At 41.4% G+C, this 243,793-nt stretch overlaps 1 protein-coding gene and 1 non-coding gene across 6 annotated transcripts; one reads left to right on the top strand and one right to left on the bottom strand.

The window, feature by feature from the left end:
- Window positions 1-277: 277 nt before the first annotated feature.
- On the bottom strand, window positions 278-137,959 carry ANO1 (anoctamin 1). Of its 5 annotated transcripts, none has more exons than XM_019477055.2 (28): window positions 137,405-137,959; window positions 85,248-85,426; window positions 80,216-80,542; window positions 75,989-76,087; window positions 74,174-74,325; window positions 72,016-72,070; window positions 67,256-67,307; window positions 63,805-63,870; window positions 63,227-63,282; window positions 59,647-59,688; window positions 50,170-50,234; window positions 47,698-47,832; window positions 42,038-42,198; window positions 31,032-31,114; window positions 27,734-27,745; window positions 26,781-26,852; window positions 24,510-24,587; window positions 22,262-22,336; window positions 17,844-18,045; window positions 16,249-16,360; window positions 15,636-15,693; window positions 15,432-15,532; window positions 14,766-14,911; window positions 12,923-13,075; window positions 8,367-8,419; window positions 6,212-6,396; window positions 5,038-5,143; window positions 278-3,146 (listed from the first exon to the last, which is right to left on the bottom strand). In XM_019477055.2, exons 1-28 carry the CDS (start codon window positions 137,460-137,462, stop codon window positions 2,886-2,888), a joined length of 3,144 nt encoding a protein of 1,047 aa, XP_019332600.1. In that variant the 5' UTR covers window positions 137,463-137,959; the 3' UTR covers window positions 278-2,885. The 5 variants fall into 5 exon arrangements, with proteins under 5 accessions (XP_019332600.1, XP_059578719.1, XP_006270569.2 ...); XM_059722736.1 differs by having other exon boundaries at window positions 137,715-137,959; XM_006270507.4 differs by lacking the exon at window positions 63,805-63,870 and having other exon boundaries at window positions 137,405-137,958.
- LOC132248957 (U1 spliceosomal RNA) lies at window positions 71,108-71,271 on the top strand. Its single transcript, XR_009460427.1, has one exon. It is a non-coding gene; the product is annotated as a U1 spliceosomal RNA (small nuclear RNA).
- Window positions 137,960-243,793: the final 105,834 nt, after the last annotated feature.

The raw sequence follows: 243,793 nt of genomic DNA, 5'->3' as shown, positions 1-243,793 counted from the left end.
CAGGTGCTGAGCACCCGATAATCTGACTATATAGTCAGTGGCAGAAAAGCATACTACCTTCTACACAAGCCTTTTCAGATTATGTCCGTACCAACTGAATGCACAAGAGCAGAAAAATCCTCTCAGCCCTTGATACTGCTGACTATGTGGATAAGTAGCAATGTAGAGAGTAATGAACCTAACAATAGTGCAATTTTCCATATTTCCTAAATCCAACAGTACTCAGATATGCCAGGCCATGATGTAGATGGGGAATGGAACCTGTCCACAGGAGAAAAACTCTTGCATATTTAAATTTATTGTAAATAAATGTTCCAAAAAAGAAAGAAAGAAAAAGAAAATAAAAGGAAAAAAAACAAACAAAAAAAAAGTGGAATTATACGCATTTACTTTTCTTTAAAAAAATGGTTTCCACTAAAGGGTTTCTATATAATTATCTAAGTACTAATACAGTATTTATATACAAAAATCTCATTTGAAAGAATTTACTGTACAAAAGAAAGTATAAGCATTACTTACTATTTTATGATTTCAGCAAATAGTGAAAACTTATGACAACTATGCACCTAAGCATACAGTCTTACTATTTACAGGAATGTCAGTATTAAGCCAAGAACATTTTTAGATTAATATTTACATTTGAAATTTCTATAGAGAAAGTTCCCTAACATTTTTCTTCATAATAGTTGATTTTCTTCTCAAATTTTTAGGTTATCAATAAGTGAAGTTATCAATGAATGAAAGGGGAAAAATCTGTCTTTTATAAAGGACAAAATTCCACCACTTATATTCACACTAGTAGTTGTATTGCAGTCAGTGGGTCTGCTTGTGGAAGTACTTTCTACAAGCTATAGTGCTTACTTTGTGTGAGTACATCAACTGGAATTTGGCCTTGTTTAATACAAGATATCTAATTAGAATAAAAAATATTGACATTCCTGCAGTCAAAATACAAGAGAAACAGCTATTAACAAAATATAAGCCCTTTATTAATAACAATCTTTGGTTGGATCAATATTTTAAATTAATTTTCACAATACTTGGTTAATTTAATCACTTCCTTCCACATAATTCCTCGTCTGGTACCTTTTTTGGACAAACTATAGAAAAAATTACCAAGTTCATTACATACTTTATATTAAAACCAATAAATATTACAAAACTAGGTGTGGCATTTTTAAAGTTCTATTTAAAATCTATAAATTAATTTGGCAAAGAAGAAAGAAAAGAAAAAGAGAAAATTTTTTTTGGTTGTTGAAATATAACAGGCTTTTTGACGTTTGGTTTTGTAACAAACCATACAGTAGTTAGAGTTAAAACAAACTTCTGTTTTTATTTTATTCTTTAGTTTGATATTTGCAATGTGTGCCCCATGGATAAGACAAAGTGATAAAAACATGTGGTTAATTGCACCATTATTTTGGGGAAAAATTGAGTTTATCACTTGACCCTTTAAACTCAAAGTGACTAACATGAAAAAAGTTGCACTGATAGGGTCTATACATGTTTCACAGGTAACAATTCTAGACTGTTACTTTAAAGAAATGCCTTATATGTAAGAAAATATATTTTAAGACAAAATGAAAAGTCCTATAACTGAAAATCTGGTCCTGTAGTCCCAGTTAAGGCAAAACTTCCATTGAAGACAACAGGTCATATTTATTTAAGGCCTAGTCTTGCCTTTTCTGGTGTAGATGCCCTTACTAGCAGAAAGGAAAAACTATAGCTAAATAAAGTCAGTGCAACATCCTCCGCTCCACCATAGCAGAGGGGAGACTGCTGTAGAGAAGAACCCAGTGGCTTTGACTGAGGAGGGGATGTGGCCAAGCTGGTAGGGAGAGTTATATCCCCATATTAGATGCTAGATGGGGCAGTATAAATGACTGTGACTCTACATGTCCTCACTAAGTCAGGGCCCCTTTAGAATACCCTACAGTGCTCAACCTGCTGAAAAGTTCTATGAAATTGTGCTGCTGCTGAGCTGTCACTGGCTTGGTGTCCCAAATGCATCGTGTACAAGTACATGATACACTTTGGGCACTGATGTAGTTGCATGCACATAAATTTCACCCATCAGAAGAACTTTTCTAGAAAACTAATAGCTTTCACAGATGCACAGAATTGGGATGACAGTGAATGCATCTAGTCTGATTTCACTTTCTCATTTTTCTAAATGTAGTTGTGCCCCAATGGAGATCGCTAGGATATAACACATTCTGTCAGGATCAAAAAAAGAAAACAACTCCCCCATACCTGTTCAAGATGAAAATCCCCACCCATCTTTTTTTTTAAACCTGAACTTGCTTCAGTCATATAGTCTACTAATCTCAATGGGAGTTTTGTTTGTCTAGGATCTGCAGGTTTAAATCCAGATTTTATCTGACAGGGAGCTGAGCTGCATCTTTGAAAATGAATGTGTCTTGTTAGGTTGATATGGTTTATCTCCTCCTGCTGAAGGAAACTAGAACACACTGTAAAATTGATTTCTGCATATCCTTTATAAAGCAACCTCCCAAATTGTTTAGGCTTTGGGTGCCAAAAAGATTTTAAGCTATTATCATCATTACTTGAAATGTACCTTTCATTATTTAAATTCTCAGGGAACATTTCTACTAGTACATACTAAATACTTGCATTTTACTAATGCACACCAACATCAATATGAAATATAAAAATTCCCTGCATTACTGATTGTGCAAACAAATCCTATCAGAAATAGAATGTGGTCCTCCATATTTGTAAGAATTTCTCACAAAGATGGGAGCAAAATGGCTGCACATACTTAAACATGCACCAGGTTGTCCATAAATCAAGTCTCGCCGTTAAGTGATGGCTTGTTTATCTATGGAATGCCCCAACATAGCAAACTGCTGCTGCGTCTTCTTCTATACATCCACATGATAAGAATGGCAAGAGGACAAACTCCCACTGTGACTTCTTGAGAGCCTGGGGCTGTGATTGTTCCAGTTTTCAACTTTTTTCTTCTCCTTGTCTTTCCAGGTTTCCAGCATTTGTACTTTCCCCTGCTCTTCTTTCATAAAAACCTCTACCATGAGAACTTTCTCTTTATGAATCTGCTGACTAATGTCCTTGGGAATGTCTGGGATAATCCAGTCAACAAAGTCACTCATGAACATGACCAAGTTCTGAAAAACAGATTTTGAGAAAAATGTGAGCAAATTTAATTGAAATGAAGAATTTTTTGGTAGGAATTTTGTTGTAGTTTCTTTGGAACAAAGCAGAAAGAATACTATTTCAACGTGGCCTTTCTTTGTCCTATAAGCCTGGTATTGAGTTGAATGTGGGCAGTTCTATGTATCAGCTACTTAGCCATACCATCACCTTACATCAAGGGAATAACAGGCCTTTTTCCTTCACTTCCCTTACTGCCGACGAACTTGAAATGTTTTGTGGGAATTGTGACAGGGAGCCAAGGGCTCCCATTACTTCAAGGGAGAAACAGCAGCAGCGTGATCCCCAGGTTGGGGAAAAACTGCCCATCATGGGCTGGTTGCAGGGGAATAGGCAACCTGGGACCCATTGTTTACAAGTGCCTATTACTGAGCTAGCTACCCAACCATAGGTCGATAGGACAGAGCCCGCTTGAGTGGCAAGAGCCCTGCTATTGCAGCAGCCATAGCTGTTCATTAGAATTACAAAGGAACAGCTGTGCCAGGGTTAGAGAGTCACTTGATCCAACAGGGGCCACACTGCAAATCTTAAAAGCCAGCACCTGGGGAAAGGCAAGAGAAAGGCTGGCACTCTGCAGAGAGGAGAGCTCTTCGCAGGGAGGAGCTGTATGCGCAAGACCCAGGCAGACATGAAATGCCCTGGAAATGGAGGTGAGAGCTCTGTGGGAGGATGGCTGAACAAATAGTTGGTTAACCCCGAGTGAGCGGGAGGTTTAATTAAGTGGCTGCTTGTAATTTTTTTGTTTGTTCAAGTTTACACTGGCAGACCGGATGTGGCTAAACAGGTTGACTAGGAGCCAAAGGGGTGCCTGAGGACATGTGAGTGTTTTGAGCCCTGCCAGCAGTCAGGGCTTAAGATGCTGACAGGAGGAAACCATGAAGATTAAAGTCTGAGCCAGGAAAGACAACAGAGGTGGCCTGAAGCCAGAAAGGCTAGAGCCAGAGCCTGAGAGGGGTAAAAACTAGGGCCAGGGGCCTGGAGACAGAGGGGAGAGGCAGGAGCCAATTCCCAGAAACCATGAATAGCCCTTAAGCCAACTGGTGCAGTAGAGCATGTATGGACCAAGAGGGCCCCATCTAGCACCTGAGGGGAAGGATGGGGATCTGCTGGGTTCAGGAGGGACCAATAATTGACAAGGGCTTCCTCTGGGACCCTGGGGCAGCCTCCCTTTTCATAATCAAATTATTCCAATACAGGTGAGAGAAAAGGGGGGTACCCTAGGAGCCAGAGCAAGGCAGGAGTTGCATGAACAACAGGGAGCATCACAGCTGCCCCAGGGGCCCAATCCTGTCAAAGGAATAAATTTATTTTGTCAGAATTTTTCTACAGGAAATTATCACAACATTTTGATTTTGTTCCATCTTAGTAGAAATCCTATTTCTGAAATCCTGAAAGCCTTAGTGGAAATCCTATTTCTGAAATCTTAATTTCCTGGATCAAAAATCCATTTTTGGTTAGCTGTTTTTGGCTTTAATTAAAATCATCCTTGTGCAGAGGACCAGTCTATTAGTCTGTGTTCTACTTCAGTCTCACTTAATCCTTTTCAGATAGTTAAAAGGGTACTAACTAGTCTATTCATCTTGTGACTCACTTCTGCACTAAAGTCTAGTCTCTACCTATCCCAAAAGGTGGTTCAGACAGCTGCAAAATTATTTTACAAGCAGAACTAAGAGCTCTGAGTTTCTGCATGATACATGACAAGTCTGTGAGGATCAGAGTCCTCTAGAAGTAGTTTGACTGGTAATATCCTATTGAAACCTATATCATTTATGTACAAATGTTATACTCATGCATGTGATGTCTCTTTTCCTTCTATGGTCTAGAAAGTTTTAGATCAAACAATACCTGGAAAACTATCACAAATGCTAATCTTGCTGCTAGCACAGCCCAAAAATCCTTTGAAATGTCATATTTGTTTTCAGACCATGGGGGTTCTCGGTAATCTTTGTATCTGTAAAACAGGACATGTTAAATCAAGCACACTGCTTTAAAATGTTAACACAATTAGAATTTAGCACTAAATATGCCTTAAACACTCCTTCACATTCCCTAAAAACAATTATTTTGTACAGTATTGCTTTATGTAAACCCAGGTAAAGAAGTCACACCTGTGATAATTTTGAAATATTTTGTTGATCTCAGATAATTATGCTTTGTCACCACTACAAACAGCATCAAGTTAGACTAAAGATAGGGTACACCACACACTTTAGATCACAGTCTCAACATCCTCCAAGTTTGGGAACTATTTGTGCTCAGGTTAATTTCTAGGAACAAAAAACTGATGTCAAAGCCATGTGGTAGAGCATAACTCTAATCTGTGCATATTTAGAAAGAACAGAGGACTAGATTCAGATTTCACTGGGTAGATATGAAAATAAATTTCATTATAAGCACGTTTTGGAAGAACTCGAATTACTTATTCTGAAAATGAGAAGACTGAGAAGAGACTTGATAACAGCTTTCAAATACAGCTGTCAGCTCTGAAGGGTGGTTATAAAGATTATCACAAAAGGCTAGTCTGTCACTAAAGGGGACAGAAGGAGTAACATTCTTAAATTGTAACGAGAAATTTAGGTTGGCTATTAGGAAAAACTTTGTAGGTATGAGGGAGGTTAAAAACTAGAATCAATTACCTAGAAATGTTGTTGGAAACTCTAACTACCAAACATACTTGATCCTAAGAGTGGAGAGAGGGTTCCTATGCAATATGGAGATTTTGTTGCCCCTCCTCTAACACAAAATATGCACAGTCAGAAAGAAAAATCTTTGCAAGTGCTCTGACAAGTACTTGTTTTTGTTGTAACCTCTGTTTCTCAAGCTAAGCAATGCATATACAACAAATATTTGGCAGCTCTGAGATTCTACTCTATATGGTATAAACAAGACAGAGCTACGAACAGGATATTACAAAAAAACCACTATTTCAATCTGCTACAGCTAGTCTGTACAGACGACACAACCATATTACTATTCAACAGGGAAAATCATTTTAAATGGTGATCATTCAAGAAAGTACCTGCATATCTGGACCTTGTAGCCAAGCTCCAAAGGATCATTTGGAGCTGTTCCTTCTTGAAAATCGCTGACATTAAAAGAAGATAGCGTATGGTTCACGAAGCCATGCATGGTGCCATTTTCACTGTACATATACAGGTACACGAGGCGTGGAATGAAGTCAGATGTGAATGAGATCACAAATGCCTAAGCCATAAGAGTAAAGAATGAGCACAGTATTCAGAGGTCATGCTATGCTGACAATAGACCCAAGCGCATCTTCCCCAAGTAATTCTCATGAGTCTAAGGAATGTTATGCAGGGGCTAATACAGTGGTGAGACTGTCTGCAACCCAGGGTCCTCTCAAGATATGAGAACTATATCAATGCATCTACAAAATGTTTACTCATCCAGCTCCTAAGCATTATACTGTTGCATAGGAGTAGTTTCATGGTGGCTGGCATCTAAGAACTTGAACTACTTTGGCAACCAATATATCGCCCACTATTTTCACAGCTGTCCCTGCCATCCATATTTAACAGAAAAACACTTTCCACACTGGTTCTCAATTTCTCTCAAAAATGCATGTACGACTCTGGAACCCTTCACTTACTTTACTGAACTTCAGCCCCTTTCCTGATCTCAACCCTAACCTTTGCATGTATAGGACAGGTAAAGGAAGAAAGTCACAGATTGAGTTTGAGGGCTTGCAACTATAATAGGTTCCAAAAAAAAATTTTTTTTTTAAATTCCCTAACACTGCCAAGGGCTCCCCCAGAATACTTTCAACTGGCCCAGCATATCAGTAGTATCTGACTGAAACAAAGGGAGAACATAAACTCTTTGTATCACAATGGAGATGTTAAGTAACCTGAGTGCAATTTTAGCTTTTGCTATTTTTTCCCCAGTCTTGATTTTTTTCAATATATAATTAGAAAAAAATTATAACAACTATCAGTAACCAGAGGTTTTAATTTATGTTAAGGGGGAACGACAACTTCAGGACTGAAAAAAAACAGAAGCTCCAGGGGTATACCCATCCACATGTTCAGCGTTGTCTCCCCTTATTGACCTTAGATCCACTGTTTGCCTTGTCAGTAACTTAGATACTACTGTCTGCCTACATTGTCCTGGGTCTCTGAGGACTACATGGTGAGACAAGCTAATTTCACACAATATAGGAGGCTAAGAACAAAAGTGAGAAATAATCTTTTCTTTTGATTTCAGTATAAGAATCTTCAGAAGAATCAAAATGACCCAAAGCATGCCGGTCTTAAAACACTGAAATTAGCCTTGCGTGTCTTCTATGGGGCCTGAGTTTGCCCTCCCATTGGTTTCTGTAGTGCAGTATTGAATCTTCAAATCATAGACCACGGGTGGGCAACATTTTCCAGTGGTGGGCCAGAATCACTCAGCTCAGGTCAAAGGCCAGCTGGGGCTATGATATAGCTGCCACCTCTTCTCCCAGACACCACTTCTCTGTACCACCCAGCTGCATTGTGACATGGATGAAGCACTAGGCTGCAATGCAGTGCAGCACAGAATGGGTAAAATCTCCTGCTTCTGCACATCCCCAAAGCCCCAAGTCCATGAGCTGGATGTAATGGCTCTGCAGGCCAGATCAGAGCCATAGGCTGTAGGTTGCTGACCCCTGACAAATAACAACTCACATCATGAAAACAGAATCAAATTGAGAGCCACAATCTTAGCTAGCAATAATTGAATTCTATGGAGCTAAACTGATTTACATGATTTGAGGATCTGGCCCAAAAAAGCTTACAGGGAAAACTTGATTTTATAACAAGAATTAAAAAAAAGTGGTCAAAGAGAGTGAGTTTCAAAATGTCAAGAAATCAGGAAGAAAGAAATTTAAGATCAGCAGTATTTTTTTATTTGTCTGAATGGCAGAAGTATGCAGTCAAACTTATTCTTTATTGTTATCCTTGGCATTACTACTGGCTGTTATACCTTTGTTTAATTCTGTATTTTTTTTATAATGTATAAGCAATATGTGATACACTGTAACAAAACCAAACCAAATGGTGGACTTAATTCTCTTCTCCCTGTGATAGTTGGTAAATTAGGTAACTCCACTGACTTCATTAGGTTTAAGTTAGAATAAAACCAGTGTAACAGAATGGGGAATTAGCCACTATTTTTTGCATGGAACTACTTACATTTATTATTACAGCAAGCTTTCCTATACCTCTGAGGATATTATACCAGATTCCTGAGGGAAAGACAAACATGGTATTAAACATTTTCAGGCTGTTAAAGAAAGCACTGGTAATTGAAAATGTAGCATCTCTCACCAGTCTCATGATTCTAGAAAACTATGCTTGCATTTGCATTTTTTTCAAAAGTTCAGTTTGTAATAAGCCTTATTTCAAACAGTTAGGGGCAAAAAGAGCCTAAAGTTTGATTCCAACATCCATATTGGACATGTGCCTCATTTAAAAAAGTTCTGAGCCAACAGCTCCTGTGGGGGAAAGGTGAAGTGAGGGTATAGTAAGATGGAAAGCAGTGGGACTGGGCACATAAAGGAAAGTTGATAACATCTTATCTATTTGATCCAAATCATTCTCTATGGGAAGGAGAAAACTCACCAAGAGGAACTGGAATTCCCACAGAAATCCCTTTATAGAATTGATCAAGTGACCAAACCTTATTGCATCTGCCAAAAGCCAGAGCTGCCCACAAAGCATTCTTACTTCTTCAGGGGCCTTAGTATCCAAGCTCCAAAGGATCCAGTCTGAGTGCATCTACAGTGCTCTTTACTGCAGTTAACTAATTAGCTCTGCAGTAAAGCGATACACTCTACATGTGTGCCAGTATTAGGGTGCAGCAAACTAAATAACTCTGCCATAAGATAGTATCATTGGGGACAGAGTCACTTATGGCAGAGTCATTAAGTGGGCTCAAACGCCTGTCTAGATGACTGTCGGGTGCAAATTACTTCTGGTCATCCCAGCCAACCAGGGGAAAGACCCCTGGCTCCTGCCAGCCTCTGTGCTGCCTGGTGCCACCAACTGGAGCCTGGGACTGACCCCCTGTGCCCCCTGCTAGCCCAGAACTGCTCTGCCCTAGCTCAAATTGCTGCTACCCCAGGTGCATGGGTAGATGCTGTGCCTGGGAGCAATGTACTCTGGCTCAGCCAGCTCCAGTGTTTATTGCATTGTGTTAATTGCATGTGTAGATGCACCCTCTGTTCCTTTTTTTTTTTTCTTTTGTCCTGTTTTCTCCTTCTGTGTGGCCTACTATATCCAGAAACTCCCAATGGTTTTGAAGCATGGAGTCTGGCATGCAAAAAGATAATACTGATTGTATGTTAATTCCATAGCTGCCCCTAACTAGTTTGCTGGGAGACTGGATGATCTTTTTTCACCTGTCTCATGGCTGCTTTCTACATCCTGTTTCCTAACTTAGCAAAGGGATTTTTGCAGTGTCTAAAGCACACACCGGTTTAGTATATGTGATCATCCATTTTACCAGTGTTCAGCCCTGTGACTGGTACAGACTACAGCCTAACTGTTCATAGAATCATAGATGTAGGATCAGAAGGGACCTTGTAGATCTTCAAGTCTGACCCCCTGCCTGGGCAGGAGGAAAACTGGGCTCAAATGACCCCAGCCAGGTAGGCGTCAAGCCTCTTCTTAAAGACCCCCAGGGTAGGAACCAGCACCACTTCCCTTGGAAGTTGGTTCCAGATCCTAGCTGCCCGAACTGTTACTAATGACAGGTTAAAAAAATTCTCTAGCACAAGCAACTAAAGGTCCTGTATACATTCTGTGTTGATAAGTGATATGATTGCGATATGAATTGGTATATGAGCTCCTTTGGCTTTTCATTAAACTCATCTTTGGCATTCTATAGGGGGTGTATATACTGGCTCATAGTGAACTTACTGCATATACAATTGTCTTGGGACTAAATACTGTGAGCCTGATCCATCTAGTCCACCTATTAGGCATGTAAAGGGATTTGTATGGGCCCATTCCACCCTGTTTGAGATTCTAAGACACAGTTAATAAAAAACTGTATATGTCTTCCTCCTGCTCACTGTTTTTTGCGACTTAATCTTACTGGTACAATGATGGTGAGTTACAAAAATAAACCTCTTAATGTTTTTTCGGAGACTTATGCAGGGTGGAATAGGATCCCATTTAGGCACCTAATAAAGAGGATGTGGCTCTCTGTGACTTGGATAAATCTTACTGAGACCTAACAAGTGCAAGGTCAACTCTAGCTTTCCCAGCACTTGTTCTGAATTCAGCCTTCGTTAGTAATAGTATAGCTCAGCAGTGACTTGCATCATATTATGACTAAGCAAATGCATGTTTCTCACAGAACTGCAAGCAACTCAGACACAAGTGGCCTTATTCTCCATCAGTCTAAAGGCCAAATCCCAGGCTGCTTGCGCTGTGCTTGGTTAAGGGCTTAACATGTACAAAACTGGCTTTGCAACCTCAGATTCTCAGGCTGGTTGCTGTTACATATATCTGGTTACATCTGACCCCGAGGAGCCATCTCAGCAGTTAGAGATACACAGAACAACACAGAAATTTTATATAAGCCTATCTCTCTCAAGGGTTTCCCCAGGCTGAGAGAGTCCTTTGCTTGCCAAGTAAATTATTTTTAAATTTGCTTTCAATCTTATTTATTTATTTATGTGCTGTCCTTCCCAATAAAGGCAGCTTACTGAAAAGAGTAAAATAACAAAAAACAAGGGAACAAGAAAACAAAAGAAGAGAAACAAAACTTATAAAAGCCATTGGAGTATTAAAATAGCCTATAGATAGGGAACTACTGAATCTGTGGTTTTGTGGATTTCACGGAAACTGCAAAATTTGGCATTATTCACAAAATCAACAACAACAACAACAAACTTAATTAAAGTAAAATGCTGGCTCCCCAGCAGAAGCCAACAGTCCTCACTGCTAGGAGGGAAAGATGCCGACTGGTGGAGTGGCACGAAGGGCAACAGACAAGATGGCAGCTGCCCCCTCATCCCTCCTCCCCCCTGGGGCCTCTCCGCCAATCAGCGCCAAGGGATGGGGCTGCATGAAGGGCATCCAGCCATCAAGATGGCAGCTGCCCCCTTGTCCTTCCTTCCCTTCAGGCCTCTCTGATAATCAGTGCTGAGGGGTGGGATCACCATAAGATACCTGCAAAATCAGCTCTGCGTGCTGCACGTGGTCTGCGAAAAACCCTTTGGGCACATTGCACACAAGCATGCGACGTAGCGCCAGGCACTTTTAAAAGAGCCTGGTGCTGCGTTGCGTGCATTTGTATTAATGACGAAATGCATATCAGCGCTGAGAAAATGGTGGTGGGGAGTTTCAAAGCTGAGGGGTGACTACCAAGAATGACCTCCCATGTGTCCTCACCAAACAAACTTGGTGCATTAATGGTACTTGCAGGAGGCTGCTCTTGGGTGACGTTGGGGATCACAGTGAGGCATAAGGGAAAACACAGTCCCTTAGGTATGTAGGGGCAGGCATTTAGGGCTTTATAGGTGAAAAATCAGCAAATTTATCATGCCAGAAAACTACTGAGAAGCTGTGCACACTCTGGAGCACTGGAATTATATGCTTCTGGTGACCACTGCTTCTATACTACTCAGAACGCACAGCATAATTCAAATTGACTAGGCCTGGGATTTTGACCCTAATCCAACAGGAAATTTGTTATGAATTTCATAAAAAAGAGAGCCAAATCAAGCCCTTGATCATTGCCAGTAACTGAGCATGACCTCTGTTGGCTAGGACATCTAGTCTGATGATTCCAGTCTGATACTTGGTGGTCGACTGCATCCGGACTTCTCCTAAAGTATCCCAGTAAAATTGGGCCAGGGACTCACAAAAAACAAACTAAAAAGACATGAGGTAATGGCAGAAAGAAAAAGAGAAAGTATGACAATTGTCCCTTAATACCTAAGCACAATGGGGAACATGCAGAAATCACCTGCCTGCCATGCCCCAATACTGGACAACACGCTGGATAATAATTAACAGTAGATTTCTTTGCTCACAATCACTGCCACCATAATCTGAACACCTCCATTTATGAGCTTTTTACTTATATGTTTCTGATATTCTAATTAACTGGCAGCCAGGGAAAGCAGCTTCATGAATACATTCATTCTTAAAAGCAAAGCCAGCTCCTAGCTCTTCTGCAATGCCAGAGGTTTTTCTGGCAAGAGAACCAGTATGGGGCTACTGGTCAATGACAGGGAATGGTTCCAGCCAGTGGAGCACTGCTGTTTCTAATTTTAAGTGTCCCAGTATTCATGCTGGCTAGGAAGGAACTGGCTAAAGCTACATTCAGAGAATGTTTCAGCAGCCACTCACTCCCCCTTTTCTTGCCTTGTGTTACTCTCTGGCCCACAGTTTGAGGAACTATATTTAATGTAGAACTTTTGCTTCCACAAGAAACTTGCATTATCAGAAATTATTGATATGGAATGTCATACTGGGTATCTTACCATTGCATTGATCATTCTTGATTTGTAAAGTAATGCTTTTATACTAAAATATTTGTTTCCATCTGAAACCTCTTATCTTAAAAATAAATGATAATTCACAGCTGGGTTATATTAAAATATTTTCTACTATTCTATAAAAGCCTTCCTGATAATGAAGCCAGTTCAACATAAAATAATGTCATCAATTAAGAGAAAAATAAATGAGGAGTTAAAGTATCTCACAATTAAGCTATTTGGTAATGCACTTACCTATATCTTTTGCTCGAACTGCAACTGGTCTCCTAAGTTCTGTGACAAATTTCTTTGCATCTAGCCGTATTTCAATAATGTTGTTCAACAATGCAAACAAAGGGGCCAGTGGGAAGGATGCAACAAACAAGGTTACAAACCCAAACTGGATAACTGAAAAGAGAGACAATGTCATTGGTAGTGACTTGTATTTATGAACTGTGCTTTGGTGTGTTACAGTATAATAGGGCCATTCCCCAAAGAGTTCCACGTTCCCAAACAACAAGGAGGTTGAGCTGTTCCTCACAGATCACAAACACATTTCTATATGGGAGTTGATTAATTGATAATTCACCTGTGAATAAAAATGAATTATTCCCTGCTCTGACAATTTCTGCTTCCTGGGCTGGGCAAGGTAGTCAGAAAGTTGCTTGAAAGCCTGAGGATTTTTCTGACATGGTGTGATTCTCTGGTGATGAAGAATGGGCAGAGCCAGCTCCAAGCCTGCTCCCCTGTGAATAGGAGGCATGGCAGAACCAGAAGTCAGTCATGTTGAGATCCAGCTTGGGGTGCACAATACTTCATTTGATCCATGACATGTGGAGTGGTCCAAAGAACAAAGGACTGCAAAGGACCCCTTGGATTCAGAGTCCAGATCCCTGCAATCTCCTGCAACCAGGTCATACTTTCTATTACACAGACTGATCAAGTTCTATCTTGAAACTGTTTTTTGCTCTTCCGTCTTCTCTTGGAAAACTGTTCCAGAACTTTAATCTCCTCAGTTGGTTTGATGAAATAGCTCTTCTTTCTCCTCAGTATTTACCCACCTTAGGCATTTATAGAAACCAGCCATGTCTCATCTCAGCCTTCATTCTACTACCCTAAAGAAGATGAGTTCTTTAGTCTCCTTCATAAAAAAGACTCTCCATTCCCACAATTATCTTCATAGCCTTTTTTTTGCACGTATTCCATTTTGCATTCTTCTTTCAAAATAGTACATAATATTTCAGATGGTTTTGCCAGTGCCCTTGAATAAGAACATCAGTGCTTTTCTATCACTGCTTGAAATACTTTGCTTGATATACTCTAAGATCACATATTGAGATAGATACCAGGGCCATCAGCTGTTACCACAAACATATGGTATAGGACAGAGGTGTAATACATATGTTCTGTGGGCTGGATCCAACCTACACAGCCATTCCATCTAGTTTACCAGGCTACCAGTGGGCTACCTGAAGTTGAGAGTGTGGCTAGGCCGGGGAGTGGCATGTAGCAGTATTCAAGGGTCCCAGGCTGTTGGGCATAGCTGCTGGCAGTAAGGGGACAAGTGACCACTGGCTGACAAAGCCCTGTTTGCCGTGAGGCCATTTGGCTCACTCCTCTGCCCTTCCCAACACTGCCCGACCCCCAGACTCCTGCCATCATCATTGCTTTATCCCCCAGGTCTCCAATGCTGCTGCTGCTGCTATTGCAGTCACTGGCCTCGCAAATTGAGCCCAGGAAGAACCCTGCAGTCTGAATCTGGCCCAGGGTTCATGGTTTGGGATGAGTTTGACACTCCTGGTATAAGAAATACAATCCAGCTCTCTTCTGCTGTAGCTGATTTGGAGAAGTTTCTTAGCTTCTCAGGCTGATTGCTGTGAGGCAGTTGTGTGCATATGTACAGGTACTATGTTATATGTGGAAAATCATTTTAGCTCCTTATAATAGCCAACAATGCCTCAATCAAATCTACTGCTCTGGAGGACATTTTTATGAAATGGGTTAACATGACTTATGTCCCTATCAAAGAACATGGTTCACCATCCTTTTTAATTATACCCACTGCAGTTTAGATTTAATTACTTTACACCTCACTCACTCATTTCCATGTATTCTGGAGTAAGTCCAGCAAAAGGCTCCAAGTTGTGGTCCACTTCATAGCGCTGTTTTTTTTTCATGTGCTCCTCATGATCTAAAGAACTCTGACGTTTTGATTTCACATATCTTATAAATTTCTTCATTTTTCTGGGGGAAACAAAATGATCACTTGAGTGGGGTTTTTTTGTTGTTTTCCATTTAAGAGGCCTATAATTTGGATGGCTTAGGAGTTACAGCTAACTTTATGCTAATGGACACAAAAAACTTTACATCATTAGTTTTCATAGCTTTGTAAAAAAAGTGTTTAAAAGCTAATTGTAAATACAAACTTCAAGCTAATAGCAAACACAGAAACAATGGCGATCAGCTATAGCCAAATCCACGTACTCGGCAATAAATAGTAGAAAACGAATAGATCCTTTAATACTTTTCAGAGAACTGTGGGTGTTAAAAAAAAAAAAAAAAGGATTGGTTGTTATGAGGACTCTGAAAGTGCTATAGAGGATAAAAGATGCAGTGTATTTACACAAGAACAGGAATGGTCTTGCTATAAAATTTTCTTGCATGCAAGCTACAAACTGAAATAAACCAGATATTTGCATCAAGAAGACTTGATATATCTTTTACATATGGTTCAAAATGAATGTAAAACCACTGTCTTACTTACGGGATGCCAATCTCAAACAGATTGTTCTGAATGAGCTGTTTGCCCAACATAATAATGCTTAGCTGAATACATAACTCCATTAAGCAACCGCCAGGGGCACACTAAAACAGAGAAAGGAAAATGAGTCAGCACTTTTGCTAAACCCCCTGCTTGAGAATTTGCTGGTCATTTTTGATTAGCTGTCAGCATGCAACATGCAATTACCTCTTCCATTCGAAAAGAATGAAAAATGTAGACATAGTCTCCAGGACGTCCAACAAATCTAGGACAGTTTGGAAACACTAGTAAGAATTTATTTATTTACCCCCTTGATACACTTGGCATGCAGTCTTTTACATGAAATTGCTAAACTTTTGAACAGGAATTACAAATATATGGAATTGTTAATAATCTATCATGACACACAAAAATGCATAAGAAAATTTTACTTAGTTATGTTTGGAGAAACTTTTTCTTTTCATTTTAAATTTAAATGCTGACTTTGTTGAGGCGGTAAAGATTTTTTACTGAGTCTTCTTTATACATCCTAAATATTGCAAATACATACCAAACTGCTGTTAAGGCACATCTTCCAAAGTAGAAACAAACTTTAGCTAACCTGAGGCCAACTGTCATGTACAAGAGTGAGGAAGAAGTCAATTAGATGGAACAAGGTTAGAAGAAAGGCATAGATAAATTCTATGGTTCATAAACTAGCTTTGGATGTCTGTAGAACTCCACTGGTAGCTGTGGACTCAGAAACAACCATAATCTGGACTGCTGCAAATAAGCTCAAATAAACTGTTGAGATTTTTAAATAACTTTCTAAATAACTCACCGGCCCTTGAAGAAAGCGACATAGAAAATGGGAGTGTAAGCATTGACAAATTTCAGAAGGAAGGCTTTGAAGATCAGTCGCTCTTCAAAATTTTTGTCAGTTTTTGGGACCTCTGGAGCAAATAAGACACATGTAAAATGGTAAGCTACCTTCCACGTCATGAAGTATTCTAAAGTATTCATAAAGTGCTAATTATTTTTGAACTTTTAGAAAATGTGTTGTCATGCAATTCACTATCCTTTAAGGAAATATGTTGACACAAAGGCTCATAAACCTGGTTCAGCTGAAGCCAATGAAAAAAAAGCCACAGAGATCTTATTTCTGATCTCATTAATATTTACAAGATTTCTTTTTAATGTAAAAGAGTACAATACAGGCAGCCCTCGATTTACAGTGTTTTGAGTTACAATGTTTCACACTTACAACGTTTATAAATTGACACCCTGTTTCAACTTTCTGACATCAGTTTCAACTCTACAACGCTTGATCTGATGCCAAGCCACGCCAGCGAACAAGTTTGCTGCATCACTCATCTCCCTGGAGAACATCTGTTCAAACTTCCTTGGACACTTTCTTTAAGAAAGCAGACAAGACTCCAGAAAAACCTGCAGCCAAGACTCCAGAGAAGACTCCAGTCAAGAACCCTTCAAAAAGTCCAACCAAGAGCCCTTCAAAAAGTCCATCAAAGTCTCCTCAAAGAAGTCCTTTCAAATCAATATGATTGCTATTTACAATATAAATACATTAATGTAGCTATATTACTCATCTATAATTGATTGAGTACAAAATTCTGGGTTATTTTTGGTGAAAATAGGATATCGGGCCTTGGTTCAGGAACCAATCCCCCATTTATAGCATTGTTTCCTATGGAAAAATTGGTTCTGAGTTATGTTTTGACTTAAGACGTGGTTTTCAGGAACCAATTGTTGTAAGTCTGAGGAGTGCCTGTAGTTGAGGATTGCCTTTAAATGATGTCAATGGGAATAGCTTCCATGTTTTTGAGGCCAGAACTACACACTCATTCAAGAAAATCAGTGAAAGGAATTCATTAAGGAAATTTGAAAAGGATAAAAATGATTTGAGGACTCTACTTTAAAATTGTATCGAGTCAAAAGGCCCAGTTTGATAATTCTGTGCCTGGGATTTTCAGGAACCTTGTTTGCAATGACAATATCCAAAACATTTCTGTCCATGAAATTAGTCTGGACCTGGTACAAGATTGCATCTGACAAGATTTCTTGTCTTCCGAACCTAATCTTCCCTGAAAATACCATACAATTTTTTTTCTACTGTGTTCTGATCCTTCATACCTGTGGTGGTGGCGGCTATTTTTGCACTTCCTTACTCCCAAAGGTGGTTGTGGGGACTGCTGCCCCAGTCTCTCCCCACTCAGTTATGCTACTGCCCAAATAATTGAAAAGTGGAGATTATTTTATCCTGAACTGCTTTGTCATCTGTGATTAAAGAAAAACTATTTTGCATGTTCTCCTTTTACTCACCTGTCTGAAGTTGAACAACAATACCAGGTAAATAGGTAGTTTTTATACCTATATAAAAACTGCTCTAACAAAAATGACTTAAAGATTTCTACTTACCAATCTGAGTTAGCCATCTTGCTATGCAGCCATATACTTCATCCAGGATGATGATCACCACCAAATTAATAATTACTGCAGTTGCAGTCACAGTTACTCTAACGTTAGACCGGCCAGAAGGAGTTGAGCTAATGGCTAAGGCTGCTGCAGTGGAGATTCTATATATAATGACTCCAAATACGATAGCAAATGTCAGTCCAATCTGAAATTAAGTGATGGCATTACCATTTATAAAATATCCAACTCTAATTCATTTATATGAAATGTCCCTCATGGGCTCTCTGGGCCAGATCCCAGGGCACTGTAGTCAATATAAATGGAACAAAACCTTCCTTCTCACTAGTTTAATCATAAAAGCAATATGATTTTGTGGAGCTAATGCTACAAAACAGGAATGCTCAGGTCATCTAGTCCCATCAGCTGAATGAGTGATATGGCACTAGTCTGCAGGCTGGATCCAGAGCACAGGGCTTGTCTGTGGGTTGGATCTGGAGCATGGAGCTGTATTATTTGGCCTGCTAAGTTGGAATTTCACAGCAACAATTTACTGTGGCTCCTAGAACCATGACAGCTGCCACTCTTCCCATCACCACATTTCCAGCTTTATCAGCAGCCCTGCATGCCAGATAGAATCGTAGAACCATTGGACCAGAAGAGACCTGTAGGATCATCAAGTCCGGTCCCCTGTTGTGGGCAGGAAGTTATTGGACTTGGACAAGTTCGACAAGGTGCCTATGCAGCCTCATCTTGAATACCTCCCAGGAGGGTGACTGGGCCACCTCAGCTGGGAGTGTGTTTTAGGTCCTGATGAGAAACTACAGAGAAAGTTTTTTGTTATGTCTAGCCTGAATTTACCCTCTGTTAGTTTATGCCCATTAGTCCTCATCCTCCCATGAGGTGCCTCCCTGAAGATTTGCTCCCCTGGTTCTTGGTGCTCACCCCTGATGTACTTGCATGCAGCTATCAAGTTGTCTCTCAGCCTTCTCTTACTCAGGCTGAACAGGCCCAGTTCCCAGAGTCTTTCCTCATAGGGCTTACTCTCCATGTCCTTGACCATACATGTGGTCGTTCTTTGTACCCTCTCGAGATTTGTACCCTCTTGAGATAATGCAGCTCTGCACTCTAGATCTGACTGCAGGGTTCCCCACTAGGCAGCAGGACAAGCAAGGGCAGTGTTAATTGCTATGGCTTCAGGAGCTGCAGCAATTACTGTATGTACCTGAATACAAGATTAAGTTTTTCCCCCCAGCCACCATGGGGGGGGGGGGTGAGGGGGAAGAAGCTTCTCATTTTACATTCACATACAAGGAAACCTCATTAAATACACTGGCTTTAAACTGATGCCAAAAATAGCTTATGTTCAGTAACAAAAAACAACCATGAAATTGATTAAATGAAGCTAACACCAAACATGATTATAAAATACCTGGCCCATATTGGGCAAACATGCTGATGGGAACTTCCTTTTTTTTTGGTCCTTAAAAGAAACCCCCAAAACAGGTGAGTGTTTCCCCCCACAGGAAACTGGCACTGGTCCTGGAGGCACTGCAGTATGAGGTCAGCACTAGAAGGGCCAGAGCCAACCATGACACCCTCCCTTTGGTGCTAAAAATGTTAAATTTGATCATAGCCAAAAAAACCCAAGATGCTGATGGGAACCTAAAATAAGAATAGATTAGTGCAGCCCATTGGAAGAAGACACATGGTAGTGCCCACTGCACTCAGCCCCCCTCACCACCAACTCTTTTTCAAGTCATGGTGAGCCACTATATGGCATTTTTACTTCCTCTTCACTCCACATCTGAGCTGTGCCTTTATTTCCTGTTTTCAAAGATTCCTATTTCTTCACCAGCCTTAAATGTCTAGCAAACATCATCAAATAAGGTCTCAACATATGATTAGTGTGGTCTCACCCTCTATGAGGTGGAGCCAGACCAGGTTGCCTTGCGCCTTATCTGCATATAGACTTTAGGAGGATCTCAGGATTTGTGACAAGAACACTCAGTTCCAGTCATGAGTGTGGGCACTGACTCACACATGGGTCCTTTTGTGGGTACACATACTGAGCAATGCTGAGCTGTGGGGTTACCATGGCTAAAACACTGTTGACTGTTGGGGTCCAGCCCAATGAGCTATATGGTAAATCATAAGCCTTCTGACTTTGGACTAATATGATGCACAGTTTGTACTATATATAATAAGTAGGTATAAAAGTACTGCTTAAAAGTGTGTTTATGGGGTGCATTTACATGTGCAATTAATGCACACAAATAAACTCTGGAACTTATCGCTCCCAGGTGAACCTTTGAACATGTGACCAAGAGCAAAAAACTCCAGAGCAATTAGCAGGGGACCCAGCGGGTAGGGAGTCAGCCTGCCAGCCCAGGGCTGTTCTGACCAGGCTCCATGTGCTGTGGATAGGCTGGCTGGGGCACAAATGTGCTTCAGCATGGGGAAAAGCCCCTAGCCAGCTATTCCACAGCATGTTAGCCTAGAGTTGTTCTGATGGGGCTCCACAGGTTATGGAGTGGCTGGCTATGGCATAAGGGTGCTTCAGTGTGGGGCTGCCCACTGGCTAGCCCAGCACTGAAGCAGCCTCATGCCCCAGCCAGCCCCATCACTGTCTACATATGTAAGTGCATTAATTTACTGAGCCGTCAGAAACTACTTGTGTCTGACAGGACTATTCGACAACACACTAAGTTAGTTTAAACTGGCCTAATTGCTGTGCACTTGTAGATGTGATGTTTTACTGAGCAGTAAATTAGTCTACTGAGCAGTAAGCCACATATGTAGATGTGCCTATGGAATACCTGTACTAACACTTGTAGTAGTTTCAAAAAATGTAAAATGCATCAATTCTGAATGAATTAAGTCTATGGGTACCCATACATTTATTTCAAGGTCAGTATTTTCAAATTTGCCCCTCACTTCTGTGTGCTCAGGGAGAGCAGGGTCTGACAGTAAGGAAGAGGGGAGTACCTGCATGTGGAATTTGTTTTCTCTACTGCAGCAGTGGGAGGGGGATTTATTTTCTCTATTGTAGCAGTGGGAGGGGGACAAACTCAAGGTAAACTTCTAATAATTAGATTCTATACCTGGACATTTTATTTTTTTTAAAGATAATTTTTCCATATATAGAATCTAATTATTGCAGAGGGGGAGGGTCATCTTATAGTCAGGATCATCTCATATTCAAGAAATACGGTAAAGCTACTGCCATTCAGATCTGGCTGGCGTGTCATTACTTGGTTACCCCTATTATAGAACTAAAATCTGTATGAAAAGAAATCTAGATGAAAATGCCTTATCTTTTAAACATAAACCATTAAGGAATATGTGGTAACTGCCTAACTATAAAGAAAAAGGTAGAAATGAAACTGTCTTATAGAAATGGAGAAGAATGTTACAGGGATTAACCTGGCCTTTCTCTGTGACTTCCTAATATCTTTCTCAGACATTCAGCCTTGTGAAAATGTGAAGGATAAACTAAATCTAGGGCTCCTGCAGTTAAACTACATATTAGTTGGAATTTCTAAAGAGTACCAATTGCAATACAAAAACATATATCTAACTTCCTAAAGACCTGGGAAAAATACTTTTATGCTGTTTAAATGGATGAATATATTAAGAACTGGAAGAATATTTTAAGATCAAAAGAGGCTTAAGAAATTCTTCAGGTTTATGACTTAGGAAAGGTATAGGATCATGATATTTCTAGTGTTTGATCCTACACAGCACATTTCCTTCATCTAAAAACATAAATTCTCTTTTTAAAGATGTCTAGTTAGATTGGCCTGTTCTACCTTTGGGATGAAATGCAATATGGGCCTAACATTTTTTATTCACTTCTATGTCTTTGGAACAAGTTTTGAAGGAACAATAATTATTAGAGCCTAGCATGCAATTGACTTAAGGACTAGAGAGAGCATCAATCACCATTTTTTTCCTTTCATAAATGTGGGCACTATATTTGCAGCCATATGGTACTACCCTCATTTGAAAGATTCTTTAACAATACTTACTACTAGATTTAGGATTATGTATCAGTTTTTTCTGTGTTCTGGGATAATGATTATCTGGTTCCCCAGATTTGAGCAATTTAAGCACATTTGAGTTCTGCTTTCATCTAGAATATGGTAATTTCAGATTCCATACTTCATTATCATTAACCACCCCGCATTTGTCTCTCTGGTTTTACATGCTTATTGAAAAATAAAGCCGAAGTATTCATTCAAATATTACAATGTGACTGAAAACTTAAAGTGAATAAACAGTTTTCCTTTTCTAGAAAAAAAGAAGTCTGTTGTAAAATATATCTTTTAAAGTGACTGTAATTATTTCACTGGTGTTTGTTTTAATTCTGCTTCAGATGACTCAATAATGTGAATCTTAAGTATCTACCATATAATACTTACCATGAAGATAATGCCAACGAAGTTGGTAAAATATGCTGGAAAACGATCTTTCCATGTCAGTTTCTCTTTATCAGTCTAAAATATGAAAAAACCCTGTAGTTTATTAAAGATACAGAGCATCTAAAAAAACCTCTCTCCTGCTGGGCTTCTAACAAAAAACATCAATGCACAAGAAACAAATCATACAGACACAACAAGTTAAAAGGTGCAAAGAAACAGTGTTTAAAGTTACAGCAGGGGGGTCTGCAACATTTTTGGGCAGAGTGCCAAAAACACCTGCAACCTTGACTCATAAGATGTTTGCGTACCAGGAACGGACAAAGGGGGAGCCACAAGGGGCCTGATCCTTGGTGTGGCAGTGTAGCCCTAGCCCCCTTCCCCACCATCCACTCTAAGTGCGTGTCAAGCAAAATGCCCTTGAGTGCCATGCTCTGACACGTGTGCCAGGGGCTGCCTACCCGTGAGTTAGTTTTATACATGTAAACTATTTACATTACATTTAGCTTTACACTAGTGCTTGCATTATGGGTATTATAAAGATAAATAATTTTTATTAAAGACTTATTTTAAAGAAACACATGGATAAACTTTTCACATTATTTTTCTAGTGTAATAAATATTTTATTATCCTTTCTCAGAAAAGATTAAAAAACTTTGTATGCTGATATATTTGCAAGAAGGCAGGCACCATTAGAATTGTTTCTGCAAGCCTTACTTCACAAGTAATACTTATTCATATAAGTAGTCTCACTAAAACGTGGATTACTTACATGAGCAAGCAGCTTCAGGATCATTTTATACACATGAATATTCCTATTGGCATCAATAGGACTATTCAAGAGTTCAGTTACTTATATCCTTAACTCTTGCCAGGATAACACTCTATTATCTGAACAACTATCTACTGATTTCTTTCAGACAATTTGGGAATAAAAATCTCATTTCGAATGTCACAAATGAAGTCAGATTACAGATGGAGGATAGAACTGTCAAGGTTAAATAGAGAAGATGATGCCACACTGAATAAGAAATTGAAATTCGGTACAAAATGACACATTTCATGCATGATGTCTGACAGAACAGCAGGCTACTTGGTCCGGCACGTGGCACATGCTCCATTGCAACAATGCAACATCCATCCAACATGGTAATGCAAAGATTAGCCATGCAGTGCCATTCCCACTACTTACAAACCTACTGACATTTGGGAGGTTATGGGGAAGGTGAGATCAAGTAAAAAATGGCTACCTGATCCAAGGTAAATTGGGATGAAGGGCCTAGTGGGGTGGGATGCGGTGGGCAGGCTGGAGCAGAGTCCATGCTGGGTACTGGGAGTTAAGCAGGGTCTGTGGAGGGTCCTGGGAGAATCAGGGGGATTTTGGGGGGCCAGAAGTGTCTGTGGAGGGGCTCTGGGGGATCAGAGGGGAAGCAGGGTCTGCAGGAGGATTGCGGGCAAGCAGGGTCCAGGAGTGTGTGCGAGGGTTTGGCAGGACTAGATGGGCTAGTGGGGTCTGTGGACTCTCTCCTCTACCCTGGAACCAGAGGTTATATTTAGCCCCCCTGATCCTCTACCTCCAGATGAACAGCCCACCCCTCCCCCATCCCAACTTACTTTCCTGGCTCCAGTGAACACTGGTTAAACCAGTACTGGAAATGCCTTGTGGGATGAGGGGTTTGGTGGGCGCAGGGAGGCTGGGTGGTCTGCAGCAAGGAGGGGTTGTCCATCTGGGGGTGGAGCAAGGGGATGAGGTGGGTATGAAAAGTGCAGCCCCAGAGCTGCAGCCAGCAGCTGGGCTTTCCCATCTCCAGGGCTGCGTTGGGAACTGTGCAGAAGTTCAGTTACATTGGTCTCACCAGACCCAATCTAAGTTAGATTACCTCAGAGGTAGACAACTTAGATTAGGTTGGCCATTGTTAGATCAGTCTGCCTTCCTGAACTTCTATATAGTATGCACTTAGAGCATCTTAACTAGCAATCTAAGTATAAGGGTCTGCACCATGGTGGACTAAGTTAGATTGGGTCGCCATTTTTAACATGATCTAACCTCCCCCAAGCCTCCCCAGATGCCTGTATATACCCACAAATACAGTCTCTATCAGAGTCCTGAACAAGAACAAAAAGAACAGCAGAATGTGAATATTAAACAAAGGTTCAACAGCCAAAGTTTGTTGAAAAAACAATTAATTTGTGTCTTCCATAATTACTCAAAATTTGAGGGTTTTTTCCATAAATTTGAATGAAATGTACCAATTTCACCCCAGCCATGACTGTCTTAACTCTTTGTCTCCATTTGTTTGTTGTCTCTTCTGGCAAATGTCGACGCTTCTGATGGCAATCAAAGGAAACAAAAGAAGGACCGTGCAATACATTACAAAGCACTGATTAACAACATTAAATTAATCCCCAGACTCTCTTACCCACTGCAAGTTAGCAATAAGCACTCCATTAGTTTGTTCAATGCTTTGTGTTCCAGCTTCAGATTAATTAAGGAAAAAAAACCCAACGCCCCCCCCCCAAAAAAAACCCCAAAACAAAACAAAACAACTCCCCAGAATTAGAAGAAATTTCACTTCTAAAGGCGATCTGTAAAGGACATCTAAAAAATAGTTATGTGCCCTCCTTATCTCTTTATGATGTATAAAGAAAGCCTGAAAAGCTTTTCTTTTAAAAGCTTATTTTATTTTTGCCTTAGTTTTTTGTCTTAGTTTCTGTTCTCATAGTTTTACATAGTTTTCCTGAAGGACCTCTAAGCTGTGAGGAATGTTACTGTGAGCCAAACTTTAGGTTCAAATTTTCAAGTGTCCTACTTAATTCTTTGTAAGAGTAATATGTCCAACTCCCAGTATTGATAAGTTGAGCCTTATTTGAAGGACTTTTTTCTCCCATACCATTTTTGTTTATTAAAATCAAAATGGTATTGTCCAAAGCATGCGCAAACTAAAGTTTTAAACAGCATCACTAAATGATTCTTTTGCTCTTGACTGCTTAGCTTTCACTTTTCTGGTAACTTAGATGTCTTCACTCACTACCGGTACAAGTCATTTGATCTAAATGAGACTTGAATTTCTTGAGTAAAAGAGAGTAGAAAGCGCTCTACATTTTTCTTGGGAAAGACAAAAACCTACTTTTCAGGCCTTACTTATTCATCATGAAAAGGGCAGAAGCCCAAATTCTTTTTCTTTTGCAGAGGTAGTTTAAACAATGTTGCAAGTAAGGTATTCCACACTAAAATGTTTTTTATTTGTTTGCTTGTTTAATATTAAAGAGGCTAAGTTTAAACAGTTTATGTTATAGCCTTCTTAGAATGCATCAAAACTAGCTGAGTATCAACCTTTAAGAATAGTCAAGGCACACCTAAATATATGTACCTGAGAAAATTAAACAGAAAATGTAATCTAATTTTAAACTATTTTATTAAGGTGCTTGTTACTTGGGTGTCTATATGGCATGCATGGCATCTGTTACTAATATATCTTATATTTACATAGTTTCTTTTATTTTGATGGATCCCAACATGTCTTCAACTCTAAACTGATGTTGATTTTCTGTAAAAACGACTCAAAAGAATTGAATCATTCATCCTTAAAATGTAGCTACCTCTGGGGTGACATACAGATTTGTCAAAACAACACAAAATAAGTTAGGATCAGAAGTGAGGGATACCTTATTGCAAGGGGAATATATTGAAAAAGGCAGAAAGTTTTACTGAAGCTGGAATCTGCCAAAGAATTTGGAGTTAGTATTATTAATATTAATTATTATCCTAGTAACAATAAAAGTGCAATGGGATATTTAATAGCCACAAATGTCTTAAGATCTAAGCATAGAAAGCCAGATTCCAATCCAATGGCTGAATATTTGCCTTTTAGAGGCATTTAATAGTGCATTCCAACTCATCTGTGGTGCCAGGAAAGAAATCTTTACTCCCACTGAAAAAGCAGGGAGGAAACTCCAAGAAGGTCTCTCAAAGAATTTTTCTCTTTTAGATTCCTCTCATGCAGGAAAATCTGCAGGAAGGCATGAATTACTGTTCAGTTTTGCTCAGTCCTTATTCAGCCAGACACTGATTGGAACGTATAAAGCACCTCACAGTTTGGCTCAAATGATTAGCATGTTGTCATGATGATAGCTCAGGGGGAGAGAAAGGATTATTGAGACATTTTAATTACTTATAATACCACAAGACTCAAGATTCACTTAAGATTTCTTAAATGTTACCTAACAGCCTAATTCAAATTTGTATTTTAATAGAGTTATTCACCTGTCATTCAACTTTATCTAAATATTGAACACAGTTCTGTACTTGCACAGATCTAACATGCATGAAGTGTACACACTGACGTACATAATTCATGGGTTCAGAAGTATTCGGAAACTTAAATGTGAAAGCATTATATTTTTTTCTGTTTTGTTTTATTTTTTTTTGTTTTTTCCAAAATCTTGGTCAGCCCACCACTGGAAATAGATTAGGTTTCAAAGGATTTTACCTGGTTAAATAAATTCATATAGTTACCATACCTCTTTATGTCTGTATTCTTTCCTCAGTGATTTTTCTAATACTTTTGCTTCATATTCTGCTCTTGGATGATCCTGTGAAATAACTCATACTTAATTGCAAGCAATAATATTGATTTCCTACTTCAGATTTGTGTGAAAAATGCTAATCAATGTCCTTCTTACTTCCAGTTGTTATTATTGGATTCTAATTTACTAGACATATCATTGTCAGATGATTGCCTGTTGTAACTAAAACCTTTAAAGTTTGCATTCTTCTCAATTCTGTGCTATGGAAGAAAGGTTGATCAGAGCCAAAAAGGTTTACAGAGCTTTTCAAAGATGGCAAATGTAGCTCCATGTAGGTCAAACATAACTCACAGAAGTCTATAGTGAGAAACTACTGTTCACAGTATGTGATGCTTTATCTGGATTGAAAAGATCATCTTATACGGATAAAAAAGAGACTTTACATGCTGTTAACTGTAATAATCTCTGTGAATCTCACCTAATGGAGGGCAGCTATTATCTGTTATAATTTAGGTTAAACGTGTGTAGCACTTGAGGTCTTAGCGAGTTGACAATGAAAGTCTCAGACAGATTAAGTTTGGACACTCACAAACATGAATGAATTGTGGCAACAGCCATAGGAAAGTATATTTTCAGTGAAAAAGATATTGCATATCAGACTAGCCACATACACTTAAAAGAGGAGATGTAGGAAATAATCAGAAATACAGAGAGACAGCCAAAAGATTCAGAAAGTACACGCAACAACGTACTAGATGGAAAACAGAATGCATTAAAAAAAAAGTTCCAACTAATGGGAAAAAAGCAAGAAAGAATCATTGTAGTGGTAGTTCTAAAGGAAATCAGATGCTGGAAAAAAAAGAAATAGGTGACACCAAAAGATACCTTTCACCAGTTGATAGGTAATAAAAAAGGTAGAGCAATTACAAAAAAAAATGTTTCCAAACCTTGACTGCCTCCTTCAGGGAACCAGAAAACAAAACAAAACAAAAAACAAAACAAAACAAAAATATGATTACTTAACTGTTGCAAATTATACTGGCTTCATATTTTTTTTAAAGAATCACACAAAAGTAAATAGTAGGTACTGTGGATTCACTAGACATAATCAGGTGAAAGCAGTCTGCTCCTGTGTTCACACTGAAGATGTACTGATAGTACTGAATATCTCCTGTATAAATAAACCTTACTGAGTTTACTAAATAAATGTCCCCCAAAAACACCACCAGCTTAGATATTTCAGTATTTTTGCTTGCCACTTGTGACCCTAATTCAGCAAAATGCTTAGCCACCTGCTTATTTTCCATTGGCTTTTCTTAAGTGGATGCTTGAATGCTTTATTGAACTGAGGGCTGTGTTTACTAGAGTTGAGTGCATTGAAGGAAAAGTAAAATACACTGTATTAGCAGCTGCTTTCTCTGGTAACACATTGCTCTTGCTGCAGAGAACTCTGAATGCAGCTATGAATGGAACAGCCATTGGAAAGATACAGTTAATCCTTTTCACTGTCATGTGTGCTAATAAGATACCAAAAATAAAAGAGCAGTTGCCTCATGGTTTCTAGCAAAGATATCCTCATATTCTCATCCAATATGATAGGTGCTGATCCTGCAAATGGTATGGGTACAGACTGCTTGCACCTAATAGGACTGTGGTCTTAGGGTGTTGTTAGACAATACCTTTCCAACACGTTAAATGTTCTTGAGATAGGAGTGTCTGCACATTAAAGAAGGAAAAAGCTAAGTGTTCTGTGAGCACCTCAAAGTTATGCATCTTTGGGCAAGGACTATCTCTAGCTGGTGTTAGGCAGCTCATGTTGCAGTGAAGTCAATGTGCTCCACAGGGCAAATGCCAGCAATTTATGGTCCTCCAGTATCCAAGGATGCACCCCTCCAAACCCCACCAACCCCATGTGGACAATCTATTAACCAGAACACTATTGTCCTGGACTGAGAGAGCCAGGGATTGCTGAGTAGCTGTTAATGACTAGGGAGACATGGTGTAGATGGTCAGTGGGGGTTGATGAGTGGGGAGCTTGCTGGGGAACTGCAGGAGGAGGGAGGTGGCGGGTGAGCAGGGACCCACTGGAGAGCTGCACAGCTATGGGGCAGACTTGGCAGCTCCTAGCCATACCCCTGCTTACCATGTCTCTCACCACAAATAGAGCTATGCAGATTAGAGAAGGTATTAACCCTTAACGTGTGACTGCTCACAGCACATACTAATTTTAAGACTGCCTGAAATTTGTTAGAGTTAGCATGCGTGAACTGTAACATGTAACAACACCCTTAGAAACCAAAGTTTCTATGAAGAATTCAATTAATAAAAGAAAATGAGTATACAATAATTATATCCAGCCTAACAGGTAATATGACACATGATTTAATAGAAGGTCTATGGAAAACATGTTCACATGATTTAATGAATGCATGTTTGTTGCATATGTTTCAAGTATATTCAGATTTCATGGGCAGCTATAATTTTAATACAGTGCCCAAAAACACAAAACTAAGAAATACATTTCTGACCAAGGATAAAGGGTCTAGATTTTATGGAAGCTAGTGGGGCTTTTAAAATGTTATGGAATGGCACAAATGAATTGCACAGCTAAGTCCGATCTCAAGCTTGTTGAAGTCAGTGGTAAGAGCATCACTGTCTTCACTAGACTCTCAATCGGGCCCTTAGTGATAATCAGGGATCTGAGTTTTTCGTTTCCTGCAGAAAAACGGCAAAAACAGCAGATATTCCCTTTTAACCGAGAAAAATGTGGATTTTTTGTTTTAACGGAAAAACCTGTAAATTTTCCAGTTTTGCAAAGAGCTCTCTGCAGGCTGGCAGAGTTCCAGCCTGCAAGGGGCTGGGGGGGAGTAGAAGGAGGGCAATAAGGCAGAGGTGGCCATGTGCATGTGTGCGCTCACACATGCACGTCTTCCAGGCAGCCTGGAGAGCAGCTCCCACAGGTACGTCTGGTGGGGAGGAGTGGGGATTGAGGCCCCCATAGGGAAGGATGGAGGGAGCTGAGCATGGCTAGGGCTGCTGCTGTGCATGGGGCCTGGGGTTGGGATGCGTGGCCACAAGGCCCCGGCAGGGAGAGAGACAGAGCCATGGGCAGCTCATCTGGGGGTGGTGGGGGGTGGGCCTGGCTCCCCAGCATTATGAGCACTCCCAGTGGTGCATGGGGGGGGAGCATGTGCCCCTCAGATGTGTGCGTGGCAGGGGCAGAGAGGGCTGCCTGCTGAGGGCTTGGGCTCTCCACCCTGCTGCCTTCCCCCCCAGGGCCTCTACAGCACAGTGGGTGGGACCCAGTGCAGCAGGGCAGAGCAGGGAGGGGCAGGGAAGCTTCTTGACACTGCAAGTCTCACACCACCATGGTGAGTTGCCCCCTGCCCGCCCATGAAATGCTGTTTCATTTTAATCACGGATTTGGGGGGGTTTTAATCAGAGAATTTGCATTTTTTATCACAGAATTTGCAATTTTTAAGCAGAGGAAACCAGGATCCCTTGTGATAATGTCAGAATGTTAAAAAAAAAAAAAAAGAAGAAGAAAATCAGTTCTAATGGATGAAGTTTCCTCCCCTACCCATTCTCATAGCTGCATATACATATTCATTTGAATATAAATTTAGCAATCTTTTGCTTGAATTTCTCAATCCTTCCACTCTCAAACATGTTTATTATAAAGCTTGCCTAAAAGTTTCTGGCACATGTACAAACATTACCCCCACATTTGCATTCCACTATTCCTGTGAAGTGTTCCATACATTTAAGCAATATTTTCCAAAAGATTTGCCAAATTAGGGCTTGATCCTGCATCATTAAAGTTAATGGAAGCTTTGGTGGTTTTTATGATAATATAACTTCATCAGCTTTGGTAGAGTCATTCCTTATTCATAGCAATTTAATGCAAGAAGAATGAGTGTCTTAGCTTTTAGCACTCTTTTTAGAGCCAGCTACACATATGAGCTATATATTCCATGTCTGCTCAAGTAGGTGTGACTTAGTAACATTGTTTTGTGGCTATACACTTATATTTCTATGGAAACAATATGTGCTAGTAATACACTTGTATAATAAACTCAAAAAATATTCACAACAAGGATTTTCTTCTTTTGGATCAAAGAAGTACTGCAAAAATCTCTCTCAGTATTCCTTCTAGTGATATCTAGAAGGAATCACTTAGATCTAATTATGGAAACTAAACAAAATCATAAAATGACATCAGTTCAAAATGACTTTAAAACTAACCTCCTCCTCTTCAAACCCAGTCAGATCCCATCTATAGTTGAGACGCATCTGTCTTCTCTTCCAGTGTTCCATAAATGTGGCAGCTGGAAATGCAAAGAAAAGAAAGAGGGTTGGGTTTTTTTAAGCATAATTATTTGGACCATTTACAAAGCCTTTAAAATCAAATTGTTCTTAAGGATTGCCTCAATATGTAAACCTCACTGCTTTGGCACGTTAGGCCAAATTTATTATTGTTCACCCTTATGTAAATCCAGAGGCCTTCCACCGAGCAGAGCCAGTCTGATACTTTCAGGCTCTTAACTGTACTCATCATACAGAGTCTGATCAATAACATTTATCTGGGAAATAGTAAGGCCTAACTCTCTAAGCTAACTCATTAGCTATAAAAACCAGAAGAGTCGCATTCTCTCATACACTCACAGATCTTGTGCTTTTACCTGCTAGTGGGTAGACAGATGGTTAATTAAGGATCTTGAGGGAATTTGGTGACCAAACACTAGGGAGGGAGGTAGGTAGACAGACAAATATTACATATTTTGTCAGGAACAATACTTCTAAGCTTCATCTGTATGTGGCTGCCAAGCAATCCGAACGGAACTGTGCTGTGTTCACAGACAAAAGCCATATTTTAACTTGGGGTGGGCAAAATATGGCCTACGGGCCACATCCAGCCCACTGAGCTCTTTCATCCAGCCCATGGCACCCACCAATTAATTGTACCCTGCTCAGCCCTCCCACCTATGAGGGTGGGAGTGAGGCACCCACATATACGCAAGCCCCCAAAATACCCTATTGAGCCTCGCTCCCACTCTTGCGGGTGGAAGGGCCTGACCTGGCCAACAGCCAGCTTTTGGGTGGGGCTGCTGCCACCACTGCTGCAACTGCTGAGGACCTGCTTGGCTTCCCCAGCATCCTGCTCGCTCCAGACAGCAAGTAGAGAAGCAGTGATGGTGGGGGCAGAGCTGCAGCTGGGTGGGAGCACAGAGCATGGGGCTGGTGGCAGTGTGGAGCCTGCACCCAGGGGGTGCGCAGCAGTGTGGGCCTCAGGTGGGCAGAGTGTGGGTGAGGGAGGGTGGGGGGTGTGGGGACCCCCCTCCCACACTCCTCCCATGGTGTGCAGCCCTGGCAGGCAGCAGCAGCAGCAGCAGGTGGGGGTGCTCATGCCCAGCAGCAAGCAGCTCTGGCCAGTGCTCCACGCCAACCAAGCGCAGCCCCCACACTTACGCAGCAGGGGAGGGAAACCCCATTCACTAGAGCTGGCTGCCTTCTCTGCTCCTTGCACGGCAGAGAGCAGCAAAGGCAGCCAGCTCCAGCATAGGGGGCTTCTCTCTGGCACGGCATGAGTGTGGGGGCTCCATGTGCGTGACAGGGAGCACCAATGAAAAAAACAGCCTGGCAGGGGCTGTGCTTCTCACTGTGATGTGCAGCACTGGCTGGAGCTGTGCAATGCCGGACACCAGTGCCTGTGCCAGGCAAAATCACCCTAAGCACCTCCACCTGCTGCTGCACCATGGGGGGAATGTTGGGGGAGTCCCCACAACCCCCACCCTCCTTCAGAAGCCACAAATGCCGTACACCCACACACTGCTCCCACAACCCCCCACATATACACAACCCCCCAAATACCCTATGCCCCCCCCACACACAGCCACACCCTTCACAAACTCGGCTGCAGCAGGAAGTGCCAGCGGTGGGAAGGGGAGGGGCTGCTTTTGCCCTGTGCTGAGCAGCAGTTTCTCTCCCCATCACTGCTGCTCAGCCCAGATGGGCAAGCCTGGCATGGGCGTGGGGCAAAAGGGACCCCTCCCTCTCCAGCTGCTAGTGCTTCCTGCTGCAGCTACCTGGAGCCAGCACTGCTGCCCTGTGTCTGCTCTGCTGCCACTGCCTGTCCCATGGGGCAGCCCAGAAGTGGTGGTGACACAGAGGATACACAGGGCAGCCCCGCACAGGCTCTGGGTGGATGCACCTGGAAGCGCTGGGAGAGGGACAGGGAGGAGCTGCTTTCCCCCTCCACTGAGTAGCAGTGTCTCTCCCACCTCTGCTGCTCAGCCTGAATGGGTGAACCTAGACCTGGCATGGGGTGTGCGGGGTTGGGGCTGTGTGCATTGGTCCCTGCCTGTACCATGGGGCTCGGACCAGTGGCAGCAGCAAAGGAGCTGCTGTGGCTGGGCTGCTGAGAAAGGCAGTCCCACCACAGAGCAGCCCCAGCCTTGCTGCATGCCCAGGGAGTGGCACCTTGGCCTGATGGGACTGAGGGACCTGCTGGGGCCAGACAAAGCCCCTCTGCAGGCCAGATCTGACCAGCCCGTGGTGTCTGGCCGTGCCCCTGCCTAGCCGCTGGAGTGGCAAGGGGGGAGCAACCGTGATGGGACAGGGCTCTGGCCAGGAAGGGGCTCGCACTGCCAGACATTATGACGGACTGCTGTCCCCACCAAGGGTCCTGCCCCCTCCCACTGCAGTGGCCCATCGGGGGCACAGCCAGCCTGTAGGGCCCCTTGGTGGGGGCAGGAATGAAGTTATTATCCCTCCCTCTGTCGTTCCACAAAGGGGACAGCAGGGGCCTATTCCACCACGGGGAGTGAGCGCAGCAGTGACAGGGGAGGGCAGACCCAGCTGCCAGAAGTGGTAAAGGGGAGACTAACCTCCCTCCCTGCCCATTCTGCCTCAGGAGCCATGGTGCCCAGTACTGCAGCAACGGGCAGACATGGCTCGGGTTCCTGCTGGTCAGACAGGGAGGAAGGAATTAAACCCCACTCTGGCCAGTTCAGCCAAAACTGGCCATGCCACCCCCAGCACAGCTTCCCTGCAGCTGAGGGTGCCCTCTAGCACCCCTGGCTTCTGGCCTGAGCAACTGCAGGCATGTCCCCCCATGTCTATTCTGTTACAAATTGGTTAACTCTCTGCAGGTTATACTAACCTGCAAAGGTTGAGTCAATTCATGCTTTGGCTTTTTGAATGTCTGCTCCTAGCCTAAATGGGTATGCTGCTTTAACTGGCAGCATTGAAACTGTTATACTGGTTCACAGGTGCCTGTGCTGGTAATTTAACCCCTCATCTAATGTAGTATTAGACAAGGGCGCTCTAGGGCACAGAGCCTTAGGGAACCTGCATCCCATGTGGCTTTGCAGGGCTCAGCAAAGCCTCTGAAAACCTGTCTCCTCCCTGCACAGCCAGGCATGGGGGGAAGGGACTCCCCCTATCCCATCTCCATCATGCGTGCCCCAGCTACCCATGTTGAAGTCTTACTGGGAGCTGGGCTGGGTCCATGCAACAGGGTCCTCCCTTCCTCCTGCCCCCTGCACGAGCATCCTGACAGTAGCAGAGACTGCTGTGCCTGAAGCTGGGGGGTGGTTGGGAAATGGAGCCCCCCTGCCTTGCGGACCTGGCATAGCTACCCCTGCTGAGGTGTTAGGGGGAGCTGGACTGGGCTTGTGCAGTAGGAGGAGGGAGGTGGTCTCCCTTTCCCCTGCCCCCTGCTCAAGTATCTTGACAGCAGCAGAGGCTTGCTGCACTCAGACCTGGGTGGAGAGTGGGGGGTGGAAATGGAGCCTCCCTTCCTGGTGGGCCCAGTCCGGCTGCTCCTACTGGGGTTTTGAGGGGAGGCTGCTGGAGTGCCTCCACCTCTGGCTTCAGCCAGTGCAAGCAGTCTCTGAGCCTCCCCCACCCAAAAGGCAAACTCCGGTTGGGTTCAATAGCTTGCTAACTCTTGGCATTTTGCGTAAGGCACCATAGTTAGAGTGCCTCCCTGACAGGCTGCTGGAACTTCGGTACATACCCTCAGTAACTAATGGCATCACAACTGAGACAGTTATACCAGTACAAAAATGATGTGTAGAAAGAAGTATGTTAATCTGTATTGGAAAGATGGTTAAAGATGGAGTCTTTTAGTGGCTGTTGTAAAGCAAGCCATGATGTAGCATTAATTTTAATTTAAACTCAGTAGACTTACAGAAAAGAAACACTGTGAAAGCAACTCCTCAAGTTATAACAAAGTTCCACTATTTATCATTCTATCTGCCTTTTGTGGTTAAGGCAACCCTCAAAGGACATATTTTCATGTTGGGAATAATTTAGACCTGTGCAATAAATAAGTAATTATGAAAGAGGCAAATCTACTGAGAATGGCAAACCCCATGAGAGTTTCTCTGTAGTGAATAGTAACAGATGTTCTCAGCAAGATTTGCCATGATATTCAGTACAACACTGCAGGTAAGAGAAACTAATACAAAGGAAAAGACACTAGTATGATTGGAATCAGATTAAGCTGAAGACATTCATCAGTCCTCCATGTGAAAATCTTATGTACAAAGCCTAAAACTGAACTCCAATTACAATTCTTGTGCTTCTTGTAAGTTGGGACCATTATAATTATACTATTAAACAGACTATGTCATAATCCTGGAATTCTCTCCCTTTCCCTGTAGCTTTGGGAGTTCTTACATTGCGGTCTCTTTTTACATACAGCAAAAAAAAACGGAAAATGAAACACATTGTTTCTTGCTCCTACTAGAAGTCATTTTATAGGACTGACTTACAAAAATGTAAAATGAAAATATTACATCTGAAACACAGCCAGCTCTTAGCTCAGATGAAAAGCAGCAAGTGAATGTGCAAAGTACAAAGCAGTAGCAAGGGGCTATTTTTTGCCAAACATACATGCATTTTCAGGTTTTTTGTGTCCACCAATGCAAATATAACTCAGAGGTTCTGGAAGATGGCTTTCTAGATTACTTACAATCATCTGGATTCTGAGTGGTTCTGGAATAGATTTCATACCAAAAGAAAAAACAGGATTTATTCCTTTGGAAAAAGTTCAATATTACTTTATTTCAGTCTTGGCAGCAAGCAAGAGAGAGAGCATGCAGTAGCCTATTGTTCTGGCATTCCTGGCTACTGAGTCTTGCTGCCACGACTCTATCTACATTTTATATTCGGCAATTATTGGTTACAAATAGAAATAACCTTAGGAGCAGGAACCAGAAGCCAGACCCTCTTCTCTGAGGTGTGCTATAAGTATAGGCCATAGAGCCACACATCCTTTTTGTTTGTCTCATTCTAGCTCTGTAACTCTTGCCTTCTTGGCCGCTCAGAGGCCCAGATTCAACAGGAGGGGTTGAGGATGCACTCACCTAAGATATTCTATAAGCTGACAGTTACAACACACTCCTGGGCTAAGTACAGATAGCCAAAAAGCCTGAGATTGAATTGATTCAATCTTTGCAGGTTAGTCTAAGCTGCATAGATTGAACCAACAAGCAAGTGAACAGACATTCACTTTTGATTTCAGAAATTCAGCCACATACTTGCAGTGGCCCAGGCCAGAAGCTGGGGGGTGCTAGAGCACATGTCTCTGCTTGGCTGGAGTGGACAGCTTGGGCCAAAGCTAGCCTGTCCACCCTGTGGTGGGGGCAAGGGGATGGGGAAGATTTGTGGAGGAGGTGCAAAGCATCCTGGAATGCTAGAGGACTTTAAGTTAACCTGAATCTGGAGGGGAGCCGGGACAGAAGTTCACAAAATTGATTTAACCTAAATTAGGTAAGTCTGATACTACATCCATCCAGGTTTATCTTAAACCAGTTTTGGCTATTTTGAAAGTGGTTTAAGTGCACCAAACTTCTTCTGTGTTGCATATTTGAACCAGTTTCCTATCACTTATAATGGTTTATGTGGAATTTCTGTCCCTAGCCCTGGGGACTAATACATGCTACTTTAAACTTTCTCAGGGTGAGGAGGGTCTGGAAGCCAGGTCTCCCAACACTTGGGTACTTTGAACACTACGTAAAAAGTGGGCATCATTATTACCACAAATGCATTTAATGCTGTGGATGTGAATTAGCAATGCTTTGAGAACACCTCATAGCTTGGATTCCCCTGGGGACTTAAGCATCTCCCTAGCACCAAACAGGATTACAATAAAGTTGAGGAATCAGGGAAGATCAAACTGGATTACTTCTATGAATGCTCAGAAGTCCACATCCGGGTGCCTAGGGAGCATAGCAGTCCAAATTAGAGGAACTGCCTGAGTTTAGATACCTGTTGAGTTTGGTGTCTTGTGGAGCAGAGCCAATTTGGGTTCAAGTTTTGACACTTAGGTGCCTAAATTCCACATAAGTACTATTAGGTACCTCTGAGACCAAGTTTGTTTCGGCCCTTAGGCCTTACTTTAAAATAGAGAATTTCAAAGTCAAGACAGAGAACTGGATTGAATTTAAGTAACTCAAAGCATATAAGTAGTGCTATCAAAGTCAATGTCACTATTTGTACAATTAAAGTTGGTATGTGCTTACCTTATTTTATTTATTTATTTTTGTATTAGCATACGAGTGGGCAAAACATGGCCTGTGGGCTAGATCTGGCCCACCCAGTGATTTTTTCTGGCCCACAGTGGGTCCCTTGGCCCCTGTAGCCCAGGTTCAGAGTGCAGCCTGGCCCATGGTGCATGTGGCCAGTCCTGCTGCTCTCAGATGTGCAGAGAGGCTGGGGGGCGTGCAGCAGCCAGATTCACTCCCCAGCAGCCCTGGAAATGGCAGCTCCTTCTAGCTGCTGCTGCTAACTTCTGCCACTACTGTCAGACCCAGTCCTACTACCTTGGTACCCCAGCCCATCCAGCCCACGCCAACTGCTGGGGACACTGGACAAAGTAGGTGGGTGGAGTCTCCATGGAGACCATCCCGGGACCCACACAGGCAGGGCAGATGGGATGGGACTATGGCATCTAGGAATGGGATGGGCAAGTGAGGCCTGGGATCAGGATTGGGAATGTGATTGCGGGGTGGTGACAGCACGAGGATGGGGCCCGGGGCAAAGACACAATCTGCTGCCCTTATGCCCCTGCGATGAATGCTGGTTCCATGGACAGGAGCATATAGGTAGCCTACCTTGGGCCCCAGCCCTGTGCTGTCACTGCCTTGTGATCCTGATCCCAGCCCCGTTCACCTGCCCTGCTCCCAGACGCCCACTTGCAGCCCGATCCTAAGGCTGAGTGTGGGGCAAACCACTTAGGGAGTTTTGGTGAGCTGTTGGTGGGGGGCAGTGAGGGTGCAACAGCTCACCAAAACTCCCTAAATGGCCCTCCAGCCCAAATATTTGCCCACCCCTGTATTAGGGCCTTTACTTTTCTGTACCTCAGTTCTACAGGTCTAAAAATTTTCCCTGATCCATACAGGTGTGAAGGTTAAATTAAAAAACATCTTTCATACAATGGAGATAGAAGGTATATTGCATGCATTAACCCTAAAATGGATGAGAACAGTATTCTATTAACTTGTGGAACACAAGTTCCACAAGGGTGGGCGGATGAGAACAGGATGGGTTTCAACACTGAAAAGTGCAGGGTACTGCACCTGGGGAGGAAGAACCAGCAGCACACCTACAGGCTGGGGAACTCCCTTCTCATCAGTACAGAGGCAGAAAAGGATCTTGGAGTCATTATTGATGCCAAAACGAACATGGGCTGACAATGTCGGGAAGCAGTCAGGAAGCCCAACTGTACCTTGTCATGCATCCACAGATGCATCTCAAACAGGTCCAAGGAGGTGATCCTCCCCCTCTATGTGATACTGGTCAGGCCACAGTTGGAGTACTGCGTCCAGTTCTGGGCGCCGCACTTCAGGAGGGATGTAGACAACATGGAGAGGGTCCAGAGGAGGGCCACCTGCTTGATCAGGGGCAGCAGGGCAGGCCCTATGAGGAGAGGCTAAGGGACCTGAACCTGTTCAGCCTCCACAAGAGAAGGCTGAGGGGGGGATCTAGTGGCCATTTACAAACTAGTCAGAGGGGACCAGCAGGCATTGGGGGAGTCCCTGTTCCCCCGAGCACTCCCAGGAGTGACAAGAAATAATGGTCACAAGCTGGCAGAGGGTAGATTCAGGCTAGATATCAGGAGGCGCTACTTGACTGTCAGGGTGGCTAGGATCTGGAACCAAATTCCAAGAGAAGTGATACTGGCTCCTACCCTGGGGGGCTTTAAGAAGAGGCTGGATGAACAACTTGCTGGGGTCATTTGACCCCAGTACTCTTTCCTGCCATGGCAGAAGGTCAGACTTGATGATCTGCTCAGGTCACTTCCGACCCTACCAACTATGAAACTATGAAACAAACAACCTTATTGACTTGGAACAGAATATTCCATGTCATGACATATTTGACTAGTATTCAACTAAGATACCTGTCATTTTACATTGAGAGTGAGCATAGGCAAGAGAGGGCAGATATTTGATTACTCACTTGAGAGTCAGACTATTTAAAGTCTCTGACGTGGCATACTGTTTTGAGTTATATCCTATTTCCTAATATGAGTAACATGACAAGATGCTGTTCAAGATAGCAGATCACTCATCAACGCTGCATAGTTAGTTTAGGTAGGTTTGCTTTCCTCCACAGCTTTCTTGCTGATTATCCTATTACGTCTTTCACCAAGTCCGCTTCAAAGCTAACTCTCAAAAGGACACATATTAAATAGCCATTCCTCTCCCCCATATCACCATATATTGAACTAAAAAAGTCAGTCAGTCCTGTTGGCCTTGCAGCTTCTATAAAATAATCGCTTTGGTCAGGAAGATAAGGTATTTTAAAGGATCCACTTAACTCAGTCCAAATTGATATCTCAGCAAATAGGAACCGGTTCTGCATTTCCAGTAGAGTAAATATGCTAGTTTATCATCTAAAATGGAGAACACTACTCAAACATAAAGGTCTGGTTTATAGTTTGGGCAACAATCTTTTCATGGTGCTTATAATGCTGTACTAGTCTAATGTGGCTATTCAGTGTGGAGATTAGAGGTAGCAAAATAAATTTCCCTATTTTAGATGCATGTTTTGGGCTGCAGTATGACCACTAGGCTGGAATACAACCACGGTTCTTTCGTGGTTCCTATATACAGGATTCTCATTTACCAGTTCCACAAATATATAGGTTCCTTGATGGTGCTCAGTTATATTTCTTAGGGAATAAGCCATTCTGCATGTGTCAAATGTAGAAATATGGCAGAAATTTGGTCACTCTATAAAACCAGTCATGGAGGGTCACCTCTAGGGTGTTGTCACCACCCCAAGTCTGGAACAGATGCACAGGGAGCAGGAGTGGGTAGGTGGAGCTTATTTCCTTGGTGGTGTGAGTTTGGACCCTGGCACTAACGTGTAGATATTGTCAATACAAAAAACTTCTGGCATAGAGAGTGTGTGTAGCCACTTAGGATCATAGGAAAGTAGGGCTGGAAGGGACCTCACAAGGTCATCTAGTCCAGCCCACTGCTTAAGTCAGGATCTTCCCTGGCTAAACCATGTCAGCCAAGTGTCTGTCTAACCTTCTCTTGAACACTTCCAAGGATGGAGGTTCTATATTTTCTCTATGTAGCCTGTTCCAGTGTTTGACAACCCACATAGTCAGAGAGTTCCTCCTAATCTCCAACCTAAATTTATACTGCTGAAGCTTGAGGCCATTACTCTTATTCCTGTCCCCTACAGCCACAGAGAAAATCCCATCTTCATCCTCTCTGTAAGGATGAGATATTTGAAGACTGTTATCAAATCTCCCCTCAGTCTTTGTTTCTCCAGACTAAATACTTATAGTTCTTTCAGCCTTTCCTTATAAGTCTTGTCTCCTAAGCCCCTAATCATTTTGTTGCTCTGTGCTGGACTCTTTCCAAATTATCTACATCTTTCTGGAAGTGTGGGTCCCAAAACTGGACATAGTACTCCAACTGAGGCCTTACCAATGCTGAACAGAACAAAAGAATCAGTTCCCTTGATTTGCAAGTGACATTCCTGTTAATACAACCCAATATACTATTGGCTTTTTTAAAAACTAAAGCATGCTCTTGGCTCATTTTCAGCTTATGGTTTACTGTAACCACCAAGTCCTTCTCTGCAGTACTGCAGCCTACTCAGTCATTCCCTAGTCTATATTTGTGTGCGCAATTATTCTGTCCCACATACAGGACTTTGTACTTGTCCTTGCTGAAGCTCATCTGACTGAGAGCAGGCCATTTTCCAGCCTATCCTTAATCTATAACTTAATCAGGTTTCTTCTTCATTCAAGACCACTGTGAGGCTTCCAAAGCAAGGTAGGACTCACTTGCGCCCTCTCCCAGCAAGTAGATATCATGCACAAAGATGATTTTAGAACTTGGATTTCAATCTCATCACCAAACTAGTTAAAAGTATACATCTCCCTTATGCCAGTTCTCAGGGGAAATGATCTTGATTAACTAGGTTTCTACAGAGTTCTATATTTCAAGGAAAGATTTTTTGTGCTAGTCGGGCAATAAATCTCTCTAGAACAGAACTATGGTATGTAATGGTTTTCTGGTACTGTCTGGGCTACTGTCCGCATAGGGAGCCCAGCTGAAATGACTGTAATAACACGAAATTCTTATGAAACACTTCCCAGACTTTATCTAATAAGTTCTCACAACACTTCTCCAAAGAGCTGATATTAATAAGTTAATCTTAAAGGTGGGAACTAAAGCAGAAATTTTAAGAGGCAAGCTCAGAAGCTTATGGGGGAATGGTCAGGAACAGACAAATAATTAGACAACGTAGGAGTTCTGGGTTTGTGTTGCTATGTGCATGCATGCTTCTGGATAAACTGAAATACACTGAGGAGCAAAAATCAAGAATCAATCATGGTTTGTTCTTTTCAAATCCCCCTTCCAAAAAGTATGCTATACATCTTGCTGGTAATGTACTAATTTGAAAGCTGGCTCTGCAAATAGATTTTGTTGGCAAGCTGTGCAATCCCCTTAATGAAATTTAGACATACCACACTGCAGTTTTTCTGACAGAAGCTTACCAATTTCATTTCATATTCATCTGAGCAACTTTCTGAATTTTAGCTTTTAGTCTACAATGTAAATTTAGGGGTGGCACTTCAATGGGAAAAGGATTTTAAAAGGATTTGACATAATCAACTCTCCAAGCTTAAACATATTACATTACCTTTTGGTGATTTTCCTGCTATATTTAAGAGAATTAAAAACCCGCATCAAAACCACATATGTTCTTACCCCATAGAGCCATAAAGACAGAGAAGAAGACAGTTGCTGGGTTATCAAAGAGGTGACTTGCTCGAGCAGTGGCACAGGCAGAGCTCATTTTCCAGTAACTGCATGTTTTGTCACATAAAGGACACATGGTGATATTGTTCCTCTGGTCACACATCTCCATGCTGCAATAAAACAAATGCAAAGGTTGAGGTCAAGTCATTTTCCATTCTCCAATTGTCTCTTTTCATCAGTCATCTCATCTCTCCTCTACACGTTATATGTCACTGATGGATGTTCATTCTGAAATACTGATGAATACCCATCTCTCTCCCTTTGATTACTTTACTTCTTAAATTACAGGAGGACCTAGAAGTCCCAGTCAAAATCAAGTCCTCGCTATGGCCCCAGGTCCAACTTCCATTCAGGTCAAGTGTTAGGAGCAAATAATTGCCTATGTTAAATATAATGAATGAGTTAGTGCCTATCCTGAAATACTTATAATGTATATAGAGAAGTCATACAAGGGATAGGAGAAAGGAAATATCCCCATTTTACATGTGGGACATTCAGGCACAGAGGGATTAAGTATATAACAGCTAAGAATTGCTCCCAGATCTCCTGAGATCCAATTTAGTGCCTCAATAGAACTGTTTCTCCTCTTTACTGTGCTCCAGACTATCTTCTAACTTTTCTTTTTTCTGGCACTGTGATATAAGAGATGTATGACCTTAGAGCAAGGCATTTGATGATAATTTTAGAAGCATGTTAAATGAAATTGGTTCAGTGTTTTTGGCTTTGTCCTGCACTCCAGTTAATGGGAAAGAGAGACCATCTATTAGTCTAGCCCTAAATTGCTGAATAGTATAAGAAAGTACCTGGGATCTATCATTATTATCACAATATATGTGCATCACAGCTCAATATTTTTAAAGGGACCTTAACCAAAATGCTAATTTTGTTCTTACAGTTATTTGTAGAGGTAATCACTAGCATGTGAAACTGACAGATTCAAGGGCTAATTCTCTAGTCCTACTTAACGCAGCTGGACACAATTGGTGGGGGTACGTGCAAAATTTGCTTAACTTGTGCCAGCATACAGCATATATTGTAGCAGCCCCTTAGTTGCTCTGTGTAATTTATGACTGGCTGTCTTTGGTTCCCAGCAGCATTCTAGCACCTAGAGCAAAGAGACAGTGTCCCCTCAGAAAATCCTTATGTTGGGGGCTAGTTAGGGTTAGCAAAAGAACAGGTTTGCTGGCTTTCTACCACCAGAAGTTCTCTCCATTAGAGATGTCTTTTAGGCTAGGGACAGAAATTACACATGAAGTGATCAGAAACTGGTTCAAATCTGTAACACAACAGAAGTTCAGTGCAGGAAAACCACTTTCAAAATGGCCAGTACTGGTTTAAGTTAAACCTGGATGGATGTCTTATCAGACTTAACTGATTTCAGTTAATTGGTTTATTGAACTTCTGTCCAAGATCCCCTACCAATTCAAGTAAAGTCACAGGGCTCAGACAGAAGTGTAGCTCCCCGCTGTAACTGAGAATGCATTGCAGGAAGCGTTCTGAGTTACAATCCCCTGGAACAAACAGAAGTTCACCATTGGTTCTAGGGTTCTAGTGGGGAGGGGAATCTAGCAACAGCCCCTGCTCCCTGCTAGGCTGCAAAGTTTTCAGAACAGGATGGGGGAAAGGGAGTGGAGGGAGCTCATTCTAGTGGTTCCCCAGTCAGCACTGGAGGGTTGGGTAGGTGAATTGGAGCCCTCCACCTCAGGGGGGTTCCAATATATCTGCCCCACCTTCCAGTGGAGGCTGAAAACCTCCCAGACCGAACTCCCTCCATTGTCTTTCCCCACTCCCGTTCTGAAAACAGTGATAGGCTGGGAGGCAGCAGAGACGCAAGTTACAGAAGATGCTCTGTTCTGAAATGTCTTCATCTGACCCCTCAATGACAGGTCAGATTTTCACCTGATCAGCTATTTTTGAAGCTGTCTGCAGCTGTGCACTTTTGTTTGGTCATGGCTATAAACTGCTTTCTGTGGCCAGATTGGGGGAAAATTGTTACTTCTGTCAGTGCCCATGGACTCCCAGCATTCCAAGAGGTTTTGCACCTCCCCTGCAATCCCCCTCTTGCAGAGTGGATGAGCTAGCCTTGGCCCAAGCTGTCTGCTCTAGCCAAGCAGGGAGGTGTGCTCTAGTGCCCCCCCCAGCTTCTGGCCTGGGCCACTGCAGACACGTGGCTGCATTTTTGGAATCAAAAGTGTATGTCTGTTCACTTGCTTATCAGTTCAAGCTATACAGCTTAGACTAACCTATGAAGATTGAATTGATTCAGTCTCAGGCTTTTTGACTGTCTGTACTTAGCCCTACTGGTCAAGCTGTCTAAACCTTGTCAGTTACCGAACTGATACAAAGCCACCTGAGCAGACCAGTCTTTAGATATACAATTACTTAACCTGCAGTGTAGGTATCTTTATTTCTTGCCCATATCTAAATTCTACAGTTGATTATGTACTTGATCATAGAAGAAAAACTGGAGATGCAAAATGAGAGGTCTTTTTGAAAATTTATAATGAATAAATTATTACATTATTTAGTAACAATATAGTAGGGCCCTGTATTTTAGTGATTTGGCCACACTGTCTATTTTAGACCTATACATTCTTGTTTTGTCTCCATGTACACAGTAGTTATGTATTATTTCAACAGGCAGTGTTAACATCCACCATTTGTGGAGTGATCTTGCTACACCAATGCAGTTTTGCTAGGGTTTTTTTACATTATTAAATAAATTGCTCTACAATTATGAAAAAAGACACCTACAACAAATCAGCCTGAATCATTATTTCAGAACAGTTCCTAGCAAGAGTTTGCTGATGGTTCTTAATTTTTTTTTATCACATCTAAACATTTTAGGTTTAAATTAACTAACAGAAACAGAAGTAATTGCAGGAGTAAATATGAGGAAAGTACTAACAACATGCTAAACCATGCCCTCTTTTTTGTCTACAGGCTATTTTGGGTAATCTCTTTTTAACATATCTGTTTTCCAGGTTCTACTTTCTACATGCCATTTGTTTTGTACATATTTCAGCTTCCCATATTGGAAAATAACTCTTAGATGAATGTTTTGCCATGAATATTGTGAATATTTATGCCATATCAGGTAGACTGATAGCCCTGTACAACTAATCTTATTAATTATATATTGCAGTGATTCTCAACCAGGGTGCCATGAGATTCTTTGAAGGTTGAGGAGATGGCTCAGATATGTAGGCAGGAAGCAGGTAGATGTAGGTTCAGGCTTGCCCCTGCCTGGCTGTTCCCCTGCCTGGCCCCTTTGCAAAAAAGGTAAGCACTGTAATAAATAAATTAGTTTTTGAAATGGGATGTGGTTGAATTCGTAAGGTTAAGGAAAGGTGCCTTGAGTCTAAAAAGGTTGAGAACCACTAATATATTGTATTGTAAAATAATAATTGGGTGTTAAAATGTTAGTATAGGTGAACACTGGTAACTCAAAACAATTTTCCTTCCTATATTCTGGACTTTGAGAGCTCAAGTCTGAAACCTGCAGAACTCCAGTATTTAAGAGAAACAGAAAGCAGCCATATCTTCCCTGTTAGTGACTTCCTTGTTGTGAAGGAATCCTCATCACATTTACAGTACTCCTAGTAAAAGAACTAGGCTGGGGAAGGGGTGGAAGTGTGGCCAGAACACTATGTTCTGGCAGTTGTGAACCAGCAGATAGACCCTAGCCAGACAGAGTAGATTAATGAAGTCTATGAGACTGAGGCTGGCATAGAATGAGTCTCGGGATTGAGAAGCTGCAGGCAGCTTCCTGGCAACTTGGCTTGTGTTTTACCCAGTCCTGGACTGTAAAGGCAAAACACTTTTACATGTCTGTAGCATTTTATTTGGGGTCTCTAGCTGCTTCAATCATAATGCAGAAGGAAAATCCACCATTCCATATAAGATTCTATAATAACCTTTATTTTTGTACTGTAAACTAATCATATTTATTAAGAAACATGTCATTTTGGATGACAAATAAAACAAACCCCAGGAAACTAAACGCCTCTCATCATTCATCCCTAGATTGATATGACCTATTTCTGATCAAATGTATGGAAGTTTTTTGATGCAGCCGAAATTATAACAGTTTGAGACTCATGAGCGAGGCTTTCTTAATTCTCCAAATGTTGAGAGAGGCATTTCAGACCTAATTTATACAAGATTTTTTGAAGGTTTAAGATCAATCATACCTTTATTACACTAGCTAAGAAAATTAACTGCTGCAAAACCTTTGCCAAATTATCAGATATGAGCACATTTATTCATTAAAGACCAGATTCTGAAAACATGCACACATTTAGGTTTACACATCTGAGTAATCACATTAGGTCAGATCCATATAGCTCCCACTTTTGCCTTGGCTTTGATGCCTAAAACTTAGCTGCCCCACTCCAGAAAGACGATAAAAAAATTGGTAAAATTATGTACCTAGGATCCTTGTGAAATCCAGTTAGGTAGGAGACAGGTGCATTCAGAGTGCCCAAGCACTGAACAGAAAGGCACTTGCTGCAGGTGAATAGGGAACAACAGGTGCAGCAGCATGTCTGAACCTCTACTCCTTCTTAGAGATAAGGTTTCTATTTTAATTGTTCAGATTTGGTTCCTTTGTCATTTTGAGATTCAACTCAGCACCCAGTCTTTACTTTTGCATGAAGGGGTGAGCTAAATCTGGTGTCTCCCTGTGGCTCAGTAGCATAGTTCTTAGTGTGCTTGCCACTGATGTGGGTATGGCCAAGGATATTTCCAATTATTCTAGGCTTGTACTCTAACCACAAAGCTAGTAAGAGATCGATTGCATATCTTGTCCTGCCTCTTCCATTCTGTAATTAACTGCGTAGTTGCTGTCAGTATCAAAATGTCAGCAGATTTGCTCTCTAGCTATCTCAAGAACTGTAACTTAAACTACTTCATAGAACCCACCTAGCTTGCAACAGAGTTTAGGCAGCAGCTAGGCACCAAAGCTGCTAACTCAGATTACTTTTGGGACCTAAATGGAGGTGCCTAATAAATTAGATTGCCTAAGTGATTAAGCAGGACCACCCCCAACTAGATCATTCCAGTCAAGACTTTATTGATCCAGGCCTTACAAACCTCCAAGGATAGAGACTCCACCACCTCTCTAGGTAAACCCATTCCAGTGCTTCACCACCCTCCTAGGCAGGAAGTTTTTCTTAATACCCAACCTATTCAGTGAGAGTAACTACATGCATAAAGTTAAGTGACATGTGCAACTATATCATGGTCACCTGTGTGTGGAATTCTCTAACACAGAGGAACAAGGCTTGTATTAGAATTGTGTAAAAAAGATCATGTGACTGACACACAGAAATAAGGAAAACCATGGAAGACAACAGTGGAGATAGAACAGGGTTTGGATGCAACTTTGGGATGAAGGTCCATTGATTCTGTCACACTGTGCAAGTGAAGCAAAATGGTTATTACCTGTGTAAGCTAGGGAGTAGAAGATTTTACTGTCTGAATCCCATATATCATCAACAAAAACTCAAACTATTGATGTAATGATTTTAGTTACTTTCATATACACATATATCATTTTTTAAGGAAATCAGTGTGTATGCATGTGTATATGTGAACATTTTTGTTACCTTGGTATGTTCTCATCCACAGTTGCACAGCCATACAGGAATACAATAATCCCTACAATAGAAGCTGGAATGAGCATTTGTGTGTAAACTCCCAGCCAGGCAAAATACAGTCCAATCTTCTCTCCAAAATATTTTCTGAAATACATTGAGGAAAGAAGTGTGATACGTCTGCTATTTCTTAGAATATATCATAGCTAAAATTATAAATAACAGCCTGGTTGAACTTAAAAGTAAGGTCTGTCAACATCCTCAGTAGAACCAAACTTTTGCCTTTCTGTTGCATACACCAATACCTTCAAATTTTCTCTGAACAAATCACTCTAAACTTGTATTTTGCTCTCATCTTCTCTAAAGCATTTACTCCATAGACTTTCAAATCTGAACAGCAACAGTGTTAATCAATGGTGATTAAGAATATGAAAAGTATGCATTCTTTTCTGAATCCAAATTTCTCACTGAATTGTGTTTTGAACATACTGGGAAGATATGGCCAACACTAGAAAAGTTAAGTAGTTTTAAAAAAAAAAAATCTTTGCCTTCTCTTGTTGATCATACTAAACTGGTAACTCAGGGTATGGAGATTATATATATATATATATATATATATATATAAAAAATCAAGTTATCATGAGGTAAACTAAGATCTGAATTTAGTGTTAACTATTATTCCAGCATGCCCTCCCTTAACTGCATGTTAAGCCTTCCTTAGAGCTTAGAACTGCAGTAAACGCAAGGTAGACTGCAACCCAACTTCACTGCACCTTTTCCATAGGGCAGAAATGGACACATGGGCTGCTAGGGGATGCAAACAAGCATTTACCACACCCAGTCTAGGTCTAGGTGTCTTACTTTAAGTTGCCTATACCTATACCGAGAGTGACACATGCAGCAGTTTTCTGCTGCCAGGAGTAGTGTAGGCAGCTGTTTGCTGCTCCTAGGAGCAGTGTGGGGAGCCTGATGCAAGTAACTCAGGGCGGGAGGAGGGGTAGGTGGGATGGAGGGGGCTGGCAGGTCTACAGGGGAAAGGGGATTGGTGTGTCCACATAGTGGAGCGTCAGGAGGATAAGAATAGCTCAGTCAGGGACAACAGGGTGTGAACAGCACAGCCCCAGGGCAGATAGGCTTTCCTAGGACTGCTCTGCAAATATGTACAGGCATTTGTGAGATCAAGTTAAGCCTTTCTTAGATTAACCCAATTTCACTTTAAGTTAGTGCACCTATTCATAAGGACTAATTTAGATCAGGTGCACCATTTTTGGGTGATTTAAGCTCTCTGCGTGCCTGTACAATTGGATCAATTAGATCAATTTAACTCTGGTTAGGGTGATGAAAATGTAACACCTGTACATACCCATAGTGTACAGGCCTTGCTGGAATACTGATTAATATAAACATTTGTTCAGTACTTATACAACTCATATAAAAGCTCTGGTACAGCACTGACCAAAGCAGGCTTGAAGATTGACCTTGTGTGCATCAGGGTTTAAATTGGAAGATTAGGTTTAGATTAGCCCCCCAAAACAGTCAACTGATAAAACTGATTCTTAAGGCTGGTGCCAATGTCCAGGACACACAAGAAAATGACAGGACATACAAGAAGTAGGGAGATCTGGTAGAGATGTTGATGTTAGTTATATAGATGTCCAATACAAAGAGTTGTTTTGATCATGTTAAAAAAAGGCCTGGAAACCTTTGGAATTTTGAATAAGGGATCACACTATACAAGGTGGGTCTGTGGCTTACCAACAGCATCCAAGGCTAGCTTTGCAACCTGCTGGACATGAATGTTAATGAAGAGATGCTTTGCAATGAATAAACCAGAATGAACTTTTGCCACCAAACCAAGTCTATAGTCCTTCTTTGTATAACACTGGTGTCTCCAAGGGAACACATGACCTGCAGCAGCACAGACAACACTGACAAAGCACTCATATTCAGAAAGTTACACTGACCAAGAGAATGGAGGGCTACATAGTGCAGCAATTCACCCCCCTTACACTGCAATCATTCATTCACATAGCTGCACTTGTAAATGCATCTTCCAGAAGAAATTACTTAAATGAGATGCTGTGATCATATAATTCACTAAAAATCTGCTTATCACATGAATTGGCCCTCTATCTAGTAGTCTAAGGCACCTGCCTATAATATTTTCAGGTAAGTATACAGGAACACTTTCCAAGCCTCTCAGTGTTCCGCTTCATGTTGTTCTTAGATAATCAGCACATCTGGTGAGAGACCTAGTAGTGTCCCCTCCCTAGCCGGTCCTGCTCACTCTCTGGGAGCATTGACTGTCTCTAGGAATAAGGGTTTTGCCTTTGTTCACCACCTTGCCACAGATAACTTTCCACTATCACAGTCCCATGGCACAGGAAGCCAAGTAGACCCTGTGGATATGATCAGGTCCTTTATCTGTACAAATAAGCAATTTATGTTCATGGACACGAGATGTCCTTCATGGAATGCTCTTACCTCACCAGGTCAATTGGCTGATATTTATAAAAGACTCCATAGCTTGCCCATTCCTCAAACAGGAGCTGCAAAACAAATGAAAATGGAAGTTAACACTAAGGCCCCATATAAATGCTCAGTTTCTACCTTTGCTGATTTCCCATTTTTATCTGGTTTTGCCATTTTGTGGTTTCACATACCTCAATCCACCCGTATATACAGTCTGCATTAAGTATAAAAAACAAGCTTGAAGGTCTAGCACGCTGTGTACTACAATGATGAATGCTAGTGCATTAAAAGGCTTTTCAACAACAGGATTGATGGATAGATGTAAACGGGAGATGATGGGGAGAGTAGCTCCAATTGTATGATTTGTAGCAAACCTTTAGCAGAATGGATGCGGATGTAAAGTATGACCATTCTTTGAGTTATTAGGGAGAACAAACTAGAATAAACTGGCTTGCTGTTGCTGCACTAATATTTTGCTTCCGTAGAGGGGAAGTAGACGGAAGTGTCCAAGCAAATTGCATGTGAGAGCTTCTAACTTAAAACAGAATATAATGATCTTTGCTCACTATCTTTGGTCAGGATTTGGGCCAAAGACAATAAAAGGTCACCATTAGTGACTCACAGAATCAAATACTCACAAAATATATTCATCCAAGACCTTCATTTTACTACATTATTTACTTCATAAACAAGATAAATAGCACTTTTCAGCTTTGATTCTTCCTGATCCAGTCCAACTAATGGAGTGAACAAAGATGTATGTTCTGGGCAATAAATTTATAGATACAATAAACTATGCTTATTAGCTACTTGGCATACTTCTTTCCTCAAAATAACAGCTCTGATACAAAATTGCTATTGATTTCTGTAAAAGTTCTTTGCCAGAACAGGGAAGACCAAACCCGGTTTCAAAGATGTATTTGTGAATTTAGATATCCATTTTTGTTATTTCTCATTAGCTTGACATGGATATAAAACTAGATAGGAGCAATTCACCAAAGCATGTAGTAGCAATAAATGGAGTTGTTTAAACTGTTATTTATAAAATCCTTGCTGATTCTGCTGTTCTGTCATTTTTAAAAGCACAGGATAACTCTTGTCAAGAGATTTCTGTAAAGGCAACTTTTGGCAAGAAAAACCTAGAGTCTAGAACTGAATTAATTTAACCTGTGAGAAGTTTCAAATTCTGAAAAAAGCAAGATTATTCTTTAAGTTGGCCATTAACTAGAACTTTTCTCCCCTCTGTCTTTAGTTTAAAATACCATCCACTGCTGCATATACATATTGTAACTGCTGTCAGTAATAAAGGGAAAAGTATTTGATTTGCAGTAACAACAACCTCTAATATTTAAAACTACACTCCATTTAGAAGGATGTGTTTTTAGTGTTAATTGTGGAAAAGTAATCTGCTTAATAAGGTTGGGAGGCTTCCCAGCTGTATGAATTATGTTTGTGCCAACAACTTTTAAACTACTGTAGACTCACGTTCATAGCAAAGAAAACCAGACATGTGCAAATGTAGTACTTGTAGCCCAATTTATATACGGTTTAACTGAACAAACTTCCGTTATATTCGGAAGCACTTTATTCAGATACAGAGTGGATCAATTTAAGTCAACGTTATTTAAATTAGCAATTTTAATCATGAAATAAATCACTAAACAGAAAGCCTCCTTTTACATGACTGGATTTTCAATAACTTTTCTATTTCTCTTTAGTTATTTTCTAAAGACAGGTGTATTTTCACTGGTTGATAGAATCCATTATTATATATATATTTGCAACCAGAGATTTTCCATCATTTTTGGTACATCTTTTTACTACTTAGGAAAGAACACTATAACTATATACCATTTAAGCAATTACATAGTATAATATTTATTTTCAGAATCTTATTATTGTTATATTTGTCTACGTTAATGAAATGGTGAATGATATGCAGCTTACAAGGCACTACAGGATTGAACCTCTAATACAGTAAATGGTCTCAAAAATAAACATCCCCTTGCTCCCTCCACTTCAATTATTTCTTTATCTAGAAAAGCATAAGTCCTGTAACACAGAATTTTGATAGAGGCTCCTTTATTCAGGATATTTATATTTACTGAAATGTTTTATGAAATTATTAATTTAAACCTTAATATATTTGCATTTAATTCATACTTTAAACAAGTTTATCTTTTGAAAATGAAAAATGATTAGAACTTAAACAACACAAAAAATCAGATTAAAACAAATAATAGATGTTTATAAACCCTGTTGAGATAACTACTCCTACTCTAACCCAGTGGTGCTTCTCGTAATGGACTCCAATGTAGAAAGTGCAACTTAAAGCACTAGCTTTTGAATAAAGGCAGCTTTCTGTTTGCTAAGAGTATGTATAAACATACTCACTTTAGCATTGGTAGAAGATTTCCACCTCATCCTTATTAGAGAATATTTCAACTTTTTGTTGAAGAGGAAAGGATATTTGCTCTCAAGCAAAAATATTTTAGTTTACCTTTTTTTGGCTAAATTTTCACTTTTTGTTCAGAGTACACATGTGTTTTATGATTTTTTCATTCACTGAAAATCTAGTTTTCCACTAGAAAAAAGAAGTTTTAATGGATTTTTTCCCCCCAACCCTACAGTATGCAAAGTTCTACAGGGCCAGATTCTGCTCTCTTTCATCATCTGCAATTTCCATTGAAGTCAATTGTAATTTTATATGAAAATGAATTAAATAATGCAGCTCTGAGAAATTGTAAAATATAGCCCCAGGATGAGGTTTCAAAAAGTGCTTAAGAGACTTAAGAGCATAAATCCTATTGATTTCTTAATGAGATTCATGCTCCCAAATTGCTTGACTTATTTAGAAATCCCACCCATGAAAAAACCCCCCAAAAAATCAAAAGCTGAGAGGGAACTAAGTGAACTAACTGGAAAAAAAAAAGTGTCAGAGAAAAAAGCAACAGTGATAGACATTATGCTTCTACAAAGGAAAAGATCATACTTTACAGTATTTCCCTGCTAACACTACTTGGACCTGGGGTCTAAGCAGCTGGGAGGGAGAACAAGCTGCGTACTCACTTACTGTATTATTCTGATTATAAATTGACCTTTTTCACCCCTCACAGAGAACAATTAAAAAATAAACCTTGATTTATACTTGATGTTGACCTATAATTGCAATGATATACTATTTTGCCTTACCATGGAATACAGGGAAAAAATGGGCATGACCCCGAATTCCTGGCTGATAAGACAATACTGGCCAATAGCAAACTACTATCCTGATCTTGAGTAAGGAATATACAAGGAAGATGCGACTTAGATGTGTGTCTCCATATACCAATGCCATCCTTCCTCCCACAGGATTCTATACCTATACAGTGCAATTTACACATCAACTTTACCAAAAGCAGGTCTTAAAGTCAACACCTCACTCTGAAGTAATAACTATACAAATTATGCAAAGCATTAACTTACACTGGTTCATAGAAGGCGAAGAAGAATTAAATCAGGAAATTTAATGCCCTTTTAACTATTAACTAATTCATTCAACAATAGACTTTTAACCTTGTATAGCTTTAAGACACAAGAAGAGCTCTAAAACTAATTACCCTCAGGTATAGATAAACCAAATTCATTAAATTTGGCCAAGTAAGAATAAATCACAACAGGGTGGTATTTCATAAAGTCATTATGAATCACTTAATGAATGAGTCATAATGAGTCATCATTTGTATTACTTTATGATGAAAGTTAGCATGTCTCAGTCTCCTACATTCCTCCAATGAAATCCAAAAAACAAACAAACCCTGGAAGGCACATGGGCAAACTGATGGCACAATAATGTTCACAAACACTCCTGCTTTTAGCACCCTATCACAGAAGATTACACAATGGAGACTGTTCTTTAAAGAGTTTAGCAGTTCTCTCAGGGAATTATTACTAAAGCCCTTCAAAATCTAAATGCTAGGATACACCTTCATGCAAATAAATTCAAACCATTTATAATAAATATATATTTTATTTTGATAAAAACACCTAGGTAGAAAATACTAAATTGACTGCAGATTCTCCTCTGTGTAAGCCAAATCAATCAATATTTTAAACATTTGAATACAACAGTCATAACACATCTGTTTTAGATACTGAAAACTGAAAGTCAGTCATTCTTCAGTGTCATTCTTACAAATTTACTCTTTAGATCTTGTTTTTTAATTTATTTGTAGCATTTTTTAGCCAAAAGTTTTATTAATTTGTCTTTGTGAACTATGGGTCAAATTATCAAAAGTGATCAGTAATTTTGGGCACCTCCATTTTTAGATGCAGAAGTGGAGACTTAATAAACAGACTTTATTTTAATTAAGCAAGTGATATGTACTTTTTGAAAACTAGTCCTTTTTAGGTCACCTATGCTGAGCACCAAAAAATCCAATGTATCCAAATTACTTGACACTTTTGGAAATAAACTAATTTAAATTTATATTAAGATACTTAATAGGGTCTTCATACAATTTAGCAGGTAGATACTCAATTTAAAAGATTTTGTAGATATTTTTTTTTTAGTTTTGGAAAATACTCCAAACTTTAAGATGGATTTATCAACATTTGCAGTTAGTACCCACAGAAACTATTTCATGTTTCCTCTGTTTATCAGCCTGGCATTCAAATTGTAGCTTCAAAAAATGTTCATGAAAAATAAGTGCACTGCCTCTAAATATTTACCTTCATTGCTTTTTTTCAAATCTCCTTTACTTTGTGGTAAACAAAGACAGAAGGACTGGGCCAGTATTAAATTTGATTTGCGAAAGATTCAAGAGTATAAAGGCTTGCCAAAAAAACTATTTGGAGAAACAAGAATCAGACAAGGTAAATATTTCAGAATATATACAGTGAACTTGAGAAATAAATGAACCTTGGAAAGATATTAATAAAGAAGCTAATCTGAAGGCTTTGAGGAAATTTAATCTTTCCTTCTGCTTTTGTTTGACGAACCTGTTCTTCAGTAACAAAGAAACACATATATACTATTTTAACTATGAGTATCTGGTGACAGGAAAACAATATAGAAAGGTGTTCATGGGAATGGAAATCAGGAACTTGAGCCTGAATCCTGATCCTGCCACTAACAATCGTATGCAGCCTTGTTAAATCACTTATATCTAACTTTCCAAAAATGCCCTTTGAGGTTGTGTTTCTCAGAAATAGACAGATATACCGTAATACAAGTAGGGTCTACCTTGCTTGCTTGCTCCTTTTCTCAGACTCCCTGTACCTCCCATGTCTCACCTGCCATGACTTTCTTATTTTTTGTTGGTGTGGAGCAGAAAGTCCTCAGACCAGTAGCAGCTTCGCGATTAACTTGGTCTGTCCAATCAGGCCAGTTCTCCTACCCAAGTCTTTTGTCCACCCACACCCAGAGTGCTCCCTCTTTAAAGGGATGCTTTCACAGGTGTCTGAGGCTGTTGGGCCCCAGCTATCATAGCCTAGGCCCCCGTTTTCTCTCTGGCTGCACCCCACCTCGATCCACTGATTAAGACCTCAGCTTCTGCAGTATAGGTCTGGCCTTGATGGCAGCCTACCCCCTTGGGGTTTCATTTCAGTATGCTAGTTTCTGCCTTGGGGCTTGAGGCTGTCTTCTAGACCCTATAGCAGGTGGCATATCTTGGCACCCCTGTTTGTGGCCTCCTCCATTCCCTGTAGTCACAACCTGGTTCTCTGGTCACAAGTCCAAACTGAACAAAAAAGACACAAGTCAGCTGCTTCAAAAGAAAGCAAGTACAGGTTTCCCTTGCCAGCCATGGGGGTTAGGTTCCTGAAAGTTCCCATGGCTGGCAAAATTGGCAGGGCGGGGAAGCAGGGGCTCTGGGAGTGGAGTGAGGAGCACCAGCAAAGTTGTGGGGCCTGTGGGGGTGGGAAATGAGTAGTCTCCCTCCTTGGGTAAGCGTAGCACACAGGCCTTACCTGCTTAGGAGACTTCTCCCTAGCTTCCCTGGGAGGCTTGTGTGCCTGTCTGTCTCCAGCAGCACCCGCGCTCTCGAAAGCGCCTTTTCCTGATGCAGGCTTTCCTTGTATGGCCCCAGGCTGAGCTCAAATCCCCCAGTCTAATCTCCTTCCAGACATATGACTGGGTCCGCTGCCGTGACTCATTAGCTGCCTGGTTTTATCAATCCTGGTCCACCTATGCTGCTATTCTTCATTCCCTACCTCTCAAGCCTCATTAGTAACAGGGGCAGGGGCTCCCTGTTACATATGTCCACCCACTTCTTTCAGTCTTGCCGGGGAGGGGGCGAGGCCATGCCCCTTTCCTTCAGTCTGCACGGTTCCATCAGATCATCATGGGGGCACTCGTCTGCTAAGTACTATTTGTCCGTCTAACTTCTTTATTGCCTGCCATGCTTCTGAGGGCTGTTGGAAAGTCACTTACCCAAAGGCTTTTTCTCTACCCCTCTGGCTACTCATCTTATGCAGCCAGCTGTGCTAAATACCTCCTTTAGTGTCCACCATTTTGCTTTGGGGCTTAGGTTATTTACCATAATGGTGGCCCCAGATCTAACCTCTGGCTAGGCCCTATCCTGTGTGGCAGTATTTACATATACCCTTTTTGATGCCCCAACTGTCTGGGCACCTCCTTATCCTTCTTCAGCTGATCAACAGTTAATCAGTGGGGCCCACAGCTCTTTTTTCTTGCTCTTCCATGAGATGCAGTTCATGTTTTCATTTTGACTTCTGCATCGGTGATTTACAACAAACTTATAAGGTTGTAGGGTAAGATACTAGTGAATAAGGCATGGCCTTTAATTTGTTGGAGCCATTTTAGTGGGGTATGGTCGGTCACCATGGGAAACCTCCTTCCTAGTAGGTAGTACTGCAGGGCCTCCATGAACCATTAGAAGGACTGGACATTCCCTCTCTATCATTGCATATGCCCATTTATGATTGTGTAGCTTGCAACTGGTATAGGCCACTGGAACTTCATCATCCCCTTATCTTTGTGATAGCACAGCTCTGATGGCAATGTTGGATCCATCAGTCTGTATCATGAAGGGTTTTTTGAAATTTGGAGCATATACCCGTGGCTGTGAACGAAAGGCTTCTTTCACCTGATGGAAGGCCCTGTGCACTTCTAATACCCGATTCATTAGCCTTTGAAACATTGCTCCTGTACTGCATAGCCTGACCAAGTCCTCTGGTCACAAATCCAAACCAAACGAAAAAAAAAAAATCACAAGCCAGGTGCTTCATAAGAAGACAAGTAGTCTCCCTCCTTGGGTAAATGCTGCACACAGGCCTTACCTGCTTAGGAGTGTTCACCCCTGCTTCTCTGGGTGGCTTGTGTGCCTGCCCATCTCCAGCAGTGACTGCACTCTCAAGAGCTCCTCTCCCCACTGCAGGCTCCCCTTGGTCCTGGCTAGGCTTAAATGCCCCTGCCTAATCTGGCCATATGACTGGGTCTGCTGCACCCAGTGACCAGGTGCAGCCAGTTGCTCATTAGCTTCATCCATCCTGGACTCAGTTCACTTGCACTACTTTTCTTAACTGCCTACCCTCTCAAGTCCCACTAGTAACAGGGGCAGGGGTTCCCTGTTACACATACCAATACATATTGTTAAAAGGATGGCAAGGGACTTACTGCTTTTGAGAGTGTCAGCTGATCTGGTGTAACAGTCTTACCTCTCTGCTCCTATCCTGCTGCTAAATGAAATAAAAACTGAAATAATTTAGGCCTGAATCACACAAGGGATAAATTACTTCAGTTTAGGTGTACTTATTATAGGATACGAATGGACACACAACACAATTATACCAGATTCAGTTATATCCCTGTAACTTTATGGTATAGGCTGTGGACCAACTGGCTAAGCAGCAGCTCTGCAGAAAAGGGCCTGGGGGTTACAGTGGACAATAAGCTGAATAAGAGTCAACATTGCGCCCTTGTTGCAAAGAATGCCAACAGCATACTGGGCTTCATTAGTAGAAGCGTTGTCAGCAGATCAAGGCAAGTGATTATTCCCCTCTACTTGGCACTGGTGAGACTACATCTGGAATACTGTGTCCAGTTTTGGGGCCCCACTAGAGACAGGATGTGGACAAATTGGAGAGAGCCCAGTAAAGGGCAACAAAAATAGTTAGGGGGCTGAGGCACATGTCTTATGAGGGGAGGCTGAGAGAACTGGGCTTACTTAGTCTGGAGAAGAAAAGACTGGGGGCAGTGAGATAGTAGGGGGGGTGGTTCTTTTTTAAAGTAAAGTGTGTGTGTCTGTGTGTGTATACACACACACACAGACACACATACACACACTGTAATAAAACTTGAAAGTTTTCATGAAAAAATAAGAGCATGTGTCTCTTCCTAAAATAACCAATAGGGAAGAGAGAGAAAGCTACCCACCTCAGAATAATATGTGCTGATTCAGAGAAGTGGCTTGAACCAAAGTATTATAACCATAAAAACAGTGTTTTACAACAGTGGCGTAACAAGCAGAGTTGCTGAGGGAGAGCAAGGGGCCGGGGGGACTATGGGTGAGGCATGGGATCAAAGAGCAGGGGTGAAGGGTAATGTGTGGGTTCTGACATGGCGCAAAAGGGGCAGGGGAAGGGGGGAAGAGGGGTAGCACTCTTACAGATGCTGGGAACTCCACAGTCCTGGCTGAGCTACTGTTACTGGCATGCATGCTCTGCCTGCCCCTGCTGTTGCTCTTAAATCAGCAGCAGCAGCCAGGGAATGTTTTGGAGTTCCCAGCATGGGTATGCTGCTCGGGCATGGACTCTACAGGGGTGGTGGGCAATTCCAGTACCCCTCTTAACTTGACGACTGGGGTAGGTGCCCCCCATGGTCACCGCTAGTTATAAGGTTGGGATGTCACTGAGAGTCTTCCATATCCCAGGCAACTGTTGGGCTACAACCTATCCTTTCTCTCTACCTTCATTCTGGACCTACAAAAACCAATATTTTACTTTTAAAAAGTTTAGATAAATTAGTATTTTCTGATGAAAAATTATTTCCTCTGTCCCATAGCAGAAAAACATCCCTTAGCACTTCAAACACAAGATAACACGTATCCTAAAAGTAACCCTTACTTTTCCTCTAAGTAACGAACCTACCTTAAATAGAAATTAAAATGAGGCCTAATATTGCCAGTGAGTAGCTCTATTGAATTCTATTGCATTTCTGTGAGTAGCTCTATCGAATTCAGTATGGTTATTTTTGAAGTAATGTACTCTTTAATACAGGTTAGGATATCAGAATCTGACTGACAATGCCTGCATGTTGGTTAGCTAGAAGTTACATTACGATAGTTTAAGAGCATTTAGAATATATGCTGACATTACTTTTACTAACACAGCATGAAATACACCATTATTATATATGGAAATTTATGCACTTGTACTGAAAAGCATTGGCTGCCTTTCCATGACACTTTCTGTGAAATCTTGGCAAATGTCCAGTTCCCAACAGGTGACTCTTGAGAACTTGCTGAATCCTCTATATCAACTTACTTTTCTGTCATTGAGGTCAACATCGTCACCTTCATAGTCACCCTTTAAAAAAAGAAAATCTGCATCATGAAACAAGTCACACCCAGTGTTGTTATGTATCTAACATACCATGCATCTCATGCACTCACTGCATCAAAACAGAAAAGCAATTTGTAAAATAATAATACTGTATTTCATGAAGTCACGTTGTCATAGTACATTTGCTCTTTTGTCACCAACCACATTAAAAAATAGTAATGAAATCAGTCACTGGCTAAAATGAATGAATAAGTGATAAAAATAGCCTAACAATTTCAAGGGAAGGGATGTGGTATATCAGTTGCATTTGGGGTTTAGCTCAGTCCATGTTAGAGAGAACAGGCCAGCTGAGAAGGCTGATCCATATCCATACCAAAGTTCATAGGTGATTAGATCTGAGGTTTTGCTTTGGGGCCACTTCTAAAGGCGATACTTAACAGAATAAAAGAATCTGTGACCAGCCATAAGTTTCATAATATGTCCTATTATGCCATATCTAATAGGACATGGAATATGTCTCATAAGTATATATCTAACAGGACACAGAAGAATGGTTAATATGTACATTTAGTAGAATTTATTTAATCTTTCTAGATTTCTAAATGATATTTCTGTAGTTCAAGACAGCACAATACTTTCAATAAATACCAGATAAAGGACCTGTTCTTATCTTAGTTAGGCCCCACTTACATATTATACTTGAGGTGTGATTAACCAGTTAATCGTGCCTTAAGTGGACACCCAGTCACACATTCATTCAATTAATGGCCAAACAAAAAGAGGAATATACAACAAAGGTATTCCACAAAATGTGTGTAATAACTTTGTATAGCTGCTTCCTCCTATCATATCATTAATTGAATGTGTGGTCAAGGGCCCCTGTAGCTGGGATCCCCATTAGCTGACAGGGTTCCCAGCCACAGGGGCACCTCATGCACCCCCATGGCTGTGAGACAGCAACTGGCATGGTGTTCCAGCTGAAGGCATGCTTCATGCACCCTCCCAGCTATGAGACCACAACTAACTCAGGAAGCATCCCCACAGCTGGGAGACACAGATACAATCTCCTTGCTGTGGGGACTCCTGGGCGCTCCTGCAACTGGGAGCCTGGGTCAGGTAATAGGGCTCTCAGCTGCAGATGTGCATGGTACAACCTCCTGTCAGTTGAGGGGGCTCCCAGCCACAGGAGCTTATTTCTTGCCAGTGTAGGGGGTGTCCAGGATCAGGCTCCCCCTGCAACAGCATTAAGATGTGATAGGATCTGATCCACAGTCTCACAATTATGCCTCCTGCCATGCCTATTAGGGGTGTGTGCAATGGGCCGTATTCGATTCAGATTCGACCCGAATTGGGGACAGTGATTCGATTCATTGATTCGGATTCACTTTCCCCAATTCGATTTGGCTGAATCTGAATCTGAAGATTCGATGCTGATTCAGAGAATCAGTGATTTGGCCATAGACACAGCTTTAAATGCTTTTTCTACGTACCTTGAGGTACCAGGCATGGAACGTGAGTGCTGCAATGGTGAGGCGGATGGAGCATCCCACAGGAGCACAGGGGAGGACCCCTGCATGCTCAGTGGCAAACCTGGAAGTGGACCAGAAGTACTTCTGGTCCACTTCTGGGCCCACTGCCGAGCATGCAGGGGAGCCCCTCTGTGCCCCACCTTGGCTTGGTGATTGGCCGGGGGGGGGAGGGGGGGGACTCTGGGTGCCCTCCCAGACCCGGGAGGTACCAGTCGCTGAGCCAGGGGTGTCCCCCAGCGTGCTCCCCAGTGGACCTGGAAGTGCTTCTGGTCCACCTGTGGCTCTGCTGCCAAGCACACTGGGGAGCCCCCCTGCTTTCCTGTGGGACACTCCAGCCGCCCCAGAATCTCAGCATTCATGAGCCTCCTGGTACCTTGAGGTATGTAGAAAAAACATTTAAAGCTGTGTCTGTGGCTGAATTGTTGAATCTTTCCGAATCGATTTGGAGGGTTCTGATTCAATTCCAAGAGATTAACGAGTGGCCTGATTCTATTCAGATTTGCAGATTTGGCCACCAAATTGGGCCGAATCTCCACCGGATCAAATCAGGGACCGGAACTTCACACAGCCCTAATGTGGCATGGCATTAGGTGTGATTGTGTGGATTGAGCATTCAATCCTATCATGCCTTTATCTGCACATGTAGAGGGGCCCTTACACCCATTCCACACCATTTAATCCCTTGACAACCGAAGTCATAATAGCCATTTACAGTTTTAAGTCTGGATAGTATCAAGTTAACATCCAGACTTTCTGGAGCATTCCCTCAAAATACCAGCTATTTATTTAGATAATGAATCTTTTACCATCCCATTCCCTGGAGGGTGATTCCCTAGCTCTTTTTTAAAAATTTAAATAAAGGTCACCAAGCAGCTCTAGGGGATCACCTGGTACAGATTCATACCAGTGCAGAAGGGTGAAAGGTTTTCTATAAGGTTCCTTACTGGTCCCTGATCCTGCTAATCTCAACTGGGGCCATAAAGTAAATTATTTGGAAAAAATAAAGTTGTGATGAGGACCAGATTCCTTTACTTATATAAGCAGTCTGGTTAAATACTAGAGTTCACACACAAATTTATGTTTCATGGGGTGCATCTACACATGACATTTACTGTGCAGTTCACTAATTAACTGTACAATAAACATCTCAGGGTCTACACGTGTGCTTCTATTAGGTTGGAGTACACTAATAAACTCTGCAGCAGAGTAGGACTTGTAAATAGAAGTCCTAACCTTCCACAGAGTTTTTTCACATGCAGCAGTGCACATGCAGATGCTGAGCCGGCTGGCTGGGGCACAAGGGTGCTTCAGTGTGGGGGCTGCCTGCCAGCTAGCACCACATTAATGCACCCTCATTCTCCAGGCAGTCCCTCCACAGCACATTGAACCTAGTAGAAGCTGCCCTGGGCTGGCAGGCTGACCCCTGGGTACCTTGCCAGCAGAGACTGCTGCGACCCAGTTCAATGTGCTGTGGTTCGGGCACACATGTAAACTGCACGCCTGGGAGCTTCCCAGGAGCAATAAACTGCAGAGCAATAAGCGTGTAGATGTTCTATGGTGACAATTAAAACCCTGAGTATGAAATTATTCCTCCTTCACAATGGCAACTGATCATATACACAATCAACAACATTCATTATATTTGCTGGGACATGCCTGGGGGATTTAGACCGGGAAACTAGCCACTTGGAGCCACAGAAATAAATATATATCCTATCAAAGGTGCCAGAGTCCTTGAGAGCAGAAGGTCAAAAACTAAGAAAAACATTTAATTTACTGAGACATCAAAACAACTCTATTAATTTACTGTTAAAGCAGTATTTTTTGACGACCAAAGACACTCAGTTGTGGGGGATTTACTAAAAAAGAATGCACAGTTGACAGAGGTTTATACATTATTGAAATCCATTGTAAAAGTAGAGGGGAAAATAAGTCTTTTGAAACACTAAAGATGTTTGAGATGGTGTCATTAATACATAGCATTTCTTGGTGTCAGATTGTAGACATGTAAAATATATTTCAAGATCACTTACATCATGCAGGGGATATGCGGCACTGTAAACGCCATTGGCAAGCAAACTGGTGATCCCTTGAAAAACAAAGACATAATAACTATTTACAATTTCAAGTTTGGACAGTATCAAGTTAACATTCAACCTTTCTGGAACATTCCCTCAAAATAAGTCATTTGGTTAGGTAATGAATCTTTTGCCATCACATTCTCTCCACATAAGTTTGATTTTTGAGCCCATAGATTATTAAACATAATTTATTTTATGAAACAGAAAACTGAAGACAGTAAAAGGAAGTCATATCTATCTATCTATCTATAGATAGATATATGAAGATCAAACACTCAAGGCCAATCACTTGAAATTAGGCATTACAACAAATTACATTTTTCTGAAGAGTCAGTCTGATTTGAAAGGCAAGTCTGCAGATCTGAAAGTGAGTAAGCAAGAGGCTGGATCACAAGAAGAATATGGATGGAATTGATGGCATAAAGGAACACACATTCACACATCATATGCACAAAGTTTTAAATTGAGATTTCAGATTGATCAGAGAAATTGTAGGGAAAGCCTTTGCAAAGACCTTGTGTAATACTTACCATATTTACCACATTTTCGTCTTTTATTTAAAAGTGCAGTTTCCTTCTTTCTTCCCTCTCCTTTCCCTGTTTACACATCCGTCTATTAGTTACATGCATGAGCCTGAAAGCAATTAATGCTATATCTATAAAATGAATGTGGGTTGAGGGAATACTGAGGAGTTTTTATGTTCTGCTGTCTAAAGAGTGATCTCATTCTTTAACTTGGGGATAGAGTAAAAGAAGTAGGGACATGCAACATATGCAACAGGTGAAGAATGCACTTAGAAATCTCATCTTGCTACAGAATTCCAAAGACTGCTTAGCTGGACACACATCCATGGATTGTTAGTATATAATTCAAGATATGGGTGTTTGGTTTTTTGGTTTTTTTTGGTTTTTTTTTTGTTTTTTTTTTTTTACAGCTGCTGGCATTAATATAGCTACTTCCAAATATGGACAATCTACAAGACTCTGAATGGGTCATGTTACCTATGAAGATATGTTTGTGATTTAGCAGAATTGCATATTGAATGTTGACTTAGACCTTTTCAGACCAGGCCCTCAGGTGATTTAACGTGACATAACTCCATTGGTTTCAATAAAATTAATTTGATTAAAATCTGGCCAATGTGTTTAAAAGGAATTTAAGAAAAGTAAAAAACGAAACCAAAAAAATGATATATTTTCAGATGCTCTCTGGATATGTTGCATTTCAATCCACTTCTGACATCATAATATGGGACTCAGTATAAAGAAACATTGAGAATAATTCAACAATATTTTTGGTGTAAAGGGTTTTTTAAGAGGAGCATTTCCAAATTTATTAGGGGCCCAATCCTTCAAGTTATTGGGTACCTTTTGGAGGAGGGATTAAGTGCTCTTAACCCACCGAGAAATGCCTACAATGCTGTAAGACTATTCTTTGGAAAATCCTACTGTATAACAATAAAAACTGCACACAGAGGGCCTTTTCACACTTCATTGAGGTAGAACTGGATAACAGACAGGTAAGGCACATTTGCAGTTGTAGCAACCATCTGCATATTGACTTTAAACTTCTTAGTGTACCATTCACAATTTTACAGGCACACAGTATAAACAGCAGAAGTGTTTACATTGGAGTGCTTATTATATTGCTCTGTATTTCCTGCTATGCAGCAAAACCCTTGAGGAAGCACTTTCAAAATGTTCTATATCCCTATCAGTATTCATTCAACTCCGATTCAAACATTTGTTTAGGTCAGATTAAACCTATGTTGATTAAACCTACTGAAGATCTAGTCACAAAAGCTTTTTAAACAAGGCACACACTGTAATCTTTCCATGCCCACATCTGATAGAGGTTGTAGAAGAAAAGGTCCCTTTTCTTCACCTTTTCTAAAGGGACCATTAATGTTGTTCCCATTTTAGACTAGGAAGGCATGCAAGCAACTAATTCCAAGATAAGATTCCACACCAAGTGGTGTGATGTTCCACTACCCAGAATGCTAGTACATTATTTCTTCTGTGAAACTGGTCTAGCAGCAGCATTTCAAAATAGATCCTGGCAGTCTCTCCTGGAAACAGCAGTTTTGCCAGTTCATCAACTAAGTAACCTTAAGGTATATACACTCTGGTTACACTGATAGTTAGACTGGACTTCAAGATCATCCTCATGCCTGTGGACCATCTATACTGTAAACCACTATGCTTTACCTCTTGTGTCAGTCTAGACTGACTCTTGAAGGCATGACCTCAATCCTGATCCTGCATTTCTCCTATATCACCCTTTCTGCATTGCATTTGGAACTTATCTGGGTGCTGCAGGCCTCAAGATTAGGATGTCTCCTGCCAGCAATCTCACAATTCTGTTATTGGCTTCTGGCTCATCTGCACCCCATTTCTTTCTTTATAATCCAGAAGGAAAGACAAATCTGTAGTATAACTAGGAAACACCACTCTGGGCACCAGCTTTGAAGGGGGATAAGAGGGGTGGGAAAAAAGTGCTGCTGCTGCGTTTGTACAATCACACAGGTGGCACAGTGACAACTGAAAGTCACTGCTTCCCCCCTATGTCACAGCTGTCCTGGGTACTGTGCTGCATCGTTATGCCTCTAAGACAAGTAGTCCACTGACCAGTTCCTAAAATGGCTTTGCTTTGCAAATAAGCAACACAAGTATGTACGGGTTTGGTATTGGTATCTATGCCATATCTAAGCTGGCTGAGTATGATCTTAAGGTCTATTCTCAGAAATCAGTGTAGACAAATCTATAAGAACTCACTAATTGTTAACTGTATCATGCTACTTGAACTGAAAAGTCAGAATATGAAAAACATTTCTGGCTTAATCATTCCTCTGTTATTTGATAGATTTCTTAACAGCTTATATGTCAATATTTGAACAGAGCTACCTGTAATTCAAGTTCAGGCTTGTGGACAAATTAATGATTTAAACAACTGCCAGCAGTTATTGAATCTTCCCCCCACCCCCACACTTTTCCTTTTAGCTCTCCTCCTCCCTGACCCCCTCCCCGCCCCCCACACCTTTCTTCCCCCTTTCTGTGGAATGTCAGTTATGGGGGAAGATTGGATTTGAGGAATTGAGCCTTTTACCATATATGATTTGGCTTACTATGAGTTATTTATTAACTTCAGTCCCAGAGCTAAGTGGATTGTTACATGTCATAGTCTGTGTTAAACAGGCTTTTAAGAAACTGAAGGGTGAATATGGTCAGCAGATCGTTACTAAGATGATCTGCTTTTTCTTTTCTTTTCTTTTCTTTTCTTGAATGTTGTTGGATCCACACTTCTGAAGGTTGAAATCCTACAACCCTGGGCAGGCCCACTCCAATGCCTGGATTCTCTGCTGAGTGGCACTGATTGGCATTCTTGGCTAAATCATGATGGTGCTGGAAACTTCTCAAATGCACAGCCACCAGGTAGTAACAACTTAAGGTCACTACTGAAATGGCGTGGATTAATCTGGCCAGATCTAGATTCTGATTCCTGATCCTGCAATTGTTTACATCCATGGCAACACCAAACAAGCTAGCTCAGGTACTGGAAGCAGTATAGTCACGTTAACAGAATGGTCTGGCCAGAAAAATCTGCTCTGCTTCTCAGATAGCATTTGTGATTGCATTATGTGGCTACACTGCTTCCAGTTTGTGAGACAGATAACTCATTCAAAGCTAATCTGCGTATCTGCATGGTACTACATACTGCTTTATGCTGCTGTCCAGTCCTTTTTCAGACTTCAGATTGTCTGATCTTCTGAATCTCATTTTACAATGTCATTCAAGATCTATTTGTAATAACAGATCTATACCTTTACAGACGACAAATTTTCCAGCTTAAAACTATTATACAAGCATGAAGCAAAACATAGTCGGGGGGATAAAATCTAAACCATGCCTTCCATTCCAGTTTTGCAAGCATTTATGATATCTGAAAATGAAGTTGACCTCAGACCTAGATATTGTTCCTTACCCATGCTGTATTTGGCTTTGGTACATGTTGTTCTTTTCAGGATTTCATAAACCTGTATTAGCAAAATGGAAGAAGGAAAAATGTTATTTTAAGTATTTTGTCAGTGGAAGTGAATAGCAAGATCTTCATCAGAGAACAATTCAAATACAAATACTGGGACCTCTGAACTGTAGATTAATTCACTATTCTTTTATAAAATTGCGGGTATTGAGGAAATTAGACTATTTTATTTCTATGTCCAGTATCTGTAAGGAGAGAAACTTAACTAAACTGCCAATTAATAAGATATATGATTTTGATTTGCTTGGGGAAGTGGGTTAAATTTATCTATTTATTATTATAGTATTACTATTTATAGGAACTTTAGGAAATGTAGATCCCAGGATAAAAGCACATTTCTACAAATAGCTTGTACTCTAAATTGCCCCATCAGGCCAGCTGGTATAAACTGGCTTATCTCCACTGACATTAAACAAAGCCATGCAGTTTTCACCCAAGTATTTATTTATTTTGAACAACTCTTGTATATTCCAACAGAGGGCCTGGGCAGATAAACATCACCCTATGTTGATCTGGGAAAGAGAAGTACTCTCATGCCATTCTTCACACAGGAGGGTACAGGACAAATTACACATCATTAAAATGAGCAAGTGAGCTGTATGGCTCACTACTTTTAATCCTGTCTGCCCAAGAGAACAAAAGAATAATACAGCAAGAGGATTAAAAGGGACACTGAGGGTCATCAAGTTCAACCCCTTACATGAAAGCAGGAACTAAAAGTGTTTTTTTGAAGGTACATAGATAGCTCCATAGCTTAGTCTCGGGTACTGGCATGTAATCTCAGCTCCCTCCCCCCACAACCTCACTCCCCATTTTAGACTAAATAGGCAGGAGATACTCAGGGGACTGTTGCTTTTAAATATGCTGCCAATTCATTTTCATAACTTGCTTGTGCAGCCACAAGTCTAAATCTTATTGGCTCAAAGGTCTAATATAAACTAAAGTCAAAAGAGTGGTTTCAGAACTGCAGCGATCAAGGAATCTACCATACAAACCTTGATACACCAAAAAGAAGCCCTGAGGTTTATTTAGTGCCATGGAGTGCTAGACGTATGCTAAGGATGCCCAAATAGGTGTCGGCACTGTAAATTATAGGTCTTTTTGTAGTGACATTCAAAGGGTTCATTTGGAAGGTTGTTCCTTCTATGTACATATATGACCTTAAATCTTCTAGATCAGGGGTGGGCAATTATTTTGGCTGGAGGGCCACTTAATGAGTTTTGGTGAGCTGTTGAGGCCTGCTAGGATAGCCCTGGCCCTTGACAGTAGCCCTGCCCCCTGGTCGCCATCTTGGGATAAGAAATCCCACCTCTAGCCCATGACCTTTGCCACTGGAAGTCCCTCCCCTTGCCCCAGAAGTTCTCCTTTGGGGAGGGAGGGTGCTGCCATCTTGAACCCGGAAAAACATCAAATTATATACTAAAAAAAATAAAGTATCTACTATAATTTATTTTAATTTTATTTTAAAAAAGATTATCCTGGTTTGTGTGTGTTTGCATAGCGTATCTAGAGGCAATTGCATAATAGTTCAAAATACAGTCTTACTCTTGTATATTGTGTGTGAGGGGTAAGGGAATGTATGAGTGGGGTGTGTGGTTGGGGAGTGGGTATATGTGTGTGTGTGGTGGGGTGTGATGTGTGGGTATGTATGGTGGGAAGGTGGATGTGGGGTATGTGGTTGGGGAGGGGGACTGTATGAGGGTGTGGAGTTAAGGTGGGTGGGGTGGGAGTGTGTGTGGGAAGGTGTGGGTGTGTTTGGGGGGAATGGTGGGGGTGCATGTGTATACATGTATGTGCATGCGTGTGGGCATGGGTAGGTTCTCAGAGTCCCTAGAGTGTGCCAGTCCTTGGAGCTGCATGCGGTGGCAATGAGCAGGGTCGGCCCGACCTGGCCCCATAGTGCACAACTCCCTGTGCTCCCACCCAAATCCCTGGCCACAGATGGTGGCAGCGTGTAGGGCCAGCCCCACTGAGCCCTGAGCTATGAAACCAGCAGTGCAGGTCATGGGGCTCGACTGGGGTGGCAGGGAGAGGGGTAGAGGTGGCCCAGCTCCATAGTGTTGAGCTCCCCACCATTCCCCATGACTTGTGCATAGCAGTGAGCGGGGCCAGACTGCCAGCTCCATCACGTGGGACTCTCCCCAGAGGCACACAGCTCAGACAAGCTTTATGAGATGGAGCCAGGTGGACCCTGTGCCTAGACTCCACACACATGATGCCCCACCTTAAGTCCCCACTAGTCCTGGGGGACCGGTGCAGGCCCTGTGCTCCCACCGCTGCCATTCCCCCAGTACTGCTACTTCCCCCACTGCCACTGCTGCCCTTCACCTACTGCTTCCCTACTCTCCCTCCCACATGCCTGCCCATCATTGCTGCTGCTGTTTCCCACCCACCACTGCTACTCCTCCTGCCTACCCTCCCTGCCTGCCTGCCCACCCACTTCTCTAGCTCCAGCCCACCCTGGCCAGCACTATGTAGCATGGCACTGACCCAGCCTAGTGTGGGTCCCACGATGTGGGCTGATCATGGCAGTTTCTGCCCCCCCCCTTCCTCGCTGGGCACCACCAACTCCATGCCACATGGTCAGCGTGGATCCAGCCTGGCCTGATAAGATCCTATGGCATGGGCTGATTAAGGTGATTCCCCCCTCTCCCTCCATCCGATGTTATCTGAGTTTCCACTCAGATGGAGGGAGGGCTGGGGAACAGCCAAAGGGTCACCAGGCCAGAAGCCGCAGAGCCTTCAGATTGGGGGCTGGTAGTAGGGAGGCTAGGGGGTGGGATGGGTGGGGAAGGGCCAGGTGGTCCTTGCTGCTCTGCTGCTGGGTTCTGCCACTGTTGGGTCCTGCCATCAGCTCCTCCTAGGTCCTGCTACTGCAGGCACCTTGTTATATTTGACAGGCAGCCACAGACAGATAATAATTAATTTTCTAAATTTTTAGGGGCCCAGCGGGCTGGAAAGAATGACCTGGCAAACCAGATATGACCCATGAACTGTATTTTGCCCACCCCTGGTCTAGAACGTAGGCACCTCATAATTATACTTGCAATACCTGTGTGAGGTAAGAAAGCATTTTCTCCATTTTACAGACGGATAATTGTGCCAGGATAGTTTATATAACCTGCCTAAGTCATTAAGGCAACCTTTAGTTGAACTGGGAACTGAGTCAGGGTCTACTGAATTCCAGTCTAGTTCTCTATTCATGAGAGAACTCTTCCATCAATATGTCTGCCTTAAATGTTATTCCCTAGTTTGGGTGAAGTGAAGTCCTGTTATAATTTCAATTATATAATATATATTTTAGGAATAAATGAAAAGTTCTGTGTCTTGCTTTCTGGATGTCAAACAATGCTTAGGAGTGACAGGATTCCTATTCATTGAGCAGTGGGTGGAAGGGTCAATATTTATACTATGATTCAAAAACACATATTGAAAGATTAGAAAGATGACTTTAAGAAACAATGATAAAGACTGAAGTACATAAAGCACAAAAGGGAACCATTTGATCTACTTCATATTACAAGGTCACTTTCAGAGATTTTAAACACACAGGCCTATCACCATACTATCTGTTTTATTTCTGTATGTAACAGAATTAATCTTTTTCACATCTTAAGCTATTAAACAATGAGCTACCTCTTTCTGCCCCAAACCCTCGGCTATCATCTCTTTTTGTTCCATCTTCCCTTGACCTTTTTTCAGTCTATATGGACTTCTCTTTCTTTTGCTCCTTCTCTTTTAACTACGCTTCTCTTTTTGCACATCCTGTGCCCTTAATCCTCCCTTTCTTTCTTTCTTACCTGGCAGGGGTATACCATGCTCATGTATGTGGTCTACCCAGGGTGAGGCTTGACCCCTTGCACTCCGGGCTTGCTGACCTCTGCGATTTTCCGAAATACGGGAAACTCGACTGCATAATTTGTGGTAGTGGGGGACTGCGCGCTCGCTCGCTCGCTCCAAAGCATGATGCACCATAACAACATCATCAAACAGTGATGTGTAGAAACACCCTTAGAGTTCTTATAGTCTGCCACTGTGCAGACTAATAACCACATCAGCAGCAAATGCCACGTGTTAATGTAATAAAGGAGAATGGTCGCTGTGACTAAAATACAGTGAGTGCGCTTTCTGTTGAGATTCTTTAATATACGTTTTGTTGTTATTTTGAAACAATTTTAAATGCCAAGAGCTTTTAACCTTACTTCCTATCTGAATGCTGCTTTAAAAATAATCATCACTGCTAATAATACACAGCTATTATACAGCATCTTTCACTGGTGCTTTACAAGCATTTTCTAAAGGGGGTAGGGGTCAGCATTACTTTACAAGAGGGAAAACCAAGGCAACAAGGGGCAAAATGACCTGGTCAGCAATGGCAAGACTAGAACCTTAGTCCTTAGCAATGCTTGGTTCACTAGCCTAAGCTAACCCCCAGAATCACTGAGATTCTAACAGAATAAAATTAAAATACTGTGTAAGAAAAGACATGCTGTTCATATAAAACAGCGTTTACCATTCAGCATTAGAGCAGAAATACTTGATCCTGTTATTTAAATAATTGCTCACAAGGACAATTAATAGCATCTGGTATAAGAATACAGAGGTAATGAGAGTTTGGACTAATGCTACCAGATGAGCAATTAACACAAGATTAGAATGGTAATATCCTGCTGTAAATGATTTAAAAATGCAATACTTACAATCGTGCTCCTAGTTTTGCTATCAAAAAAGGAATCTTTGTCAGACAAATCAAACCTGTTAAAACATTAGAAAGGAGAACAAAAAATAAATATTGCTTATTAGGTAATTTTCTTCAGTTGACGACTCCGTCAAAATTTTCATTTTTCTGGTTTGTGATGGTAGTTGCACTTAGCTCGCACTAATATAAAAGAATATTAATCTGAAAACTTTTTAAAGGGAATCGCCATCCCAAATGTCTTTGGTTGTGGCAGGCTTGACAGTAGTTTTATGAAGACTTTAGATTATACATTGTATAAAATGGTTTGAATAGGGATGATCCTGCCTCAGGCAGGAGGTTGGACTAGATGACCTCTGGAGGTCCCTTCCAGCCCTACTTCTCTATGATTTCTATGATTAATTCCTCAGTGTAAAAAGTGCTTGGCAACATTTATTTGACTGTATTTGTTTCACAGACTTTTCACAGATTTTTAAGGAAAGAAACTATTTTGACCATCTAGTCTGACCTCCTGCATAACTCTGGTTTAGCATTTCAGCAAGTCATTTTTGCACCTAGCCATAACTGCTTTGGAAACCCTCTTAGGTGGGCTTTGTCTCCTTTATTTAGTAATTACCTAGATGGTCAAACTGAAAAACCCAAGATTGGTCTGGTAGAAAAGTACTTCTCAACCTGAATGCAAGTTGGAAATGGGATGTGCAGCTATCAGATTATTTTATTAACTGAACATCCCTCATACAATTAATTGATATATTGGGGTAATTTTTTATAAATCTAGGGACAAGTTGAATGTGCCACATACACTGTTATTAAAATTAAAATATGTTTTTTTTCCCCTCATAACAACCTAGCATGCAGCTCCCTTTTTGTATATTATAGCTAGGAACCTACTTAAACTGCAGATTTGTGATTTTCATGGAAACTAAAAAATGGCAATCTCAAGCACCATGAAAAAAAATGGCATTGACCATGATTTTCCAGGAAATCAACCAAAAAAATCCAACTTAATAAAAATAAAATGCTGGCTCCCCAGTGGGAGATAGTGGTTCTGGCTGCTATTGCAGCCCAGGCTCACAGCTGGCCTGGGAGAGGAAGTTGCCAGCTGGCAGACCGGCACAAAGGGCAGCTGTCAAGATGGTAGCTACCTCACTCATCCTTCTCTGCTAATCAGTGCTGAGGGGCGAGGCCACATGGAAGGCAACCAGCAGTCAAAATGGCAGCCACCCCCTCATCCCTCTTCTTCCCAGGGCCTCTCCGCCAATCAGTGTTGAGGGGAGGGGCCACCATGAAATGACCGCAAAATTGACTTTTCAGTCTGTGACTAAGCTGTGAAAATTGCTTTCTCTTGCTGTGATTTAGGTATGTCCCTAATTATAGCCATAAAAAATGAAAATAAACATGTACATGGTGCTAAGTTTTAGATGTCTGTGTATGTGGGAGAGGGGCAGCACAGGAAGAATATATAGGTGTAAACTAAGGCCATGTTATCTTAAATCTCTCTGGAAATCAGAGAAAGAGGTCCTGTAAAGTCATCTCAACACAGAAGTTATTCTGCCATATTCTTCCTCTTGTATTTTCCCTTACTTGCATCCATACACAATTCCAATTATTCTAAAGATCTCATAATAAGCCCAAACTTAAGCCTGCTCCTATTGAAATGAATGACAAAACTCCCACTGATTTCAGATCTTGCCCTTTCCTTATAGATTGTATGAACATGAATTACCTACCCATATAATATTAATAAGTGAATCAATTAAATTAATCAACCCACATTCCTGTCTACAAATCTTTCTGAATATTTAGTTTTTGTATTGAAAAGAATCATAGTAAAACGATAAGTGCTACAGTATAAATTTATCTTTATAGTCTAAAAGGCAGATTTGTTACTCTGTTCAAAAGTTTTATCAAATATATGATGACAGCTAAAATGAGCTCAAATATCACAGAATGGTCTTTTTTTTAGAACCTTTTCCTGCACTATGAACTAAATCAATGTTAACTTATTGAAAAAGAAAAAAAAATCTTAATTTTAATAAGTATTACTGCAGATTTCAAGGGTTTGACTTTTTTTCATTAATCTTTCCATGTTTCAAGATGTATTAAGAAGTTGGAGTCTGTTGATATAAAAAATGGTATGTTTGGATGAAGCTTTCACTTACAAATGCCGTTTCTCCCGGGAGAATGGGTAGGAGAGGCGTTTCATTGTCTGTGGTTTGTGTTCCGCTACTTTTGGTTGGATGGGTTCTGTTATTTTTTGAATCACAGAATTAATTTTTTTCAAAAGACCATGGGCCTGATTGATCTGATACACCTAAGCAGAAAAACAGAGAAACAAACAATTAAAACTTTACTACTTCAAGTTATATACAAAAAATGGTGAAATATAAGGAATAAAGCTATCATTTTCATCTTCTGAAGCAGAGGAATCTGCTATGGCTCTACTTTCTTGGAAACAAGGGTAAATTTGAGGGAAACACAAAGTTCAATTATTCTTTAGAAGAAAATCTTGCTTCTTTGCAATTCTAAGTAATTGGTTTTATTAGAGAGAAAACCACAAAGTTTCTCTATGATCACTATTGCAAATTAAAGGTAAAAGTTATTTCTGTGGCTTCTGTAACCTTCTTAGTGGGACAGGAGAAAGTCCTGGTGGATCCACAGACTATTCCTAATAACTGCTGAATGGATTTCTTTTCTGAGCTCCATGATATATAGGAAGACTTGCATGAGAATATCTTGTAGGGATTTCTGGTACCCTACATCACTTGTAGAAAAGAACTAGTTTTATGTATATTCTTCACCAAGACCCCTTGGGTCTACCACTATTCTGTGGTACCAAAGATATTGGAAATGCATTAAAAGCTAAATAAGAAGGGCAGACTTCAAAATCTGAGCCCCACAGTTCTTCCTTGGATCTAATCTCTCAAGTAGAAGGTGACCAAATGAATGGGTTTGGTTTGAACTCATTTCTAGGCACAACTGGGTAAAAGTTCATTTCTGTTTTCTACTGGACTATGACTGAAAGATGAGAAATCTCTGTCTGTCTTTCCCCCCTCTCCCACTCCACTATTCAACGAAAAACCCTTTCCCATATGGTACCATTGCTTTTAATATCAAGGGGCAAAACAGGTTTTTGTTTAAAATTGGAAATATAATTAAAGCAAATCATGTGTTAAGTGAGTTAAGAATGGCTCCTAATACATATTTCAAACCAAAGTATAATTTTAGGTTTGTAATAAATTGCTTTGGGTTTTGAAACTGCTTTTTGCTCCATTACAGATTTCTCTCTGCAGAGTCTGGGATCTGCACTTAGGAGTGTCATTAAATATTAATTCATCTCTAAGTTATGCTCACTTGAGCAGGTACAGCTATATATATATCAAAGATTATATGAATTTTGTCCTGTGATGGAAATACACTATCATTTTTGTAATGACATTTCAAATATTCTGAAGGGTAATTTATTCTATGGTAATTTAGTTCCACATCTTGTGAACACTTACATTCATGATTAGTTTCTGACATACAAGTACTCCCTGAACTCAGTGGAACTATTGGCATGACAAATAGTACTCTCACAGGCCTGTTTAGGATTGGGGCCTTGGTAGAGAGAAAAAATGTTTTTGTCCACGCAATCTACTCTTTCAAAATGTGTTGAAAGAATGAAATACGGCATAGAAAGCAATCAGTGGGCCAGGAACTCTTGATTTCTCCTGATTCCAACAGTAATTCTTTCTGTGTCCTTAGTCAATTAGTCCCTCTGCCTTATTTCTACAAGGTAAAAACAAAATAATACTAATTTCCTTTGCAGGATTGCTGTGAGGATTCATAAACGTTTGAAAAAGACTTTTGGGGTGAAAAACCCTATATAATTTTTGTATGTAAAACAGCACACACACACACACACACACACACACGCTTGCTGATGTAGACGAGCATGTTGTGACTACTGGAGAAAAAGAAGAATCAGCACTAACCTTTTTTGTAGGCATTTTCAGCTTCAGAAATTCTGCCTCCCGGCACAAGACATGCCAAGGTGCATGTATTTTTACAAATCCAACCCCATGGATTTTAGTCTAAAACAGGAAGAAAGAAGGAGACAATGCTTTAGAAGTGGTAAAATAAGATGCTGCTTTTCCTCCAGTTTCAGAAATTGCAGATTGAAGAATCAAATTTCATCTACTTCTAAATAACTCTGATGCAATCCCTTAGTGTATTATTTGGTTGACTGACTGCAAGATGCTCATACCACAAATGTTAAATACCATTATTCTCTAACAGAATAACTAGCTGTTTGGAAAATAAAGGGTAATTGCCATGGACAAAGAAAATTTACTTAATAACTCAATTTAAATTAAGCACATTGGGACTGTTCCTGTGAAGTTTGAGAGTTGAGGATCCTCAGTAGTATCTTACTGCAAATGCCAGTTAACTTGAAGAATAAGAACCACAGTCCACTTGTGAGAGAGAGCCAAAAAACACTGGACAACTTGCAGATGAGGAAATCTGATCTTAGCTTCTTAATTAGAAAAAAAAGAATATATCAGACAATGATTAACAAATATTTCATAATATGAATGTATTTACTGAAAGGCTGGCTAAATCTTACATACATTAGAATACAAACTAGAGAGAAATCTTAACCATTACATTTGGCTTTTATCAATCTGAAATTATCTCAGTTCTTAGATCTGAAGCTTGACTTCAGGCCCTCCTCAAACCTATTTTTATTTAAATATTCACACTGTAATAGTGTTTTTTCATTTATCACTTCAATACCCCAGAGTGAACTGTACCTATCTTTTACCATTTCAACAGATTATTAGATATAAATGAAGGTATACCTTTAAAAAGCACTTCTGTATTATATTTCTATCCTTGCTGCTTTACTAGTTTATATAGTTATAAAAACTTGTTTTCAGTCTGCAATATTCTGCACCTGCTTTCCAGAAATTCATTACTCAGGGGACATAAATATCTGCCCTTTCCAATATGGCACAGCTTCAAAAAACATGTATGAGTTTTACTGCACAGAGGCGAGTTTAAGCATCTTAATATACATCTTCTCTTTAACAATGCTCACTTTTAACTAATATTAAAGCCTGTAACATAATTTCATGGCATGCTATTCAAGCTCAAACCAGCTTTTTGCCCTGCACTCAAGCTTTGGACTTGGAATTTGACATAGATGTCTGTCTCTCACATCTCTATTAATTTCTCTTCTGTTTTGGTATCTTTTATTAAAAGGATAGTAACTCTCTATGCATGGAGTCCTGGTTTAAACTCTGAGGCCATCATCCTTGAAAGCAGTAGTACATATCATAGGTGGGAACATACATACAGCCTTCTATTTACAAGCTGCATGACTTGGCACAAGAGTTTCAAGTTGTTTGCAAGGTTCATGGAAGGCTCCTGTTATTTACATTCAGGAATTTATTTGTATTTTAAGTGTATGTTAGGAATACAGAAGTGGGAAAAGAAAAATAAATTTCACATATGTGTATATTTATAAATATTTAATGGGCATACATCCATATGTACTCAAATCACAGATCTAAAGTGCTTAGCACCAAATTTTAGGTCCTGCAACTAAAACTCACAAAATGTTTACCTGCCTCCATTGCAACCTTAACCATATTTCTGGATCACTTAATTAAAATATAGTTGCTTCCTTGGAAATTAATAGAACTATGGCTATCCTATTAATTGTACTGGCAGCACTTCACACACATCTCAATTATTCTACATAGTCAGTGTCTTTTAATAGAACACATTATTTTTGTTGTGCAGGTGAAAGGATTTATATGATATACTGCTGATCTCTAAACAGAATGGAAGGATGAAATTACATCTTAGATCCATGTGCTTAACCTAGAGCATTTACTAAAGGTTCCCAGGAGCAGATTTCATGCTCTTGGAGGTTAGACTGAGGTGCAACAATTTCACATGCTCATAACTCAATAAAATTTGAATTACAGGTGATGTTCAGCCACACAACTCAGCGTGAAAAATGACCAAACTTTCAGGTTTTTCAGAGTTGCTTCAGATTCCATTGTAGCTGTAATAATGCAAGGGCACTGACTTATTTCATTAAAGAGATATTGTGTAGTTTCCAGAAGAGATCCCAAAATTAGAAACTTCAGATTCAGATGAGGATTTTAGAATACAAAAATTACTCTAATCTGGGGCTCAGGTCAAATGTGCATTTTTTTATTTTGAATATTCCCAGAAATTCAGAAGTGTTCACATCCTATATTTTATTTTGTGCCCATCTTTAAATCTTTTGTAAAGTATATTAAACTATATATTTACTTAAAGAAGAATATAATTTAGCAAGATGACTAATTAGGGAGCATGCTGTATATACTAAGCATGCTCTGTTATATCACTTAGCAATTCTATGAAAATTATTTTTTCAAGAGTGTAATAATACATTTGCTGTTTAAAAAGCATACTCAGTACTATATGGTGTATAAACTCAACTGCAAGATGTGTTAAAGGTTACAATGATGATATACATTGTCTCCTAGGACTGACATTGATCAACCCCTCTTTTTCTTTTCTATCCACCTCAACTTTTTTGTTGGTTACAATTTTAACAGACGGGGAGAAGAAAAAAGAAATGGTTAGAAGAAAGCCATAAGATGAGGGAAATGGGGGAAAGTCTTCAGGTGTCTGAACTCTTAGAGTTTTCTGAGGAAGAGGGAGAAGGGTTTGTAGGCTTGGGTAGGTGAAAAAGCTCCCCAATATGAGAGCTGGACAACTTTATCATCTGCAGAAATGTCAAAGATATATACAGAGCCTCTGTGTTACTTTCCTGTCTTTTCTCTTCCTTCAGCACTCTGACACCTTCAGGAACCTTGCCACTATTGACTCTTTACCACCTTAAGCCTTAACTTCTCCACCTTTCTAAGGTGCAGCCAATTAGGGGCAGGTCTTTGTGGGTCTTATTTGGGAATTTCTCAGCAGTGTTTTCTTGAGAGAATGATATATAAAGGAACTCTACCTATTTTTACTCATTCTACTGTCCGGCACCTAAAAATCCACAAAATCATTAGCTTTTGTGTGGAGGAACTTGCATAGACTAAGGGAGAATGTGTGAATTACTGCTCCATTGGCCTTTCCCTAGTCCCATTTTGGGGTTTTCTCCCTTCCATACTATAAAACACATCACTACTGTGCTTAATTATTTCACAACATGTTTTTTTTTTCCTTTTTTGAAGCAGTCTAATTCTATGGAAGCTGTAGGAATTACACATTTCCAGTATATGTATGGAAAAATGCAGGATATCCATTCATATACGTAAAAATATTAGATAAGACTGTTCTAGCTGTATTCTAGCATTATTTTTACTTAATGTTCAGAGGCCACATCTACACAAGATGCTAACTGTTCAGTAGATCAATAATACTGTACAGTAGTGCATCACAGCACAAACAGTGCTAATACACTACTGTGCAGTATTATTAGGCTACTGCACAATAGTGTCACTAAAAAGGTGTGCTCCTTTTTGATTTAATACTTGATTATACAAGAACTAAACTTAATGCACAGTACCTACGGTACATTAATGAATGTGTAGACATGCCCAAGGTACTTTATTTTCTGGATCATGGAAATACTATCAGAAGCCTAGATGTCATTTTTGTTCCTGAAAAAAGAAGTATAAATGAATTAAAGTTAAGAATAAACAAACATCTTGCTTCAGTAACTGAGCTGCATACCAGTGCGATATTAACCACAGTATAATCCTGATCCAGTTGTGTGTGTTGTGGCTGACATCAGTGGCACTATGTATACTAAAGTCCAGATTCCTCAGACACTGAATACCTGTACCTTCCACTGGAGTCAGATTCTCAGTGGGTGCATCTACACGTGGCCCTACGGTGCTGTTGCTACTGTGCTATCATTTAGTACTTCCTTTTGGAAGCACTAAATGATGGTGCAGTAACAGCCTGTACTGTGCTATACTGGTGGCACATGGTTATTTTTAGCTGCTACATTGCTATAGTAATGCACTATAGTTAGGGAGCGCATTGCTATGGTGACATAGCTGTGGCATCATGGTTTGTGCCTGCCAGTGCTATATCACCATAGCACATTGCTTCAGCAACGTAGCATCTAGTGTAGATGTGCCCACTATGTCTTAGTATTTGGCCCTCGCTTGTTATGTTACTCTTAAGAAGCTGAAAGGGTTAATTACATCTTCATCTCTTTCCAGTTCCAGACCAGCCTCAGTGAGGTTGCTTTCATACTCCTCTCGACGGAATCTCTTGTCATCTTCATGGTAGTCCATCTGTGGCTCACTTTCTCCCAGGTCAAGGCTTGCTCCCTTCCCAGGAAGTGGATGATCCAGCTTGGTGTTTCGAGCACTTGCATCATTGTGATGAATTAGTTTAGTGAGTGTTCTGCCCATAGAGGACTTCTTGTAATGGTAAACCAAGATATAATCCACTTTCCTCTTGCCATCTCTAAAATAGAGTCCATATTTGCAGTTGGCATCTGGATCTCTAGACAGTGAGTTTAATAACTGTAAATGAGAGGTGGAGAAATAGAGGGAGGGAGAAAAAAAAAAAGTGTTATTAATGCCCTTGCTGACATGGATACCAAATGGACCAAACATTAAATAAAGTCAACCTCAAATTCAGATAAAGTGTTCCTTCTTACATAGGGAAAAGAACATCCTATTTTCAAATACCCTGGAGCATGAGGGAAGCCCTCCCATACAACTTACTAGGAAGAATTTTGCAAGTTAACACCTGTAGTTTTGTTGATTGATCTGCTGAGGTTCTATTGCCCAGAAATAGATAGATAACATGCCTGGGATTTAATCTAATTACCAACCCCCAAATTCATAAACCAGCTACGTGATGGGTTTGGCTTTCCCCTTTGTGGGTTAATTACCACTAAGATCATCTGTCCTTTCTTCCCATGACATCTGTTTTAATTCTGACCAATAGATTAATACCATGTGCAAACATTTCTCGCTTCTCTTATCTATAGCAGCAAGTTTGCATCATCTGAAAAATGAGATCAGCTTAGACAGAGACTGAAGGGAGCCAGATGGTCCTACAGCTCAGTCAAAAATGGCAAGTGGACTGTGGTCAGAGAACTGGGTTCAGTCTTTACTTAATTCATGATTTTTGTTCCCTCATGTAAAATCCAAGTCTCACTAAACTTTGCTGGTAGTAGAAATATTTACTCCAGACTTGGAATTATGCATTATTCATTAAAAACTATATATGTTTTTAGTGTTGCAAGACACGGGAAGCACCATGCCTGAAACTGCATATCCAGTTAAAAATATTTCTTGCCACCAGGCAAATATGGAAACAGCAATACTATAAGACACGGAAGTAACTTGTTATTTATTCAGAGCTTCTCAAACAAGATGCCAAAATCTGCCCTTAATGCGCGCACAGAATTTTGAAGAGTGAAGCTGACCAATAGATTTACTTACTTTCATAGAGAATGCTAGTTGCAGCTATGACACAACAGAGACTGACACACACAATTCATGGCTTTTAATTTTTCAGAAAGACTTAGAATTAATTCCCCACATGCATTCACCGGCAGTGAACTGCTGGGGCAAATGCAGGAACTGTCCATCAGTTGCAAATCAAACAGGCTACAGTCCAACTGTGACAGGTGCATCTGCTGTTTGCTGTACCTACAGCTGTGGATTAAAGCATACACAGGAAAACATTTTTCCTCGTAAAGAAAGGCCAGATTTGACACCCACTGATGGAAGGAGCTAAATATATATTACAGCCTGCATGAGAACTAACTTTATGTTAGAACCTGATCAAAATAACATCTTACAGGATACATGTAATATCTGCTAAAAGCCAACTGATTTCAGTTGGATGGGGTAGCCTGAGTTTCAATGTTATCATCTCTTCTCACTTTGAGCCTAGAAAAGGCCCTTCCACATATTTAGGCCTTCTTAGCATAAGTGTCCAGTGTATGTCTGCTTTTAGTAATACCAACCCAGTGCTTTCCACACTTACAAGACTCCAGAATTATAACCTCAGAACTCTGTAAAGTTTTTAGCTCCATATTGTCCTTACTGTCAACGAGTGCCTTAAGTGCACATCTGCTCTCATGTTTTTGTATATTTCAGGGCCAAAGCCTGGGGAGACTTTTACTTGGACAATATTCACTTTAGGCAATAAATCGTATTCACCCAAGTTAGAAGGGTGAGAAAGTACTCTGAAGAGGGAGCCAGATTTACAGTAGTCAGGTCAAAGGCCCTACTCTTCTGTAAGCAAATAACAACATAATTAAAAATATTAAAGTATAAATTTAATCTTTACTTATTTTAGGACATGTCTTGTATAGTATATTCTACTGTCTACAGTTCTGATTGAACTTTCTCTGTCCTGTTCTGATTGGCTGTATGCTCTACCTTGTGCCTACTCTGCACCCCTTGAGAGCCTATTAATCCTGGTCTCACTCCAATCATGCTCCTCTCAGCCTTTTCTTCATTATCTGTGACTCAGAACTCCCTCTTCCCTTTAGTGCCCCCCTTCACTCTTTTTTCCATTTAGCGTGTCCCCCTTAACTAAGCCCCAAGCCTGTACAAACAAAATTGGCATTTGCCGCCATTTCACTTGTTCACTCTGTGTGATAACCTTTTTCCTGCTTGTGTCTGCTTAGATGTTAGGGTCTTTGGTTCCACAAACTATGTGCTACTCTGTGTCTGTACAGTGCTTAACAGAATAAGCCTCCATTCTTGGTTGGCCCTTTGGCACTACAAAGAACAGGAGTATTATTATTAACTATTAGTCTCACACTCTACATCACTAAAAATACATTGGTAGACTTAAGTGATTCGTCAAGAACATCATTCTAATTGAATTGCGCCCTTAAAATGGTGACATGCAGATTTTTGTGGCAGCAAAATATTAAGGGACATAGTATAATTCAGTCTTCATGATGTCAAATCTGTTTAAAACAATTGATCACCCTCAGTAAGTTCTAGGAACTTTAATGCTTCTATTAGGACCACCATTCTCTTTTCACTTTGAGAAGTAGGGCTTCAATCACGATTTTTTTATTAAAACATAGCTCTAATAGGTAAAGCCTAGGTCTTGATCATGTCAAGTTCTGAGCACCTGGTAATCCTACTGAAGTGAACAGGGTTTTCTGGGGTAACTCAGCATCAAGGCTTGGGCTTAGGAGTACTTTCTGGGATACTTGGCTTCCGGACAGCCCTGGAAGTGCTGTATTCTCAATTACAGTTAAAAAAATGGACTAGACTGGGAATGCCACAAGGGTTCCACTTGCAGCACCATGACTGTAGACTGCCCTGTTTTAAATTAAGCAGACAGTTCTAGCAGGTTAGTGCAAGTATACTACTTGCTTACAACTCCTAATGTACCATCTAAAAATCAGCAGAGACATGGCAATCCCGTTTTATGAACTCCCCTGCCCCCTCTGTGATAGAGGATATGAAAGTTGATATGGAAGATGTTTTTCCTTTTTCCCCTTCAAGCCATTAGCACCAGAAAAGAAATGAATTGCACTAAAAACCAATCTAGCCGTGAACGTAATGAGGAGGACTACAGCTTCTTTCAGAATTCGGACTCGTCATTTGGAAATCTCGTTTGTATTCTAATTCTTTATTTAATCTTGAGAAAGGTGTCTTTCCCTAGGTAAGCCAGCAACAGCTTTCCCTACTGAACCTTTTGGACACATTCTAGAATGCTTAACAAAACAGAAAAAAAGATCTTTCTTTATGGTTTTCATGTGACATCACTCTCTAGAGGAGAACTTTTATGAAAATGTTACTTTAGTGATAAAATGTGTTCTGTTATCTGAGTGCAAATGGTTTAATTTTGGAATTATTCAATAGTTGTATGATGAGGTTTAGATCTGCATCAAAGCTCCCAAAGGCAAGGAAGGTGCATCAGGATCCTGAAACAAATGGGAATAGCAGTGAGGTTCCAAAGAAGAATGGAGTTGGCCATGGTTCCACAGGAGTGCAGGAGCTGTGGCAATGCTCAAGGCGACACAAAAATGCCCTTCCTTCCTTTGCCTGTCCCAAGTGAACCCAACTTTACAGAGCTTCTCATTTCTGCCTGATCCTCTATAAAGCCTATAAGTCCTGCAAGGACTCAGCCTGGAATTTAAGCTCCACACAGGCTCACTTCACATTTTTAAGCCCTGCAGAAAATCTAACTTATTTTCAAAATTGCTGAAATCAGAGACTATGAAATGGAGCCAAACACCGTTCCTTCTTCCTCCATATACCTGATAAACACAAATCTAGGTTAACATATCACATATGTTGAGAGCCTGAACTCCACAAGGACTCTTAATGAGAACACAGTAAAGCATTCTAGCTTAACCATTTTAAAGAGTCCATAGACTTGGCCTCAGTAAAATTACTAAAATATAAGGTCATCTCAAAAACCACAGGTGACCAGCCAAGGTGGAAAGATTTCAGTAAGTTTGCAAGTCCTGCTTTGAAGAAATAATAGCACAATTCTTTTAAGCTGGTGAAATTCAGGTTGAAAAGATATTTCTTGTTCGGCATGAATCAGCATAACCACTTTGAAATAAATGGTGCTATCATTTGCAGTAACGGAGAAAGACTATTGTATTTCTAGTTTTTTTCTGCTAAGTAAGATTAGTATTCCCTTTCTCAGCCTCAATTCCCTTCCTTACCTGAACACGTACATTCTGACTTTTTAGACACTTATGCCAGTGCTAAGTACGAAACATATCTCCATCTATGTCAACTGTTTACAAGTCAGTTTAGGTGTTTTTAAGTTTTAAAAACATTTTAGAAAGCATTTTCACTAGTGTTTATGTTTTCAGAAAACAGGAACCTATAGTACACTATGGGTTATCAATATATCAGTCCAATGCAAATGGATATGCATAGATTTGGGAATTTAAAAAAAAATGAAGACATTTATAATCTCTTTTTGATATAGACAAATAGATTTGAAAGGCTCCCATAGCTTTGTTCACTGGTTTGTTTAAACCAGGAATAAGTAGCCCTTTATATACTTTAGATCGATCCTTACCCTCTAGTTTACCTATGTATTTAGAGCTAGTAAGTTATCTCATTTTACAAGGAAAAGTGCAAAGAGCACATTATCTTACCTCAACCCTGTATGTGCAACTTTGTTTTACAGAGGGGGGTTAGGGATTCTGCGAATAAAAACAACCAGATTCCATGCCACTAAACCCAGATGTTATCATCCAATAACCCCTCTACTTACTGTACTTTCATGCTGGACATATCCTATGTCTTCAATAGCTTGGATGTTGATAATGTGAATCCCTTTTTCCTCAGCAGGTAGAGATGAATATTTCTCATTCACCCTCATTTCTGTTTCATTTGGAGCCTCTCCGAGATTTTCTGGCAGAAATTCCACCCCATGAAATGCACTGTCAGTGTCTAAAAGAAAAGCAAACAGGTCGGTCTTTATTTCAAGCCCTTGTCCCTCCCAGCACTAGTCAAGCTAAAACATGTCCTGTTCCTGCTTTTGTTCTGTCCCTACTCCTTCATTCCTTATTCCCACCCCTTATTTTCTTAGCTTTGCCTCCTGCTATCCTGTCTATGCCCACAGTTCTTGTAAGATCAGCCCAGCTCTCTTCTGGATATTTGCTTAGTTCAAGTACTTATTTATTTAATTTTACAGTGCTTATAGAGTTTCACGAACTATTTATTAATTGTCTCTCCTCTCCCCCATAGGGACCTCGATACGTTTCTTTAAGAACCTTATTCTGAACATTAGCAGCTGAGAACATGTCTCATGTCATTTTCTCATTGTATAGCAGGATTTTTTTTTCATTGTCTCTGACTCCATGGTGTTACCTCAAGGAAAACTGAATACATCTAGTTTCCCTTTGAATTTTCATGTGTAGAGGAAGAATCTGTTTCGCACTAAAATAAAACTGTCTTTTGGAAAGAAGACTTTTTCCTTCATGAAAACAACTTTCAGGTTTTGTAGTTACAGTTTTGTAAATTATATAGAAAAGTAAGTTTGCTATTCTAAATATTTTCATGTAACAGTTTCAGCTACAGTTGTTCTACTCTGAGCAAACAGATAACTAACAAGTAGCAAAATGTAAACCACATACATTATGCATATTTATACAATACCTTCTAGGTATACCTTTGTAAAATTTCTCTCATTTGAGGGCAATGAAGCCAAAACCTGCAGAAGTACACTTTTTCACTGGTCTGTGTTTAGTTGGAAGTTTGTTTCAGGAAAAGCTAAGAATTAAGCAAGGCTTTCAGGGTTTGGCTTTGAATAGCTAATTAAAATACACAGAAACACATGTGCAAGAGGCTGCTGGTCCAATTACCTTATATATTCCTTCTCTCTACATCCATCAGATGATTAAGAGAAGTCAAACAAACAGCATATAACACCTGGTCAGCTGAACAAAGCTATACTATGGGGAGAAAACTCCCTTTGCAGGTGCAGCTGCTGATCAGCTAAGCAGCAAGGAATGGAGACTGATAACTTCTCACATTTTATCTCAGTACTTTTTAAACTAATAGCAAAGTTATTCCTATCTCTTTAAGATCCCTTCTGGCTCTTGCTGAACTACAAGGATATAATGGGATGGGGAAAGGAGGAAAGCTCATTGCAAATACAGTTCCATAACATTTTTACACTTTATGTTTCTATTTTTTCTCCTCCTGAATTTATTCAAACTGTGAGCTGCATCTTCAGTTAGGTGTAAATCAAGCATTTAGGAACACAGATATCTGTCCCAACAATTTATTTCATGAGTGAAAACTGGGACTAGAGAAAGGAAGTTTGGTACTTCATTGGGCTGATGATGTACCCTGCTATATCTTTAATATAAATTATACAGAAAAGGGATTTTTTATAGATTTTAGAGTATATGAGTACTGTCCCAATAAAATTTCATAGCAGCAAATTCCACAGTGGAATGAAAGGCTGAATAACAACTGTATATATCTTTTTAGCTAGTTTCAACATAATGGCCTTTCATTTGTCACAGATGACATCTATATCTGTTAATAGATGTCATCACAGAAACTTACATCCTGTGACTGAGACTAACATATAAATACGAGGCCTGATGGAAGGCTTTTTGTGGTCAATAGAAAAATTCTATTGACTTCAGTGGGCTGTGAATCAGACCCTTAGTTTTTTCCAAGGAGACTAAAATATGAATGATGAGCACCTCTGATTTGAAAAATTTAAATCTGAAATTATTATTTTTTAATTTTGTTTAAATAAAAGGCCGGACTCTGACGTCTGTATTTAGGCAAAAATAAAGCTATTGGGGAATTTTCCTGGAATCAGAGGGATCTTTCCTGAATTGGGAAATATAGGTTGTGTTAAAGTTTAATTTTTTTTTTAATAGCAAAGCTATATTTGCAATTGAAAGTGGGAACTCTTTAAAACTTCTATTTAAATTCAAGCTTTTCTCTTCTACAGATTACACTGCAAATACTTTTAGACAGCAAGAAAGGTTAAAAAAATAGCAACTTTAAATAAAAAATGGAAAAGAATATTAATTAAGAATAACATTAAAAAACTGCAAATGCTTGAAAAACTGAGATATGGTTACATAGCACATCTTGATTATGTTTTTCTGTGCTTTCAAATTCTTAATTTAACTTACAATGGTATGGCTTCTTAGTGCCTGGGCTACTATAATTTTAAAGATCTAATGCATATTTTTTTCCTCTAATACTGTCAATTATTTAATTCTTGTTTAAAAAAAATCTAGTCTTGGATTTTTCTTGGTGATCAAGGAAAAATCTCTATTACCTGATTTATGTAGAATTAATTTCACATAAGTGTAGTATGTAATTTCATCATGGCCTATATTGTAGCTATTCTACATGCTAGAACCACACCAAAATTTCTTCAAATCCATCATCTGACCCCAGCAGTCTTTCCTGCCCAAGTGCAGGGGGACTGGACCCAATGATCTTGTAAGGTCCCTTCCAGCCCCTAACAACTATGAATCCCTATGAATTTCATAGATTTCATAGACATTAGGGCTGGAAGGGACCTCGGAAGATCATTGAGTCCAGCCCCCTGCCCAAAGGGCAGGAAGTCAGCTGGGGTCATAGGATCCCAGCAAGATGAGCATCCAGTTTGCTCTTGAAGGTGTTCAATGTAGGCGCTTGAACCACCTCCGGTGGCAGGCTGTTCCAGACCTTGGGGGCTCGGACAGCAAAGAAATTCTTTCTTATGTCCAGCCTGAAACGGTCTTGTAGTAGTTTATGACCATTCGACCTAGTCTTCATCCCTTGGGGCGCTCTGGTGAACAAGCATTCCCCCCAGATAATGGTGGTCACCCCTGACAAACTTATAGGTGGCCATCAGATCACCCCTGAGCCTGCGCTTTTCCAGGCTAAAGAGCCCCAGGGCTCTCAGCCTGTCATCGTAGGGTCTGCTTCCCTGACCTCTGATCATGTGCGTGGCTCTTCTCTGGACTCTCTCAAGCTTCTCCACATCCTTTTTGAATTGTGGAGCCCAAAACTGGACGCAGTACTCCAGCTGCGGCCTCACTAAGGCTGAGTACAGGGGGAGAATGACGTCCCGGGATTTGCTTGAGAAGCATCTATGGATGCAAGCCAGCGTTTTGGTCGCTTTACTAGCCGCAGCATCGCACTAGAGGCTCATGTTCATCTTGTGGTCAATGATGACCCCCAAGTCTCTTTCTTCCATAGTGCTAGCCAACATAGCACTGCCGAGCCTATAAGGATGCTGCGGGTTTTTCTTCCCGAGGTGGAGAACCTTGCATTTATCGGCATTGAACACCATCAGATTCTCGTCCGTCCACTTGCTGAGCCTGTCCAGGTCAGCCTGGATCACCCGCCTGTCTTCTGGTGTGGATGCTTTTCCCCAAAGTTTGGTGTCATCAGCGAACTTGGCCAGTCCGCTTCTGACTCCAGTGTCCACATCATTAATGAAGATGTTGAACAGTATGGGTCCAAGGACAGAGCCTTGGGGGACCCCACTGGTCACAGGACACCACGATGAGTGACTTCCATCAATTACTACCCTCTGGGTCTGACCCTGGAGCCAGTTTTCCAGCCAGTGGATCGTGGAGGACCCAAGGCGACAATTGGCCAGTTTCTCTAAGAGGCGATCGTGGGAAACCAGATCGAAGGCTTTTTTGAAGTCAAGATATATGACATCAATCTCTTCTCCCTTGTCCAGGTGATAGGTCACCTGGTCGTAGAAGGAAATGAGATTGGTCAAGCAAGACCTACCCGCAACAAACCTGTGCTGGCTATCCCTTAAGATGTTGGCGTTGGCCAGTCCATTAAGGATGGCCTCTTTAATAAACTTTTCTAAGATCTTCCCCGGGATAGAAGTCAGGCTAATGGGCCTATAGTTAGCTGGATCCACTTTCCTCCCTTTCTTGAAGATAGGCACCACATTGGCCTTCTTCTAGTCTTCGGGCACTACACCAGAGCGCCAAGAGTTTTCAAAGTTCCGTGCTAGAGGCTGAGCTATGATGCTCGCCAGCTCCTTGAGTACCCTGGGGTGAAGATTGTCAGGGCCGGCTGACTTGAAGGTATCCAGCTTCTCAAGATGTTCCTTCACGAAGTCAGCATCAATGGAGGGCAGGGGATCACCCTCACCCGGACTTCCCTGTCCCGTAGCGGGCATGGGTGTCCCATGGGACTGATGAAAGACCGACACAAAGTACCTATTTAATAGATTGGCTTTTTTCTGGGCGTCAGTTGTCAGTTGCCCCATCTGGTTCAGCAGGGGTCCAACGTTGCCCCTGCTTTTCCTCCGGCTCCCCACATATCTGAAAAAGGACTTTTTATTGTCCTTGATGCTCAAAGCTAGTTGGAGTTCAGTTGCAGCCTTGGCTTTCCTGGTCTGCTCCCTACAGGACCGGACCAGTGCAGAATAATCCTCCTTGGAGGAGACTCCCATCCTCCATCCTTTGTGGACCTTTACAAATGGACCTTTACAAATCTTAAATGGACCTTTACAAATCTTTCTTTTGGGCTGATTAGGTATGGCTTCTTTAAAAAAATGGCATACCTCATTAGGTTTATGCAGTCAAAATCTCTCTAGTAAGAGTTGTGTGAATAATGATTTTGTTTTCTGGCTGAACTGAAAACCTAAAGAAAATTTGAATTCAGGCCAACCAAAAGTAGAAATGTTAGCTGAAATGGAAACTTTCCAGGAAATAAAAAAAAGGGGGGGAAATGTTGGCTCTGTTTGGTCTGAAAAATTTTGTTCAACCTAAGAAAAACTAATTTATTTTAGACTAAGTGAAAGATTTTATTGAACCAAAATAAAAAGGTTTTTTTTAACTTTCAAGTGATTTTGCTGCGTATTGTCAAAAATGTAAAGTTTCAGAACTAAAATTGGGTTTCTGAGTGAAAAGTAGAATGTGTTTATTTTTGAAGTGTTAGAACAAATGGTTTAATTTTTTTCCAAAATGTTTTCCTCTTTCTTGGACTGCAACTGCATATTTCAATGAATTTAGCAGTCACTAAAACAATTTTCAACCAAAATTTCATCTCTAAGACTCTTTAATCAACTATATCCTCCCAGGATTTTTAGGTATGTTCATAAGGCTAGCCTCTCATTTAGAATACTTTAGTCTAGATGAACTAGACTCTCTAAGTATTTTGGAGATCCAGGAGATTCTTTGTCTAATCCTGAAGAGATAGAGGCTTCAAAACTCAGTTAGTAGCTACACACGGCTGAAAGATGCAAACATACCAAATGAACATGATGATGCCTTCCAGATTCCTTCCAGGGCTTATGAATGCTGTCTTCCATATATGAAAGCTAGATGTTCCATGGTAGTGACAGTGTTAAATCTAGGGTGTGAAGGGGAATATGGAAGTGTGACATAGCTTCAGCGCACGGTTTAAGCATTTCAAGCTTGCTTGTGCACCTAAAACTATGGCAGAGCTGTCCAACTTCTAAGCAGTCAGGGCTGCATGCCGTATGAGCTGCACCAGAGCAGGCCATGGGCCACCTGGACAGCATGCAGTATGGGCACCCCCTGGTGCACCACATGCCCAAATAGGCTTCCTTCACACTGCTGTACCATGTGCCCATGCAACCCCAAACTCACCCTCTGCTTCCTGACATTCCTGCTATAATACCCCCTAGAATAGGAGGAGGCAGCAGGAGCCAAAGGAGGGAGGGGGATCCTGGAAACTCTGTTGCAGCTGGGCAGTGGTGGGGGGCAGCTTTAACCCCTCGCAAGCTGCATGCAGCCCCTAGGCAGTCACTTGGATGGCCCTGAATTATGGTACTCAGATACCACAATTCTGTGGAACTTCACTTCTCCTTTTATACTTCTTGAGATTCTTGAACTTTGGCATAAGTCCCTTACTTCATTAGACTCTTGATGCTGAGCTCCCACACTTACATATCATCCTGTTATAAATCTGAAACCTTAGCCATCCTCCGATGAATAACTAGCTCTAATAATAAAATAATTTTCCTTTAAGACATGTAGGGGTCCAGTCAAAAACAGATTTTGAAGGAAGGGGATGTTAATGCAACCTTATGTTATGGAGCAACCATTGCATTTTTATCAATCTTGTGTGTTCATGTCTGTGCTATTCCACCTAACACACATCTTGAATGTCTGGAGATGATACCATGTGATCAGCTGAAGAATTCTAAGACCTAAAATTTTCATTCTCTATCCATTTAGGGATCATAAAACTATATAGCATATATTCTGTATTCCTTGTGCTTAATAACAGAAATGTAGCTTAGTATGGAATGTCTAGACATAGTACTAAATTACGACAGAATGAGTCATGCATAAAAAAACCGCATATGATAAAAAAGATGCAAATTACTTCAGTGAGATCACAAGAAATGGGAGCAGATCTCTACTTTTTATCTTAACCTTCTAAATCTGTATATTTTTCAGGACCTGTGCAATGTAACTGTGAACACAGAGTTGTTACTCTAAACGTGATATTTAAGAAAGAGAATAAAAATATTCTGGTGAAGTAAGATACAAGAAAAGATAAAGTTTTAAATGAAGAAAAAAAGTGGCAAGCTCCATGTGCCCAGAGACTGCATTTCTGAATGGATGTCATTAAGCCTGGGACACACACAGTAGGAGGCTGGAGACCTGTTCAGATGACTCAGATATTACACCTGTGTTTTCACACCAGAAGCCTAACAGCATATGCAAATATAAGTGTAAATGTAACAGGCATGGAATCATAAAACTGTTTTACTATGACTTGAAAATAAGGGAAATGTGAGCACTTTATTGATATAATGCTAGTTAGAACAAGTTTGAAGTATTTTTTTCTATTCAGAGGTGATGTCAGAATTTAATTTAATACTAAATAGGTCAATGCAAACCACTTAGCTAAAATCCCAGTGTACACGTAATTTGCCAGTTCACATTTGCTGATCTGGCATAGAAGATAAAAGCACTCTGGTGCAGACCATGATGTTTATTTCTGGGATACTGTTCAGAATATTAAGCATATTTAACATTTATTTTGATGGCTTATGGCTAAACTTTGCGCTTCAACCTTTCCATTATACTTTAACCACATTTAAGCATTCCTTTAGTGATGGCTGCAGCAGACACATCCCCAAATCTATCATTTTTTAAATAAACTATGTTACTTTCTATTCCTGTTGTATTTTAAATATATTTAAAGATGGTGCATAATCTGACATCAACAAAATTTGTGTTTAGAACTATTTAGAAGATTAAAAGTAGGAGAAATTTTTAGGAGAAATAACATAAGCCAGGAATATATTCTAGTTTTTTTTGTGAGGAATATAAATTTCCCATTTCATTGACTCATAACTCAGAAAACACTACATGAAATACATATAGAAAATGATGCAACTAAATATTTAGTATACCACTTATGAATGGCCAACATGGAGAGTCGTCAGACATTTTCTTTAAAGTTCTGGTCCCAGTTTCTTGGCTTTAATGTCAATTGGAATTCTCATTGTGCATGAAATGCAGACTCTGCCTCTAAAGATTCTTCTATAGTTTCTCATGTGTTGCCTTATATTTTGTCCTAATAGTTGTTGTGCATGTCAGAGAAACTGCAAAGTATGTGATACCCAAGAGAAAACCTTACTATGACTCACAAATCTCACACACGGTATATCATAACAGCATGGTATGCACATGGCTGAACAGCATTTAAGCAGCAGCATTGAGCCTATTTCATTGAACAAGCATTTGGTTAAAATTAGGCTGCTTCTTTCTGGGTGGCATTGCCAGCAATTTCACTATTCCTTAATATCCATCTGGAAGAGGAGGGTAGAGAAAGCACTTCAAAGATGTCATCAAGGCCAACTTGAAAAAAATGCAACATCAACATCAACTCCTGGGAGACTATCTCCCAGGACTGCTGCAAATGAAATCAAAGTCTGCTGCAAGGATTTCAGTACTTTGAAACCTTACAATGACAAAAAGAAATGGAAAAGTGGGAGTGGCAGAAACAGTGCATCATGGACTGAATCAAGAATCCAGAGTCACCCACTAGGGGTGCACTACTTGAGATTTTCGGGGTCTGATACTGATAGCTGATTTTTAAGGAGTCACATTGACTGATACCGATCTGATTTTCAATATGCAGCCTGGCAGCTTAAAGAGCAGTGTCTGGCTGGTAAGTCTGTTGTGGTGGAAGGGATTGGGGAAGGAAAGGAGCGTGGGGGTGGGGGGGTGGTGATCAAGGCCCCTGAAGTGAGGGAGGGAGTGGGGCTGGAACAGGGGCTGGGGCAGGTGCTGCCCAGCTGGGGCGGGGTGGGGTGGGGTGGGGTGCAGGATGGAGCCGTGGCTCATCTGGAGGGTGCAGGTGGGGTGGGGGGGCAGCTCCTGCTGTTATGTGCACCTTGGGAGGGCACGGGGGGACATGTGCTACCCAGACCTGCGTGGGGCAGAGTGGGCTGCCACTGTGGGCTGGGACTATGCTGGGCTCTTCCCAATGGGCTGGGCCGGGCTGCGCTTGGGGCAGCCCTGTTAGGGAACTACAGGGGGGGCTGCAGTCACCCCAAAATTTGCCATATCCCCTTCAACCCCCCTCCCAGTGCCGCTGCCCATCCCACCCTGAGTGGAGCACAGCCCAGCCCCCACCAGGAAGGTCCCAGTGTAGCTGTGGCCCCAGCCCACAATAGCAGGCTACCCTCACCACGTGCAGATCCATGACCACATGCCCCCCATGCCCTCCTGGGGTTGTGCACAGCAGTGGGACCTGCCCCCCCCCCGCACCCTCTGGACGAGCTGCAGCTCCATCCTGTGCCCTGCCCTGTCCCGGCTGGGCAGTACCTGCCCCAGCTCCAGCCCCACTCCCTCCTTCACTGCGGGGGCCTTGATCTGCCCTCCCACACAGCCTTCCTCCCACCACTTCCACCACAACAGACTTACCAGTTGGACAAAGCTCTCCATGCTGCCAGGCTGTGCTTCTCACCACCTACATGCTGCACTGTGGCTATGCACATGTATGGGGCATTTTTCAGCCACTTTATCAGCCACTTTATCAGCCACATTAGGCAAAAAAGCCGATTTCTGATACAGTCAATTTCCTTTATATTGGTGCACCTCTGTTACCCACCCTGTATGGAAATACATGCTCAAATTGCAGCATGGTCAGCTGATTCCAGATTGGCCCCATCAGCCATCTTTGGAATCACAAATAAGACAATCATGGAAGACAGTCATCCTTGACTGCAAGGGATTGTTGAAGAAGAATATCCAAATGTATTAGTATCCTTTATGAATACTGAAGAAGAAGCGTTCTTGGTTAGCATGTGCCTTTAGGAAGCAGTCCCATTCAAGATTTCAGTTCCATTTCATTGCTGGTTTCCATTGTTTGATCTGAGAAGGCCTATTCCCAGGCCTTTTTTTCTTGCTATAGTTTGGCATCTTGAAGACAAAAGCAACTCATGTACAGGTCAAATCTGGTCAATTTATCTTGTAATATAGAAGGCTGGGGAAGCAACTGAAGTCAAAGCTGCATGTTTTTCCCCTTCCTCAGTCCTGCTTATACCTCTTCAGCTTAACATTATGTAATTATAGCTGCATGAATATTTGGGAAGATCACTCAGTTGGAGAAGGAGGACAAAAGCATCTGAAATGGAAGGTGTCTGTATGGTAACTCTTCCTTGATAAATGTTTGATAATTATTGCTGGTTGTTTGAACATGAACCTTTACTCTGCAGCTCATAGATAAGCCAATCAGTGTATGTAAGGGCCTATGTAAAGGACAGCTAATCTTTGGGAGAGGGCAAGGTCATGTATGCCTTCCAAACTGGAAGTCCCAGGCTTCGTGGAATTTTCTTGGGAAATCTTTCTCCCAGAAAGAATGATGTGGGAGGAGATCCACTGGTTCTCATCTGACACTTCCAGAAGGTGGCAGAATCCTGATATTTTAATGCCAATAAATTTAAAAGCTCCCCCTCCCTTTTCCCCCATGAAAGCATGATGAAATGGTGCAAACAATGTAAACAAAACCCCTGCTCAGGGTTCAAATCCAGATGAGCCTAGAGCTTCTTAGATTACAAGAGGTCTAGTTACCCTCTTTTTTTCTTCATGAATTCTAAAATTTCTGTAAGTATACAATGTTTATTCAAGTACCTTTTAGGTTAGGCATCAGAGACAGAGATGGTGCCTTTAGGCAAAGGGGAGAGCAAAAAGAGCACCAAGCCAAGTGTAGCTGAGGGAGACACTGTGACTCAGAGGACATGTAGAGGCTGCATAGTCCACACATACCTCAGCTAGATGTAAAACTAGCTTATTGGCAGGTTTAAATCAGCCTGTGTTGGGCTCTGTGCTGCTGTAGCTATACCAGAGGTGGGCAAAATACGGCCCGCAAGGGTAGCTAGCTTAGGTATACCCACACTACATGGCAATTTTCAGTGAAAGATCTTTAGGAGTCAGATTATTTTCCTATTTTCTTCTTGGTCTGGGAGTGCTGGGAAGGTAATAATTTGCTGATGACCTATGCCAGGGATGGCTAACTTGTGGCATGGGCAGCTTGTGTGTGTGGTATGTGGCAGACCGGAGAGGAAGCAGGCAGCACAGGGCAGATAGGGCAGGGTACAGAAAATAGAACAGCGGACTGGATGGGGAGTATAGGGCAGGGAAGGAGATTGGAGTGGCACTCAGGAGGGGTGTGGGGCTCAATTTGTGGTGCTCATGCTGAAAAGGTTGGCCCTCACCACAGCAATTATGACCAACTGCTACTCTATGCTGTCAATGGAGTGTAGTCAACTTGCAAGCTGGGATCCTGACTTCAGTGCATTTGAGCATGGACTAAAACTCTGTAAGTGATTCTGGTCCTGAGGAAATCTTTCAGTTTTAAACATGAAAGTTTTGAACCAGGTTGAACCTAAGAACCTTTTGAGGGCCATCAAGTAGCTGTTCCTCAGAGCATGGCTTACTGGTGAAAGCTGCCGTTTGTGGTGGAATGTTGTTTGATACAAAAAGGATGGAATAAAATTTGTTCTGTCCCGTTTCATTTCTTAGGAAAAGGGGATGAGGAATTCTCTGGTAATCTCCCAGATCTGAACATAACAAAAGCAGCCAAACCCTGCCTAAAAGCGTATGCATGGGTGAATATTTTTTGGAAGAATATCATACAGGTAACAATCAATTCTGTCAGACAGAAGCTCCTCAGGGTAAAAGAGGGAGTTATTAACCGAAACTCAGAAGACATCACTTGCCTTGAAACAAAAGTTTTAAAAAAATCAAGCAAGAGACAAATAACTAAGCCTGATTAAGCACAGCTGCAAATCATACACTTGTATGAATATGAACCAAAGGGACAGAACCCTTAGGGAGGAGTATTATGAATAAGTAGATAGACAAGAGTAACACTGAGGATTTTACAACGTTGTTTTCTAAATGGGGCGGTAGCAGTAACTGAGAATATGCTTGTGTGTGCACAATACAGAAATCTTTGCTCCAGTGAATTTTCTCCCCATTTAACATCTTTGTATTTCCAATTTGTTCCTTACTGAGAACCATATTGCAAATGAATTTCACTGATGACAAAGTGATCTGAAATATATATATAAGGTAAGATACCAGAGATACTTTTCAGTAGTGTCTTCTAATCAGTACTAGCATAATTATTAGTAGAATACTGTAAATTACAGAAATTTGGACTTGATTATACAATCCTTATGCACTGAAGTAATGTAGGGGTTTATACCACCTACTTTTCTATGATTATGCTCCAGTGTAATTCCATTGACTTCAATAGGAGCAGAAACTCAAGTAAAAATGTAAAGTATGAATAAAAACTAGATGACTAGACATTCCTCTGTGGCTCCCAACAACAGAATGGAATAATTATTTTCAGTATTATAGTTTAAAAGGACATTCATTGTCCAGTGGAAGATCAGGGCATAATATGAGTACAAAAGACTGCACCATCAGTTACTTGCTAAAATGAGTCTGACTATAAATAAATACATTCTTGCAGGTAGTTGAATGAAATAATTTAGCTAAACCTGGATTCTTTTACCTCATCCCCTTTTGTTTTCTGTTTAAAGACTGTGTTTAAACATAGTTTAAACAGCTGGAACAAAATATAAATAATTACATCAAGCTTTGACATCTCAGTTATTTCCAACACAGAAAACATACTGATCTGCCTGCATCTGCATGAACAAAAGGATTAAAGCTTTTCAAACTGAATAAAATGAACTACCGTATCTTTATTCCCACAGAATTTTAAAACCGCCCCTAAAGGTTTTTGTGGTATTGAAAACTTGTTTTTAGAATGTATATAATTAAAAGAACAAGTTTAGTTTTAATTGTTGTGATAGAGTAGTGGCGAATGGCCTTATGAGAAGTATACAAATAGATTAAGAAAGCTTCTTCGTAGTATGTAATAAATATATTATTTTTGCTTTCTAGATTCTGCGTTTGGCGTGTGTTTTATTTCTGCCAGCATTGGACAGCCAAACATCACACCATACCTTTTCTGAAGATATATTGCCACCTAGCAGCAGGAATCTCCTTCAGAAAAATCTTTCTCTTCCCTCCCTCTTTTCCTTCTTTGATCTGCAGCGTTTCAAACCAGAGGTTGTTCTGTCAGGCTTCTTTAAAATGAGAATTCTCTCCCCCACAATATTTGAACTACTTAACTCTTTCTCCTCCTCCTCCCCCTCTTATTTGTGATACATTTTACAACTCATAAGGAAGGCTGGATTAACAGGAGGAAATCTTGTATCAAACCGCAGAAAAAGGACAGCAGGGACTTCTCCTGACCACTTCTTTTGTTTCTGACCTATAGGGTTATTTTCCATGGCCTATTAAAATCCTGTGCTGAGAATGCCAACAGGGATACCCATGGTTGGCAACCACAGCAGTGCTTTTTTGAGACTGACACCTGTTTACTAGCAACTGGACTGAGACCAATAACATGTTCTGAAACCATTAAACACTCCAATTAGCATTCTTACCTGCAATAACCTTAGCAATACCAGACTTCAGAGGAGCACTGAATGAGTCTATATTCTTGATCCTTTAATGATATAATTATAATAATCCACTGTGTACTAGCAGTTAGATGCTATATAGAGGTGCATTAGAAATACCGATTGACCTGGCAGCCAGGAGAACAGCTGGAAAAGGCAACTGACCAACCCCAAAAGTAGATTTATGGTTTCAGCCATGCTGACACCTCCTGTCAACCCCTTTGCAATAATGTGAATCCATAACCCTTTGATCTTTGCAGCAATGTACTACATGTGGCACTATGGATCTGGCCTGAAGCCTTGCTTTTGTATCTATTTTAAATTTGGCTATGATCAAGAATTGTACAGAGCACAATTAACTTAAGTGACCATGAAGTGGGGGACATAATTCTACGTTTTTTAAAGCATTAAATAATAAAATAAAATGTTCCAGGGGCTATGGTTTCTCTTCAGGGAACAAGTTACTTTTAAGAAGAATTATCTACGGCTATATTAGATAGAACTTCATTGTGCCTTCAAGTCACATAGGCTGAAGTACTGCTATTCCAGCATTTTTTGTCTCCAATATTTAGAGTAAGATGCACAAAAGCTAATAAAATTAAAGGAGAGATAAATACTCAGGAGGACCACTCTAGTCATTATTTAACTTTACCTACCTCTCAGTATTGTTATAACAAGTATTTTAAAATATTTTAAAAGTATTTTTAAATAAGAAGCATTTTAAATGTTGTGACTGGGGGATTGTATACAGAACTGAAATGATCAGCAACATTAAAAATAAGTAGGAGAATACACAAAAGCAATGTCACTTCTGTTTTACATATATTTCTGTTTGGTTGTTTAAAGTTGAATTTATAGGTTTAACAATAATGCACCCAACATTTGTTCATAAGTGTAATCTAACATGATTTGCAAAGACTTTGAACTCCATATATGATTATGAAAGGGGCATTTAATTATCATTTTATTTTTTGGTAAAGTTAATATTTTGTGTGAGATTCAGAGAACTCCAAGGTTTTCAATGACTGCTGAAACTCAACAGGAATTATGCTTCTAATTCACTCACAGACTTTGGACAATCCCACATTTTACCTTTTGAAAAAGCCTTAACTAAACATTTTTTTCAGCAAAACATTTTTGGATAAAGTCTATTTTTAAAATTAATACATTATTTATAGATTATGAAATGCAAGCTTGTCAACCACCAAAAAGTTGGTGCTATTTTAATTTCATTCAATGCAATGCCCAATATTAGCTGGTGTATGTGAAGGAGGCTATTTTTTGCAAAACTATAATTGAATAAGTTGTATTTTTCTAATTTATTATCATCTAAATATCTGAGTTGTGTATACTACTTTTTCAGTCAATAAGAGACATACTGAGGCAAATTCAGCTCTAAGTTATGCCAGTATGTGTGCAGAATACTGACCACATTATACAAGCAGAATAATATCAGTGAAATTATTCTGCATTTACATCAGTGTTACTGAGATCTTCAATCACTAAGTTCTTGCACCAATGTTATTGCAATAAACTGCCCTAGTCCTGAAATCCTTATTCACATAAGTAAGCTATAATTTCCAAGGGATGACTATTAAGTGTGTTTATACATGACAAAAGGGGGAAGAAATGAAGAGAGGGTGAAACTGGTTAGGGAAGAGAACTGAATTAGTTTTATAGCCTATAGTATAGATCCTGTTAGTTAGCTATTTTTTCATGTTAATTATTTTTAAGTTTAATTTTTAATTGGATGGGAGGGAGAACAACAGCAGTGTTCACCCCCTGGGCTCCAAGAAAGCAGAGGCTTGGGCCAAACCCATGCTGATCAATTGGCGAACTTGAACTCAGAATGCTCTGAGAAAACAGAGCTCAGGCAGGAGCTGCACTGACGTGGATGTGCTCAAAGAGCTCACTGAGAATGCTGCACCCCCCTGGATTCCAGTGGCTGGGTACTGGATTCAAGATGTAGCATAGAGGGTACTGAACCAGTACCCCCTGGAAAATACTAAGTAGCTCTGTGATGTTAGATTTATATCTCATAGGAAAGATATTACCTCTAAGGTCTTTTAGTCAATTATTAAAAACCCTAAGCAAGTCCTAAGATGAAATCTTAGCCCTGGCACCCTTTCCAGATTCCAGTCAACTTCACCTACATTTCTCTGGCAGTTTTTCATGGATGAACTATTCCTCTTCACTTTCTGGCTTACATTATAAAGCATTATTTCTGGGTGATGTTAATGAGTTGCTAAGTTTCCCTGGTAGGGGAAGTGCTCCTTCAAATCATCACACAGGCATACAATAAATAAAGGCATAGACATAAAAAATGATATTAGAAATAATAATAAAAAAGATTGGGTCTTCTAATCAATCAAGATGACGTCCAATGTGCCTGTGGCCTCATTAAACAACAGATTAAGTAGTGGTCACTAGAAAAGGCAGACAATACAGGGACAGGACAGAGTGTCCTAGTTATTAAGAAAGTACTGGGAGGGACCTGAATATCACAGTGGTCCATGGGTGTGATATGGTGTATTTGCTAAAGAGTATATACATCCTCAAAGCCTGCAAGGGCATAGCTAGGGTCAGTGACACATACTATTCAGAAAAGAAGCAGCTCCTCTTCAGGATCCTCTTCAGGATTCCTCATGGAATCCCCTTCTGAGTAGCAGGATTCTTGGAACAGAGAGTGCATGTGTCAGCATATCCATTTGCCTCTTTAGTACTGGCAAAAGGAAGGGTTTGAATCAACAAATATGTTCAGTTTCCTTAGATGAAAGACACTTTTGAAGTGCAAAATATTGTGTGTGAAATCACAAAATACTGTTCCAGCTAACCAATAAATTATTTATAGTTTGGCCCTCAAAAGGGAATCTGACAACAATAATGCCATGGAATATACACATCATGGACTCCCCACCTTAACAACAGTCTGTTAAGTTTCTGTTTGTAGATTAAATGATCCACACACACCTACAGCAACTACAGCCATAATGTTGTGTCATCGAGACTTGCAGTGGATTGAATTACTTCCAGAAATAGATAGGGTGTTGCCTTAACACCTATTTTACATTAAAAACTGTTTTCTTGGAAGTGCACGGGTTTCTACAACAGGTAAATAAATACAAGATCCCAGAGGGCCAAACCACACCACCCTCAGTAAAGGCTGTGTACAGGTATGGTAAATAAAAATTGGATGGTATACCTTAAAATCACTTCTTGTGTTTTTTCCTTCATGAAGCAGTAAGGAAGGAACCACTTGGGCACAGCTGATCTTCAAATAACTCTATCTCCTACATGTGAACATATACATATACAAGCTGACCAGTTAGGTTCTGCAGCAGAAGACTGGAAAACTTGGTAGAGGGTTCACAAATTATTTGAAAGCCTACCAATTAGTTCCTTTATTCCAGCGGTTTTCAACCTGTGGTCCATAGTCCTCTGGGGGGCTAGAGACTATGTCTAAATGGTTTGCAAATGTCTAAATGTTCTCCTTCATGACTATGATCAATTAAAAGTATGTGAATATACACTCTTACAATTCAAAGGGGTCCACACCTCTATTAGAATTTTTTTAGGGGTCCACAAGTAGAAAAAGGTTGAAAGGCACTGCTGTATACTACTGGAAAGAAAAAATGGGGAAAATTTCCATGGAGTCATGGAGTCAATTTTCATGGAGTTCTCCTGTGATTATTCCATTGGCCAACTGGGAATTATACCCCTGGAAATAATGTGGCCTGCAACTGCAGAATCCTGCAAGTTCTGCATGTTGGCAGAACCACCCATGCAGAGACTTTTGGTCTATAAACTGGACTGTTCCTGGATTGTCTGTGTCATTCTGTTTCCTGACAGCACATTGTCAAGGACTATCAGAATTAAATAGGGCCCATCATACACCACTGGTTATCACTGCTCTAAGGAGGTCTGTTATCTTACATGAAAGCAGCCTGTGTAAAGAGACTTCAAAGGAAGATTTAAAAAATACAACATGGTTGATCAAATAGTTTGTCAGGTGGCTTGCTTTGTTCTGACAGAGCATACGGAAATCATGGAAAGAACATTTTATTCAGCCTTTAGGCAAATAAGAAGAAGCAGCGCTAAAGTTCACTGGAGCCTACAGTGTCCATAAAAGGACAGTTGTTCTAGTAGTTCTATTCACTATAAGATTCACTTTATTTGAGAAAGTCAAAACAGTCAGCTGGGAAACAAGATTGAGCCACAATTTATAGGACTCCAATTGAAAACTAGAGCTAAGATATTAGGTGCATGTTTGGCTTTCATTATCTATGTCTATGTTTATATTTATGGTCTTGCTCAATATCCACTAACTTCCAATTCACAGAAAGACTCCTTTCACTATGAAAACATGGCAGAGCAGTTGGTGACCATCGGGGGTACATGCGGGTGCACGAGCACCCTCTGAAATTGGCCATGCCCCCCCAGCCGCTGGGGGCCCCCCCCCGATCAGTGGTTGGACACTGAGGGACTCCCCCCCGTTCGGTAATCGGCCACTGGCTCCTCCCCAGTATTAGAAGGCACCAGTTACCCTTGTTTTCAACCTTTTTAGACTCAAAAAACCCTTTAGAAAACATCAGCTCTTAGTTTTCACTTGATTTTTGACTACAGAGAAAAAATAGAGAAATTCTTCTGTTGCAAAGACCTCAGAAAGGCCACAGCAGGTCATAACATTTTTAATAGGGCTGTGTGAGGCTTTGGACAGAGCTTCGGATCCGGAGAAGCTTTGGACACTTTGGGTCTGAAGCAGCATGTCTGGGTTGAAGCGCTGGCCTCGTTAGGCTTCCCGAAGCGGTTCGGAGCTTCCAAAGCACTTCAGAGCTGCCTCAGCAATCTGGTCATATAGTATAAAGGGGAAACAATAAAATATCTATATTTTAAATATCTATAACTTTGTTGTTTTTTGCCAATTTGGATTGGTAGACTCTGCAGAGAGCATGAAGCCTGCCAAGTTTCAAGATCAGTGCAGGGGTTTGGGGGGAACTGCACCCCAAATTCTTGAAAGCAAAACTCCTGTCACATCTATGTGTTACAACACAGATGGGTCAAAACTGCAGGGCTGGTAGTTCTTGCTGAGTCCACAAAGTCTGCCAAGTTTCAAAAAGATCAGTGCAGGGGTTTCAGGGGAACTGCCCCTCAAGCTGTGGACAAGCAAAACTTGTGACATGGGTAACACTGCGTGTGTTAAGGCACAGCGGGGTGACAGCTGCAGGGATGGTGGCCCCTGCTGTGGCCACGACACCTGTCAGCTATTGAGGGGATCGGTGCAGGGGGGTTTGGGGGCCCTGCATCCCTAGCTGCTGACAGGCAAAACTGATGACATGGGTGCTGGCGGAACTGACTGTCTCTGTCTTGGGGCGTGGGAGACATTACTGCAGGCCTGGCTGCTAAGCTACTGTGTTATCAGTTACCAATCAATCATGATTTATTCAGGGACCAGCTCAATATGCAGGACCTAGCTAATGTAGCCAGTTAATTGCCATGAATTAACGCCTACAAAACCAGGCTAAGGAGAGGAAAGAATCAGTACAGACAACTGCCCCAAGACAGACACAGTCCCACAAGCACCCATGTCACGAGTTTTTGCCACGAGTTTAGTCTGTCAGCGGCTAGGGGTGCAGGGCCCCAGACCCCCCGGCACCGATCTCCTTGACAGCTGGCAGGTGCTGTGGCCAGAGCAGGGGCCACCACCCCTGCAGCTTTCACCCTGCTGCGCCTTAACACACACAGGGTCACCCATGTCATGAGTTTTGCTTGTCCGCAGCTTGAGGTGCAGTTCCCTCCAAACCCCTGCACCGATCTTCTTGAAATGTAGCAGACTTTGTGGCCTCAGTAAGAGCTACCACCCCTGCAGTTTTGACCCCCCTGTGGTCTAACACATAGATGTGGCAGGAGTTTTGCTTTCAAGAATTTGGGGTACAGTTTCCCCAAAACTCCTGCACCTATCTTCTTGAAACTTGGCAGGCTATGTGGACTTACCACGGGCCACCACCCCTGCAGTTTTCACCCCCCTGTGGTTTAACATACAGCTGTGACATGAGTTTGGCTTTCAAGAATTTGGGGTACAGTTCCCCCCAAACACCTGCACCAATCTTCTTGAAAGTTGGCAGGTTTCATGCTCTCAGCAGAGGTTACCATTCCTGCAAGTTTCATCCAAATTGGACAGAAAACAACACAGGTATAGATATTTCACTGATTCTCCCATTATACTTTATGGCCAGATCTCCGAGGCAGCTTCAGCCGAATCAAGGCAGAAACCCGGTCTGGAGCTCTGGATTGGATCACTGCCATCCGAAGTGGCTGGATCCGAAGCCAGATTGTATCACTGCCGATTCACACAGGCCTAGTTTTTAACACTATGGATTTCTACTGGAAATCTGGGTATATATTGTGAATTGTGTTTTCACACCTAATAGCGCTAACATTGCGCTGCACTCTGTAGTACCCCTGAAAGGATCTCAAGACACCTTAGGGTGCTATGACATCCAGCTTGAGAATCACTGAGCTAGAGACTGATCATATTAGGTATGACAACACTGGAATTTGACAGAACACAAAGGAGAATGCCTTGTATTCAATGCCACCTGAGTTTTTGTTACATACAAAGCACAATCATGATTACTACATTAACCTCAATTTCCATGAAGCCTAACAATAAATGACCACTTACTTTTGTTTTACCAAGAGGGGACCAAAATTCTACTTTTTCTTGTGAACACAACGCTCTCGCCGAGTCCCAAATTGCAATGGGAATTTTGTTCACCCAGTTGAGCCCATAAAACTTATCATTGTATTGTGAACAAAGAAACACAGAACAACATGTATCCAAATGAAAATGAAGGCAGCAAATGGGGAACACCAGTACAGTTGTAGAAAGAAGAGTTTTCCTGTTCTCCCTAGAAGACAGCTTGCTTTTGTCTTTAATCCCAGACATTAAGGTGTATAAACAAAAAATGTTTACAGCACACAGAAAACTTGTTGTTCTCTTGCAAAGGAAGGAGTAATTTATAAAATTACTCATAGTTTCTTCAGGGTCAACGGAATTTTAGCACTAGCCATGAATCTTTAATGTAGAAACTTTAGAGCAACTAGAGTCATAAATCAGACCATAATGTACCACACATTATCTGTTCTGTGATTTTCTGTCTGATAATATAGAAGGTAAAAGGGGAAAGGGAAACTGCAGTGAATAGCAATTCTTTAGAGCACAAATAAAAACATTTGAAGCAGGCAAAGACATCTTAATTGTTCATTTGCCTGTGAAAAGCTTGAGATGTTGCATCTTTTAATAAGATGCATTGGTGGGGTGAGGTGAGCCAAGATTTCACCCTAGAAATTTTAGAGAAATTTCTACCCTCAAAATATGTTATTTCTATTTTTACTTAACTGAAATAAAATTTGCTCACTATATTTTTAACAGTAAAACATACTGTTCATCTATCTGGAAAATGTTTATCAGATCGTTCAGTTGGAAAATTAAATAGTGGAATAAAATGGAATTAAACTTTAATATTTTGCTGATCTTCAAGCATAGAAACATGGTGAAAAGCAATATTACATATGATGAAAAGTTTGTATTTTTTTTTACCACGACACTTAGAAAAGTCTTTGTATTTTTATTTTGGACATCTTCCTTCAACATAGCTGTCATTCAAAAACAGAGTTAGCTAGATATGCAAGCTACAATCCTCAGACTTTATCACTCTACATAATGTCCATTCCACACTGATATGTTCAACTTGTTTACAAAAGCATCATGTGTTGCTTTCCAGCTAGGATTCTGCTCGCATGAATGTACTTCTATTTTTTAAATGAAAACATCAATATACACTGCTTATCTTCTTCAGAAATCACATTAAAGTAGCATTAAAAAAAATCAAGGGAACTTTTCTTTTAAAAAGACATAAAAATTCACCTTACCAGACTAATATTTAGCAGTAGCAAAGAGCAATAGGAGTAATAAGTGGCCTGCAGATTAAGACCTGTGATGGCGTAATACCAAATAATTGAAGGAATTGTCTTAAATCTGATGGAGATGGTTTATAGATTTTGCTTTTGAACCTAGTCACTGGCTACTTTATTAATATTTTGAATTTCTAGAATCCTTTGCTGTTGGTATTCTTTATTGGGGTTGGCTATGCATTACAGATATTCTGTGATGCACTAGAGCAACAGCAGCAACAGTGGAACAGGTATGATAACGCTAGATCAGCAACTGGCTAGGCAAGCAGAATATTAACCTGTTGGATTAATTTGGAGACATATGCTATTTTAAGCCATTTGAACTAATAGCAATGGTTGAAAATATTCCAAGTCATTACATATGAGTGCTTTTTTATACTAGCATTTTACAGCCCAACTCAAGCTTGGGACACCTTTGTATTAGAGCCCTAGTAATCCTGAAAAGCATAATCTGAAAATTCATGTACACATTTCTAGCTTCGTTGCATCAAGGAACAGCCTGATTTCTACAACAGTGGAGCCCCCTGGCCTGGGGTTATAAACCCCAGCCCAGGCCCAGGCCCAGGCTCAGGCCCAGCCCATAGTGGGCTCTGAAATACACATTACACTGCCAGCATAGGAGCTATTTTTGAGTGGTAGGAAGTGTGACAGGGACATGAAAGGTGAAACCTGTTGCAGGCAGTGCTACAGAAACTGGCATATGGCCCAGTGTTGGTCTGTAGGGAAAGAATACTGGAGCAGGGACATTATTTTCATGAGATCACTTAGCCCCTATTCTGATCCCAAATTGAGGAAGGGAGGAAACATAATGAAAAAGTCGTTTAGATCCACTTTGTTCTCAGTGGTGGCAGATGACAGAACAAGGAGCAATGGTCTCAGGTTGCAGCAAGGGAAGTTTGGGTTAGATATTAGGAGAAACTTTCTCACTAGGAGGGTGGTGAAGCACTGGATCAGGTTACCTGGAGAGGCTGTGGAATCTGCTTTCTTGGAGGTTTTCAGGACCCAGCTAAACAAAGCTTTGACTGGGATGATCTAGTTGGGGATGGTCCTACTTTGAGCTAGGGGTTGGACTAGATGACCTCCAGAGGTCCCTTCCAACCCTAATTTTCTATGATTCTATGAATGTAAAAAAGGAGTTTAAAAATCTTACTCTAATCTATTGTATTGATATAAATTTAACTTAGACTTTCTTATTTTATGTGGCCTTGAGTTTTCTTTCTTGGTGAGAGATAATTTATGATATTCTGTCACTAAAAGAAATTATTTGGAATTGAACTTAAACAGCTCCTGACTTGTTTATTCATTGCCTACCTGAGGGGCTAATTCCAGCCCTTGAAAGGCCCTTGTAACCAAAACAGAGGAAAAGGAAATAAAACTCAGTGTCAAGAATTCTGGATTTAAGCAGTAATGCAACCTATTGCCAGGGAATTTGAGAAAGTAATAAGATGTATAGCTGGCTGGTGCTGAGGTGTTCACCACAGACTGACAAGACAGAATAAAAGAGTGGCTTGTGGAAGAAAAGGGAGCTTAGATACCATGTTAAAAGGTATATAAATCACTACACAGAGTATTTTTGATAGTAGACACTCTGCAGCTTTGGAGTTCCCGAGCCCTATCAAGAAACATGTATGTCAGCATTATTACCACTGAAAAAATTGTTCCAGTTGAAAGTAGTAGCAAGGCACCTCATGGCACCTACTCCAGCCTGCCATGTGAATTCCTACAATGCAAAATCAGAATTCCTCTTGACTGGAATATACTTTGTGGTTTCTTTGCTCAATTTGCTATATAGACCTTGAGGCACAAGGGCAGGACTTGGCCCATTGCCCTCTAAACAAGATTCAGCAAATGAAATATCAGACAACAGCTGACAACAGATAAGGCAGCGCCTTAATTATTTTACTAAATAAATCATATTATTTATGGAGACATACTGATAATCTGGAGGTTTCCTGGCATGTCAAAGTCAACTTGGCTCCTTTCCTTATGCAAATTGTATTAGGATGATTTATGGAATTAGCCCTGGAGGTCTGTACATATCCCATACCAGATCAACCATCTAGGGCCACTGACAAATGTTCAGTTAAAAGCATGATGAGATATGATCCTCAATCCCAACAACTGCAACTCTTGCCATGCCACATGCATGGCAGGACACACTTGTAGGATCAGGGATCAGACCCCAATTGTGCCCTACTTGGCAGTGCAGAGGGAGCTCAGGATCATGATCCCAGGCACCTCTTGCACTGGCAAAAGTGCTGAACAATCACCTGATCGTTGGTTGGCTCCAGGGATCCACCAGGCTGGTTCAAGCACCTGGAGCCAGCCAACAAGCAGCTGATTGTCAGCTAGATCAAGACTGCAGTGAAGCTCAAAACAGCCACTGTACAGTCCCTGCCAGCCAACAATCAGCTGACTCTGTACTTTAAAGAGGTCTGATATACTCCCCATTTCCTAAAACTTGCAGCTGTGTGAAACTGGGTGATACACACTGCTTTTTCCTCTCTACATATTTTGCATAAACGAACAATCCCAACTCTGGCGGGCCCCAACCTACCCATCTTTCTTGCTTTGTATGGTTCAGCTCTAGCTAAGCTTTCTTTTTGGCATTCCAAAAAAAATACATATTTCCCTCTGTATTTTTGCTATCTGCCTCCACATCAGTGGAAATAAAATTCCGGTAAGTAATTGTCAGTAGCACAGCCTTAACCACTGCCACTTTTCCAGAAAAGGACAGCCTTCTTCCAATAAATAAACCAAAGTATTTGCCATATCCTTGCTGTCACCTTCTCCCATGCTATAATGCCTTTCCCCTCAGCATCCATCGGGATCCTAGCACTCTATTTCTCTCTCTTGTTTGAAGGCCCAACTTCTCCAAGTGCTATCAGTTCCCCACTCCCATTCCGGTGTTTTTTGATCTATTTAGTTTAGCCCCCACCACTTCTCCATACTCTGATGTATGCTTCAGCACCCTTTCCATTGAAGGTCTATCTCTAACTACTACATTTATATCATCCATGTATAATAAACATTCTCCCCCTCCTGGTATCTTTACTCTGTTTATGACCTTGTCTTTTCTTATTCTTTGTGCTGCTTTATTTCTTTGTAGTTCTCAGCTCTTTCAATCTTTTCCTTGCAGTTCTTCGACCTTCCTTCCAAAAAAATTCTCCCATTCTCTTCTTCACCATCATTCACCATTCTCTGGTACTCTTAAAATATTTCTTCAGTGTTCTCCACCCCTCATAGTTTCTTGTATATGCTTGACATGTCTCCTCCTCTTGTAAGTCACACATTTAACTTCAACACTTCCCTTCCTCTTACAAGGTTTTTACTAAGACTCAGTTCCACCTTCAGCATCCAGTGATCATTACATGTTATACATGCTTTTTTTTTTCTTCCTTATCTATTTCTTTTGATACAAACACAAAGTCAATTCTTGACTGTTTCCTTCCACTGGGGTCAGGCCTGGTGAAAATTTCTCCCCTGCCCATACATCTCTTAGTGACTCTTCTTTTTTTATATTTACTAACAATCAGGATGAGCTGTCTAAAGTTCTGCCTTCTCCTTCCCTGTTCTGTTACCTGCTTCTTTAATGCAACGGAAGTCTCCCACTATTACCTATGGTCTCCCTTTGACCACATAAACCACTACCTTTCTAAGCAGAGCCTTCCTTCCCTACCACTCTGGTGGTGCATATATGTTGAAAACTTCTAATTCTGCTCCCCTGCCTGATAGTATAATTCACTGCTGTGTTATCATTAAATGCATAAACATGATTCACAAGATACACTCAGAGATTTCAAATAGAAATGAGTAGTGTCATTTGCTCCAGGTGAACCAGGTGTCTCTATCCCTAGGCTGTTACAGAGCTAAGGCAGCAAAGCTTCTGCTCTCCAACCCTGCTGACAGTGGCATTGGGGGTAGGTGAGGGGAGGAATGGCTCCAGCCACAGTCTGCACAGTGGGTGGAAGGGGGAAAAGACCCCAAGGCAAAGGTTTTCCCCACCTTCCACAGGTACATTCCCCCTCCTCATCCCATGGCTGAGAGGTGGGGGGTTGGTGGAGGGTGAGGCTGGCCTGACTGCAACCTGGCAGAGGTAAAAGGCACATGGGAATGCCCTCCACCATCTGGCCTTGGACAGTTCAGGCATCTGCCTGCCTTGGTGAACCAAAGAGGGAGTGTGTGTTCTGTTCATTAACCTGTGTAGATTGGATTGATTCCATCTTGGACTTTTTGACTGTCTGTACTTGGCCTAAAAGACCATCTTGCTTCCCATGTGATGGTAAAATAGATTTACCTGTACCTTCATTTTCTCATCATGATCTCCCATGGTAATTTCTAGATATGGACTCAGTTCTTGCTTCTACTAGGTGATATATCTGGCATTCCTAATAGTCTGAGTCCCTCCATGCAATCTGTCTGCTCTGTTTCTATATTTTGCTTTATTTGCCCATAATAACATTGTCTTCCTTACTATGGATCTTGATATAACAAACTACTGCCATTTTGTGTCTCACACCACGTGCTGGGGAATGTGAAAGAGCTGCATGCTTGTCTCTATCAGCTCTTTATTAAGAGCTACTACACCTTTTATTAGAAATGACCAAACAGGAAAAAAACTCATCTGACCTCAAGATGACTGATTCTGGCCCCTGTGATGTGGCACTGGAAAACGTAAAGTTTGATTTTAGGATTAGGTATTTCTAGTAAAAATTAGGAAGTGTTTCTGCCATTGCACAAGGTGCTGGTGAGACCTCATTTGTAGTACTCTGTGTAATTCTTGTCACCCATATTCAAGAAAGATTAATTCAGACTTGAACAGAGGAAAGCTACTGAGCTGATCAGGAAATGGAAAGCTTATTATATTAGAGACCAAAAGAATATGGCATCTTTAAACTTACAAAATGGTGGCTGAGAAAAGATATGACTTGTCTCCATAAAAACTTGAGAATGCTTGTGAACACAATAATTGCTTTACACACTTTTATTTTGATTGTGTCTATACCATAAAAATCCAACATAAATATAGGATTCTCCTGAAATAATTTTTACAATTCAGTTTTTAAGCTGGATTGACTGACACAGAAACTAACTTATGAGAGTTTAAAGAATGAGTCAATGGTACAACTCAGAACCAGGCTGTCAGTTCTTTTTGCTCTGACTCCCTGACTAAAAACCTTCTTTTTAAAGGCCCTGGAAAACATCAGAATATAATGGAGTAGAATTAGGACTGGATTCTGCAATGTAGAAAGCATGCTGGCCCTGATGCAGCAAATTCCTTGAGCATGTGCGTATATTTAAGCACGCTGTAAGTCTAGTGCAGTCCTGTAGCCAACATGCTCTCCCGAGAGTTGTTTAAACTTCCGAAGACAAAGAGAAGAAACATGAAATAAAACACGGGTGGGAAAACAAAGAGGAGGAAAAGTAAAAAAGAAGAAAAGCAGCTTTGGGTGCAACAGTTTTTTTCTTGTCTGTATTTCTGTTGAAAGTCCAAATTTCATCAAAATCTTAATTAAAAAAGATCAAAATTTGGACATTTTTAACCAGCTAATCAACCTGTCTAAATAATCTGCATGTACAGGCCTCTGTTATACCAACTATGAAATGGATCAATGTATTTAAACACTTCTAGTGAACATGAAAAATCTTTAATTTTTATTTGACCCTCACTAAGAAAGGGATTTAATTACAATCTGAGCAGAGGTTAAGCAAGCATGTAACGTTATGCATGTTAATTCTGCTGACTTCAACAAAACCACTCATGCTTTAAGCAGCAGGGCTTTAAACAGTTAAGCAAAAATCATTGGCAGATCCTGTTAAGAAGCCTGACCTTAAGGACATTTGAAACAAGAGGCCACAGTGTAGGGCATCAGTGCAAAGCCAGGGCACTCTCAATTGCAAGTATACTTGGGCTTATTGCCACCAAGACGCCTGGACACATTTCCATCATGTTACTTGTAAAACAGCTGCTATCCACTGGCACCGCCTAAGTGTTTAATTACACACACAAACACAAAGTTGCAGACCTTCTGCTTCCTCTATTTATATATTAAAAAAAAGTTAGCTCTTTTTCAGAAAAGTTCTGGATTAAGAAAGCTTGTACCAATAGATTTATGGTAGCAGTATCCAAGAAGTATGTCATATAATTCCTGCCTATTTATGCTACTGGAAAGTTCAGCAAGCATGGCCAGAAATATGTGCATATTTCTTGTATTGGCACATTCACATTTATTGACTCCCCAAATGTATCCCTTCAATTTACTTGGGCTTTTGTGCTTCTTTTCAAACATTATGCTTCTTAAACCACCCAAGCAGATGATATATGTTCAAATTTCATATACTTTTATAAACATTAACTTATATTTAAACTTTTATTAGGAGATAATTAATTAGCTCCTGCTTGTCTTTCCAGGGTGCAATAGGTGAAGGTACCAAAGAAAAGAGAAGCAGAACTTTTTAAAATAAATCTCTTTCCAAAGTGTGTCCACATCCTGGCTGGCAGAACAGATACACACACTAAGTAACACAGAAGTTGAATGAGGGAATGCCTTATTTCAGAACTAGAGAGAATCTAAAATCTTCCACCTGAAGACAATTATTTTTATGTATCCTGTCATTTTATCCTGCACACACAATATATCTCCTATTACAGAATTTAAAGGGAAAGACTTAAAATCTCAAAAACTTCAGTATTTACAATAGCAGAATTTAGACTATATCTGAAAATATGGTACAATTCTTTCAAAAAATAAGATCCTGTGTGATTTTGCAGATGTGAACACACAACAAATACTCTTCACTGCTTCCTCTCTTTATTTCTCTTTACCTTTAGTGAGATGACATGGGTCTTTCCCCCTTCCCTTTGCATTGATCCAAAATTCTTTGATTCTATGCTGATGCTGATGCTATAGCCCTAGTTTAACAAAATCAGTCACCGTGGATTTTTCTAAAATATTTAAGGACTCAGTGCCTTAAACTGAAGTTACATATTATACTAAGACCATACTAAACGTGTATTGTTAAACTCTGTTAACATTAGAACCTGCTTTCAGCAGTTGCATATCAGGGTTAATACTGTTTCTTGCCTGCACAGTATTGACTTGCCACCAGAGAGCTAGTGATCAGGAGTGTGGCTAGGACTCAGGATACCTGGACTCTATCCCTGCTCTGGGTGGGGGGGGGGGAGAGCTGGGAGCAGTGCATTCTGGACTGTTAGAGGACTGCAAATTGCTCTTTTTACCTCTATGGAGCAGAATGAAGTTACCCTAGCATAAGCTAGATAGCAGAACCCAGAGTTAACCCTCACCAGAAGAGGCGTACCTTTGAGATGTTCAGACAGTGTTTAGTATGAGTTTAGTGTTTAGTGTGAGCTTTAATGTGTGGATACGCACAATTTTAGTGCCTTTAGTATGGTCTAAGTGTAAAGTTTAGCTTCACCATTAATAATGCTCTTACTCCTCTGCTTTCTCTGCTCCCTGTTTAACATGGTCTCAGTAACAGCCTCTCCCAAGAGTTTCCTATTACATACCATGAAGCATATTTTGATAACTATCAGTTGCATACACTCTAGAGAGATCACTACATGATTTCCTTGGGTATAACCAGAGGAGTTAAGCAAAATAACACCCCCCTCCCCAACAAGCCATACACTAGTAAAGCACTACAGGAAGTATTTAATTAGTAAGCAAACACATAAGAAGCTACTCAAGTAGAGTGCTGGTGTGGTAGCTGTTTGTCATGTTTGTGTTATATATTGTGTACATTTGTGAAAAGTTTTAACGGGTTTGTAGGAAAGAGTGAGATATCATGGACAGAGAGATGCGAAAGACCTTAAAGGCAAAAAAAGTGGTAGTGAGGCAGTAAGAAAAACCGCAATCTGGTCAAGTAATATTGTAACATGCCGGTAGGTAGGTACATAGGTAGATATATTAGGCTGCTTTTGCTTGTGTCTCCCTTTATTGGCTTCCCCAACATTTCTTGTCTGCTAAACTTTCTACCATTCTATTCTTGTGATTGCTTCTATGTCTATTTCCCTATGCAGAGTGTACTTTATTGACTCTTGTACTGGACTTCACACTGAGCTAAAACTTTAATTTGTTTGATGCAATGTGGTAGGATGGCTATTTTAGCCTGTAATTGTATTAGGGTAAACCATTGTTGAATGAAAACTGTACTAAATCATTGCTGATAATAGGCATTCTGAGGTTATATCATTATTAGATGAGTAGATCCTACATAAAGTGAAAATGATTGATCATGCATAGACAGAAAACTTGTTTTGATCAGTTACTATTGGCACTCATCCTTAAAATTTAAGAGAGCAGCTATACTGGGGAGCAAAAACGCAGCTAGGACACCATTATCACTGCCATTACCACATACTGTGACTTGGGCAATTACTGCAGCACTGAGCCTTCTTTCTGGTTTTGATCCTCCTGGACAAGAAGGGTGCATCCGGATGAGCGTACATCTTGCCCCATCTCAAACCCTTTTGAGGCAGGGCAAGAGGCATGTGCGGGAATGAAAAAAGGTTCCCTGGGTGGCAGGAGCAGCCCCAGGGCCAGCAGGACTCAGTGGGCATGGCTCACCACGGTCCCCATGCACCACGCTGGGTCCTGCCATCATGGACCCAGCCCAGCTGGGTGGCAGAGGGGCCCTGAGGACAGCAGGACTCGGCTGGGCCGGGCATGTGGTCCCTGCATGCTGTGCCAGGTCCTGCCACCAAGGGCCCGGCCTGGCCGGGTGGCAAAGAGGCTCCAGGGCCGGCAGGACCTGGCTAGGCCCGGCACGTGGTCCCCGCACACCGCACCGGGTCATGCCACCATGGCTCAGAGCACCCCACTCCTGCTGCTGCTGCCAAAAGTAAGTTATGGGCCCTGGGCAGGAGGGCTGGGGCCCTCTAGGGTGCCTGGGACCCTGGATGGGTGGGGCTGATGTCCTCCAGGGTGCATGGGACCCTCAGTGGGGGGGTTGGGGCCCTCCAGGGGGAGCTGGGACCCTGGGCGGGGGGGCTGTGGCCCTCCAGGGTGCCTGGGACCCTAGGCGAGTGGGCTGGGGCCCTGTGGGGGATAGGGGCTGTGGCCCTCCGGGGGGAGCTGGGCCCGTGTGTGTGTGTGGGGTGCACCCTGTGGGGGCCAGGGGACCCACTCCTCCTGAGCAGCCCCCCCCACAAGGTCCCCCACACCCACAGTCCCTCCAGCAATCGCCCCACACCCACCCACACACCAACCCACATCCCTCCACACACACCCACCCACCTTCCCCCACACCCCTTCCCACCCTCTTCCTGCAAACACCACATCCCCACATCACACACCCATCCTATGTGAAGAAAACCAAAAGTACACATCAACACATATATATGTATTTAGAATTTATTTTATCATGATGATAGAGACAGTGGTAGGCTTCCAGATTGCTTTAACATTGTAAATATACCAATAAAGCATTGCCCAACTGATTGCTGTCTCTCTCTCTCTCTCTCTCTCTCTCTCTCTCTCTCTCTGTGTGTGTGTGTGTGTGTGTGTGTGTGTGTGTGTGTGTGTGTGTAGAGTGGTCTTTTGTTTTAATTGTGGAAAAACATGGATTTTGGGGTATTTTTAAAAATGGATTTGGGATGCTGCTGCAGCAGTCTAGCTGGCATAAGGGGTAGTGTCCCCAGGTACCAAGTGGTCAGGCTCCAGAAACTCCTGAGAGTGAGTAGCCCTGAGCTGCTTGCCAGGGCAGCTTTTTGCATGGATGGGGCCAGGACAGAGCAGCTTTTTATACTGCTGGGGACAGCACAGGTGTTGGCCCTGGGCTCTAGCTCCCCCTTGCTGTAGATCTGGAAGGAGCCAGGCTGGGTTATTTTGCCTCAAGTGGCACAATTTGCTCTACAACAAAGTGCATGTCTGAGTACGTGCGCTGAGGCAAAAAGCCCTGGCTCAAATCCTTCACTTTAGTTAATGGAACTAAAATGTGGTAAATGAAAATCTGATAATTCTTATTCACAGGCACTTACTTGTGGAACTCATTACCACAATACAGTGAGGCCAAGAACTTAGCAGAAGTCCAAAAGAGAGTAGATGTTCTAGGTACATTTTCATCATCAAAGAAACATGCTAGGAAGAGCTGTAGTGAAGCACAACACATATATGCTACGGTGTGTGCCCACTGCAAGGGAGCACTCTATCCAAAGGATGGAACAGCTACCCTTAGTGCAGTGCTGCATGTCAAAAGTGCTTAGTCTTGGGTGTGCTTATTCATATGTGCCCAGCTGTATATGAAGGGCAGTGTATGGAAAGTGCATGCTATATTTCACTATAGGGCACTCTTACACATGCTCCAGGGGGGCACTTTAATTAACGCGGCTCCAAGAGCCATTTTAATTCAAGCACTGCAGTGTCTTTGATATCAGGGTCCCTGCACTTAAAAATGGTGGTAGAGGCGCTTGAACTAAAGCATGGGGCTGCTGATACATGTGACACAGGAGGCTGCTGGAGCCTGCCAATTACTGTGCTCCAGCAGACCCAATTAATCAAGTCTACTCCAACATGCTGTAATTACAGTGCATCAGAGCAGCCTTTGTATTCATGTACAGGCAGCCTATGGTGCTCCCTAATGTGGTACAAGCATGTAGACAAGCTCTTGCATGTACAATAAAGACATAAAGAATTAAAACACTTAACAAAAAGTTTCAGAGAGAGAAAAATGCTTACACTTTACATTTAGGCCAATTAAATATCCTACTGAAAAGGAAACAACGCTGTGAAAGTTATTCCATACCTGCCTGCTGTGGGCTTTTTTGCACCTCTCTCTGAAATATCTTTTGCTGCCCACTGGTCTAGGCAATAAATAACTTTCTATGGAATGGAACCTAAGGGAGACCAGGAGTCAAGAGCTCATTAACATCTCTATTTCTCAACCTCCCAGGTTGGACCAGTTCACTTGTGCAGTTCCCAAATCCTCCTCCTGAATCCTTGATCCTTCTCCCATGTGAGCCAGCTATTCTCACTCCAAAAGGCAGTAATCAGCTATGTGCTGCACAGCTGCCTCACACTGACTCTGACTCCTTGTTCCACCCGAATGCCCTTTGACCGTGGGAAGCAATGGAAATTGAGGGCACTCACAACCTCGCCAGAGCTACTCGGTCTATAGTTTGCTGCTGCTGTGACAACATAGAAACATGAAAGCACTGAATATTTGTTTCCAAAGAGCTTTGGCACAGAACTGGTTAACAAACTAACTTTTATTTTTATTTTTTTTCAGAATAAAACTTCCAGTCTTCTTTAGTCACAAGTACAAAGCCTGCTGTTCTGATACACTAGCTTGTAGACATTGGCTTCTACTGCAGAATTATCGCACAGGTTGGCGTGCTTCCCCATCATTTTTAATCTCTTCTCAGGAGAGGTTTGGGGTTGCAACTGCAAGAGCACTGTGACCGAGCTGCATTGGCAGAGTACTGTAGGGATACCTAAACCTAACTTTCTCAATTTCTTATTTGGACAGAGAATAATTCAACCAAAAATGTTTAAAAATATGTCTTTCTTTCCCTCCCTACTGAGCAGCAGATAACTCAAAAATATAACCGCATTCCTGGATAGAGCTTCAGATGTTACAGTCATCAAGTACACAGAGCTCTCATTAACTTCCATGGGAGTTGAGGAGGTATAAGCCATGGGAGTTAAGGGCACTTTTCCTGAAGCCAGGGAACTGACACTTTAGATATAATCCAGCTGCTCTCTGTGTCCATTGCTTCCTTCCCAGATATAACCAGCCCCACATCCCCCAAACTCAACAAAAAGCCAGATTTTCTTTATATGAGAAAGGAGAAAGTAACCAGGATAAGACAGACAGACAGATGCAAAATTAAACAATCTTTCTTCAAATAAACTTTGTGGTCATATCTGTCTATTGTCAAAGTTATTAGGAAATAAATGTGACAGACCTGTCTGCTAATAGACTTTACTTGCACACAGGACATACATAAAACCTGTCAGAGATTTCCTGCTGTTGATATGTCTGGTTATCTTTTGTGTACACACCCCATTCCATTGCTTTACATACTTGCATTGTAAAAACAGCTGATTTACTTGATGAAGAGGGAAAAAATTCCTTCCTCCACCTAATTTTGTTTGCTTGAGGTTTATAGCCTTTGTTTGCTCTGCCTATAGTATAGAAGAGCCTTAGACTAAAACCATATGATATAAAATTACTTCTGCTTAAAAAATAAAGCCAGCAAGACTGGCTTACAGAAACAAAGATTGGATTGGCTTATGAGACAAATTGTATACAAACAAATTTGCCTACACAAGGTATTTTTTCAATAATAGCTCATACTGGTCAGTATTAACTAAGATCATTATACATGACTGAACTTTAGGGAGGGTAGGCCTTCAGGTGTATAAGGGCTTGAGGAACAGGAAGTATCCAGTACATGAGTGCAGAGGCTGCTCTGATGTGCTGTAATTCTGGAGTGTGATAATTACCGCACTCCAGCCACCTTCCACATCTCATGTATCAGCACCCCCATCCTTCAAACTGGCAGCAGGGGGCACTTATTGAATAAGCTTTAGTTCAAGTGCCCCCACTGCCATTTTGAAGCGTGGGGACGCTGATATTACGAGATGCTGTGGCTCTTTAATTAGAGTGGCCTTTATTTCCAAATAGAGTTCTCATATTCTGTAATTAATTTAGCTTCTCTTTCTATGTCAACAAACAGTAGCTTGTATATTGGGGTGACTTTCTTGTCAAGTCCTTTGGGCAAGGTTGAAAGCAAAAGCTTATTAAAACTGTCAATAACAAATACACTCTAAGTCAAATTCAGGCTAAGAGCCTAAATCAAAAGCATCTAGGATTCAGATTAAGACACAGCTTTCAAAGTATATATTAAGCCACTAGAAGGCAGGGTTGCAACACTTCCTCCAGACTTCACCACTGGGAGGTGGGATTCTTCCCCTTTCCCATTCCTCACTTGGGTGGAAAGTGGGATTGTGTCTCTCCACCCTCCTTGCAACAGTAACCAGAAGGGGTAGTTTGCCTGGGCAGAAGGCCATGTTGGCTTGGTTATGCTAATTTCAGGATTTGAGCATGCTAATCCAAAACTAGTTTAGGTATCTCTGCTCAGCCCTGCAAGTGGCATTAAGCATATCCTCTGCATATGACTCCCACTTTCATGTCAGTGGGAGTCATAATGCTTATTATTTCACCAAAGCATTATGAGGCCTACTTTTTAGTTAATTGATTAGAAGATTGCATTGAGTGCTGAATACTTTGCAAGATTTCTTAGCTGGTCTAATAAAATGTATCATCTCTGAGCCACAAGTTCTAGAATTTTGCATTTCGTTTTTGTCTCATAGATTCATAGATTCATAGATGTTAGGGTTGGAAGGGACCTCAATAGATCATCGAGTCCGACCCCCTGCATAGGCAGGAAAGAGTGCTGGGTCTAGATTACCCCAGTTAAATGTTTAACCTACCTCCTCTTGAAGACCCCCAGGGTAGGGGAGAGCACCACCTCCCTTGGGAGCCCATTCCAGACCTTGGCCACTCGAACTGTGAAGAAGTTCTTCCTAATGTCTAGTCTAAATCTGCTCTCTGCTAGCTTGTGGCCATTATTTCTAGTAACCCCCGGGGGCGCCTTGGTGAATAAAACCTCACCAATTCCCTTCTGTGCCCCGGTGATGAACTTATAGGCAGCCACAAGGTCGCCTCTCAACCTTCTCTTGCGGAGGCTGAAAAGGTCCAGTTTCTCTAGTCTCTCTTCATAGGGCTTGGTCTGCAAGCCCTTAACCATACGAGTGGCCCTTCTCTGGACCCTCTCCAGGTTATCCGCATCCCTCTTGAAGTGCGGTGCCTAGAATTGCATGCGGTACTCCAACTGCGGTCTGACCAGCACCTGATAGAGGGGAAGTATCACCTCCTTGGATCTATTCGTCATGCATCTGCTGATGCATGATAAAGTGCCATTGGCTTTTCTGATGGCTTCACACTGCCGACTCATGTTCATTTTGGAGTCCACTAGGACTCCAAGATCCCTTTCCACTTCCGTGCCACCCAGCAGGTCATTCCCTAGGCTGTAGGTGTGCTGGACATATTTCCTCCCTAGGTGCAGCACTTTGCATTTCTCCTTGTTGAACTGCATTCTGTTGTTTTCTGCCCACTTGTCCAACCTGTCCAGGTCTGCTTGCAGCTGTTCCCTGCCCTCCGGCGTGTGCACTTCTCCCCATAGCTTTGTGTCATCTGCAAACTTGGACAGAGTACATTTCACTCCCTCGTCCAAGTCGCTAATGAAGACATTAAAGAGTATCGGTCCAAGGACCGAGCCCTGCAGGATCCCACTGCCCACACCCTTCCAGGTCGAAACCGACCCATCCACCATGACTCTCTGGGTGTGACCCTCTAGCCAAATCGCCACCCACCAGACTGTGTAGTCATCCAAGTCACACCCTCTTAACTTGTTCACCAGTATGGGGTGGGATACCGTATCGAAGACCTTCCTGAAGTCTAAGTATACGACATCCACCCCTCCTCCTGTGTCCAGGCGTTTCGTAACCTGGTCATAAAAAGAGACTAGATTAGTCAGGCACGATCTGCCTGCTACGAACCCGTGCTGGTTTCCCCTCAGCATAATTTGTCCTGCTGGGCTCTCGCAAATGTGAGCCTTGATAATTTTTTCAAAGACTTTGCCAAGGATGGAGGTGAGACTGACTGGCCTACAGTTGCCCGGGTCCTCCTTCCTCCCCTTCTTGAAAATGGGGACCACATTGGCCCTTTTCCAGTCCTCCGGGACTTGGCCCCTGCACCATGAGTGTTCAAATATTACCACCAGTGACTGTGCAATGACGTCAGCCAGTGCCTTCAGCACCCTCGGATGGAGCTCATCCGGGCCTGCCGACTTAAAGGCATCCAGTTCTTCCAAGTGACTGCACCATCTCAGGGTCTAAGCACGGTAGTCTGACACCTTGCTGCTGCCTCTCCACAACCCCAGTGAGAGACTTGTCGTGCCCCTCGCTTAGGAACACTGAGGCAAAGAACTCGTTGAGGAGTTCAGCCTTGTCCCCCCTGTCCATCACCAATTGTTTCTGCCCATTTAGCAGGGGTCCTATTCCTCCCTGGGCCTTCCTTTTACTCCCTATATATCTAAAAAACAATTTCTTGTTGTCCTTTACTTGGGATGCCATCCTCAGCTCCATGGTAGCTTTGGCCCGTCTAACTGCCTCCCTACAAGTGTGAGCAGAGGAGGTATATTCTAGAGTTCTAGAGTTTTGCATTTCCTTTTGTCTCAGACCAACACAGCTACCAAATACATCCCTGAATACTTTGCAAGTAACCCAAACAGGAAACTCATATAAAACACTCCCATTCTGAATTTCAAACAGGCTAGGTTTGGATCCCTATATCTGAAATTGTAATAACTGTTGCATTTATAGTTTGCATTTAAGCCTAATTTCCACATACATTTTGAACATAGCCCAGAAAAAGCAGAAATCTCATGGAAGTGTCATTTTGAAGTTAAAACACCGCGAGAAACATTTTGTGATATTTTAGCATCCTCAAATCTGAATCCAGGCTGTACCCCTAATTTGGTCTTGAGCCAGCATTCCAAACCCTATTGTAAACATGCTCCAGACCCAAAATGAACACTGCCTTCTTAGCCTATCACTATTATTAGTAAGTCACAGAATGAATTGTTGCTATTGTCAAGTCATATAAGGAGTAGTATATCCAAAGTTTCTGAATGCAAGCTGAAAATCCAACCAACTGGGGATATTTTATTATATGATTTTGGAACAGAATGTGGAAGCACAAAATAAATTTAAATGATAAAAGACCTGAATAGAAAATCTGCAGTTATAAATGGCATGGTTGCTGTGAGCAGATAATTATGTACATCCACATCTGTTCCAGTTCAAAGCAGTTCATGTGAACCAGTGGGAGAAACTATTTTTTCTTTAGACTCACTGCTACAAACTTATCTGCATTTAGCTAAACACAAAGTGGAAAGGGGTGGAAATCACAACCAGAGAGTAAATGAAATTAAGATGTATTGGGATAGCACCCCCTTCTCTTCTATTTGTTTTTATTTTACCTGAAGACTAGTTTCTTTTTCACAGGCATTGCTTTTGGGGTCCCTAGGATGACAGATGTAGGCAAACTGAGCCGAGAAGCCACATAATAGAAGAGGTATATTCAAATGAAAAAGAACGTGGGTACTAAACTCATTCAACTTCCAACGAAATTCAAACTTCCAACCTATAGTTTATTGTAAAGCATATTCTCCATCCCTCTCAATATTTAGTTTCTCTCCCCCCATTATTTAATATTTTTCTTTAAATCAATGCATAGAGGGAAAAATAGTAAAAATGGAAGCAGTAGCAGAAAGATGACCTAGAAAAAAGCATATAAATATTCATTTCATTTCCAATAATTGTCATGAAACAAAAAGGGGAATGGCATTAAAATTTGGTGAGGAGTAACATTTGTCCAGGGTTTCTGTCTAAAACTGAGCTTCACAATTCTCAACGTGCTCTTAATAAGGCACTCCTCAGAAATAATCTGTGAGAACTGCTTATTTTACTGTTTGAATATCCTTCTGCTTCTCAGTATTAAATCTCAGAAAATATTTGATAAGTGGAATGTATTTGTTTTAACTTATCTTTTAAGAACAGGCTGAGATGAGCTTAATTTTCTAGGGAGTTTCTGCCTACAAAACTCCCAGGCTTTGACCCTACAATTGATTCTGTGCAAGTGGTTCCTTGCCATTGACTTCAATGGGGTGCTGAGGTCAATCTGCAAAGAGATAATTTTATGAGTGAGACTCTTGTGAGTTCGATGAATTTTTGTGACCATACTAACAACAGGGCCTTGGCCTGAGGGGTCTCTTTGGTTGGACACTGGTTTAGACATAAATGTCAGAGGTACTGAGCTCCTCAAGTCTCATTAGATCTGTGCTCCTTCTCCAGCATTGAAGTTAATGGGAAAATCTAAGCTGAAACTACAACGGAGCCTCTTGGAATTTAATGGAAGCTCAAGATGAAGCACCTCGCAAGATGGGCTTAAAGAGGAATGGACTGATCCGGCACTTATTCAGGCTTAACACTCCCTAATATCAATTAAATACATTCCTGCAAAAGGGTTTAAAGATCTAGACCGGGGTGAGCAAAATACGGCCCGTGGGCCAGATATAGCCCGTGAGGCCATTCTATCTGGCCTGCAGTGCCCCTAAAAATTTAGAAAATTAATATTTATCTGTCTTTGGTTCCTGTCAAAAATGACAGGAACATGGGGCAGTAGGACCCAGGGGAAGCCCAGTGGGCTCCAACAGCAGGGCCCACCTGGCCCTGCACCCCAGCTGGAAGCCCTAGCAAACACTGCCTGGCGTGACAAGTGGGGAGGCTGCAGCTGCTGCCGCTATGTGCAGCCCCGATGGGTGATCCTGGAGCTGGCGCAGGGCATAGGTTGGTAGCAGGGGCGGGTTACAAGCTGGTACTGAGTGTGGGGAAAAGTGGCCCCTCCTCTGCCCCATGGCCAGCGCCCCACGCTGGAGCTGATTGCAGCCCACATGGGGCTGCCTGTCCCTGCTCATGACAGCCCCACATGGGCTGCAAGTGACTGCAGCAGGGATCACTGGCCATGGGGTGGGGGAGGGGCCACTTTTGCCCCCACACAGCACCAGCTTGTTCCCTGCTGGGGAGCAGGGGGTCAGGGCTGCACGCTGCCCCCTGCTTGTACTGTGGGGCTGGGGACACTGGGAGTGAGCAGGTGCATGGGGCCTACACTGGTGTCCCGGGGCCAGTGTCAGTGGGGCCCAGAGCAGGGTGGCAGGAGTCCTGGCTGGCAGGGGCTCTATTCAACTCTGTGACAGCTCCCCCCTTTCCCTGCTGGTGCAGCCTAACCCAGCTCCACAGACCTCTGCCAACCTGTGCCTCACTCTGGGTCCCACCGGTGCTGGCCCTGGGACATTGGTCCCAAGATGGTGACCAGGAGGCGGGGCACCTGTCAAGGGGCGGAGCTACCCATGTGGCCCTCGACAGCTTTCCAAAACTGGGTGAGCAGCCCTCTGCCCAAAATAATTGCCCACTCCTGATCTAGACAGTACTGAAGATCTGCCATTTCATTCCATGCTCCATTACTGTTTGGTCCTGAGAATATGCAAGACAATGCTGAGTACATTCAATTCCTCCTTAAATACACTGGAATGGAGGCAGCCCCAGAATCCTCAGTCATTTGACCAGCCCAGAGTAGTCACTGGGACCATGCACATGGTTTAAGAGCTTTGTTGGATTTGGTCCAGCCTGCACAGCAATTTGCAGGACTAAGCCCTCAAAAACCTATTTTACATAAATAGACTGCAAAAATAAAATTTAAATAAAATAAAACTGATACAAAATAGTCCTTCATTTATTTATAAAAATAAAGAGACATTCTGTTTTGGAAACAAGAGTCTGGCTCCTTTACCGGAAGCTTTGTTAGCAAGATACTAACAGGAGAAAGAGTTTAAAAAAGTAAATTAATTTATCTGCCATTTAGAAAGCAGTTTGCTTTAAAGTCTTGTATTAACTTCTAAACAGGTGGCCTTACAACGACATTGAAAAAACTACAGTAGAAATATTTTTTCCCTGTATTTTTTATTAGTATCTGGTACAGTCTTTGTATTGACTCACTCATGTCCTGGCATGCATTTGTTTTTTTGAGTATTCATTCTTCAATCATAAACTTGAGTATCATGAAGGGATAATCTCTTTTCTATAATAATTTAAAATATATTAAATATCAACCACAGCTTTTCTTCCAGTTGCTTATTCTAGTATTTACTGCTGTTATTTTTAACTTCCCTTTAGGATAAAACTAATGTAGGTTGAAATTTTCCAAAAGTTTCCATAGTTTCTGAATGCATTTACTTCCTAAATGTAAATGCATTTGGGTACCATGTTCCCTTCCTCAGTCTCAGAGAAAAAAATAAAAAAGATACAGAAGAGCAAAATAGCAAACGGAACAAAAGCTTGTGCAAAACTCCTTGCTCTGTCTGCTATTTAGCTCTGCTGTGTCTGCTTTTTTCTCTCAGAGACCCCAGAATTTGTCTATGCCCTTCCAAACTACATGGATGGTCTAGTACAGGGGTTGTCAACCAGGCATATGTATACCCCTGGGGAAACATGGACCAGTCCTAGGGGGTACGTGTGGGTGGATGGGGATGGAGTGCCGCCACCTCCCAGGAGCAGGGCCAGGGCAGGGTAAGGGCAGCAGCACCCTTTTGCAGGATGCCACACACAGTCCAGTGAGCTTCCCCATCCCACAGAGGGGTGCCACTGCCCTCACCCCACCCCAGTGAGCATAGGCGGTGGGAGCAGGGGGCTAACCAGGCTCAGCCCCCCCAAAACACAGGCAGCGGGTAGGGCCCCAGGGCAGCCCAGATGCAGGCTGCTGCAACAGGGGGAGAGAGGCACGCACACACACATACCGTGCACAGCCAGGATCACAGCTGGCTGAGCAGGCAGGTAAGTTTCTTTCTGTTTTCTTTACCTGGGCTTCGGGGGAGTGGGGGGAGGCAGATTGAGACTCCCACAGTGCAGAAGGCAGTGGGGTAGGGGCAAGGGTGAATCATAGATTCATAGATGTAGGGTCAGAAGGGATCTAAGTAGATCTTTACATAAAGTAAAATGTGTTTTAGCCCAGACTCAAATGCTTTCTGAATAATGTTAATGATTAAAGGTGAAGTAGTACTTCAGATTAATGGGAAAACCAAAACAAATCTTCAGCAAACTATTTTGACAGGTACCTACTAATACAACTGAATTCCATCTCCCTAAATTCTGTTATCTCATGTAACACCACTAAGGAATGCTGGGCTAAATACTATCTTTATAAATATAGGACTTTTAAAGACAATGTCTTCCTTTTTTGCTGATCCAACTTTGAAAGTTTTATCTAACTGGATACAATTCACCTCAGCAAAAATTTCTTAAGGCCTTGTAAGCTACTGCCTCACAAAAACATGAATTTTAAGGAAGCAGAGTGACAGTATTCTGAAAGTAAGAGAGACATAATCTTTCCATAGGAAACATGCTGGCAAACAGAGAATGCAAAAACATGCTAGTCACATAGATCAGAATGTACAAACAATACATACTGTATGTATTAAAACCTGACAGTTCTGTATTTCTGTGAGTCCAGAACAGCAATGCAAAGATAACGAGAAAAAATCTTAGATTATTTTGTAATACACAAAAGGTCAATATGTTGGACCTGAAAACTTGCAAAGAATGATTTTTTTGCTACTATTTAGTTAGTCTAATAAAAGATATCACCTCTAGCCCAAGGGTTTTGTCTGTCTTGACATATTGTCTATGCACCTATGGGAGATGATCTAGGTCTTTAATCACTTTTCTGAACACACAAGCTCTAAAGGCTCCATCATATTAAAAGGAAAATTAGACTATCCATTTCATATGTCTAGAAAATTCCATTTTTTTATTACTGGCATATTTTGACATACAGCAAATGTTAGTAAGCCCTGTCTTTCCGCTGGATGTACTACGTCTTTTATATATATATATATATATATATATATAAAAGGGGGGATGGGCCTGGACTGGCTGATTTGGAGATTCATAGATTTGGCAGCAGGGACAGTGATTCTAATAATATATATATTAGGCCTGTGCAAAGTGGCTAGTACTTGCTTTGGATTCAGCTGATTCGGGGGACAGTGATTCGATTTGGTGATTAGAATCACTGTCCCTTCTGCCAAATCTCTGAATCTCCAAATCAGCCAGTCCAGGCCCATCCCCCACCTGCTCTTTCAGACCGGCAACGGCTGCCCCGCCCACCCCAGCTCCTGGCACTTGTTAAAAAAAAGCCCCGACTCAGCAGGTGCTGCTGGGCGGGGAGCAATCCCCACTGCCCCACACTGCGTGAGGGGCTCTGAATGAGCCCCCTGACCTCCCCCAACACTCCCCCAGCCCCACCATGGGTGCCCTTCTTAAAGGGCCAGAGCTGGCCCAGGCAGAGCACCTGTGTGGGGCTGGAGGAGCAGGGGGGTTGGGAGGCTCGTGCCCCACAGCGTTGGGCAGTGGGGGGCAGTGGGGAGCACCCCCCACCCAGCAGCACCCAGTGAGCACCGGGGCTTTTTTTTAAAGGGCCGGGAGCTGGGGTGGGCAGAGAAGCTGTGGGGGATCTGGGGGTGCGGGCAGGGGTCGGGAGGGCTGAGGAAGTGGGGGGGGTCGAGGGGGCTGGGAGAATAGGGAGGTCTGGGGGGCTCGCAGGGGTCCCCCCATGGTCCCCTCCCCCTCCCCCAGCCTCCCCTCCCTTGCCCCTAGTATTTACTAGCGCCGAGTCAGCTGTAGCTCCCTGCTGCAGCCACTGGGGACTGCCCAGATCATCAAAGCTCTCCTAATCTTTGCCAAAGATTAGGAGAGCTTTGAATCGATTCAGACCTTTAAATTGGTCCCCTGATTAGATTCGGATTCGGAGATTCGGCCACCGAATTGGGCCGAATCTCCTCCGAATCGAATCACCACCCAAAGCTTCACACAGTCCATATATATATATATATATATATTTAAGGTATATGCATTTCCTACTGAAAAGCACATCTTTAATATATATATTAAATATAATAAAGATAATATATATATTATAAAGATTAATATGTATATAAATATATACATATATTGAAGATGTGCTTTTCAGTAGGAAATTCATATACCTTAAATCAGTGATTTTCAATTTTTTTGGATGTGAAGCATCCCTCCATAACTTTTGTGAATCGAATGACACCCAATTTAAAAAAAACAAATGTATATATCACAAGTACTTACCTCCTTATACAGCGTGTGGGCAGTAAGGGTTGGAGATCATCCAGGCAGGGACAAGCCTGACCCTAGTTTATCTGCTTATCTCTTCATACCTCACTTATATCCTCACACCTTTTGGCACCTTTCAAAGGATCTGGCAGCACTCCAGAGTGCCCCAGCACCTGGCTTGAGAATCACTGCCCTGTATGGTTTGTTTTTCCATTGGATATAGTGGAAGCTATAACAATCGTTGCATTCTTAGACTGGATCTGTACTTCTAGTAAAGTGTACTCCTTCAACTCCCCATGGATATCTTGGGAAGAGAGTTGATGCTCAACATATCACAGATCAGGTTCTATATTCACAAGGACACAAACAAAATGCTAGCATGTTGTGTTTTGTGTGTGTTGTGCCCTCAAGATTACGGAAAAAAGATTTTTTGTGTGATTTCTTAGTTGGTTTAATAAAAAGGTATCATCTCTGAACCAAGAGTTCTAGAGATTTGTATTTATTTTTGTCTCAGACCAACACGGCTGCCAAACACATTCTTGAAAGACCCCTACATTTTAGTAGATAATTCCCACAAAGAGTACGTTCTCTTCACTTATGTAAAATCTGAGATCTATTTTAATTCAAGATTATGAGGGGTTTGAGGGAGTTTATTTTAGCAACTATCTGACCTTAAAAACCTTTTTAGATTCTCTTGCAGTGATTACATAGAAATGGTTATTTACAATGTCTTTACAATTGTCTCCCACATGTTAAGAGATGGGACTTTTCATTTCCCACTTTTTATATATTTCACATGTAAAAAGACTGTACTGTAGACAGGACTGAACCTGTGGTGTAGCCTCCCCTCTGTCCTCAACACAGACTATTTGTGAGACTAAAATCCTAATCTCACTATAAATTTCTGAGAATTTGGATCCAGACTCAGCAACTCAGGCTCATTCCATTTATACTACCTTGAGTTGCTAAACTGTGCTGACTAGTAACCATACGGATGAATAAAAAATATTAAGTCAAAGGAAATAAAAAGGGAAACCATTAATTTATTTATAGTAAGCTCTTCTTGCCATTCATCCAAAAAGAACATTCAAAACATTCACCCAGATACAAGTATTTGGGTAAGGTTTGGCTGACTGCAATCTGAAAAGCAGATTAAATAAGAACCATTCTTTCAACTAGTCTAAGATTCCATGCCAGTGAACGCAGGATATATTCAGCAATGTAGAAATTTCCGCAGGATTTGGCTTAATTGAAAATGAGAGCTTTCTTGACAGAGTCTATTTCAACTTATCCTTTCAGTTTTGCCATGTTTGATGTGCCAAACAGGTAAATACACATCTTCCCTGGATAGAACCAGTGTGAACATCTGAATACCAAAGAAAAGGACACAAGTGCTACTTCAGATCTCCCACATATTTAATCACCAAATAGGTTCTCACTAATGTTGAAAAACAGTTGCTTACCTCTCAGCAATCCTACAATGATTTTTTTTCCTGTTTCCAACATCCAGTGTGCAACTAACAAGTCAGGGAACAGATGCACGTAAGTAAGCAGGCAACACCCACAGAACCACTACTTCTATCCTTCCCTCTAGAGTTCTTCCTCCACTGTTTTTGGTGCCATATTAGGAATTAAAAACTACAAGGGTACATGTGTGCATGTGGAGATATATGTATTGATATATAAAAGTTCAGTGCAATAAATGTATGGGGCTAAGAAAAAAGATCTGCCTATGCATTATCAACTGAGAAAATGCTCTATTCTTACCAGCTAGACACAAGTGGGGACTAGAATTCTTCCCTGCATTGATCAAACTAAACTGGACCAAATTCTGCAGAATATTGAACATCTTCAACTCCCACAGAAGTCAAGGAGGAAAAATCCACAGACATACTTAGTCTGACATAGCCTCTATTCAACCACCTCTTAGAATGTGGCAATAAACTCTGGCTGTTCTACTCCCACTGAAGTCAATTGTAATGGTCCCATAAGAGCATATTAACTAGAACTTTTGAAAACTTGAAATGAATAAATGAAATGAGAAATCCCTTTCAAGGCATCACTGCCACAAAACAGCAGGGTGAATGCAGTGGCCTTTGAGATCATCCTGTTTGTACTTAACATTACATTAAGTATATCAGAAGACTCTCCTTACTTTAATACTGTATTGCCACTGTAAGGCTGCTTAAGTTTGAATCTCCTTGGGCTATTTGGCTCAAAGTAATGTTTTTGCGTGAGTGATTGTACTAAGTAAATCTGACTTTAAAAAAAAATAAGTTTCAAGTCTGTATTTGCTAATTTGAATACATTTTTGTCTATGTCATTATTTTCCTTTATTAGTAACTGGGACATTTAAAGCCTTTATCTCCTGTTCTTGGACAGAATTTTGTTTTCTGATATTGTCTAATCATCCATTCTATCTTTATTGCATATTCTGAACTCATTTTCCAAGCGGAACACCAACCAATGTCAAAAAGAGTTTAGAAAAGGCCATAAATATCTGAAGCGTGGACTAGAAAGTTTTGCACATACTGCTCAAATGTTCCCCTGTCCCCAGACAAGATTGCTTTTAGTGCAGGACTGGAAACCAAAATCAATATAATCCCAGATTTCTTGCTGATTTGCTCAATGGACATGACAACATCTCTGCTCCTTTTTTTGCCACCTATAAAATGTGACCCGGATATTTACTGATTTGACATTATGTTGAGAGGATTAGCAAACATTTGTAAAGCACTTAGAGAACTGCTGTAAAAAAGAACTAAGTGTGGTGATGAAGATCAATGCAATGTAACTGACTGAGGAGAAAGAGATTTTCAAAATTCCTTTAAACAAGAACATTTTTTAATACAGGCTATATTTTAAAAGTGACAAGTTAAAGTCTTAGGGTGCTGCAGTCAAAGTGTTATAAAAACATTAGCAATGAGTCCCACTAAATATAAATGTCAGCAAAGACCACTTTCCTAAGCAGGTTTGCATGATATGCTCTAACAAATTTTAAACAGAGATACGGAGGAGACAGAACATGGGAAGGAAAGGGCTATAGGGCTAAAAAGAATTAGATTTAATGCAGGACATCACATCTGTAAGAGAGAGAGATGGATATTATCAATGGAGGGCTACAGATGTGAACCCAAAGGAATGTGAAGAGAAGTTGGTCACATAACATTCATGTTGGAAGAGATACGACAGAGGCAAAGCTGTTCTTGGAAAAAGACAACTGGATCATCTAGGCAAGCTAGATCAAAGCATACAGTGGAGGAAAAGGGTAAACTACAGGTGAGATGAGGGCAGCAGTAGAACTAGTCACAACCCTTGAGGTGAGAGTGTGGGGATCCAAATAGACCAGGAAGAATATACTATCCCTTTCAAAACTGGAAAGGAATAAGAAATTAAAAGTTAAACCAAAAAATGTCATCTGACAAAATAGGAACTAATATTTGCAGAAGCTATTGTGACTAGTGCTCCTCAGAATGGGCAGCTCTATTTCATTTAGAAACAAGTTACCCACTGTGGTTGAGGCTAGCAGGCCAACATTTGCTATGAGTGGCAATTGGGACAAGTCAATTGTCCCCTACTCTCAGACATTACTCTAACAGTTGATAGAGGATAGCTTTTTCATATTGCCACTGATGATGCCAGTCTGACAGGCACTTTACATGCAATTTAGGGCCTTGTGACACCTTATGCTGTGAACCACGCAACTGTTGATCAGTGTTAGTGCTAACTTGGAGTTTGGAGCAGTCACACCCATAGTCTAGAAACCTCTGACTGTCTCCCACCTGCACAGTTGTGACTTGCCACTAGGGCTAGGGACAGACATTACACATAAACTGGTTTAAGTGATCAGAAACTGGTTTAAACCTGTAACAGAACAGATGTTCAGTGCACATAAACTGGTTTGAAAATGGCTGAAACCGATTTGAGATAAACCTGGTTGAATGTAGAATCAGACTTTGCTGATTTGGCTCAAACTGATTTATACAATGTCTGTCCTAGACCCTTCCTGGTTTAAGTTAAATCAGAATCCTCCAGAATCCCAGATGTTTTACAACCCTGGGCAGGGCTCTGTTCTCTGCTCCAGCCCAGCAGTGCTGGCCCCTCCCCTCTGCTCCCTGGCTGCAGCTCTGGTAGAGACTGCAGGTACAGGATATCTCGCTGGCTTCCTCCTGCTCCCCCCCCACCACAACTCCCTGCTTTATCAGGGATTTCCCCCTCCCCTCTGCCTTACACCGACACCTCTCAGCATTAGCTAGCATACCACATGCTCGCTACCTTCTAGTAAGTAAATGCTTTGTCAAATCTCTGCTGGCTCCCTCGCTCACCAGTGAGGCAGGAAACCCCTCCCTAATCAGAGTGTCCTGCCAGGACCTGGCCAAGCCCCCCTTCAGCTCAGCAGTACGGAAGGGAAGGTAGGGCTGTTCTAGCACCCCCCAACTTCTAGCCTGAGCCACTGCAGGCATGTGACTGCTTTTTTTCAGTCCAGAGGGGATGTCTATACAGTTACAAACTGATTCAGCCTAGGCAGGTTAGACTAACCTGCAAAGATTGAATCAATTCAGGCTCAGGCTTGTTGAATGTCTGTCCCTAGCCCAGAGTCCTGGTGAGCAGGGGCAGGAGTAAGAGTTGTGAGTTGCCACTAGAGGTCTGGTGAGCCAGGACAGGCTTCTATTCCTGCTCTATGAACAGGGGTGTGAGAGACCCTGGGATACTGGAGGACTTCAACTTGGGTGGTACATCTGTGGAGAGTGGCCACACCTTAATGGAACAATAGCTGGGTTGTGTGGATCAGAGTTAATCCTGCCTTGGAGTAGCATAATTCCGAGCTGTATAACGAGTGCTTAAAACTACTTTAAGTTGTTACTATGCGAACACAGTCCAGGGGTTAAGAGCTCCAGGAGCTGCCCAAAATAACTATGTAACAAGGCGCTTAGATAAATAATTCTTGAATTCTTTCACACATATAACTTATTCAAATCAATGTAAGCTCTGCTTGCATCAAGACTATAGGATTCAGTCATAAAGGCAGAAGTTTTGTTGCAAACACGGGTAGTAAGACTGATAATTTGAAGTTTGTACACATTTTCCTTCTCATCATTATCCATGTAATTACTACTTTCTCAAAGTATAAGGCTCCATTTCATACCTAGCAGCTTCAGTAAGATATAATTACACATTCAGTGGTATACAATCAATCTCCTGGCAGCCACAAGAAACATCACAAGGAAGTCGAAAATCACACACAAGTGACACAAATCACAAGCCATCACAAAAAACAAACTACAGGTTGTAGCATATACCTGCTTGTGGCCATGGATTCAACCAGAATACCTAATAATTTGCTTATGAAGTAATCATAAAATGGATCTCTAATGATTTAGAGTACTTTTAAGTGTATTCCCCACCATGCCTGAGGACAGCATATGTGCAATATGGGTGTAGTCCTGAGGTCTTCTTAGCTCCCTCAACTCACCTTAATTTCAGGGCACTCCTCACCAACAGAAGGTGTTGAGTGCCATTCAGGACTCACATCTTTAATAGCAAAGTGAGGCTTTCTAACGAATTACACAAACCAGATCTATGTAGATGTTAAACTACAGAGCTCCATGCAAAGGAAAACTCAAGTTCTTCGAACTGTGCTTAGCTTTGCTTTCACGGTATAGGCAAAATAGACTTACTGCAGGCAAAAGTATTAGAGCTAAATGTCCCTCTCTTTCTCATTTCCTTGCTGGATTTATTCTGTCTGCAGAAAGCGTGCCATAAATGTATTAGAAAGAGCTGCCTGCTGAGGCACAATGGTGTAGGGTGCTAAATACTTCCTGGGGCATGCAAGTACTTTCAATAAAACTAATGAGAACTGAGGAACATTAGAGCTTCTCAGAAACATACATGATCAGTTCTTGAAATTGTCTGTCCCCAACACAAATTCTGCTTGAATGTAATCTATTTTTCCAGCCATGCATCCCCAAGCATTTCCTTTTCTCAAGGTCTCCAGAATCCAGGGGGTGCAATTAAAATCAAAAAGGACATTTTTCCCCTCTTAGTGCCAACAAATTCTCCCACTTCCCAGGGTCATTTTTCTTTCCTTCTGTTTTGGCAGGCTACTCTTCTTTCATATTTCATAACCACAACTGTACAATAGTAGTGCATAGCTACAGCAGTTTCTGATCGTAAAACATTACCCAAAACATTTACTATATCCAGCTCTGATGTGTTATACATTTCCTGTTACCTAATTGCTTCACAAACCCTCACAGTGACTGGTGAACTGCTTTGCTTGCTGTGAGTCTTATGTAGGAATAGATATACTGCACTACAAGTTACTTAGCAAAGTAACAGCCAGGGCTGCTGTTCTGAAGCACTGCCCCCAAATCAAAATTCCTCACTTAAAGTGTTTGGACAGAACCCATCTACATAAATAAGTTATTATTACAAATTAAAAATATTAAACTAATGATGTGTATAACTGCAAGTTATAGAGTTGGAAAAGAAGTTTTAATTAAATCAGTGTGGTTATTAGTCTCTTGTCACTGTTGATTAATTATTAGCTCAAAAAGCTTCATCACTTTCATTTGTAACAGAAATAGCTACAAAATTACCATGAGCAGAAATATAATAAATATAATAAAGCTATAGGCTTGCTCTGGGGATCCCTTCTACAGGAAAAGCCCACAGGAGAAACAGGGAAATGTTTCAACAGTTTAAATTTGAGGGATGAAATCCTGGCTGTGCTGAACTCCGTGGCTTTTGAAGGCTCTGGCTTTCACTCTGGAAGGTTTGATGGTTTCATCCTCATCTGAGGTAAGGATTTGTTTCCCTTTGCTCAGGCTGGGCATCTGACTTGCCAGAATGTCTGGACTGCTCATCCCCCTCCACCAGCACCCCACACCGCTGCCACCTCCAAGGAGCAGGGCAGACGGAGGGGGGGCATGAGGCCAGCAGTGCTGGCCTTGCCCCCCCCCACTCTGTTTCCTCCATCATGGCGGCACTCTGTCTGTCTGTCTGTATGTCTGTCTGTGCGGAGCACTCCGTTTGGTTGTTTCAGACAACCAATCAGAGTGTTCCACGAGCGTTATGGACAGATAGATAGACAGACTAAGCCATTTATATATATAGAATTACCTTATGAGCCTTCCTCCAAGCCAATGTGCCTTGAAGAGAGCAAGAAATGGCACTGAAGTTATGTTTGAGTAAAGACTCAATAGAAACTTCAAAAAAGATGCGTGCAAGGGTCATTTCTTCAGTGGGAGCTAAGGTTGTTATACATCTAAGTAGAAGAGGCATCTTGTACTGTAGCCTAGAGCTCAGCAGTATTATTACAAAGGGGCTGTATTTTACAAACATCCAAAAGACACTTTTTGGATGGCTTGTCATTAGAAATGCAGTGACCTGCTTGTGAGAACAAAACTGTTTCCTGCTCATATTGATGAAGCTTGGTACATTCAGTTCATGGTGCTAATGGGTGATTCAGTAAATTAAATGGAGAATGTCACTGTAAAATATGATTTTGTGAAGATAAAAAGCAACTCAATTTCTCAGGGCTCTTTCAGCCTATCACTGTGATTGCCTTCTGATAAATTGCCACCTGCCCCATGAGTAATAGTATATCTTTTTTAGTGTCATTTTAGCATTGAGTCCTTATATTGATTTCTGTTAATGTACTTTGATAACACTTTAGCTTCCTATGTTCCACCTGAATTTTTTTCATTTCAGAGTGCTCTTTCTATTTTGACATGAAACTATTATCTTTTTTTCTGCTACAAGTAAGCAGACATAGGGCAACTAATGCACAGCAAAAAAGTAATATTTTGATATAAAGCCCAGCTGTTTTCTGTCAGGCTGGCTTCCTTAAGTGTATTTTTTTTGCATCCTGAGACACTCTGGCTGGTCTGTGATTTGATGAGCACACCGAATTACTTTTAGAAATGGGCTGAACTCCAGTTAAATATTTGGCTGTTTAATAAGTAGACTTTAAGATAATGGTCTTCATGGGAATCCAAAAAAAGGGAGTAAAGAAAAGGGCTCCCCATGCTATTTTTAGCTGCAAACAACTAGATTTGGCATTTTGATTGTAAAACATGGAATTTATAAATGGTGCCATTCTAAATTTACTTCATTTGTATACAACTCACCAGCATAATCAAGAGTGTTACAGCATGTTCCTGCTTTGCAGCTCAGTTCTGAATTTTATAGCTACTAAAGTACAAGAAAAATGTGTTCTGTAAACAATTTTTGTGTCATTTGTTTTTCAATTTCTGGAGTGCATAGGGATTTTATATATAATTCTGCATGTGCACACACATGCACGCACACATTCACACATGCACATAAGAGTGCACAGGGATTTTATATATAACTGTGCATGTGCACACATGTGCACACACACACATAGACTGCACGGGGATTTTATATATAACTGTGCATGTGTATGCATGCGCGCACACACACACACACAGAGGGCAATGATTTATTTCTAAAGAGAAGCCAAGGAAATTCCCACCCCCTACCATCTAAATGATCTACTGTTTGGCTCTAAATGTTCAGTAGCTTCTCAGCCAAGGAATGTATTTTCACTTTCCAATATATATAATTTGTCTCGTTGCACTCCTTTAGTCAATGATATTATGATGCACTATTTATATAATTTTACATGAAATCACTGACCAGCACAGAGACCATTTTATACATAGATATGATAAACACAGTGGATTTAAAAAAATGTCTCTGAATGTCTTTGCTTCTATAATGTGAATTCACCAAGGTAATTTTTGTTTGTTTCTTCGTTCTCACTGTTCTTTCGCGGTCTTTTGTGCTCAGGTGAGTTTCCTAAGAGCGGGCAGATGAGCTTTTAGCTGATATATTTAGGCAGCGACAGCTCATCCAGCTTTATGTTTTAGAAGAGAATGGAGACAGCTATTTTTTTTCCCCTTCACAAGTTGTTTACTGAGCAGAAAATCAGTCCTGGATTTTTTAAAACTCCAGAACCCATTAAATAAAATCCCTAGCAATGCATTCCTGAATCCAGGACTTGGGAGATGTGGGGAGAGGAAAGACAACCCTCCAATAACCTGTCTCCCCTTCCCAATGACCAGACTAGAATGAAATCACTTTTTTCTCCTAGTGACATACTCCAGGTCTGAGACTTTGGTTTTTTTTTTTTGGTTTTTGCTTCTTTCCCCATGGCTAGAAAACACTTACGTGGTCCCCAGGATGCGTCAGGGGGGATTGTGTGCAGATCAATCTCATCCTTATCCATCTCTTATCCAAGCCGGGAAAGCTCAGCTGCAACTTGGGACCACAGAGAACGCTTCAACTCGCCAGGCTCCTTCCTCTTTCTAGGGCTCCCTCGGGCTTTCATTCAGTGGGCACAAGCAGCCAACCAGTAATCCTACTACTCTTCCTGCTACCACTAATAATGATACCAGGGTCCCTGCAACGGAAGGCAGCCAACTTCTTTTAAAGCCAGAGAGAGGGTGGGGGTAAAAAGGAACCCGGGGAAATTCCCAACCTGATGCTCAGGAAAGCAGCAGCTTAAAGCGCTCCTCACGGGGGGACCCTGCAGGGAGTCACAGGGCGACTTGCCAGCGGTCCCCGCCGCTGCCTGAGGAAACCCCCCTGCCCAGGCAGACGGGGGAGGCTGAGGCAGCGCGCTGCTCCGGGAGCCCGCCTCGCACTCGCCGCTGCTGCCGCTGCCGGAGAAGACTAAGGCTGTGGGAACCCGGCCCTCCACGTGACTGCCATGGGTGCAGCGGTAGCGGGAGGAGGGGGAGGCTCCCAGCCTTCCCCAAGCCCCTCTTATCTGGGCACCGCCAGGGCAAACACTGACTCAGCGGCAGCAGGAGCGCGAAGGAGAGGCGGGGCGGGCGCGGCGCGGCGCGGCGCGGCCCCTCCAGGGCATCCCCCGGGCGCAGCGCGCAGCCGGGGCCGCCGGGACCCGCGCTCCGCTCCATCGCCGCCCCGCCAGCGCCGGCCGTCTGCAGCCCTGCCGCAAGCGGCTCGCCGGCCGTGGGCGTCGGAGGAGCCCGCCTGAGCGATGGCAGCAGCTGCCCCGTGCGGGGAGGATTCCTCTCCAAAGGTCACTGACATACTTGCTCCAGCGGGCTGCGGGAGCCGGGCAGCCCATGGGGGCAGGGGCACCAGCCCCGACCTGCAGGGAGCCCGCGAAAGCTGAAGGAATCGGGACTCGTGGTGGAGGGGATCTCTTATTACACCGACTAGATTTTTGCAACAACACCACCAAAGAAAGAAAACTTTCATTGCAAGCTTTCGGGCAAGCTTCCCCTACCCAAGCTTTTTTGGCAAAAATCTAGTTGGTGTAATAAGAGATCGCCTCCACCACGAGTTCGGAGTCCTTCGGCATCCAGACCAGTGGCTCTCAAACTTTCTTTTTGGCGGACCGCTTGAAAATTGCACAGGGTCTCAGCGGACCACTTAATCCACATTTTTTTTTTGTTCTACAAATCAAAGCGCACAGCTCCTATTTTCATATCAGTAGTCTGAGGCGATGGATGTGCATGGGGTTTTTTTGAGCAAAGTTCTGGGAAGTCTGGTGTAGTGTTTGTCAGCTTTAGCCTTAGGTCACCTTTCTGCAGACCACCTGAATGGAGCTCGCAGACCCCAGCTTGAGAGCCTTTTCTCTAGACCCACCCGGCTACAACCTGGAAACCTGACAGCAAAGCTAACGCACTTGTGCAGACGGCTCCTTGCAAGCCAACCGAGCTGAGAAGCTGCTAGCACTAGAAGAATCTTTGGGAGGTTCATCTTGCTGTCTCTAAATACTTAAGAATAGGGCATTTCATAAAGCTATTGATTTCTTCTCCCTCTGTGTTGCGTCTGTCCTGCCTGCTGTGGACTGGAGTCTAAAATCGTCCCTTTCCTTTTCAGTCCCAATTTGATCTCTTCCCACCAAATCTGGAACCTTTCCATTTTCCAGAGATGCTGAACACCACCTTTATTCTTCTTCATGTATAAGCAGAATGTTTTAATACAATCAAGAAGCCAACCTTCGAGCATGAATGTGATAATACAGTCCCCTCTGCCTTCACATGGAGGCACTAACTAGTTCACTAACTAGTTGCCCTTAGTTTATCAATCTGCCTTCACATGGAGCTCTTTTGCCTAGATGTATCAGTGGCCGTGTCTACATGAGACACTTTACTGCGCAGTAGACTAGTCTACTGTGCAGTAAAGTGTCAGCATCTACATGTGCAGGCACTTACTGTGCGGTAAAATTTACTACCTGCATAATTTACTATCAGCAGTAAATTTACTGCACAGTAGGGCTGTACGAAGCTTCGGTCCCTGATTCAATTCTGCAGAGATTCGGCCTGATTTGGTGGCCAAATCTCTGAATATGAATCGAATCAGAGGACCCTTTAGCCTCTCCAAATTGAATCGGGACCCTCCAAATTGATTCGGAGAGATTTGGAAAGATTCAGAGATTTGGACACAGACACAGATTTACATGTTTTTTCTACCTCTAGGTAGCAGGGGCTCGTCAATGCTGTGATGTGGGGCGGATGGAGCATCCCACAGAAGCATGGGGGGCTCCCCAGTGTGCTTGGCAGTAGACCCGAAAGTGGACCACAAGCACTTTCAGTCTACTTCTGGGTCTGCCAGAGACTGCGCAGGCCCCCCCGTGCCTTCCCCAGCTCAGCAATTGGTGCCTCCTGGGTCTGGGGGGGCACCCGGGGTCCCCCTGTGGCTGATCACTGAGCCGAGGAGGTGCGAGGGGCCCCCCTGCATTCTCCCCGGTCCACGTCCAGGTTCACCACCAAGCACGTGGAGGCCCTCCCCACACTCCGGTGGGATGCTCAATGCACCCCAGCATCACAGCGTTCACAAGCCGCGCTGGTACCTTCAAGGTATGTAGAAAAAACATTTAAAGCTGTGTCTATGGCCGAATCGCTGATTCTCTGAATCAGCATTGAATCTTCAGATTCAGATTGGACTGAATCGAATCAGAGGCAGTGATCTAAATTAACAAATAGAATCACTGTCCCCGATTCAGGCCGAATTTGAATCTGAATCGAGTAGGGCCCACTTCGCACACCCCTACTGCACAGTATAGCCAAATAGCATTAATTGCATTGCATGTGTAGACATGCCTGGTGTGATTTAAGCAGTGACCCTTGAGCCCTACCACTTGCCCCCAGAGCCCCCCCGATCCCTGTCCCACCTGGCTCATCCCCCACCTGCCCCCTGAGCCTCGTGATCCCTGCCCCACCCAGCTTCATCTTAAGCTGGTTGAGTGTCCACCAACAGTTAAGACAGTAGTTTCTACCTTTTTAGACTCAGGTGCCCCTCCCCCTTTTTTTGACCTAAGGCATCCCCCCATAACTGTTCCCAGTACATCCCCTTTCAATGCTACTGTCTCCCACATCCCCTTTTACCATTTCCTTATCCCCCGCTTATAATTTCTTTACAAGACCCCTCTGCTTTAGTTTAATAGAATCCCCTGTGGCACCATAGCAAATTCAGCATTGAAATCAATATAAAATGAGACTTACAAAATTCCTTCTGGAAAAATTTGTTATTTTATAAAAGAACAATACCAAGTGAATCCCACCATACTAAAGTCAGACTAACTACTGAAGCCTGTAGTTGCCCAAATCACTACTCTCCTCCTTAAATATAGGTGCATTGGCTATTCTGTATACGTATGGTACCAGGCCCCAACTTCATAAATTTATTTTTTTTAAACTGCTACCAGATTTACCATTTCATGCATCAGTTCACCTAGAATTTTTGGAGGGAGATTATCGAGTACTTCCTGATTTGTGTATATTAAGCTCTGAGTTTTTCTTCCACTTTAGATGTAGTAACTTCCATTTCTATTTCTTCTTTCCCATTATCCACAATGGCCCTCAGTCATTATCTCCATCTTACACTGGAAAGGAAGGTGAAATAATCTCTGGCTGTTTCACTCATACTTAGCATATCCTTAACTTCTACTCCAGACTCACTTCATAGCAGCATTGCTTTTTGTATTTGTTCTCTTTTTATTAATACAGGAAACCCTCACTATTCGCGGGTTCGGTATTTGTGCTTTCAAATATTCGCAAATGCTGAACCCGCTTCTTAAATACACTTAAAGGAACTCCTTGGGAGTTCTGTGCTCGCTGCTGCCAGGCTCCCACCACTACCACCAGAGCCGTGCCCACCTCAGCCACTGGGGGCACTGAGTTCATGAACGCAGATGGCGTTCATGAACGCAGTGCCTTATTCACGGGTTTCACCATTCGCGGGGGATACGAGAACCAATTCCCCACAAATGGCGAGGGTCGCCTGTATTGGCTTATGTCTAATATTCTTCTTGAGGTGACTTTTCAATATGTTATTTTGGTGTGCCTTTCTATCCATTTTTTCCTCTTTTAGGGATACAAATTCCATAGACTTACATGTCCATACTTCCTTCAGTCTCTGAACTCCTCAGTCGATTTGACTTCACTAACTAGTTGCCTTAGTTTATCAATTTGCCCTTTTGAAATGAGAAGGTAGGTCAGGGTGGCACCTCGGAGACTAGCTTTTTCAGAGACAAGGGTACTTCTCAGAACCAGTTAGTCTGATACATAACTGGAGGTAGGGCAGGGTGGCACCTTAGAAACAAATCAGCCTTTTGAAATGAAAAACGTTACTTGCATACCTTCATTTTGTTTCCAAATAAATTCACTCATGGACACATTATCAAATATTGTTTTCCAAGACAGCTATGTCTTCTAAAATGTGCTAATTCTTTACAAAAATTGGGCCCCTTGTTGATTCAATGACTGCTTGGTAAAGAAAACTGTTGGCTATCATGAAGGAATATCTGAGCCCCACCATCCTTAGTCCTGTTTGTTATCTTACCAAATATAGGCTAGAGAAAGTCTCCTCTAATGGTATTTGTATGGTATTTGTATTGGCATGTTTATATGGTATTGGTATGTCTGTATGGTATTTGTATAGTATGATAGCATTTATGTCTTCATTCAGATCTCTATTCAGTTTTTCCTTTTGATAATACTCATTCCTTCTCACCCTAAGCTATTACTAAAGACCAGATTTTTCTGGTATTTAGGTGTCCAAAGATGCAGATAGGTACCTAGGAAATTTTCAAAGGCACTTAACGTTCATAGCTCCATTGAAACTAGGAGCCTAGTGGGATCTTTTAAAGTGCCTATCTGTATTATTAGGTACTTAAATACCTTTAAAAATCTTGTTTTAAATAACTATTTGAGCTTCGTAAATAGTTATGGAAAAACTTGAAGTGCAATTTTTAACAGCTCAGTCATACTATATTACAGAGGGACACAGGCTATTAGGTATTTCTTGCTCATGATGTGCTCACTTGCCCTTTGAGAAGAGCTGCTGCTAAGTTATTACTTTCCCACTATTAGGCTGAGCCTTATTTCTGTCCTTTTCCCAATACAATGGTTACTACTATTCTGGGTGAAGCTCATTTTCAAAAAAAAAGATGCATGCCCCAGGTAATCCTTCATGGAACATGGACAAAAAAGAGATTGATCCCTGTTTTGCTCTCAGAATAGTGGAGCTACACAGCCACAGAAGAGATAGAAAGTGTTAGAAACAGGATTAGAATTCATAAACTCTTACCTGCTTGTCATGTGCTCATAGCATTAATCCAGAGAGCTGGGCTTCTCTTTTGCTCTCATGGAACAAGGTCCAAACTCCCAATTTCTTTCTCAGTTTTTCATTGTAGTTTAATATGTTGTCTTTTTACTATATCTTTTACAATCCTCTGGTATTAAAACAAAGAGATAAAACACTCTTTCTTGGGTAATTTTGAGATCTGAGGTGATAGAGTGGAAAGGTACATTTGGGTAAATATAATCAAGGAAACTTTAGAATTTGGATTCTTTCTCAACAGTGTACTTTTTAAGGCTTTGAATATACGTCAATATGCTTTTTGGCCTAGTTTTAATGCCAATTATTCATTCCTTTTTATGCAAATATGGAGTTTGATGGTTCTGAAGATGCAGGTTATTTATTTATTTTTATGAGAGTAGCAATGTTGTATGTTGTGTTCTGGAACTGTAATATATTGAAAGATGAACCTTCCTGCAGGTATGAACTGCTATGGAATGTGACCTGTAATATATTTTTTTTTCTTTTCCTTGTCTCAATTTAATTCATTCCTGTCAGAGAGTCACAGAAACCCCAAAGTATTTTGTGTTTCACAAAGTTTAAACCCTAGAAGTAATTCTTTTGAAACCAAAACAAACCACAGTAACTGGTTTGGTAAAGATAAAAGTAGAAACTTTTTCACATGTAATAAAACTACCACCTATAGTAGTCTTGGAAAATACAGTCTTATTGGACCAGATTCTGACACCCATACCTTATAATGAATAGCCTTGATCTGAAAGTCATCCCATTGACTACTTTGAAGCTACTCAGTTGATAGGATACCAGAACGTATTCCTTAAGCCTTTACTCCTCCTCTCAGTTCTAAAGTTTATTATGGTTTAGCTTTTACAGAGTAACACCCGGTATAAATGTAATATTTTGATTAATGTTCCCATAACATAATAATGGTAGGTACAAGTTCATAATTTTGGACACATTCAGTGAAAGAATAGAAATGTTATTTTTGTGATTATGAATGTGACCACTTGTTTATCTTGAAGAGGCCATACAATGATGATAGATAAGTGGATGGCTATAACCATCTTGAATTAGCTCGTATTATGACTCTTAGCCTATTTTAATGTGCATTAAAGCATCAGGTCTGCTGGAGTGTGGTAATTACCGTGTTCCAGCAGACTTCTGTGTCATATGTATCGGCATCCCTGAGCTGAGAAATGGTAGTAGGGTGCTTAAAACTAAATCTTGTTCAATGAGCTTTAGTTCAAAGCAGCCCGCTGCCATTTTTTAGTGCAAGGACACTGATACACGACGCACTGGGTGTTTTTATTAGTGCAGCTCTTGGACCTGTCCTAATGAACAACCCTCTCCACCCCCACCTCCTGGAGCACGTCTAAAAACTCCCAGAGGTACTAGATTTAATGTGCATTAACTAAAGCCTATTAATGCACGTGTAGACATGCCCGCTATCTCTGAATTATCTGGTAGGTATAGGGAGCCGTTCCTAAGTAGATACACGTAATGCAATGATGAACAACAAAGCAGTTATATGGCACAGCTATTATCAGAAGCTGTGTGCCTTTATCAAAATTCTGCTCTTTGCAGATGAGTCTGCATTTAAAGTTCAGTCAGACACAGCAATGGATAACAACAGTTTTGTGATACCCTTGGGAAATTTAAATAGAATTAAAAAAATTAATTTAATGTTCCAACTGATCTCATCAAAGAAAATGAAAACATATTGAACAAGACATTAATGATAACGATTAATCAAATCTTTAATAAAATGTCTTGAACATTGGGAGATGTTAAATGCCAAGTATAATTATATAAAAGACTTAATGTTGGGACTATGCTGAGCTACCATGGAAAAGCCCTCTGTTGGAAGTGACATTATAGATGAAGATAAAGTTGTTTCTGCCTTGATCATTCTGCATGCTATGTTGCTTCCATTCAATCATTTGCAATACAATAATTAAATCTTTAAAAAGTTTCAATCCATTTAATGGGACAGGAACCTAGACTTCATATTAACCTAATGTCAAAGTAGTATGTAGCTGGGTCACTTAGGGGCATGAAATGTTAAGATAAAATAATAACCAAGGTGAGAATATTTTGAACTTGTCTTGATTCAGATGTAGCTTAGACAGAACAGTAACACTTTACAAGTGGATAAATCAAAGCTTAATAATTGTTTTCCAACTATTTAAGTTGGTCTCCTAAAATATATCAGATTCACCCAAAGAACCATGTCTGCCTAAATTAAGACAAAGATTTTTATAGTTGATATCTCTTATTGAATCTACTGTATAATTGGACATTTTTGGACAAAGTTTTTGGATATGAAGACAAGTTTTTGGATATGAAGTACTCTTCCTCAGAGCCTATGTTAATGAAATGGAGGTCAGACCAGACTATTAATCCATTCTTGTTGGCTTTAAATTCTATAAACTTGTAGTAAATAGATTTATAGAAAACCAGTAATTGGACAAAGAAAACTGTTTAGAAAGAAACCTTGCTTATTTTATTCATGAATCATTCCTTTAATATCAGACTACCAAGTAAGTAAAAAAAGCAAGTTTTCTTCCTTTTCAAGGGTTACATAATATCAAGTAGGATGCATATCTTCTTTTTATATAAAATTGACATACATACACTTAATAATATGGTTGTCAGTTGAACTGGCAAGGAACAGCTCACCTGAATTGAAATTATGAAAATATTTTTACAAAGGGTTGCATTAAACAGCTTTTCTCTTCTGTCTGTGATAATCCAATGCACCAGTGAAATGTACATGTACAGAGAGGAATTCATAGATTTCATAGACCTTAGGGGTGGAATGGACCTTGAAGATCATCAAGTCCAGCCCCCTGCCCCAGGGGCAGGAAGTCAACTAGGTCATAGATTTCATAGATTTCATAGACATTAGGGCTGGAAGGGACCTCGGAAGATCTTCGAGTCCAGCCCCCTGTCCAAAGGGCAGGAAGTCAGCTGAGGTCATAGGATCCCAGCAAGATAAGCATCCAGTTTGCTCTTGAAGGTGTTCAATGTAGGCGCTTGAACCACCTCCGGTGGCAGGCTGTTCCAGACCTTGGGGGCTCAGACAGTAAAGAAATTCTTCCTTATGTCCAGCCTGAAACGGTCTTGTCGTAGTTTATGACCATTCGACCTAGTCATCATCCCTTGGGGCGCTCTGGTGAACAAACGTTCCCCCAGATACTGGTGGTCACCCCTGATAAACTTATAGGTGGCCATCAGATCACCCCTGAGCCTGCGCTTTTCCAGGCTAAAGAGCCCCAGGGCTCTCAGCCTGTCATTGTAGGGTCTGCTTCCCTGACCTCTGATCATGCGCGTGGCTCTTCTCTGGACTATCTCAAGCTTCTCCACATCCTTTTTGAATTGTGGAGCCCAAAACTGGACACAGTACTCCAGCTGCGACCTCACTAAGGCCAAGTACAGGGGGAGAATGACGTCCCGGGATTTGCTTGAGAAGCATCTATGGATGCAAGCCAGCATTTTGGTCGCTTTACTACCCGCCACATCGTACTGCAGGCTCATGTTCATCTTGTGGTCAATGATGACCCCCAAGTCTCTTTCTTCCATAGTGCTAGCCAACATAGCACTGCCGAGCCTATAAGGATGCTGCAGGTTTTTCTTCCCAAGGTGGAGAACCTTGCATTTATCGGCTTTGAGCACCATCAGATTCTCGTCCGCCCACTTGCTGAGCCTGTCCAGGTCAGCCTGGATCACCCGCCTGTCTTCTGGTGTGGATGCTTTTCCCCAAAGTTTGGTGTCATCAGTGAACTTGGCCAGTCCGCTTCTGACTCCAGTGTCCACATCATTAATGAAGATGTTGAACAGTATGGGTCCAAGGACAGAGCCTTGGGGGACCCCACTGGTCACAGGACACCACGATGAGTGACTTCCATCAATTACTACCCTCTGGGTCTGACCCCGGAGCCAGTTTTCCAGCCAGTGGATTGTGGAGGACCCAAGGCAACAATTGGCCAGTTTCTCTAAGAGGCGATCGTGGGAAACCAGATCGAAGGCTTTTTTGAAGTCAAGATATATGACATCAATCTCTTCTCCCTTGTCCAGGTGATAGGTCACCTGGTCGTAGAAGGAAATGAGATTGGTCAAGCAAGACCTACCCGCAACAAACCTGTGCTGGCTATCCCTTAAGATGTTGGCGTTGGCCAGTCCATTAAGAATGGCCTCTTTAATAAACTTTTCTAAGATCTTCCCCGGGATAGAAGTCAGGCTAATGGGCCTATAGTTAGCCGGATCCACTTTCCTCCCTTTCTTGAAGATAGGCATCACATTGGCCTTCTTTCAGTCTTCGGGCACTACACCAGAGCGCCAAGAGTTTTCAAAGATCCGTGCTAGAGGCTGGGCTATGATGCTCGCCAGCTCCTTGAGTACCCTGGGGTGAAGATTGTCAGGGCTGGCTGACTTGAAGGTATCCAGCTTCTCAAGATGTTCCTTCACGAAGTCAGCATCAATGGAGGGCAGGGGATCACCCTCACCCGGATTTCCCTGTCCCGTAGCGGGCATGGGCATCCCATGGGACTGATGAAAGACCGACACAAAGTACCTATTTCATAGGTTGGCTTTTTCCTGGGCGTCAGTTGTCAGTTGCCCCATCTGGTTCAGCAGGGGTCCGACGTTGCTCCTGCTTTTCCTCTGGCTCCCCACATATCTGAAAAAGGACTTTTTATTGTCCTTGATGCTCAAAGCTAGTTGGAGTTCAGTTGCAGCCTTGGCTTTCCTGGTCTGCTCCCTACAGGACCGGACCAGTGCAGAATAATCCTCCTTGGAGGTGACTCCCATCCTCCATCCTTTGTAGGCCTTTCTTTTTAGCCTCAGGAGGTCTGCTAGGTCCCTAGAGAGCCAGGGGGGCTGCTGTGCCCTCTTGCTGCCTTTCCTCCGCGATGGAATAGACTTAGTTTGTGCTTTGAGGATCGCTCCCTTGAGGAGCAACCACTCTTCTTGAACTCCCCTCTCCCTGTGGTCATGGTCCCTTAGGGCCTCACTGACAAGCCTCTTGAGCTTGTCAAAGTCGGCTTTCCTGAAGTCAAGGACTTCTGTGTTGCTGACTGACTTGCCAGCTTTTCGGTGGATGGTGAAGGTGATCAGCTCGTGGTCGCTGTCACCCAGCTTCCCATCGATCACTAGGTAGCCGACTAGGTCATCCCCAGTAGCCAGTACCAGGTCGAGCAGCGCTTTGCCTCTCATTGGCCCATTGACTTCTTGAGTCAGGTAGAGGTCATCCACGCATGAGAGGAAGCTTTGCGACTGCTCAGATTTTGCTGAGCGATCCTCCTACGAGATGTCCGGGTAATTGAAGTCACCCATGATAACCATGGTCCTGGAGCATGCAGCCTCAGCCAGTTCCCGGGCAAACTCCTGGTCAAGCTCAGGACTTTGGGTGGGAGGTCTGTGGTAGACTCCCACCATTGTGTCCCCTGTGCTGTGTTCCCCATGGATTTTAACCCAGAGGGTCTCCAGCCGTCCACCCTGGTCGCCAATATCGGCTTGCAGGGACGTGTAGCTTTCCTTAACATAGAGAGCTACACCCCCGCCCCTTTTCTCTACACAATCCCTCCTGTACAGGGTATAGCCATCTATACCCATGGTCCAGTCATGGGTGGAGTCCCACCAGGTGTCCGTTATCCCTATGACATCATAATTATTTGCATTGAGCAGGAGGATGAGCTCCTCCTGCTTATTCCCCAAGCTCCTGGCATTTGTGTACAGGCAAGCAAGTGCCCCCTGGGGGGCTCCTTCCTTGCCCACAGATTTTACTAGGGCTGGAGCAGGGGTGGGCTCCCTTAAGTGCCTTGAACTGCTGACTTTGCAAGGATTGCTCAGCGGGCCAGCAGTGGCAGTAGGGCCCCCGTCCCCCAGCAGGCTTAGTTTAAAGCCCGGTGGAGCAGGTCAGCCAGTCTGGCTGAGAAGAGCCTCCTCCCTAGGGGAGAGAGGTGGAGGCCATCTCTTCCCAGCAGCTCGCTGCCTCTCTTGCCAAAGAGCGGGCTGTGGTCATGAAAGCCAAAGCCTTCCCGACGACACCAGCGCTGCAGTCTTTGGTTGACCACGTGGATCCTCCTCTCCCTCCTTGGCCCATAGCCTGAGACTGGGAGGATCGACGAGAACACCACCTGTGCCCCCAGACCCTTTAGCCCTGCTCCCAAATCCCTGTAGCACCTCATGACCCGGCTGGGAGCATTCCGAGCCGTGTCATTGGTGCCCACATGAATTAGGAGCATGGGATAGTGGTCTGTGGGTTTGAGGAGCTCTGGGATCCTCTCTGCAATGTCCCGGATGCGGGCCCCCAGGAAGCAGCAGACTTCCCAGGCTAAGGGGTTGGGGCGGCAGATTGCCCCCTCCGTCCCCCTCAGAAGGGAGTCTCCCACAACAAACACCTTACGTTTTGTCTTGGGGAGAGCAGGGGCGGGAGCTGCAGTTGGGCCCATGTTGCCTGTGGGAGCCGGCAACTCAGCAGGCTCTGCTGGAGCGGCAAGAGGTGCATACCTGTTGCTCAGCTCCGGCAGAGCAGGGGCCTTGGTGCGGCGGGCCTTAGGGCCCTTGACCACCGTGGTCCATGCCCCTGGCTGGACAGAGCGGGAGGTCCCGGAGTCCTCCTTTGGCGTGGAGGGAGAATGTGGTCTACCCTCCGCCTCCTGGAGGAGAAGGGCCTGGCAGTAGGAGTCTATCTCCTGCTTGCAGTCCCTGATGGCACGCAGTCTCTGGACTGTGGCCTGGAGCTCCTCCAGCTGGTGCGCCAGAGACCCCAAAAGGGAGCAGACCCCACAAGGGGAGGTCACCATGCTCCCAGGCCCCAGAGCCTGAAAAAGGGACAGGCAGCCCCCGCAGCCGAGAGCCAGGGGCTCCGTCTGCGTGGAGGCCGGAACCAAGGGCTCCGTCTGGGTGGCTGTCTCCAAGGTGCCAGAGGTGGGGGCTGCGGAGCCCGAGGGGACCCTCAGGGTGCAGCGCGTGCCCATCCATGGCATCCCTCTGGTAGGCTGGCTACGGCTGGGACTGTCTACCCTGGGGTCCTGGGCCCTCCCGTGCGCCCTCCCGCGCGAACTCCGCGCTAACTGACGTGCCGGCAGAGAAGCAAGGATCCCAGCAAGGTAAGTATCCAAACGTTTCTTGAGTGAGTCCAGAGTAGGTGCCTGCACCACTTCTGGAGGGAGTCTATTCCAGGCCTTGGGGGCTCGGACAGTAAAGAAATTTTTCCTTATGTCCAGCCTAAAATGGTATTGGAGGAGTTTATGACTGTTGGTCCTTGTTAGCCCTTGGGGTGCTCTGGTAAACAGATATTCTCCCAGATCCTGATGCACACCCCTTATGTACTTATAGGCAGCCACCAGGTCCCCACTGGGTCTGCGCTTTTCCAGGCTGAAGAGTCCCATGGCTCTCAGCCTCTCTTCATAAGGCCTATTCTCTTGCCCTCTGATCATGCATGTGGCTCTCCTCTGGACTTTCTCAAGTTTCTCCACATCCTTCTTGTATTGTGAAGCCCAGAACTGGATGCAGTTACTCCAGCTGCGGCCTCACCAAGGCCAAGTACAGTGGGAGGATGACATCCTGAGATTTACTTGAGAAGCAGCTATGGATGCAAGGCAGAGGTTTGTTTGTTTTGCCAGCTGCGACATCACATTGGTAGCTCATGTTCATCTTGTGGTCAATCATGACCCCCAAGTCTCTTTCAGCCATGGTGCTAGCGAGTGTAGCACTGCCGAGCCTATAAGCATGCTGCGGGGTTTTTTTCCCCAAGGTGGAGTACCTTGCATTTATTGGTATTGAATATCATCAGGTTTGTATCTGCCCGCTTACTAAGCTTATCCAAGTCAGCCTGGATCGCTAGGCTGTCCTCAGGGTGGCAATTATAAGGGGCTGTTGAATTTGTCTGTTTAAATAACAATGCTTTCTTATTATGATGGAGGGAGACAATGCCATTTGGTAGTCAATCTTATATTAAGTGCACTTGCTGGAAGTATTTCACCCTAGCTTTTGGCAAAATATACTGAGTATCTTGATAGTATAGCTGTTCTCATACCACAATTTAACACACGGAGAGCAGGAGTTGTGTGTGTGTGTGTGTGTGTGTGTGTGTGTGTGTGTGTATGTCTAGGGTTCCCCCAATTTGTAAATTGTTTTCCCTTTGCCACATTGGCATTTGGACTGGTCCAGATTGAGCTAACTAATAGGGCTGTGTGAAGCTTTGGTCCCTGATTTGATTCAGTGGGGATTCAGCCCAATTTGGTGGCCAAATCTCCAAATCCAAATTGAATCAGGAGACCCTTTAATCTCTCCAAATTGAATCAGAGAGATTCAGAGAGATTCAATGATTCGGACATAGACACAGCTTTAAATGTTTTTTCTATACACCTCAAGATACCAGGCGGCTCATGAATGTTGCAATGCTGGGACGCATGGAGCATCCCATAGAAGCATGGGGGGGCTCCCCAGTGCACCCGACAGCAGACCCAGAAGTGGACCAGAAGCACTTCTGGTCCACTTCCAGGTCCATCGGTGAGTGCACAGGGGGCCCCCCTGTACCACCCTAGCTCAGCAACTGGTGCCTCCTGGGTCTTAGGGGGGCACCTGGGGTGCCCCCATGGCCGATTGCTGAGTGGGGGGGAGCAGGGTAGCCCCCTGCGTACCCCCCCGTCAGACCTGGAAGTGGACTGGAAGTACTTCCAGCCCACTTCTGGGTTCACCATCGAGCATGTGGAGGGCCCCCCTGCGCTTCTGTGGGATGCTCCATCTGCCGCGCTGGTACCTCGAGGTATGTAGAAAAAACATTTAAAGCTGTGTTTATGGCCGAATTGCTGATTCTCTGAATCAGTATCGAATCTTCAGATTCAGATTCAGCTGAATTGAATTGGGGACAGTGATCCAAATCAACGAATCGAATCACTGTCTTTGATTTGGGCCGAATCCGAATCGAATATGGCCCACTTCACATACCCCTACTAACTAATAAATAAACCAGTTTGCAGTTGCCATAGATCATTTTTAAATGAAGTCTTTGTAGTTTTGAGGTGAACTCTATAGGAGTTCATTCTCCTCTAATTTTGATGATGGGATTTTAACAAAGGGCACCCAACAGGTCAGAGCACCATCTCACTAGCAATAAAAAAACCCTCTTGGAATATAATCACGTTATCAAACAACTACATACTGACTGTGTTTCAGCAGCAATCTTATTTTCAATACATACTCTCCAACAGTAGCACAATAAGCAAGGATCTTTCTCAGTTTTCAACTAAAAAATGTCAGAAGATGAAGAGCACACAAGGGACATATTTGGAATGTAGGATATCTAGCTTTTCAATTTCATTTTTATCCATAGGTCTCAAAATGCTTGGTATACTATTATTTATATCCTTCTATCATTCCATATGCAGAATTTTTATTGAAGTCACTTCGAGCTTTGCACAAGTGAGTTATAGGATATGGCTCAAAACATCCTGTAATATCACTACTTCACCATCACCCTGATCTTGCACACTATGCATGCTTAACTAATTCATGCTTGACTTCTCTGTATAATCCCAGTAATGTCAAAAGGACTGCTTATGGTAATATAGGCATCTCTACAAGTGTTTCTACAAATAAGGCCCTACTGCAACTAGCCTTAGTTGAATTAGATTTTCCCTTTCAAATGGAAATATGTCATCCTAAGTGACTGGGGCTTTGCTGAGCAGAGGTTTTCAATATATACTTTATATCCTTTACTAAATTAACCTTGGGTAAGAAAAGTGTTGAGAGTCAGGTTTATAAATAGAAATGTGCATTTTTGCCAAATTATTGATCATTATAGAACTACACCTTCAAAACTGGAAGCATTTTTAGGGTATGTTACTTGGTAAAGGTACCAAGCTGAGTATCAACTGAACAGTTTCTCTACTTTGATATAAATGCTTGTGCCAGACTTGCCCACAGTTATTGTGGAACCTGGGTCATTGTACATCATTCAGTAGGTGCACCATTTATAATGGTTTATTTACATAAAGTAACACCCTGAGGTATATTTTTTTCTAAATTGCATATAAGCTATTAGGGTGACAATATTTGGATCTTAGGGAGCATTGGATTTGCAACTGAATACAAGGCTGTAACCTGTGGCCTAGCAAAGCTGCTGATCACAAGGCAGAATGATATATTAAAAGTAACATTGTAAGATGCTTAGGCAAGCAGTTTCCTAACAATGTGGCAGTGTGCAGGATGTATAAATCATTGCATAAAAAGGAACAAGATGCAGCCCACAAGCTATTGTCAGGAGATAAAGCAGAAGCAAGACCTTGGAGATGAAGGAGTCAGCAAGAAACGGCAATTGACTGAAAGAAGCTGGATTCACGGTCTTGAGTATGCGGTCATAGGAAAAAGGCATGTACATGAATGAAATGGATAGGCAATCCCATGCTAATGAAGTAAACAGTAAATAGAGGCAGAGCTTGAGATAGGAGGGAATATGGGTGGAACAAGGAGGGACCAAGGTGGAGTAAATGTTAATGAGCATAAACCAAGGTGTATACATGTGGAAAGAACTAATGTTCACTGCTGTTCCCTGGTTTTGCTTTCTTTTGGGCGCTCGTCCCAAAGCTGTCTCCATTTTGAATAAAGCTGTTGTCGAGCAATGTGTGCTGGTGTTTGCTCCCTGCTTGCTTCCTGAGCAACTGGATCCCGGACAATTGGATTGTTGTCTCCCTAGTCATTGGGCGCTGCATGGAGTCAGGGTCTAACATCTTGGTGTAGTTAGCAGGATTCAACACACATTTGGAGGGGACTGATCATCCCAATCCTACCAGGGTAAGGCCTAGCTGCATACTTACGCACGAGAGTACTATATTCTCTTGGCCCACCTCAGCTATCGTACCCCATCTTATACCTTTCCCCAGTAGCATGGCAGTGGGTTCAGAGGCTTTTCCTGTGCATGTGTGCAGTCAGGGGGACCTCCATGATTTTATTGAGAGTACGGTTAAATGGAATGGGGGTCCACTGAAGGGGCCCCAGGAAAGTCCGTCTAGCCCAACTTGGATTACAACCTAAGGGTGGGCCAAGGGAATTTTAAGTAAAAAAATCATGGAAGCAGGCCTTCCGTAAAGCAACTGTCCTACAGGCTTTAGCTTGGAGTGTTCAAGATTTCACCTGCAGACTACTGACACCTAAGAGAGAGAACCTCAGAGTGAAGCCTGCATTCTGGCCAGATGTACCTTAACTCTGATGACAGCCCTAGGCTTAGTAGATATAGAATTGTTTAATTGTTTGTATTGTTGCTTTTTTGTTTTTAACTCTGTATCAATACATTTACCTATTATCAACTGGCAAGTGTTGTAGTCAGTCTAAGGGTCGTGTCCATCCAGAACAAAGGTATAGGTGCTGGGTTTAAATCCAGTCCAACAATTGGCAACTCCACCAGGACACAAAAGTAGTAACTTAACTGATCAGGGAATTTATTGATGCAGAGTGATCTGTTTTAGAGGGGTTAGCTAAGACATGTAGTAAGGTACAGCTGTATAGTAATTGTAACTAAAGTTATAAGTATTGTGCAGAAGATGTCGTTTGTTATTGCTGATCAAGAGCCAGGGTTAGATAAATATTAATTTTCTAAATTTTTAGGGACCCCACAGGCCAGATAGAATGGCCTGGCGGGCCGCATCTGGCCCCTGACCCACATTTTGCCTGCCCCTGCTCTAGAATCCTGTGTGTACCAGAAAATAGAAGCAGAGGGCACAGAAAGAGACAAGGTATGTTACTAGACATCTGTTCAGGCAGTGGCAGAGAATTTGTGATTAGAAGCAAGGGGAAACTTAGTTCTTTCCCTCCGCCCGCCTCTCCCCCCCCCCGCCCCCCTACACCTCTCCAGGAACAGTGAAGAGCCTAGAAGAAATAGAAATTGTTACAAAAGCATAATAGCTTGTTTTAGGAAACATCAGGGTACAGCTTTGTAAACAGAGATAAGTGCCCAGAATTAGTTTAAGTTACTCTAAGCAGGAAAAGAGAAGTAAGCTTATCAGAGGCATGCTTTCTTTTTCTCTGCAAAGGCATAATTCAAAGGTTTCCTTTTTAAGGTGGGAAGAGTTTTCCTGATGGGATTGTGTATAGTGTGTAATTTGTCACCCACGGTCTTTCAAGGGAACTTTCCAAGTAATCTGGCAGTCCAGAAAAGGGGCACAGAAAAAGATCACTGTTAGAGCTGCCAGAGCCAGGACCCTGCAATCTCAACTGACCTGAGGCAGGTCAGGAAACCCAGGAGGAGCCAAGAATCCCAGAAGTCAAAGACTGTGCCCATAAGAAGTAAAGAAAACCAAAGCAGGAGAGAAGAGAGTTTGTTCCTAAGTATGACCTGAAACTACCTGTAGCAACGTAAGCTCTGCAAAATGATGCATAATAACCACCCTAGGGAATAGGCAAAGGCAAATATAAAGTGCCTTAAAACCCTAGCTCCCACCTTCTTGTAAGTTATCCTTCATTAACAAAAGGCTAGGGGGAGCATACTCCAACAGAAAAACTGTTGGTACAGGCCAAGGAAAAGAGATGTGTGGCATGAAACGCCCACCACTTTAAGAGAAGAACACTGATGTAAAAGCAGCCTCTGCAAAGTGCAAAGAGAGTGAGGAAGAGACTTACCCCTGCTGGACGAAGAGCAGAGGCGGTGGGACACTGCACTGGAAGCTGAACATGGCTAAAGTGAAACTGCAGCGGGCAGACCCGCCACAGGAAAAAGAAAAGAGGGGAAAAAATGGCCAATTGTGTGGCAAGCCAGTCCTGTAGACTATGAAGTATACTGCCCAGGGTACAGAAAAGTGCGGCAACGCAGCCAGTTACAAAGGCTTGTAGCAAAATTCAGTGAGGTATTTAATAAGCCTTGATAGGCCCAAGGTGTGCGACATGAAATCAATACTCCAAAAGATGAAAGATCAGAGAAAGATGGAGGCCCATCCCTCATCACCTTCAGGAGAGTGTGCAACAGGAAATACAAAAGATGTTGGCACAAAGGATCATTGTACTTTCATGCAGCCCCTGGTGGAGCCCTATGGTAATAGTACCCAAAACTGATGGGACTCTTCTGATATGCACTGACTTCAGGAAGGTTAATGAAATCACCAGATTTGATGCCTTTCCCATGCCACACATGGAGGAACTACTGGAGAAGATAGGTCAGGCCTGATGTATCTCCACTAATTGATCTGGCAAAAGGGTATTAGCAAATTCTTATGATGGAGAGGGACCGACAGAAAACAGCTTTCGGTATACACTGGGGTCTATTTGAATTTACAAGAATGCCATTTGGCCTACACAGAGCTGCAGCAACATTTCAACAACTTATGGACCGCATTCTTGGCCCGCAAACTATGTATGCAGCTGCACGTATCAATGATATCGTGATACACTTGCAAACCTGAAGGCAACATCTAAGCCATGTATGAGTGGGGTTACAAGAACTCTGCTGGATAGGGATGATGATCAATCCCAAGAAATGTATGTTTGGAGTGCAAGAAACCAATTACCTAGGATTTAGAGTAGGATAGGGTACCATATGTCCACTGGCCAGTAAGATAGAAACAATACAAATCATTTACCACCCCAGACTAAGCAGCAGATGTGATCTTTCCTAGGGCTAGCTAACTATTATAGAATATTTATTCCCCATTTCATGGAAAAAGCAGTAATGCTAACAGATGCCATAGGGGGAATATACAGGGTCCCATTCATTGGACTCCTCAATTGAAGAAAAAATTTGAGGATGTCAAAAGGGCCCTGTGTAGTGATGTGGTCGTCATAATGCCTGATTTTTCTAAACATTTTATCCTGCAGAAAGATGCTTCTGAGATGGCCGTGGGTGCAGTACTCTGTCAGGATCAAGGAGGCATACATAGATCATCCAGTCGCCTATGCTAGTAGAAAACTAAACTCTACTGAAACCAAGTATTCGACTATTGAAAGGGAGTGCCTGGCAATAAAATGGGCCATAAATTATTTTAAGTACTATTTAATGGGATGAGAGTTAAAATTAGTTACAGATCATGCCCTCTTACAATGGCTGAATAAATTTAGACACGACAACGCATGGATTACACAGTGGGCATTATCACTACAACCGTTTAAAATTTAGGGTTAGTTATCGACTGGGAATGACTAATAAAGTTGCTGATTTTTTATTGAGGTGCAATGAGAGTGAAAAGATAAAGACAGATCAACATAAGACTGATGTCAAGATTATGGGTGAACAGAATACAGAAGAAATGATGCCACAAGGCAACCTAAACGGGGCGGGGGGAGGGGGAGGTATGTGGAAAAGACTTACCCCCACTGGATGAGGAGCAGAGGTGGTGGGATTCCACACTGGAAGCCAAATGTGGAGAAAGTGAAACCGCGGCAGGCAGAAAATAGAAAAGAGGAAAAAAAATGGCCGAGCCTAAAGGAGCTGAGACCAGCTCCCTCATCGGCATAGGCACACTTTATAACATTGTGCCGGGTCTGATTGGTCAGCCAGCCCCCTGGAGCAGGGACAAAAGACCCAGCGGAAGACCAGCCGGGGTGGGGGTACCAGAAGAGAGGTCTCTAACCGGCTTGGAGAGGCCAGAGTGGGAATTCTGTTCCAGCGTGGGGACCTGGTGGTTACCTCAGGAAGGGGTCCTGTCGCAGCGCACCTCGCTGCCCCCCTCCTAGAGAGGGGAGAACTGCTGGGGAAAAGCCTCAGCAGAGATAATGAGCATAGCTGCAGGTTGCCAGGGCAACTAATGAGAGTCAGCTGATCCTGAGGGGGCAGGGCCTGGCTCCTATAAAGCCTAGAGCCAAGGCCAGGCTAGCCAGGCTAGCGGTTCCCTGCCAGCAGCCGGGGGGGGGCAGAAGCTCCTGCAGTTAGGATGCGAGGAGAAGCCTAACAGCAAGTATAGCTCGTGAGAGCTCCAGAGGCTGGAGCAATGATGTTAAATTACAGCCAGGAGGCTTATGTTGTTATGGCCCAGTGCCTTGTGTTTTGGTATTATTAAGGAGCCCAGTGGGGGCCCGGAAGGTCCCAGAGAAGGGGGACCATTGCGAGGCCCAAGAGGGACAATGTTTGAGAGGCCCAAGGGCGGCAAGATTGAGAAGCCCAGGACGGGCGTAGTGAGCCCGGTAACAGGCTAGCACTACGGAAAACCCAGGGCAGGGGCAGGGTGCTGCGGTAGACCCAGACAAAAGGGGTTAGCAGCACAGCGCCCCAGAGAAGGGCTGTGCTGCGGTGGTCCCCAGGAAAAGGGGATAGCAGCACAGTGCGCCCGGCCAACGAGAGGTTAGCAGTACAGTGGGCCTAAAAGACCAGGGGCTTGAGAGGACGTCCCAAAGTGAACTAGATTATTTTAGAGAAGGCCCAGAGTAGGTCTCAAGAGTCCCAAGAGAGGGGCGGTGTTACTAAGAGTCCCAGTGAGGGGCACGGTATTAGAGAGAGCCCGGAGTGGGCCCAGTGAGAGCCCATACAGAGGCAATAGCATAGAGACATACGGAGAAGGCCCTAGAGCAGGATAGATTACAGAGGAGGACCCGACAAAGCGGGTGTGTATTTTGACCGGACAACGTCTGTCCCATCTGCGAGGCTTGGGGCATGGTATTAGGGGTTGGTTGGAGCCACGCGTAGCCCATAAGGCTGGGGTGCCTGAGTAGCACCCATCATACGGGATGACCACAAGAGTCCAGGAAAACCGCGGGGACAGAGGTCCCGAGTAGCCGTGCCCAAGGAGGAGTAAGGTAGCCTCCCTATTATATTTACCAGCAAGACGTGGTGGGCGAGAATAAGAGGGTGCCTTGGGCCGGCCTTGACACGGTGCGAGGGACCTCAGGGAGCTCACGGCCCTCCTGCAGGACCCTGCCGTGACAGGTCCCAGTGAGAGCTCAGGGCCAAAGATGTACGCAACAGATGTGTGCAATGAAGACTGGAGCCTGGCAGGACCAAGCGGGACAGGAATCCAGACCCAGCTGACTGACGGCAAGCACCAAGCCTGGGAAAAGGGCAACATACTGGGGGACAGAATGGTACCGAATCAGGATGACATACAGATGAAGGAAAAGGGGGCAGTAGGAAGCACTCAGGATAAGAACACTGTCCCTATCCTACGGCCATAAATTCTGAGAGCCGGAGCTCCGAAAGTATATGAGATATCAACTCTGACAATACAGGTGACGTTAAGTAAGATAGAAAGATCTTGGTTGGTGTTAGGTGGGGTGTAGAAAAGGTGGATCCCCAAACAGCAGGAACAGCAGGGATGACCAAAGGGAGGCACCGGGGAAATGGGACCGAACATCTTTTTCCCGATTAAAATTATTTCTTATCAAAGACATGGCAGATAAAACCCCCTTGGGGACCAACCCAAAGTCACCCTACTAACAGAACTGTTCCTTCCCAAAAGCAACAGCGAGGTCAGAGAGGAACCCCCATACTTGATGCCCAGGCGAAACGCACGAGAGACTACAGGGAGGAAATTTTTGAATGAGTACCAGCATGGCTATAGGCCAAGCAAAGCCAGCCACAGTGCGTAAGAAAAATAAACTAACCAAGAGGATAGACCCTCCCTTTTTGTCCTTGTGTTTTACAGGATAAAACCATCACTGAAGCATCATGAAGTTTGCTGAGTACAAGAAAGAAATCAAGCTTGACTGTGTTATGTGTAGTGATTGTGTTTTACTACGTCTGTAAAAGCTATTATTATAAGTAATTGTAATGTCAACTGTGCTAAACTAAAAAATGTAAAGCAAAACTTTTTAATAAGCTATAAAATGCCTGAAGAGTGGCTACAAAAATAATACATCATGCAGAGCATCACCTCCATGACCTCGCAGAGTTCAGCCATGCCAAAGATCAAGAAGGCTACTAAATAGTTTATTTTATTGCCATCCTTTGTTTCCTTTCCCTCCCTCTCCCCCCCCCTTGATTTTGTTTTGTTTGTGTTAAAATGAATGTATTGTAGTTTGTATAGTAAAAATAGTAACGTAATGTAGTTTTATTAATTGCCAGAATTTGTACAGAAATTAGGAACACAAAGTAAAATGATAGAATCCTAAGAAAAAACAAGGCCTTCCTGTGTAGACAGCATACCTAGTTTCCATGACAAATTAAAAAAGTCCTAACCCTTGACACTTATCCAAACTTTTACAGAATGAAGAGGCACTGGTAGTGCTGCAATAACACCAAGCATCCAGTTAATGTTCAGCTGCATATTCATGCCAATAAAAAAGCAGAAATGTCCCTATGGTACCATCGTCCCAGTTCCTGGCTCGGTCCCAGGCTGGAAAGTAAGTAGCCTAAGCACTCTTTCACTCGTCCCCAGCAATGGGCAAAAGGTCAGTCCTCTGTCCGAGTAACACAAAAGCACCATCTACCTTGCTAGGCCCAAGGGGTGTACTGTGTGGAAAGAGTGATGGCCTCTGGAGAATTGGCTGAGTTTCTCTTTTGCTGCTTATACTAATTCTGTGGGGGGGTGTTAGGGTGACAATATTTGGATCTTGGGGAGCATTGGATTTGCAGCTGAATACAAGGCTGTAACCTGTGGCCTAGCAGAGCTGCTGACCACAAGGCAGAATGATATATTAAAAGTAACATTACGAGACGCTTAGGCAAGCAGTTTCCTAACAATGTGGTAGGGAATATGAGTCGAACAAAGGAGGGACCAAAGTGGAGTAAATGTTAATGAGCATAAACCAAGGTATATACACGTGGAAAGAACTAATGTTTGCTGCTGCTCCCTGGTTTTTCTTTCTTTTGGGAGCTCACTCGAAGCTGTCTCCATTTTGAATAAAGCTGTTGTCGAGCAATGTGTACTGGTGTTTGCTCCATGCTTGCTCCCTGAGCAACTGGATCCTGGGCAATTGTATCATCGTCTCCCTAGTCATTGGGCACCGCATAGAGTCGGGGTCTAACTCCCTAAAATTTAAGCAATGAGAAAAGAATGAGGAAAATAAAATCTGTCAGTGAGAGCATTGAAAAGGCAAGGAAGGTAAAAGCTATTTTGTTTGACAACATGAAAGGGATACCCACATTTCTTGCCTTGCATTTTTCTCTTTTGAGTTCTACATGAAGTAATTGTACTTTGGTCACTCTGGTCCCAAACACGTCATGCTAAACTTTAAATACATGTGACAGGCTAGCTGGCAGTGACCTAGCCCAGGGGTTTTGAAAGGGCAAAAGATTATTGGAGGACTTGGGATTCCCTTTCCTCACCAATCAGGCCCCAGAGACTCACCCCTCATGTCCCCTGATTGGCCCCTTGGGTCATCTGGAGGGGGATAAAAGGGGCAGCATGGCTGACTCAGGGGAGAGACCAGTGAGGGACTATGAGGAAGGAGCTTCAAAGTGCTGAGCCAGTGGGGCGGAAGCAGTTGCCCCAGAAGAGTCTGAAGGAGCAGGACCTGCAGGCAGCAGTTGGACCCTCAGCAGCACGGTGTGTGGCCAGCAGGAGAGGCTTCCTAGTGGGCTCCAGGATCCCCTATGAAAGGCTGTGGCCAGCAGGAGGATCTGAGCAGCGACCTGAGGGGTTCCCAGCTCAGCTTCCAGCTCCTCCAATCAGAGGCCAGACAGCTCAACATGAGGCTGGGGCTCCAGGAAGGTCAAGACCCCTAGCAGCTTGAAGCAGTACCAGCAATGGTGGGTATGTGGTAGTGTCCCTGCCTACTACATAGGGGATCTGAGTTCAAGTCCCAGTTTTGGCGACTTAGGGTGAGTGAGCTAACAAGGAAAAATTCCTCTTGCAGTAGAAAGGAGCCATTGTGTTTTCTCCCCCTCCAGGTACCTAGGCCCTATATTTCTTTGTCCTTTCACATCTTGTATTTTGTGCCTTTTTATATTTCCCCAACCAGTATTGTTTGCTCTGCTGTTTGTGTTTTATATTTTGTTAACCCTGTCTTTTGCCAATGATTGTAAGTGTCTAACCTTTGTTGAATCCTGCCCCCTTGGGGCATTGTGGTGTCCACTATACCCCCTGATTATGCCTGTTATGTTCCCAGTATTGTTCCCTCATTAAAAGGTATATGGTTAAGTCCCCAGTGGTGGTCTGGCTCTGCTCTATAGGGAGAGGAGAGTCCCTACACCTCCCACAGTGCTTGTGCACCTGCTTTGATCCCTTCAATTGGAGAGGGGGTACCTTTTGGAGTACCACCCAGGTTACATACATGTGCCGTCTCAATAAAACTGCTCAGAGTTAAGTGCAAGCATAAATGCTAGCAAGATCAGTACAACTATTGTTCAATATATGAATATCAATTCCCTGTTCTTTCTTGCACTATTTAAAGCAGACAGCTACTGAGACTATTCAGGTGTCTTAACTAACTAGTATTGGTTTTACCATAGTGTTGGTCAACGGTTTCAAGAGAAGCTTTCAGGAAGCTAAAAGAACCCAGTAATTCTCCTATTTCTGCAGTGAGTAATGACACCTAAGCTTCCAGAAAGGACTTTAAAAGTAAGATTTTGACTGTTGTGTGAATTGCAAGGAGTGGTTAAAACCACATAGCCACAGAAGTAGCCAGAAAGCTGTTGTGACTCAGACATGTCTCTGAGTCACAAATGCTCTCCTGTTCCTTCCTTGCTTATGAGGAAAGGAAATTATGACAGTCCTCATGCCAGCCCAGCTGCATAGGCTATTGGGGTGGAGCAATATGACCAAGCCACTTTCCAGCTCCCTGAACTCCCCACCTATCAAGAGTTATTTATTCCTGAATTTCTGAACCTAAGCTCCAGGTAAGGATGTGGAGAGACTATATGGGAACTCTGACTCTTCTTACTGCCTTGGACTACTCATTCATGCAAGGCAGAATATAACTGCATATAGATTGTGAATGGCAAGCTTTATTTATGCCAGCCTATGTTTTGAGTTTCCAGCTCAGGTTTTAGATGTCTAGATTTCTGTGAGCTGTAAATTAGAAAAATAAGATATCATTATCCCTACAGGAAAGAGCAAAGTCGGGTTTCTTGTTATAGCTAAAGTTCCATCAGTCCCACTTAAGTCATAGGAGAAAAGGGGGTGTTTTTGTCTCTGTGATTCATTTTAAGTTTATGATATGCTATCCTTTCCATATATTTATGTTGATTCCAACTACCCTGTTGGGATGTTCCTTTCCAGTCTAAGATTACTGTATAATTCACAAAGAAATGAAAGCAAGAGGTAAAAGAGATAAAATGTTTTAGTATTCCAGATACTTTTAATCCATATCAGTGGGTGTGTCTACACATGCATTTGATCTGGGAGCAGTTTACCCATGAGTAAACTACTTGTGAGTAGTTGCTCCTAGGCACGCATTTACATGTGCAGGGTCTTGGGAGCAGAATTGCTGTTCCTGGCAACAATCTGCTTCTGCCCCCACTGGTCCCCTGCAGCAGCCAGGGGGAGCTCAGGGGCTGGCGGGGAGCACCCGGCCAGAACACGGCTGTTTACTGGAAGGGGCTGGGATGTTGCTCCCTTCCCCTGTAGACTCCCTGCTGCTGAGGTGAGATCAATGTCCCCCTGCCCTGGCAGCAGCGAGCTCCTGGCTCTGGCTCCTTGATTGGAGCACGGGACTTGAAAAGAGCTGGAGGGGAGGAGCAGGTCCCAGCCCCCTGCCCTGATCCACCACTGGGGCAGCTAGCAGTGACCCCTCCCCCCCCCCCAGCTGGGCAGAGATTCCCTGCCTCTCCAGGGGCTCACTGCTAGCTGCCCCACCAGTGGCTGGGGCAGGGGGCTGGGACCTACCCCACCCCTGCAGCTCTTTCCAAGTCCTGTGCCTTGATCATCTGATCGGGGAATAGGGCTAGGACCTTCCCTCCAGGATCACAGGACAGGGGCTGGAGAGCCTGTTTCCTGGTCAGCTCCATTTCATGCAGGCTTCCCACCAGCAGGGACCTCCTAGCTCCTACTCCATGACTGGGGAGCAGGGTCTGGGGATCTTAATAACCCAGCCTGAGCCCCAGGGTCACAGAGCTCTGGCTGGGAATTCTTTCTCTCCCAGCACCAGCTCCACAGTCACAAGGCCTGCCCTGGGAGAGCTTTATCTCCCAGCTTGAGCCCCAAGAGTCTTCCAGTCTGGGCTCCATGACCACAGGTTTTGGGCTGGGAGATAAAGACTAGGGTCCAGCTCCTGCCCCCCAGTCATGAAGCAGGGGCTGGGAGGTCCCTGCTGGTCGAGGAGCCTGTTCCCTGCCCAGCCCTGTGAATGCAGAGGCTCTACAGTGTGTTCCCCACCCAGCTCTGTGATCATGGAGCTGGGGCTGAGAATTGTCCTGGTCAGGGCAAGAATCTGGTGCTGATTGGGCAGTTGTGGAGCTGGTGGTTCGGGAGAAGGATCTCCTAGCCTGGGCCCCACAATCATAGGGCTTGGGCTTGGAGATAAGGATTTTCCAGCCCCAGCCTGGTCATCACAGAGCAGGGGCTGTGAGCTTCCTGCTGCTGAGCAGGCAGGTCCCAGGGGCAGGAAGCAATGTCCTGTTCCCAGCTGCCCTCTGCTGCCTAGCTGACCAGCAGCACGTTTGTCCCTTGGTCAGGGGTCTACATGTGTGTTACTGAGCAGTTACTAATCTTGAGTAAATTTTCTACTTGCATTTGCAGTTAGCAAATTTACTTGCGCTTAGAGCCAGTTACTGTGCAGTAAGCATCCACACATGTAGACGTAGATGCTTACTGCACAGTACTTAGCTCTACTGCACAGTAAAGTGTCTCATGTAGAGATCCACCCACTGCTCCTTAAAATATATCCCTTTAGCAGTTTGACTAAATGGATATTTCAAGATGATTGCATGCTTGTAGTTATCTGAAGAGCACAGAAGCAGCTGCACAGTTGTTCCTGTTTCTGTTATGATGGAATCACAAGTTTCTCCAGGATTAAAATGAACTTCCTTTCTGATATCCATTGACATCAATGTGAAGTTTGCCATCAACTTCAATGGTGTCAAATAGGTTCTAATATCCGACACACACAATTATTATGCTCATACATCTTTATTTCCTAAATCACCTGAGCAGCAACTGGTTCGCAATGACTTAGGCTATGTCTGTACCCCAGTGGATCCCAACAGAGACAAAGGAGATGTATAAATGTGCCAGTCAAACTGCTTCCCATTAGTTGCTTTCAAGCAGCCTCAACAGAGACTGAGCTGCTGAGAGCAACCATAAAGAGTCCTCCAGAGCAACTTTGTGGGCACATTTTTTGAGTTTGAGGCATGTGGACAATAGCAGGATGTGGTTTGGAATATCCCTACTGGGAGACACTATGGAAAGACCTTACGTGGTACTGTCAAAGGTCTCCATCAATGTCCAGGGTGCTTTAGTATGACCAGTTTGGCTTGGCAGTTCTTTTGCCAATCTGTCATCCCCTTCTGTTTGTATAATTTAGGGGCTCATTCCTCTCAGGGTGACATAAGGTTGAAATGATGCCCTAAAGCCCAGAAGCCATGCTCAGCCTAAGGCCTCTCTCCACCCTGAAAGAGTCATTAGCCTATAGCCCATTTTTTTTCCTACAAGGCCTCCATTTCTCCCATTTGGGAAGGGAGGTAGGTGAACCTGTGAGACCCAATTTCAATCAGAGCTGTTATAGAGGTTGACTTGCAAAAAGAGAATAAATTTTGGAGACATCAGATTTGTGGGCTTATGGAAACCAATGTCATATTCCATACGTATGGTTTGTGTAGTTCTCTGTGTATGCACACTGTGTGGAAGTGTTGTCTGTGTAGTGTGAAGACATTGACATTAAATAAAGAAAGGAAACAGGCTCAGTTTGATGGTGAAAGCTCTGCTGAGTTTATTACTCTCAGGGCATAGCATGAATACACCTAGTTCATCGGGGGTACTTGTACTTGTGTGCCTATGCCAATGGTGATCGATATGAGTTTACGTCCCTCAAGCAAATACAAAGTTCCAAGTTTCCCAGTTCTTTTTTTATGTATTCCAACCCATGTTACCAAGCAAAACATTGACTTGAAGAAATCACATATTATATTCCATTGGTATTTCGAGCTGCCATGAACCAATTACTGCATCCTGATCTATCTGTTCCTGTTTTTCCTTTATCATACAAGTATCACATCTTCCTGTGCCTGATGCACCTGACTCCTCTTCCCTGCAGCATTACACATCTTGTATCATTCTCTGTTATCTTGTACCAGCTTCTGTATGCATATTCCAACTTAAGCTTGTGTACACAGTTTATGTATTGGTAACAGTTTGTGAAACCTACCCTAGTCAATTGTGCGTATTGTGTGTGCTAAATCAGGCTTGTAATAACCAGTGCTCCATCACAGCCTACAGTTGGGTTCTGCCATGCTGTTTAAAGTTAAGTATGTATGTAAGTGTTTGGGACCAAAGTGACCTAAGTGCAGTTACTTTATGTAGAGCTCAGAACAGAAAAGAAGGCAAGAAATAAAATGTAGGCAAGAAATGTGGGTATCCCTTTCATATTTTCAAGCAAAAGAGCTTTTAACTTCCTTGTCTTTTCATCACCTTTGCTGGCAGATTTTAAGTTCCTCATTCTTTTCTCATTATTTATACTCAATGTAAAAAAAAACAAAAAAATATACCTCAGGGTGTTGTTCTGTGCAACTAAACCTTAATAAATGAATAGCCAGAAAGGTGAATGAGAAATATGTAAAAACTAGGAGGGGGGTGATGGTTACAGAATGTTTATAGAAAAAAATTATCTGTTCTAGCCTTCCACTTCTATTCCTCTGTAGCATCCATGGCTATGTCTAGTTAAGTTACTCCATGTTCAATAACTTAGCTTGATACATAAATCATAATGAGAAAGAATATCATGTCAGGAAATGGGTGTTATTGATGAATGTAGCAATGAGTGTAAAGTCTTTTAATTTCAGTCATTTATGCTACTGCTATATATTTGAGTTGATTCTGGGGAACTGACAGTACTGTTTATAGTAGTATATTAAACAAATAAAAACGTGTCAAAGGTAAAAACTCTGGAGACTGGGTGTGTATTCTTTATTACTCTTTCTACACACATACATAAAATAAGACGGTGTTTGTTTCCTTATTATTGCAGAGTGCAAAGCCAGCATGTGTATGGATATACCCAGCCATACATCAACCATTAGAAATGGTGTAAAATATGCTGCATGTGTCCCACTGCATTATATTTAACACACATATGTCATAAGTAAAGGCACGGAAATATATACAAGGTACACCACCACAGCATGATGAACCCAAATACAAACAGTACTGAGTAAGAATGTTAAATTCATTTATTTTTTGAGTCAGTTGTATTGCCTGTGTTGATAATCGGCTATTTATGTTTAGAGAGGTTTCACTGAAAACATGTGAGCCATTGTAAAGGTTGACTTGCAAACAGAGAATAACAAAATAAAATAATGGGTAAGAATGAGTTAAAAATGAGTAAGAATTGTGTAAGCCTAAAGGCAGTGAGTATATCAGGAGAAGCATCCCACTAATTAAATAGGGGTGTCTGGTATGATAATACTGGAGGCTCAACAAGGAATCATAAAAACAGACCAGGTTTAATAATCAAGTAGTATCCAGAGGAATGGAAGCAGATACATTAATTAAGGTTGTGACACTGCTAGAAACAGAAGGGGAGCAAGAGAGAAAGGAGAAAAAGAAACTGTAGAATTTCAATTTTTTATATGTTTTATATGCATTAGAGTGATGTTGTAGCTGTGATGATCCAGAAATTACTCAAGAGGCAATGATTTCTTCGGGTAATATCTTTTATTGGACCAACTGTGTTGTTGGGATACAGTTAGACAAGCCTTCAAATGCAAGACATTCTTTGTCAAGCTTCTGATTTCAGGAAGCCAGAGACCTGAGGAAGAATGTCTTGCATTCAAAAGCTTATCTAACTTCATCCCAACTACATAGTTGGTCCAATAAAAGATATCACCCTAAGATATCCCTGCCTCTCGAAAGATTTATATATGCATTATAGCTAAGATGAAACTGGCTAGATGAGTTTTTGCCACATTTTAGACTAGATATATCATGAAGGTCATTTCTTTTGTTTCAAGCTCATTTTCTCTCTCTCAGGGAAAAAAAAATCATAGGGTCTGCCCAAGCCTAACAAACCATCAGGCTAGTATAGTTAAGGTATGCCAGTTCTTATAGTCAGTATCACACAGGGACCTGTGATGTGGTTAGCACCATGTTCTGGCTGCCATTTAACCAATCTACCAGACAGTTTTTAGTAGACTGATTAAGAAAAAGATTCTGGAGCGGGACTAAGACTCCTGCCTCTGGAGCTGTACCCACCCTGCCATCATACCACAACATGTTAGGGTTTTTTTGTATTACAACACATGATACAGACTATCAGGCAGGGGATTTTTACAAGCTAGAGGTTAAAACCAATCTTCTACCTCTAGTCAGAAGTAGTAAATAAAATTGGCTTAGCTCTTACCCTACTCAGGATTCTCAACCAAAAATCTTGGCATGAAGAATTCTCTCCCAGAATGTGGCTAGGGACAGACATTACACATAAACCAGTTTAAGTGATCAGAAACTTGTTTAAACCTGTAACACAACAGTTGTTCAGTGCACACAACCCAATTTGAAAATGGCTGAAACCAGTCTGAGATAAGCCTGGTTGAATGTAATATCCGACTTAACTGATTTGGCTCAAACTGGTTTATGCAGTGTCCATCCCAGCCCCCTTGCTGGTTTAAATTAAACCAGAATCTCCCAGCATGCTCTCTGGGCTGGATGGATCTCTCTGGTTCACAGCAGGGCTGGCTCCTCCCCTCTACTCCCTAACTGGAGCATCAAAGACTGCAGGCTGCTTCCGCCCTCTCCTTACCACCCTCTGCTAAGCAGGAATTCCACACCCCCTCTGCCTTGTTGAGGAGGTGTCTGTGTATTAGCTAGCAGACCACATGCTGGCTATGGTTCAACAGGCAGAATCAACAAGTAGCTGGTAATGTCCCTCTGTTGTTTTCTTAATTCGGTGATAAACACTGTTAGCTATTCCCTGCTGGGTTAATCAGGCTCCTGACCCCCTCAGCTCCATGCTGTGGAAGGAAGGGAGGGCTGCTCTAATATTGAGCCACTGCAGGAATGTGTTTGCATTTCTGGAATGTCTGTCTGGTTACAAAACTGATTTTAGACTAACCTGCAAAGATTGAATCAGTTCAGACTCAGGCTTTTTGAATGTTTGTCCCTAGCCTGTGTGTTGTTTGGAGGCCTAATATCCAGCACATGCACAGCAAAGTCCTAACAACCACATGTAAACACAGTACCTAAGGGGCTTCAGGAAACGGTATGAATGTTTGCACAACTGATAGCATATACAATGTGTAGCTACCTACATAAGCAAACTTATGACCATGCACTGGTAACCTGAGGTCTTTTTCAAAGCTTGTTTTACATTATGCGCATCCAAAACATCCTAAAAGTTTCCTGGAACCTTGTTCTGTACATTGACCTCCAACCAACCCATGTCTGTACATTGCTACTCCAGTTATTCTGTGCTACAGTATAGTAGTTCTCTTTTGATAGATGTATTGCTGACATGCTTCATCCTACACTGAAGGATAAATCAGTGTAGGCTATACAACCCCACTTGAATTACAACAGGGATGATGGATGTAGTTTTCTGCCATTAACCAGAATGCCTGCCAAATGTATACTTGGTAGTACTCCTGCTGCTTCAGGGAAAAATTCCCAAATACATTTCTGTTTAATCAGAAACCATGCCTTTTCCTTCCTTTTTTCCTGTCCATATAAATGAATAAGCATGCCATTCAGCTATTGGCTCTTATAGTGATGTTTTATTTCTATGAACTGTACAGTGCCAAAAAAACAAAAACAAAACACATATACTCAATCACTTCCATAGTGTTTTTCATCCTGATGTCCCAAGATGCTGTAAAAACATGAATCAGTGTCAATATTCTCTTTCTTTCAGCTCAAAAAACTGTGGCCCAGGGAGGTTAAGGGATGTGTCCCAGGTCTGAAAGCAAATCAGTAATAGAGTTAGCTTCAGAAAAAGGGTGCTGATTCTGATGCTTGGAGTTTATTTACATGGGTGGAATGGGCAAACCTGATTTGTTTCGGCTTCTAAAGCTTTGTTTGCTTTGCCTTCTCTGATTAAGCATATCTAACACCATTACACTGAGCACCACCCAATGCCATGGGCAGGCCCAAAGAGTTGAATAGACTACTTACCAAAGAATTGACTATACACCAGGAATAAGTGCCAATAAGCTCATTTTGTTTTATTGATCGTATCTTTACTAAGTGCCTCTAGAGTAGTGAAACACATTGCTACTTGGAATGAGCCGTTGTAAAAATCAACAGAAAAAGTTTTTTAAAACTTGGAAAGATATACTTTTATTAAACTATTTTATTAGAAAATTGTTGATACAGGGCACATTTTTCATTTGTCTATGAAAAATGTTGTTTCCTTTTTTGTAGTAAGGGCAGTGCACCAGCACAGGATACTCTTACACCACACTGGGTGCTGACTTAGACATGCAATTGCAATCATGCTTTTGGTAGCAACCAGTTGACACTGCCCCTGTGCTCCAGGTGTCTGGCTGCATCATTACACTACTGCCCTTTTCAACATGTTCACTATTTTATGTAAAAGATTACATTTTGCACTGATCAATATTTGTGATAACATTTGAAAATCTTTGCGAGAACAAAATTTGATGTTCATCTTTTCTCAAAAAGCCATTTTCTGTATTCAATCAGCTCTAATAATTAAAATTGTACTGTAAAACATCTACCGCTTTATTTAAAGGATGAAATAGGATCAAGCTACATTTTTCATGTTCTTTTAAACACAAGGGGGCACCAACAAGCTAGTGGAGCAGAATGAATGGAACTATTCTCACACATGTAATATAAAGTACTGCAAATCTAAAAGATTTGATAAAAGGAGAATAAGAGTGAAGGATGAGAGTGATGACAATGCAATCATCTTTCATTCATTCATCTCACATAAATTGAAGAGAAAATACCTGTGATGTATCTCTTTTGCCTTTTGTTTCTTTTGCTAGCTGGAATTTGGGTTATTGCAGATAACAGAAGGTTTTCTCAGAAATCATAGACCAGTATCCTTTATAATATTGACAGACTGTTTTAATCTGATGAAATATATTGCTGATTGTACAAGATTATAGAAATGAGAATGCTAATTCCATAGAATGTGTATATATATTTTTAAAGTATCAAACACCAGTAGATTTGCACAATTTTGATTTAATCCAAGTCCATATTCAAATACTTCATTGAGGTCTACATTTTACTTTTCTTTAATGGGAAGAGTCAAATGCTCCTAAGATTGAGAACTTGAAATATAGCCCCAGATCTAATTCTAGATCTCTCATTTAGAAGGAGGTTTAATTTATAAATCTGAGATTTAGATTTAAGGTCATCTCTTTATACATGGGCATACACATGCACAAACATATGGTGAAATTTATCCCAGTGCTGATATAGGTGTGATGTTTAGTGAAGATTGTTCAGAAATGGGATTTAAAAGTTATCAAAAGGTATTTCCTTGTGAACCATTAAGATCCATCACTGCACAGTGACAAGCAAAGTTCTGAAGCTCAACTTTCTTACTGCGAAAGTTGTGTTTTGCTTTCTTAACCCTTGCAATCCCACTACATGAACCTGTGTCAGATCATAAGGGTTACTTATGTGAAGGATCATTTACCCTTCATTTCTTATTCTCACTGCTGATCATAAAAAATGCTCATATTTTTTAAAAGATTATATTTTAGTGTAATGAATGAAAAAATCCACATTTGGCATTTTAGTGAATGGCTTTGGCAGAAGACTTGTTTCTAGCTTCTACATTTTTTGACTTTCCCCTTGACCCTACATTAGGGATGCCATTCTTAGCTACTTCCTGTTTTTTAGATGTTTTCTCTTCCTTGTTGGATTTCATATGATCTTGTAATTCTCAAGGTAATGATCCAACTGACTGTTTCTTCTACTCAGCCCACATGAACTCTTGTTGAGCTATTTTTCAAAGGAATTAACACTTTCCAGATGAGCTATACTTCTTAAAACAGAATGTTCAGACTAAGAGCTGATAAAAACTTTCTCAGAAAGCTGAGTAACAGAGTTCAATTGATAACAGTTTTAATTAAAAATCTATCTCTGTACTATTAAAATATTTCACTTTTAATTGATAGGTCATCTCAACCCTTCATACTATATTAAACTCATCAGATCTTATCTATTTACTTATCTATTACTGTTAGGTCTTGTGGTAATGGCTTGATGCCTTATCCAGATTAAAAATTCCAAACCAGGGATTTCAACTGCTTCCCTTGGGAAGACTATAATACAATGTAATAAATCTCCCAAATTAAGATTTTTCTGATCATTTCACCATTGCCAGAATCATACAACATTACTTTCACAGTTTGCTGTTGTACATCTCAACATACATTCCTCTTTTATCACATTAATTTTCTTGCTAGCCCATGATTTTTTTGTATCAGATTACCATTAAAGCTTTTTAAGACTGAAAGAACTTTCTTGGTACTGTAAATAAACCTGTGTTACAGAAAGCACATGATGTATTCTCTAAATTCAACAGGTTTGCAAAAATCATGCAAATATAAGAATGGTTTTGTGGTTTAAGCACAGAAATGGGAGTCAAGAGATTTGATGTGTCCTAAATGTTTCACCCCAGAGTACTTAAGAAGCTGGCCAGTATCATTGCTCAGTCCGTTTTTATTTATACACCTGTGCATACAATTACATATGAATATATACATACATATAAATGTATGTATGTTCATATGAATGTAGATGAATACCCAGAATTACCCAGAATTCTGGGTACATTACCCAGAATATGATCATGATGGAAACATGTAATTGTGAACAGTAGCAATGATATTAATTTCTGTATTTGCAAAACCTGGTGTTTCTTTCCAGCTTAACTGCAAAATGTTTATAAAGACCTGCCTTCACCGTGTGTCACTACAATTGCTGTCACCAGGTTTTTTTTGGAACAAGTTTATTCTCCAGAATTTGTAGGTAGAACAGATACATAGGCATTATCAAGTCTTCTTCATCCCAAAAAACAGAAAATATGAAAAGTATAAAGTATGGCTGAAAGGGGCCTCTAATTTTGGTCATCTAATCCAGCTCCCTGTTCAAAGCAAGATCATTCCTGTGTAAAGTATCTATGACAAAAATATTAATTTTATCTGAAATTAAAAACTTCCAGTCACTGATGTTGGTTAAACCAGTGGCTTAGGCCTCATTAGAATTACTGGAAAGGGTTAACTGATAAAACTTCCACAAAACTTAGAAGCAGCTAAAGTTGCTCAATCCAGCAGTGACTGATACCCTTGAAAAATATATGGTAAATTTTACTTGATGAAATCAAATGGAATGGTACAGGGCCCTAAAAGGGAGTGAAACAACCAAGCTTGCTTCAAGAATGTAATAACTAGGATAATCAATTACTGGGGAGGATTGTGAGTTATCCAACAAAACTTGAGTGTGCAGAATAGCACAAGATAATTTTGGAATGTGCTTATTTGGATGCAGGGGTGTAGGTTGTAGCTGTGCTGGTCTAAGGACATAGGCAGACAAGGTTCTTTGGGTAAATCCAAATATCTTTTATTAGACCAAAAGCTTGCTAAGAAGAATTTTTCCAACTATTTGAGTTTGTCTAATAAAAAATATTGGATTTACCCAAAGAATCTTGTCTGCTTATTTGGATGCAGGCACATGTGTAATTAATATTTGTTTGGTGTAATTAATATATATGCGTAATTAATATTTGTTTGGTTAATCATAAGGATCACACACCTGCTTCTTCAACTGAAGATTTCTGGCAACATTTCTGAAGATTTCTGAAGAAGCATGATCCAACGACAGAAAGCCTATGCGTGACTTTATGTCATTGGATCATGTTATGAATAATAAGAAAGTGAAATGTATAAAATACCTCATCTGTATAAGAAACTTTGGAAATTATGTATCCTTGTGTTAATCTCTACTGCCAGAAATCTGATCATCTGTCTGACAAACTATTCCAGTAACAAACTCAGGATGCATGCTTTGTGTGGTCATACTTATGGGCAAGAAGAAGTTGTGTTGGTCACAACAATAGTAATAAGTTGTCACATTCTATGTTATTTCTATATTTTTTTACCTTCTCTATTCCTTCTTACTGAAATGCCTGTATCCCTCATATTTTCTTCCACTTGATCATTTTTTCTCCTAAAGATATTTTATATTTGTACATTGACTTTTATTCTATGCCACTTGACAGGCAGGTATGCATAAAACATGACTGTAAAGCATCCATCTTTGAGTGGTATCCAAGTAGAAAGCAACACAATGAACAACAGCATAGGGGTTGGCCAAGGACATCTGAGCAATTCTCTATTACAAAAAATGCCTTTGGATCTTCATTGTTCACACACATCATCTGTTTTTCATCCATGTATGGTACTTAATACCATGCCTTAGATGTATGAATCAACTGTGTTGGGATTTGAACATATTGTTCTAAGGAAGTAAATTTCCATATACAACGCTTGGTTTAGTAGTAGAGCTGATGAAAAGCGGTTTTCTTAAAGCCAGGGCATAGATTTTTGAAAAATTTCATTTCAGGAAAAAAAAAGTATTCTGATTTTTTTAACATGATTGTATATTATATATTATAAGATAATATAAATTATGCTATAAGTAAAAAATCAAAATTAAATTGACCTAAAGTGAATATTAAATACAATTGGAAATATAAGACTTTACAACAGAGTGGAGCTTGTGAGTTTTGACCACCTTATCATAAAGAAGACCAAACATGAAGGAAGTCAAACACACATTTTTTTTCATAGATTCATAGATTCTAGGGCTGGAAGGGACCTCAGAAGATCATTGGGTCCAGGCCCCTGCACAAAGCAGGAAAGACAACTGGGTTCAGGTGACCCCAGCAAAGAGAACATCTAGTCTCCTCTAACTTTGTATTTTATTGGAGCATTTTTGTCGCAGCATATCAGAGTATCATTAATAAAAGGCAGCCCTGATACTGTATGTACAGAAGGCCAAACCTTTCAAAACCAATATTACTAGACTGAAGGCAAAGCTCTCCAGCCCACAGTGTGTGCTTCTTATCTACATGGTAAGCTCTGCTGCAGATTCCCCATGCTGCAGAACTTCTACTGACGTCAACTGTAACTTTGATCTGCAGAGGAGAATTTTGCCTTAATACTTACGACTTCTGGAGCTTTAATGTAAAATGAATGAATTGTTATTGAATGTGTTTGATATTTACTGAACTGAATGAACAACTAAATAGAAACCTCAGATAAACTTACTGTTAAAATAAAGTAAGGAAGTCAGAATAAAGAGTGCAAAACCGAATATAAGCATGACTTTACTCAGTTTGATGCACAACACTGAAAACAAAATTTTCTTAATGAAGGGGGAAAAGTATGTTCTCTAGTGGCAGATACAGTTGTGCTCTCTAGTTCATGTGTTTAATTATCAGATGGCACAATATGCTTGAAATAAAAGAAAAATTGTAGTAAAACTTTACCCTGAGAAGTAACTGATAGGTAAATGTGATATCGTTTATTAGACCAACAAAATAGTTGGAAAATTGTTCTTTGCAATTTTGGGGGTACAAACACCCAGGGTAGCACACAACCAACTCTCCCTGTGCCTGAAGAAGGGTGTTTATACCTGAAAGCTTGCAAAGAAGAATTTTTCCAACTATTTAATTGGTCTAATAAAAGACATGACATTTACCCAAAGAACCTTGTCTTTCTATGTCCTTAGACCAACATGGCTAAAACCAACAACACTAATAATCGAGTTCAATATTCTAAAGGAACATAGCTTTAAAGTACTTGAACATGTTTAGAATTTGAATTGGCAAATGACACGTGACATTCAGGACAAAAATCATGTTCCTTATTACATTCTTTGGACAAAGTTTGCAAATACTCATATCTACATGATCCATTAAGGAGATGTAATAAACTCTGGCATACTGAGTCGGAGTTTATCACGGTGCCCTAATGGTACATGTAGATGTTCACACTGCTGTGGTTCAGGGTGCATATGCAGCTGCTGTGCCCAGGACTGCAGCAGTTTGAGCCAGGATGGAGCAGCTCCAGGCTGGCAGGAGACTCAGGGGGTCAGGCCTGGGCTCTGGCAAGTGGCGTGAGAGGGGCTGGCTGGGGCACAACAGTACCCCAATGTTCAGAGCCCTGTGGCTAGATGGCAGGCAGGGGTCTGGCTCCATGCTCCCTGAACTGACCCGGCATGATGTATGTCTGGGTCAGCATTTACACATGCATTTAGGTGCAGTTATTTTCATCGCACATGTAGAAAATTAGTTTTTTGCAGTCTAATAGCATTGCATGTGTAGTCTGTGATGCTTTACACTGTGGCAAATTAGGCTACTGCACACTTACGTGCATGTGTGGATGCACCCAGTAATATGATTAAATGATAGAAACAGCAGTGTGATGATTTTTTTTTTTTTGCTTTGTTTTTATTGAAGGCATTGATTGTGGATTTTTTTCTGTATTGAGAAAGATATCCCCTTTTAATCCTAACGTAACTGACTACAGGAAACCCTCACTATTCGTGGGTATGGCATTTGTGGTTTCAAACATTCATGAATGCTGAACCCACTTCTTAAATACACTTAAAGGAGCTCCTCAGGAGCGCTGCGCTTGCTGCTGCCAGGCTCCCGCCACCGCTGCTGGGCTCCCGCCACTGCCGCCGCACTCCCGCCACTGCCGCCGCACTCCCGCCACTGCCACCAGTGCTGAGCCCACCCCGCAGGTGCCAGGGGCACTGAGTTCATGAACGCAGATGGCGTCCATGAATGCAGTGCCTTATTCATGGATTTTGCCATTCGCTGGGGATACGAGAACGTATCCCCCGCAAATGGCGAGGGTTGCCTGTAATCTTCTTCACTCCAGGTGCAAATCAACCAACATTCTGACTTTTCATTAGATTCACACTGCAATGTAATAGCATAGAGTAAAGCTGAAAGTATATTTTGCCAGGTGTCCATGGGGCCTGCAAGGTAAAAGGAAAATAATGGTGCTCAGTGACATGAACGCTGTGTGCCCCTGGAGGATGGGGGGGCAGGGTGAGCTCCTGGAGGTGATGGTGGCACTGTTGTCTGCCAGGAGAATGATGGTGGCAAGTGAGGAATTCCCGCAGGCGGCTGTGGCGCTTTGTGGGGGCTGAGCAATGACCGGCGGTCAGCAACTACCTGCAGATGCCGCAAGCCGCATCAGCGGTGGCCAGTGGTGATCATGGACCACCTGCAGATGCTGCTGTTGGTGTCGGTGAGAAGGGATGGGGGTTGCAAGCGGTGACTGCCTTTTCATAGAGGTGCACTGCCATGCTCAGGGAGTGCACATGCACGCGTGTGCACCCCCTATATGTTGCCAATGCTCAGTGACATGTTATCCCACAAAACAACTTAATATATTTCTGTTAAATAGATATTGGAATTACCAGGTAAGAAAACATTGCATAAAAACTATTATGAGGGGACTGATTCACTCTAGTTGTTTCACTGGTGTAAATTAAGAGTATTTTAATTAATTCAGTTGAATTACACCAGCAAGTGAGAACAGAATCTGACCTGTTTCATTAACAAATTTATGGAAACAGTTAAATCTTGATAGAGTTCTAAAGCACCAGATTGAAAGTCACCTACTACAGCCAAAACATTTACACTCATTGTTTTACTGCAGTAAAACTAATTACTGAAACACTACAGTACCAAGTGTAGAAATACTGCCAATGTATTAATGTTATCCATGCTGCAGGAGCAGCAGCAGCAGTTTTGCTTAAGAGATAAATATTAAAGCAAGTTTTCAAGGAAGAGACATGTTTGTATAAAAAAAATATCTGAGGTTTGGGGCTTTTTAATTAGTTCTGCTTTCTGTCAGCCCCTGGAATTGATTTTTACATGTTTATTCTTTCTAAACTGTGTGTACAGTTCTTATATAAATGCCAGAGCTTGGGTGATATGTTGTTCACCTTTAATGCTTTGTTAAAGTGTTTTGCAAAGTGAAAAATAGAAGTTTCTATAAATCTGTCAGAGAATCATAGCCAGTTTTAAAAAAGTTAAAGTAACTTAGAAATGGGCAGGAAAAGTTGAATGGTGTTTTCTCTAACAGTTTGAAACATCATATTTCACATTGCTATTATAAACAGCATAATGCTATATTACCTTATTTGGTTAAAAAAGCCAGTGAGCTATATGCAGTAGGTATTCTCCCTTAAAGATTTTCTTTTCATACATATTATTAATCACATTACATTATAGCTGGCATACCATATTGGTGCTACTGATTTGTGAAACCAAATACTACAAAGTTATGTTTGGAGGTACAGTTCATAACCTCTTCTGTTTAGATTAAGAAGAGCAGAATGTTTGTGTGAATTTTTCTGTAAAAACTTGAGCTTCCAATGTTATAATATCACTTCCATTAAACATAGTCCATGTCTCCAAAGTAGTCTTACAATGAACAGCAGTGCAATTTTAAGTATATACACAGATTTCATAAACTTGAGTTTATTTATTTAATTTTTTTAATTGAAAGATAAATTTTACAGGCTGACAAAGTAAAAACTCATTAGACAAGAGCTAGATCCATTTATTCATTGCACAGTCTTTACCCAGGATTTTTATGCTCTGCAACTGAATTATAGGATGTTAACCAACATTCAACAACTGGAAGACTAGGGTTTCTTTTGGAGTTTTGCATATCCTTTTCCAGGTTAGTTATCAATTTCAATCTATGCCTAAACATAGGTTTAGCATTTAATACTCTGTCCTGCCCTTCAAGGCTCAGACATGAATCACCACATACCTTCCCAACTCAGTTATGGCATCTACACAAGTAAAAGCGCTGATCTTAGAAAAGACATGCCAACACCTGCTCATATGTTGGGGTACAGGACTAAATTAAAATTCTGTTATATTGCAAAACTATGTGAACTATGTGGGAGAAAAGGCAAAACAACCTTTTTTTGCCTGAATCATCTATGTATATATGATTAATCAGCTGAAGCTTGGGGAGTGATAATCCTATCCACTAATGACTTGCTTGTTCCAGATTAGGGTTGTGTTGCAAAATTAGGTGCTATTGCAGGAAACATTTGGCATAATTTTCAGCATAGACTTTGCTAAAGTAAAGTCAGTCGCCACAAAGTATTTTATTTACATTAGATCAAGGTCTGGAACGGGCTCCCAAGGGAGGTGGTGCTCTCCCCTACCCTGGGGGTCTTCAAGAGGAGGTTAGACGAGTATCTAGCTGGGGTCATTTAGACCCAGCACTCTTTCCTGCTTATGCAGGGGGTCGGACTTGATGATCTATTGAGGTCCCTTCCGACCCTAACATCTATGAATCTATGAATCTATGACGGGAACTTGTGTATAAAGAGGAGAAAGTTTCAAAATATCTTCAGTTTCTGTAAGAGAAGCACTAACATCTTAATTCCATTTCACTTTTCCTTATAGAAGGTCTTGGGGATGAAATAAAACACTAAAGATTCCAGGACCTATTCCTACCAAGTTACTCTCTTTGAAGTCAATGGGCATGTGCCGAAAAGAACGCACGCGTGGTTTCCAGTGTCATAAAACTGTTTGCAGCACTGCAAACCACATGAGGTGCATGTGCACTCATTTGCTGCACTGCTAATTGGCAGTGTAGTGGAGGGGATTGACACCGGCAGATCCCAGTGTAAACTCCCCCCCCCCCCCAAAAACCCGCTGCTAAAAAAAGTGGTGCAGCATATGCGGCAGCAATGCACACTGATAGAAACCAAGCCTGGTTGGCCAGAGCCAAGTTCTGGCTCCCAGACAGGCTCCAGGTGGCTGGCTCGGCACTGCTGCTGCCCCTGGAGACCCCCACAACCCCAGGTAAGGCTGGTGGGGCATAGGTGCCCTCCCTACCCCAGCCTCCCCTACCCCACCCGGGTTAATTTGCTGCGTGCTGGAGCACACATGCAGGGGCTTGCCCTGGGACAAAACACAGAGACTATGTGTCACTGCTGTTTGTCCCATGGGAAGCCTGTGTCCCTGCATGTGTACGTTCATCTGGATTCACTCAATGTGGCTTTTGCTGGTTTGAATATGAGACTAGATCTGTCAGGGTTCGTTAATATTTGCACAACTCTCTAAAAATGCAAACTATTTCGTAAGTGTGAGACACTATTACTACCCAGCATGACTTTGCAGATTTCTGTAAAAATTGGCAAAATCTTAAAGTGAAATAGAAATATTTTTAAACAGAAAGGTTACCTACCATTTTTTTCAGATAGTTTCAATAACAAGGCAAGTTTCTTTATTATGTTAACAGAACAGGATCTGCTTATTTGCAGTCATCAGGCACATAAAGTCACTCATGCTATTCTTGCCAATTATAGATATAAATTTGACCTGTAAACGCTGAGCTAAACATCAATATTAAGGTTTTTGGTTCAGGTTCAACCCAAATGCAAATTTTCAAATTATGCAAATACTATAGGTGAAATGCAATTATTTGGAGCAGTGACATGAAATAAAAGCCTAAATCCCAACATTCTGAATGTTAGGAAAGTTTGAACTTTGATGCATACTCTGATTTGGAAATCACAAAACATAAATAATGGGCACAACCAAACCTTTGGATCAAACCATTCCTCAGCTAGGATTCAAACTCAACTCTGCAAGATTCAACTGCAAAGAAATCACTAGTATGAAATTCTTCTCCATGCAAAAGATCAGCATGAGTCATTGCGGGACCCCTGGCACGACTTTACAAGCACTCATGGTGTTCTGGTGTGGTGCCAGAGGACTGGAAAAGGGCCAATGTGGTTCCCATTTTTAAAAAAGGGAAGAAGGAGGACCCAGGAAACTATAGGCCAGTTAGTCTTACCTTGATCCTGGGTAAACTTTTTGAGAGAATTATCCTGGCACATGTCCGGAAGGGGCCAGCAGGGGAGATTATGCTTAGGGTCAACCAAAGTGTGTTCATTAGAGGCAGGTCCTGTCAAACCAACCTGGTGGCCTTCTATGACCAGGTCACAAAATCCTTAGACACAGGTGAAGCAGTGAACGTAGTATTCCTGGACTTTAGGAAGGCCTTCAACACTGTCTCTCACCCCATTCTCGTTAAAAAACTAGGGCACTGTGGTGTCGACACCTACATAGTCAACTGGGTCACTAACTGGCTGGAGGGTCGCACCCAGAGAGTGCTGGTGGAAGGGTCCTATTTGACCTGGAGGGATGTGGGCAGTGGGGTTCCGCAGGGCTCGGTCCTCGGGCCTGCACTGTTCAACTTCTTCATCAGCAACTTGGACGAGGGGGTAAAAAGCACCCTGTTCAAATTTGCAGATGACACTAAGATGTGGGGGGAAGTGGGCACTCTAGAAGGGAGGAATAGGCTGCAATCGGACCTAGACAGGTTACAGGGGTGGGTAGATGAAAACAGGATGGGTTTCAACACTGACAAGTACAAGGTGCTGCACCTGGGGAGAAAGAATCAGCAGCATACCTACACGCTGGGGAACTCCCTTCTTGTCAGTGCAGAGGCAGAAAAGGATCTTGGAATCATTATTGATGCCAAAATGAACATGGGCCGACAGTGTGGGGACGCAGTCAGGAAGGCCAACTGCACCTTGTCATCCATCCACAGATGCATTTCAAGCAGGTCCAAGGAAGTGATCCTCCCCCTCTATGTGGCACTGGTCAGGCCGCAGTTGCAGTACTGCATCCAGTTCTAGGCGCCGCACTTCAGGAGGGATGTGGACAGCATTGAGAGGGTCCAGAGGAGGGCCACCTGCTTGATCAGGGGGGAGCAGGGCAGGCCCTACGAGGAGAGGCTAAGGGACCTGAACCTGTTCAGCCTCCACAAGAGAAGGCTGAAAGAGGGATCTAGTGGCCATTTACAAACTAGTCAGAGGGGACCAGCAGGCATTGGGGGAGTCCCTGTTCCCCCGAGCACTCCCAGGAGTGACTAGAAATAATGGTCACAAGCTAGCAGAGGGTAGATTCAGACTAGATATCAGGAGACGCTACTTCACTGTCAGGGCGGCTAGGGTCTGGAACCAACTTCCAAGTGAAGTGGTGCTGGCTCCTACCCTGGGGATCTTTAAGAGGAGGCTGGTTGAACACCTTGCTGGGGTCGTTTGACCCCAGTACTCTTTCCTGCCATAGCAGGGGGTCGAAGCTTGTATACATATTGTTGAAAGAGAAATTTAGATTTCAAATCTTTAACTACTAGTGATGAAGCATACTAGCAAAGAACCCAGTTTTATTCTCAGATCCCAGATTGAAGGTGTGTCTCTGGCAGTAATAGAGGTGGGGAATCTTAACATCATTTTCATATTGAAAACATGAAATGTAGAGCATTTGATATTGAAATAATTAAAATGTTACGATAGAACATAAATTCAGAATAAAATCACACTTTAAATTGGTGGGCAAGAATGAAAAAAGTGATCCCAGCTTCTATACAAAATATTTTACGTAGCTTCATAATCTGTATCAGACAGGGTTATGGTCATAAACTAACTGTATTTTTATATAATTTATCATTTAACCTTTAAAAATCTATATATCTTGGATAATCCTATACCTCTGCCAAAAATACATTTTTTCTCACAAAAATAAACTATAAGCTGTTTTCCAACTGACTGTTTTCTCTTCTTCTTTATCTATAAAAAGGTTGTTGATGATTTTACTTTTGCTCTGAAGTGAAATGGAAAGAACCAGTTAAATAGGAGGGGAAAAGTTAAGAGGGCAGTAGACGTGACAAAGGCAATTCTGAATAAATATGACTAGTAAGGTTTCTTGTTTCTGAGAATCTCATAAAGGGGCTTGTTTCTGGGATGTCAAGTCACTGTGGGGGAGTTGCCAAAAATAAACTATAATTTAAGAATAAATATATTTCCTATCTAGTTTAGAAGAACTCATAGGGTAATAGTTTCCCACAGACTTTAATACAGTTATGGAGATGCTCCTACTAAAGATATTTCCGTTCTGGTGGAATCCCCCTTCAAAAAAGTTAACGTGTTATTACAGTGTCACTGTTTCCAGCTGCTAAGAAGAGTCCTATGAGAAAATGACTACTGTGACATTTCCTTTTGAGGTCTCTCCTTTCTCATTCTCCCCATGAGGAACTTCTCACTGGAAGTGGAAGTCAGTGAGAACTGTGAGAGTTTGTTCAGCACCTCTCAGAATGTGGCCCCCTCTGAATGTCTTCTAGTATTGCATTAAACAACATGGCTAGCGTCTATCATGTTTGTTCCAGCATCCTCTTCCCAGTGGAGAAGTGTGCATAGTAGACGTTAGTTTTGTAATGGACACACACGTTGCTATATATTTATGTTACACAAGGAGACAAGGATTGTGTCTTGCACTTAGAGTGGAAGGTTTTGTGGTTTGTGAGGACCTTTAGTTCCTATGGAAGTTCTGTCTACAGGCTTGGGTGATCTACAAGATATGCCATCTACACATGAATTTTACCCTTATTGTAAAGTTTTACTGTGCAAGTAGAGTATAATTGGTAACATGGTCTTTATCCCAGATCAACTTAATAACAAAATGAATGTTGAATGTGTCAGGGTTTGCCTGATGTTAAATGGAACTTATGAAAAGTACTATTATTTGCTTTTTGTACATTCTGCCTTACTGCAAAAATTCCTCAGGCCAAATACTGAAGTCCTTAGTTAATAATGTCAATAGCTTCAATATAATTTTTCCTGAATAAGGACTTCATCCTTTGGCCCTTTCATTTCCTTGTCTTAATTATAGTTAGCATCATCATTGTTGTATATGTAGCAATATAAATAAAAGGAGATGTTGACAGTGTATATTTTGAGACATGCATCTGTAATTACAGAAGAGACTCCTTACCACAATCCATCCTATCCATCATGAGCAAATACAGTCTTGACTTCCTCGGCATAGCTCCAGCAAATCTAATATAAAACTTTTATATTAAAAAAGTACATAGGTCAGATTTTAATTGAAGAGCCAGGTAGCAGATTCTTGTTCTCTCACTTTTCCATACTTTTTGTGTTTTATAAATTACCTTTCACCTCCCACTACAGAGAGGCTTGCTTTTAAGTGCATTTCCCAAGGGATATATCCCAAGTGTGTATTTACTTTATTTTAGAAGAGTAAATATAGCTGTGTTTTGGAAATTGTTTCATCCAATGATAGGCTTCAGTCCTCCTCACTATGCCATAGACAAGATGCCAAAACAAACAAAAGTATTTGGTAATATTCTTTCTTCTCTAAATAAATTTTTGCTCTCCTGAGAACTAAAGTACTAAAATAGAATGGATAAATACAGACCATACTCATCCTTGGTGTAATTCCACAGATTTCAGCTGAGTCACACCAGGGATGAATTTGACCCCACACATCTAACTGTTTGCAAATGCTCTTATCATATCATATTTTGCTCTTAATAATAGCTAACCATTCTAAAATTCAGGTAATATAAAACCCTGTATTTTTATGTGATCGCATTTGAATTCAATCTGAGACACTATTTAGGCACAAAACTCTTCCCAGGCCCTCAAGCCCTTTTTCTAGGCACAATTACTGAACATGGGCATCAAAGGAAATGAAGGAATCATTCATTTCTAATTAACTATGCTATTATACAGTGGGTATATCTTTTCATGCTACTATGTCTTGCACAGCTCGTTCCTTTGGCTGAGATGTATTATGGACTTCAGTGAAGACTGTTTTTAAATCATATAATTGACAACACTCATTGTGGAAAGAATTTCTTTAAACTAAGTATATGAGCTGATATTGTACAAACTAGAAGGCAATATTCAACATGTTCTGAAGTTGAGAAAACGTGGAGTAGTAAAACAACAACAGGAGTTGGAACCAACAGATCTGGACTTTCCTCTTTCCCTTTCCACTTGCTATCACTTACAAAGCTCTGTGTCTCCTTTCCCTATCTATATGCTAGTAATATTGTGCATCTATGTCAAAGGGTTATTATGATGAAATTGATTTTAGTTTCCCTAGAAGGAGCTCTTTTCTCATGGTATGTATTAGGGCTGTGCAAAGCTTCGGTCACTTATTCGATTTGGTGGAGATTCAGCCCGATTCAGTGGCAAAATCTCTTAATTCGAATCAAATCAGGAGACCCTTTAATCTCTCTGAATCAAATCAGAACCCTTCAAATCGATTCAGAAAGATGTGGTGATTCAGACATAGACACAGCTTTAAATGTTTTTTCTATATAACTCAAGGTACCAGGCGACTTGTGAATGCTGAGATGGTGGGGCAGATGGAGCACCCCACAGAAGCATGGGGGAGTCCACAGCACGCTTGGCAGCAGACCCAGAAGTAGAGCAGAAGCACTTCTGGTCCACTTCTGGATCCACTGGGCAGTGCGCAGGGGGCCCCCCTGTACCCTCCAGCTTGGCACCTGGTGCTTCCTGGGTCTGGAGGGATACCCAGGGTCTCCCACGGGGTGTGTACAGAAAACATTTAAAGCTGTGTCTATGGTGGAATCGCTGATTCTCGGAAGCAACATTGAATCTTCAGATTCAGCCAAATCAAATCAGGACAGTGATCCGAACCAACTGCTCAAATCACTGTCCCCTATTCAGGCCGAATCGGAATCGGAATCAAATATGGCCCGTTTTGCACACCCCTACTATATATGTACAGGCAGTCCTCAACTTACAACATTTTGAGTTACAACGTTTCGCACTTACAACATTTATAAATTGGCACCCTATTTCAACGTTATAATGTCAGTTTTGTCTTTACAATGCTTGATCTGATGTGACGCCATGCCAGTGAACAAGTTCGCTGAGATGCTTATCTCCCTGGAGAACATCTGTCCAAACTTCCTTGGACACTTTCTTTAAGAAAGCAAACAAGACTCCAGAAAAACCTGCAGCCAAGACTCTTGACAAGACTCCAGCCAAGAACCCTTCAAAAAGTCCAACCAAGAGCCTTTCAAGAAGTCTAGCAAAGTCACCTCAAAGAAGTCCTTCCAAATCAATATGATTACTATTTACAATACAACTACAAGAATGTAGCTATATTACTCATCTATAATTGATCGAGTACAAAATTCTGGGGTATTTTTGTTGAAAATAGAGTGTTGGGCCTTGGTTCAGGAACCAATCCCCCATTTATAACATTATTTCTTATGAGAAAATTGGTTCTGAGTTACAACGTTTTGACTTAAGATGTGGTTTTCAGGAACCAATTGTGTCGTAATTCCCAGGACTGCCTATACAGCACTTAGCACAAGTGAAGGTCCAATCTCAGGACGTATTTGTATTCTCGCAATACAAATAAATAATCAAACTTTTGGAAAATTTTGAGAATCTTGAAAGGTAGCCCATACAGGATATATTATCAAAAAAAAGATTCAAACATGAAGGGCACATTTGTTTAAAAATATATATCTTGGTTTGTGCTTTAAAAAAAAAATCACCTATAATCAGAATTGTAGGGGTTTGGTGGTTATATTATCATAAACATATATGATTTAAAAATAATGATTCAAATATAGGTTCATAGCACAATCTTGATCATACAGATGACACAGTTCATAAACTGACTATAAATATATTAGGCTGTATATTAAGTTGGATGTATAAAGTCTTTCAAGCAGGAGAATATTTTCTATGAAACAAGGCATGTTTATTCTATTATATCATAGGCTATGCAGGTTGCAGCACCTTTAATTATAGGATTATATTTTTTTAAATGGCTCAGATCTTTGCCCAATTAAGCCCATTTGGACTAAAAGTTATATGCTGGCTGTCTGTTGACTGACTTCTTTAAGGAAAGTTTCAGCTAAAAAAATTCAGCTGTTTCTGAGAACAACACTATTTTGCCCAAGTTAAAAACGTTCTTTTGACTGTTTTCCTGAGAATCTGGGATTTGTAAATCATATGAAAGACTGTATCATAATGCATACAAAGAAGGGAACTGAACTCAGCTTGAATAAGCAGTCTTAATTCTGGCATTTTTGAACTTCTGAATGGTTGACTTACAATTTAATTGAAAGGATGTTCATATTCTCACCAGCCTCATTTAAAAAACAGCAACGTTTCCCAAACCACTGAAACACAATAATATAGCATTGTCTAATAATGCATGGGGATTATATCCTTTGTTTTAAACCTTTATTCACACAAAAAGACTCCCTTTGAAGCAAATGGGCAAGAGCAGGTAGTTTGGTATTACATACCTAAAGGAATTCCAGTCTTGCTTTGTCTTTTGTTATGCAAGATCAGAATATATTGCTAGAAGGTTCTCCTTTGGCCTTAAAACCTATGAATCTATAATAGCAAGCATGTATTCAGCATTTAAATAGAGAAAACTTTCAAAAGTAGGGATAGGGTACATATGTTCTGGGATGTAATGGGGAGGAAGCAAATATGAACAGTGCTCTTGCTTTTACCTTTATGCAGCTGTGTCCACATTCTGACTTTGGTTGAAGTCTTTAAGAATTTAGCAGTTATGGCCCAAACACCAGCCTTATTTTTTCAAATTGCAAAGTTGCTGCATGGCTATAATGGTTTATTCCAGGTTTCACTAAAATCAACTGGAGTGTTTTTGCCCATTTCAGCTGGGATCATAAAGACTGGAACTTTTTGTATATCAGGATAAAAGTGCTCTGGCTAATTTGTGTGCATGTGAAAACTACATGATTGATGTCATTCTGTAGCCAATAGAAATGTGTCATTAATACTGAAATCACACCCCAGCAAACACACTGACACAGCACTTACAGAAAGAAGTGAAAGGAAATATAGCTTGCCAATAATAATAGATAAAAAGTTAGGCTGGTTTTACATGATTATTTAGTCTGCTTTTCTGAAAGCATCTTGGCATATTTTGAGCTACTGTGCAGTAAGGTGGCAGGCACTAACCATGATGTGATGCTACTGCACAGTAGTAGCAAGCTACTGTACAGTAGCTCATTGCTACTGCACAGTAGCATCTGAAAAACTGTGCGGGGATGGTACTGCATAGTAACGCCAGTTACTGTGCAGTAACAACTGTGCAGGCACCTCTTATGGTGATGCAGCCACTGTACAGTACTGCAGAGTGCATTTTTGGGTGTGTACATTTTTAAAGAAACACACATATTCTGAGCAAATCTATGCATTTTTACAGACAAGTGTAAAGCATAGCATTTGATGTTCTTTTAGAGCATATTAATAGCCTAGGTTGGGTAAGAACAACACAGCTGGAAGCTTTGTGAGTATTCATATCACAGAGCATGACAAGATCTGCTGAACAATGTGTAATCTGTTGCAACTACCTTTCCATCTTAGCCTTTAATTCCTAGGAACAATTCCTGTCTAATGTCCTGTTAACAATGCTGAATTGATTATTATTTCCATAACAATTTTTTGCCAAGGACAATTTTCCAGGGAAAGAAAGCACAGTGGATTGGGAAATATAAGTGAGTTGTGCAAAATTCTCCTAAGAAACTTTTCAAATAGTCCAATAATCTCAGCTGATTTCCTGTCATATTAGATACTGAGCAGTTTTGGTCAATACTGCCCTGGGATGGGTTTGAACCATAAACATAGCCAAAAAGGGTTCTGCTTATGGTTTTCAACCCCTTGAGATATCAAATGCCACTTTTAATCCTTTAACTTTTAATGTTTAAACTTGAAAATCAAATAAGTAAATGGCATGCTTGGTCAAGCATAAATGACGACCAATGCTTTACAAAGATAACTTTACTAAAAGTTCCATTTACTATTTAGCCTGGAAGGTGAGAACTCTTCTTTCTTACCTTGGGAGACCAGGGTTCATGTAATAGACTCCTGCTCCTGTTATACTTTCCCCATTCTATGGTCTGAGAGAGGGCTATGGACCCAGTGTACATTCACACAGCTTACTTTAAGCTGCTTAAATATAGATCAGGAGCAGTCTGTACAGCTCTTTGCTGCTCCTGGGAGTCATTACTACACTTGTTTATACATAAATGTATAAACAAGTACTAAATGACTTGCAGTAACTAGAGTTATTGAATAGTAGCACCACCAAACAGCGTTTTTGTTATGCTGACTGTGCAGTAGCCCAAGACTACTGAGCAGTAGCATTGGGTCACACTTTCTGCTATGTGATATTACTGAACAGTACTCACAAACTACTGTGCAGCAAGCTTCTCATGCAGATGTGGCCGCAGAGTAGAAATCTAGTACGTTTCATGAGTACTAAATTCACTTATAACAGAAAAAAAAATTCACTTAACAACAGAAAGAAAAACATTTTTATCTAAAAACAGTTGTGTGAATGCAATAGAGAGCACGTTCATTAATATCAGTGACAAGTTGCTTCAAAGGCAAAACTTCTGAACCAAAAATAGAAACAGAATTTTAAATTGACCTATAAAAATATGCTCCTCCAGACATTCACTACAATGAAGCTACATACAGAGAGGTCGTCCGCATAAGTGATAACCCAAACCTCTCCATCCATAGAGATTTAAAGAACCTTCGAGCTCACCACTTGGTCTCCCAGAAACCTTTGTGGACATTTGTACAAACCCTTGTAGGACACAACAGTGCAGCAGCTTGGAGGAAAGCACAGAATGAAACCACCATTTGGAATAAACATCTAGGCTAGAGACAGACATTACACATAAACCAGTTTAAGTGATCAGAAACTGGTTTAAACCTGTAACAGAAGAGATTTTCAGTTTGAAAATGGCTGAAACCAGTTTGAGATACACCTGGTTGAATGTAGTATCAGAGTTAACTGATTTGGCTCAAACTGGTCTATGCAATGTGTGTCCCAGACCCCTTGCTGATGGAAGATAAACCAGATACCCCCAGCATCCCAGCATGCTCTCTAAGCTGGGTGGGACTCTCTGCTCCGCATCAGGGCTGGACCCTCCCCTCTGTGTCTGCCTGGCTTCTCTGTGCTAAACAGGGATTATTCCCTCCTGCCCCTCTGCTTTAGCAGCAGACCACATCCTGGATACAGTCCATGCTGTGGGAGAGACAAAGGCAGACAGGCTTTTTGTAGCTAATCAACAGGTATCTTAATGTCTTTCCTTGGAAATGTTTGAGAAGAGCTGTTTGCTCCCCTCCCTCCCCCTCATCACTCTCTGCTAAGCACAAATTCCCCCCTTCCCTCTGCCTTTGCTGAGGTGTCTGTGTATTAGCCAGTAGACCAAATGCTGGGTCTGTGCTGAATCAACAGATAGCTGGTAATGTTTTTCTGTTGTTTTCTTAATGGGGCAATAAACACTGAGATAAGGGTGATAAACACTGTTATCAGCAGGGATCCAGGTTTCCTATGGAAAAACAGAGAAAACCATGGGGAGTGCCCAGGCTGACTGAGGGATGAGGGAGCGGGGAGGCTGCAAACCTCCCCCCCCCTGGCTGGAGTGTCCAATCTGGTTTGGGGCTGAGGTAGTGAGGAGGTTTGCAGCTGGCTGATTTATAGTAGTGTTTCATTTTAATCATGGAAAAATGTGGATTTTGGGCTACTTCTTTTCAACTGAAAATCAGGGATTTTATTTTTATCAGAGAAAACCAGGATCCCTGCCGATTACTCAGGAAAAAAAATTAAAACTCAGGTTAAAGAGGGCCATTTCAAAGTGTTTTCTATTGTTTCTTTAAAGATTTTATAACACCACTGTTAGGAAATCATAGGGAATGGGGAAGCAAACTGTTAAGAGGACAAGGTGAGTTGAAGACATCAACGAGGATAAACAAAGCAGTTAATCCAGTGAGGGACATACGGGTTATAATAGCTAGCTCAGGTAATGGCATAAGAATCTGTGGTCCCTGTTGCCATCATGTTTAACCCAATCCACCCCAATCCACCCAGTGGATGATTTCCTGTTCTGCAATTTTGCATTCAAGTCAGTTTTTAAAGTGCTGTTGTTTAAGAACAGCTACTCTGAGATCAGTGATGGAATGTCCAGGGAGGTAAAAGTGTTCTGCCATTTGTTCTTCTGTTTTTCTCAAATTGATGTCAGATTGGTGTTCATTCACATGGGAATTGCCTTCTCTATTCAGGGTAGACAGCAGAGGGGCTTTGTAAGCTGGTGATGGCATACATGACTTTGGTAAAGGAACAGTAAATGAACCCCAGATTTTATAATCTGTGTTTGGTCCAGCAATAATGATGATGTGGCCTGTGTTGATGAGGGAGCACAGCTGACATCTGAGTCTGTTGCTAGGCCTGATGCCTTGTTGAGAATAGGAGTTATGTAGTCTGTTGTTGGAGAGATGTTGTTTGAGGATGGGGTGCTGCCTGTAAGCCAGGACAGATTTGTCCCACAAGGCTGCCAAATGATGGTCATCATTTTATGGAGGGTTTGGAGGTCATTAATGATATGTACGAGATGTTCAAGCAGGAGGCTGTAGGTGAAAACAAGAGGGACTCTTGTCCTTATCACAGGTTTGGTACTGGAGCATGTTAGAGTGAAGTTTTGTCATGGGATAGGTTCCCTAAGGAGGGCTGTGTTACTCCTAAGGCCCCTTGACAGTGCCAATTGGACCCAGTGGGCACCCTCTATTCTCGCTTGCCACTTCTTGATGTATTTTTGTAATATAGGGAGGCTGCCTTCATGTCCTGTTGGACACAGTCTTGATGGATTTCCCTGAACCCCATGGGTCTCATTTCAAAATGTGTGTTTCAGAGCACCCTAGCCTTATGGGCTATATGCATGGCTCCAACTGCCCCTTTACCATGCCCCAAGCCTCACAGATGGTACCGACATTGTCCAGTCTAGGCTTTGTTGTAATTTGGCCCCCTTGTCCTCCCTGGGCTCTCCACAGCCCTGGTCTTGCTCTGTGCCCCACTAGTGCCTGGGCTCTCTGTAGCCCTGCAAAGTGCTGTGCCCTCTTTGGTGCCAGGGTCTGTGTACCCCAAATACCATGCCCTCTCTGGCGCCAGGGTCCCCACACTGCAGTGGGCCCCCACACTGCAGTGGGCCCCCAATGAGGCCTCCTCCTTCCCCAATAGCCTCACCCAAACCACTGGTTTTATACAAAAGCAAACAAAATACAAGCCCCTGGGCTATAACATAATACAAAAGGTCAGGGTGTGCTCTGACTCTTTAAAAGGATGAAGTTTCATCCCTGGCACTAAGTGTCTAATAGGCAAAGGTACCCGTGGAGCTCATGAAGCCCCCTTAACCTTAAGTGCAGCATACCAGGCAGTTGCAGCTTTACTGGGCACTTCCTCCCTGGAGGCTCCTTCCTCTCTGGCTGCTCTGGGAACCAGCAGCTGGGACTCCCCACTCACTGCTAGGGCTCTCTCCCTAGCAGTTTCAGCTCTTTAAAGGAGCAGGGCACCTAAGTGCTCTGTGACAGGTATGAGTCTTTCTCTATTGGTTTGAGTGCCTACAATTTGGGAATTATAAGTGTATGAATCATTGGTCCAGATCCCTAAGGTGTGCATCCTGATCAGTGGGATCAGAACACATTCCACATTTGGGGCAAAACTGTGCATTCAATTTAGGTTACAGGTCTCTCTGAAAGAGTTTCAGAATGGCTAAATTCATGTATTTTTTCCAAGATACCACGGTTTTTGATACCTTAACTAATCAAGAGAATCATATCACTCATCTTACAACAGATAAGACTACAATGCTTCAGAGTCAGATAAGATAAAGATGGAGCTTCCAAAGTACAGAATGGCTTACTTCAGAGTACAAGTAATTTATCATTAATGGGCCATCTTGGGATGAATATTTTTCTGTCTTTTTATCTGTTCTGTGTTTATACATAGTCATGAGTATAGCATATATTTTCAGTTAATAATGGGTCAAACTCAAATAGTTTTGGTATTGTTCATTTTGTGCTTGTTTGAATAGCTTTTCCTTGGAATTCACACTGTAGCTGTCATAAAACTTTCTTATTTAATTGATATTACTGCCTAGTTCCAGGAAGCTGAGATGTACTGCAGTAGAACTCCTCACATTATTTTGGAACCTTCCTAACAGCAGGCAGTATGAAGGCAAGCAAAAACCAACACAAACAAACTAAAAGGTTAGCTGAACTCATTTAAATTTTAAAGAAATGCTCAGCTTGTTTTGGTTCAAGTTTGGGCCAAGGCTTGTATGAGTACGTATTTCATTAGAAATTGGCTCAGCTGTCTTTAATAAAAAGGGGACAATGACTCAACTCCAGAGACCCTTATTCAACTTTTACTTAGTTCTAACTCAAGCAAAATACTTACTGTAATAGAATACATACTGGGTGTGTCTACACATGCATTTACGCTGGCTTAAATCTACTGTGCAGTAAGCGGAAATAGACCAACATCTACATGTGTAAACATTAAAGTGCATTAATGCTGTGTATGTCAGTCCACACACACAGTGTTACTGTGTAGTAAGGCATCTATATGTGCATTACTGAGCAGTAACTAATCGGGAGTAAATTTGATACTTGACTGATGCAGGTATCAAATTTATGCTCAAGTCAGCATAAGTCACCATATTTACTGCGCAGTACAGGCATGAACGTGTAGATGCATACCTGTACTGCTCAGTAATTTGGTTACTGTGCAGTAAATGTGCATGTGTACATGGACCCGTAATAGAAAAGAGCAAAGATTTCAAGCTTCTATTTAGAACAATACCCAGCTGGAAAAGAAAATTATGCCCTGCTTCTGCAAAACCCTAATCATGTGAATAAATTCAGTGTGTGCTGGCTGGAGCCTCATAGTGAACTGTTAATGCTCTTAATTAAGCAATTTACTAGTTGCATGTTATTACCTTGTGCTCTAATGAAACGATACAGGCCAGCTTCACTTCCCAGTTTTTACTCACTAATCTGATCCAGCCAAGTCCTTAGCCACTTGCTTAAAGATAAGCATAAGTGTAAGTACTTTGCTATATTACTTTGTATTCCTTTCCCCAACATCACATATATATCACACTCTGCATGAGTCCCTTAAAAGTTTAACCATGTCCTTTGAAAATGTTACCTTGAAAAAAAAAATCCTACATTTGTATCATTTAAAAATATTTTGCCCCATTTTTGCAATAAGAAATTGCAAAGAACAGTGGATTGTTTACAATGTAGTCTTTTTCCACTAAATTAAATTTACATATATATGTATTTATGATGGCAGTAACTCCAAAAAAAAATAGAGAATGTGTAGCTCCCAATGATACTAGCAGAGAAAAGATACTGGAAATACAGATTTATACTATTAGGAGAGTTTTTTAATTGCTTCAATGGAATCTGTTGAGAAAACAGGATATTATTTGCATAAATTATCAAAATGACTGTTGATTTTCCTTCATGAGGACACAACAAACTCCCTGACAAAGATAATATCCTAGCAACCCTTCGTGGTAACTGAAACACCATTAGAGCAGCAGAAATAGTTACGCAGTGCTTTTATGTCATGTTAGGACTCACCTATTTAGAAAGCAGGAAGGATTGTTATGTACTTCTAAAAATGGATACCAAAACATAGGGCCTAAGAAAATATATATGCATTATCATTTGGGAAATATACACAGAGGCTATGAAAGACATTTTGCCAGTCCAACTGCCACAGACCATTTACTTTGTTAGATACAGTGGCGAATCTGAAGGGTTATGATTTTAATAGAAAATATATTAAATTTCATTATCATTGTCACACAGTGTCCAGCATTTCTAAGAGGTACAAATTATTACAGCTATTAATTGTAATTACACTTATTTTCTGTTTTCAGCATAGGAAAAGTCTAGTGACCCAGAGAATATTAACTTTTCCAATAGAAATCATTGCTTGAATATTCGGAGGGGAAGAGGAACGACGATGGACAGTATGAAAAATATCAGAAGGCTCTCTGAGAGCTAAATTTAATATTTAAGAACCTTATAGATTTATTATATATACCATATTTCCTGCATCATATATAGGCAGTCCTTGACTTACAATGTTTCGAGTTACAACATTTCGCACTTACAACGTTTATAAATTAATACCCTGTTTCAACTTTATGATGCCAGTTTTGACTTTACAGTGCTTGATCCAATGTGACGCCATGCCTGTAAACAAGTTTGCTGCATCGCTCATCTCCCTGGAGAACATCTGTGCAAACTTCCTTGGACACTTTCTCTAAGAAAGCAGACAAGACTCCAGAAAAACCTGCAGCCAAGACTCCTGAGAAGACTCCAGCCAAGAAACCTTCAAAAAGTCCAAACAAGAGCCTTTCAAGAAGTCCAGAAAAGTCAACTCAAGAAGTCCTTCCAAATCAATATGATTGCTATTTACAATATAAATACATTAATGTAGCTAAATTACTCATCTATAATTGATCAAGTACAAAATTCTGGGTTATTTTTAGTGAAAATAAGGTATCGGGCCTTGCTTCAGGAACCAATCCCCCATTTATAACATTGTTTCTTATGAGAAAATTGGTTCTGAGTTACAACGTTTCAACTTAAGACGCGGTTTTCAGGAACCAATTGTGTCGTAAGTCCGAGCACTGCCTGTATACTTATATATACATGCATTGTACTACATAAGTTTATTATTTAGTGGTCAAATTCTGGATCACTTTTTTACATTAGACAACAGTTACTCATGAATTATCCCTCTAGCAGTTAATGAGGTCCCATATGTGAATAATTTTAGTATGCCCCCTGTTAAACAAAACATATTTATTAAGGAAGAAAGCTTAAATAAATCCTTAAAGTTATGTACATGCTTATAGGGTCTTCCAAATAGGGATGGATTTAATCTTCTGATTAAATGGTTTCCTGAATTTGGGCCTATATAAATATAGGATTTACAATCTGGTTTCACATAGTAGTGGCATTGGCTGCCACTAATATATCACTAGTCACCAAAAGCTATCCAATAATATCTGAGATACTTAAGTTCTGCCTGTTCTTAAAAAGAGAAAAAAAGTACAGTATCTGAGACACTAGCTCTTTTCACTGGTAGCACATGCTAATTTCTGACTGCTGAACAACATTGTGCACAGGTGGATTTAAAGGCATCACCAGTGTTTCTAATAAAATTCATGACATCTCTCTTGAATAGTGGTGAACTGCATGAAGTTGCAATTTAATCACCATATTTGTTTGAATATGTCTGCTTTTTCTCCTAATTGCTTTTAGATAGGATTTAAATGACTTCAGAGAGTAATTTCATATTGAAGAGATCAATGCTGACTGTCCTCAGTTGAAGCTTCTGGTACATTAGAGTGGAAAAGAGGAAATTGGGCATCAATGACAGAGATAAATAGCCAAGAACTGCATGAATGATGGGTCTAAGGTAACATAATAATTATTTGTCATTTAAATTAACCATCAAATCTGCTTGGACTCTGATTACTAAAGGCTTCATTACACAGGTACGTAACACCAAGTAGATTCAACCGCATTCACATTCTACTGGTGTTTGGGGAGAACGCTTTCCTTTGCCTGCAAAATTCAGCCCAGGGATGAACTTTATCCATTTTTTTCTGTGCATTCAAAGCAGTTAGGGATAAGTGGAAAAATGAAGACAAATCCATAATTACTTAAATACAAGATGAGGTTTTTCCCTGCATTAGAATGAAGAAAATATGCTCCTTGTCTTATAATAACAGACAACAAAATCTCACTAAATACATTGTCTATCACTAAACTTCTGCCAATAGCAGCCTGTGGTCAGCAATGGAAACTAACTATGAGGTTGATTAAATGCAGTAAGCACTGAGCATGACTATAAAACACATAACACATATTGAGCAAACTGATGGGAACCTACCACAAGAATAGGTTAGTATAGGCCATCTGAATAAGACATAAGGTAGTTTCCATTAAGTGTGTGTGTGTATGTAAAATAATTTTGAGGAAAAAAAAGCACATATAAGTAGGTGCTAAAGTGCTGCTCAAAAGTATGCTTATGAAGTACCTCTGCTAAAACTTAAGGCAGTTTCACAAAAAGGATACACGCATTAATTCTACATAATAAAAGAATGCATAAGTACAATATGCAAATTACTACAGCCATGTTTAATTCCAAGGTTATTATTTTCAAATTCGCTCTTCACTTCCATGTGCTCAGGGAGAGTAGAGTCTGACACTAAGGAGAGGGGAAAAGTTGGGGGAGGAACAGAAAGCAAAGGTCTACCTGAACCCCCAGATTTATTTTCCCTGCTGTAAAAGTGGGAGGGGAACAAATTCAAGGCAAACCTCCAAAAGTTAGATTCTATACACAGAAACTCATAACAAATTTATAAATTTTCCATATATAGAATCTGATTATGGGGGGCGGTTGTTTTATAATCAGAGTTGCTACATCACCATAGGAATGCACTATGGCTACATCGCATCGGTGAGCAGAAACTATGACACTACAGCAATGTGTTCCCTCATTACAGTGCATTGCTATGCCAACGTAGCGGCTAAAAAAAACTGTGTACCACTGGCATGGCACAGTAACAGCACCCTAGGGGCATGTATAGTAACAGTGGTGCTGTAGAGGCATGTGTAGATGCACCCTCTGTTCAAGTAAACATGGTATTATCTCCAAGCTCACTTACAGATACCCTGATGGCTTGAAACAGAGTACTTGTAAAATCTGACTAAATCACCCAATATAACATCATATTAAAAATATAACCTATCAAATGCTTATGCACCCAAATGTACATAACTGATCTCATTGAATACAATGGGATTAGTCATGTAAGTGAACTTTCTTGTGTGATTTAGTTTTCAATTTAAGAAGCAAATCTGCATTCATGGTGGATGTAAGCATATATAGCATTCAGCTTATACTTTACTTCCAATGAATTAGTCTTGTGGTACTTTTCATCTTTATTATTGAACAAACTTGCATGAATGCTTCCTATTCCAGGGAGATATTCAAAAGATAGAACTACTGAAAACTGCTATTTTTTCCCCCCAGTGAAGTTTTCTACCAATTGTTTACTCTTAATTTGGTGAATTTTAACCCCTTCCCCAGAGGTTGGATTCTAGCCAGATTTGGCAAACTCTCAGGTAACCTCCCATTAAAAATAAACCAGACAAATTCAGAAATCAACTTCCGAGTTTCACAACCACAGTTTATTTGCAAAGGGCTCCAGTTCCACTTAGAAATGATAAATATGAGCAAGAGGCTCACAATGAAAATATGAAAGTTAAATAAATGCAGGTTCTTGGTGAACATGTTGTACCCTTATGGCACAAGTACCCTTATTGTATTATATTATCCGCTTAATGTACCTATGCCATAGACTAAGATTACATCAAAAACATTGTATTTCATAAGCCTACATTCTTGGTCTAAGCCTATTTTCCCCAGAAAACCCTTTTATTTCTAAAATGCTTCAATCCAGGAATCAGAAGCTCTAAATAGTTATCTAAAAACAAATCAATTATCCATTCTAGTAAGGATGATGAAGGAGATTTTCAGACTAGAACATTAAGCATTAGCACAGAGAAAAGAGTGTTCTAGCTATCTCAAGAAGTCTTACTAGGAAATGAGGAGTAGCACAAAAAAGATGAAACCCCCCCCAACAAGCTATCATATTACTGCATCCTATAAAGGTTTTTCATTGCAGGTTGCAAAAGTGTGAGAGACTAAGTGGTGAGGGAGTAAGCATTAGATTTGTCCAGTGTGGTCTCTTGATCATGGCAAATTTAACTAATAATGTGAAAAAGTTGGGTATATCCTAGCTTCGTTATTGTCTCAGATGCATCTTCCCGTGAAGTCTTCTCTTAATATAGCCCTTTGACTCTACTAGTTTATGTACCCTATCACATCACTACAGCTTTATTTAACTCTGGTTTTGCATATCATAATCTTCCACTCACTGGCCAATGTAAGACTACATCCCAAGTGAACATTTCTATTCTAGCTTTGCAGATAAGAGTGGTTGAATTATCGTCTCTTACACCTGGGTGGGGCATTAGCAGCGGGGAGCAAATCTGGGATCTCCATATCTTAAAGTATCTTATTTACCCATATCCAAGATGACTTTGAATTTAAGACCCCCCCCCCCCAGTAACTAGATTCTAGATATGGAACATTTCTTATAATTCTCCATCTATAAAATATAATTTTTGGAGGCTCATTTTAAATTTGTCCTCCTCACTGCTGCAGTGGGGAAAGCAGTGCAGGTGGTAGGTTAGCAGGCAGTGTGGGAGACAGTAGGGGACAAGCAGTGGGAGTGTGGCAGGTGGTGAGGAGACAGTATGGGGAAAGGTGGTTGAGGTGACAGTGGGAAGCAGGAGGTAGGGGGGGAGCACTGGAGACAGGGAGGCGGTAGAGGGGCAGGAGGTGAGAGGGAAGTTGGGGGGTCAAGCAGCTTGCCCCTTGCCCCTGTCCTCCCCACCACTTGCTTCCCTTCTCCTCTGCCCCCTATTCCCCTTTCTGCCATCTCCTTCCTTTTTGACCCATGTAGCCTCTGCCCCACGCCAGTGGCATCTGTGGGCGGTCCATGATTGCCCCTGGCCACCGCTGCCACTGCCAGTGGCATCTGTGGGTGGTTGCCGACCCGTGGTCAGCGCTCGCCACCCCCGAACCCCCTGCTACCAACAGTGCTGGCAGTGTCTGTTGGAGCTCCCTGCTCACTGCCATTGGGCTTCTGCCACTATGTTCCTGCCACTGCCTGCACAGCCATGCCCCACGAGTCATTGGGGGCACATGCCATTCATGCTTGGAATCATGAAAATATGGGTATGATCTTCTACTACCTCAGTTAAAAGACCCATTTCCCTTGATCAAGACTAGAGAACTTCTGTTTGTTGCCTATTTTCAAATCTGAGTGATGTATAGGTAAACACCTAATTAAAATGGCCTGATTTTCAGAAATTGTAGATCATTTGCATCTCTGAAAGTCATGTGACTTTTATGTTAATGTATATGCACCTCATTTGAGGGGCTTCAGCTTGTAAATTTATCCTTTGGAGCTCACTTTTCATGGACATTTCCCCCCCCAAAAAACTATGTTCAACATTTTCATATGTGTAGACTAAGTTAAACATTTTTATGTTATGAAGGCTTCCAAAAAACTGACTCTTACAGACATTGGTTGAAAATGGCTACTTGTCATTACTCACAGTGCACTGACTTGTGGTGGAACATCCTGGATTTGTCATAGCTGAAGTCAGTAGAGCTTTGAAAATATACATCCACTGAAAATTGGGTTCACAATTCATATATGAATGTGTTTTAGGAGGTCTGAAACATTTCATAGGAATTTTTCATAGGACCATCTCAGCTAATGCAAATCACTGCAGCTTTGCTTAAGCCATTGGAGCTAGATTGATTCAGAGGATCAGGTCTCTTATCGTAAATTTTGTACCTAGATTAGATGCATAATTCCTTTAGTTATATACCTACCAGGGCCGTCCCTAGGGTACAGCGAATTGGGGCGATCATCCCAGGCCCCATGCTTTGGGGAGGCCCTGTGGAGCCGGGTGGAGTGGCCATGGCCCCTCCCACGAAGCCTGCCTGCAGCCCCACTCCACGCAAGAAGCACAGAGACCCCCTCCTTTGCAGGTGTACCACTGCCCCATGCAGTGTAAAGGGGGGCACTGTGAGGCCCCACCGATTTGCCCCGGGCCCCCGCAACCCCAGGGTTGTCTCTGATAACTACTCTTGAAAATCACTGAATTTGGATATCTAATGCCCATAAATTTCTTTAAAAAGTCTAGCCTTGGAGCAAAACCTAAGCTGTAGGTAGAAAAAGTGTTACAAACTAAACATTACATTATAAAAGGGATGACAGCTTAGATTTCACGTTAAAGCTAGTCACATTTACCTACTGGAGCTGTAATAATTTTGCAGTTTTGTATGACTAGAGGAATCTGTATGGAGTTTTGCCTAATTTGTTTCATTAAGTTAGTCAAGAAATATGATATAGTACTTAAGAACGTAAACACTCTGACTTTATGACAGTTTGTTACTATACAAGTAAAAGGCTTTTTTTTTCTCAAAGCCATGGCAGACATGAGCATGCACACAGATATTCTGCATAGCAGAGAGGACCACCCACAAAGTACTGTGAATTTAATTTTTGATTCACATTCCTCTTTTCCCATAAAGCCCAAGGTGGGCTATGGCTGTTTTCCCATAAAGTGCTGAGAACATTCAATCCTATCCATTAGTGTCCTGAATATGGAGTATACAAAACCCCAGACAGTATCCTATTTTCATTTGTGTATTAGAGTAGCAAATTTACCCAGAAGAAAAGCTTAGAGTGAGTGAAATGCTATGAAGACCTTATTTTTCTGCTTTCTAAAGAAAATTCCCTAGTTACCATCAAGCCTTGCCCCTAATGCCAGCAAAACAGCCAGCTACAGGAAGATGCCACCATTGCAAACACGCATTTCGAAGTCTGGCATCTATGTCTTACAGCTGCTAAGTACACATTGTGGGTGGTCAGAGCTGGTCATTTCTATACTCCAGCAGACAAGAGGCAGCAAAATAGATGACAAGAAAAGAAAAAAGGAAAGTGTGTGCATGAAATTATTTAGAATTGAAGTTGTATCTAAAAAAAAAAAGGCATGAAGTCCTCCCATGGCATAAATTAGCCTAGGTCAATATACACTGTCTGAGGATGTGGTATGTTATTTATGTTTTCCCAGTGGCACAAAAGGATAAGATATGGTTAGGAAAATGAAGAAGCAAAGGAGAACAAGATGCTCTCAGATTAATTTTTAGAAACCAAGGAGTTTCTTTCTTTCCTTTCTTAAAGGACTTTTCACTATGGGATCAACAAAATGAACCAACAATGATATTTATATAGATAAACAACGCTTTCCCTCCTTCTTCATTACCTTTATTTATTGTGTCAGATCCAAAATAAAAATGCAGGCTGTTTGGGGCAGGGACCATGTCTTACAAATTTTGCTAAACTGTATGGAGTGGTGAGAGTATTTCTCTATGTGATCTGTTAATTCAGGCTTTAAAACAAACAGATATACAAAAAACAACAGATCAAAAGAATGATTACAGCATGAATGAAATACCTGTAAAGTTCACTCTAAAGGGAAAAGTGACTTTACTGCATAGGAAGAGATTCAGCTGGTTGTTAAAGACCTACAAAATTTCAAGGAGTTAACATTTAATACTTTGTGAAAGCCAGAATCTTCTTCCTCGTGGATGAAAGCAGAAACTTGCTGTAGACCAACAGATGTGCCTGATTCAGTCAACACTGCTTCAAGTAAAAGAAGAGAAAACACTAACCTCTGACTTCTACATTTTCAAGATGGTTGTGGTAGAACAAAGATATTATACAGTCTAGTGGGGAACACAATTCTGTGTTCTCTTCCTTACTATGCTATTAACTCATTGCTTTGTTTTATGCAAGTTGCAGTCTTTCCACTTTCTTACCCCGACAAATGAAGCCTATAAAAGTATGTTTATTCAACCAAATGAAGATGTGATTGCTGCACACATAAAAAAGACATACTTATCTAGCAGGTATGGGTAATAACAGCAGTGTCGGTGTGGGGACAGAGATGTCAGCTTGAAAACATACATAGGGTTCCCAGTAGCTTTGTAGAACCCATGCTAAATCTGTCCCGCCACATTTTAAATGCTATTATTTTGCAAACTACTTAAACTGAGGCTAATGTAGGTATGTCTACATGCACTATACTCACACCTTCATTTGATATGTAAACATCCTGAAATAAGCACTAGGAGACTCATGGACATTCAGAGAAATACGGAAGCAAGTTCTAGAAATGTATTAATATTCATCATTTCTCTTAGAATGAAACAAGATTTTCTTTTCAATGAATAATATACAGTGGGTATAGCTACACATTCTGATTTAAGGCACATTAGCCATTTTAAGGTCCATTACAGGCATGGGTCTATATGCCTTAAAAATAGTGATTTGAGGCTATTTGCACCTAAATTTGATATCTGCAAAAGTGGGTTTCAAATTTAGGTGCAAACAGCTAAAGCACCTTAATGTATGTGTAGATGCACTAAGGTGCAGTAACTCTGTTTATATCGACTGATTTAGGACTAACTTTAGTTCCCAATCGGTCTGCACAATGCATTAAAGTGCCTTAGAGCATGCACGTGCAGACACGTCTAAATTCCCTTAATGTGCATTAGGCAAATGCACATTAAGTTTAGGCATGAGTAAAAGCATATGTAGACACTCCCAGTCTTAATACTCAGATGTCTTGCAGTGTACAGGGAACCATTCTTCTTTCCACCAGCCCACTTTCCTAACTTATCTCTGAAATATTCTTCATTACAAGAGCCATTCCTCATTTTAAATACAGATTTGCCTCTCTGCCTTAAACTTATCTTACATGAGAAATGTGAGTTATGAAATACAGAGATTGTAGAAAATATTTATGACATTCCTTCATTTATTAAATAATTTCAAAGCTCTCTACATTATTTGTTTCCAGCCTTTTTTACTCTCACTCAAGATGCTGTGAAGGTCAACTTCATTTTCTACCCTGTGCTACAAACACAATTAAGTCACTTTGCTTCCAAATACTAGTACCAGTTTCTGGGTGCCTGTTATTTGATTGGAGGCTGAGGAAGTACATGTCCCTTGTAGAATTCAGTGACTCTAGCTAGATGCAGCAAGCTCAGGAGGTGGGGAGAGTGTGGAATAACATTATTTGACCAATGCAGAGCAAGGAGGGGGAAGCTTCTTTCTATTTTAGCAGAAGAGAAACTGTTGTATTCCTCTGATGCCTCTTTATTTTTAACACCCTAATTTGGTGCCATATCAGAATTATTTTGGTGAAAATATGACATAGAAGGGATTAATATTCCAAAAATCCATAATAAAGTGACTCTGAGTTCTTCAGGGCAAGGATCATGTCTTCATTTCTATCTTCTGCCTAACAAATCCTTTCATCAGCACTCATTGTTTAACAAATGACAGTACTAATGTGGCTCTATGAGTTCATGGACAAGCCTTTCACCCTTAGAGAACTGAGTATATTCTGATTTTCCAAAGGTTACAACAAATGAAAGTGAGATCCTCCTACATCATAAAGGTTGATATTAATAACCACCTTCAATAGTTTTCCTTCAATAAATCTCAAAGATAGCAAGGATATATTTTTCAGGCATGGAGTACCACATTTTACAGTGTATAAGTCAACACAGTGTATAAGCTGACCCCAAAATTTTCATCAAAAAATGTAAGATTTTTCATAGTGTGTAAGTCAGGCAGGAAGCTGGGTGGGAAGCAAGTGGGCAGGTGAAGAGCAGCAGCAGCGAGCAGTGCTTGCTGGGCAGGAAGTGAGCGGGCAGGTGCAGAGCGGCGGCAGTGAGCTGGCAGGCAAGTGCAGAATGGCAGCTGTAAGCGGTGCTTGCCAGGCAGACAGCAGCGGAGCTCAGCATAGGGAGCAGCAAATGCCGGCAAGTGCCACTCACTGCTACCACTTGCTTCCTGTCTGGCAAGCACTGCTCACTGCTGCTGCTCTGCACCTGCTTGCTTCCTGCCGGCAAGCGCCATGAGCAAGTGTCCCCAGGTGTGGGGTTTGGGTGCCCACCCTGGCTCCAGGGTACTGTGCAGCAGTGTGGGGGGAGGCAGGAGACTGGCGAGGGAAGCCCCTAGACACCAGCATGCCAGCACGGTATATAAATTGAGATGGAAATTTAAGGGTGAATAATTTGGCTTCAAATTTTGACTTATACACCATAAGACATGGTAGGATGTACTGAGAAAGCATTGAGGGGAAGCTTGCATAAAAACTCTAGCCAACATTTTAAGGTAACTTGGTCCCATCTTGTCCTGCACAGCTAGCAAATTCTCCTCTCTCCACCCACCCCCAGGTCTCTACCTTAAATAAAAAAATCAAGAAATAAAAGGGCAACACATGTTCACTAATATAATTTGCAACATGGTAGTTTATTCCCAAACTCTCATAGCAAATGTGTTTTCAAACTGTAACCAAGGCCCTACATGGACTTTTATATATCTGAAAACAGATCTTTGTACACTACTGCCTCAACAATTAGTATCAGTACTGAAAATATTCTCTGTCTTGGAGAGCACATGATGATGGGTACCATCTGGCAGCCTCAGAGGAGTAGATCTGTACATAAATGTCATTTTTGCAGGAATAACTGAGTTGTACTTACAATCCAGGCCAAGCTTCTTTTTATCATCACCTTGTTAAAGTAACCTTTCATGTATTCTAGCAATATATGATACTTCTCTGTACAATACAATCCTGGCTTCCAATGAAAACTTGTATGATCTCCAGGAGCTTAATATCCTGAGGCTGAAATAGATTCAGCACCTCTTTATTGGGTGGGTAAATATTTATACCACATTGTCCAGAGTTTAGTATAACAGTTTCAACACTTTCTGGCAAGAGACTGAGTACAGGTCACTCTCTCAAAGACAAGACTCTTAGACAACTAAACAACACTCACTGGCTACTAATTTATATGCATTATAACTCAGAATTAAGAACCGATGTAGGCTAATAAAATAAACTGCACAGACATTAAACACTTATTTGCTGTGACATTATTTACATTCAAGAATACAAAAGGTAGTAAATCAAAGGAGGACATTAGAAGACGAAGAAGTGAGGATGATTGTCCTTTCCTAATTATTAATAAAGATTTATGTAATGGCTTAATGTGATTGTTGGAAGTATATTGAGGATGGCACTTTTTACTATGGACCTCAACAAACAAGCACGCCTGAAAATCCTGTACTAAAATTACCTTTAAGATACATGGAGGAGATGTGGTCCTTTCTTAAGTGTTTCATGTCACACAGTCCTTGAAGAAGCTTCCCAGTTGAACCCTTGCTAAGTTGTCTTCAGGCTTTACCCCAGTGGGCCCATGTACACTTGTAAGGTTTGACAGAGCAAGCATGTCATATTAAAATGAGACAACACTGGTCAGTATGAAAAGCAGTGGTCTTAGCTAGGGCTGTCAGTTATTCACAGTTAACTTATGTGATTAACACAAAAACAACTTAATGCATTAATTTTTTTAACCGCGTTAATCGCACACATCGTTTTGACCAGTGGAGTGGACCAGCTCTGGACCAGCCGGAACCCATGTGCACAGCCCCAACCCGGCCCACCCTGCGCCTGCTCCAGACTCACCCGCCCATGCTGAGCAGTGACAGCAGAAGTGGCCAGGCAGAAGTTTCTGCTCAGTGGAGGGGAAAAGCAATCCCTCTCCTTCTCCACTGCCCTTCTTGCTGCAGCCAACCAGAGCCTGTGCCCAGCCTGCCCTGTGGCTTCTCTCTGCTGCTGTCACTGCTGCCTCTGGGCTGCCCAGCAGGGCAGCAGTGGCAGTGCAGAGGAGCCACAGCGCAGTCCAGGTGCAGGGCGTGGGTGGCTGCAGCAAGAAGGGCCCAGCAGCGGTGACGGGGAGGAGACACTTTTCCTCTGGACTGAGCAGCAGCTTCTGGCTGGCCACTGCAGCTGCTCAGAGTGGGCACGTGAGTTTGGAGCAGATGCAGGGCAGGCTGGGGCTGGAGCTATTCACATGGGTTCCAGTTGATCTGCTTCAGCTGGGGCAAGTCCAAAGCAGCTGCGGGGTGGGCCAGTGTCAGGGCTGGGACTGTGTGCTGTTGGTGGTGGTGGGGAGGAGCCACATGGTGCATGGGCTCTGGGCTGTTGGGTGCGGGTATGCTGACTATTGTTTAATTGTGCAATTAAAATTTCAATTAATTGTAACTACTTTTTTTAATCTTGCAACTAATTGCAATTCATTTTTTTAACCATTTGCCATCCCCAGTGTTAGCACATCTGCAGTAGTGGATGTAGTTAGAGAAATGCAGTGAAATATTAACTAAGGTCAAAAGAAGAACAAAATCACTGTAAAATGTGTTGTCTTGCATTATAGAATTGCTCTGATGCACAATGCTAGTCACTTCATTCTCTCTTTTTTATTTATGGAAGGTGTTGTGTTTCAGGGGCACCTATTCAAGATTGATATAATAAAACAGTCCACACAAGCAGAGCCTATAAAACAATGTTAATAGTTTCTATTTTTTTTCAAAGAATTGATTTCTAACTAAAGAATTCATTTTAGTAATCATTCATTTTTAATGTGAGGTAGGAATAATTGTGGTAAACACTTTCTTCCTTCTGTTACTTAAGCAGACAAGAGTCCCTAAAACATCTACAGGGTCTAATTCATTAAAACACAGTTTAGCCTATCATCACTTTATCTCCTATTGAGATCCTATATAGGCTCTCTTTATATAGGATCTCAATGGGAAATAAAGTGATAAGAGTGTGAAAATGCTCCCAAGGTCATAAGTAACATATCTAGCTTGCCTCTATAATGTTCACTTCAGTGAAGAGATATATGTAGCCCATGTTCAACTCCAAAGTGCATCTTCTTCTCAAGGATGGAGGTCCAATAAAGCGTGAGAGTTACAAATTCTGGTAAATTGCTGTTGTTCTAGTAACAAATTATGTTAAGCACCTTCGGGTTATTTATAAATTTAATGTCCTCTATACAAATGACTTGGTGCAACACCATCCAACATATTGACAGCACTATTATATTTCTTTTAATGAACGTGATCACAAATCTCTACACTTCTCAAATGTTTGCTTGTTTCATGATTGTCACTGATGGAAAGTATAGGAAAGGTATTATATTTAAATCTTGTCTGTAATGTCTGTTATAGACACACAGATATGTATGTATGTATGTATGTTCATACCTATATATATACTATGGCTGCATTCGGTTGAGTGTGGCCATGAGGTATGTGGCACCACAACCATGTCTGCAGTGCCACAAACTGCACATTTGTATGTTCTCAGCAGTGCAAGGGTGCGCTGCCCATGCATGTGCTGCTCCGCTTTTTTTTTCCACAGGTTTTTTTGACCCCTGGATATCCAAGGGTCAAAAAAACCTGTGGAAAGAAAGAGCAGAGCAGTGCATGCACAGGCACTACACACCACTCAAAAGCGGAGCTGAACCACCTGGAGCCATGCTCCGGCTGCCAGCCAGGCTCTTCACAGCAGAATCGCCACTGCTGCAGCCCCGGGAGGCCCCCAGGAGCCCAGGTGAGGCTGCTGGGGCCAGCCCAGTGCTGGCCCCTGCCTTCCCTACCCCACCAGGGGTAACTTGCTGGGTGCCAATACACGTTTGGCCTGGGCATTCCCTGAGGACAAGTAGCAGTGGTACAAGGTGCACTGCGCTACTTGCCCTATATATATGTCTAAATACACTACATGTATATGTACACATAAATTACACACTTACACAAGCACACAACATAATGTACATGTAGCCTTAAGGTGACTCCTTATTTCAAGTAAACTTCCAAATTCAGTGACACTAGAGACAGAAAAAGGACTCCTATGCATGACCCTGAAAAGCATTCTCTGATTTTACATCTCCAGAAAACTGTATGTGCATTTTTAAGTACTTTGACATCCAGTTACCTGATTGTGCCCAAGGAATGTAGCCTAATTATGACTGACCGCTCCACCCCCAGTACAAAAGCAAACAACTCAAAGAGTGGTGGTTTTCATCACCTTCTTTGCAATGAAGTCCGTCCCATAGTCTGGCAAACAACTGCTGATATATTTTCCTTATGCCAGCTTACATTGTTCTTTGCTTAGTTTTTCGTTAGTCTTGGCTATCTAGACTTAGACCTTAAACCTTCAAAGATTTGCAGAGGTACCTAACTTTATTCACATAAGTATTAGCCAGATTGGGTAATAATTGAACAGTTGGAACATCCTAAATTCTATTTTTCTCTAAACACTTCAGATTTATAGACTTGCTATCAGAAGGCACAAGCAAGTGATGGTATCAGAGCTAGTTTTAAAATCAAGTCAAGACAAGGCATGAATGAAATTAAGATAGATTTTGTTTTCTTATCATACTTCTCAGATTTTCATCTATCTTCATGCGCATACATAAATGAAAGGGAGTGTTACTTCAGTGAGACTCAGTGAGATCCTACTCATGTGACCCAGGTTAATACTTGCTTATCTATTAGCAGGATTGTGGCTGGATTGATAGCTTGTGAGTACTTCAAACTAGAAGCCTGTTTTAAACATTGATGATATTCATGAATAGCAGTGTAGAAATTACCAAGTGCCCAAAATTGTACTCACACAGAAATAAGGAGAGAGTTAACAAGATGGGGTATGTGGCAGTGCTTAAATAGCTCTTCTTCATGGACTATATTGAAAAAGTATCTTTCCAGTTAATGAAACTGTTTGGCCTCCTCCAACCCTGCTTTAAATTAATATTAAGAAACATTGATGGAAATCTTCAAAAACATAGTATTAGTGCTCGGTGGAAGCAGACTGAGCATCTCTAAAGAGAAAAAATATCCCCGGTATGAAAATTTCATGCATCTGAACACCAATATTTATATTAAGAAAATAACTGGCTTTGTCTCAATGAACAAGATTTCAGATTATGAGCTAGAGAAGAAGTAGGATCTGGTGACTAAACCATATACTTAGACATCATCTACATTTTACTTCTGCCTCTCCATGAACTTGCTGCATGACCTTTCAGGAGACGCTTAACATCTCCCTGCCTCAATTTCTTTATCCCTGGAGATTAAAAACATTAACCTATCTTAGTGAAGTACTGAGAGGTCTATTTCAGCAAAGTTTTCTTAAAGTGCTTTTATAATGAACACTATACCAATGTACAGGACTATAAAAAGTGCAAAGTATCATTATTATAACAATTTCTTTGCAAAGGAAATGAAGTCTCCATACGTCTGACATTATGTTATTTATTGATCTGCAAAGCCATTGAGAGAACTCAAGTAAAAGCACACAACCTCCAATTTGGTGGTTATTTCTAGCATAACAAGTATACTACAATCCACATTTTCCCAAAACACAGAGGGCACAAACTCCCTGTTTCTATGACAAAAGGAGAGGAACTCAGCTGTTCCTAATCTCACTACAAACTGAAACAAAGTAGTACAACTCTATAATTCTAAATTAATAAATTAGACATTCAAACTGCATATTGTTTGTATTCAAGGTAGGCAGGATGTATTGTACTGACTTACAAATTCAGTCTGTGACCTGTGTTTTGAGAGCCTTGCCAATGATCAAGTTAGAAATGGAGTGTCTTGATATAATAAGACATGCTGAGAATAAGTGAAATACAGTTTGGAAAGCATCACAGGGAGGCAGCCATACACAGGATATTTGATATGCAACAGATTTAGAACAGTTATGAGGAACAACTTCCTTTATGGTGACGTTGAGGAAATCATTTGTCATCCCACAGAGGAGTTCTGGCACCTTAAAGTGTTTATCTAAGGAAAGGAAATGAACCCCTGTCAGCTAATAGAAACAGTATCTGATCTATTTCACAATTAAATTACATTGGTCAAAGGAATTTTAAATAATACTGGACTCCAGCATTTGATTGTACCTGTTTCTTGTCTGCAGGAAGCTCTCAATCCATTATTTTCTTTGAGGGGTTCTTTTTCTTTCTTTTTTTTTTATGTCCTTTCAGCTCTTCCCTTATTTAGGCAATCTTCAGGTTTGAAGATACTCGTAGATTTATTCCTTTCCAGATAAAATTTAGAAATACATTAAACATTGAATAAAATAGGGGATTTGAATTAAAACAGTAAAACTGAATGTAGAAGGAAATACTTAGGTCAGAAACATCATATCCACTTCATGTCTATGCAGATACTAATGTACTGATTCAATGCTGAGGAAAATGAGACAGATCCATACAAGCATAAAGCCTGATCCAAAAACACACACATGTCTTCTCACTGACTTTAATGGGCTTGGGGTCAAGCCCATTGTGTATCTCACATGACACTTCCTCAATTCTGTGCTCCCCAACAGATAACACAAACTCTGAGGTTCATATAAGGGAGTAATTGTCATTAGGACTGTAATGGTCTAATATACTGCATAGCCAGCAGGTACATGCAACTTTGAAGAGCTTCATTGCCAACAGATTCATTTTACAAAATGATTCGGAGTGCATAGAGAAGTGGTTAATTTTTAATACCTAAAACAATTTACAACCAGCACCTTTTCTCCTCGGGCTCCTGTGGAATAGGAAGCTGTAGATAAAAATACAGTTTGCCACATCTCACCAACCAAATTATAGTCAATAGCCTTCCCTTCTCATATAGATGAAGGCTATGTCTAAGTAACTGAACAGTGTCCTTTCTCAAAGGGTAGACTTTAAATGCTGCAACAGTAAGTTAATGGTTTAAAAATGGCATGTCTGATGCCATATGTAGTTCAGTTCCTGATCCAGAGTTGATTTTAGGTCACTGTTAAGACATGGGATACACTAATTAACTAGATCTAGTCCAATCTGAAAACAATTCAAGTTGGAAATTGGATTTTCATGGACTGCTACTGGAAGACTTGATGGAAGAAGCAAGTTTTATGGGGGAATTAGACTGAAGAGAGGGGGAGCTTGTTTTAAGCATGGAGAAGGAGGCACACAGATAAAATTAAAGAAATTTAGAACAGGAGAGAGCTTGGTGGGAAGCACAAGATGAAGCAAAAATATTACGGCATAGGAGGAGGAAAGAGAGTTGATACATGAAAAGGCAGATTGGTCAGAACCTGGGAAGTGAGGACCATAAATTTTCAATTGATTTGAAAGAGGTGAGGATTTGATGAATTTGAAAGGAGTAATATGAATAAAGGACTGATACATCACCAAAAGCAGGAGAGAAGTCATTTCCTCATAGCCTTTTGAATGGATTAGAAAGTAGACAAGGAGACCTAGGAGAAAAAGCCAAAGCTATAACAGGGAAACTTGGCAACCTGGGCAGCTTTGGCACATGAGGCGGCACTGGCTATTGTACTGCCAGCAGCAGCAACAGCAGCTAGTTTTGCACATACCCCCATAACAGAGCCTGGAGTTGCTGTCTCAACTGCCCTCCCAACTCATTTGTGCTACTGAAAATTGTTGCATTAGTTAAGGCACATATTAGTTGTTACCATTAAGAATGGACAGGAAAGGATGTGTGATAAACATTGTAAAGGAAGACCTGATGAGCTGTATTGGCAAGCCAGATGTTGCTGTGAAGGAGAGGGAGCAGTCAATTATAACACTAAGGCAATAGCCTTATGTCTTCAAACCACAAGAACAAAGTTAATAGGGCAGATAGGAAATGTAAAACCCCACATGATATTTTATTCCAGCATAAGCTGCATTCATATCAAAGTACAAAAAAACACTCTGCACACACATAGCTGTCTGTACAAAATGTCATACAACTTAACAAAATATGTTCTTAGACTGGGCAGATCTACATGTGCATTAACATGCTTTAGTTAATGCACATTAAATCTAGTGCCTCCCTTGTGAGATACTAGGAAAATGTGCATCAGCATGTCTTAATGTGCATTAACTAAAGAGCATGGGCATTTTTCCCATGTAAGCGCTTTAACACCAGGCGCTTTGAAAAGCGCCCAGCGCTGTAACTCTTACAGTTGTATAAATAGTGAAATGTATGTCAGCACTGAGAAAATGAAGGTGCTTTCTGTCAAAAGCACACCACCTCCATTTTCTATGCGCTGACTCGCATTTTGCCACATATACAACTGCACGCAGCACCGAGCAGTTCACATCAGCTTGTGTGTGAAGCAGACTTCAGTCTGCTTCGAAGCAGCAGATATCTGGCACATCTTGGGACAAAAATGCATGTGTATAAATGCCCTATGGTTTTTAAGTGACACATAATGTACATTAGCCTATTTTAATGTGCATTAACTAAAAAACCTATACACATGCAGAGAGGCTGCTCCGACACATTGTAATTACAACATGACAATGCATTGTCATTCAACGAGCTTTAATTAAAGCATCCCCACCACCATTTTTCAGTGTGGGGACACTGATACATGTGATGATCACAGCACTCTAATTAGAGTGGCTGTTGGACCCACTCTAATTAAAGTGTCTTCTCCTACCACCTCCCAGAGCACATCTAGAAACACCCACAGTTCTTTTAATGATGCTTTAATACACATTAAAATAAGCTAATGTGTATTAAAGTGCATGTGTAGATGTGCCCTAGAATAGGTGCAGATGGGGAATGAGATAGCAAAGGAAGAGGTTACAAGGAAACTTCCCCTTATATGTGCCTTTTTGCAGGACATGGTTCTGCATTGCCTGGGACATGGTTTTGCCTGGGAGATGGTTCTGCCCTGCCTCACACAAAGGGACAGAAGGAGGAGATGCTGGCCCCGTGAGAGGTCCAGCAGATACATGAGACCAAAGGAACCATTCTGCAACAAGGAGACCATATTCTAAATAAAAGAAACCCACTCTTGAATGGTTACTGGAAATTGTCAGCTTTGTGATACAGATGTGAAAAATCTGGGTAAACTGTCATGGCACACAAGGCACAAGTGAGGCTGAGTGTTCCTCACTCTCAGTGGAGGAGAACAGAGCAAAAGACAGGAGAAAATAAAGAGAAGGATAGGAAAGGCAATAACTGTTCCTGAGAAGTGACTGATAGCAACAGCAATAAAAAATACATCAGTGTTTCTGGGATGAGACTACTGAGGATCAAAGCTCAAAAGCCTTCTTCAAAGATTAAAATAGTGAAAAAGGAGGTGGAGAATGAACGACTGATTAGAAATGGCAAGTGACCTTCTAGTAATACCATTCTATATATGATACATATAAGCCTCCAGCAAGGCAGAGAGAGCAAGGCTCCTACATAAAATTGCATACAGGTGTTTTCCATCTGATATTTTTCTTACTCATATTTCTCTCTCTGACCCTTATTCCATTGGTTTTACTCTGATTTCACTGGACTCTTTTCCCGTTGTAGCCGGTGGCACATTGCTTCTAGAATGATTCCTTTCAATTAGCCATACTTTAACACAAAGGATTTTTGGCGTGACCTTCATTTCTTTTATGTTCAGAGTCCCTGACAATTACAATCCCATCTTAAGACTCATCTTTTCTCCCAGCTAGCTAGTTCAAATAAGATAATTTATTTTCAAGCCCTCTTACTCCATATGTTCAGGTGTTTTTCCAGAGATGTGTGATCTTTTACCTTGCTTTTCCACATCTAGAAGTAGATGTTCTCTTATGCTTTGCTGTCTCTAGGTTCTATCTTCTGGTATGTATTATGTTTCCCAAACTGCTTTATTTTTATTCTTGTAGGCCTCAAATATTTATTTATATGCAGTCAATCCCCATTACTTTATATTTTTCTATTTCTATTGATTTCACTTTTTTTTTTTTGTATCTTGCCATTGCCACTGGCTGTACCCCTACAGCCCCATCAAATTTGTATGAGTTTATGAAAAAAATGGTTGTTTTCCTGACAATCCCCAACTCTGCCCCTGACCTATTTGAGTCACTCAGTAAAAAGCTGTGTAAACATGTTTAAGAACTGGCAGAGGGGGGAAAAAACCCCAAAAAACAATTCTCTCATGCACAAATTAAAACAAGAAGTGTCAGTCTAGCTTGGTGGTCTCAAATTAACATCAAAGGAGCTCCTTACCTTGCAATTCATGACATTGCACGGTGATGAGGTGACAACAGAACTGGACAGAAGAAAGGCCCTCTGTGTGTAAGATGGTGACAGCTCTTTTATTTTTGGAACGTCTAGCATTCACCTCCATCAAGCTGGAGGAGTGCTTTTTAACTCTGGTGACATGGCAGATAAAGTCAATGGTCCAAATTCATCTCTTATATAACTCCATTGACCCTTCTAATCTTCTGCAAAGTTACACCAGGAATTCATTTGTCTCTCTTTCTACCAACCTGAATCAGCTCTGCTCCAGCTGTTAATTGTCCTTTTGTAGAGCAATGAATCAGAGATAAAAGGTATACAGGCTTACGGAACTGCTGAACAGGGAAAGGTTGTTGGGTCCAAAAAGGCTTTTATGTTTATCTCTACTCAGTTTTCCTGAGGTGCTACTAAAATCTTAAATCCACACTCTCATATAAAATGTCTAACTCATTAAATCCTATTTCCCTTGGTGACTTTATTTTGGTAAATCGCTTTTTGTGTTTACTACCTCAGTGAATTATCTTGGTCTGCATTACTTGTCTGGTCTTAAATTTCCTTTCTTCCTTTCGCTTCTCAGACTCATTTTCTATTCCATCCACCAGTCTCCTTTAAACAATTTCAGTGCTTCTAGAACAAACCTTAAGAGGTCTCTTTTGCCCAGTGAATTAACCCAAACTCTTTTAACCTCTGTATGCAGCACAAGGCTTTTCCTGACTTCTAGGAAGATAAAGCAAGGAGTTTTGATGAAACTGTCTCTCAGTCTGGCTGGAAGAAAGGGACAACCAAGCCAGGCCATATTTTCTTTTCATTTACACCTGTAAATTCTGAGTATCTCCAGTAAACCCTAGTAAACTCAGTAAACCCAGTAAACCCAATTCTGAGTATCTCCAGTAAACCCAAGAAAAAAACACCCTTGTGTGTGAGAATTACATTCCATCTTTTCCCCCATGTTTAAAATGGTGACATTTACATTTGCTCCCTTTTAATAGGAAAAGGGATTTCTACTAATATGCTTATAGAATGAGTCGATTTCAGAAAAAATGTAGTTACCAAGTGAAATCCACCCAGCTCTGTAAAACAAACTTGTCTCATCATATACATTCTGCCTCAGAGAAAAAAAATTATTTTCAAGAGAAGCAAGAGAAAAAAGCAACATCAAAAAGAGCTACAAACTTATTAGCCGAAAGGTAGGAAGTTACAGCCTGTAGCAATTAAATGTAGTGAAAATGAACACCTTGGGTCTGCAACTAATAGTCTCTCAGAGATTTCAAAGGCCAGGAAGCTATTTTGTTCTGCACTGAATTCCACATAGATGGACTTCTCAACCAATCAATCTTTGGAGTTCTTTGTGGAACCTTCATGGAACGTATTGCAGTGTTGTGGCCAATGTCTTTGATATAAGACCTTTCTTAAGATGGGCCATTCATGGATGGCCAGGTAGCCAGGAACGGATGTTAATCTCTCCCTTCCTATGGTCAGGGGTCAGATTGTAAAACAGGTTAAATTCCCAGAAGCAGAACTTAATGAGCCAGTGTCGTCTTTCTGTTTCATTATGAATGATCTTCTAATAATATAAAAGATATCTAGGACCATTTTTTTATATCCTTTGCATCCTACTATAGGTTTGCCAGCTCATAATAAAGTGGACATGTTCTGCTTCATGGATAATATAATATAATATAATATAATATAATATAATATAATATAATATAATATTTCTAAGTTTTCATTTGTGACAAATCATGGACGTTTCCTAGAGGTGTTAAAGATGCTTCACTTTTTCTAAATGGATTTGCTTTCCCTTTCTATCACCCTCAGTAAATTAAATTTACTGCTCATGGCCATTTCTAGAAGGGTCAGTAGGATGCTTGACTATAACTTTTTTGTTCAAAGTTTATTTGCTAAAATTTATCCCTGCTGTAAATCCATTGAATTCCATGTTTTGTTTTTTCTTTTAACATTGTAATTGAAGCCAGATCAGTGGAAACTGACCTCTGCTTTGGGACAAATGTAATATTTTATATTTAGGGACTGACCAAATTTGCGATTTTGTGGATTCCATGAAATCCGGCATTGCCCATGAAATCCAGGCAATGCCTATTAAACCCACAGGCGAAAAAATATCTTACAGAGCACTGCAGCAGCTCACTGTGGTAGGAAAGGGAGGCAGGGGGGTGCTGCCTGCTTAAAGGGCTGCTGGCAAGTTGGCTGCCACCCCCCCCCCGTCCCTTGCCACTGATAGGCTGTGAGGGCTGCTTGTCATGTGACCCCACTTCTCTTCACCAATCAGCAGTGAGGAGAGAGGTTTTATGACAGACAGCCTTCACAGCCAATCTGCAGCAAGGGATGGGGTCATCAGGGCCCTTCAACTAATCACAGTTTGGGGGGGGGGGGTGATGCTACTGCACTCTACCTGTGAAATGGCTGCCTGAGTCCACATTCTGGATGTGAAATCAGGGGGCAGCCCCCATGAATTAGGTAGGTCCCTGGTTATACTCTTGGTCCATATCACATGAAAGGACCAGCAAATAAAATCGACCTCTTACCATCACTCCTCTCTGTCAAACCTTCATTACATACATCAGCTTCTAGTTCTCATTTACATAAAACATCCAAATCTCTGAATTGTTACCATCCATCATTGTTTCAAAGCTTCCAGTTTTTGTATCAGTCTGCTTTGAATGCTGGCTCTTTCCCATCATGACAATTTCCATTATCCTCGTCGTTTAGTCCCCAGGAGTAAGGGATTAAATTTCTAAAAATATAAGGAAGGATGTTATTAATTTTGCTCACTTCCTTGGAAACTCCTTCATACGTGCTGTTCGGATGATGTCTACCTAAGAGCATTCAGTGTTTCCATAGCTATTTCCTTTCTTATCTAAATAATCTCTCACTCCTCCCATTTAGTCTAAATCCAGTATCTATAAGTTCTTCATGTTCTGTCTGGTCTGTTTAGACAGAAGTTACATAATTATCTGAGAAAACCATCCTTTCCTTATCTTTCCTAGATTTACTAGTGTTTGTTTCCTTGGTTATCTTAAGCATATTTTGTATATGTATATCATCAGAGGATTTTTAATATTGATTGAACAGCATTCTGTAGCTTCACTCGTGTTATTTTTTTCAGTTTCTCCAATAATTTTGTAATGGCTGAATACTGTCTCTCTCAAATGATACTTTGCATTTACCATATTTACTTGAATACAAAACAAATCAGAATATAAAATGACTCCCCAATAATTAGATTCTCTAAATGGAATATTTATAAATTTGTTACAATTTTACAGGTATAGAATCTAATTATTGGAGGTTTGCCTTAAATTTGTCCCCCTCCCACTGCTACAGTGGGGAAAATAGATCTGGCAGGTCTTATTAGACCAGCTAAATAGTTGGAAAAAAAATTCTTAGCTTTTGGGTTTAAAAGCCCTACATCAGGCTGAAGGAAGCATCTGCAGTTGGTGTGTGCTCTTCCTGGATGGAATGAATATTAAAGAAGCCAGAGACTGGTATGCATTTTCCTTTAGAAAAGGCTGGTGAAGAAGAACTTGTAATGAGCAAGGCTTTGTTTTCTGATGGAGTGTTAAATGCTGATAACAGAGCTGATAAATGCTCTTTTATCAAGGGGTGGGGGAGCCCTCCCTAATCACAGTGTCCTGCTGGGGCCTGGACATGCCTCCTTCAGCTCAGCACTATGCAAGGGAAGGGAGGGCTGCTCTAGCTCCCCCTCCTCTCCCTCCGCCCCTTCCCCCCTCCCCCCGGCTTCTAGCCTGAGTCACTGCAGGAATGTGCCTGCATTTCTGGGATGTCTGTCTGGTTACAAAACTGATTTAACCTATCCAGGTTAGACTAACCTGAAAAGATTAAATCAATTCAGACTCAGACTTTTTGAATCTCTGTCCCTAACCTATGTGTGTGTACTCCAGATTACACCCCCTCTGCCACAAGGGATACATGTGCTAATTAGCCCTTACTCATGACTGGAATATGTGTTCTTATTGTGAGTCCTGGGATCCACCAAAATGTATATGCAGATGAGGTGCAGGGCAACTTGGTCTGTCTCTACCTCATGCACCAGACTGAGAGAGGAGGTGACAGAGGGATTCTGGGTAAATTATTTTGGGTCCCTTTTGTTGATGTTTGCCAGATATTTAAGGCTGGTGAACAAATAGGAATCTCTGAAAACAGGAAAGAAAGATGCAGCTCAGCTGTGGGAGTGAAGAGGAAGTTGAAATGTATGCAATGTAGTTTCTGAGGTGGACTGAGACCAATGGGCACTACTACTACATATCTTATTCAGATGGGCTGCACTGGCCTACTTTTATGGTAGGTTCCTATCAGCATCTTGGCTTTTTTGGTGAAGATCAAGCATTTTTGGCACCAAGGGGAGGGTGTCAGAGCTGGCTCTGAACTTCCAAGTGCTGGCCTATTGGTATTGCAGTACCTCCAGGCCTGGTGCCAGTTCCCTGTGGAGAGAACACCTGCTCCCTCTTTTTTTAAGGGCCAAAAAGAAAAAAGGTTCCCATCAGCATGTTTGCCCAATAAGGGCTATGTGTTTTATAGTCATGTTTAATGCTGGATTCACTTAGTCAACTTCATAGCTGGTTTCCATTACTGAGCACATGTTAATTTTGGCAGCAGTTTAATTATGGACAACATATTTAATGAGGTTTCATTGTATGCAAATATAAGATAAGGCGCCTTTCCCCCCGTGCTGACTGGGGAAAAAATATTGAATACGGTATTATTCAAGTATCCAAAAATGCGCTAAACACCTCACACAACAAGCTCTAGAGAGAATATAATCTGGATTCTTCACAATGGAGAGGTAAACTGGATAACATCATCTGATGTGAAAAGACAATAATAAGGTGCTAATAAAATAAGGTTGCAGGTACAATAATAAGGTAACATTTCTCAGTAAAGGCATGATCCAATGCCACTGAAGCCTACTCTGAACATGTGATTATACATGCTCATACCTTGATGATTACTTCAAATGTAATTATTTCTATAAAATGTGCATGTTTGTTTAATATGATTTCCCACACATGTCCCAAAGTCAACAGTGAAATTTCAGACTTTCTTCGATGAAGTTGACCCCAGTGTAGGGGATAGTATAAGGTAGGCATGGAGATGCCTCAGAAAGAAGAATATAACATGAGTACCAATGTTTATGTTTTATTGTCAAAGTGAATATTGTGTGTGTCCTTTATATGGAAGGATAAAAGTGAAGGTAAAGCAAGCCTAGTCAGCAAAGCAGGTTTTTATATGGCACTGTTCATTTAAGAAACTAAGAGTATGTTGCAAACATCAGATATAGTGTGATATAATTATCTGTACTTCCTATTGTACAGCTGCAACATAGAGGGTTCCTATCCACATGCAGGGAGCCTGCTCTGATGCTCTGGAATTCAAGCACATCAGAGCAGACTTGACTAATCAAGTCTGCTGGTGCATGGACATTAACACACACCAGCAACCTCCAGCATCATGTGTATAAGCATCCTAGTGATGAATAATGGTGCTGGGGCATTTTAAACTAAAGCTAGTTTGACGAGCTTTAGTTCAAAGTGCCCCACCACCATCTTTTAGTGCAGGGACGCTGATACATGTGACACTCTGGGTGTTTTAATGAGCATGGCTCTTGGAGCTGCACTAATTAAAGTGCCCCTTCCATGCCTCCTGGAGCATGTGTATAAATGCATAGTGTATCTCCATGATTTGCCTAAGTGTGGATAAAGATGTCAAAGAACCCCTGTATATTTTCCTGCATAACCTGTTCTTTTCATGCGTTCTTGACTGCATGATTTTGTCAGTTTCCTTACCCATGATGACTTGGAATAAATTGTAATTGTACTTGTAATTCTTTCCCATATCTTGCTCATTTGGAGCAGCTAACATTGAAGATCCTTAAATAAAACTGCCCAGTGTATTCCACAGCCCTTGAAATCATACTTCATGAAGTTGAAATCTATGGGTAGCGTAGTATTAGAAAAACTGAATAGTGGATATTTAGTGACCCTGTGTGATCTTGACAAAATTTGCAAGGTAGCAGTGATGAAATATCTATAGGGACAGGTTCTCAATATTTTTTTCATCTTAAGACAGTGTTAAGAATAACAGTTAACTAACTTAACTAAGTAAGCAATTGCTTGGTCCTCTCACAACCTCTCTTACGTGCTGCCTATTTAATGATCAGACCACCCGTAGAGAATCACTTGATTTTTATCTCATTCAACTTCTGTTCACACTGTCCCAGTCAAACTATCTTTAAGCTTTTGTTTTGTTTGGTTTTTGCAAACTCACTGTGACTCATCCTAAATATGGGCACACTCTCTTTCTGCCTATCATCTATCATCTTTAGCTTTGTTTCTGTTACTGTATTTACAGCGGCATTTGCTCTAGTTAAAGATGAAATCTTCAGCTTTCCAAAATATCCTTAATCAGTCATGCATATATCTTTTGGGATGAAGGTTTCCATGTAGGACATTTTAGGGGAAAGGTGATCAAATCAATTCGAACTGTTTATCAGTTACCCAACATGACTAAACATCACTTTTCACCCCCCTTCTTTGTTCTAATAACTATAAAAGACATCCTTGAAACTGTCGTGGACTTATGTGGATTTCACTGACGTCAAAATTAAGGTGTGACTGGATATTATGTTTAATCTTTTTGAGTTTATACATGCTTTATATTATTCAACTTCTTCAGGCGTATTATTAATTTCTTCTTTTGGTCATTTGTTCTATTTTTTAAGGCTCCATTTATTAAGGATTTATTTGTAAATGTGCTGATTCCACGGAATACATATTTCCTTATCAAGGAACTTGTGAGTCAGTTAATCATGTTCAGTTTCAGGATGTAGCTAGTAGGTTGTTTATAAATTTAAGAGCCACTCGGATGGGGGACTTTTAGTACATGTCCATGAGCAAGGAATATAGAAAATCTGCCCAAATGCCTAAGTCAAGTAGTTCTAAGTATTCCTTTGTTTAGGAAAAGGGAAATTCAGCCCAGTATCACTCTTCACACTTAAATTAGTGTATAGACCTTGTGCTAGCTCTCTGCACAAGGGTGGATTTCATCCTTTGAGAACAGGCAGAATTGCCAATTTGTTCAAGTGAGAAAAAATAAACAAGTCCCAACATTCATGCCACCAAGGTGAGCTTTTATCTTGGCCTATTAATGTAGAAAGAATGGAAATGGTGTGTTTTTACTCTATTACTGGTACTTGTTTGTTAGTCTAAGCTATCATACGTCCTGTTAGGAACAACAAGAGGAGACAGATGATTCTCATTCCTTAAAGCAAATTAGGAATTATTTAAAATTAATTTTAAAAAAGTTAAGAAAGAGAGACTATATAGCACTCGTTGCTTGATGAAAAGGGGTTCAAATAAGACCATTCTTAATTCCATACAAATTCTGTAAGTTATTTAAAACTATGCTTTACTTCAGCCACACGCTCAGCCCTATTGTATTTGTTTGGTACATGCTTAAATGCTTTGTTGGATACTCTCAATGTTAAGTGATAATATATATGTTACCCAGAACAATTCAGAAGTAACTTCCTTATGCAGGAAAACTTTTTGGAAATTAGAAAATATGAAAAATGTTAATAAAAACATCCTCTGCCCTACCCCCTTTTTACTTCCCTTCTCTATGATCACATCACTACATCACTACAATGTCACTTACTTCAATATTTTCTTAAAACTTTGGCATTATTTTTGCCACTTAAAATCTTAATCACTATTAAATCAGCAATCAGATAATATTCAATAGAATGACTATATCAAACAGATTCCTGAGTAAATCTGAAGTGCATTAAAAAAACCAAAAAGGCAGGCAGGCAGAGAGAAGGAAAAAAAGTAGGTCTACCCTTTTGATTTAAAGAAAGGAAACATCATACTTCAACAATAAATTCAATATATCTTGGCAGGAGGTGTCAAGCCCCATCTACTGGCTATTAAAATGAACTTTCAGTGTACTGATATTGAGATCAGAGGCTGCATATATAAAAAGAGCAAGTAGATGCATTAAAGAATTGTAGTCCAATAACCAAATTATAGTTTTTAAATCTCTTTTCCTTAAAAATCTGCTGTATTTTCAGACTATAAAAGATAATTCTAGTGATAATTGCTGAATTTCTTGTAAGCACAGAAAAATGCCATTCATAGCATATGGGCCAGAATATTTAATTGTAGATAGATACTTTCTCCTATATATTTGAAAATTCATGAAGTAATCTTGCATTCTGTTCATAACAATACCCAGCAGCTCAGGTTATTCACAAAGAAAACTTTTTACCATTTCTATAGTAACTCTGTGATTCACGCTGTACCCAGGGTCATTCAAAAGTCCTATCACAAACAGCAAGGGACATGAAGAAAGAGTTTACATGCATAAATAATTGCCTCTTGTGGCTGCAAATTACGTGAAAAAGACTAGCCACGAAGGATGACAAGTTTTGGGGAGTGCTGCTTCCACAAATCAAGGGAAGTCCCTCCCCCAGGTGTAGCAAAAGTGGGGGTAGCTGAACTCTTTCCAAATTATTTGGTACATATCGTATTGGATTAGTTTTTTATCCCTTGGTTACCTGCACACCTGTGCATACATGTAATCTATTTATTGGGGAACACAAATGAAGTCAGTAATAGTTTGAAAGGGTAAGGAGAAAAGCATTTGGGCTGACAATCTTGACAGAGTAAAAATATTAGGATTTAAGTCTAATGTCACTAAAATAAACAGGGGAGCATTTGTTTTATGTACAAATGATGAGCCTTTGTCCAATATTCTGTAAAGGAAGAGTAACCCCAAGGTACTATATTTAACAGAAATTGGTGCAAAAATTCAGACCTATAACAGGGAACCAAAGATTTACAAATTTGGACAAGGATGGTGCATTTCTGCATATATAGTGTTCAATAAACACCTCCGTTTTCCAGCCAGACTGAGCCAAAAAAGGAAAGAGCAGGCCTGCCAGAAACTGCTGTGCAGAAAATCTGAGAATCAGCAAGGAATGCGATTAGTGTTAATAGAACATAACATCCCATCCGTTTTATGTTTATTTACTTTTAGGGGAACATTTTTGCTTCAGACCATATCCTGTTTCAAAAAGCCACTATACAGAAATTTAACATTTGTTATTATTAAGAAACTTGGACAGCAAAGTCATTTTAACCTGTCTCGTCTCAACTCAATGACTGTTCTGGTTACAGTTGCTATCTTTACTTCCTTTCCATTAATTCAGTTCTACATGCTTTCCAATCTCTGCAATCCACTGAGAGTATTCTCTCAATCTCTTACTGTATGAAGTTCAAGATTAAAATGGCATCCTCACCTTCTTCGACCTGTTAGCTGCCTTTGACTCAGTTAACCAAGTTTTTCTCCAAATCATGTCTTCCTTCAGCTTTTACGATTCTGCCCTCTCCTGGCTATTCTCCTACCCTTCTAATTATCCCATCAGTGTTTCAACTGGATGATCCTAATTCCCAATGCAATTATCATTGGAGAGGTTAGAGACCTGTTCCCCCCACACATACAGTCTAATTTTTACCAATTCTCCCTGCATAACAGCCTAATATTTCAACTTTCCTGTATGTAGTTCCTGGTCCTCGCTTTCTCATGTCTGGATTATTACAACATCCCCCTTTCTAGTCCTCAATGGAAGTTAAGGCAAGTTCTGGATCTGATCCAGGAAGTGTTTCCATTAAGTTCAGTGAGTTTTGCTTCAGGATCAGTGACTGAGCTGGGTGCTGGCTTGAGGATCCCCCTGACTCTCAGTCCCAAGAACTAAGCATTCAGTCCTTTCCATAGATTTGTATTAATAACTACATCTATTGTGCTTTTATATTGTACTTCTGAAACAAAGCCTTCCCTACCCCCATTCATTTTCTTTGTTGAAAGATATCATATGTAAGGATCAAACTCTGGTTCTGATTTAGAAAGATACATAAGCATATTCCTAATTTTAAGTAGGTGAATAGTAATTAGGATGCTCACATAATTTGAGACGCATGCTTAACTTTCAACCTGAAATGGGGACTTTTATCTTAATATTGAAACTCTTCAACAGCTGAAGTGGAATCACAGAGGCAAACTAACCTTGCTATGCTACTAAACAAAGTGGGATGTATTTTGTTAACTTTATTTTCTCAAAACATTATTCCAGCAGTTTTGGTTCTGTGGTCCCTGGGAGATTCTGATACTGATACTATTTTGTATCATTAATCATATTGTTTTTCTTTGTAAAGAACAAAATTCCCACCAGTGTTTCCTGGACCAATCTTTGAAACTGCTGAAAATTTCAAAAGACGAATGATACCAAGTCAGATGTGGATAGTTACAGTGTTGCGTAGTCCAGACCTTTTTATAGTCTTCATTTTGTCTTGCCAGCTCATGATGAGCAGACAGTTTTGTCATAACAATCTGGATGAAGTAGAGGCAAAATTAGTTGGAGAATCTGGGCCTAAAGTAATGCAGTGGAGAGTCAGACTTTCTGTCTCTATAAATACTGGGTAAACATCTTTAGAATACTCCAGCACCAACATCCCCTTTTTAGACACAATGATCAGTATCCAGAAGGGTAAAATACAGACCACAGTATACAAGAAACCCACAGACCAACACACATATCTGCACAGAACCAGCAATCGCCCGAAACACACCAAAAAAGCTGTGATATACAGCCAAGACCTCAGATACCACCGCATCTGTACTGAAGAGAACACCCAGGATTGCCACCTCACCAATCTTAAAAAGGCTTTCACCCAGCAAGGACACTCCTCCAGAGAGGTAGATCGCACGTTTGAAAGAGCCACCTGGATACCACGTGAAGAACTGCTGCAGTACAGAAGAAAAACACCCACAAATCGCACACCGCTGGTTATGACCTATCACCCATCCCTTGAACCTGTACAGAAAATCCTCAAAAAATTGCAACCCATATTAGAAAAAGACCCTATTCTTAAAAAGATCTTCCCAGAGCCACCCATCCTAGCCTTCAGACAAGCACTGAACCTCGCCAACCTCATCACCAGAAGCAAACTTCCTCAAGCCCAGAACACACCAAAAGGATCCAGACCGTGCCATGACAAGAGATGCAAAACCTGCCAACACATCTCCACCACCCCCACTATTACTACACCCCACAACAGAGCCATCAGCATCCCAGGATCTTACAGCTGCACCTCCAGGAATGTGATATACCTCATCCAATGCACCAAATGCCCTGATGGAAGATATGTAGGAGAGACCAGACAACAACTGCGCACCAGAATGAACGCACACCGGAAATCCATCAAAGACAGAAATACCCAATTACCGGTGGGGGCACATTTCTCACAGGAGGGCCACTCTCTCTCCAATCTCTCAGTCCTGATCCTCAAGGGAAATTTACACAACACGTCCCAGAGACGAGCCTATGAGCTCCATTTCATCAACCTGCTGGATACTAGAGATCAGGGACTAAACACAGACATTGGATTTTTGATACATTACAATCCGCCTGGCAACTGACTCCCCAGCCCAGCCCCTGGCTTGTTTACTTTTCATTCCATCCAGGAAGAGCACGCAGCAACTGCTGCAGCTTCCTTAGCCTGACGAAGGGTTTTTGAACCCGAAAGCTTGCTTAATAACTATTCTCCAACCATTTGGGTTGGTCTAATAAAAGATATCAAATTCACCCAAGGAACCTTGTCTGCCTATATCCTTAGACCAACACGGCTACAACCTAAACCCGGGTAAACATCTCAGCACATGTAAAGTCAGGCAGTTATATACAGTATGGGTAAAATCTATTGCTGTGTAGAGGGCCTAGGAACCATTTAACACCCAGTGGGAGCATCTACACATGCTTGTTAAAGCGATGCAATAATAAAGAATAAATATTGCTCCTGGGCACTGCATCTACACATGCACCTGGGACTGTAGCGTACTGAGAAGGGTTGGAGCAGCTCTGGCTGGCAGGGGCCCCTGGGGGTCAGCTTGCCAGCCCAGGGTTGCTCCTGCCCAGTTCAACGTGCTGCTGTGGGGTTGGTTGGGACACGAGTGTGCTCTAGTGCAGGGCTAGCTTTGTGCCCCAGCCAGTAAAAAACTCCACAGTAGGCTACGACTAGTATTTACAAGTACTACACTGCTGCAGAGTTAATTAGTTTAGTCCAGCCTAATAGGGCTGCATGTGTAGATATAAAACATAGTCTACTCCATAGTAAACATCTAGTGTAGACGTGCCCACTGTAAAGTGTATACAGGCTTAATTCAACACTCACTGGGTGCATCTACATGTGTGCCTTACTGCAGTAAATCATCACCGTCTACATGTGCACCCCTATTAAGTACAATAAATTAATTAACTCCCCTGTAAGATAGTACTTTCTGGGACAAATACTATTCCACAGTGGAGTTATTTAGTGCACTGAAACTCATGTGTAGATAGTGACTGGAGCTGAGGAGGGCACGAGGGTGCTACAGTGTGCCTGCCGGCTAGCCCCTCATGCCCCATCCAGCCCCTCCTCAGCACATTGAGTCAGAGCGGAGCAACTTTAGGCTGGCAGACTGACCCCCCCATGGTTCCTGTCCAGCTGGGGCTGTTCCACCCCAGCTCAATGTGGTGCGGTCCTAGGCATGTGTGTATACACGGCTCCCAGGGGCAATAAACTCCTGTGTGAACTGCACCAGATTTTATTGCTATGTGCTAATTGCATGTCTGGATGCACCACTGAGGGCAGGGACAAAGTTTCCATGCACTTTAATGATGTGGGGTCAGAGCCCAACTCCAGAGGCTTTGCGTTGCCCCTTAGCATAGGTGTAAATTTCTACCTAACACACTTCTGTCTCCCCCAAACCAATGGAGGCTCTGATCTTAGAATCATGCTATTTATTTTTCACCAAAACTATCAACATATATAGTCTTCAGGAATGCCCCTAAAATTTCATCATAATAAGAACTGTGGGATTTTGATGTGAAAATAATGTATTAGCCAAAATAATTTGTTCTTATTCTTGTATCTATTTTCCACTGTATTTTCTTTTAGAGGTAATTATTTTAACAGCTGCACTTACCACTGAGTAATGTGCAATACAGTAAGCGCATCTACCTGAGTTATTTACTGTGCAGTTGACTAATTAACTGCACAGTAAACATCTCAACATCTATGCATGATTCCCTATTAGGGTGCATGAAAGTAGTAAACACCACAGCAGGGTAGGACTTGTAAACAGAAGTCCTGCTCTGATGCAGTTTTATTTGTGTGCAACAGTACACATGTAGACATTGACCTGCCCAGCTGGGGCACAAGGATGCTTCAGTGCAGGGGTTGCCTGCCAGCTAGCCCTGCACTGAAGAACCCTCATGCCCCAGCCAGCCCTTCCACAGCACATTGAGCCCAATCAGAGCAGCCCTGGGTTGGCAGGCCCCTGGATCCCCTGCCTGCTGGGACTACTGCAACCCAGCTCAGTGTGCTGTGGTCGGACACACAGGTAAACCACGCACAGAGGAGCTCTGCAGGAACAATAAGCTGTGTAGCAATAAGCTCCACAGTTTATTGCTGTGCATTAATGACTAGTGTAGATGTGCCCAGTTTGGGACAGAAATGACTTGGCATTAATTTTATGGCTGTGATCCACCTGCTGTAATACAGCCCTGTTCAAGTGCTTCTCCCTGCACAGGCACAATTACACCCCAGCCGTCTCAGTATGCAGTCCTGATCCTCTTCAACCATGGCCCCAGACTCACCCTCAGCTTTTTGTACTGCCTGATGCCTAGGGATGAAGAAAGGAAGTGCAACTGGAGGCAGAGAGAGAGACCAGAAATTCCAGATGATACGGGGAGTGACAGACAGGTGAGAACCTGGGGGCCGCATATCAACACCTTGTGGGTTTAAACAGCCCAAGGACCACTAGTTGGACAAGCCTGTCCTAGCCCACTGCTTTGACCATGTCATCCTTCCCAGTGAATGACTCCTCTGGTCTTCTTGTTTCAACCCTACATGGCTTGTGTACACTTGATTTATCTCCATCTTATCTATTCTCTTTTATATTGTATGGGAATTGGAGTGGCCCTCTGACAACAATTCTCTGGACAACTTTTGGAGTTTTGAAATTTGTTTTTGCAGAAAACAAACCCTTTGAAACATCTTTGCAAAACAGACTAATTAAAATGGTTCCTTTCAAATTGAAAACTTGAGCTTTCAGGACTCATGTGCTCTCTCTTTATCTCATTCTCATGTCAGAAGTGACCAGAGGGGTCTGGACCTCAGAAAACTTCCCAGCAAAAACTTTTTTGCAACTGACATGTCTCTATGCAATGTTTTGAAAATATTCTAATCAGTTGCAATCAAAATGTCAATTGACCCGCCTGATTTGTACATGTGTTACATTTTCAAATGGGTACTTTTATTCCTTCTCCACTGCAGTCCCTAAGGAGCTCCCTCTGAACATCCCTGAGCTCCTTCATTTACCTCCTTCAGATCACTCCTTGAAACTCACCTTTGACAGGATGTCTAAAAGCAATTAATAGTGTTTATACTGCTGTAGCAGTAAGCCTATTATATTGACCAATATTGCTTTTTGGTCCTCCTCACTCTCATCTTTCTGTCTGTATTATACATAGATTGTAAGTATTGAAGTGATGTAGCTGTGATGGTCCAAAATATGCAAGAAGCAAGTATTTTTTGTGGAAGATATCTTTTATTGGAGCAACTGCATGGTTGGGGTAAACTTAGACAAGCTTTTGAACACAATGCATTCTTTGGGACCTCTTCCTTCTAAGGTAGCACCCAATTTCACTGTACTACAGTCCATACTCTCTTTGGGTTGTTCTCCTTCTGGCCCCATATATCTTCTTTACTTGGTTGTCCAGTGAACCAACTTCAAAAGGAAGTGTGTCAGGTGGGAAGTGAGACATGTGAGGGGAGCCCTAGAACCTGAAGAATGCATTGAATTTGACAGCTTGTTTAGTTGGTTGGAAGTGACCTCAAGTTCACAAAAGCTCACACTATGCATCTCTGATTTAGTTAAGTCTATAAGGTGAAAATCTACCATGCCTTCTGCCTGACATCAGATTAACTTCAGACTAGCACAGCTAACTACCTATCTCTGCTTATGAATATTGCATTGATAGAAAACCCTGGCATCTCAACGGGTGTCTCTTTTTAATCTTAGAAGGTAGGAACTCAATTAAGTGCTCCTCTACAGCTTAATTCCTTTCTGTGCATTAAATGTTTGCAGTATTACCAATATAAGGACATTATATCTTCCATAAGAGCTAACTTTTATAAATTTATTTATTTTTATGAATCTAGCAGCAGTAGTAATCTCATTTCTTAGTTTTGTCACCAGATGGCAGCCTCTGCACACATCAGGAATACATCACAGTGCCTTTATCAAGTTGGGTTTAAAATATTTTTCATGAGCATTAGTGTCATTCAAAGTGACTCCATCATTACACCCACCAAATTCAGGGTTGTCTTCATTTAATTTATTTCAGAACAACTGAATGGGCTTAAACTCAGTTATGGCACAACCTGCCTGTAATGTTTTTAATTAACATTTCTAACAGGTTGAGATCCTGAGGTGGTGTAAGCCTGTATTCCTCCACTGATCCCAAAGAAGGCAAACATCAGTGCTGACATCCTGAAGTCCTTACTTAAGCTCCTATGAATCTTTATGTATAGGGAAGCATGTGCAGTGTGGATCACAGTGTATGTGTGCATGTGAGTATACGTAGGGCTGGAATAAGGGACTGCCACTCACAACTTGGTGCCACTTCTATCACTTGGTTCAGACCCATGGAAATCCCTCCATGCATATGTTGCAATATCCTACCAAAATTGACTAGAGGGGAAAGGAAGCAGGTCATTCTTTTCTGGATCCCAAAAATATAGGGGCCTAAGCAGCATAAGTTTCTCTGTCGTCTCCTCTTTAGTTTGAATACTGCCACTTCACCCTTGTAGAGGTGTGCCAGATGGCTGGCAGTTATTGTCCAGTGTGGGACCAGTGAGAGACAGTGAAGCCAAGACACGGGGCATGAAAGGTTTTAAGAAGGCATCTATGATATTAGAAAGATGTCTTAATCCTGTGGAGGAGATCTCATAAGACTCTAATCAGTCAATTTCCCCATCCACACCAACTCGCCTGTATAAGAAATGGAAGCGACTTGAGTCAATGGGAGTTTTGACTGTGTAAAGGACTAAATATAGTTACCTGGATTTGGAATGTGAAAATTAAGTGCAACAGCTGCAACCAACCCTTCCCCCCATTCTACCCATTTGACAGGCTGGTAAAGCTTGATGACAATGGTTAATATAATGTAGCCAACAGGGCATTGCACTTCCTGCCATGATGAGACATAAGCTATAACGCTAAGGTAATCAAATTTTTTGGCTGATAGTGAGTCAGCCATAAAGAATGATTATACAGTAAAGGGGAAAGGGTGGTGCAATATGCTGCAGTGGGGAAGCTTCATTCCATATATATCGTTACCTCTCAAGTAGTAACTACAGAAAAACAAAGGCTGCAATGAAGAAAAGGTGTCAGCTGGAAAAGGATTAATGGGAGTGTTCACTTGTGTGACTATTACTCCAGGAATGAAGGGTTATTATACGACTTCCTCCTAAACTGTTTTCACCATTTTCCCACTATTTTCTGTATATAATTATGAACAGACCAAGATTTTCAAAACTACCCTAAAGTTAAACTCAAATAAATTTTCTGATTGTAAAAAGTGTTTCATTTCCATTGAATCCAGTGAAAAGCTAGACACCTATTTAAGGATTTAAGAGCCTTACTTTATACTTCTATTTTTTGCATCTCTTTCATATATGTACCTAAATGAGGATAGTTAGATGTCACTGCAAAGTATTATTCCCTTTCTCTGTCACTCTACACAAGTTGCCATACCATTTACCAATAGAGAACAAGATAGCTCTGAAGCCACACCATAGATCTATATACTTTTAATATTCTGGAGGGTTTCAGAATCTAACTTTCACAGTCACATTGCCCCTGGACATGAACACACCTAGAATACTCTATGTCCTGAAATCCTGAACCAGGTCTGAGCTTTGGGGATCACACTCATCTTTAGTTTAGTATTATAAACTAAATGTATTCACTTTTGGGATGAAGGATGGAGTCAAACACTGCACAGCACATTCCCTAACAGTGCTGGGAGGAAAAATGTTGGTCAATTCCTTTGTTAAGAACGTTGTCCTTACTAGAATAACATGGGCTATATAATGTCCATGCTGTAACATTTCTTGCCTGCTGCCTATTTTCTGTATTCCAGAAAGCCAGAATTACAGTGCTATCTAGATCCAAATCATCCCTTTCAACCTCTAAGCTCTGGTTCTAGAAAGTCCAAACCTGACTCCAATATTGTTCTATAAAAAAATGGATAATCCCACATGCTTGGGTATCATACAGTTACGACAGCTAAACTATAAGGCCTCAATCCTGTAATGTGCTCAACTATCATATTCTTCCCCAAAATTTGCTTTAAAACACCACCTGGTGGTACACTGGTATGGGATGTTCATATCCAAACCAAATTCTAAATGCTTAGTTATGATTAAAAAATGGCTGATGGCTCTAACTCTAGCATAGCAACCAACACCATTGGAAACAGATAATTAGAAGCATTGATTAAATCAGTTGTGCAGGCAACCAAACCACAGCCACTCTGATCAAAGGCTAAGGCAGATCATTTATTAATCTGTAGATAATGAGGTGTATTAACGAAAAATCATAAAGACACTCATTAAGGCCATGACCCTATAATGGGATATGAAGGTGCTCAGTAATTTGTAGTTGCTTGGTGTTTTTCCATCCTGACCTTACATTTCATGCTGTTGTAGATTTGTAAATATTGTAATAGCTGTTTATTCTCAGCTGATCTTATGTCTAATCACAGTAAGTTCATAACATTTCTAGAAATTCCTTGTTTTCGCTTGTCTTTTCTCTATGCATTAAGTAAAATACAGTAAGTAGGGAGAAAAAAATGGCCATGGAAGAAGATATGCTTTCATAATCATAGTGTTGAATTTTACTTGCAAGGTTTCAAAGATTTCAATGTGTTTTTAAAAAATGCTTTAACCTGGGGAAACACACATGTGTATTTGTACTGTGAATCCACAGTGTCTGCCTACTTGAGGCTGGGATTAAGTGTGCAAATTGATCCTGACATTCTGTCAACAGCACCCAGTGCTCAGCTCCAACTGGGACTGCCTCACACAGCAGTTGTGGGTTCATGCCACCCCTTCTAAAGATAGCAAACTATGATCAAGAAGTCTTTGCTCTTGTTTCAAGCTCATTAGATGAGTGATGACAGGTTATAGTGGAGATCCCTTGTGGCCAGACAACAAGCAAGGCCCCCAACTGCTGCTGTCCACTACAATTGATGTTGAATTTAGCCAGCTGTTGTAACAACCATTATGACTTAAGATACAGACCTCCCTGTGCTCTGTGGTTAGCACTTTTTGTAAAAGTTTCTCTGTAAGAGCCTTCTCAGTCATAACGCTATATGTTAGTGCTTAAATATGGGCTTATTATATCTTTTTCATTTATTCCCTCCCTTTCTTAATGCATACAGGCTGTGTCTATACGAGACACTGACTGCTCATAACTAATGCACAGTAGCATTGCATGCATGGCACAAAGCATGTAGCAATGATACTGTGCAGTCAGTGTCACTTAAAAGCTGTTCAGCGATGCTACTTTTGTATGCAAGTACTCATGTAGATGTGGCCAGAAAGTAGCTTTTCTCCTAATCATGCTGTCTCTTAATTTTCTGAGCCTGAAGCCAAGCACACCCACAGTGGGGAAGCATAAAGGCAGCCTTTTCCTCCCTTCTATTTCTTTCTGGGCTGGATTTGCAAGTTTGTACTCTTCTTTGCTTGTAGCAATGGACTGGAAAACTGAGAATTGTGTTTTATTTTCATATCGTATTCTGCTAACAGAAATCAGGTGTTGCATGTGTAGCTAGCCCAGTTTTGCAAGGCAAATGCTTGAATTCTTTCTCTCTCTCTTTTTCTTTTGGTTTAATCAGATCTCATTATTAACAGAGCTTGATCAAATGAGAAACATTTTTGTAGTGAAGATGAAAAGTTCTGTAATGTGAGTGAAAAAATATTTGCAATGACAGTTCCTACCTATTTCATGGAAACTGGCTTTGCTGGGTTCATTTTATGCTGGTGAGATTTTTGGCACAGTTCTCAACATCATTATAAATTACAGTTTGAGTTTTTCTTGTAGAAGTAAAGATATAAGCAATTTAGACCCAATACATTTTAGACTCAGTAAATGCACAGTTCAGAAGACTAACTGAAGGCAGCAAAAGTAGTTTGAAGTGGATTTATAAAAATATTTCCCAGTTATGAGAACAGAGAGAATAACGGGTTCAGAAAAAGTAAGTCACTGTGACTAAGCATTTACATTAAAAAGAAGTAAACTTAAGTCTTCAGGTTCTAGCAAGCACAAATACTCCTCTCACCACCATCCTGTAAAGTTTAACACTGTGTGCGAATGTGTGTTTGAGCATCCTAAATCCCTTATGCAGAAACATGGGAAACTAAAATTAACAAAGGATTTTAAAGTTGTTTGATGGTTTGTTAGAATTTATTAGAATATGATGAAAAGATGTTTTATTGCTCTGTAATTCAGCTCCAAATAGCAGTTCACTGGCCTATTTTTTATTTTAAAACATTACACCATATTTGCTGCCAAATGAGGCAGTGTTAGGCATCAAGGCACAGCTTTCAGTCTGAAATCCTGATATGACTTTTGTGCTTTATGAGGTATTGGGTTCCTTAGGGTAGTGGTTCTGAACCTTTTTTTTTTACCTGGACCCATTTGTAAACATTGATGATCTGTCCCAACCCAGTAAATAGTTTAAGTAGAAAACAGCCCCCCGGCCCTGCCAGTGCCCCTTGCTCCCAACCCGCTGCTCCCAGGCCCCAGGCCCTCAGTGTGTGGGGTGGGGGGTATATATGGCACGGGGGACCCCAAACAGCCCTTGCAGGCTAGAACTCTGTCAGCCTGCAGGGGAAAACCCACAGATGCTCATGTTTTCCTCCTTTAAAGGAGAATTCATTTTTAAAGTTTGTTCACAACCCTTTCATATATTCTTGTGACCCACTTTTGGGATGCAACCCATGGGTTGAGAAACACTGCCTTAGAGCATTTTCTAAATAAATTGCCATAACCAAAATAGAAAAATAGGTCATTTTCTAAATAAATTGCCATAACAGCAATATAATATTGAGCAACAGCAACTGTTTCCTTATTTCAATCCCTTGTTTGCTGTTCAAAGGGAGACAAGGATCTTCCTTCTTCCCTCTGGAGAAATTCATAGTGATGGATGAAATGTCAAGACTCACTGAACAAAGTATTGATCTAAATCCAAACAGAATAAGAGAGCTTTTATGAAAAACTCCCACTGCATTTCAGTGAAGCTGAGAGAGACAGTTTTGAGAGAGGTTCGTTCTCTTAACGTTTCTGGCTTCATACAATCTGCATAATGTTACTATTTGTGGGGTGTGTGCCTTGAATTTCCTTTTTACTAATTTAAGCATGAACATTTTTTTCCTTTCAATGCCAAGCTATTCACTGACATTTCATGCTTTGAATTATTCCCATAGCTCTCTTAGCCAGCCTGGTTCACTGAAATGAGCTGCCATGTTTGTTGTCATTGCATAATGAGAATTTAAAATGTACTACCTTGATACCCAATAGAGCATGACCTTACAATATGCATGAAATTTTGGCCCTGTTGAAATCAGTGACAAAATGCACATCAAATTTAATGGGCTCAGAATGTTATTATAGTTTTTTTGTTCCTCTGTGGCCATGTCTATACATGCGCTTTCATACATAATAGCCTATTTTACTGCATTTTAAAGTGTCAAGTAAAAAAGTGCAATTACACTAATGCATAATAAAATAGGCTACTACACATTGTCACCTAAAAACCATGCACATTCATTACTGTGCATTAAGACAGCCTAAGGCACATTTCTTTAGTATCTCAGGGCACTTTTACATGTGCTCTGGGAGTGGGGGAGGTGGTGCTTTAATTAGAGTGGCTCTGAGAGCCACTCTAATTAAAATGCTGCATGTCTCCTGTATCAGCCTCTTGCCTCCATTTTGAAGCATGCCCCAGCAGACTCAATTAATCGAGTCTGCTCTGATGCACTGTAACTACAGTACATCGAAGCAGCCTCTGCACTCAAGTGCAGGCGCCCTCACATTAGAGCTACTAAATTTAATGCACATTAGAAAAAGCTCCTTAATGCACATTTAGATGTGCCCTGTGTATACTACATACATTGATGCAGATCCAGTTAGGGCTAATCCATTTTTCAGTAATTTTTAGTGAAAAATAAAAATTCAAAAAAGCTAATTACTAAAACTTTGGTCCAAGTTTTCTTTTTGTTGCCCAAAGGAAGAAAAAATGGCTTGTGATGAACCATTCATGACTATGATACTAAGGTTGGAAAAAAAAGGCCTCCATTGGCCAGTAAATAGTTGGTGCTTGCAGTAATGAAAATTCCACGAGTTTGCAATCCAATTTACAATCTGCAAACTTTAAATAACGTTATTCCTTTTTACACATACAAGGAACCCTACATTGAAATAACAGAGAGACACAGAAAGAATTACATTTGCCTGCAAACCCTAAATATGACTCCTTTCTGCTTATGTGTCACAATTACACAAACACAAGCTACTTTATCCACGGGATCCTGCCTCATCCAATGTGTGCAATGGACAGTGTTCCACCAGCGAACAGCTTTGCAATGTTGTTTTCTCATTGTTGTTCAAGGAGTGGCCCCAGGCCTTTTTTCCCTGAACTCTCTTCAAACACTGCTATGAAAACAGAATTACTAATTTCCTTAGGGACTTTCTGTGGTGTTCATCATTATCCTGTCTGAGTGCTCCACAAACGCTAATGAATTTATTTTCACAAAACTCTTGTGAGATGAGGAAGTTGACCTTTTCCCATTTTACCGTTGGGCGATTAATATCAACTGCATGCACTAATTGGATTGGGAGTACTCAATCTGAGGCTTAGGATCTTGTTTTTCCATGTAGTTGGTATTATATAACACTTTCTATACGCAACACACATCTATCATTATCTTTGGACAACACAGCCTCTCTTTAAGGCCCTTGGAAAATGAGGAACACACAATTGGTGATGGTCTCTCTCATGTAGGTCTCTCTCTCCCTCAATTTCTGACAGATGCAGGGTGGAATCTGATACTTCAGGGCACTGTTTGAGAGACTATCCATTCTGTTTCTGTATCCCCCTGTGCCATTCACTACACACCTTCCAACGTCTGTAACAAATGAAGCAGGGGTCTAACAGGCATCCACACGAAGCCCTTAGCTCATCCCCAGAGCAGGTCTCATTTGAGTACTGAATGAAGTAGGGATTCTGTGGCAAAAATAGCATGTGAACACCTCACTCATGACTTCATCATAGGAAGCACAAGGAGGGAAGGGTACAAACAGGCGTTGCTTTTGTTGCGGTATCAGCCAAACCAGGATGCACAGCCAGTTCAATTGATCAGCAGAAACTAATGTCACCAAGGCCTTTGTCCTGCAGTCAGTTTGTGGACCAGATCCAGCATAGGTTCGGTGTGCAGGGAAATCCACAGGTTTGATCTGGCGTGCCAGCTGAGCCACATGCATCAGATTTGGCCCCAGCCCAATACCATATCCTGATGTGATCTGACATGTGGGGGTTATGTCATTTGGCCCACCGGGCTCCACAGAACAGAAAATTTAGTATCAGGGGATTGATGGCAGCATTAATTATAGAAAGGGATACCCAGGGTATGCAATTTTCACTGCCACACATGCTTTCAGACGTGCACCCTCGATCAGGGATTCCCAGGGCATACTTGTGCAGGGGGCCCCTAGGGGATTCTCCTGCATGGGACTTCCCAGGAACATTCCTAGGGTACACAATAGCAAACTGATTCCTCCCCTTGAAGGTATCACAAGCTGTGACTGGGTTTGGCTACTGAAACATTTGGGGCAATTGGGGAGTGAGTAGGGGCAAATATGTCTGTCTGTGTACTCACAACTTGTGCCACCATAAAAAATGTTATGGCAGCACCAGGGTGATATCAGTGCGTACCCTAAATTATAGCTACAAAGGCTCTGGAGCAGGGGTGGCTTCAGTCGGTACAGCTTGTCTGCCCATACCCCATATGCATGCTGCTCCCTGAAATCAGTCCCTGTTTGATTTTGCTAATTCCCTGCCGCCAGATTCTCATCCTCATTCTATGCTCCTCACTTGGCCAGTTTACATTCCTCCAGCCTCTCATTGCAGTCCCAATCTCCTTGCCCAGAAATTTCTCTCTCAGTCCCTTTCCCCTGCTAAATGCCAGGCCCCTGCTATTGGGCAGCATAGTGGCATTAGCATTTGTCAGAAAGAAGCTCATGAGAATCATTTAACACAAGCAAAACAAAGTATTTTTCCTACATGCTTTCTCCTCTTTCAGATGCCTGCACCATTTTCATTGACATTTGCCAAAAAATATTCAGTGTGAGGCAGGTGCCAATCACCGACAGTTTTAGCCCAAACAGTTAAAGTTTAGCATAGCTAAACTTAACAAAAAAGGGCCTTGAGGAGGGGACCATCAAATGACCTTAATGAAAAACTGATGCTTTAATGATAATCTACCAATGATTATTCATTTTTTGCATAATCGGCACTGAAACTCCCCAATGAGATCCAGACACTGGTATGTTAGCTACTGTAAAAATAGTATCACATAATAAGAAACAGTTCTTGCCCCAAAGGGCTTGTAGTTTACATAGACAAAGTAGGAAAAGGAAGTATTGTTATTTTCATTTTACAGAGGGGAAGCTACAATACCAAGAAATGACAGGTGAGATTTTCAGTGGGTACATGTTGCATTGCATTAAATGATTAATCAGGAGTCACATGTGAAATCTGTCAGGGCCAGGAACCTAGATATTCTGAGACCCAGCCTAGTGCATCAGCCCACAACCATTTTTCTTTTAAAGGGATCAAGCTACAAGCAATCCAGGACACAAAATGACAGGGATTGTTAGAATAAAAAGATGAGCTCTGATCAGGAGAATTAGAGTTTGCTTAAATGATACCAGAGAACTTAAAATGAATCCAAATTTATATATTGCCCTAAACCATTAAAGAGGAAAGAATAGCTTCAGGAGAGGGAAACAAGGAAAATGGAACAGTTCTGTGTTCATTGGTGTCATTTTTCTCTGGGTTAACAGGCATAACTGAAAAGCAACTGTTTTTCAAGAGATACAGTGGTATTGGCAGGTTCTCTGAAAAGTATTTGTTTTGGCTAAAGTGGTGGAAGTCCCAGGGACTGGCCTCTGGCAAAAAAAGGACCAGACAAATACATACCTGATCTGCTGCTTAACACAGTGGGGGAAAGCTGTGATAGCGAGGCTGCCAAGTAAGAAAACTGTGCTAAATGATATGGCTTCCAGGTTGTGTATTGGTACATCAAAATGACATTACAGGATTTGGACACAAGTGCTGGCTTTTATCAAGAATAAGCCTCATAGCCACCAGAGAAGGAGACTGACAGACAAGTATGTAAAGATATTTATTAGTCCCCTAAAACCACCCCCAGGAAGGTCAAGCAATTAAATCAGTTAAAGTAAGGGATTTTTATGTTAAATAATTATAATAATTCAGGATACTCTTATATAAGACCTTAAGAATGTACTGAGGTGTAGAAGGTCCTCTGAATTCCTACTGAGCAGCAACTAATAAAAGAGCAGACTAAAAATATCTAAAATCTGTTGATGCAAAAAAGTGTGAAGAAAATGAGTAAAAAAGTCAAAAGAATTTGTCTGGACACATTTTGTTTACAATGGGCACATCTACATGTGACGCTACATAGCCATAACAACATGCTACAGCTACATAGCATCCACAGGCCTATACATGAGCAGCAGCTACTTCACCATAGCGGTGCACTCCCCTGTTATAGTGCACCACTACCGCGAAGTAGCTACTAAAAATAAACATGTGCTGTGCATAGTATGGGCGGTTACTGTACCGTGCTTTAGTACTTCTAAAAGGTGCAGTAACAACATCACCATAGGGCAATGTGTAGACATGCCCAGTTATGCCAAAATAAATTCAGAGCCATCCCAGTACATAAAAATAAAACCTACTCTTATATAAGGCTTTTAATTAGTAAATCTCAAGGCACTTTACAAAAGACATGAATATTCTTATCTCTGTTCTATAGATGGGGAAAGTGAGGCACAGAAGCATGAAGGGACTAGCTCAGTATCACCCAGGAGGTCAGTGGTAGATCTTTAAATAGAGGTAGATCTCCTAAATTCTAGCCTGGAACTTTAGTCATTAACACTGCATCCCTAGCTCAATAGAGTTATTCTGGATTACCAGGACCAAGAGCATAATTTGATCCACAGACTACAGTATTAGGGACTCAGCAAAGTTCCTGTCCCACTGTATTATTGTAGAGCGTATTGTGAGGTTGCATTTTCATTTTGGAAAGACAAGGAAGAGAAAACTTCAACTTCAGAAACCACCACTGAGAATTACTAACCCTTTGGGTTAGGGTCTAATCTTTCAAGCCCTGCCCATAAAAGATTCCCATGGAATTCAACAGGCTGAAACCTGGCTGAACCAAACGGAAGGTTTTTAACTTCACATTAGCAACAAAACTTCCTGATGAAGTGTTTGTTGTGTTCAACAAGGCAGGTCATTTTCCTTCTGTGCTCCTCCTTATCAGTTTAATGACCCTGAAATCAGCACACAGTTCAAAGAAGTTAAAATTAAAACAACAGCCCACATCTGGTCTCCAGGTCATCACTGAACTCTGGGTCAGTCCCCTGTGAATACAAACATTAAATAGAGATGCTCACAGACCACTTTAAGTTCAATTTTATTTATCCTTTGACAGGTCTAGAATTTACGGAAGAAAGAAGGATGATTTTCAGCTATTCAACCTGATTTCTGCATTGCCAACCACAAATGACACAGCTAGAAGAGACTCTGCTATACTTCAAAGGCTACAGGCTATTCCTCTTCAAGTAGGGGCAGATGCTAGTGATGGGCTTCTCCTTCTAAAAGGAGAAGCCTCACAAAGCCTCTACAGACCTCTCCTGTCCTCTGTTCCTCCAAATGTTTACATGAGATTGCTTAGTGACATAGTGAGATGTCATCGGGCTCTATTGCTAGCATTACACTAATGATATTTCACTACCTAATTTTCTTGTGATGTCACCAGTGCCATAACTAACAGGCCACAATACCTTCAAGAGATTAACCTCTGGACGGAGACATCTGTATCAAACTCTACCTGGACAAACCTGAAGGGGTGAACATAGGATGGGAAAAGTCATTAGATGAACATGCTTTGTTGCCCTTCCGCTAGTGGTAAAGAGATCAACCTTATACCTTGAAGACTGGCATATTCATGCTATTCCAGACGAAAATGAGTTAAAGGAGCAAGTTCCAAACCTGAAGGCCAAATATTAATTGCTATTATTAGATTCCCAATTTGCTGAATTTAAAAATCAAACATGATCTGCCAAGATTAGATTACTAACATCTAAGGCTAAAGAAAAATCAAGGTAGTCTTTCCCACCATACTTCATAATACAGATGTATTGTTGCAATATTATTACTAACTTTTCCATCTGTGATGAAGCCAAAGGAACAGGTCTTATCACAACAGCTGAAGAAAGAAGAAAATTAAAACAATAGATTTCTTGTGAGAGGGTTTATATTATTGGACAATGACAGCATGAAGCAACAGCCTATGCTAAAAGTGTTTTTGTGCATGAAATGTAACAGAATATTTTGCCATCTTTGCTTGATATTATAAAGTTCTCCAAACATACTTGAGCACTTAGGAATATTTTTCCAACCTATATCTCCCAGAGGCACTTGCCAGTTGACAAAAAGCAACTCAAAGATGCCTGCCAGACACCTGCTGCTATACCTCCTGCTAAGATTTTTGAGAATCAGAGAAGCAGTTGTACTTGATTTATATCAGTAAAGCATTAATTCAATTTTTTAAATGTTTGTCACGTATTTTATTTAAAATGAAAACAAAATGTTTTCCATCAATTTTTTTCCTAGTACAGTCAGTACAAAATACAATGTTCTGTATGTGGTACAAAAGTAAAGAAATAAACTCTAGGCTTCCTTTGGTTTTTATTAAATCCAAGAAAAGGCAGTTATATTTCAAAACAATTATTTTTATGCAAGTTGTTTTCATACATTCGTGGTTGAGCCACATATTTTTTAGGGGTTTTTTTTTAAAGTGCTTGTGGAAGCGAGGGCAACCTGTCTGTCACTGCTAATACATTCTGTGGAGCTATGACTTCTGGAATCTTGCCAAACTGAGGTATTGTTCAGGTCCTTTGTCTTCCCATTAATGTCCTTTGTGTTATGCTTTTGTCTACAGGGTCAATGAGATTAGATTTCATTAGCACAGCAAACTGAAAAAAATATAGAGAAGTTATTAGGCAACCATTAAAGCACATCTGTTGCCTTTTTCAGGGTGCCAAAGTCTGAATTCCGTTGAACTAGTGACATGGCACTTGACCAGCACTTAGTTCAGTTATGGTCAATGAACTGCAAAAGGATTAAAATATTAGCAGCTAGTGGACTCAACCTAATCTCTGCCAGTTCTGTTTAGATTGCCAAGGAAGGTGCCTCTAGCCAAAAAAGGACCAAAACAATTGCAGCAAGAAGATGTTAAAATTTTCTAGGCCTGTTGCAGAAATTGTACTGCACTGGTGCTCTGCTTTGGTGCAATGGCAAAACTCTAGTTCTTCATGAGTCTTAGCTACACCCATTACATCTATTCCCCAGGAGTATCAAACTCATCAGGCCCTGTAGGTCAGATGAGTAACGTGCGGCCAGTCTGCAGACTGGATGAGTGCCATGCAGCTGATCTGTGCATCAGACTGAGCCCCAACACTGGTTCTGTGGGCTGGAGTCAGTGCATGGAAGCAGTCTGTTGTGGGCACTGTATGCAATGTGCATCTCAGACCAGCTCCATGTGCCACATCAGGACATACCCTGGAGTAGCCCCACACACTGCATGCAGCCTGCACAAGACAGCCCTGCCCATTGCATGCAGTGAGCAGGGCTAATGTGGCACATGCCACATGCAGCAGCCAGGTCCAGTCCAAGACCCATGGGCAGCACAGTGGGCCAGATAATAGACCTCTGCTGGCTGGATCTGGCTCACGCTCTGTATCTTTGACCAGGGATGGCCAACATGTAGCACATGTGCCACAGGTGCTGTGGGCACCCTCTGTGTGACATGCAGAAGATTGGGCAGGGAGTATAGCAGCAGCAAACAGAAAGCAGAGTAGCAGATTGCACAGGGGGAAGGGATTAGAGTAGTACTTGGGAAGGGCATGGAGCTTGTGACATGCCTGCCAAAAAGGTTGTCCCTCACTGCCTAGACCCATTAAAAACTGCTGGAAACTTTTGAATATGGATAATTAGCTGCCAGATGACAGAAGAATATATTTTCCTATCATTGCTATCACTTTTCCTCTTCCAAATTCAGATTAGACTAGCTAAGGGGTATCATGGAGGCTCTCGGCCACTTTTCTGCCTTTTCTGAACTTGGAGCTCTCTAGGGGTCATTTTGACTCTGATGCAATATTACCACATTAACCATTGCACTGCCATTAGTATGCGCTGGCCCATAATGTATGAACAGTGTTCAGTTCTTTTATGAAATGATCACTGCATTTGTCAAACGAGCAGCAGAGTGGTGGTGGAATAGGTCAACCAGGTAAAATTCTTTTTCTTTTGGAAACTTTTTCAAACTGACCAAATACACTAGCAGCTTGGTGTCTGTTTGGGAAAAAACAGAGGCTTCCAGTGGCTACTTGGCCTAGGGTCTGCAAATATTTCTCATGATATGCCTTGCAGTTCAAAAATAGCAGCAGAAGTTCTACTAATGGTTCACCAGAAAGCTCAACTACGTGTGTAAGTTGCCTTGTTATAAAAGTATGTTTGATAACATGTTACTTGCTATCTATTAAAGCCTTTAAGGCAATCTTGGAAAAGAGCCAGGTCCAGAACAGCAATTCACATCCCGCTCCTGTGTAAAAGATTTCTAATATAATCAGGACAAAAATATATAAAAATATTTTAGATTTTCCTTTGAATTTGCTTGATAGAAAAATCAAAACTAGTTTGATAGCTAGTGAAAACAGAATGCCCTAACCTGGTTTGGAATTTCTTGCTCTGGCTCTAGCAGTGCCTGATCCAAATGTTTCCTATTGACTTCAGTGGCCTGTGAAACAGGCCCTAACTACTTTCCTGTAAGAAATATTCTTCATCAAATGAAACTTTCACTAACACTATTTCTTTTACGAGTGAATCTTTTTAAAGCCATCTAGAGACATGTTGTGGATATACTGGGCATGTCTACGTAAGACATGTAGCGATGAGCTATGGTGATGCAGCATCAGCAGGCACAAACCGTGATGCCAATGCTACATCGCTGTAGCAAGAATCTATGTCATCGTAGGTTGTCATTACAGCAATGTAGCGTATAAAAATAACCGTGTGCCACCAGGACTGTGCAGTACCAGGTGTGCAGTCAGGGGCACATGTACATGTGCCC

This window comes from Alligator mississippiensis, chromosome 2 (assembly GCF_030867095.1).
Source record: "Alligator mississippiensis isolate rAllMis1 chromosome 2, rAllMis1, whole genome shotgun sequence".
In the NCBI taxonomy this organism is placed as follows: Eukaryota; Metazoa; Chordata; order Crocodylia; family Alligatoridae; genus Alligator; species Alligator mississippiensis.
This window is presented reverse-complemented; position numbering and strand designations above follow the sequence as displayed.

Bases quoted from the DNA above. Each gene is read 5' to 3' on its own strand.
- ANO1 (XM_019477055.2), bottom strand. From the start codon at position 137,462: ATGGATAAGGATGAGATTGATCTGCACACAATCCCCCCTGACGCATCC. The intron at 50,235-59,646 runs GTAAGTTGATAT...TTTGTTTTGCAG, and splicing joins TTGACCTCAATGACAGAAAA to CTCCTGTTTGAGGAATGGGC. The intron at 31,115-42,037 runs GTAAGAACATAT...TTGCATTTCCAG, and splicing joins TGTCTTTATGGCTCTATGGG to CTGCCACATTTATGGAACAC.